Source organism: Armigeres subalbatus, chromosome 3 (genome assembly GCF_024139115.2).
Source record: "Armigeres subalbatus isolate Guangzhou_Male chromosome 3, GZ_Asu_2, whole genome shotgun sequence".
In the NCBI taxonomy this organism is placed as follows: Eukaryota; Metazoa; Arthropoda; class Insecta; order Diptera; family Culicidae; genus Armigeres; species Armigeres subalbatus.
Genome location: NC_085141.1, coordinates 206391859 through 206667568, shown reverse-complemented (window position 1 = coordinate 206667568; position 275710 = coordinate 206391859). Strand labels below are relative to the sequence as shown.

The 275710-nt window shown below is 39.2% G+C and overlaps 3 protein-coding genes across 5 annotated transcripts; 1 reads left to right on the top strand and 2 right to left on the bottom strand.

Moving 5' to 3' along the window:
- The first annotated feature begins 13116 nt into the window (after positions 1–13116).
- On the top strand, positions 13117–35668 carry LOC134227555 (1-phosphatidylinositol 4,5-bisphosphate phosphodiesterase gamma-1). Its single transcript, XM_062709130.1, has 14 exons — positions 13117–13842; positions 13978–14179; positions 14241–14743; positions 15506–16206; positions 22468–22725; positions 22796–22910; positions 22970–23151; positions 33082–33265; positions 33320–33376; positions 33438–33672; positions 33731–34489; positions 34873–35012; positions 35073–35183; positions 35243–35668. The coding sequence occupies exons 1-14, from the start codon at positions 13696–13698 to the stop codon at positions 35273–35275; spliced, it is 3627 nt and encodes a 1208-aa protein (XP_062565114.1). The 5' UTR covers positions 13117–13695; the 3' UTR covers positions 35276–35668.
- Positions 17222–22459, bottom strand: LOC134227557 (uncharacterized). Of its 2 annotated transcripts, none has more exons than XM_062709131.1 (2): positions 17374–22459; positions 17222–17314 (listed from the first exon to the last, which is right to left on the bottom strand). In XM_062709131.1, the coding sequence occupies exon 1, from the start codon at positions 18743–18745 to the stop codon at positions 17804–17806; it is 942 nt and encodes a 313-aa protein (XP_062565115.1). In that variant the 5' UTR covers positions 18746–22459; the 3' UTR covers positions 17222–17314; positions 17374–17803. The 2 variants fall into 2 exon arrangements, with proteins under 2 accessions (XP_062565115.1, XP_062565116.1); XM_062709132.1 differs by having other exon boundaries at positions 17245–17518; positions 17566–22459.
- A 76300-nt stretch (positions 35669–111968) lies between the features above and the next one.
- On the bottom strand, positions 111969–249802 carry LOC134224504 (uncharacterized). 2 transcript variants are annotated; one of them, XM_062703874.1, is made up of 5 exons: positions 248475–249802; positions 217763–217808; positions 173990–174116; positions 124180–124301; positions 111969–113187 (listed from the first exon to the last, which is right to left on the bottom strand). In XM_062703874.1, coding segments are annotated over exons 1-5 (1032 nt in total). In that variant the 5' UTR covers positions 248477–249802; the 3' UTR covers positions 111969–112452. The 2 variants fall into 2 exon arrangements, with proteins under 2 accessions (XP_062559858.1, XP_062559857.1); XM_062703873.1 differs by having other exon boundaries at positions 249094–249802.
- Between the last annotated feature and the right edge of the window lie 25908 nt (positions 249803–275710).

The window sequence follows — 275710 nt, the reverse complement described above, 5'->3', positions numbered from 1 at the left end:
TGTTATATATTATTAAGATTTCTAATACTTTTTTGCCGAAGCAGGCGCTGAATGATATGTATAAGAAAAAACTTATACATCGCATTAGTCACATACATTCCGAAACTTATACTTTTCATTAACTTATAAATGTTATTAGCTTTTTGATATGGGATCATTCATTAGATGGCATAATGAAGAGTATAAGTATTTTCGAATGGTTTTTTGCCATAACATATAAGGTTATTTTTTTACGTGTACGCTACATGGGGGCACACAAATGCGCTAGACTCTACATGACTTTACGATTGCTTACAAACATTCATGCTCCAATCAGCTGCTGAATCTCGTGAAATATCGTAACGAGTGCTTTTTAGTTGCATTCCCACTAATTTTCCACTTGAAATATAATGTGAGAATATTTGTTACAAAGAATACAAAACTCAAACAAAGTTTATTTTTATTTTTTCCCAAAATAATAACAATACTCCTCAATATTAGATCAGAAACGAACATAACCACAATCTTCAATGTTTGGCTCCGGCACAATAGAAAATTTTGGCTTCAGTTTGACAACCAAATCGATTCTATCCGCTCCACCCAGTAATGGACTATGTTGTAGACGTATAAATGCCTCATTCCATCAACAACATTGGTTTGCCATTTTTTATACCGGTACATATTTGGCTGGTAGACCGATGCAGACGCATACAGGAACAGGAGCGACACTAGCAAGACAGCAATCTTATACAGGGTTTTGTAGAAATCGCTCTCAATAAATAAAGCCCCAAACGCAATACAACGGAACGGCGACGGAAACGGAAAATTTGACAGAAAATATATGGACTAACTGTGAAATTTTCCGTTTTCGTCGCCGTTCCGTTGTATTGCGTTTGGGGCTTAACGAACAACGATAAAATAAAGGCAAAAATTATTCCGAATCATGACAATCCATCATGATGACAAATTTTTCAAACTAGTGTACAATAGAAATACTACAATAAGAGATCGACGAAGACGCCATCTTGTTTCCAATCGAACAGTCAAAAGCGATTCCAATTCGACTTGTTTACTTTTTGCATCCATATAAAGCAAGCAAAAAGTTCAAGTGATGCCGGTATTATTTTCACTATTTGCATTTTCCTACGTTGATATTTCGACAGTTTTTCACTCCGCCGGTCTCTGGTTATAGGGTGGCTAGTGTACAAGTGCGAAAAAAACAGAATCGGATAGGCAGCCCCTACAAAGAAATGATTATTCTCGTTTTGTTCTCGCTCGTTTTGTATCAAGGACCGCACAGATGTGCAGAACAAATTGAAATGCATAATCAAAATCAGTGCTCCCCGCGTTCGGAGCTTTTTAAAAGAAATTTATCATGCGGGGTTCTTCTTCTTCTTCTTATTGGCATTACATCCCCACACTGGGACAGAGCCGCCTCGCAGCTTAGTGTTCATTAAGCACTTCCACAGTTATTAACTGCGAGGTTTCTAAGCCAGGTTACCATTTTTGCATTCGTATATCATGAGGCTAACACGATGATACTTTTATGCCCAGTGTACCGATGTGACACATCAGTGTCAACAGTATGCGTAGTACATTGGTGAACACACGGGTAAGTATGAGTGAATGTTAGAAGCTTGCCTGGCTCGTTGGTTTGCCGAATGCAACAAGCAGGCAGTTAAGAGACGGACGCGAGATCGACCGGTTCGCTGTGCATAGTGCTGTGAAGACGATCGTTACAATGGCGACGGGAATAAAAATCGGTGAGTGAATTTAAATGAGAAAATATGTTGAAATGCTTCGAAAACTCTAGTGAAATAAGTCAGATGGAATAAAAATGTATCGAGTGTTTGAAATGTGTGAAATTCGTGGAGATAATAAATTATTTAAAAAAAAACTAAATGAATGGCGGCCATTTTGAAAAGTGGCGTCCCTCCAAGATGGATGAAAAAAACGAGTCGGATGCCTGAGGTTTTGCAGTGTGTGTGGATACTGTTCTGTTGCTGAATATGGATTTACTGTAAAGGGAGATTATGATCAGTGCCGTGTGGAGCTGCGTATTGCAGATAAAAGAAAAGAGAGATGCATGTTGTATGGCATGTGTAGTGTTTGTGTAATAATCAACATTCATGGTCGAGGGTGGCTTCGTAGGTGCTACTGTTGGATGGCTTCACAGTTTGGATAAGAATTGGAGACGAGCTTCGTGCTGTGTATTGGTGAAGCATGTTGCATGATGAGAAAACGGCTCCGTGCTGTAGTAGTGAGAATTAAAAAAAAAAGAACTTCGTGGGAGAGAAATGCTTTGATTGTACTGTGAAAAAAAAAGATGGAAATTGATCAAACCTTTGGTAGAATGCTTACGCTTAGTGCTTTGTTATTTTAGATTGGCTTCGTGCAATGTGAACAGAAAAGCTTTGTGTTGTTATGGAGAATAAAACGATCAGCTAAGTGGAAATGATGTTTCTCAAATGGAAGACAATTAAGTTTGGGCTGGAAGGCCGGTTGTATGAAGCTTACGTATGGCGCATATGGATAAAAGGTTCGAAATTGCATGCGTAATCCATGTTGTCGAAAAAGCTCCGTGCTGTAATGTTGTGTTAGTGGGATAATGGAATTCTTAACGATACGGGACTGGAGATTACGGATGAATGATTGCATGATGACGGAAACCTATGAGAATGTAATAGAAGGTAAGAATCGATGAATGTTGTTTGATTATTGTTTGGTTATTGTTTGTGGATCGATTATTATGATGTGTAAAAGGGCAGTATACATACAGTGATCAGTAAATAAAATTTATTTCTGTGACATTATTTAATGAAAATATTTAGTTCGAAGCATTTCAAGTAGTAAAGAAAAGAGCATCAACTAATTGGGGCCCATATTTGTTTTTGGCAGATGCGGCAGTGATGCCATCTTTTACAGTTGGTTCTGATCCTAGGAATAATTGGGAGAAATGGAAAAGAGCATTTGAAAGATTTGTTTCGGCTAATAGTATTGTCGGTGATGTAGAAAAGTATAACCTGCTCTTGGTGATCGGGGGCATTGAATTACAGTCCCACTATGACAAAATCGAAAAGATGCAAGTATGTATTCCAATTCGACCAGATAGTAATGACTTACAAGTTCTGCAATATGAATCAGCTATTCTGGCGTTCGATAATCATTTCGCACCACAACTGAATAAGCGATTTGAAAGACATCAGTTCCGGGCATTGAAACAAGAGCATTCCGAGAATTTCGAAAACTTCATTTTCCGATTGAAAGAGCAAGGAAACCGTTGTCAGTTTGTTGACTTGGACGACATGATTATCGATCAAGTTATCGAGGGTTGTTACTCTACTGATCTGAGAAAGAAGCTATTGACTGAAGAAAAAAGTTTGTTGGAAGTTCTTCAGTTGGGAAAAACTATGGAAGAGGTTCACAAACATGCAAAAGAATACGACAAGGCATCGTCGTTGACATCCGTACAATCATTAGTACAAAACGTTACGGAGAAACAGCGATATCAAAGAACCTCTTATCAGGGCAACAGGAAATGCTACAATTGTAATCGACCAGGGCATATCGCGAAGGAAATACACAAATGTCCGGCCAAGAATGTAACATGTTTCAATTGTGGAATGCGAGGACATTTTAAAGCAAGCTGTAGGAAACGAAAGGTGGAGGAACCTCAGACGTCACAGAAACAGAATAAAAAAGTTTGTGCGCTGGTTGATACTACACCACAATCTGCCGGGATATTTTTCGTTAACGATGGAGAGCCATCCGAAATTCTTCTTTTTGATGTTGGGGGTTTGCTGTTAGAGATGGTAGTGGATTCAGGATCACCGGCAAATATAATTCGAGAGTCTACCTATCAAAAGCTCAAGGCGGCTGGTGCTAACATTATGGGCGAAAGAAATGGCGGGGATCTACAAGTGCGGTTAGAGTCCTTCGCCTCCGATAGCAAAATATTGTTTTCGTGCGCGTTTGAGGCAGAAATAAAACACCCGGCGCAGATAATGGAGTGTGGACACATTTTCTGGTTGCACCGAAGGGCCAAACGGATTTGCTGAGCAAAGCAACGGCATTCGCACTTGGTGTCCTCAAAATAGGATACAGCGTGAACCAAATTACCGGTATACGAAATTCAACTTTATCGATTTCGGAATTTCCAAAGATACCGAATGTTGCCTTGAAGATCCAAGTGGATGAACACATCAAACCGATTGTGCAGGCTGCAAGACGCTTACCGATATCAATGGAAGCTGACGTTGAAGAGGTAGGAACACGAATATTTTTTTTTGTTTTATTATGATTACGAAAATATGTTTTTTCTAAAGGTCATACACGACTTAATCGATAAAAAGATTATCGAACGTGCTGAAGCCCCGTTCACGTGGATATCGCCACTTGTACCTGTTAGAAAAAGTGATGGAAAGATAAGACTCTGTGTTGACATGCGGGCTGCCAATCAGGCGGTCATTCGAGAGAACTATCCCATGCCCAACATTGATACCGCCATAGCTGGAATTCGCAAGGTTGCCAAACTATCGAAAATAGATCTTGAGTCAGCGTATTACCATATCGAGTTAGAGTCGGAGAGTAGGAAAATTATCACATTTATATCAAGAAGTGGGTTATATCGTTTTCGCAGGTTGATGCTGGGCATAAATTCTGCTCCCGAACTATTTCAGCGGCAAATGGAGAATTTATTTCAAGGTATCAAAGGGTTACTTGTGTTTATGAGCGATCTACTAATGTTTGCTAGTACCGAAGAAGAGCACGACAAGATACGGATTAAGTAGGTTATTATGTAGATAAACGATAAAAAATCAGTTTTTGGGACTACTGAATTTTAGTTTCTTGGTCAAATAGTATCTGTTGCTGGGATTAGACCAACTCAAGATAAAATTCAAGCAATTTTGGATTTGCGGCCGCCTACAAATTTAACAGAGTTGAAATCTCTGCTAGGTATGATAAATTTTGTTGGGAAATTCATTCCGAACTTGGCAACAAAAACATCTGAAATGCGTAATTTGCTGACGAAGGAATCGACATTTGTATGGAACAAACATCATTCAAACGAACTACAGCAAATTAAATCAGTTTTGGGTAGAATTGAAACTTTAGGTTTCTTTGACCCCCATGACGATACCTACCTGGTTACAGATGCTAGTCCCGTAGGAGTTGGCGCCATTTTGATTCAAATTAAAAATGGAGTATCTCGTGCCATCTACTGTGCGTCTAAAAGCTTAGCCAGTCACGAGAGGAAATACTGCCAGACCGAGAGGGAGTGTTATGCGATTGTGTGGGCTATGGAAAAATTTTACATTTATCTATACGGTCGACATTTTTCCCTAATAACGGACTGCAAGCCCTTGCAGTATCTGTTCAACCGGGCCCAATCGAAACCGTCAGCAAGAATCGAGCGATGGATTTTGCGCCTACAAGCATTTGATTTCGAAGTCAAATACGAGCCAGGAGATAAAAATTTGGCTGATTCTTTCTCCAGAATGGCTGTAAACGATGATTTCTCATCTGGAGAACAGGACGTTGTTCAATGGATAGTCAATGAAGTGAAACCATCTGCACTTGGTGAAGCGGAACTTCAGAAAGCTACGCTGGAAGATGATGAATTGGGCAAAGTAAAATCGGCCATTGCGTCCGGAAAGTGGGATGAAGTTGATCTTCCATACAGGGCTGCTACGATCAAAGATGACCTCCTGTGCTATGGCGATTTATTGCTGAGAGGAGATAGGATTGTGATTCCAGTTAAACTACGCGATAGGATTGTTCGTTTAGCCCACATTGGACATCAAGGAGTCACAAGTATAAAAGCTCATCTGCGGTCCAAAGTATGGTTCCCTGGAATGGATAAACTTGTGGAACAGTTAGTCAAAACTTGTAAACCGTGCCAAATGACGGCTCTACCGGATAAGCCAAACCCTATTGGTCGTCGAACTCCTACCGAACCCTGGGAAGATCTGGCTATGGACTTCAAGGAAGGATTGCCAGAAGGAAAATCTTTGCTTGTCGTGGTATGTTACACCAGCCGTTTCATCCAAGTAGAAGTTATGAAACCTGCGACATCCCAAAAAGTCATCAGTGCTCTATTGAAAATGTTCGCGTCACTGGGAGTTCCCCGGTCAATAACTGCTGATAATGGACCCCAGTTTAGATCCGCTGAGCTGAAACAGTTTTGTACTAGCTACGGCATTCATCTGAATCTCTCTACACCGTATTGGCCGGAACAAAACGGAGCTGTAGAAAGACAGATGAGGAATATAGGTCGAAGAATCAAGATTAGTGTTATTCAAGGCACTAATTGGGAAGCAGATTTAATGGACTACCTTATCATGTATCATTCAACACCCCAAGAGACCACAGGTGTATCACCTGCAAAAATGGTATTTGGACGCGAAATGAAAAACTGGTTACCTTCGATTCACAAAAACGACAACTTGTTTCTGGAATACTCAAAGGATCGGGACATGGTCATGAAAGAAAAGCATAAAATTCGATCGGATACAAGACGTCATGTATGTACACACCAACTCGAGAAAGGAGATGTAGTAATTATGCGAAACTTGAAGTTAGGATCTTTACAACCAACGTTTGGCAATGAAGAGTTCGTGGTAGTGGATGTAAAAGGGGGAGAGGTTGAAGTATATTCTGAAGAAACAGGGAAGAGATATGCTAGAAATAGTACGCACTTTAAGTTACTACGGAAAGTGGGGGAATCAAGCGCTGCGATTCAATCGAGTGATAATGAGACCGTATTTAATGAAGATCTGACTAGCGTTAATGACACTGTTGACAGACATCGTAGGGAAATCCGTAGACCCAAGAAGTTGCAGGACTTTGTATAAGCATATGGACAAATATTGTATTAAAACTTTAAAAATAAAGAGATGCTTCTAATTGATACTGTTGTTGTCTTTAAGTGATGGGAGAGATGTACCGATGTGACACATCAGTGTCAACAGTATGCGTAGTACATTGGTGAACACACGGGTAAGTATGAGTGAATGTTAGAAGCTTGCCTGGCTCGTTGGTTTGCCGAATGCAACAAGCAGGCAGTTAAGAGACGGACGCGAGATCGACCGGTTCGCTGTGCATAGTGCTGTGAAGACGATCGTTACACCCAGGGAAGTCGAGACAATTTCCAACCCGAAAATTGCCTTGACCGGCACCGGGAATCGAACCCAGCCACCCTCAGCATGGTCTTGCTTTGTAGCCGCGCGTCTTACCGCACGGCTAAGGAGGGCCCCATGCGGGGTATAGCCTTCGAATCTGTGCTTTATCATGACGACAGCACAGAGAAACATACGCTCACTCACGATATATTGCATAGTTTTAACGGTTGATTCAATTTTTTGTAGGTGGTCAAACCAGGCTACTGTCATGCTATTGTTTAGGCCATCGCCAAATCGTAGCCAGGATGTCCCGGGCTCGGGTCAAACGGACACCGATGGCGCTTTCATCGATTTTGCTTGTGTTTGACGTTTGCACACTACCGCCATATTTGTGTTGAACTTAATGTAAGATCTAAAAAATACCGCCATATGGTTGCCGCTTGACCACACACTGTGATTTTGGCATTGGGCGACAATGTTTCCCTGACAATGTCAGAACCGTACCGATTGCTGATTGGGTGAAAATGACAATCGATTACTTCGATTGGCAGTACATATCACATTTTCAAAAGGGCAGCTTGTTATTACCTTGGCCGTGTTGTCGGGTAATTAAATTGAAATTAATGACGTAATTCAAAAGTTTGGTTTTGGATTTTTTGAGTGAAATGAATTTATACTAGACTGCAAATGATGTATGATTGGTTCTCCAGGGGTATGCTAATTTAAAACACTCGATTTGAACATTATTAACCAACTTTTCACCCATTTTGCTGTAAAACTCTTCTAATTAGATGTAAAAACTTTTTTCTGATAGTACGTAGCATTTTTTATTACGAATAATGGAAGAAATGAACGAGAAAACATGATTTTTTACATACATTGTTCGGCGGATTTTGCATAAAAAAATATTCGGAAGCACTGGTCACCACATCGTCGAAGCAACCGACCGAACAACCGAGGAAACAACAAGGCAGTCGCAATTCTATTGTCACATCCTATCCCAGGTATACACTGATAAAAATCCAATCATATTCATTATGTGTGGCACACATAAATTTTGACTATAGCATTTCTCACATAGCGGCTATGTGAATTCACATAGCATATATGTGAAAACACACATAACCCTTATTAACTAATTATTTGTATGTGGTTTCTCCTATAGCGGGCATGGTTATTAACGCACACATAAAATTTATTTGTATTTTTTTTTAGATTTTTGCCAATAAAATTGTGTGGATTTTTATTAGTGTACAGAAAAGATAGGCGAGAGACTTTTTCATTCATTTCAGTTTGGATTCAATCCACTATAATACAATCGGGTTTCGCTGGTTGGGATTTTAATACTTGGGTCACTTTTTAGTTGGGCCTCCGCTGGTTGGGCCATGGCCCAACTAAAAAGCAACCGTACGTCAAAATTCAATGTTAACACGGAAAACGGGATTGGGCGTCACTGGACATCATTTGTGACGTTCAAGTCGAAATACACGTGCTCAAATGGCTGTCAGTTGGCCCAACTAAAGAATCGAATTCGTTAGTTGGGCCGAGGTCGTGGCCCAACCAGCGAATCGCGACTGTATAAAGTCATCAGTCCGCACTTGATCGGTTCAGTCACCTTTTTGCTTCAAAGCAAAACTTTTTTTTGCGATTCGGTTATTGTGCGACACGACAAAAATAGCATCACACGGAAAAAACACGTTGACCATTGATTTCAGTGTGCTACCCGAGCGACTAATTGTTGGGGACGTTGAAAAGTTTATTCGCAAAAATCTTAATGTTGAATCTGCTCCCATCAAAGAAAGAAAAAAGAAAAAAGGGAAAGAAAAAGTATAACATTTCCTAACAAACATTGGAGGTGGGAAAAGCGCATATATGATCACGGTTGGGTCCAGTCTACGTAGAGGATAATACTACAAAATGTCCGCATCCACGATCTTCCGTCGAGTATTACTTATGAAGCTGTCGCTGATTACATGAAACAATACGGAAAAGTGAAGTCATTATATCATTATATGACACGAATGCATTATTCGTATGTGAAGTGTCATTAATAAACAAACAACTATAATATATTAACTACTTATATGGCTCTACATTCCAACTGGAAATTCGCCTGCTTTTCAACTTAGTATTCTAATTAGCACATCCTCAGTTATCAATTGAAAGCTCATCTATGCCTGCCATTGCATGAGTATGCATTAGAGTGGGGCGCAGTTGTATGGAAAAACGGAAACTTCGTCCGATCAAGTGAAATCAAGGTTTTTCTGAATATTTTTGGGACCCCAATCAACTGTGCAAAATATGGGGTCGATTGGTTGCGACCTCGCATGCCGCATCGCGTTTTAAATTTACATAGAGATTAGTATGGCAAAACGTACTTTTTAACATTTTTGCTCTTAGCGGCTTCAATTTATCTTCAATCGCGTGACTCAATACGTTAGCATATAGCCTGGAAGATGCTGAAAGACTTTGCCGAAGAAGGTACGCAGCTGGAATGTCTACAAAAAATGTTGTTACGTTTCGAAAATTGATTGTTCAAACCATATGCAAGAAATCAATGTTCCTGCCAGCACTACCGGACAACCTATGGTTATCGAAGGGCAAAACCCATCTTCCTTCTTGTCGGATTTTTTCCTTGTAAAATTATTCCGGATAGCTCCCATTAGCTCTAAAGCCCTATAAGATCAATTATTTTGAAATAACACTCAGTTGAATTATTGGTCTACGTAGCTCGACAGTGCTGGCAGAATAAACGTTTTTTTTAATATGGTTCGAACACTCAATCTTCGAAGCGTTATAACTGTTTTTGTGGACGTTCGAGCAACATGCCTTCTTCAGCAAAGTTTTTCAGCATCCTTTGGGTTATACTTAAACGTAATGTGCCACTTGGCTTACGATGAATTGAAACCTCTAGTAGTAGAAATGCAAAAAATATACGTTCTCCTATACTTATTTCCATACAAACTTCAAAAGCGATGCGGAAAGGGAAGAAGCAACCAATCGGTCCCAAATTCTGCAGTTGTTCCGGACCCAGAATGGCTTCGAAAAACCATTGATTTGAAAAAATGACCATGACGCCCACACTCTAGTATGTATCTTGTGTGGCAACTTGTTGCCACTGGCATGTACAATGAATACACTATGCCCAGAGAGTCGAGAATGTTTCCCACCCAAAAACATTCTATAGGCTGGACTGAGAATCGAACGCGCCATCTCGGGATTAACAATTCTGCTCGTTTGCTCGCAAGGCTAATTTGAGATTCCACCTTCTTATCGCTTCTTATTTACTATTGTCGCGCTTATCTGTTTCTAGAATGCTGCGGCGGTCTTACACTCGCAGGCTCGACTGCGAAGGTAAACGTCAGGATAGCCGCCGTGTTAAAAGATAGGCAGAATTTCCTCGCGCAAAACCACGTGCTTTTCGCGAAATGACAGCAGTCTTCGATTGTATTATGTCGTTTTCGGTTATTGCTGGGTCGAACCTAGTTCTGCCCCGGATCCACTCTAACAGCTGTCAAAACGTTCGGTTATTCGTTCAGGTTGGATCGCGATCCGCACCAGATCCGACCCAAAATGAATGAGGTTCGCTCTGCCGATTTATCGAGATCCAACCTAGATTCACCAATACATTCGAACACAAACTGTCAAACTGATGTTTATGTTTACTAAAGGAAAATGAAAACGGATGGGTATTTGATTTTGTTTGTTTCATTTGTTAAATTTATCAATTTTGTTGCTGTCTTCCACGCAAAAATTTATTATTTTAATGTTGTCTTCTTCTTCTTATTGGCATTACATCCCCACACTGGGACAGTGCCGCCTCGCAGCTTAGTGTTCATTAAGCACTTCCACAGTTATTAACTGCGAGGTTTCTAAGCCAGGTTACCATTTTTGCATTCGTATATCATGGGGCTAGCACGATGATACTTTTATGCCCAGGGAAGTCCAATCCGAAAATTGCCTAGACCGGCACTGGGAATCGAACCCAGCCACCCTCAGCATGGTCTTGCTTTGTAGCCGAGCGTCTTACCGCACGTCTAATGTTGTGCTGTTGATGAATCGGATTCAGATATCGACATATTTTTCGCTGATTACCTCAGATGGTAGCTCCATTATAAACAAAATGAGGGTTGAAAATGTGATTTATAAAATGCAGTGACGAGAAGGTAGCTGCTATTTATTCACTATTACGTTGTGTATTCGAAGATATACTTTAGGTATACAGTGATCGTTCGCTAATTGGGGCACGACCTCACCCCAACTAGCGAATGCCGTTCGCTAATTGGGGCGCTTTGACAAGCGTCAATGTTGTTTACTTTTTGCATTGAACAAAGGAAAATTTTACGCGCCAGAAAATATCGATCCCGCCAAACACGGAAACAAAACGTCAATGCGTTTTTGACATCACATTCTGACGTTTAGCTGCTTTTTAATTGGGTTTCGCCCCAATTAGCGAACCCCCAACTAAAAAGCGCCCCAACTAGAAAAACCCCAATTAGCGAACGTTCACTGTAATTGCTCTCTCAATTGTAAAATGCGTACCGCAATGATACGTTCTTTCTGATTATTTATAAATTAATTCAAATGTCTATTTAGGAACATAATTAAATTGAGCATAATTTTTGAGTGGAAGTGGATTTTTAGTTGTAATTCGTTAAAAAACTGACATAGACATACATATTTTATCCCATTGATATTTATTATGTTGAATCTCTAGTTTAGATTATGTAGTGAAAAATTATTTGCCTCTCTTGTATATTTGGTTTTTTCATTTCTGACGAAATCACGGTTTATCCCAAAGAGTCGGGGGAGTTGGGGGAAAATAGCAAAAAAGAACGCTATATAGACTATAGTCGTTGCTGTTACTAAAATTCGAATTTGATTATTTATAGGTAAAATAATTCGATTATCTACATCTAATAATCGAAATCCGTTAAAATTGTGCGATTTGATTCTATGTTTTAAAATAGAAAAAACCAAATAAATTTTGTATTGGATTTTTTACAAAATGTTTCCATATTGTCTTGTTCTGTTCCATTTGAATGACATAATTGATAACTCAAATCTACTGTAACGTAATCACTGTTACCCAAAAAGCCATAAAGAATCAGCATAAAAATTTATCGGAAAACACGGATTGGCATAATTACCGGCAATGTTCCGAAGCGCCAAAATTCTTTCACGGCAACCCACATTGCCGTCGTCATTTATCACAAGCTCCTAATCACATAAATTTATTGATGGATTAATAATCATTTTTTAAATTGAACAATTGACAGAAGAAACATCTGATTTCCCTCATAATTCATAAAACAAGAAAAAAAAATAACATTTATAAATAATAAAATTCAACAGAGTCTGTTTCAGCCAGCTGATAAAAGTACGAAATGAAAACAAAACAGATGATAGGGCTTGAGTTCTTACTATAACACCATCATACTAACTCGTGTTTAGTGACCGTTGCGATTACCTGAGAAGCAACCAGCAGGAAGCCGCAGTATTCTATTTTATCTCGAGATGCATAATACATTGGTCGGAATGCTCGACGCAGTGGGTGCAGCTATTCTCTGTCAAATTTGCCGTTTCCGTTATATTGCGTTTTGGGCTTAAAGCTCAATGATCACTGTATAAGCCTGATCGTTGATCGTTTACGTGTGCATTACTCCATTATGCTATCTTGCGTGAACGCGGCGTGCATAAAAAACCGCTGCGTGGACATCGGCCCTTATAAACTGTATCCCGGACCAAAGTGCAGTGCAAGATGAATACACTACTATGGATAACAGGGAATCGATTCTTCATCGAATTATGAAATGAATTATGAAAATGTTAAATGCGAGAAAAATGAGAAGCTACATTAAGTTAAGTAAAAATTACCTTATTCAATTTATTTTTCGTTTGAAAGAGTTGGTTTGAGATTGTGACTTCGACATCACGAATACCCCCACGATGGGCCTTTTCAAGTTTTAATTAAACGTCATTTGACGTATAGATATCCGAAGGCGTTTTTTTGTCTTGTTTGCATTTTTGTCGTACATCCCGTGGTCTGCGCTTCGTTTAGCATGTATTTTATCAGCTTGCTGTTGGTTGTTCTTCAGTTTTAGTAGGGAAAGTTATCCTTATTTTTACTTTCTGTGGTAGAAAAACATTGTGTCGAGTGGCGCCGAAGAAAAACATGGAAAATCCATTGTTGCTGTAATTTTCCACACCACTTTCTGTGTTTCCGGAATCCAAGTATATGGAATTTATTTTCACTTTTTCCGAAGTTCCGGTACGAAGCAACACGAAGTTAGTCGCGAATGAACTCGAAACGAAGAAAAAGTTCGTGTTGTTTTTGTTCATTTGGTTTGGGCACACAAAGGTTCACTTTAGTATTTTTGTGTCCGGTCCTCCCTCAACAGCAGTGGTGTGGAGCAAGGGCGGCAGTTTTGTTCGACTGAGCTACGGGAAGCAACGCACAACCGGGCAGTTATTAATTATTCGTGGATGAGCTGTTCAAGTGCAAAAACCTACGCAAATCACATATTGTTTGCATGATACTTTTCCCCCAGCTGTGCTGGAAATTGGTTGATTTGGTGAAGAATTTACAGTCCAGATGAGTTTCAGCAGCGTTAACTTGCCAGGGCTAGGCGAGATGGAGCAGATCATCTGTAGTCTGGAACGGGGAACGTTAATCCAAAAATTCTACCCTCGGCGGAAGCCTGAAAAGAAAACGCTGATGCTTCGAAGAGAAACACGACAGGTGAGTGAGTGCATTGGGCGCGGGTGAAAGGCGAAGCATGTAATAAATTCTATGCTTCCGCTAATTTATTCCCCCTGTGCCGTGAAGCGTTGATGTGTTTCATTGGATTTTGTTTTCTTTTTTTCTTTCTAACAGGTAACGTGGTCTTCTCCTTCGCAAAATAATAGAGCCAACTTTGAGGAGGCTTTGGAGTTGCGAGAAGTGAAGGAAGTACGGCTCGGCAAAACGTCGAAAGATTTCGAAAAATGGCCTGAAGAGACAAAGAAGATCGAACTCCGGAAGTGCTTCGTGGTGTTTTACGGAAGCGAGTTCAAACTACGTTCCCTTTCAGTCGTGGGTATGTGTATTTTTTAATGATATCGTGATGTAGCACTTTTTAACTTTATTATCAATTGCAGCCCTATCGGAGAAAGAATGTGACATGTGGATAAAAGGACTAAAATGCATGGTAGCCGACACAATAGATGCTCCCTACTGGCTACAAGTCGAACGATGGCTTCGGAAGGAATTCTACGCCATGGAGAACCCACGTGAAACTGTAGCATTGAAGGAGGTCAAATCTTTCCTGCCAAAGGTCAATTGTAAAATAACTACCGCCAAACTGAACGAAGTTTTTCATGAAGTGGATGGCAGACGGCGAAATGAGCTTGGATTTGACGACTTTAGTCGACTTTACCAGAAACTCATGACATCTCCTAACACTGTCAACGACTATTTCGACGGTTCTATGTCATACTCAAAGAATGGACACACCGTGACACTTAAAGAGTTTCAAAAGTTCCTGTTGGAGATGCAAAACGACTCGCTCGGACACAGCGACAAAGATACATCTAATTTCATTCGGGAGTACGTTCAAGACCCGATTCGTGACGTGCAGGAACCGTATCTGAAGATTCAGGAGGTAAGCAAAACAAAAAAAAAACAACTAAATTTGATATAGCTAAATACGATATTGTTTTAAAGCCGGTCAAATTAAAACACAAAAAAATCGCAGAGTACCAAGCATAATGTGATAATTTTATTAGTTAGCTGCCCTCCGTGGGCGATGCATGTGCTGTTGTTATCTATCGTACAACAAGCAGTAAACGACAAGCGCTATACAAAACGTATCAGGCGTGTAGTCGCTTCCAGCAAACAAGCATAAAAAATGACTGCAAAAAATAACGCACGGAGTAGAGTGCCCTTCATTTATCTGCGTGGTGTGAAATCGGTGCTAATTTACGATCTACTCAAGCATATTGCCTGATATGAGACTATCAGCTTTGTTGTTTTAATCGATTTGCTTCCCGCTGTAATCCAACAGAGATGTATGTAGAGTAGTGTATAATTAGGGTTAACCATTCTCCAGCCAATATTGCTTTGTTTTGCATTTTGTCATAATAACCACAGTATAGCCAATATTTGTTAATCTTTGAATTGGTAAATGGAATGCTAATTTGTCGCTATTTTTTCATACTTATCAATTATCATTGACAATCACAACTTTTTTTTGGCATACACCTGCATAAATTGCAGTATGAAACGATTTTTGAAATAAATCAAGCCAAACCTAGAAGAAAATGTATTTCTCGTTATAATTTTGAAATATATTCATTAAGAAGAGGTGTACGTAATAATGAGAGAAACTGTATGCTAACGTATCTTCTTTTTGTTTGCTTTTCAGTTCATAGATTTCTTATTTTCAAGACGAAACGAGGTTTGGAATAGTGAATGTAATAATGTTTACCAAGACATGAACCGTCCACTTTCTCACTATTGGATTTCTTCATCGCACAATACATATCTTACGGGGGATCAGTTCTCGAGCGAATCTTCCGTAGAGGCGTACGCCCGAGCCCTGCGCATGGGATGTCGCTGCATAGAATTGGACTGCTGGGACGGTCCCGATAACATGCCGCTGATCTTCCATGGACACACGTTTACAACGAAAATAAAATTTCAGGATGTTATCAAGACAATAAAAGAGCACGCCTTTGTTACCTCCGAGTACCCAGTGATTCTGTCGATCGAACAGAACTGCTCCCTAGCCCAGCAGAGAAAGATGGCTTACGCAATGCAGGAGGTGTTTGGTGATATGCTTCTGACGCAGCAGGTGGAAAAGAATGAAATGCAACTGCCTTCACCGCACCAGCTACGGAGAAAAATTATTTTGAAACACAAAAAGCTTCCGGAAAATGGTGGAAAAGTGGAGGATGGAGCTGTGCCCAACGATGGTACTTTAGTGCGGGCCGACGAGACTGAATTAGATATTCGGAACACCATGAAGAATGGCATACTTTTCCTAGAAGATCCAGTCGACAAAGTTTGGAATCCACATTTCTTTGTTTTGACACAAAACAAATTGTTTTATACAGATAGCCAAAAGTAAGTAGGTGTGCGTTTGATTGCAAATCACATTTTCATTGTCAGCTCTCATGTATCATGTGTCTGAATATAAATTTTAAGATATTCGACGGAGAACAATTTCGCAGTGTTATACTGCCGTAATACGCATAACTGTCCCATGTATATAGGAAATCCCAGCAAATATGGGACAAATATGCGTATAACGGCAGTATAGTTTCTATACATTTTTATTTTTGTCTTTCTTGTATTTAGTATACGATGGCTATCATATAGGTATTCCAAATAACTTAACGACCGTAAGACATAAAACCCAGATTAATCCACCTAACGGTGATAGTGCCTTTCTCGCACAAAAAGATAATAAATATAGCCTTTACGCTTACACCTCGATGATGTACAAGAAAGGCAAAACAGTTACACCGTCTAATGTTATGATAGAAAATTTACACTAGTAGACGACAGATGGCGCTGCCAAAAGTTTCTCGAATTTCCTATGTTCGAATTTTGACTTTCGGACAATTTCATAGTACTATGAAACTGAACGAAGAGTATACTTACGCCTAAATGCGTGCAACACGAGCATCTTTATAGTGCGATGAAACTCTTAATGGGAAGGCACGGATTAAATATTCATAGATGCAAGGCATTTTTCATAACACATTATTGTTCTATGTGACTATGTCTCATCACTATTTTAATATTATCTATTTTTTGCAATTTGCAATTATTATGAAATTCAATAGTGATCAACAGCGTTTTAGTCTCTGTCGGATGCAACTTGTTGCGAGAAAATCGGTTAAGAGTTTCTATGTGAAAATTTGGCTAATGTTTTTTATGGCATTTTGTGCACACACACGCACACATACACACACACACACACACTTACACACGGACAGACAGACATTTGTTCAGCTCATCGAGCTGAGTCGAATGGTATATAACACTATGGGTCTCCGGGATAGAAGTTCGAATTTGGAGTAAAATAATAGCCTTTCGGTACAACTTAGTTTTACGAGAAAGGCAAAAACAAAAATCAATGATTCTGGAGCCATTTGGCATAAGGTCAATTTGGTGTTTGGACAAGGAGTGAAACACGTCTAGATAGCAGCTAACAGCAGCTTCTTAGCTGAAATTATATTTTAGATGTTCAATTTTATAGTTCATAGTTTAATTTAGAAATCTTACATTTTCGTTTTCTTCTTCTCCGACTGTGTCCAAACTAATCCTTTGTTTTTGTTTTCTTTGCATGTCCTAGGTTAAGTTGTATATAGTTAACAAATTGTAGTTTAACACCTTTCAATCCCGTACTATTAGCGTAAGTATCTGTAAACTATCGATTCTACATAGTTTTTCGCATGTTAAAGCTAGAGCATTTACCTTAGTTTCCCAATTATCGGCTAAACTTGATTTCATTAGAATATTTCAATTGATAGAAACTAATTTAGGTAGGAATTTTAACTAATTATAATAGTAATTTAGGTTTAGAAACTATTTTCTCTAGGTAGATCCAACTAATAATTGCACTGTGTCTTCTTGCCACGTTGAAGGTATGCCGGATTTGACAGTTGAAGTTTCAATGTCATGTTGCCTGTCATTTCTCGCGTTGATGTCTATGCTACTTTGATAGGTACGGGTTGAACGGCGGGTTGAAAATCCAGCTTGTATTGGTGTTGGTGAATGCTACCGCATAGTTCTCATGGGTGTCCTGGATCTGTTTCGCAAGAAGATTGCTCGCCCCTAGGAAGTTCGTTCCGTTGTCGCTATAGAACGTTTCCGGAAAGCCACGACGAGCCACACACCGTCTTATGGCCATTACGCATGACTGGGTAGAGAGACTGTGAACTATCTCCAGGTGTACAGCGCGCACCGTGAGGCATGTGAATAACGCTACCCACCGTTTGACCAAGCATCTTCCTTGTTTAACCAGTATCGGTCCGAAATAGTCAACCCCAGTGTGTGTAAATGGTTTGATCGTTCCTGTTACACGAGTTTCCGGTAGAGCAGCCATCATATGAGGATGAGGTACACCTTTCTTAACACGACAGGTTAAACACTGCTTTGATACCCGGCGGATCAGAACTCGTAGTCCTGGCACATGGAACCGTTGACGCATCTTATTACATACGGATTCTCCATTCCCATGCTGGTATCGTCGATGATAGCTTTCCGTCAGAAGGTAAACAGCAGGATGCTTTCTGGGTAGCAGGATCGGATACTTTGTATTGTAGGACACAGTTGGCTGTGCAGCGATTCTGCTGTTCATCCGGACAACGCCGGACTCATCTATGAAGGCTGATAGCCGATATAGAGGACTGGACTTAGGGATCGTTATTGCCTTTGAAGGTTCTGTTAAGTTACGCCATAGAATTGTGCACTCGTCTGGATATGATTCAGCTTGTACCTGTCGCCATATCAACATTTCTGCTTCCACAAGCTCTTTTTTCACTAGGAAGGTCGTTTGTAAGGCCTTTTTACCCTTGAATCTTTGCACTGCCCGAAGTATATATGCCGCTGCCCTAAGTAAGCGATGCCAGTTGGAGAATCTGGAAACGTCCATCAGTGGTTCAGATACGGTACCATGAAACAGAAATACGAATCGTAGTTAAGCTTCTGTTCTATTCAGCGCAGGTTGTAACGGCCACTGATCTCGCGCCTCACGTAGGAATTCCGGTGCGGTGAACCAAGTGTTCGTCGGATCGAAGCTAGGTCCGTCTTTCCATTTCGTGGCAGTGTCGGCATTGTTTAATTTAGATGGCACGTAGTGCCATTCATCCAAACTAGTTGAAGTGAGGATCTCCCCCACACGCCACAAATTGATGGTAGCGTCGACTATCAGACGGTAACCAGCTGAGCACAGTAGACGAGTCTGTCCAATAAAGCGCTCGGTTACTCGGATATCCAGGGATCGCAACACAGAGTCCTTCAATCTTTTTCCGAGCATCGCTGCTTGAAGCTCCAGGCGAGGTACGGAAAGTGGTTTCAGTGGAGCAACTTTCGTGTTTGCGGCTACCAGGGCACACTTGGGGTTACCGTTATTCCCGTACCGAAGGCTACAAGCCACGAATAAATGGGCCTCGACATCTTTCAAATCGGAGCTGTTCACCCCTTTGAAGAAACAGCGGGGCCGGGTCTAGCCGCTGCATGTATTCACACCAAGATAACCATTTCTCCAGCAGTTCTTCCGAGATGGGCTCATCCCAATCCGTTCCGCTTCTCCAGATCTGCTGCATGAGAATTTTGCCGTGTACTACGAAGTGGGCAATCAGTCCCAGTGGATCGAACAGACATTACAGTGCGTAGGACTTGTCGTTTAGTAGGTGTTTTTGTGCTTTCAATCAATTCCTTTATTTCATCCTTCAAATTGCTCAGATCGAAGGTAAAGACGTCCTCAGTAGGTCTCCAAATCAAACCAAGCACGCGCTCTGATCCCAGCGATTTCTCCAGATTCATGTACATGATGCTTCCGACCCGCCGGTATTGATCACAACTTCTGCTGAGTTGGAGCAGAAACTACGAATTTCGAAGCCAGCTTGGGAATGCATATGTTTCACCTCGTTGATCAACGCGATGGCTTCCGCTTCTGTGTCTACGCTGTCCAGGATATCGTCCACGTAATGGTTGTCCGTGATGGCCTTCGCTGCCCGGGGGAAGGTGTCAGCGAACTCTTGGGCATTTTTACTCGTAACAAACTGCGCTAAACTTGGTGAGCAAATTGCACCGAAGGTTGCAACATCCATTACGAAGATCTGTGGTGCCGATTCTGGATGCTGTCGAAATATGAATTGTTGAGATTGCTTATCTTCTTCCCGTATGCGGATCTGGTGAAACATCTCCTTAATATCCCCTACAATGGCGATGTTCTTCTGTCGAAAACGTAGTAGCACGGACATCAGAGCCACCAGAAGATCCGGGCCTTTTAGCAGCATATCATTGAACGATATCTCTCCAACCTGTGATCTAGCATCCCATATGAGTCACAGTTTGTCCGGCTTCTTAGGATTCTGCACCACGCCTAGGGGTAGGTACCATACCTTGCTTGAATCTGTGACTTGTAGCTCCTCTGGCGTAATACGATGAGCATATCCCTTCCTCTCATACTCTGCAACCTGATCCTTCACTTTAGCTTCGAGAACCGGCTCCTTAATCAGTCGTTTCTCCAACGCTTTTAGCCTTCGTAGTGCCATTGGGTAACTGTCAGGGAAGCAAAAGTGGTCGTACTTCCCGTAGTTCCGTTTCAAAGTCGCCCTCTACGCGCCGTGTTGTACTTTTCATTGCCGTGCACGTTTGTCTTCCGCTGCTTCTGGTACCACGGTTACGCTTGATTCTTCAACTGTGAAGAATTGTTACATCCACTGATGCAGTTCACGATCCCTTGTCTGCGCGGCCACCTGTAGGTTCAATTGTTTTACTGTGGCACCGTTATCGGAGTTCTTCCCGAAGATGCACCAACCGAGGCGTGCTTTCATCGCAACTGGTTCATTATCTCCTCCTTCACGTACTTGTTGACCAGTAAGGAGCTGGACGTGTTCTATACCGATGATGATCCCTGGAGATGCATCGGTATAGCTGCGTATCGGTAGACCTTTCAAGTGATGGTATACGCGTCTTAGATCTTCGTAGTCCATCGTCTGAGTGGGTAAACACAACTGTTGCACTGTCCTAACGTTGTTTAGCTTGAACTTCTTCTCCGCTCCTTCGATCACAAGGCTGATTCGTTGCGAAGTTTTCTGTCAGTTTGTCCCATGATACCCATGATGAATGTAGTAGACTGTGATGATGTATTCTGCACCCGTTTATCCCGCACTCTTTCTTTGTGCGGCATGGCCATTCTCGATGGGGAACCAGACAACTCCTACACAGATTCTTCTGCTTCACTGCTTTCCATCTATCGTCGACATCAAGCGACTTGAATTACTTGCAATGAGCGATTTCATGGTTTGCCTTGGCACAATACACACATATTTTCAGTACCGGCTCGTCTGAAGTTAAATTCCTTTCGACGAATTGTGGTTTACACTCCGGTAGGTCCTCTGTGTGAATAAACAGTTTCGGCTTACCTTTTCCCCCTTTCTGGGTTTTCGAATTCACACTAAGTGTATCCAGGGGAAGCGTTACATCAGAGGCCATTATAACTAGCTCCGACTGAAGGTGGTCAAATTAGTATATGGGCCCCTGCTCTTGTAGACATATGGTCCACAACATTTTGTACCGCTAGACCGAAAGTGATCTGCGGTTGAAGATTGTCCGTTTTCGGGGAGGGAACTGCACGCAACTTTTGAAAGAGTGAATGCATTAGGATTTCTGTCGACCATAGAGTCTCTGTAGAGTCTGGATCACGAAGGGCACCGACTGGGGCATCAGCAATCTGCTCTTAACTGTTTCCAACGCATTCTCCTTCAAACAACGCTGTAGTCTTGCCAAGCTCTCTGCGTCGCTGTTACCGCAAGCTTCGGTCGAGTTAAGGAACGAACTGTAGAATAACGGCCAGTCCTGATGACCCCCAGAAAAGATTGGCAACTTCTTTGGTATTACTTGTCTGGCAGCTAATTGTTCACCGGATGGACCACTTCGAGCTGGCGCAGCTGAGTGTTGTTGTTGCTGCATTCCGATCGGAGGAACACTTGGATGGATAGATGCTGCCGGAACATATGGTACTGAAGCATATGGTACTATGGTACTATAGTTGTACTAAGAAAGCTATTATTCACCCACGTTGTTTGACAACCAAAACTCGGCATTTGTGCACTCACAAGCGGTGTCGATAAAGTTTGATTCTGGGGTGCAGGCGGGTATCCTCCGCCATGAAATTTGGCCACAATATTCTCTGATTTGCAAAGAATGTTTAGGCCAAATTTGAGCATAATTAGTTATAGAAAACCCCCCTGACAATAATAGAACAAATCCTGCCAAAGCCGTCATTCCCCTGATAATATTGTCTCATTATTTCCCTGTGTTTGTGCGTGTGCGTTTGTGCAACAGATTGAAACTCATTTTCTAAAATTTATGTATTTCTTAAATCGATTCTTTCGTGACTATTTGTATCCGTTGATCCATGCGTTCAAAAGTTATAAAGAAAATGATTTGTCGAACAGCAAAATTTGGTGCCTTGCTTTTGGCTAATTACGAGAAAGGCAGTATCACTACTAAGTGCATTAGTTTGGGATTTTTTCATTCACTATTTACATTTCTTGTAATCATCTCCGCTTTCAGTTTTTTTTTTCGTTTTTCTGTTTGATTTATGAAACCCTTATATCCATCATTGTACATAATTTCATGCAGAACGGAACGGGAAGATGTGCGTGATGACGAGTTTGAGAATAACTTCTCGAGACCTAAGGAAAGCGTAACGAACGATGAGTTACACTTCGGAGAGAATTGGTTCCACGGAAAACTGTCCGGTGGTCGGGAGGAAGCCGAAAGTCTTCTACGCCAGTACGCTCATCTTGGTGATGGAACGTTCCTCGTGCGCGAGAGTGTCACATTTGTCGGCGACTATTGCTTGTCATTTTGGCGTCAAGGAAAGCCTAATCATTGCAGGTGTGCTTTTGGCATTATTGCTTGTAACGTTGTTGGTTAAAGGAAAATAAATTATTTGTTTTTATTTCAGGATTAAGTTGAAGCAGGACAAAGGTGTAACAAAATACTACTTGATGGAGAATAATTTGTTTGATAGCTTGTACAGTTTAATAATTCATTACCGTCAGAACCCTCTGCGAAGCTCTGTAAGGAAAACGTTTTGCCTATTTTTGTATGTAATTTAAACTAATATATTTTCTTGCAGGAATTTTATATTACGCTGAAAGAACCGGTTCCGCAGCCGAATAAGCATGAGAGTAAAGAATGGTATCACCACAATACAACACGTGAACAGTCGGAAATCATTTTGCATCAGATACAAACCGACGGAGCATTCCTAGTCAGACCCAGTGATAAAGGACCCAATGCGTTTGTGATTTCATTCAGGTATGGCGATTTAAAAACTAAACTTATTTGTTGATTGTGAGATGAGTGGCGGACACGCTTCACTTTTTACGCTTTAGATTGTGTTCAATTTTTCTTGCGTAACGGCGATAGGGGACTCTCACATAAGGCTGAAAAAGTAAAAATCTTACATACGGCTGAAATTCGAAAGGTGAAAGATCGTGAGAAACCGATTTTAATAGAAGAATTCATATTTGACGTTAATAGGGGCACAAACTAAAATGAACCGGAACCTTTTTGCGACACCTTGTTGTATTTCAATGTTTATATGGATTCTAATATTTTTGTCTGTACAGCACAAGAAAGAAAGAAAGGACCAAGACTATATTGTTCTTGGTTCTTGTATTTGGTTTTTGCCAAGATTAATTCCTTGTTTTTCATTCTTTATTCTTTGCTCTTCTTCTTTCTTTCTACTTCCGTCTCCCTTCTTCTTAGATCTTCCTCCATAGTTCTTCCTTCTTCTTTCCTCCTTCCTTGTTCCTATTTACATCTTCCTTCTATCTTGTTCGTTTATTCTTTTTTTCTGTCTTCTTTCTTTTCTGTTTTCTTCTGTCTTCATTTCTTTTATCTTTTTCTTCCTTGTCCATTCTTCCTTTCTGCATTCCTACTCTTCCTTTTCCTTGTTTTCTTCTTCCTTTCTTTCTTTTTCCTTTCTGCCTTCTTCCTTTTCCTAATTTCTTCTTCTTTTTTTTCCTTTTCCAATCTCTCTTTTCTTTCTTCCTTCTATCTTCCTTATTCGTTCTTCATTATCCGTCCTACTTTCTCCTTTGTTCCGTTCTTCATTATCCGTCCTACCTTCTCCTTTTTTTCTTCTGTCTTCATTCTTCCATCTTTCTCCTTATTTCCTTCTTGTGTTTTTTTCTTCCTTGTTCATTCTTTTTTCATATTAATTTCTTCTTCCATCTTTCTTCCTACTTTTTCTTTCTTCCCTTTTCTGTGTTTTTTATATCTTTATTAAGGAGACTTTCAGCCCAAGGCTGGCTCGTCTCGTTTTCTATGTTCTTTCTTCAATCTTCCATCTTTTTTTCTTCTTCCTTCCTTCTTCTTTTTGTTCTTGTGCTTTTTTTCTTTTTTCTTTCTCCCATTTTTCCCTTATTTCTTGTCTTTCTTTCTCCTTGTTCCTTTTTCTCTCATCTTTCTTTCTTCCATCTTTCTTCTTACATTTTATTCGTCCTTCTTCTATGTTCTTTCTTCGATCTTTCTCATATTTTCCTTCTCACTTCTTCAATTTTTTTCCTTTTTTGTTCTTTTTATGTTCTTTCTTCTTCCTTCTTTCTTTGTTCTTTAATCTCTATTTCACTTTACTTTATTCTTTATATTCTTTATTATTAACTTTTTTCTCTTCATTCTTTATCTTTTATTCTAGCGGGCTTGGTAGTCATATGGCTACTGCTTCTGCCTCATACGCAGGAGGTCGTGGGTTAAATCCCAGGTCCGTTCCATTCTCCTACTTTGTATCTTTCTCTTTATTTCTCATGTTCTAGCAATCGCTAGAACTGGAAATGGACTTCCATACCGTTTCCATTACTATTCCTATACCTTCAACTTGAGTATTCTAACAGTAATCTGCTAGAATTGGAAATGGACTATAGAGCTCGTTTCCTACATCCAATTAGAAATTCCATCAGTTACCTTCTCCTATCTATCACATTGGCAGCTCGTTAACCAAGACGGACCTCTGCCTCTCCAACCTAACCCAGAAATTCCAACAAATTCCACATGAACTCTTGGCAAGTGCAGAGGTATATTCGGCTTGCAGTGGGCGAGTGATTGCATCATCATTTCCTGCCCCTTCCCTACATTGACTTGCATTCTGACGTGGCAGGCGCCAGTATGACCTAACAAATGAGATCACCAGTACTTGTACATTGAAGATGTGTGCTAGTCCCAAGCAAACATCTGTTGGTTCCCTGTGCAAGAACAGCTGATCTGGTCATAATGGAGTAGCAACTACGAGCAGTCAATCAAGCTCAAGCTCAAGCTCATTCTTTATCTTTTATTCTTTATTCATTATCAAGGAATGTAATTGTCGCTGAAAAATGCAAAAAAAACAAGCGACAAAAGAGAATAGCGATAACTCTTTGTCCCCATCTGCAGAGGATAAAGATATTGTTGCGTTCCATTTTATTTGCAACAAACATGGAGAGGCAATTGTTGTTAACTTTTCAAACTGCGATAACTTGTATATTTCAGAAGTAAAACGCAAATCATGTCAACAGATGGTTAAGTTTATGTCTAATCTATGATAACTGATACTAATTTAACCAAAAACATCATCGGAAACCGACTACTTCTCAAAATGCGTGGCAGGCGATCATTGTCCTATTCTGTTGCAGTTTGGGGCAAATGCTTATTGCGAGTTGAGTTTGTCCCAACATTTACAAGAGAGGATAATGTTGTTGTCATTGGCATTGTTGTTATTTTACATTCCTTGTTCATTATACAACCACTCAACGTGGGATTCATGTCATCCCATCAATTTCAGCCTTTAGATACATTTCAGCCTTCTGATACGTTCAGCCTTCTGATACGTTCAGCCTTTTGAGTCCAGCCTTATGTGTTACAGCCTTCCGTAGGACACATCGATAGAGCTTGTTATTCAACGATTTGTAAAGATAACTGCAGATTTTATAGGCATTTTTGCTTGACGCTGATCGCTGGGTGCGATATGTACGGTGAGCTGCATTCCGCTTCCCCTTGAGGTTTATGAATTCACTGCTTGATCTCATATGAGGACGTTGCGAGGGTGTATTAACGACGAAAACGTGATGGAGAATTTGGGAGAAATTTTCTACTCTATGATCCATCATTTGTGCTCCGTTTTCTGTCAAACGTAGATTTAAATAATCGTTTTTTTTTTGTTGTTTTATAGCATTCTTGACTCCCTGGGCATAATGTATCCATTTTACTTGCCACTCAAGATACATACTCATGCATTGGCGGACATAGAAAGCTTTCTATTAAAAACTGTAGAAATTGTTGTTGAACAGCAGGCCAAGTTCCTTTTGGAATGTAGAGCCATAGAAAAAGATCCGAATCAGCTGGTATTAATAAATCGACAACTTCATTCAGACTGAAAAGACCACTTAATAATGGTTGGTTGACGAGGACAAGATCGAGCGTGTTGCCAGCGTAAGTTTCATCATCATTGATTTGCTCAAACCCAGATGAGTACATGCCGCCTAAGAAGATTGTTCATGATCGGGATAAAGAGGAACCAGAGCTCGTTACAATACAGATGGTTTGAAAATTTGACCTCAGTTTACAAATGGTCCTTCTTCTTTCTTCCTTCTTCCTTCCTCCTTATTCTTTCTTCTTTCGTTCTTTTTCCTTCTTCTTTCTTCTTTTTTCCATCCTCTATCATCCTTCTTCTTTCTTACTTCTTACTTCTCCTCCTCTTCCTCCTTCTTTCTTCCTTCTTTCTTCTTCCTTCTTCTTTCTTCCTTCTTCCTGCTTCGTCCTTCCTTCTTCCTTATCCCTTCTTCTTTCTTTATTCTTTCTTTCTTCTTTCTTCTCTTTTCTTTCTAATTCCTTCTCCCTTCGTTTTTGTTCCTTCTTCCTTCTTTCTTTTTAATTTTTTCTTATTCCTTCTTTATTCTTCATTCTTTTTCTTTTTTTCTTGTTCCTTCTTCCTTCTTTCTTCTTCCTTCTTTATTTTTCTTTCTTCCTTCTTAATTATTCCTTCTTCTTTCTTCCTTTTTCTTTCCTTCGTCTTCTTTTTTCCTTCTCCCTTCTTCCTTCTTCCTTCTTCTTACTTTTTCTTTCTTCCTTCTTCCTTTTTCTTTCTGTTTTCTTCCTTCGTCCCTCTTCATTCTTCCTTCTTTCTTCTTCATTATTCCTTCTTCCTTCTTTCTTCTTCTTTCTTTTTTCTTCCTTCTTCGTTCTTTCTTCTTCTTTCTTCTTTCTTCCTTCTTCCATTTACCTTGTTTCTTCTTCCTTCTTCCTTCTTCTTTCTTCCTTCTTCCTTTTTCTTTCTTGTTTCTCACTACTCATTTCTCACTTCGTAAGGAAACGTATTTCAACTATTCGGCCAAACGACATTCGGCCAAACGGCATTAATTTGGACCCTAAACCGATTATTGATGGCGCGGCAATAAGCACTCCCTCAGCTCGTTTTTTCCTACTAGTGAACGCGTTTCGGTCACATCGATACATAATATACCACTCGTCAAACATTCTAGATTCAGTAATACTATCTAGCCACGTTTCATTTGGAATCATGAGGTCGTACAATGATGCACCTCTTTGTGCCATTTTGGTCGTTGATGCAAGTGATGAACGTGTGTCTATCGTTTCCGAAAATCATGGACGCGTGTCTCATTTCGTGGTTTCGTTTGAGCCTATTAATACTTCTCTTGAAATGAAATTTAAAGGACTTTATTCCCCCCAAAAGATCGTCAAAATGCGGAGAACAAGCGGGAATGTGGTGGAAGCTTATTCTTTGATTCACGATCTGCTACTCAAAAAGCAGTTGCATTGTCACAATATAAAGATAGTCATCTTCAACGTCGGGCAATAAATAGTTTGATTGCATTTATGCAAGCCTGGGCAGAAAGGTCGTGCACCAGCTCTAGGTGGACAGTCTTTGAGACTATAGGTACAAATAATGTGAGCAACATACATTTTTCCTCTACACGTGAGAAGGTGCAAACAGAACTTAACTTTGCATCATAAATGAAACAACTTGGATTTTAACACAGAAGAAACCACAGCCCATCGTTATCTTCTCCTCCGAAACACAAAGTAAAGGAGAAACCAGACAACAACAATATATACGTAGTTGTATTTTGCCCGCCACCATATCTCCCAATTCATCACCACCTCTAGGAGTATCATCTACGTACGTTCGTTTAGATAAAATTCGAGATCCTAGGGGGTACCGATGATTTTCATCTTCATCTAGTCGATTCAATGCACATGTAGTTTGGAATGAAGCACAAGTAGTTCCATAAGCTACTTCAGCATGTGTATAGTCTATACACAAACTTTAGCTACGACACTCCTTCCTCAGCACAAGCCGATCACTCACTCTTCTGTAGAAGCAGACCACGCGCTACTCTACCATTGTAGGGACACTTTCTGTGTTCCACTTGTGCCTCACTGTGGGTGTATGGATTCAACCCACTATCACCCTGCCGCCCAAGTAGCTTCTCCAAATGTCACTCGCCCCATGTTAGTCTTATTTGGCTGCTCACCCTAACACGCACTCCATCGACATGCTTCGAAGTGTCAATAGCGGTATGTAGAGACCAATCAATGATACTACGCTACAAAACTCCTGCCTCAGCATGCGCAGTCCACACTTCTGCTATGCCTCGAGGTGACAATAGCGGTTACAAGCGAGTGATCTGCTTGTGCACTCGTACCTTGGCACAAACAGATCACTCGCTCTACTGCCGAAACAGCCCACGCGCTACCTTAACGAAGTAGGGACAGTCCCCATGCACCTTGGGGTTTTTGGGACGTCATATTGTCAGCTTTAGAGTTGAACCGAGCCTGGCGATATGCGGGGAAGTAAGCCTGTCATCCCCACATACAAATCAAGTCTACCTAAAATGTATTATCCGGGCCTCGCCGCTTCGAAAAGGCGGGCCTACCCGATGTGATTATGTATATTATGTGAAAGGTTATGATTTAAAAAATGTATTGGGGGTAACTACTTTCCTTCGATGGGATTCGAACCCGCGGCCCTCAGTACGCTAAACTGGTGCTTTTAGCCAACTAAGCTTCGAAGGACCTCCGTCGGCCTGCGCAACTTTGCGGCTACTGAATGAGGACCGAGATTCTCAAATTAGAGACATAGTCGAATCAAAATGGATGTGAGTTTCGCTTATGGGTCAAAATCGGGGAATTTTTGTATTTGACCTTCTCATGACCTCTTTTCCTGACCAAATCTACGCCTTTTTCGTCAAGATTATAGTTTATTGTCCTCGTTTTTGTAAACTTCATATGGTCACACTAATTGCACCCGAATCGCCTCTCAGTTGTTAGAAACTGGCGTTTCTGGAATGAGTCTCCGAGGAACTGACCTTTCCCGTGCGCGTTCATGTTACCCAGAAGGGGACAGGTAAAAAGAAATGGTCGATTATATTACGGGGGTAAGCAGTCGTTTACCACGCTAACTGAAAAACTACCACAGAAACGGACTTTGACAACTGGAAGGTCTTCGTTAAACTGCAGTACCATATGTCTTACGGAATTTTTCGAAGGATCCTTATCGCCACGGGATGTCGGATGATCACTGTTCCACTTGTACTCTCCTCCAAAGGAGCGACCCATGAAGTCAAGAGAGAACCGAAGTTTGATGCCGGATGCCCTCTGGCTCCATAAACAGACAAAAAACCTTGTTAACATACTCTGTAACGTTATCCGTACGCAGAACTTTCAGCTTCATACCGATTTTCAACCGTATTTTTGAATTTTTGGAACGCTTCAAATCCTTGCCTTCAGAACACTTCAAATTCCTTGCGAACACAAATGTGACAAAGAATCGACTCCCTTTATTTAAATGATGACATTTCGGAAGTGTCCGGATCCGGACTAGTGAAAAGCTGGTGAAAAGGGTTTTGGTTTTTGGGGTCGGAAAAGAGTTATTGACATACCCATAACCCATCCCCACAACGCCTGAGTGGAAAAACCTTCTCTGATTACAGATTTTCATGTACCCTTTTTTTAAACCGGTCGGAGTGCACCAATTCTAATAAATTTTCTGCCCTTGAAACACTGGTAGGAAATGGTAAACGTGCCTGGTTGCTTTCAAGATAAGATGCGCAATCGGCGAGTGCTTCATTCTTGTAGTCAATCCCATCAGTCATTTGCTTAAGCCCCATCAAGATTGTTTCGTTCAATTTGCTCATTTGCTTATGCTACAAATCTGCTACCTGCTTCAACTCCGGTAACGTCAATCTTACCGCTCTCGTTCCAGACATCGCGTGAACAACACCTTATGCCCTCGCTTACACATGGCTTTCACCGATCCATGGCAACCGCGACAATGAGTGGTTGGATCCGGAAATACCATTAATGGGTTTTAACATTACATTGATAGCAAAAATGCTATATAATCCTTTCGGCTTGCTTATTTTCTTCGATGGCTTCTTTGCTTGAGGACACTGCAAAATGCTTCGGTTTCTTACAGTTAGAGCAGAGCTTCTCCTTCTTATTGCTATTTTTACTCTTGAAACTTCTTTCTGCCCGTTTTGCTGTACAATGCACCTTCCGTGGGGCCCTCCTTAGCCGTGCGGTAAGATGCGCGGCTACAAAGCAAGACCATGCTGAGGGTGGCTGGGTTCGATTCCCGGTGCCGGTCTAGACAATTTTCGGATTGGATATTGTCTCGACTTCCCTGGGCATAAAGTATCATCGTGTTAGCCTCATGATATACGGAGGCAGAAATGGTAACTTGGCTTAGAAACCTCGCAGTTAATAATTGTGGAAGTGCTTAATGAACACTAAGCTGCGAGGTGGCAATGTCCCAGTGAAGGATGTAATGCCAACGAAAAAGAAGAAGAAACACTTCCGTATTGTTGCTGATCGGGCCGCGATCAAATTTTACGTGCTGTAAAATTGTGGCTTTTATCGAAGTAGTATGATAATCGTCCTAAGCCATAAATCGTCCACCTTAAAGTCTACAGATGCGAGCTTGTGACTCGTACTCATCAACTCGTTCAAATACACTTCCATGCTGGAACAATTAACCTGCCACACAGAATTTTCGTAGCAAGCCAATCTTTCGCGCCAAGTAACTGCTCTGGAAGGCGGAATCGCAGCTTTTCCGCTGCTGGAACCTAAATTTTCTTGTTAACTTGAGTTTATGGACATTTTAAAACAATTTTTCAGATCATATGCCCATAGTTTAAAGCGAAGTTCGTCTTGTTTGTGTAACTTGTAATAAAGGTTTGCATTTTTATTTCTATTTCATAAGATATTTTTTTCTCAAATATTTTAATTCTTAGTAATTATTGAACTAAATAACTATTTAAATAAAAAAATAATAATCCCCAAGTTGCGGATATTTTAAGGTTCTGTCTTTCTTCATCATCCGCAACCATGTACTTTGTCTGTGTAGAGCTAATGGTTAAGCCTATCCTCGCCGTCTCTCTCTTTTCAGTGGGACAAAAGCCTTCACTACTTCTTTTTATGAGATCGAAGTCGTCCGCAAAGTCTAGAAGGATATGCGACTGTGTGATGATTGTACCGTTCCTATGCACGCCAGATCTCTTAATCGTGCCCTCGAGTGCAATATTGAACAATAGATTAAAAAGTGCATCACCCTGCTTCAATTCATCTAAGATCACAAACGAAGTGGGGCTACCCCGTTTGGCATAAAGTCATTTGGCATAAAACCGTTTGGCATAAAGTCGTTTGGCATAATGGTCATTTGGCATAATAGTCGTTTGGCATAACGCAATGAAAGTGTTCTTATTTTTAATAATCATATTCTTTACGCATCTTAAAGCTGGACTTCAACATAGACTTTTTGATATTAACAATAAAGAAGGCCCATGCTTTTATAGAAGGCATCATCAACTCTTTTGCATTATTCCGAGCAATCACGTAATATAAAAGAAGGAATGACCTCCCTTTTTGCATTGCACAGAGCAAATGCGGTCTTTAAAAGAAGGCATCATCAACTCTTTTGCATTATTCCGAGCTATTGCATGATTTAAAAGAAGAAATAGGCTTCCCTTTCGCATTGCACCGAGCAAACGCGTGATTTAAAAGAAAGGCCATATTACGTGTTTCGCCTTACCTCGAGCAACCGTTTGATTTAAAACAAAATTATACGAACAAAAATTCAATAAAATAGAATTACTTTAATTTCACTTTTTAGGGAATAATACGTTCTGAGAAATGGTCTATGCCCATGTGCAAATGAAGGGAAAATCATATTGAAAATAAAACTTATATAAATGCCAATAAAAACTATTCTGGAAGAATTGTAATTTTTCTGAGTATATATTATTTTTAATCAATTATGCCAAACGACCATTCTGCCAAACGGCTATTATGCCAAATTATGTTATGCCAAACGACTTTATGCCAAACGGCTTTATGCCAAACGGCGTACCCCCAACGAAGTTGATTCTTCGTCTGCAATCCGAATACTTGATTTTGAGCCATCAACCGTTGCACGTATCAGTCTAATTAGTTTCGCCGGAAATCCATGTTCAAGCATTATATGCCATAGCTCATTTTTTTCACTGAGTCATACGCTGCTTTGAAATCAATGAACAGATGGTGAATCTGCAAGGTATACTACCGGAATTTATCAAGGATCATCCGCAGGCAAAAAATAGGATCCGTCGTTGATCGGCCCCCACAAAAACCTACCTGGTATTCGCCTACGAAGAAGCGGCCTTAGTCTGTTAAACAGAATACGCAACAGAATTTAGTACGCCGAGTTCAGAAGGAGGATCCCTCTGTAATTGTCACACACTAGTCTGGGCCCTTTCTTAAAGATCGATCATATGATGCCATCCAACCAGCTGGTAGGCAGTTCATCCTTCCATATTTTCTGCATAATGTGGTTGATCGATTGATGCAGCTACTCACTTCCAAGTTTAAGAAACACGACCGAGATCTTGCCCTTCCTAGCAGCTTTACTATTTTTCAGCTCATTTAGAGCCTTGTTTACCTCATCCAACGTTGGTGATCCCATAACTTGACTGTCACTGACTAAGTCCTTCCTGCTCCGTGATACACCTTCGTTTTCACCGTTCAACAAATCTTCGAAGTTCTCCTTCCACCTGCTGCCACCATAGTCTTGTCTGTCAGCATATTCACCTCTCGGTCATTGAACATGGTGGGAACTAATGCAATTCTATGCCGCGTTTCATTGACAGTCCCGTAAAACCTCCGCATATCGTTTCTATCCATGAGTTGAACTAAAATGCCTGCATTTGTTTTCAGGGCCCATAAAAAGATCAAACATTGTCGGATCAAAGTCGAAGGACGATTGTATGGAGTGGGTGGTATGGATTTCGAGAGCCTGATAGATCTGGTCAATTTCTACATGAAGCATACGCTCTACAAAAAGGTCAAGCTAACGCACCCGATTCCAAAAGATATGCTGAAACGTATTAATACGATGAATGTTAGTAGTAGGTGTTGTGCTATTGAATATCCATATTATAGCTATTAATTTTAGGGACCTGAAGACAACGGAGCATACAGTTATATGGATCCTTCTTGCATGAACGAGAAAGTAACTTTACCGAATATATAGTTTTAGGATATAATGACTATAACCACCGTCTAATTTTCAGATCACAGTCAAAGCTCTTTACGATTACAAAGCTCAACGGGATGACGAATTATCTTTTTGTAAGCATGCCATCATCAGTAACGTTAAGAAAAGCAATGAACTTTGGTGGACCGGGGATTATGGCGGCAAAAAGCAGCACTATTTTCCTGCGAACTACGTTCAAGAGATCAGCACCTGCGATAGTAATAGCGATGATAGCGGTAGTGACTGCTTGATGCTGGGAAGTCTTCAAAAAGGTATGGCGAACATAGTTTGATTCACTGTTTAATGATCTGACTCAATTATCTGATTCAGGATCTCTGGATGTTCACGGGGCAGTCGTAGATTTGACGTATGGTCCTATACCGGAATTGGAACGAGTTTTACGCATACAGAACCCTTCAATGCAGAACGTCTTTGAAGTCGGAGTGCAAACCCAATCCCAAGCTATCGAATGGATGTGCGCAATCAAGGAAGCTGCTCAAAACGCTAGCGCTTTAGAAAATGAACGTAGAAAAATGGAACGTAATTCCCGGGTAGCGAAAGAGATGTCCGATATGATAATTTATTGCCGAAGTATTCCGTTCAAAAACAGTGGCTGGTTATTCTACGAGATGTCCAGTTTTCCAGAGACAAAAGCAGAGAAGTATTTTCTGCAACAAGAGTCAAGGTTGTTTGTACGATATCATCGCAACCAAATTAGTCGAGTTTATCCGAAAGGCCAACGGCTGGATTCATCCAACTATAATCCAGTCCCATTGTGGAACACGGGATCTCAAATGATTGCGCTGAATTTTCAGACTGCTGATAAGCCAATGCAATTGAATCAGGCCAAATTTCGAGACAACGGTGCATGTGGATACATTCTGAAACCGGACTTTATGTTTCGCGATGAGTTTGACCCAAACGATCCGAACACCTTGATCGGTGTGGAAGAAAAAGTGATCAACATAAGGATTATCGGCGCAAGGCACCTTTGCAAAGGGGGTCGAAACATCACCAGTCCTTTAGTGGAAATCGACTTGATCGGTGCAACGTTCGACACCGCTGTGAAGCATCGAACTAGAGCTGTAGGTTAGTATGTTTAGAGGTTGATTAGCATAAGATTGATAGCAACGTCGGCTAATATTCTAAGCAATGGCAAGTCGGAAAAATTCCTAGACCAAATTGGAAATCAAACCCAGTCAGTCTGGTCTTTTTTTGTAACCTTAAGGCACAGTAGTGGATTAAGAAAGGCCTCATCACTTTTGTCAAAATAAGGCTATTATTAATTACTTAAAGATTAAGAAGGCAATAAAATTCCTTCATTTAATTGAACCTCACTGGGATAATAATCTTAGTCAGTAAGCTCAAATCACACTTCAATAGTATTTTAGACAATCTATACAAAATGGGGCTTACAATAGGTCAAATAGCTGGTCGCTGTGGGTAATGTACCCGTATATTCTCTCTTATAGCTGACAATGGCTTTAATCCGATTTGGAATGAAATTTGCGAGTTCCGTGTTGCCAATCCACACTTTGCCATGCTGCGGTTCGAGGTTCAAGACGAAGACATGTTTGGTGAGCCCAACTTTATTGGACAAGCAGTCTTTCCCGTAAGTTACTGCTCCTTATCACAATAATCAAGGAAATAATGCTAGTGATTCTGCCAATAGGTAAACGCACTCCGCACTGGGTATCGAAGTGTTCCATTGAGAAACAAATACAGCGAAGAATTGGAACTGGCAACTTTGCTGGTTCACATCAGCATCCGTACGCAAGAACAGGTAAGTGATGCGTGAATAATCGTTATTTTTTATGAAATCGTAACCTCCGCTCTCTGCAGAATGCCAACTATAGGTTGAGTTTACTAAGCTAAGATCGTAGTCAATTTACGATAATTTTATCTGTCGATTACTATGCATATAATAATGGTGAAATGGTAATTCACTGGTAATTATGAAGACTTCATATGGCAAGTATTATTTATTGATCCCGCATTCTAAACGCAACAAAACCTAAACGAACACATGTTTAAAAGTGCCTAATTAGTCTAACTGGAACTTTTTTAAGTAGGCTGTTGATACAGTTTTTATTACTGACGAATGTATGAATTTTTGAACGACGTAGTTATACATACTGGAGAGTGTTAATGTTGTCTTGTTTTATAAATGTTGAAAAGGAATATTGAATGTCTATACCACTGTACTGTCTGAATGATGTATTTATGAAAATTAAGTGTTTTGAATAATAGATTTATCCAAAAATAAAAGTATGTTGGTTTATTTCACTGTGATATATCACCGCACCAACTAACCCATATCGTTCAAAAACATAGACTTCTCGATGACCAAAACCTGCAGCGAAGTCTCTTAACTATTAGATCGACTTCTTGTCAAGCCCAACGTACGTACGATTTCCTGCTACCAGCGAGCCCAATACACGAATTCTTCAACCATCTTGATTGCGTGACCACCGATACAAAGTCATGATGTGTTGCTAAAGTTTTTTTTTGTGGCGTTCAGCAACATCACATTACGCAATAGTTGTTACAATCAGGTTTATCGCCCTGTTTGTAGATAGGACACACGCTACCTTCTATACCTGCGACAAAATTTTCCACTAAATTTTGGTCCCAGTACAGCGCACTTGCCAATGCTTCAACTCAAGCAGGATTTAAGAAAGCTATACCGGTGCAGGAACTTTCTCTGGTGCGCAATGTGCGTTCCGACTACGAGTTACTTTTCTGTGTAGCCAAAGGATTGATTACCAAGAAACTTCAAGTACCGGAAGATCTGGGCTTCAATGCCAAGAGTAACAGTACTGTCCAGGAACCATTTTTACTGTATCTTTTCTGGAAAAAGAAAAGTTTTCAAATTGAAAGACAAGAGACTACCAGTTTCCTAAATCGAATTCACCTCGAAAAATAGTATGTTACATGAACAGTGAACACTGGTATGAATATTCAAGAAGCATATCGCGTTTTGGTGTAGTCGAACGCTGTTTTACTCGGTCTGTTGTTCACGCGGAAATTCTTCTTTAAACTCAGGTTTTTTTACGAATGTATATTTGAGTTTTTTTTATTACCAGACTAAGGCCAGAGTGGCCTGTGCAATACATAAAAGCCTTCTCCATTCAGTTCGGTCCATGGCTGCACTTCGCCAACCACGCAGTCTGCGGAGGGTCCGCAAATCGTCCTCCACCTGATCGATCCACCTTGCCCGCTGTGCACCTCGCCTTATTGTTCCCGTCGGATCGTTGTCGAGAACCATTTTCACCGGATTACTGTCCGACATTCTGGCTACGTGCCCGGCCCACCGCAGTCTTCCGATTTTCGCGGTATGAACGATGGATGGTTCTCCCATCAGCTGATGCAACTCGTGGTTCATTCGCCTCCTGCACGTACCGTCCGCCATCTGCACCTCACCATAGATGATACGTAGCACTTTCCTTTCGAAAACTCCCAGTGCGCGTTGGTCCTCCACGAGCATCGTCCAGGTCTCGTGTCCGTAGAGAACTACCGGTCTAATAAGCGTTTTGTAGATATTGAAGGGACCAACGACTCATGGAAATATCGAGATGTGGAATATAAAATCATTGGAAAGCTGTTTGAAGGGACCATATTTTTTAATATGGCAAAATTTGCTTCCATGAGTCTATATCGAGTCATAGAACATCGACTCATGGAGGTTTGACTGTAGTCAGTTTGGTATGACGGCGAACTCTATTCGATCGGAGCATTTTGCAGAGTCCAAAGTACGTACGTTTTCCTTCCATGATGCGTCTCCGAATTTCTCTGCTGGTATCGTTATCGGTGGTCACCAGTGAGCCCAAGTAGACGAATTCTTCGACCACCTCGATTTCGTCACCACCGGTAGAAACTCGTGATGGGTGGCTTACATTAACCTCTCTTGAGCCTCTTCCTATCATGTACTTCGTCTTCGACGTGTTGATGACTAGTCCAATCCGTTTAGCTTCGTTTTTCAGTCTGATGTAGGCTTCCTCCATCCTCTCAAGTTACGTGCCATGATATAAATGTCGTCGGCGAAACCAAATAACTGGACGGACTTCGTGAAAATCGTACCACTCGTGTCAATCCCTGCCCTTCGTATTACTCCCTCCAAAGCGATGTTGACTAGCAGACACGAAAGACCATTACCTTGTCGTAACCCTCTGCGCGTTTCGAAGGGACTCGAGAATGCCCCTGAAACTCGAACTACGCACATCGCCCGATCCATCGTCGCCTTGATCAACCGTATCAGTTTATCCGGAAATCCGTTTTCGTGCATTACCTGCCATAGCTGGTCCCGATCGATTGTATCATATGCGGCTTTGAAGTTGATAAATAGATGATGTGTGGGCACATTGTATTCGCGGCATTTCTGCAATACCTGACGTACGGCGAACACCTGGTCTGTGGTAGAGCGTTCACCCATGAATCCCGCCTGATACTGCCCCACAAACTCTCTTGCAATTGGTGTTAGTCGGCGGCATAAAATTTGGGAGAGTACCTTGTACGCCGCGTTCAGCAATGTGATTGCGCGGTAGTTGCTACAATCCAGCTTATCGCCCTTTTTGTAGGTGGGACACACGACACCTTCCATCCACTCCTGCGGCAGAACCTCATCCTCCCAAACCTTGGTAATCACCCAGTGCAGCGCTCTAGACAGTGACCCACCACCGTGTTTAAACAGCTCTGCTGGTAGTTGGTCAATTCCAGGGGCTTTGTTGTTTTCAGCCGGCCGATCTCCTCCTGGATTTGCTGGATATTCGCAGCCGGAAATCGCATGTCCTGCGCGCGTGCTCCTAGGTTCATTACCATACCGCCACCGTTGTCTGCCATATCGCCATTCAGGTGCTCTTCGTAGTGCTGCCGCCACCTTTGGATCACCTCACGCTCGTTTGTAAGAAGGTTCCCGTTTATGTCCTTACACATATCGGGATGTGGCACGTGGCACTTACGTAAACGGTTCAACTTCTCATAGATCTTTCGTGCATTACTAGCACGGTACAGTTCCTCCGTCTCTTCACGGTCTCGATCTTCCTGCTTCCTCCGGAAAATCCAGTTTTAGCTGTTCCGCGCCCGTTTGTATCGTGCCTCGTTCGCCCTCGGCGGTGTTGCAGCAATCTCGCCCATGCTGCATTCTTCTCCTCAACTAACTGCTCACATTCGCCGTCATACCAGTCGTTCCTCTGATCCGGAGCCACCGTGCCTAGTGCAGCGGTTGCGGTGCTTCCAATGGCGGATCGAATATCTCTCCAGCCATCTTCAAGAGATGCTGCGCCTAGCTGCTCTTCCGTTGGGAGTGCCACTTCCAGCTGCTGCGCGTAGTCTTGGGCTAGTCTATCGTCTTGTAGTCGCCCAATGTTTAGCCGCGGCGGACGACTCCGACGCGTGTTGTACACCGTCGAGAGTTTTGGGCGCAGACATACTGCAACGAGGTTGTGGTCGGATTTAATATTCGCGCTGTGAAGTGCATGCGTTCGTGATGTTGGAGAAGAATTTACCGTCGATTAGAACGTGGTCGATTTGATTTTCCGTTACTTGATTAGGTGATTGTGGTGATGTGGCCTTGTGCATATTTTTGCGGGGGAAGAAAGTGCTTCGGACTATCAATCCGCGGGAGGCTGCGAAGTTTATGCATCGTTGGCCGTTGTCGTTCGATACGGTATGCAGACTATCCGGTCCGATGACCGGTCTATACATTTCCTCCCTTCCTACCTGAGCGTGCATGTCACCGATGACGATTTTGACGTCCCGCAGTGGGCATCCATCGTATGTCTGCTCCAGCTGTGCATAGAACGCTTCTTTCTCGTCGTCGGGTCTCCCTTCGTGTGGGCTGTGCACGTTGGTGATGCTATAGTTGAAGAATCGGCCTTTTATCCTCAGCTTGCACATCCTTTCGTTGATTGGCTGCCACCCAATCACACGTTGGCGCATCTTTCCCAGCACTATGAAACCAGTTCCCAGCTCGTTGGTGGTGCCACAACTTTGGTAGAAGGTAGCCGCTCGATGCCCGCTTTTTCACACTTTCTGTCCTGTCCAGCAGATTTCCTGCAGCGCTACGACGTCGAAGTTTCGGGGATGTAATTCATCGTAGATTATCCTGTCGCAACCTGCGAAACCTAGGGACTTGCAGTTCCATGTTCCAAGCTTCCAATCGTGATCTTTTATTCGTCGCCTAGGTCGTTGCCGATTGTATCGAGCCGTATTATCTTCTATGTCAAGGAGGCAAACAACAACATTGAATTAGTTCCAAATTGATCAATCTCAGCTGCTGAGAGGAAAGTTTTGTACCGTCATCGGGGGTGACAATGGGTCAAATAGGGGTGAGAATGGGTCACTGGTTCAACCACTCAGAATGCTTGTAGAATAGATTGAATGTATCTGAGGGCAAGAAGACTAAAATATAAGAGACCTTTTTGAACGATTTTGCTCTACGACCTCCAGACTGCCGGTGAGAGCGATGACCCATTCTCACCCCCAAACCCATTGTCACCCCCGATGGCGGTATCTAATTTTTTCAATGATATGTACATCCATTATTTCATTGAACCTATTTTTACATCTATATAATATAAGCTATAAGTATTAATATAGTCTTTTGGTGAGAAAATCTTTCAAAATTTCAGCTCTATCGCTTGTTGCATAAGCTGGAGCATTCGATTTGAAGTTTGTATACACACTTAAAAATTTCCACCGATCTCGGCTGTGCAAATCTCGGTTAAAGTTCGTTAACTGAAATATCGGCTGAATGGACGTATTATTACGGCGGCTCCTTTGAGTGCCGCAGTAAACAAATTGCTTTTTCAGCTGAGATATCAGCAAAAAGTCACGAACCGAGCGCTCGGCTGTGCGGATCTCGGCAAAAGAATAAAAAAATGCCGAGCTGAACTAAGTGTGTAGGAATTTCAGCCAAAAAAAATTAGAAAAATACACCTCCGTTACTCATTCGATCTGGAAATAGGTTCTGATTGCTCGATTGAGCTCAGAATTGCAAAAAGGGCAGTTGGTATGTTACAGAACAATTTCAAAGAACATTGTACGGTAATTAAATGAACTTTTATATAGCTGAAATGTTGATAAATTGATTTTCTCACCAAAAGACACAATCCTAGGGGTGCCACGTGGAATTAGACAACTTTTTGTTTCCTGTGCCAGTCCAATGGACATAGTTGAATACATATCCATGCTTCTAGTGCTGAAAAAAGCTTGTTTCGTGGCTGTATTAGCATTAGCATTTAGCAGTTCGCACAAATTCGTAGGTGGTACAAGCCAAGACTATTGTATGAGAGTAGCATTACTTTCATCCGTTACCACAGATATTGATTTGGGACTAATCACTAACTCTTAGATGGAAGCAATGTACTCTCCAATAGTCGAGATCTGTCCTGGCCACGTCCTTGCGAATGCTGAGGAAGGGGAAGGATGGTTAGTTGGACACCTACTGAAGAGAGATGCAGAGAACTCAACGACCTCTCATAAATGCCACGGGAGGTTTGAGGATTGTGTGGAAGGTTTTAACAGTAGGAATCGTTTTTGGTATAACGTGAAACACAGAAAGAACTAAGATAGAAATACAAAGTAGGAAAGGGACGAGCCTGGAATTGAACCCACGACCTCCTGCTTATAAGGCAGAAGCGGTAGCCACTAGACCACCGAGCTCGTAAAAGCTTGTTTCGTGGCTGTAGATCACAAATTCTGAACTCAAGGTCGGTTTCGATGACTCAGTATATCCCAAAACCATTTGACCAAGTCTCCTGATCTTCATGAATATGTTATGGGCACAGACAAACAGACGTAACAGCTAGATCAGTTTGTTTTAAAAGCCATCGCCCAGCTATTTTACCACCACCTAACGTGCTTGTTTTATGGAACAAAGTTTAGTACGACAATGTCAACAGAAGGCGCTAGTGTGAGATGTCAAATACAAAGGTATACGATGCGCGCGCCTCTGGATGTGAAACTCGCAAGCAACGACAAACGACCGTTGAGCTCATGGTCGATGGGAATTTCATCAGTGTTACGTCTGTTTGTATGTTTGAATACATAACCAAGCTTGGAGCGACGAAAAAAGTGATAGTGGTGGCTGTTGATTGCAAGTTCTGAACTCAAGGACAGTTTGGGTGACCCAGGATATCTCAAAACCATCTGACCATGTCTTCGGATCTTTAGAAATATGTTATGGATATGGTTGAATCACAGGGAACAGACGTTCATCTTTATTCGCGTGCTTGTGTAAAAGTTTGTACTGGTCATTTTGAAGTATGTCGTTATGCCCCTGTTGCGCGGTGCTAGTATGCTGATAAATATAGTTAAAACTAGCCGTATTTTACTTTTTAGCGCTAGTGTTCATTCCGAATCGCTTCTAGGCTCGCTCCTAGGTGGCAGCACTACATTGTTTATGTAGTGTATGCCAACGCCATCACTTAGTGAGTTTTTATGTCGGGAAGCCTGCGTTGGCGGCGCTGAGGTGAGGTATATATCCAAGCTTGGAGTGACGAAAAGGCTCGCATGGTAACTGTAGATCGCAAGTTATGGGCTGACAGGACAGTTTGGATCAAGATGAATACGGCACTAGGTGTTCCAATCTGCCAAATTCACGATTCAACCATCTTGGATTTTAGATAGGTAAAAAAATAACGTCATCGTCTAAAAACGTCAAATACCTAACAGTAGGTAAAAACGGAGTCTATTATATAGAGCAGCGGTTCTCAACCTTTTTCTTGAGAGGTACCCCTTCGAACTTTTGCATTATTTGAGGTACCCCCTCTCGAAAGTAGGCCTTCAATCCTCTTGAAAACATAATTCCGAGCCCTTTTGAAGAGAAGCTCCTTTATGCTTTTGAGTTCCTTTACAGTAGGCTTCCGCGCCTCTTTATTAGAGACTACTGAGCCTCTTGTAGAGAGGCTTCCGAGCCTCTTGAAGGCTTTTTTCCAGCCACTTAAAATTAAGCTTCCGTTGCATCTTGAAAGAACGCTTCTGAGCCTCTTGATAGTATGCTTCCAAGCCTATTGGAAGAAGAATTCTGAGCTTCTTGAAGCTAGGCTTCCGAGCCTCTTGAAAAAAGGCTGCCGACCCTCGTGAAAGGAGGCTTTCGAACCACTTGAAAGTAGACTTTCGAGCCTCTTGAAAGGAGGCTTCCGAGCCTCTTGAAAGGAGGCTTCCGAGCCTCTTGAAAGGAGGCTTCCGAGCCTCTTGAAAGGAGGCTTCCGAGCCTCTTGAAAGGAGGCTTCCGAGCCACTTGAAAGGAGGCTTCCGAGCCTCTTGAAAGGAAGCTTCCGAGCCTCTTGAAAGGAAGCCTGAGCCTCTTGAAAGGAGGCTTCTGAGCCTCTTGAGAGGAGGCTCTGAGCCTCTTGAGAGGAAGCCTGAGCCTCTTGAAAGGAGGCTTCCGAGCCTCTTGAAAGGAGGCTTTCGAGCCTCTTGAAAGGAGGCTTCCGAGCCTCTTGAAAGGAGGCTTCCGAACCTCTTGAAAGGAGGCTTCCGAACCTCTTGAAAGGAGGCTTCCGAGCGTCTTAAAAGAAGGCAGCCTAACCATTTGAAAAGAGGCTTCCGAGCCTCTTGAAAGGAAGCCTTCGAGCTGCTTGGAAGAAGGCTTCCAAGAGGCTAAAAGGGTGCATCTAATGGGCCAAACACAATGGATACGTTTGCGTGCGTTTTGACAGTTTTCGCATGGTAAAACTGTCAAAACGTACGCAAACATACCCATTCTGTGTGGCTCCTAATCCTCTTGCAACGGAGCAACCAAGTTTTTGATCGCATTTCATATTATGTACAATATAAATGTTTGAAATTGAAAATACACAATTACTGAAACTTTTTCAATGAATTTTGATCGAAATTGTTATATGACCGCCATTACGAGTTTTTGTCCGAGGTACCCCCTAGGGCCAGCGAAGGTACCCCTAGGGGTACATGTACCCCAGGTTGAGAACCGTTGATATAGAGTTACGCAAAGAGGATCTTCTTACTTTTATTTTGAATGATGCTCTTGTTATTCTGTTGCCAACTTTCACTTTTGTTCAACCCTTCAAGTGACTTCACGGGAGCGTTCACTTCCAAAGCTTTTTAATTCGATAACCTAGTCACCCACAGAGTGCAAACACGCGAGTTTCTTGTTGCTACTTTATTGGGGAATGTATTGATGTTTTTTGAAGCTATTTCTAAATCAAATCTAATACTTTTCAATTCATGCGTTTTAATTCGCCATAATAATCATTAGGCGATAGCAATACTTCCGCCTCACCATCAAGCATTTGTTTACTTTGCTCGATAGGTAGACGGTTTGACAGTTCAATAGGTAGATTTGGCTTCACTCTTTGCGCAACTCTATATATAATAGACTCTGGGTAAAAAGAAACGAGAACTATCGCTAATTTTTACCGATATTTCTAGTAAACATACATTAACTAATTTTAGGTAAAATAAAAACCTAATTTTAGGTAATCATATCTAAGCGTGTACATCCCAAAAAATATTTTTCAACTTGTTTTGTCAGTTCTCCATTAATAATCACGAAAACAAATGGAACACATCAAATTTGGGCCTGAAAGGGTTAAGGGTTAAGGACACGTTCTTAACCCCAGAGAGAATAGTTGTCCTGTGAAGTTTGGTGAGGTCTTCCGAATGAGCACCCCACTATTTTCCGAAATAAGGACGTTGAAAATTGATCCTTATTCGATTTTTTTAAATATTCATTATGGGTTTTCCAGGTACATTTGGAATCAAACCAAAAGTCAAAGACAGGTTAATGTTATCTTTCAACAGCATGAGTTGCAGTTCAGCAGGGTTTCGCTTCCTAGTAAACACATGCGAGGTGATGACTAGGACGGTCATTATTAAATACAACTATTTTTGAACTCTGTCGTAATTATTCTTTGTAACTTTAACATGAGTTTTTATTCTAAAAGTACTGCTTGAATTAAATTAATTTATTGTGATCTCCTCGAGACATTTTGAAAAGAAATAAAGTAGGGTATCCAATTATGGTTTGAACCAAATGGCGAGTTTCAGATGAGCCGTCAAAATAAAGTTGATTTATTTCATTAAAGGGACATGTTAGAACTGCGATTTCTAGTTTGTATGGAAGCTTAGTTCATTATCTTTCTAAAAACATTCTGGGTGCACATATTTATGCTTAGTTTCATTGAAAAAACTTAAGGCTTGTACGCGACAAAATCTGGACACCTTTAAACACGTATAACTTTTGAAATAGCTCATCAACGAGTGAAATATTTCGTAGATTGATGAATCAGTACAGACTTTCTGAAAATATATTTCTTATGAGTGGTACAAGTACGTAGTGAATAATGGCGTCGAAGGAATTGCAGGTTCGGAAAGAATTGTGTGCAGTCGCAATTGAAATTCGGGTCTCTCGATCCAGAAAATAACTAAAAACATTTTGTTTTCATGTGAACACTGCTCAAAGCGTTTTAAAATTTGTCGATGCTTGTTCGACAATATCTAAAACGTCAGAGAGTGGAACAAAAACGGATTTTATGAGCCACCAGAAGGATACGAGCTCGAAACAAATTCTACTGAGGATGACAAATCATTCGGCACGTATTATTTCTTAGAAAATTCATATGTCACCAAGTTTCGTACATACATCGAAGCATCGATAAGGAATGAAGCCATTTAAAGTGAAAAACGTACCGAATTAAACCAACAGCAGTTTATTTTTATTCTTAAAGTTATGTGTCCAGATTTTGTCGCGAACAAGCCTTAATAATTATATAACTTTGGTTCGTACCATGGTTTGAACTACACTGCTCATGGTTTGAACTAAATTCGTACCATGGTTTGAACTACTGCAGCAGCCAGCAGCTCCTAAATATAATACTAATCGCATGCATGAAACGCTGAGGAAATTTGTAGAAAAGCAAATTTGTTTTACTATTCATCTTCTCGCATTCGATTAGTAACTCGAACGTGTAGAAATCGTCTAAATTATCGATATGAAAATTGCGATTTTTTCATATTGGAAATGTAAACAAAATGCTCCAGCTAGGCGCATGCAGCGCTCCTAGCGGACAGCAGCAGAACATGACTGCATTTACAAGTTCAAACCATGGTACGAATTTAGTTCAAACCATGATCAGTTTTTACCTTGTATAAATGTTACTATTTTAACTATTTGAAACAGTTTCTCAATTGTATGATGACATCAATCAATTACAGATGAAAATAGCATTCTTTTGATATATTGATCTCACTCCTGTGTCATAAAATGCGTCCTTTACGAGCTTTTTAAAGTTATGCCACTGGTGGGGGCAATTTGGCGCAAATTCAGGACGTTTTTAAATCGCTTTATTTTATTACTTAAACAATATGTACGAATGTTTAAATAAACTCTATCACTTCCAGTATACCTAAATATTCCATTCATACTGTTTTAGGTTCATTTCCTGTCAATGAGATGGTAATTTCTACTGATTTCAAAATGGTTCAAACCATGATACGCTTTTCACTAGTTCAAACCATGATTGGATACCCTATAAGCTATAAGGTACACTGGGGGAAGTGGAAAAAGGGGGTAAGTGTAAAAATCGACTCGAAAAATTGAAATTGTACATACCTAACAGTTTTTACGACATCATAACATTATGCAACAATATACTGTGATGCTCACACTAATACTATGTTGAAATTTGTATAATACATACACTAACACGGTTAACGCTTGAACTGTAATTTTAGGTTTCGCGAAAAGTTGATTTTTGCATTCATACAATCAATTCTTATTTGCATCAATTGTTCTTTTTTCAAGAGAATTTATATCACAGGGGACCATTCTAATGCAATTATACTAATCCCATTCAATTGGTAGTGGTTTTTACCAAGAAAGCAAATAATTCAAAGATTTTACACTTACCCCAGGTATGAAACACTGCGGGGGAAGTGGATAATGTTCTAATTACGCAATTTTTTTCTTCCCTCCACGGTTTATTTCGATAGCTGTGCATTTTAATATGTTCCTTCTTTGTTATCATTATGATTCCAGTGGTGATTGGACTCATATAAATGAGAAAATGCCTGATAAATCCACCTATCGGTATTAATGCCTTTCACATGTTTTACATATGAAAAAAATGTATAAGAAAGTTGAAAATAGCACTTATAGGTAAACATATTGTATAATTCACATTAATTTTTATTCATAACAAGTTTCGCCGTTGAATGCATTTTTTTTACGAACAAATTGGTTAAGGACAAGTGCTTAAGAATTGCTGATAATTTTGTACGTGCTTTGTTCACACACATACATACAAATACGCACATACAGACATCATCTCAATTCGTTAAACCAAGTTGATTAGTTTATAACCCTGAAGTCCCATTTTTCCTTTAAAAAGTTCATCTTTGGGGCGAATATATAGACTTTACGTACACTAAGTGTTCGAGAAGGCAAAACCAGCGCTCCCCTAGCTATTACGAGAATTCCTTGAGGATCTATTCCGTTAAGTTAATGAAATTAATCCACAAAAGATACTCAGAGCAATCATCGTATTGATTTTAGTTATATGTAACTACTCATCACTATTGAAGGTCAAGGAAACATGGGTTTTCCACTTACCCCATCCCACTAGAGTAAGTGGAAAAACAACTCCTAATTTAAAAATCTATTTCCATACATTTCAAGCGACCAAAATGGTACGAATTACCACACAGTTGGTGCAAAATTGACTGTTTTTGAAAGTCCATTTTGATTGAACGCATTTAAATCATTTAAACTGGTTTTACACTAATTCAAACATGCACTATCGATTTTTCCTTTTCCACTTCCCCCAGTGTACCTTACAATAATAATGCTAAAGGAGAATAGTTTTACGGCGGTACCTATTTTACTCATGCATTAGAGTGGACAACAATAGAAGACGACATCTACACACAAATCTAATTTAATTTATTTGGTTCTGGATCGTAATACTTGAATAAAGTATGAAAGCAACGACGACTTTTCGGCTACCATACGTCAATTTATCAAAATGAAAAAAAAACTAGTAGGTAGGGGACTTAGCTTTAGAACCATAACTCAATCCCAACAAGCCGATAATAAAATAATGTTAATTCAGCTTTGACAACTTTATGGAAGCATCAAACTATATTGAAATATAACTGTAATAAACAACAAGAGTGATTCCATCTCCTGACTATCGTTTTAAAACTGGTTGTTGAAATGCCAAACAGATCGAGCAAATTGTATTTATTACCTACTTGAAGGGAGCATGGAATCCCTGAAAGTTTATGCTAATAAGTTATTCAAACATAAAACTCAACAGGAGAGAGCAACGTCATTCTTCATTTTTCTTATGCTTAGTATTGACTTCTCCGACCAGTTCTATGCATATGCTGACAATAGCGAAGTTTATCTTAAGTGGCACTGGTCCCAGGGAATGTGAACTGGTCTTCACAACTATTGCGTTCGCTTCTGTGATACTTTTCTGTTTGAATTACTTTCACAGTCTATAAAAATCCGGAGGATGAATTGAAATCCAAACAAAACACAAACTGATTTTTAATTTTTTTTTGTTATTTCTTTTCTTCTTACGCAATGAAAATAAAATATTTTCTAAAAAAATTATAATGGAACTGTTTTAACTGAATCTTGCAGCTAAAGATCTATCTAAATCTGTTTGGTTTTCTTTTTTGTATTTATATGGAATAGTTTAATATATATTATAATAGTACTATAATAGTTTAACTGTTGTTCATAATACGAAATTATTATTATTCCCAATGTAATAAGGTATTATAAATTAATTGTGGGTTCTCCTTAGCCTAGCGGTAAGACGTGCGTTCAAAGCAAGATCATGCTGAGGGTAGCTGGGTTCGATTCCCTGTCCTTGTGTAGGAAATTATCTCGATTTCCCTAGGCATAAAAGTATCATCGTGTTAGCCTCATGATATACAAATGCAAAAATGGTACCTTGGCTTAGAAACCTCGCAGTTAATAACTGTGGAAGCGTGTAAGTGAAAAAATGAAGTGATGAAATGAACAAAGTTGTACCGAAAGGCTATCATTTCTAGAGATGGGCAAAACGGATCGCTTCGTTGAACGGATCAGATCTGGATCATTCAGACCAGTGTTGTCCTACACTCAAGGCAAAAAATTTTGCTCTTTGATTTTACTGCATCTAAACGATTTTATAGTCTCAACTAAGTAAGTTCAACTAATAGAAGGATATTTAAATTTTCTAAATGTCATGGCAAATTGTCAAAGAGCAGATTTTTTGCCTTGAGTGTAGGACAACACTGATTCAGTCTAATGATCCGGATCTTTCATACGGATCGGATCTTGGAAACAAAATGTAAGGATAAAGCAAATTAGTGTAATGGTTGTCATTCAAGCTCATTGAAAGGCCCTATTCGCAGCAGCAATACGTCTTTTCACTTCACGGGAAACGTCATTGTCACATGTCACAAGCGTTCCAAGGTAAACCAATTTTTCAACAACTTCAAATACGTCCCTATCATGCACTGCCTCAGCACCAACACTACTAGCTCTTCCTCTATATCTACCTGTCACCATGTACTTTGTCTTGGTAGAGTTAAGCCTATCCTAACCGTCTCCCTCTTCAGTGGGACAAAAGTCTCAACTACTGCTCTGCGATCGATTCCAAAGCCCAGGAGCATATGCGACCGTGTGTTGATAGTGCCGTTCCTCTGCACGCCAGATCTCCTAATAGTGCTCTCGAGCGCAATGTTGAACAATAAATTCGAAAGTGCATCGCCCTGCTTCAATCCGTCGAAGGTCACAAACGAGGTTGACACTTTGTCTGCAATCCAAATACTTGATTTCGAGCCATCCAGCATTGCACGTATCAGTCTAATCAGTTTCGCCAGAAAACCATGTTCGGACATTATCTGCCACAGCTCATTTCTTTTCACTTAATCGTATACGCTGCTTTGAAATCAATGAACAGATGGTGAGTGTGCAAGTTGTACTCCCGGAATTTATCAAGGATCATCTGCAGGCTAAACATCTGATCCGTCGTTGATGAGTATACCCCGCTAGGCTTTAGTACGTTAGGCATAAAAACGTTAGGCATTATTACGTTAGGTATAATGGACGTTAGGCATAAAATGACCCAAAGAACAGCCTATGGCATAAACAAGGCAGATTTATGCCAAACGTCCATTATGACAAACGTCCATTATGCCTAACGTCCTTTACGCCTAACGTCCATTATGCCTACCGTACTTATGCCTAACGTCCTTATGCCTAACGTCGCGGACCCGTTGTTGATCGGCTCTCACGAAAACCTGCCTGGTATTCGCCGACGAAGGACTCATCAAGCGATCTCAGTCTGTTAAACAGGATACGCGAAAGGATTTTGTACGCCGAGTTCAGAAGGATGATCCCTCTGTAATTGACACAGTCTAGTCTGTGCCCTTTCTTATAGATTGGGCATATGAGGCCATCCAACCAACCGGCAGGCAGTTTTTCATCCTTCCATATTTCCTGGATAATGTGGTGGATTGATTGATGCAGCTGCCCACTTCCGTGTTTGAGAAGTTCGACCGGGATCTCGTCCTTCCCAGCAGCTTTACTGTTTTCAGCTCGTTTAGAGCCTTCTTTACCTCGTCCAGCGTTGGTGGCTCCACAGCTTGACCGTCGCATACTATATCCATCCTGCTCCTTAATACACCTTCATTTCCACCGTTCAACAAATCTTCAAAGTGCTCCTTCCACCTGGCTGCCACCATAGTCTTGTCTGTCTTGTCATGTCTTGTCTTGTCATTGCACATGGCGGGCACGAACGTGACAATATTCATTATAAGTATATCCGGTTTTGCTCTGAACTTTGACGCCTTAGAAATCGTTGAGAATGCCGGTCGAACTCAGCAATTAGTATAAGATGGAACATCTTTCCGATGTCGCTAGATACGGTCGTCGGATATTGGCGAAAACGGAATAAAATTGCACGTAATGGCGTTAACAGACCTGGCCCAGGAAGAAAAACGTAGTTTAGTGATATCCCATTCACCTTCTCTGCTGCATCCTAAACTATTCTCACTATTCCTGGTGAGTGGTAAGTGGCAGATACCATACACTTCGAGGGTTGGCGTCGGCTAATTCATCAGCTGTCGCCTTAAGTGTCGGATCCCGAATCACCAGACGCTCAAGGCACTCCAATCTGCGAAATCGGGTAGCTGTCTGGAACCGGTTGTCCACACGAACCGCTGTATGCTCCAGAAGTTTCCGATCCCTTTTCTCTTTTGCAGATTCTATTTCGCGAGTTGCTCGTGTAGGAGAGTCTTTAGCAGTTACGAAATCTTGTGCCAGCTCGTTCAAACTTTCACACTTGCAAAGGTGAAAATTCATTTGCTCCAGCTCACTAGAGCCAGAAGGCACCCATATACTGTCCAGCCCAGCAACGTCTTCGTTGCAATTGGACCACAACTTCCAGTTTTGAAATCCCTGGCACTGCTAATGAAACATCTCTGAAACCGATCAATAACTTCGGTGTAGCATTTTCATAGCTTTGTACCGGCAAGCACCTTTGTAGTTCTTTAATTCTTAGGGTCTGTGTCGAAGGTTGATGGACGAAAATGTTCGGGCATTCTTCACCGGGTATCGCCTTTGTTGTCCAACTTCTGACACTACCGATTGTGAGTCACGCTCAGAGTGTGACATTTCCACAACACTCATTGAACAAACGAGTGTATATTGTAGTTACAGAAGTACAGAAGGAATACTCGTCCACGCTATCCACATTGTACATTGAAAAGAAGACTGTTTTTTTGAATCTTTGTTCTGGCAGAATAAAGCAGAAAAATGGTTTTTATAGCAATCGTTCATTAGGAAGGCTTCAACATTACAATTTTTTAGTTCAATAATACAATTTTTTAGTTCAATTCGACTTATATAATCAGTATTGACTTGCAAATAAGTTTCTTTTTCAATCTTCAATCTTCATTGCGGATGGTACGGACGAGTTTTCCTTCTGCTAAAGTTGTAATAGAAATATAATGCAACTTCTAGCAATTAATTTATGGTACCTACACTTACTACTTCTGTAACTACAATTTACACTCGTTTGCAATTACAGTCTAACAGTTTACAGAATATTTAAAAATAATGAGGAATTCACTTCTAATTTAGCAGCTCAAAGTATCCAATTTCAATCTATTCGTTTGTTTGCAATGAATCACATATGTACAGTGGTTGGTTTCCAACCCGTCGCTGCCGTATCCAGGCGCTAACGTCCCTAGCAGCATACATGCTTCACATGGTTGCTGCAACTCATATGTGGCCAGATTTAGTCCCAATCAAGTTGCTGCAACCATTTTTGTCTGACTTGTGCTTCTCGGGGTATATGTAAAAATAGCCAGCATGAGTTAACCACTTGAAGTTTGTATGGCGAAAGACATCTAACGCAGGTTATCTCAAAAGCAGGACCTTTTCACGAAAATCTATTTGGTACTAGTTAATATGTAGGAAGGTCTCCGCTACTACGCCTACCAATTATTTTTTCTCGATTAAGGTGATTATTTTCGAGATATTAAACCTTAGATTCCTTTCGCCATACTGATTTCCAAAAAATAACTCCTAGTGTACTGCTGTACCGTGTGCTGTTAACCGCGCTCAAAGTAGGCGATTCATTCACCCTTCTTCGCGATGAGGGATCCCTCGTTAGAAGCACGGCATACAAAAAACAAGGCAGGCTCATCACGTATGTAAACATTCAGTTTGAATGTAAACATGTGACGTCACTGCTATCTTCGCACATGCTGGACCGAGACGATGCTCTACGGTCGAAGCATGCTTACTTTTGTACTCCAACATGTGGCGATAAAAAATGCGTCACATTCGAGTGTCATTTTTCTAACGAGCCTACCTTGTTTTCTGTATACCGTGGTTAGAAGGAAGGTTCAATTCGGCAGTTTTGCCGTTTCTGTCGCAACACTCCATGTTGTCCGGTGCGAAACCGAATGTAATATTATAAATTCAGTAGAAAACCGAATTGTAGCCGCTATCGAAATTGGATTTTTCTCACAATCCATACGTTAAACCTAATTTCGGAAGTGGTGCGCTGTATAGCACATCACCAAATGAAAACAGCGCACCACTTCCGAAGTTAGGTTTAACGTATGGATTGTGAGAAAAATCCAACTTCGTTAGCGGCTATAATTCGGTTTTGCGCTGAATTGATAATATATTGTTTCAGGTAGCTCGTTCTTAGACTGCCAATCAGGGAGTGCGGGATCAACCCCGGAGCCGACGTCCTCTGCTAAACATGACATTTACTGGTCTCTCTTTCGGCATACGCACTGCATGTCCAGAGAACTGTAATCTGCTGTATTTTATCAGCCGGCCGATGTCTGCATTTTTGTAAACTTGGTTTTCTTCTTCTTATTGGCATTACCCCCTCACTGGGATATTGCCGCCTAGCTGCTTTGTTATCTGCGAGGTTTCTAGCCCATGTTACAATTTTTGCATATCATGAGGCTAACACGATGGTACTTTTATACCCAGGGAAGTCGAGAAAATAGACCTAGACCGGACCGGGAATCGAACCCAGCATTCTTCTTCTTCTTCATTGGCATTACATCCCCCACTGGGACATTGCCGCCTCGCAGCTTAGTGTTCATTGAGCACTTCCACAGTTATCAACTGCTTGGTTTCTAAGCCAAGTTACCATTTCCGCATTCGTATATCATGAGGCTAACACGACGATACTTTTATGCCGAGGGAAGTCGAGACAATTCCCAATCAGAAAATTACCTAGACCGGCACCGGGAGTTGAACCCAGCAACCCTCAGCATGGTTTTGCTTTGTAGCCGTGCATCTCTTCGCATGGCTAAGGAAGGCCCTTGTACACTTGGTAGAACTCGTGATTCATGCGGCTGCGCCATTCACCATTTTCTACCACGCCGCCAAGTATTGAGCACAGTATTTTCCGCTCATTCTTCTTGAGCGGAAGATAACATAGCATATGTCAAATATCAACTTAAACCTCAAAATAAATTAAGCACTCCAAAATTGCTCTTTGGTGATTTTTTTAGCGCAATCAAACAAGATTTTATAGGGTTTGTCCGGCAATTGCTTCCGGGTTGTCCGGCATAAATATACTGTGACGAGCGGACGTGCGTGACGTCGGAGTAGAATTTACCGTCGATTTACACGAATACCGTTTCTAAGCCAGGTTACCATTTTTGCATTCGTATATCATGAGGCTAGCACGATGATATATTATGCCCAGGGAAGTCGAGACAATTTCCAATCCGAAAATTGCCTAGACCGGCACCGGGAATCGAACCCAGCCACCCTCAGCATGGTCTTGCTTTGTAGCCGCGCGTCTTACCGCACGGCTAAGGAGGGCTCACCTTGTTTATTATGGAGTACTTCATATCCCATGCCCCCAACAACAGTAAAGCACATGTGGTGATAGGGCAAATCAAGCATCCGAAAAATATTCAATTTGCAAAAAGAGCTAACTGCGGTGGAGGTTGGTACTCGGATTCTGATGGCTTTTCCTCAAACGTGACCTTTAAGTGCTCTTGTTGTGTAGGGGTTATCACGCCTATCTAGAGAGTAAGAGGTTGAGGGATCGAGCCCATCCAAGACATGTGGATTTTTTTTCGCAAATTTTATATCAATTTGTTCATTTCGAAACGTGTGCTGTCCATTTGCGCAGCCAAAATAATTTAATATTTAAAGATACTGAGGCATGTAGCTTGAAAACGATGCGGAATCGTAACTTGTTATCATATATGCTAATATTTGACTGCCTTGATGGTGTACAGATGCTAAGATATTTAACGATGCACGAATACAGAACTTAGTTGATCGGGTAGATCACATAACTCTAGGACGTTTTGGAGAACCAAAAAGGTCAGTAGTAATTTTATAATTCTATGTCTTATGATCACATGCATACTCTTGGACATACTTTTTATCTTTGGTAGAATCCATAAATTACGTAACGCTTAGAAGAGGGGAAGAGGGGATTACTTGAAGTGTGACCCATACAACAATTTTAGAAGCTTAGCATAGCATAGCATAGCATAGTTACGGTGTACTTCGTAGATTGGACACTAGTGATACTCATGTTTTTCTTTTGAAATCCTTATGCAGAATGCTATCAGAAATCAAGATGGGTGTGGTCCTTGATTTCAATCTAGGATAAAAATCACAAAAGCATGAGGATTACTACTCCTGGCCATGCCCATCTTCACCGTAACTTGGGAGGGGAAGGAAATGTTGGTGTAGTACTTACTTAACGAGAGGCCCCCGACTCAGCGACACTCTCATAAGTACCACGGAGTTGGATATTGGGGAAGGCATTCGTTGGGTCAGGATTTGCCTGTAGCTGACAATGTGACCGTGGTAGATCTTTCACCGTAACACACCACGCAAAGGTGTCTACCCAGCGTTACGGGGGACATACAACAATTTTAGAAGCTTCATACAAAAAGTGTGACATAGGTGGTAGGGATGGGGGGAGGTTGAAAATGGCCAATGTTTGCTTTATGTAATTAATGGATCATCCCTTTAGGACATTTTATTTCTAGACATGTTTGCTGATACATTCGAGGACATGTACTACAGAACAGGTGGGACGGTCTAGGACACCCAAAAAAAAAAATCAATTCCTATTATTCCTATTTATAGAGCTATTCTAGTTTTGACGGGGGCCTTCCTTAGCCATGCGGTAAGATATATCTTACGTATCTTCTTCTTCTTCTTATTGGCATTACATCCCTACACTGGGACAGAGCCGCCTCACAGCTTAGTATTCATTAAGCACTTCCACAGTTATTAACTGCGAGGTTTCTGAGCCAGGTTACCATTTTTGCATTCGTATATCATGAGGCTAACACGATGATACTTTTATGCCCAGGGAAGTCGAAACAATTTCCAATCCGAAAATTGCCTAGACCGGCACCGGGAATCGAACCCAGCCACCATCAGCATGGTCTTGCTTTGTAGCCGCGCGTCTTACCGCACGGCTAAGGAGGGCCCCTATATCTTACGTATACGCGGTTATAAAGCACGCTATTTATGATCATGCTGAAGTTGACATAATGTATCATCGTGTCAGCCCCATGATATACTGATGCAAAATGGTAACTTGGCTTAGACCCCTCGCAGTTAATAACTGTGGAAGTGGTTAGAGAACATTATGCAGCGAGGCGGCAATGTCCCAGTGGGGAGATGTGATTCCAATAATAATAAGAAGAAGCTTTGACGGAATCCAGTGAAAAAAACTTATTCTGTGCATTAGATTCGTGTAAAAAAAGTCGTCCTGAAAGGGTTAAAAAATACGAACAGTGTCTAAATGGGTCAAGTCAAAACGTTTCAATTTACCCCTTCGTTGCAAGTTATCCCATTTCACGGTATACAAAGAAACAAATAGACTATAAATTAAGAACTAATTTGATTTGATAAAGGTAACAGGAAGAATATTTTAATTATTTGAAAATGTTCTTTGAGCACAAAGACCTCGCTTTCTTAAATGCCTTATTCCCAGTTAGAATTCCAATGAAGTTTGTTTCACACCATTGGTGCCAAGTGTTGATATAAATAGTGACAACTGGAAGGCTTGTTTCCTAACGGCTTGTGAAATAGTGATAGCTGTCTTGCAGTGATTAGTTAGCATTGAAGGAATGTAGCTCATAGGGATGGATTTATCATTGATTTATGTAAATCAATTGGCTAAGTTGATAACGTAACTGGACACCATTTATTCAATTGAGGTGAGGAGCAAATGTGTAAAGACAATTGATCACCTTGGTGGCGATACAGTCTAGTTCCATTGATATCTCCCAAGTCAGTTGTAATTGATTGGAAGGTGCTGCAGTCTAAATATTGCTGAATAATTCATGGCGTGTGCTGGTCATGTCCGGTACGATGTAACAATCCTATCAGCAGATTCGATTCTATTTTATATCAATGATAGGTACTAGTATCGATATCAAATGTTAGCATTGCGAATAAAGGAGACGACGAGAATCCGGAGGTGGAGAGATCGAATCTTGTCTCAGATGCTAGGTGTTAAATGTTTTGTCTGTAAGACCTCTGGCCGTAGGCGGTGTTGCTGTCTTTTTTAACATTAATTATATGTTACCAGACATCTTACTATTTCTTTATTTGAGTTGCCATTCTGGTTTGAACCAGTCCGTCTATATTAACGTGCAATCAATTATATAAAGAAATATATCTTGGGCTTCCGACGAAATTTGTATAACCTACATAGTGTTTTCATACAAGACCGTATGGTAACTGGTAACCGTCAGGTTCAAACAGTTTTCTCCATTTCCGTGGGTCTAATAGTTTCATCGTGTTGATATATACAAAATAATGTGAAACATCGTAGTTAATAACAGTCAGTGGAAGTTCTTGATCAATACTAAGCTGCTATACGGCATAAAAATGCTAAAGAAAAAAAACTTGAAAAAGTTTCGAAATTTAGAATTTTTTTTAGATCCGGAATATTTTTTTGAAATTATAGAATCCCGAATAATACTGAGCAATTCTGATCTATATTATAGGATAACATCGGCTGATTTATTAGAGGCTATTTTGTGTACTTTTGGAATTATTCATTGAATCGAGTCAGCTGAAAACTATATAAAAGTTAATTTAATCATCGTGCAATGTTCTGTGAAATTGTTCTGTTACATACCAACTTTTTGCAATTCTGGGATCAATCGAGCAATCAGAACCTATTCCAGATCGAATGAGTGTCGGAAGTGTATTTTGAGTGAAATACCCATACAAACATCAAATCAAATGCGCCAGCTTATGCAACATGCGATTGAGCTGAAATGTTGAAAGATTGATTTTCTCACCAAAAGACACAATCCTGGGAGGTGCCCCGTTGAGTACGACAACATATGTTTCTTCCATACTAAGCTGGGCCAGTCTATTGTGCATCCTGGGCTTTCAATAGCTTAACAGAAGCATGCATCGCTACAAAGCTGGACACTGGAGTTATGGTTGGTTGTTGGTTTAAGATGGGGTCACCAGTAGCCTTGCGAGCAAAGGCGTAGGATTGCCAATCCGAAGATGGCGAGTTCGATTCTCGGTCCGGTCTAGGATGTTTTTGGGTTGGAAACTTTCTCGACACCCTGGGCATAGTGTATTCTTTATTGTTTGATTCATCAACAGACAACTTAGGTCCTAATGATGCTTATCCTAATTAACAACCTCGTTGAAGCCCGCTGTAGACCCACCATCGCTCCACGTTGTCCGTAATTTGTTCTTCGAAAAGGTATCCTCAGCATTCCGTTATTACGCAGTGCCCTAGGTCGAACGTTCAAGTTTACTGATTCCAGAATTTCAGGGCAGTCGATTCTGCCTTGGAGCGTATCAGCAACGACCATGGCCCGTGCAATGTGCCTCCGCAATTGTAGGCTTTCAAGATTAATTAATTGACAACGGCTGCTATAGCTTGGTAACCGGAATGGGTTTCGCCATGGAAGCAACCGAAGAGCAAAACGAATGAAGCGGCGTTGAACAGATTCAATTCTTACTGATCCGTTCTGGTAATTAGGATGCCATACAGCGGAACAATATTCCAGCGTAGATCGAACCAGCGAACAGTACAGTGATTTTAAGCAATAAACATCGGTGAAACCCTTGGCGACGCGAAAGATAAATCCTAATGTTCTAGAAGCCTTCTCAATCACGTAAGAGACATGATGCTTGAATGTTAGCTGCGTATCTAGAATAACACCAAGATCCTTTATACAGTTCACACGTTGCATCGCAATTCCATTGAGCTCGTAGTTGTAAATTATTGGCTGATGTACACGAGTGAAAGAGATCACGGAACATTTGCTTGGATTGACAACCATTCGGTTCAATGTGCACCAAGCCGCAAATGAATTAATATCTTGTTGTAGGTCCATTGCGTCAGAGATAGATATAGATCCATTGTACTTGCCACACAAGATACATACTCATGTAATGGCGGGCATAGAAAAGCTTTCAATAATTAACTGAGGAAATGCTAATAGAATACTTATACGCTTTCTACAAACTTGCATTCACTGAAGACTATTTATAATCAAATCATGATACCATATAACCATTTATGCAAATAACAGTCGGCTGGACAGAGTGCAAAGCAGAATAACTTATTGATAACAAACTTAATTATCCAGTTATATTGATAACTAGAATTGTTATCATTCTGGTTGAATTACAAGTCAACATAACAAAAATGATAACCGAAATGAATTTAATTCAAAATAGCGAATCGGCAATCAATTAGGATAAATACGGTTCATCGTCCTTTTATTGAATACTTTTTGTTTTCAGTTGTAGCCAATTAAATAATAGGCTTAGGTTAGTTTTTCTCTCTTATATTATCAATCGTTAGGTTGGTAGCAGCTGTAAATCGATTTCAATTATGCATATATAAACATAAACACTGCTGATCTCAGGAAGAATTAATCCATGAAAAATTGTTGCGGTTTGGTGGATCCAGGGCCGGACAGTTTTCAGGGGGCCCTAAATGTACGAAAAAGGTTGATTTTGGTACATACGGTTATGTGGAAGCCCGGGGCCAGGGCCACGCGGAATTAGGATTCGTATGAAAATTTCGTATGGGTACTTAGTCCACAATGCGCATTTTCGGTTACAATGTCTTCCGGCTCGACTAGTTAAACATATTTTTTGGGCTACTGTGATGGTCCATTCAATTACCTTCCAAAGGATCTCCTATTTCACATCTCGATATTCCCATGAGTCGACCTTTCAACATCGATTATTGGAGGTTTAACTGCAGATGATCTAGCTCGTTTGCGTTCAAACCAAGGTTTAAACTGTCAACAGTCGAAAATTAGTCTTTGGTTGAGCACATTCCTAAATCGACTAAAGTGCGAGCATGATTGTTTTTTCCACAACACACCAAGTCGTTGAAATTTCTTGATTATCCGACATTTCCAGTCAAATTTTCCGCATCCCCATACACATAAGCACTGTGGATCCCAAGACGAATTATATTGCGGTTAGTCAAGACTATTCACCGTTCCTGAATGAGCACATGCCCTTGGATCATATGTTCCGGGAGCTGCAAGGCCATTTTAAATACTTATTAAACTACAACGCTTGGTTCTCAGATACATATTGCATTATTCAACGACACCTGGAATGAAAGTAAAATAAATAAGCATAGTATAAAACAAATAGGAAAATTTCAACTTTTGTGGAAATTCCTTTGTTGACAGAGAAATAAACAAATTAGTAGATATCGTTAGTAACGAGGAAAATCACAGTCTGCTTAGATGAAAATTTCAGTTCAGTGTTTGGAAACAGCTCTTGTCACGCTATTCATAGCATAGGCCGGGTACATTTAGCAGAAGTTAATATTGCGCCTTGCAACATAATGACATCTTTCATTATCATTTTTTCAAGGCTTCTACAGATCTGGCATTCATCGCTACAAACCACCACGTGGCGGTCAAAATTATTCAAAATTATCAAAGTAGCTTTTTTTCTACAGGCATGTTTTTCGTAGGCGACTATCTGGTGCTTATTTTTGGTTGCGTCGAAAAATAAAGTAGATTTGTTTATGCGCTGGACAATATGCTTGAAGGAATAGAATGCTTAGCCCGATATTTGAACGACGCGAAATTGAGAAGAAAATACCCAATTTGTATTGATAATAAATTTTGTTATTATTCAGTTATCAGTTAATCACATGATTGATAACTAAATATCAAGATGATAATAAGGATAACTAATCCTGTTATCAGTTTGATATCATTTCAGTTATCTGCCTTTGCTCGGGTAGTGCTCTTCCCTCCTGCTCTTCAAGAAAGCGTAATTGGGTGAGTGCCTAGAGACGGCGCCGTACAATCATTCGATTCGAGTTCGAATCCCAGTGAATGCTAACATTTTTTTCAATGCGTAACGAAGTCGGCAAAGAAGATTTTACTATTTTGGTCGATAAAACAGTGATGGCTGATAACTAAATAATGACTAAATTAGTTATTTGAGTGAATAACATGTATAACAAAATGTGTTATCAATTTGGTATCAGTGATAACCTAATTTGTTTTCAGGTAGTTATTTCAGGAACAAAATTCTGGTATCATTTTTGTTATGTTGGCTGTTAATTCAGCCAAAATGATAACAAGTTCAGTTATCAATATGTTCGATAACCAGATAATAGAATTTGTTATCAATTAGTTATTCATTTTTGCTCGGGATAGTTGAAATGTCGGCCAAGTTCCAGTGGAAAAGTAGAGCCATTGAAGAAGAGGAAGAAGAAGAAGAAGAAGAAGAAGAAGAAGAAGAAGAAGAAGAAGAAGAAGAAGAAGAAGAAGAAGTTGGTTTAAGATGACGGCGCTCTCATTCCATTCTGTTGGTACTTTCTAAGACGAAAAATGTTAGATCAGGTCTTCCTTCGGATAGGAAATGCAGCAATAATGCATAACATAGCATAGCATAGTTACGATGTACTTCGTAGATTGGACACTAGTGATACTCATGTTTTTCTTTTGAAATCCTTTTTCAGATAGCTATCAGCTGTTCGGCCACATTGAGAGTTGACGTAAAGTCAATGTCAACTTCTCTCCACGAACAGCCTAGATAGCCGTGTGGTGTCGGCAGCTGGTTATCTGGCTAAGAATAACATTACGGATTGCCTGTTCCAGTGGTAAAGTCCACCATACAGGTGACCCCTAATTCTCGGTGTGATGCGGCTTTATGCTTACCGTGCCTACGAATGAATGGTTAGGGGGGTCTAATAAGAACCTAACCGCAAACGGAGCCTGTGAAGCACCAGGGCCCCCTTCACAGTATTTTAGCCCTCGCTGCGCTAACCGGAGATATGGCGTAGTTGACTTTTTACTTCTCCGAGATAATCGGCTACTCTTATTCAACCTCATCGTGAGGTTAAATAAGAGTAGGGTTATGAATATGTGTTTTAATTAGTTTGCAACCAATTGTCAACGTGAGGTTAAATAAGAGTGGGGTTATGAATATGTGTTTTACTTAGTTTTTCAACAAACTTCCACCTATATGGATTCGCATGATGCATTTTTTTACAATGTACTTTGTGTTTGTCGCCTATATGGATTCGCATTATGCGCTTTTCACAGTGTACTCTGTGTTTCGTCTTTGACGTTCGGCTTCAGTTACTCTTGTTTAATCTCAACTTGAGGTTGAATAAGGGTGGGATTATGAATGTTTTTTACTTAGTTTTTCAACAAATTTTCACCTATATGGATTTGCATTATGCGTTTTTTTTACAATGTACTTTGTGTTTGTCACCTATATGGATTCGTATTATACGTTTTTCAAAGTGTAATCTGTGTTTCGTCTTTGATGTTTGGCTTCAGCTACTTTTGTTTGATCTCAACTTGAGGTTGAATAAGGGTGGGGTTATGAAAGTGTTTTTTTACTTAGTTTTTTTTTCAACAAATTGTCACCTATATGGATTCGCATTATGCGTTTTTTTTTACAATGTACTTTGTGTATGTTACCTTTATGGATTCGCATTATGCGTTTTTCACAGTGTACTCTGTGTCTCGTCCTTGACGTTCGACTTCGGCTACTCTTGTTCAATCTCAACGTGAGGTTCAATAAGAATGGGGTTATGAATATGTGTTTTACTTAGTTTTCAACAAATTGCCACCTATATGGATTCGCATTATGCGATTTTTACAATGTACTTTGTGATTGTCACCTATATGGATTCGCATTATGCGTTTTTCACAGTGCACTCTGTGTTTCGTCTTTAACGTTCGTCCATTGTTACGTCCTCTGTGTTTTTGTGACACCTCTCTTTAGTCCCTAGCTGAATGCGTGTGAGTCTACATAATTGGCTTTCCTATAAATGGTTCCATTCTCCTTTCCAACTTCACTTCCTCTTCCTTTCCCCTTTTCACTTCCTTTTCCGTCAGGTAAATGATGAGAAAGGCCAGTGAAGGCGATGGCACAAATCTCCCAAATTGAGGGGAACGTGCCTCCTGAGCCGACGTTCTGATACCTGATACCTGATAAGTTCCAGTGGAAAAGTAGAGCCATTGAAGAAGAGGAAGAAGAAGAAGAAGAAGAAGAAGAAGAAGAAGAAGAAGAAGAAGAAGAAGAAGAAGTTGGTTTAAGAGATGACGGCGCTCTCATTCCATTCTGTTGATACTTTTTAAGACGAAAAATGTTATATCAGATCTTCCTTCGGATAGGAAATGCAACAATAATGCATAGCATAGCATAGTTACGGTGTACTTCGTAGGTTGGACACTAGTGATACTCATGTTTTTCTTTTGAAATCCTTATTCAGATTGCTATCAGAAATCAAGGTGGGTGTGGTCCTCGATTTCAATCTAGGATAAAAATCACAAAAGCATGAGGATTACTACTCCTGGCCACGCCCATCTTCACCGTAACTTGGGAGGGGAAGGAAGTGTTGATGTTGTACTTACTTAACGAGAGGCACCCGACTCAGCGACACCCTCATAAGTACCACGGAGTTGGATATTGGGGAAGGTATTCGTTGGGTCAGGATTTGCCTGTAGCTGACAATGTGACCGTGGTAGATCTTACACCGTAACACACCGCGCAAAGGTGTCTACCCAGCGTTGCGGGGGGGGGGGATAGGGAATGCAGCAATGGATCACAAACATTAACTGCCGTGTGTGGCCACTTTTTATTTCAGAGCTTCTATTGTACAAAGTGTTAAACTAACAGGTTTTCGTGTCCAATAAAATACAGCCAAAACTCCATGAGTCGATCATTTCTTTTGGAAATGTGCCTTTAAATAGCCGAGCTCGAACTTAATGTTCTTCAAGTTATTAATCCAATGGCTGCGGAATGCATAAATTCGTGTCTTGTGTAGCAAGCATAATGATACTCCTTTGCCCAGAAAATTCGAGAAAATGTTCAATGTTGAATGAAAGGAGCTATCTCCGAACTGAGAAACGAACCCGTTACCGTGCTTCTATCAAAAGGCTAACTGAGGCCTCTACAGATGGTAAAAAATGGTACAGCCTGCGATACACGCAGATAGCCCGAACAAATAGTTAGTGTCTGGTAGCATCGTGACGAATCAGATTTGCAGGGGCTTCACTTTCATCCGTATTTGTCTCGATTTGCTAATGCCAAATCAATTCAATATCGAATATAAGACCGCGGACGACAAGCGGAACTGAACGATAATCACTATTTAACGAGTTATAAAATGTGTATCGCTATACGTTGGTGTTTCCTCGTTACCATTAATCGGTCACTGTCGGTTTGTTCTCTTCTATAGCATCAGCAATGTTTTTATTGCCTGGCTGTGATGAATCAATTGGCAGCACAGCTGCGATAAAACGACCGTCTGATTCGGGGTGGCTACTGTTCACGCTACTTCATCAGGCCCACATAACTATTCAGCTTTTGTTTGTCTGTTCTATCTGGCAGGACTATAACTAAAATAAACACTCCCCCTAAAAATTTAGAAATTTTTCATAAACAATTTGGAAATTTCCAATAAAGAAATCAGAGTATGAGCAATAAATAAATATAAAATTTTCACAAATAATGCAATATTCCACAAAGTTATTGCTTTTAAAAGTGTTAATTTATTATTATTTAATTATTTGTGGGAATTTTTTATTTATTTTTTGCTCATACCCTGATTTCTTTATTGGCAATTTCCAATTTTTTTATGAAAAATTTCTAATTCTTCATGGAAATTTTATTTTGCTGCCGCAGGACTATCCATGTAGCATCTATTCTCACGTAGCATAACCATTGGCGTCAATAGGCATTATACCTATATGAGATATAGATGAGTGAGGCCAACATTTATTTAACTACAATTAACTACAACGCATTTATTTAACTACAAAACTTTGATACAGTGTCCGATGATTCAGAACACTGATTTTTCTCCATTTTTTTTTAAATTCTGTTTCATGTTTGTCTTCCAAAAAAATATGCTGACTTCAATAAAAACACGAACATAGAATGTTTTAGTCCTAACCTAATGGTACCACTTGTCAGTAAGGCATGCCACATGAAGCTTACTGCCGATCTCCAGGTAACTAGTAGGGTAACGATGGTATTTTGGACATCTGAATATATTTTGGACTTTTGGTTATATTTTGTTTATTTTGTTACATAAATGTGGTTAGAAATGTGATTATGAAAGAGGCCAAAGAGACACATGATTCCTATTTATTTAAAGAAAGCTAAGTCGAAAAACACTCAAAAGATAACCAAAAGTCCAAAATATATTCAGATGTCCAAAATACATCATTTACCCTACTTCTAAAGCCAACTTAATGTCGTAGTGAATAGAATTCCGAAGATTGATATTGATGATGTTATAGAAACATTTTATTAGATTCCTCCGGAATACAACTTTTTTGTCTTTAAAATGAAGACATTTTGATTCAACTAGACAACAGGAAATTTCACAAGTTTTGAATAAAGGTTTTAGCAGAATTATATTTTTGAAGGATCTTCTAGGTCGACCATGAATGGGCGAGCCCCATTAGAAATACATTCCGTTTGCCCTAACTACTGTACAATACAGTCAAGCACGCTCTCGGGAAGCTACGACTTAATTTACAGCTTCCGATTGCCTTTGACCGAACAAAAGTCAACCGATGTAGTGCAGGTCACCGCTAAATGCCGGTGCTGTGGTTGTCGGCATTGCTTTTTGAGCTTGTGTCCCGAGCATAGAGTCCAATGTCGAATTTCGAAGCATGAATATTCTATTGTCTGCTGAAATCCGTCAAGCTTCATTTCTTGGCCTTTGTCGGATTGTTTGGCTATTTTTTGCGGAAGGAATTCCACCCTCTGTGATATGATTCAGGACAATTAGGTTTTTGAGGGACGATGATAGATGGGGTGGATTTCCATGTACAAAATGCCACGAAAAAAAAGAAGCTGATTGAAATGTGAAGGTCCATCAGTTTATAATGACAGCGTGAAGTAATAAAAATCTTGGGCGTGTGTCTAATTATTTCTTAATTTATAGGAACGGCCGGCAGCTGTCCATGTGTCGCTTTAGAATGCTTTCATTGTTTCAATTGTGCCAGCTGCTGATGTACACTGGTACACTGATATCCCTTTGCTGTGGCTGTTGCCTTTAAGCTCAACACTTTTCCATTTTCATTCAAGGGATGTGCGGTATTGATTATTGCAGTATTGTTGAATAAAATGCTATTATTGTAGAAAAAAACATCTGATTTTATTGATGAATACTTTTTTAAAGGGCAGGATTGTGACGCATGGTCTATAAACTTCTAAATACTAAAATGCAAATTTTATATTTTCTTCGACGCATGTTTCTTGTGCAAATTCCATCATTTCTATTAATTAAATAAAAGTAATGTCATGCTAGAATTTGTGTGACAAAGGCGCATATTTGACTGTTACAAATACTATGCTCCATTGCTATTGCAAGCATTAATCCAATAATTCATTAATCTATCGATCACCATCTTTAATTCCGCCTGCAAAGTGATATCCCAGACCATCTTGTGTAGTCTGTCACCAATAGTGAATGAGTTCGTGGGAGTTTATCAAGCTGGCTTCGCTGACGGCCACTCGACAACGGACCAGATCTTTACTGTGCGACAAATCCTTAAAAAATGCCGTGAATATCAGGTCCCAACACACCATCTGTTTGGCGATTTCAAGATGGCATACGATAGTAGCGTAGAACTAATGGAAAATTATGGATGACAACAGCTTTCCATGGAAGCTTAAGAAACTGATCAAAGCAATGATGGATGGTGTGCAAAATTGTGTGAAGATTTCAGGTGAACTGAACACTCTAGTTCTTCCGAATCCCCCCGAGGACTAAGACAAGGTGATGGACTTCCGTGCATGTTGTGTAACATTGCGCTAGAAGGTGTCATGCGGAAAGCCGGTGTAACAGCCGGGGTGCGATTTTCAACAGATCCAGTCAATTTATTTGACAGCCGAACATTTGCAAAGCTGGCAGAACTGAACAGCCGCCTGAAGCAACAAGAGTTGGGCTGTTGGTAAAAGCATCGAAGGCGAAGTACATGCTAGTGGGCGGAACCGAGCGACACGGCCAGCTTGGGAAGCAGTGTTACAATGGACGGGGATACTTTCGAGATGGTCGATTTATCTACCTTGGATCTTTGCTAACGGCTGATAATTATGTTAGTAGTGAAATACTCAGGCGCATCATTTGTGGAAGTCGGAAGAATGCCGGACAGCAATCCTCCGAAGATGGGGTTCGCCTCCGATCCGGCAGGTACAAGAAGGTGTGAATCGGAGGTACAGAACGAGGATGAAGATGTGGTCGCGAACCGTGTATTGTGGCGTCAAATTGTTGACCAATGTTATCTGTTTAGATGCAAGCTAAATAAATGAATGAATAGGGTACCGTACCCTTAGTGGAGGTAGCACCGATGGTGGGGGTAGTGAGGTTTTAATGAGATTTTTCATAATTATATACTTTGCGATGATTTCAGTTGATGCGTCGTGCTTTAAATATCCTGTCAAATACAACTTATCCGAAGATTTCACCCGAAAAACTATTGAAAACAATGATTTTCATTAATAAACTCCCTTGCACATACAGTGTTGCAACTGTACCAATAGTGGCGAGTCTCATAAGAAATCAATGGATAGCACCACTATGGGAACCAAAATTATTTTTTACCGCCACTAAAGGAACAGTGTACCCATTAGTGGTGCAAGCGATATTTTGTAGTTTATTTATGTTAAATGACACTAATTTCATTTTTGTTTGCAAATTTATTAGTCTATCTATTGGCTAAGGTATTAAAACTTTAAATTTCCCATAATTATCAATTAAAAAATTATTTGCTTTGCTATATTTCGTTGATCTACTAATACGTCCACTATTTGTACCGTTACCCTAATCTAGTAAGCGGTTTTGGTACCTTTCTCGCGCATTATAAAATGTTATGAAAAAATATGTCAGTTAGCTTGTCATAAGGTAGCTCTTAAGCCAGCATTTAAAAAATTACATTTAACGGTTACAAAGTTTCAAATTATTTTAAAAATGCGCCATGTTTTTGAAGATATATGTACACTACGAAATTATAGAGGATAGCATATAGGTTGTAACCGTGAACAGCTGAACATGGCGTGAATAGTGTCACAGAGCAATACTGTCAATGCGCTATAGTAACTGGCTGAAGGGTTCTAGGATATTTGGCGGGCGATACTCGTCCACTTTGAAACAGGCGAGCGTGTACTATTAATGAACATAATTTTGATCCAATCACATAATTTCAAGTCTAGGCTTTCATCTCTTTTTATTATTTATTTATTATTTCTTTTAATCTATTAGCATTTCCTCAGTTATTAATTGAAAGCTTTTCTATGCCCGCAATTTGCGTGAGTGTGACAAGTGCAATGGATAAACTATGCCCAGGGTGTCGAAAATAAAAACATCCTAAAGCAGAACGAGAATCTAACTCGCCATCTCCAGATTGGCTTTGCTCGCAAGGCTAACAACCAAGGCAAGGCAACCCCAAAAATGTTTTAAATTTGGTACATGTTCTTTGAGATCCTTAGAATAGAATGTGAACACTACAAATGTTCTGCGCTTTCTAAGAAATCTCGGGAAGAAGGCATCCGTCAGAAAAGAAATCTCTGGAGGAAAACCTTAGGGTCTACTCGCGTAGCCAAAGGTCTGTGGACCTGTTTTCAATATTGAACAAGCTATTTGTTGTATTTTGAATAGAATATGTTCTTTTTATATGTTCAAAGCTATTCAATAAATCTCTGAAGTAAGCCTTTAGGGCCTTAGGGCCTCCTTACGTCTGAGGACGCTGCTACAAAGCAAGACCATGCTGAGGGTGGCTGGGTTCGATTCCGTGCCGGTCTGACAATTTCGGATTGAAATTGTCTCGACTTCATACGAAAGTATCATCGTGTTAGCCTCATGATATACGAATGCAAAATGGTAACTTGGCTTAGAAACCTCGCAGTTAATAACTGGAAGTGCTTAATAGACACTAAGCTGAAGCGGCTCTGTCCCAGTGGATTAATGCCAATGAAGAAGAAGAAAGAAGCCTTTAAGATTTGTACTCGTAACTGAAGATCTGGCACATATTCCTTGTAGTACTTTAAACAGAATGTATTCTGAGCATATTTTCTTTTTTGTCAATGAAAAACAAATGACTGGTGCAAAGTCACATTTTATTCTGAGGACCACAAAGAGCTTTGCTATATTTGAAACTAGTCGATAAACCTTTGATTGCGCGTATCGACCTTAGATCTCATCAGAGATTTCTTGGATAGCCAGAGCATATGATATCAAGACAACATTTTCAAAACGACTGCTTTTGTAACAAAATTCAAACGACGATTTGACGAATCTGCTAGCTCACCGCAACACCATAAACAGGTGGCGAAACATTCACCTACCTATTGGTGGTGTTGGTTTGCGTAGACTATCAGATTCGCAAATCGTTTTTGAATCTTTACAAAAAGCAGATAAATTCTTACTTTATTCTATTACAAGAACCAGGCATGTACCACTTTGAAACTATTAAAATTATATATACAGCGATTCCACGGGAAAAGAATAGAGTTGAAAAAAAGTTGTCCAATTTTGCTCAAAATCGCTTGGTCTTTCTTCATCGAAAATAATTAGAGTTTTTTTATTTTTTATTAGGGTGACCATGTTCGATATAGGGTTACCAGAAAATCGCTATTCTTCGAAATTTTTATTTTTAAAAATCTAACTTTTGAACCACTGGATCGATTTGCAATATTTTTTATGGATAGAAAGCTTATTACTTCTGATTCTTACTAAAATTTTGGTTTGGTGTATTGGTGTACTCAAATTTGCTTAAATGGTCAGAATATTCGTTTTAAGATTTTTAAATGTTGGACCACAACGACTATATATTTTATATTTTTTATGAAAATTCAAATATTTTTACATAACATATCAAAAATTAGAAATGTCATCAAGCCGTTTTGAGTTACTTTTTTTGAAAATTTAAAGTTTTCTCATACACACTATTTCAAATAGCTCAAATTAAATCAAAAGTATGAAAATGTTATTCAAGAGTGTTTGTTTGGTCTCGTGTTAGAAGAATTTACGAATCGCAATAGTTGAAAATAATTCAATCGGAATAGTCTGGTGTTTTATTGATGACTTCATTCTCCAAAATCAAAAGCAATATGTCGTTTTCAAAAGGTTGTTTTCAGCGATCCATACAATAGGTTACCTGCTTTGTTTATATGTTTTCAATATGCAGGTAATTCATTTATTTTTCTTTGATTATGTTACATGTCTCCTTTTCCTTCACTCACCTAAATGATACCTAAAGGGACTATTTAAAGTTGTCTATAAGATAAAGTATATGTCAGTCAAGAAAATCAGTGAAATTGTCCAGTTGCCTTACTGAAGAAACGTTTAATACAATGAAGCGAATGCTCAAATTGCCATGTTTGGATAATTGTTACGAGAACTTACTCCTAACTGTATGATTATCAGCAGAAGGAGAATAAAATTGGATAAAAGCTGTTCCTACATTTGTAATACCTACTTGCCGACTTTATCGCATTATCAAGAAAGGAAACAGCCAGCAGCTCCAAGTGCATTAATATAGATAGAAAATCAAGAACTTACCGTTTCTGAACCATCGACTTGATGATCTCGCCGTTGCCGGACCATCAGGCACCAATAATTTCGCCGTGGCGGACCTAGAGTGACAATTCTCCAGCAAACATCAATAATGGTGGTTTCGAAATAATCGATCCCAATGCCGCTGGATCATCGGAAATTGACGCTGTTCCTAGTGTTGGTAAGTAGAATAATCTCTTCTTTTGTTTATTCAGACATCATGATTTGCTACGTTATACTAGTTGTACTCGATTATTCAGAAAATTGAAAAAATCAGTTCCGTATAATCTTACCTAATCCGACCTAAGGCTCAATTTGTAGAGCAGTTGCCTATCATGCAACAAAATAGAATAATCAGATACAATATGTATTACTTATGAAGAAACATGCTCCTAATATTCCATCTTGTTTTCAGAATCTTTGTTTTCTTTGGAATCAACGATGTGAATCAATTGTAGCGCTTTGCCCAGAAACCCGGAGACGGTCAGGAAATTCTTCAACAAACGAAGGCAAAATTTGATGAAATATCTGACAGAAACGATCGATATAAGATTCTAACTTCCTTCCAAATCCTGGACTGCACAAAATGATGCAAGAATTCGGTGTTTCGCAACGAACTGCTCAACGTGCAAAGAATACAGATTGAAAAGGTTTTATGGGCACACCGGAGACCAGAGTAAATATGTTGTCTTTGAGCGATGATACTCTAACTGTATTGGGGACTTTTATAATAGTGACGAGATAAGCAGAGCATGTCCTGGAGAAAGGATTTCGTTATTGAAAATATGGCAGAGAAAAGTGCATGTACAGCGCAGGTTACTTTATATAACCTTCGTGAAATTTATTCAATTTTCAAAGAGCAATATTTTACTTTTAAAATTGGATTTTCAATGTTTTCCAGCATCGCCCAAAAATTGTATTCTAGGTTCAAGTGGAACGCATACTGTCTGCGATGCATTTATCATCAGAATGTTAAATTAATGTTAAAAACCCTTAAGGACAAAAACTTATTCATTTAAAAACGTATCATGACTTGTTTTAAAAATACTTTGTGAAAATCCTAAGAGAAATGTTGGTTGAAAACCTGGTCTGCCAGGTACGCAGACACTAGAGAATGACCTGATGAATTCTCTTGAAAATTCGATTCCTTAGAATTTAAACAATGAGAGCAAACAGATCGTTGTCATTTAAATTCAATGCGAATGGATGCAGAAGAGTATTGGAAACATTTTAGAAAAATTAAGCGAATTATCTCCGCATAATTTTTTGCAGAGCAACAAGGAAACTACTTAAAACAACTTAAAATTAATTTGGAAGCAACTGATTGCATTATAATTGCTGCTTCTCTGAAAATTACTCTTTCGTTATTCAGGACGCTATACAAGGTTTTCATTGGGCAAACGCTCAATGCACAATCCATCCTTTTGCCATAAAGATGAAGCACAAAATTTAAAGTTTACAAGCTTCATAGCAATCGCAGAATTTACTAAACATAACCATGTTGTCGTTCGGCTGATGCTCTTTCAATTTGTGCCACATGTACAAAGACTTCGGTCTTAAAGCAGAGTGGAACTTTTTGCCACTTGCCATGGAAAAAGGCCTTGTGACGCTTTAGGAGGTTTTCTAAAGCGAAACGCTTCAAAACAAGTTTCAAGGCCATCATATTACTGCGTACGAACTTTACTCTTGGGCTGTTCTAAAGTAGATTCCAAAATGTATTACGAGTTTTCTCCGAAAAGATTACAATGCAATGGAAAGAAAATAAAGAACCGTTATCTCTGTAAAACAAATCTCTGGACACAATCGTTTCATTACTTTAAGCCACAAAATGAAAATTACATTATCGTGAAACGTTTTCGTTTTCAGATGAAGAAAAGTGTTTTAAATTGTAAGAATTTTGCTATGTAATTATGAATTATGAAAATAAAAATAATCAAATTAAATGCTAGTTTTAATTGAAGGTAATCAGAAAACCATTGCTTGTAGTCTAAAGCTTTGAGATTTGAGTACCATTCCTCAATATAGCAGAGCCAAGATTCTCTCAGACAGCTGGTTGCCAAATTTTAATAATACCAATGGAAAGCATTCATTACAAATAATTTCAGCGTAGATTTCATTGGTCGGAAAAAATGTTTTTTGGACTTCAAAATTGATTTTCAACTTCACTAAATATAAAAAAATCTACACGCTAAAAAATATATTCTAGTTTCATTCGGTTCACTCAAAATGACCCTTTTGTGGAATAATTCAAAATAGTTAAGTTTACTCAGTCGTGGTTTACGCTACCACTCAAATTCGGCATAGTGCCTCTGCACCTTTATGAGCACTCATGCTGAATTAGAACTAACAGCATTGTGGTTCCAGTTAGCGTAAACCATGGTTGAGTAAACCCTAGCAATATTGGTCTCTGCTTTTAAACAATGAGGGTGATTTATAGTTCTTACATTTAATGGGTCAGATGGACAAGCCTCCCCTACTTTTGATAGGTACATTACTTCACAAATAAAACTAGATTAGTACACATGGTTATCATGAATTTATTAGGAATAAGTTTGATAACTTCAACAGAATGATTCCGCAGTTATTTTAGAGTGATGGAAAATTATGCTCATTCCATGTGTATATTCAGAAACTTGAAATTTTCAAAAAATGTTACACAAAACGGCTCGATAAACATTTCTAATTTTTGATATTTATGTAAAAATATTTGAATTTTCATAAAAATATAAAAATATATAGTCGTTGTGTCCAACATTTAAAAATCTTAAAAACGGATATTTGACCATTTTAGCAAATTTGGGTACGCAATACACCAAACCAAAATTTTAGTAAGAACTTGAAGTAATAAGCTTTCTATGCATAAAAAATTTCAAATCTTAAAAGTTATGATTTTTAAAATAAAAAAAATGGAAAAATAGCGATTTTCTGATAACCCTATATCGAACATGGTCACCTAATAAAAAATAAAAAAATGGGTCTAATTATTTTCGATGAAGAACATACCAAGCGATTTTGAGCAAAATTGGACAACTTTTTTCAACTCATTCTTTTCCCGTGGAATCGCTGTACATATATATATATATATATGTGTTGTACAAATTACCATTTTTTAAATCTTTATTAAGTGATTTTTCAGAATTAAACACAAATTTCTTCATAACTTGAGAAATAATCAAGCAAATGGAATCAAATTTGAATGTTGCTTTGTGGTACGGGCTGTCCATACACGTAGACTCTTGAGGGGGGGTTTCGAAAAGTCTACGATAGTCTACGAAGGGGACAGGGGCTTACCAAAGTCTACTTAGACTTTTATCTTTTACTTTTATACAGCAGCTTTGTGCAGAGATTCACTCGTTTGATTTTTTATGATTTTCCGGTTTTTATTTCCTTCATAAAATTTAATGAATTTCACTGAAGTAAAATCATGAATTTCACCAGGAAATTCTTCTGTGTTGAGCAGGAAAATTCTCCAAAGTATTCTATAAAAACTTTCGAAAAAATTCAAAATCTTCACTTCGATTTTATTGCAGATTCTATGATTTTATTATTGTCGAGGCACTTCTTTGAAACTATGAAAATTAAATTATTTTGTACTTCACGGATTTTTTTTAATTTACAAAACATTTTGGAATATCAAGAAAAGTCTTTGGAATGCCCAAAGATATTCTTATGAACTAATAAAGGGATTCTCCGAAATTTCCATGAGAAACCTTCAGAATATCCACTGGAGATTTTCTGAAGTCCTCGGAAAATTTTTCTTAATTTCGAAATTTCCGAAAACTTACACGAAATTATTTGAATTCCCACTAAACTGACTCGAATCAAGTCAAGTACGAAACACTAGGGCAGCCTTACTGTTGAGGTCGAAATACGTATCTGTCAGAGATACAATCAAGTGAGTGGAATTCAATGGGATTGTACACTCGTCTTATGACAAGTGAAAATATAGTAGGAAACCATTCTAAATTTCCACAGGAAATATATCAGATGTCAATTAAACTTAAAACTACCTCGAGAAACAAATTCTACATTATAACGGAGAAATACTCGGTTTTTAACGGGAAACTTTTGGAATTTAGAAGAATATTCTTGGGATTTCAACAGAAGATTATTCAGCGGGATTTCATGTACAAGACAAGCATCGGAATTTCCACGGAGAGTTATTTGGAGTATTACTGGAAGCTTTCAAGGTTATCAATTGGGAAATTTCCAAAAACTTATTGGAATGTAGACTTGACATTCTCGGAATTTTAACTCGAAATTTCTCGAAATTCTTCGGTTTACAAATTTGAACTGGCGTTCAGAATTATAGGACAGATGCGTGACAGATTTTAAGCAGTGCGCGCCGATGCAAAAGTGTAGGCGATGGGCGGCACCTGTAGGAGGGATCGAATGCTACAGAAATTAAATTACTTGGCTTTGAAATTTGATTTCTGGAGCTATGAAGAAAGGATTAAATTTGATTTCCTTTGATTAATTTCCATTTTCCAATCACATATGATGTTTTGTAAAATTTGGAAAAGTCTGAACGTCAAGGGGAGGGAGGGTTTCGAAAAGTCTACGAAAGTCTACTAGGGGGACGGGGGTTTGAAAGGTGAAATTTCGGTCTACGTGGTTTGTGGACAGCCTACGAGACCCCTTCATCTTCTGAAAGAAGGGCTCCTACAAATAAAACAGAAATTTCTGGGAAACTCAGTTAATCAAGCAATCCAAAACAAATTTGGTGTTAGTTTTTTTAAGACAAGAAAATTGCAGATATAAAAGAATTCAGAGAATAAATCAGTTGTATACAAAACGAAGTTCGTCGGGTCTGCTACCTAGCTGATTAAGATCTATATGTTGCACAACTCCAATGTGACTGATTTGGTCGCATATGAGTCACAGTGACTGATATGTGACAGTGTTACTCGGGTAGTAAATAAATAAAAGCGATGGCGCGAGCCTGGTATATATGTACACTGATGGACATAAGTATTCTTACTTACTTACTTATGGATCTTTACACCTCTCGCTTTAACCTGTTGCCAGGTTAGATTTCGTCGACTTCTTTTATTTCTTTATTGAGGCTTCGCTGCCTCTGGGTCTGCATCTGCATCTGTCCTGCTGAGTTTCAGTCAAATGCTTGTTTACAGATTTCGTTTCGCCCTACGTAAGTGTGGCCGACCAAACTTCAATCCAATTTCTGTTGTATCGGCCTCTGGTACACGACGATGGAGCTCGTTGTTTGAGATCCAGTTGTGGGCCACCAGGCCCGAATTATATACAGCAGGCTCTGTTAATGAACACCTGCACTGCCGTTCTACGCATAATTGTCCCATTTAGCTTTAATGAAAAATTCAAACTCAGGTCAATTTGTCCCACCAATTTAAGAATCGATTCGATCTTCAAATCTAACAAATATTTTGGGATGTTATGAGCGTAGGCAACACTTTTCCAGGGCATAAAACGAATCCTACTTATTTAAACGGGTTTCAGCCTCTATTATCATCAGACAAGAACTTCATTTTCAGTGGGACAAATTGACTCGAGTTTGAGTTTTTCACCAAGGAACATGGGACAATTATGCGTAGAAGGGCAGTGCAGCCGTTGAGTTTCTACTGATACACACCATGTTTCGCTGGCGTATAACAGCACAGATTTCACGTTAGAGTTGATGATTTGTATTTTGGTGCGTTCACTATCCTTGTTTTCCAGATATTTCTTAAACTGCCGAGGCAGCCCTTGATTTCTTGATCCGTGCGCCTATGTCGATCTTGGTACCGCCATGTGACGCCATTTGGCTACCAAGATATTAGAGCTTTCAACATTTTCCACTGGTTGCCCGGCTGTGAAACTGGAAGGATTACCGTGTTTACATCCAACGATTTGGTTTTGTTGACGTTGATGATAACCTGCCAGGAAGAGCGCTCGGCAAGGTCGTTGAGCTTCTCTGCATATCAGAGGGCCGTTGCGCGAGGTGTAACGTCATCAGCCAATTTGAAGTCGTTTGAGTGCTCCATTGTTATAGGCTGCCATAACAGCCCGCGGTTTGGTTCACGGTCAATCGCATCTACTAGAACCTCATCGATTACGATGAGGAACAGTACGTGATAGAATACCCTTGCCTCACACCAGCTACGCCGGATAGGGTCAGGCAGGACCCATTTGCACCTCTACACGAAAAGGCCTCGTACTGTGCTTTGATGAGGCCGATGATTTTCTCAGGAACCCCTTGCGTCTTAGGGCGCCCCATATTCTCGTGATTGAGACGGTCGAAGGCTTTTCGTGTCAATGAATACCAAGTAAAGGGACTCTTGGAATTCATTGACATAAAATATTCGCCATGTTTTCATATTAATCTATATGAATTCATATGAATACTTTGTTTTATCAATGTATAAGCCAGGACACTAGACTAAAAACTGTGTCCCATTCCATGACGTCGAGGACTCAAGGAGTGTAAATTAATTCTCTTAGCTTAGTCCTAACGATCCCAATTATCATCATCACTCATTAATATGAACAGAGCGGTTGGTACGAGATGCCCCGTTCTATGATTTAAATGTGATCAAGTCTCCCAATTTCCCCATTTTATTTTTCAATTTGGCGAATGTCTTCGACTGCCAACAATAGGTATTTTCCTAATTATCAATATGGTGAGATTTTCTTTGAGATGCATCAGCTACCTACATTTTTAATTGTTTCATTAGGCAACAATACCCGTGGAAAACGTTTCACCTAAGGCATTAAAGTAATCTTGCTAGGGCATATTGGCCTCCCCCCATCCCCTAATGGAGATATACATTTAGTCGTTTGTCGCTTGGTCTTCAACAGCACGGGCGTCGTTATCTTTAGTTGTGTTGTACGCTCTTTGTCAATAATGGCTATCAATATATAGACTATCCTGATTTGACGACACTAAAGTATAATTATTATAATTTTGTGAAAAGTTGAACGAGGATAGAGTGTATTTCAGCTAATATGGAGCAGCCACAGTAACGAATGCTTATCCATCTTATATCTATTTATTTTATTATTTTATTTATAATCCATCTGACAGAAGTCTTAATGAATGCAAACTATTAAAACATTATTTGCGCGCATTGAACGTATAGTTTTCTGTCTAAATACTACGAAGACATCCTCAAACAAACGTACCATCATTGAAGCAATTATTATAGGACATCGTTCATAACAGCCATATACAGACCGATGAATATGAGTACAAGCATCCGTTCGGGCTTATTCTTTCATATTCTTATTTCTTTATTAGAAGCAGGAAAAGTCCGGTTGAGTGGAGCAAACTGTGCTTCCTCAAACGAGCGTAAAACTCCTCTTTTTGCATTAACAGATTAACAATTCATCCTAATTATACATACAATATTTGCTTAAATTTACTTATCTAATAACAAATTAACTAACTTCTTGTGCCGAAAGGATAATAGAAATCTCTTGCTAGACCGGGAAAAATGGAAGTCGAATGTTGAGAACAGATGTTGAATACTCTACATATTTGAAATAGGTTCAAAGTGCCCATAATTAGTCCTGGCAGTTTGAATATAAAAACGGATCGCGGAGACGCCGACTAGGTGCATTGAATTTAAGAGAGGCCAACAAGTAAGGGGATCAATTTTGGACTGGAATAGATCCGAAACGAACAGCGATTTGCAATTTTCGACTAACACTCAAAAGGAAGATTCTAGGATCATTCCACGGCAATAACGCAAATCTCAAACTTACGTTGTACTGATTCAATGCGGAGGATACTATTCTGATAATAGGGTGCCCAAACAATAGATCCATATTCTAATATTGACCTAACCAACGAGCCATTAGACCAAGAGCCAAGAGCCATTAGACATTGAATGTTTTAAAGTTTTTAGCAATGCGGAATATAAACCCGAGCGTTTTCGAGGCTTTGGAACTATGTATAGATATGTTCTTTGAAGGATAATTTGAGGTCAATAAAACCCCAAATCTTTGATAACAGATTCTCTCGTATTACTCTCAATTTTATAATCAAATTTTAAATCTGAATGCTTGCGCAAAAAATAATCGAGCATTTATCGGCATTAAGCTTCATTTAATTGATCGACACCATTCAACAAATTTGTCAAGCTCAAATTGTAAGAATAAAACGTTGCTCCGTTGTATCCTTAAGGAGCATTCAGAGGCAACCTTGCGAGGAGATTCAGAGATATTTCACCGTTCAGCACTTGGCAGCAGTGACAGCTTGTTGAATAGTCCGCCGTTGCTCGAGCGTTTCGATTCCAAGCAAACAACACCGGCGGTATGTGGTGGGAGGTTGACATGGTCCCTCCATGGAAGCAGTCGTGACATACCGTACAAATCTGGATTCGTTCCAGTCTGCCAATCCAGTTCGCTATATGGGCACCACAACAGATGAGGATTCCAAAATCGACCAGACTCACGTGTAGAGTGTTTTAGACAGTGAATATCAGTGAAATCTTGTGTTGTCCTCTGATGAACCCCAGCTGACGATTTGCGAACGTTCGATGAGAGCCATTCAAATAACTTCGGAAAATATTTGTACAGTTGTCAACATCAACACTAGCGAGGATTCTCTGCAGTCCCCAGGAAGTTATGTGGCGAAGCAAAATCGATGCGCTTGAAGTCAATGGAAGAGCGTCTTCGTGATTGAATAAGGGTTCAAAATCGGTAAAGATAAATGCAATTTCTAATGCAGGATGCGGGCGATCAACCTTCACCAAAGCGACAGCAGCTTCAGTTACAACGCAAGAATCGGCGTTGGTGAACCAAATCTAGAACATTGCTCCAGGGATTTTATTCTGCAATACTGTTTCGAATTCAACAGCTGATGTCTAATAGCAGGCGCTCGCCAAACCAACACTGCTGGGTTCAACATCAACACAGTTCTGTTCAATTGCTTCCACACGAGGTTTGTGATTGAAATCACCACAAACTATAATCGAATCACCGTCACATGCAGATGAGGCTACTATGTAGTGTCAGCGAAATGTTGAATGAACTGATAATTTGAACGCAGTTCTGGCGGAATATATCCTGCACAAATAAAAATAAGACAGATCTTACTCGAATCCGGGACAGAACAAACTCGAGATCTTCCGCGACACACGAGGTGTGATGGAGAAGTTTTCGATGGACGGCTATTAGGGGTCACCTCCTGATTTCTTGTGGCTATTGGTTGAGTCACTGCACCAGCATGACCTGCCTTCCTCCAGATATCGCATTGTTGGTGTACGCGCAAAGTCTATGTCTGTACATTCAGTGTACCGTACGGGTCATGGTCATCGTGGTTAAATTCGTCCGGTGATGAAACAGTAAAAGATGTCACCGTCACCATCAGTCAGCTGCAACGGACGAAAATCCGGTGCGGGATCGTCAATTAAATTCAAAATACTCGCCTCTGGTGGAGACCAGTTGACCACCGTCCACAATACAACGTTGTAAAGTTAATTCATCTGCGCGGCGCTGTAAAGGGGTCTCAGCAGCTACCTTTTCAAAATGACGATTGGATTGATCTTCGAACTCCTGAAAAGTAGTCCAGGCCAGGTTGAAGCGCTCAAAGCTGAGTTCACGATGGTCAGGATTCAAGCCAATTTTGAACGAGACGAACGTCAACTTTGAAATGTCAATATCTTGCCCACAAGACGAACGACATCAGCAGGAGCGGAGACGTCCATGCAGCGAGCGACAATTTTCCACATCTTCTACCTTAATCAGCGGTTGAAATCCGGATGAGGTAAAGCCAATTGTGGGGTTACGGTGGTGGCGATGAAAGGAACAGACAAATCCGATAATTCGATTGATCTTATTCCGTGTTCGGACTGCCTGAACCGCTTGTCCATCATTCCCACAACGTCGTTTAACACCAGTTTTAGGTCAGTTGGATGTACTAACCGATCTGGATGTTGGCGTCGTTGATGATAGTTTCGACTTGCTGCTTAGAGATTCAACCAATCGGGCGAGTGTCACTTGACTGCAGAGCAAATTCAAATCTATAGTGACGACGACTGAGCACCGTCGACTCCTTGAGAAACGAACATACGCTACGACCGTTGAGAGTATCCCTGCATTTGGACAGATGAACATTGCCTTCCCGTTCGAAACAACTCTTTGTTGGCGCGTGTATTAAACCAACATTGCTGGCTGATGTGGGTATGGCCACAGCGAACTGGCTCAAGCTCATTGATTATCAAACTGCACTCCCGCAGTGTTTTTAATCCATTCCTTCTTTGTACACTTTCGAATGGTGATAGCTCGCTTAACTTTTCAAAGGTCCTAAGTAACATTTTTCATGAATTAATTTGAGTGCAATCAACTGAACAGCAAAGCTATTGATTGCAGCATTAAATCATGAAAAAATGTAAATCACTGATTAAACAGACAAAATGATAATTCGAACGGATTAGTTGTCGGGGTATGTAGCTGGTGCTGACGGTTGTGATGAAAACTGGGTTCCGGATATCGACATGTTTCTCTTACATACCATCTAACCAACCGTGCGTCTCCATGCACGCGTATTGTATGTATATATTAGGGTGGCTCAAATTAGTAGGAAAAACTTTTCCAATTTTTTGATGGGCCGCTCTCATATTCAGTTCTATTTGACGCCCTGATCGACAAAATTTCAGCCAAATCGGTCAACTGGGCGGTGCTAAACTCTTTGAAGTTTATATGCAAAATGTATGCAGAAACCAAAACAGTGTTACAGTTGGACGCAAAACTTACGATGAAGAGCTATGGTACTCATTCAGATCTTGAAGAATTTAATACAGAATGTTATGCAAAAACCCAAGAAGATTAGAGTTGCCCGGCTAAGTTAGTAGCATTTCTCTAAAGTGGGGTTTGAGAAAATTTCGTTTCTTTTACCTTTGAAAGAAATAAATTCACCTATACAACACTCCAGTAAAATGCTAATATCTTTGCCTAAACTCAACCTTCTCGCGTTTCAACATTCTGTATTAATTCTACAGAACTGAATAGTATCATGATTCTTGATCATGTATGCCGTCAACTGCAACCTGATACGGATGTTTCATACACCATAAACTTTCTACGAGTTTACCATAACTTGACCGATTTAACTGTATCAGGCTAGGGCATCAGAGAACCAATAAAGCACCCATCAAAATTCGAAAGTGTTTTTGAGCCACCTTAATGTATAATGCATCACCTATATCACTTATTCTCCAAGCATAGAGAAAGAGATAATAGTGAAAATTTATTAAACAATAGGTAAAGAGTTTTTCTTTGCAGACACTATTGTATTTTTTGGCTTCGAGTCCGAATCGTAAACAACAGAGATACAGCACTGATTCTTAGTTGACGTATCAACTAAATTGCGCTTTCGCATGTATTTCGATTTATTCAAGAACTAATGAGGTTTGGAATAAGCCACGTATAGATGTTGCAGTTGTTGAATCACCTTAGTAAACGCGTAATAAGTCAAATTCGCTGAAATTTTGAATAGTTGATACGTCAACTATGAATCATGGACAAGTAGATATACGTTTGCGGCAAGATATGAATATTTATCAAAACACAATCGACTGATACTTACTTAAGCAACAATCACAATTATAACAACGATGCTCTTTAAAACAGAATACCTAGAATAGGGCAAAACTTACTGGGATTGACTCGTTTTCTCCTCTGGTGGAACTGATATCGGTGGCATTGGGAGGAAAGAATTGGTGACTTCTTTATTGAACGCCTCATAATACCTCGGACATTAGCGCCGATCTGAATGTGAGTACACATTGAATGCCAATTGGCGTTAAACAAACAAATCAGCGGGTGGTAATTTGTCGTTCGTAAGTGATTCTGATTTTATGGCCACGTTTATATGACGTACCTTTGCTCGCATGCCAATGCTATAAAACGGTCTTACTAATAATACAATTTACATGTGACTGTTCCGTGAACGAGGCATAGTCACCCGTGCTTTAGTTCGGTCGTGCATTCCTGGGAACTACATTTAACGGGATAATTCGAAACAGCATCGCCTCGGTGAATTCCCGACATTATACTAGAGCATTTGGAATAAAACAGTAATTAATGGAACCTTTTGGGGAACTAAAGTGCTTCAAGTAAGTGCCATAGGTTTTTCGCATTTATCTGTATTAAATATATACTGCAACATTGCATCACAATTTAGAACATTGTTTCTGTGTTAAGTATAACAAGATGGCCCAATATCACTCCCCAAGCAGCACAACTTTCACTACTGAACATTTCACTGTGTTGCAACTATTTGGAAGAAACAATCTTTGCCTATGTGCCATCAAATATAACTTTCTTGCAATCTAAAAAGCGCAAGAGGTGGAGCCTACGAAACATCCTTCGATTGCAGTAAAATCCCAATAATGTTGCAAAATACTACAGCGGAAAAAATAAAAAAAAAATATAAAACTGGATTCGATTTATGGATCTTGTGGATTGATAGTCCTTCACTCTACCACAGCACCATTCAACACTTCGAAGGACTGCATGTTGACTCACAATAAAAACCATACGATTATGAGTTTTGTACTCGGTTTTCTGTTACTTGATTGCACCATCACCGGAAAAATGTGAGTTGTCAAAACGTTGAACGATGCGAAATTAAACATGAAGGCACACTCAACTTATCTGCAACTTAATTCAAACAAACAAATAAATTTTGGAAGACGCATTGATATTACATGGTAAAAATATGCAACTTGATGATTTTGTTTCGTAACATAAAGTGCAGTATTCTTCGTTGTTTGTTTCCAAATGTCAAACACGTACTGCATTGCAATTTAATGAAATGATCATCGAATGACATCTTGATGCAACTTTTCGTGCTTTGATGTTTTCCAATGCCTTTAATGAAACTGAATAGAAACAATCTTTTTGGAAGATGTTGCGTGTGCTACTTGGGTCCTTATTGTATCAGAAATAATGTTTCCTCAATCAGATAAGAATTAGTCTTGGAGATAAACGTTTGAATTCTATGAATCCATAAAACAATGTTTGTTTACGAAATAAGATACGCAAATACAAACTGGTCCCAAATTAGTTGTTTGCATTGCAAACATTTGCAAGCTAGATAACTCCACCTGACTGCCTGATTTTTGCTTTCCTCGTACGATAAAGTTTACGGTTTTATAAAATAACAGATATTTAGCAATAATAAGTTTTATTGAAAATCTTGTAAACTACTTGAGAGATTACGAAAGTACATACGGACAAGTAATGATTAGAAACCGTCGAACGCAGCCAATGAGTTTTACTCCCAGAGTTCGACAGTCGCATTTGGTTGCGTTTTCTATTTTTGAGCCTTGCGATTGAAATCGTTCTCAATTTTAAATGCGTTTTAATTAACGGTTGCTATATTTCCAGCCTGAATATCGTTATCTGTGGTTTTACCGAACAGTTATTATCAATGGAAGATTTTGATTTGAAAATGTATTGTGAGCTATTTTTCTTCGATTGGACTCGAACCACGACCCTTAGTACGCTAGACTGATGCTATTAACCACTCAACTACGAAGGACCTCCGTCGGCTTTTGCAACTTAACCGCTACTGAAAGAGCTCGAGATTCCCAAATCGGACGCATAGTCGAAGGACTCAAGATTTCTGGATTTTTATTCCAATCATCATATAAAACTAAGGGAATCAGGTGCTTTAATATTACCAAGTTATAGTCTAAAAACTTTGTTTTATGGAGCTCAAGTATCAAAATGCACAACAACCGAGCTCAATATAAATCTATCCCAGACAGCAGGGATTATTTATCTTATGCGGTATAATACACATTCTTTCCCAACACATGCCAACATTGCAACTTTGTTATGGAAATGAATAGGTTTAATTAGTGTCACACAAATATTCAACCATTGACCATGTTTAAACCACCTTCTGAAACGGCTGTCATCCACGAACAACTCGCCTGAAGCCAAAAACATGGTGCTGGATGTAAACATTGCCGGTTAAGCAATAAACACGAAGTCAGTCGGATGCGTAAGCGTGTAAGCGGCATGTGTTGCATTGTTAAATTATATTCAGAGATGTATTGTTGCGTGATTTTCTACTTATTAATTGGCGCTTTGATGTTGCATGAAGAAGAACGGTAAACAGTACGGGGTTGGATTTTCTGTATTAAATATGATATCACAGAAAATTGAAATTGAAACATTGTGTTTATTGTGCGGTAGAAAACAAGACTAATCCCGTACGCTTACCGTTTTAATTAAATTGCTTCTAGAAATTCTTCTAGTTTCAAAAATTTCTTTGTATGTTTTCCCGTGCGAATATTTTTGATTATCATCTTTCTTTCTTATTCTTCATGCAACATCAAAGCGCCAATCGCCAATGCTCTCGCCGGTATGAACGGATCTTAAAATAGGAAAGGCAACACTAGCGCCCCAATCGGTAGACGGCTTCAAGAACTACATCCCATTTCAGGGGTGGTTTAAACAATAATTTATCATAGTAATCTACAAGTCTTGACCAAAGCTTGAGAGCAAATCGATAACTTGTTTGATGTTGTGTCGCCGATTATGATTTCTCAATTCGAAACTTTAACGGTTAAAATAACAAAATGTAAGGAAAATCTTGAAAAAATAATCCTGCTGTCGATGAGCAAATCGAAACTAATTTTGATATTGTTTTCGATAATAAATAAGTACACAGTTTGATGTCATATCATACAACTCAGAAATCTACAGCAAAATGAGATAATAATATGTAATCAATCATGAATTCGTATTAGAACATATTATGATTTCAATTTGATGGTAAAATCAAAATATATTTTTCTATATTTCTCTCTACGTTTAAATCTTTGCTCGAGCAAGACCATGCCGAATGGCTCAGTTCGATTCCGTTTTAGTCTTGACAATTTTCGGGTTTAAATTTTCTCGACTTCCCATAAAGGGCATGTCATGTGCTAGCCTCATGATCAGAGGCTCTTAGGGTAAATATTCCATTTTGGATCCCTAGAGGAAGTGTTAAACGATATCTATTCATATGAATCAAATGGCACGTTTGATATCGGCGGAAACCACACCATTTCATAGAGTTTCATTTATGAAATAGATACTTGAAATTGGCATCAAGTGTTGATAAATCGCTGAGAATGTAATTTTCTTAAATGAAATATTCTTCGTTTTGGACAGTGCTACATATTCTGGGCCCAAATGTACACATTTTGGACACCCCAATTTAGTCTCTTCGAAGTCGAATTTTAATTCACCCTGGACAATTGAGCCGAAGCAAAGTCTTATCTTTCGATTCCTGCGTTTTAAACTAACAATTTCGACAAATACTTATTGTATGTGTTCTGAGATTTTCAGTGTAACGCATTGTACGCTCGCCTTCTCGAGCAAACTAATTTCTTCGAAATTTCGCTATTTTTGCACGGGAAACCAGTGAAACAGATGCTGCATAATATTATTTTCTGAGGCCAATTCACAGTGGCTAAATTCGTGTTTTTAGCGCGTTTATTTATTAGTAACTTTATTATGTGATTTAGCGTAATGGCGTCTTCGAGACATTTTATCAGTAAGTCGATGCGCTTCTTTGGAGGTATTCAGCCTTATCATCAATCCTCCTAAAATTGAGATAAGAAATATATTGTTTCCACTTTACAACATGTCTTCGCGAGAGTTGTAGCAAAAGTTCTCCTGAATAACTTCGAAGACACCAAGATAATTCCGTTACTTTTGGAGATTTTTTACATTTTATGCTGACAACCCTTAAAACTGTTTATTTTTTCATCATATCTGTTTCATTTCTACATTTTTTGTGACTCAATTTAAAAATAAAAAAAATTGTAACAGATTTATTTAATTTATTTTATTGGAATTTTTAGTCATATTTGATTTAATTACTACTTGACAACGGGCAAATTGCAGCGATCAATCTCATACACATAAAAAGTACAAGTAATGAACTTTAAATAATACCTGAACTGTAGAGTTGTAGGCGTATAAGAAATGTTTCATCAAAAACCATTTCCTACTATGCAAGGTGAAATCAATCACCCAATCAGGATTTGAATCAAAGGAGAATGAAAAATTTCTCACTTATCGCGTCAGTGTACACTCTCGATAGGTAGCATACCGTGAGAGACGTTTTCGTAGCTGTTATGATAATGAACTGATTCGAAACCCGGCCCTGATAAATGTCTTTTAATAAGCCCCAATTGCAGATTCGGTTCTGATTATGAATTTCAACTTGTTTCACACAGCTGTGCGAAAAAATATGGTCCACCCATAAATGAGCGAGAACAACGCGTTTTATCAAACCCCTCGGTGGCGGCCTCTTCCGAATCAGTTTTTTTCAACTGTATTTATACAAGTGCGATAGTTTGTTTTCATGGCTTGTTATGATTCTAAGAGTTTATCCTCTCCTTTATTGTTCGTTATCTTTTGAGGCGAATTCTGCAAACCTTGCACCCAATTCAAGGAGTTGTAAATCAATGCACCATGCGTCCCCATATAGTTGTATGCTTACATCGAACATGTTCAAAATTTTGGGATAAAAAGCAACAAATCTCCAAAGTACGAACTTGGTTGTCTTCGACAAAGTTTTACAGGAGAACTTTTGCTTTGGTTGATCATGGCTGAATACCTCCAAAGAAGCACGTCGACTTACTGATAAAATGTCTCGAAGACGCCATTACGCTTCTCACATAATAAACGTATGTACTATTAAATAAACGCGCTAAAAACACGAATTTAGCCACTGTGCAATGTAGAATTAGCAGCGGAATTGATTTAGTTCATAAATTAAGAAAATGTAGAAGAGTCCAAAATATGTGCTGGTCCAAATCAATTGGTCCTAATTCTCGTGTATAGGGCACTGCGGACTGCTTCTTTCTCGCTGCAAAGAAATTTGAAAACAACAAGGCCAGTAAACGTCAAAATATGAGGAACGAAAGAAAGATATGTTTCCGTGCAGTGCCTATACATGGATGAGACAGTGTCCGCAACTCACAGATTCACATGCTGATCGCGACGAGAGAGTCCAGAGCGCAAAAAACTGGCTGAGCGTGTCTCGCGAACGTCTTAGGGCCGATGCCCGGCGTTTTCAACGCCACGTGCACGCAGCGTTAAAATAACGCTGGTGTGCATCGCGTGGTATACTGCGTTACCGCTTTTCCCGGTGCACACCTGCGTCTTTTGACGCCACGTGCACTCTGCGTTGAAATGACGTGGGCATCGGCCTTATGAGACTCATCTCATGCGCGTTTTGCTGGCGGTAATAAGGTGACGTTATTATTGAATGGAAATTTCCCGCTCAAGTTGTTTTACGGACCTTTGCTGTTGTGTGTAAAGGTGCAAACAGCAATTTAGATCTCTTCATGTTTTCAAAAATATCGAAAATTCAACCGTCAGCCCAGAATTAATTCTTATGCTAAAATAAAGCTCCTGTCAAATTTTCAACTAATTCGGATAAAATTTCGAGGTGGCTCGTCGATTTAGTGTTTTGGGCTATTTTCAATTTTGGAAAAAATATAACAAAATATAAACAAAATCATCGCAACAACCTCTAAACGGAAGCTTTTGGTATCTCTACAATCTTGTGAACATTGCGTTTCGTTCCGTTCACGTTTTGACCATTTAAAGTGATTTTCATGCTTTGCAGTGCATAAAAATCTGTTTCCCTAAACGTTGTTGTTCTACAAAATTTTGAAATTTATTACAAATTATTGCTAATTTATTATATGATTACTTCTCTTTTTCCTGCCATTTTATGTATAATTTCCAATTGGACTTACAGTTAAATTCTTAAAAATCAGAAACTGAACATTTGTCATAAATTTGCACGTTAGGATTTAAACAAATTATTCGAACAAATATAAATCAAATCATGGTATTTGATGCTTACAACAAACGACCCGAATTCGGTTCATTGCACCATATGTCTGTATGTTTTACCATCAGGTGCATCCGTGTAACAGTGAAATCAAAGCTTTTTGTTAGAACAACTTTGGAAAAATCTAACGTGCAGATTAACAAAGTTTCACTTCTGATTATTAAGTAACGTAAGTACACACGATATATTACTCAAATGTCAGGGATAGGCATATAATTAAATGATTTGTAATCAAAATTTTGTAGAACAACGACTTTAGAAACAGATTTTAAACATAAAGGAAAATCACTTTATGGTGAAACGTGAACAGAACAGTCAATATTCTAAACACCTGTCTTAGAAAATTGTTGCATATTTCTATATCTGTTAGATTTTTCAAAAACAAGCAAACACTAAATCTTGTCTTATCAAAATCGAATATGACAACATCGTCTGGGCTGACCGGTTGTATTTCGATACTTTAACATGAAAATCTACACACATGGATTGATAGCATTGAGATGTCTGTTGGAAATAAAAGTTTCGTGAGACTTGCGCGCTGTGTTTCACCATGTATGATTTTCTCACCCAAAGGCACAATCTTGGGGAATATCCGTGAAAAAAATGTGTTATTTTGTCTTGGATTTCATATCGCTGGATGACGTAGTGGATCAGAATGAGTGTTTCATTCAAACAAGCAGCTTTGTCTTCACCCCTGTCTGTAGCCTTATGGAAGCCCCTAGCCCCCCTGATCCAGTCGCGCTTCCTGCTTGCTCCTTCCATCATAGTCGTTCCAGCCCTGTTATCGAAGATAGTGTCGAAGTCTTCCATCCGTTGTATACAACTGAACCAGCGCGAGAGAAACGTGCAGTTAGTCGTCGTATAGTGAATAGTATTGGTTAACCTCTTTATCAAATGTCCTGGGCTACGAACGAAGATCGATGATGTATTTCTTGCTGTCTCCGCTTCCAATTACGATGTCATCATCTTTACTGAAACGGCTTTCCGACCAAATTCTTCAACACAAATCTTCGAAATGGATACTCTGTATACAGAAATGATCGCAACACTCCTAACAGTCAAAAGTCGCGTGGAGGGTGAGTTTTATATCTGTTGCTCGTCATATTAATAGCTCTGTGGAACCGATGCATGTAGCGAATTCACTTAAGCAACTATGGGTTAAACTGAAATTTATCGATTGCTCAATGAGTATTGAGTTATTTATTTACCTCGAAGGACCGACGTACAAAGTTGAATTTCACATACAATCAATTAGCTGTCTGTCTCGTTTTCGCGCCATGGACATGCTGTTTTGATTGGTGATTATAACCAGTCGTCTAGTCTGGAATATCCATGAGCCCTGTACCGAAAGTGGATATAATGCAATCACACATATTTCAGCATGCGCTTCGCTTCGACGGCTTGAATCTTTACGGTCGCACGCAAGTCAATACAATTCTGAATAGATACAACCTTGTTAGATTTTGCTCTAGTCAATGAAACGACTTTGCAAGGATACTTGTATCAGGGTAGTCGAACCGCTTTCACGCATTGACCTCGATCATTCACCTTTTGTTGTTGAAATCTTCCTTCAAAAGTCGTGTCGATGAACAATTGGATTGTCTAGACTTTCGCCGGACCAACTATGAAGGCATAAGAAGCACGCCAATGCATCAACTGGATGGTGATACCTCTGGATAATGGAAGGCTACGCCAACTAAACGAACTAGATCATAAGGTTTCGTATGCACTCTAAGACGGTGCCCTGCTATCAACAAAAGTTTGTCAAGCTTGCAATAGTATCGCGATACAAGCGTTCCTGTACAATCATACACTCTACGAATACAAAGCAATTTGCGAGGAATCAAAACAGTTTTGAAGTTTGTCAACTCAAAACGGAATAGTTCACCGTCGAGATTTATTTGAACAACGCAATCGGTAGCACCGCAAGTGAGAAATGCAATATGTTCGCTAATCACTTCAAGCGTGCATTTAGTTCCCCATCATCTGCTGCTCAAATAGAACTTGCATGCAGGGAAACACCGAGCAATTTGTACCTTCATTCCAAGTTACTCAGGAGCATGTCAAAACCCATCTCAAACTCAAATCTCGTCTTCTAGCCCGATGGTATTCCATCGTGTATTTTCAAGATGCAGTGATGCTGTGGTCTCCGCTGCAATGTCATTCAACGCATCTCTTCAGCAACGAAAATTTCCAACCGACTGGAAGGTTCTGTGATGTTTCCTTACAAAGGACGATAAGAGGAATATTGAAAACTACCGTGGAATCACTTCCTTGTGCGTCTGCTCCAAGATCTTTGAAATCATAATGAACGACATATTGTTTGAAACTTGTAACTCCATCTCACCAGATCAGCATGGTTTTTACCTAGAAGATCCACCGCTCAAATTCGTTTCTTTTGTATGACCACATGGACGCCGGATCTCAAATTGATGCTGTACGGTCTTATGATGTATACAGATCTTAAATCGACCTTCGATCGCGTTGATCACGGAATCCTGCTTCCGTCTGGAAAAACTGGGAGTTTCACATAACCTCGTTAGTTGGTTCAGATCTTACCTCACAGAACTCTTCTTTTTCAATTTTCATCAACGAACTATCCAGCAAGTTACCTTCCGTTTGCCGCTTGTTTTATGCAGATTGAGATATTTGGTAATCAGCTGTATCGAGGACTGCACCATGCAACATTTAATTGAGGATTTCGTCGAATGGTGCCAGCTGAATCTTCTCACTATAAGTGTACAAAAATAACAATAACTTTTGACTACTTCATTGACAATCAACCGTTGACTCGTGTGACAGAAGTACGTGACTTGGGTGTTATACTTGATGCTGGATCTACATTTCAGTGCATTACGACGATGTGATCTCTAGAGCTAATCGCGAGTTGGGTTTTATGTTTAAAATAACTGACGAACTTCCTTTGTCTGATCATTATAGTAGTGTACCAGTGTCGCCAACATAAGACAACTTTTTTTAATAGTAATGAGCATGTGGTGGACTTATATATCAAGCGAAAGTTTTTATCCTGCTCCTTAGAACAGTGTGAAAACACAATAAATTTGTTATAATCCTCAAATTTATTAATCCATAATAGAACACGCATGGTTCCTTATTTGCCAAATCCATTGTTTTCTTATGGATTGGCCAAGTTTGGACCACTAGTGCACAACTGGTGCAAGGACGTTAAAATGCAAATCAATTTTACAATTATGCTTCTTGTTTTGGAGGAGGTTAAAGGTTTTATCGTATCATATGAATATGCTTTATCGATATGAACTTGGTTTGCGGTGATTTGATTGGCCATTTGACATATAAAGCACTAGTGGACAAACTGGTGCTATAGTCACGACGGTATCTAGCCTATTATGTTTTAGTTAGATCGATACTAAAAACGAACGCAGTAGTATGGTGTCCATATCAAGCTTGGATTTCTAGGTTCGAAACAGTGAAATTCGTCGATATTCTAAGTCTTCCTTGGAATGATCCACAGAAGCTAACTCCTTGCTGTATTTGTGCGGATCTGCTTCTCGGCGAATGACTCTTCTGGCTATAACAAATAAACATACACATATGAGGTACTTCGTCACGTGGGTTTCTACTGGAAGCCGTAATACATACTACGGTCTACAGATCGTACGCTTCATGTCTTTTCATTTAATGCCGGTGAATTGTTTGACTTCAAGTCCTCTGATCCTTTTAAATGTAAACAGGAACGACGCTAGAACAAACATTTAAAAGTTTTATTTATTTTAGTTGTGTTTTCTATGTTGTATTTCATGTTTTAAGAATGTTATTATATATATTTGACTGTTTGCATAAGATTCAGGGTTTTGTATGTTGACTTGGGCTCAAAAACTTTTCCAACCAGGCTTCATTTAGGCTATGCCGGATGAAGTGATATTAATAAAATAAAACAAAAAAAGAAAAAAATAAACTATAACAAATACTAACACGACTTTTCTATGATAGTGGACTGCTTCAGTTGGAAAAATACTCATTAAACTTAGGTCATTCATAATTTAATATTTACATATGTCCAAAACAAATGTTGAAGTTATCAAATTATTTTGGACTTCAGGTCAATTGGCTCACCAGGTCTGAGTCGCTCATAACTGATAGCAACTCATAATCCCACAGGATTATGTATGATATCCCATTCGATTTTAGCAACACGTTCCAATCGTTGATGTGGCCAAAATTGAGTGTAGCCAAAATCTTTTTTTATGACACTCCATCAAGCAAATTCAAGAAAAATTTCTGGAGAAATCTCTGCAGAAAACCGTAATGAAATTCCTGATGAAAGTTTGGAAGAATTTTGAAGGAACCTTGGGTGATTCTTCTCTTGGTATTCCCGAATTACAGCGTATGTACAACATAAATTATACATTACAATTAGAGCTCAAAAAAGCATATTTAACGAAGGTTTTTGCCCCAACCGACGAAATTTTTCAATGATAATTGAATCATTTGTTTGATAAACTGCATGTATCAATTTTACACAATTTCGAAGATACGGACCGAGCCAGTCTTGGGCTGGAAGTCTCCTAACAAAGATATAAAAAAAATCGAGGAAACAACGAAAAATTTTTTTTTTATCAAATTGGTACCGAATCATTCGATTTCTTCGATACAGCTCAATGGTTTTGGAAAACTCACACCCTGGGGACTTCCAGTGCGAAAAATGTAAGCAGTACTCCATAATTTGCTCTTTAGTACATTGCACAAATGTGGTCATAAATTCCTGAACAATTTTGTCTTTCGTATTTTTTTTGCCAGAATACGTATTTTTGGACGAGGATTCTGGTATAAATATCTCATTTGGTCAAAAATGTGCAGTTTCTCAAACAAACGGTTCAATTTGAACCGCGCCGATCCAACCGCCGCGGCCGCCGGGCAACCGCGGCGTGGCGCCGACTAAGCACGCCGCCGCCGTTAGAAATTGCGGTCACGCCGCGCCAGGCTCAAGCTAGATCGGCGCACAGGTCTAAATGGTGTCATAAAAAAAGATTTGACTACTCTCAATTTTGCACATAAACGTTTGGAACGTGTTGCTAAAATCGAATGGGGTATCATACACATAAATCCTGTGGGGATTATGAGTTACTATCAGTTATGAGCCGAGACTCATGACCTGGTAAGAATTGACCTGAAGTCCAAAATAATTTGGATAACCGAACATTTGTTTTGGACATATGTAAATAATAAATTATGAGCATCAAGTTTAATGGTATTTTTCCAAACTGAAGCAGTCAACTATCATAGAAAAGTGGCGTGTTAGTGTTTGTTATAGTTTTAATTTTATTTTTTTTTTTTTTTATTTGATATTGTTCATGTATTAAGAATGTTTATATATATTGTACTGTTTTGCATAAGATGCAGGGTTTTGTGTCTATTTGGTAGGCTCAAAAGGCTTTTCCACCAGGCTGCAGGATGAAGTGAGATTAATAATAAATAAAACAAATAAAAAATAAAAAAATAAAACTATAACAAATACTAACACCTACTATGAGAATGAATGAGATATTATCGATCATTTAGTAATCTACCTTCAATCGTTTAGTAGTTTGTCAATATCTCATTCACTGGCTAATTTCAAAATGTATTGTATGGTGGACTTTTAGTGCGAGGTTTTCTACTCTCTAACAGGTCAATTTGAATTCCACTATAAAGGAGCTACGCAGTTGCTATACTTATACTAAATGATAACAAAATATGCAATCATTTAGTCTAAGTTACTGCTACTAACGCTATAGCTCCGTTAAGAGAATTCAAACAACGAACTGTTAGGCAGATTGTAGATAAACTTCTCTCATCACCATTCAACATACAAAATTTGTCTGGAATGGTTATTGAAAACTACTAAATGATCGAAGAATTATAAATGATCGATTCACCTAACTATTTAAAACTGGAACCAAAAGATGAAAAATTGCCTATGAACCGCTTGAAGTATTCAAATGATGTTGGTTCAGCATTTTTCGATTTTATTTTTTAAAATAGTTAAAATGGATTCTTCGATTAGATCGGATCGATCTTGGATCGATTAAGCAAATGAAAATTTGGCCGAAAGCTCAATTTAAATAGAATTTGGTTCAAATGAAGAGCATATTCCATATCTTAAAGTAGCTGATAGATTTTCGTTACGTGTATTGACTTAGGGCCTGAACTCCAATTGTTGGACTTCTCTTTGAATGAAACATGCATTCAATTCAAGCCCATTTGATTCACGAGTCACCAAGAGCATGTTCCATTTCTAAAAGAAACCTACTATATCTTTCGTTATGCTGTATAGACGAAAGCCTATACTTTATGGAATTCTTAAATGAAACATATGTTGAAGGTAAGTCAATTTGAATAATGAATCGCTAGGAATATTGATATATTATCAGCTGGAAGCATGTACCATACCAAAGGTCAAAATATATTAGTTTACGCGTGGAGTTTGAAGCCCTAAACTCAGGGAAATTTTGAAAGACCTGAAGCATTTGGCAATAACATCATCATCAACATAACATCCATCACAAAAGTTCAACTAGTGGACGTAGTGTCTTGGTCTTCCCCTCTGGGTCTTTGGATTGCGATAATAATGATCATATTGCAAAGTATCCAAGATCCATGCATTAAATGAATAAAAAGTGTAATATGAACAAAATTCTTTTTCATCACATTACTTCCTCCAAAAAGTGACGATTTTGACTTTTTGCACCCGATGTTAAACGATTGCATTTTGCTATTTAAATAAACCTCCTAAATTTTAGCTAATTTGGTTTGGTTTGGCTAATTAGTTTTGTATGAAAATTGCTATGGAAATCGTCATTGATGTAAAGATCGTTCCGTATGGCCCTTATGATATTGAATATAATTAGCGCATCGACTTCATAGAATACTTCCTAAGCTGAAAGACAGTTGTTGTTGCGAAGCGATTTGAATTTACAAGCAAAGTTATATAGAGAACAAAATGCTCATTATTGATATTGATGTTATTCTTTTATTATTAAATTGAATTTCTCACGATTCAGAGTTTCCTTAATAACTGCTCACTCAAGTACAACCAAATTAGCTAAAATTTAGAATGATTGTTAAAATAGCAAATGTAATCGTTAAAGCAAAGGGGCATTAGTTATTTCAGCGCGGGCCAAAATTTTTCAAGCATATGGGTTTGAACGGAATTTTCTTCTAACAAATCAGGAGAATATGAACCTTGGTGGTTCAAAAATCGATTTGCTCACAGTGCTCATCTGATTCATAACCATGTTCTGAGTGTCCTCTGAAATTTGAGCTCATTTGGATTTAAACTGATTTAGCACAAGCCGTTTCAAGTTTGCATACAAATTAGTGTGGGAAATTTTTTTTCATTATACTGTTATGGCCTTCCCATCAAGCGCATGTTAAAAGAAAACCTACATAAGCAAGGAATACTCAACAGCTTTCCTCAGTGAAAACCATCTCAATTAATCGTTCCAATAATTAGTAAAATCAATTTAATCTAAACCGTGGTTTTCTGGAGTTAATTGCATAACTCATCAACGAAGCAACATTGCTGCTCGTGGCGCGAAAGATACACAAATTCAGGCTACTATGTTCTGCACATTTCAGTGATGCCTTCAAAGGTTTAATTATCATGACTAAAGATTCGCAGCCTGTCTTAAAATCGATTACTAATTGGGACGATTAATCAACATGCGGTTTTCGTTGGGTGAAAGCTGTCCTTTAGCTATGTAGGTTTCTTTTAACCTGCTGCTGGGAACGTCATTACAGTATAATGAAAAATAAATTTCCATACTAATTTGCATGCAAACTTGAAACGCTATGCTAAATCAGTTTAATCAAATGAGCTCAAATTTGGGACACTCAGAACAAAAATCAGATGAGCACTGGAGCAAATCGATTTTGAACCACCTAATGAACCCCAAGACCAAAATATTTCACCGGCTCGCCTAAATTCACCGCGGGCAGTCAAAACATTGCGACGGCGCGCCGGTCAATGGTGGCGGCGCGGCGCAAAATCTAGGCGCCGGCGCCACACTCTCTCCATATGTCTTCAATTTTGTGACACTAGGGCCGTGATTTGTATCAGCTCACTTGTGCATATGTGTGCTATATGTATGTGGCTTTATAATACATATTTACCATATGGGCGATATGGCTACCTCCTCGGGCAGGGAGGATAAAAATATCAAAAGTGTGATGAATTTATTTAGATATAAAAAGTTAAATAAAAGTCTTGGTAATAGTTATATCAAAGTTATATAAACGTCCTGGTAAATATCAATTTGTGGTGAAAAAATAGTCATTTAGGCTTTAAACCTTAAATTATGTACCGTCATATGGGGAAGATGATCATTGAGGAAAGATGATATTTGATGTTTCACGTGGTCTAGTACGTCAATCATATTATCTGTTCAAGTAATGTTACTGCTGGGAAGAAATCCGAGTTTTCGATCATAATCATGAAGTGAGTCATGATAGTCAGTCAGTCTAAGTAGTAAGCATAAGAAGTAGTCGTGGAAAGCGAGATAGTCATAAATGACGCTCAAATATTGACTTCGTAGACTTCTTTACGTGTAAATTCAACATTTATTCAAATAATCTAGTGTATTTTGACGGCAGGGCTATATATTTTAGTAGAGCTGTCTTGATCATCTTCACCAAACCAGATTACTCAAAAAATGTGATAATTTATTTTATTTTAATAAATACGAACGCATTTCAGGAAACTTAATATGTTGATTATTGCAACGTATAGCAGTACATGTATTAAATATATTTGTTTCGATTTAAAATATGACACATTGTTATCGCATGTTTTGTTTAAAAGTGATCATTGTCCCCAGATGACGGTAACTACAAAATTATAAGAAAATGCAGAATTTCAACTAAACCATCTAAAATCAATCTTAAGACACGTGAGGTTATCAAGGTTTGTTTTTTAGTTGTATAGCCTTTTACATTATTGTTAACCATCTCTTTAATAATAATGTGGATATAATGCTGCCTTGTCCCATATGGAGATCTTGCCCACTTTCCCCTACCTCACGACACTTGGACATGTGACCACCTGAGAAAAGCAAAACGCGTCTAAATACATTTTCAGTTATTCTTGAAACAAAAATAAAATTCAAGTACAAAGAAAATGACGGGAGCTGAATCCTGATATTGTCCTGCAACATTTCCGACACCGGAACAGAAGAAGCACCCCCACAAAGCCATCTAAACTCCCGGTTAAAGCTGGAGTTGTCACAGCGTTTGATGGTGATCCTATGATAGAAGCCGGATACACGATGCGACACGACGCGACAAGAAGTTTGAGTTCATTGATAATAAGAATGATTCCTTCACGGAGTTGCGTCGGACGTTACGTTTACTCCGGCAGACCTGGAATCAGCAGGTACGAGCGAGAGCAGACACTTCAGCAACGAAGGAGATTTCAGGCCTTCTACTGGTACCAATAGTCATAGTGTTGCCGCCAAACGCCTTAAGCTTTCAGAAAACGTGCCGTAAGTTAGCGAAATAAACTGCATCATCTAAAGTCGTATAAGTTGCATTAATTTGCGTCTATGCTTGCACTTATGGGATTGGTTGTTGCCGGAACTAATTGATAAACTGTTTGCAATGTACATTAGTAATAGTAATAATTCATAAATATTTAAATATTCCCGGGCAGTTCAAGTCAGACAAAATGGTTGCACAACTTTATGTGACTGAATCTGGTCACATGTGAGTTACCTACGTGGAACATGTGACTGCGGCGCATAATCCCAGCGACTAGGGTGGAGTCGATGGCTCTTCCTTGATCGATGGTCCAAGAATATTAAAAATCCATCGAATATTAACGATCAAATCTATCATATTTTCGTGACTTTTCTTATTTTCTGATGAAAGTATACCCAATATGACACAGCTACAATGTCAAAAATATTTGATTGTTATCACGAATATCAGCTACTATAACGTGATGATGCTGTGCAAAATATGAACCATAGCTGCCTATGATCGAATATTTATAACAATCGACAAAAGTAGGCATGGGAGAAGTGGAGGAATAAAGGTGAACTCATGAGTATGGAAATCTGAATAATTTCAAAAATATCAAATTATATTAAAACTTTTGCCAGTTGATTCTTCGGTAGTAACATTTTCATTACTTGGTATTTGAATACAGATTAATTTCTAAATGTTTGATCGATTTACAAGGCATACAGCAAAAACATTGTCCATGTTACTGTTATGCGGTCACTTGCTCAATTTTTCCAAGTTCGTTTATTTGGTAGGCTCAGGCGTGTATAACACTTTACGGAGCCATGGTTCTTTCGATATATACAATCAATATCATTTATTTTTCAGTTATGAAGAGAGGTGAAAGCCAGCGTACTCGTGGTGACTCGAGGTTGGTTACAATGTTTAAGGATGGACGGGGCTAAGTTTTGGATCGGGAATTTCAGCTTCTCATCCGGGTATTTGGCGTCAGGGACGATGTGGCGTGTCGTCGTGCTTGAGGAATGGTTCGTGGAGCATCTTCCGGATGGCAAACTATGGTGCTCTATGGAACAGAAAGCAGAGACTAAACACAAAAAAACTTTGAAGAAAGAAAAAAAAACTATTAAATTTGATATCAGAACAAAAGAAAACTATAAATGGCCGCATGGGTCCACATCACGATCTTCCGAAACACCTCGAACTTCCTGATTTGTTTACCTCAGGCCACTAGATCTCAATAATTGCTCTCTGGGCGTCATTTTCTGACGAGACCGCTACGTGATCGATGTCATCATAACCGGCTCCGCACCTAAAGTTGCTATCGACAAAGGTTTATTCTGTACAGATGTGCGTTTAGTGAATAGTGATTAGACAGAAGTCTCGACATCACGATGAACCTCGACAAGTCTCACCTCTGAACGCTCCTTAGACTTTTGGAACTATAAAGCCACCGTCCAAGTTCTTGTGTGCAATTTCTTTGCCAACTTTGAAGATCTCTGACGGACTAATGGGAAAAACTCGTTGCTCGAGATTGTCTATCATAAACCTCACCTTCCTTGCGCCGACCTTACCAGCAAGTCTGCCTTCTCATTGCCGTAGATTGAGCAGTGAGAGGACCAAGCAAAGGTAATCTTGAATGATCTTTCGCAAAACGCATCTGCTCTCTTATGTTTGTAGAAAGTAAGATGCATTAACAAAGTTTCATCGGCCGAGTGCCTCGATAGAACTAAGACTATCGAGAAGATGAAATAATGGTCTACGAGGCTGATTGAAGGTATCCAAAGCAGAGTAATTGCTGCCAGCTCAGCATAAACCGAACACGTTCCTGAAGTTTTGGAAGGTGGTTGAAGTTACCTTTGAAACACCGAAGCCAGTGGATCCGTTGATGAAGAACCATCAGTGAAATATCTGTTTGCAATTGACATGTTCATATTTTTCAGAAAAAAGTGAGGAATGAGATGTTTGTCGAAGATGATCTGGTATTCCTTGAATAGGATGTTCCATGGACAGATCGTATACAATGAATCGCCGCTTTGGAGCGTGCTTACGCGGCACACTAGGAGTTAACTTTGGAAGTCAGTATGGCGAAGGCATCTAATGGTTAATATCTCGAAATAAGCACCCTAATCGAAAAAATATTTGGTAGGCGTAGTGGCGGACACCTTCCTACCATAACTGGTACCAAATAGTTTTTCGCAGCATTCACCGGTGAAAACCAGTTAGATGTCTTCCGCCATACAAATTTCTGGTGATTAACTCATGTGGCTATTTGCGCATAACTGGCGCCTGGATGTGACAGCGGCGGGTGAAAATCAGCCTGCCAATAATTCATTGAGGAACTTCGTTGGTGAAGTGAACTCGAGGGGATTATCACGGAAGACAAAGATCTGATGATTGTAGTTAGAATCTCTCAGGAATCTTGAACGACAAGTTAGTTCAAGCATACTATCGAAGTTATCTAGAACAAGTTTGTTACTTATTCACATTTGATGAATATAGTGAGGCTCCCGAGAATGGCCTTTAAAGGGTGACTCAGCACCTCCGGGCTTATGTTATGCGTTGTAATGCGGCCAAGGGCAATACGCAAACAACGATACTGAATTCGTTCCGATTTGATCAGGTGGCAATCAGTTGCTGAGAGGAAGCAGAAGGAGCCATACTCTAAAACAGAGAATAGTCGTTCTATAGAGTTTGATGAGGTCTTCGGGTGCACCCACCATGTTCGGAGATAGAACGTAGAAAATGGATCCTTTTCCGGCATTTTGTATCAAATACTCAATGTGAAGTTTCCAGTACATTTGGAATCAAACACGACCCAAGGTATTTAGAAGATAAAAGATTGGTTGATGTCATCATTCAACAGCTTGAGTTTCAGTTGAGCAGGATACCGTTTCTTAGTAAACACAAACGAGTTTTTGCGGTGAAAACTCGATCCTAAATGTCTGGCCCAAACAGTCAGATTATCTAAGGTACTTTACAATGGTCACTTGCAAGACAGCTGCTCATGGACCTCTTAGAAGCACCGGCATCATCTGCAAGTTGTCTGAGCGTGCATTGTCCTTCAAAACAATTGGCAATATCTTTAACATAGAAATTATAAAGCAAGGGACTTAAACACAGACGCAGGAAGGCCATGTAGCTATTTCTGGAAGTTGTCAAATCCGTTGTTCAAGTGTGAAGTTCATTTGTTTTTGACAACAAATTGACCAAGGTATTCTTATGGGCAATCCACTCTGTGCAGATTGCCTGAAGTACTTCTATGGAAACTGAATCAAGCGCTCTTAATGTCAAGAATACTGAAGCCAATTGCTCCTTGTGCAAAGGCCAGTTGTATATCTGAAAAGAAACAACGCCAGACAATCGTTTGTTCCTTTCCTTTTCTAAATCAAACTGAGTATTTGGCTAATACATTTTCTTCGACCCAATGGTCGACTCTTGAAAGAACATTTCTCCAATAATTTTCTCATGCATGATAGCATGGCAATCGGTCAGATGTGTGATTGACGCTGGTTTTCCCAGGCTTTTGAATAGCTATTACTTTGACCTTCGCGCCATTCAGGTGGCACAATGTTGTACTCATAAACAGTTGTACAGGTCAAGTAATCGTCTTTACCGATATCTGGAGGTTTTTAAGAAGATTGAATTTGATGTTATCGCATCCCGGGGAGTTATTCGATGAAAGAAGAGACATAGAAAGTTTCAGCTAGAATGGTCACCCAAAGAACCGGGATCATTGACTGATTCTCGAAATAGCAGTTCTGCTGGTACGGAATCTGGACAGACCTTTTTGCGAAGTTGAATATCCATCGATTGAGTATTCTTCCTCTCGTTGGTGGAAGTGCAGTTCCGTATGTTGGCCCGTTTTCCAAAGTGTTATCATTGAGGTTTCTCGCGATAGTCCCTCGACAAAATGTCAGTAGCTCGATTTTTGTACTGAGAAGATTTTGAGCTTTCTTTCAAGCCTCAAATACTCTTCAAAGCTCATTTCCATGTTTAGGAAAGCCTTGAAAAATCAGATTTCTCAGAATACAACAGTACATTCATCATCCATCCAGGATTGGTCTTCTTATGACAGATGTACTTGCGAACGTCGTTTCTGAGCTTCAATGCGCTTTTTTAATTAATTTGGTATGGAATCGATATTCATCCAGCGGTGGAAGAACTCAGTTGATTCAATACCAATATTTACCTCGATACAAATTTTGCCAGTCAATGTTTCTTCGTGAGGTCGAAGGAACATTAACTTGGCTCATATTGATCGATAGCTACTTTTATATTGTAACTATCGAATATGGTCCCTACTGGGGATCTTGGATAATCTTTCACAATCTAACGATAGTGAATTTGAACATAAAGACAGATCAATACGAGCTTTGTTGACCATTTGGTCTATTCGAGTTACTTCACAGTGTTCAAAATATTCAAATTGAAATCGTCACACAATCATAGAAAATAGGCCTCTATAATCGTCTCGTTTCCTTATCCAATACATGTCGTTCATATCTCCCAATATCAACATAGGATGATAAAAGGGAAAACTCTCAAAGATGTCGACGATTAAAGAGCATTTGGAGGAATGTACACTGAAGCTATGCAAAGATCTTTATTCTTCATTTGCTGCATGCGACGATTTCTAAGCCGGGAACAAGTCAGATAGGAATTCTGTAGAACAGTAGCATTTTGGATCCCCAAAGAACGCCACCATAATGAGATCATTCGATCTGGAATAATATTAAAATCGTGGTTGATTTCGTCTTTGGAAAGCCATGTTTCCTGAGTGCAAATATGTCAGCTCGGAATTGCTAATCAAAAACTTGAACACGTCTAATTTATTTTTAAGACTACAGGTTCCACTGCAGCACAGTGATTTATCTTGTGTAATAGCCGTATTATCCATCGAAGATACAATTCACCTGCGAAAGACCAAGAAACAGTCAATTGCTTCAGATAACTCACTGTTGGTGTTGGCAGGGAGTATGAAGGAACTAGACACGGGTTCTCAGCAGGACCAAATTCGCTAGGTGAATTGTGGTACAACTTTAAACTGTAAATATATTTTTAGTTAGCGGAAGTTCTAGATTACATTGAGCTTACACACTTTCCGGTATTCGTGCTTTACGAGACTATCCCTCTACTCAGCCGACTCAGTTCACGAGTATCCTAGCTATAAACAGGGAAATCATTAGATTGTAGTCTAGTTTGCATGTTAGATTAAGTTGCTGTAGGCAGAAACTATATTTTGAATTACACGCTAGATTCTGGGTTTAACCTCTTTTAGTAGCTGCAATAGTAATCTTAATTAGCTTTATCCAGTATTTGGGCTCGATAATGGCGGCGTGAGTTACCTCGATTTGACATTCAAGAGGTAAAACATTGGAACTCATCTAGTCTGCCGATCAATTATTTGTGTATTTATAAACAAATGTCATTTTACGTAATGGTGTTTAAATCATTGACTAGTGTAGTCTCTTTAAACATTTATCTCATCAATAATTTTATGTATTCAGGATTACTGAAGCAACCGATGAAGGCAACGATAGTTTAATTAAAGACATAAATACAAAATAATCCACATTTGAACCTTTGCATTTCAAGATTTGCTTGGAGGCTACAACTATTTACATACCGTACTTGTTCAGAAAATCAAGAAATTTGGTTGTTGTACGACTGCGTAATAGGTGTCAAATATATTAATCAGAAAACATGGAATACAGAATCTATATCATGCTCACTAGAATAATAAGTTAGCAGGAAAAACCACACAATCGCCAACAGAATAATGATAGACGATTACAAAATGAATATAAACAAAAGCGCTGCACAAATCAAAAAAAAAATGTCGTTTCCTACAGCAAATTATCTGACCAACATTTGAAAAGGCAGCGTAAAATTGTCTTTCTGCTTCTTTGTCTACATATATGGCTGTATGTAGACGAAGAATAATAAGAATAAATTTTGGCTTCTTCGCCTTTTCAAAGTTGGTCTAGATATAATATATTTGCCTAGGGCGATTCAGTATGACGCTCCACTACTTTTGGGATTTCTAGATCCCCCCCCTCTGTCACGCTTTTTGTATACCTAGTACATGTACTGTCCAAAGTCTCAGACCCCTCCCCTTAAACATAGCCATCATTGTTAGTTGACCCCACCAACCAACATGAAATTTATCTTTATATTGCACGCAACCCAACATGTACGCATCCTAAAAATACTGGAAGGCCAGGATAATTCAATCCCTGCTAGACCTCCATTTCTCAGAATTATAAACTTCTGAGGGTTGAATATTCGACTCGATCATATCGTCTCGCCACAATCCCAACGCTTTTTGTGTCAGCGGAGCTACCTGAGTAGCTAAATTGTCAGAACTGGACGAACACTTTTGATTTCTTTATGTGGATCGTTTTGAAGCTTGAGAGATTTTATTAAGTATTATGTCCACTCAGAACATCAATCAGCAGCTTTCATCCACTGTAATATGATGCAACACATTTATGTTATATGTTACTTATTGAAAAAAATAGAATTAAGGAAATTAGAAAATAATTATCAAGAAAACATTTGACGTTTGTTTGTTTTCAAGAATTCTGATAGTGCCAGTATTCTTTAATGAATCAAAGCCTACATTGATTAAAATATAAATATTTTCTACACAGAAAAATAATGAAACACAGCGCTAAAAATACGGACGGAAATTACACTAGGGTATGCACTTAACGGCGTAGGTTGCAGTATCTGATTATCGAAATGTTTCACACTCAATCCAAGGACATATTTCAAATCGCCTGGAAACATTTCCATAGCAATACAGCAACCTACTGAATCCCCTATTTTAAACATACATGAATCTTTCATCAAATTCGCTAAATGCTTATGCAATTTGTAAAGCATATGCCACTTAATCGATTAAATGGTGACATAATGTAATACAAATCGCTGCAATTCAAACAAAAATATCGTTTAATTACGCTCTTTTTGGCATTCCTTTATGTACGTACTTCGTGTAAATTTATAACTTTTTTATCTATTGTGTACCTCTTGGATGTCCAAATCGAGGTAATGGGCCAAACACAATTGATACGTTTGCGTGCGTTTTGACGATTTTCCCGGAAAACTGTCAAACACACCTGCTTATTATAATATTCTATTATAACTCACGCCATTATCGACGTCTGGATATAATTTTATTTTACTATAATTCTCCCATCTGCTTTGCTTCAATTCAATCAACGAATTTAAATAGTTTTAGGTATTTACTTATGGGTTTAGGTGAATATATAATTTAGATTTTAGAGAACGATTAGCTGCTTGCGATTCACATAAGTGCCTATCTCCTCTGTTGTCTTCTGCTCCTTTTGACGGGCCATGTGCCAGGTTCAGTTCAGATGACACCTGTGACGGATTACTTCGAGCAGTGTAATAGCGAACAGCGGTTAATTATAAGGTAACTAACAATTTTGGTGCTCAACAAACTTGCCTTTGGATGTACACAGATTTTGTTTTACGATTTTTTTCGTTTATGTAGATCGTGTGACTGAATTTACCGACCAAACACTTGCAATAGTTTCAAAAATCCTAGAAAAAATCAAAAGAAAAATCACATAATAATTAATAGTTAGAACGTTGGGATTGAGTAGAAAATTAAAAGATGAAAATCGTGTAAAAACAGAATCCAGTGTATACTATTTGAATAAAAGCAATATGATCTATATAATGGAATTTTGTCTCTGAACCTTATAGACTCGAAATCTAATAATCGACGTGAAAATTTACAGCGAGGTTTTAGGGTCGGGAAGGTTCTTAAGATGGTAGCCCCTCTTTTGGAAGGGGCTATACACATGAACACATTTCTGTAACTAGAGACTAACGTCAGAGGATAAATATTTAAAGAAGCAAAGGATTGTCAGGTCTGCTGATGCAGAATGAAAAACACTCCGCTAAAATAATCCCTTGACTTCAACTCTATGTACCCAATTATCTATCAGCTAGGCCAGTTGTATGCCATACATTCATCTTTTATCGTTTATGCAGCTTTCATATATTCAGTCAAAATCTGTCGAGATTAAGACATAAGTTATGTAGAACTCATGTTGTTAACTGAGGTTGTCTTGCTTTACCCCATATTACGTGATGTAGATCGCAACGAAAACTCCTGTATCCATTAACAAAATAGCGTAATGGCTATAAATTAACTAAACATATATTGACACACATTCTAGTAATACTTGAGACTTTTTATGTTAATCATGAACTGCATTTTAAACGCTTGTCAATGGAAGTCATACATTTTGTGTTTGTTGCCGGGCTGTTATGAGCTATGTTTATGTAATGCACGGTGATGAGACAGGCAGCGGCCATTGAATCAGGAGATCAGGAGTTCGTATCTGAAGTAGCACGAAGAATTGATATTTACGTGTTTTCACCAAAAAAAAACATTGAATAAACATTGTACTCTTCCTCTCAAATAATTTCAAATTGAATTCGAAGTGCTGTATAAACTTATCTAACAGATTCAAAAATCTCGAAATAAGCGCGCATGAACGATTATATTACTTATCGTTCAATAAAGATTAAGAGAGAAAAAATTGTACATCGCGTAGAGTAGTGCAGGCGTCAAAACAGCTGAATAGATTCGCCCACACTAAAACTTCGTCAGTTTCTAGGAAATTTCTCCGAAATCTCAACAGCAGAACACCGATTCGGTGAAAATTTACAGATTTTTAGGGTATTCATGACAGTTGAACAAAGGAAATACCGCAGAAAATCGGTGAAATAATTGCGAACAAATCTGCTGTACAGAGTTTCAGTGAAATGAAGCAAAAGTAAATCTGAACCGTATGATATTGTGTGGCAGATTGACTGGTAAAAAGCATTGAATAAGGTTCTGCATCTATCTATAGCCCTTATATTCAGCTTGAAGCAACCGTATAGACAGTTGCTCTTATTACATTGACATTAAATGTTTTAGCTCAATGATTCAGATATATGAATAAATTCAAAAAGAGTCACAAAGGTCTTAAAGAGATCATATCCTGCTTGGACGAGTTTGGAAGAACGAATTAGTTTTCTTCATTGTTCTCGCCTGGATGTTCTTGGAAACATCGGTTTGGCGACAATAAAGAATATCCTTGTAGATGGATCAAAGAACAGTGAAGACGGTTGTAGAGTTTTATAATCCCATGCCTTCAGATTTGGTACAGACTTTTATGGATGACTTTTGATTTCTTATGGCGCAATCCCGCAGGGAAGACGTTTGCTTCCTCTTTTCGCACGTACTCTCGAGATCATCCATTATCAGTTGCGTCAGAGTCAATCGCTCAATGCATATGGAATCATAATATGCTTTACATGAACGGTAGCTGAAATAGCAGCCTTTGCAGTGGTATCGTGCGGATAGGTCGCGCTTAACCATTTCGCATAGGTCTGCTTGAGGCGGCCTGTACCAAACGCTTCGCTTATTGGGTGCTTTCTGTACACGGCAATCTTGCCAAACCGATGGCAGGAGATACCTGCAATAAGCACGTTTTGTGCTGTTGCTGTGCGGATTCCTCGATGTCTTTCGAAACATTTACCACACCCAACGTGGTTTGTTGTCAAAAACTCAGCATGTGACCAAGTTGTTTAATCGGGTGTTCGTAATACCCATGGCGTACAGAAAGAACGCCAGGCATCATATTCTCTAAATCGACATATTTGGAAGTGAACCGGCAAACGTCACCCGAAGCGAACCTGACTTGAATATCTTTTTGCCATCTACCGGGTTGGAATGCAATTCCGTCACAGAATATCCACGGTAGAGGTGATGAACGGTAAGTACATCACTTCGCAGAGTCAGGCTCGCTGCGTTGATCACACCTTCGTTTCGACCCTCCCGCGAGGACATAAATAAATGTATTCTACATTGTGAAGGCCTTGTCTTTGCAAGTTTCGTTCACCTGAAGCTTAGGTGCGGTGATTCGTAACTTGTTCCTGTTGATCTGATTAAATCAACCTTCGTGGAAAACGACGCGTCAAATCTCGCTTAATGTCGAGAAGCCTAGACTTTTCACTTTCTGCCAGTAAACAACCCAAGGTCGACAAGCCGCATGGTACAATCTTGTGCGGACATCTTTTGGAGGACTATCGCCATGTCTCTGCCTCATTCTCACCTTGCAAGGTGGAAGGACAATTAATTCTTATGCCGAACTTAGAACTAATAGCAAATTAGAAAAAATAAAAAAACTAATTTATTTATTATAATTAATCCCTCTGTATCAGAGATGGAGAATAATAAAACAATGCCTTCCACTTATCTGCGCTGCTGCTGGGTAGCAGCAGAAACAATAACCTGCTTCACTGCGTCTCCAGAAACCTACTTCGCTCGCTCACACAGTGATACCTGGATCCGTAGGTGGCACCACAATAGACTCTTGCATACAGACAAAACTCGCGATGAGACACAGCACGTCGGCTCGTTCAACTACGTTGAATGGCTTTTATCAATGTTACAAAACAACTTAGTAGTTTTTTAAATTTTCAGAACAAACCTCTTGATTTCATTTGTGGCTAAAAGCAAAAATTTAAACGATTCATAAGATTAACTCAAAATGAAAAAAATGCAAAATTTAAAATATGCGATCATGGCAGAACGGAGAGTCATGAATGAAAGTAATAAAGCAATCGTGGCAAATGTTGCCAGGTTGCGAACATCGAAGCAGGATTTATTTTTCCAGCAGATTCTCCCTTTCCTAATTTTTCAAACTGCAGAATCAAGCATTAATTAAAATGCGAAATTCCTTGTGAACTTGTTTTTAGTTGATACTCACCATATAACTTATCCCAACGACAGATGAGTAATGATCACTTTCGATATAAAATAAGAAGCATATATTGTTTTGAGTTATTGTCGTTCATATTATAATTTATTGTTAAATAATCTTGTTATTTGCAAGTGTACTCATAAATTAAAATTAAATCTTTAATCAGTTTATTTTGATACATTTTATTAAAAAGTATAATGTGTTTTTCATTTCGTTCAAATACTTCCTTCCATACTTATAATGATCTTACTCACTAAAGTCGATATCAACCATAAATTAAAAAAACCAAAAATTATTCTTCGAATGCTTTATATAATGATATACATTTATAACAATGCAAATTCTTTAAAAGCTCGTTTCCTCACAACACAGTGCCTCATTTGATTGCCCGCTATGCGACAATTTGAAATGTACCCAAGTAGGACAGAATAACAGATTTTATTTATTTTGTATTAATGCGCTCGATTGTTTTTCTAGAGAATTTTACGAATTCGATAGATTAAGGAAAACTGTCCAGAATCCAAATAAATTATACCTCCGTTTTCAGAGCACAAATCTCTATAGAAAAGCAAGAATAACTGCATCTTTTATTTTGGCTTTGCTGCGTTGCAAAAGATAAAAAGATAGGTGCTTCTTTCAATGTGTTCCCTGAAAACGGGTAAAATTGCATTCAAAAATTCGTTCTTAAAATATCAATGTAGCAATATTTAGGAAAATAAGTAATGATGCTACAAAATGTAAAAATAAATAATTATGACTCCAATTTCAACTGCAGTTATAAATGTCCAATTCATCATATAAGACATCAAATCTTGTTTCCATCCCACCCGGTACTCAGGCACAGTTGCTCAGGAAACTCAACGCAATATTCTACATAAGAGAAATGTCAAGCTAAGGCTTGTTCTAGTTTTGAATTTCGAAAAAACTGCTATTCCATTGCTAAATTAAACTCGATGAGAAATGCTGCTGTATCAAATGATGAAAATGGACACAACACTTTTGTACATGCATGACAAAAAAGGATTAGGTTAATTCCGTTGACCATGTCGGATCTGGCGATTACACTTTTTTACACGCAGCAGGTTCCTCTTCACGTGTTTTCTTAACTGAATAACTTACAAACCTTAAAAAATGACTTATTTCTTTACGACCTGGCGAATTGTTGGAAATAAAGAGTAGATTCTCATGACTTAAATTTTTAAATTTAGAATAAAGTGAAATTGTTCTCAAACAGGAGGAAAATGTTGGATTTTGGTATGATGTGATTAGTTTCTCGTAAATAACTTGAAAGATATCTGAGATGCAAAATAATGACCGACCTCTGTACAATATTTGAGTTGGATAAATTTCTCCAGTTAAACTGTCAATTGGAGAATTAGCCAAAATAAGCTAACGATTATATAGGTGGTATCGAATCATGCAACATTACGTTTGAGATTTTTTATGGCTTGTATTAGAAATACTGGGATGGAAAGATGGCAACGTGGTAAATATTGGAGTAAGCCAGGCATCAATTTCACTTTTCGGATCACCAAAATGCACTTTGAAACCGATTTGCCAGTTCAATTAGAGATAAAACAGTGTCTCCGCTGATCTTTTACTTTTATTTTTCAATTTCATTTTAGCTTGCCAAATATAGACTGTTCATAATTCAAAGGGACGAACATTTTTTTACCTCTCCGAATCTTTACTCAAAACTGGGCACTTTCCAACAAAGAGTATTGTGGTTTTAGGGTTCTGTTTTTTTTTCTACTTTTGGCAGTTTAAATGTTTAACGTAAACAACATTCACTATTGTCGGTTATTCCTCTATAACTTTGTGCTTTTAATGATTGAAACAGATTTTCCGATGGTGGGGTATATATTAAAAACTAGTTTAATACTTTGACAGTTGCGGTCGACTTGTAATACGGGGATATAACAACACATGCTTCAGAACATTCAAATTTTGCGTTTCATTAAGTAATAGGATATAGTTAATTGATTTTTAGTCGATTTTTGTTGGGTATGATCTGATTCCAAGTGCCAACTTGTTGCTATAATTTGTTATAAAATTCGCCGTTCATAAATTATGCTTTCCAGGATTGCGACGTTTCACTGGAGTTCTTAGTGAGATTCATAATGTATTTGAGATTTGTGTATGCTCAGTATTTTTGCGGTTCGACTTCAAGCAGTGGATTTGCGTATTTATTTTTCGTATTGTATTCAATTTGAGTCTATTGTGTTCATGATTCTTTTGTGTTATCATTATTGTAAATAGCGTTTTATTGATTTTGCACTTTAAACATGTTCGCATAAATACACATACTAACATTCATTATTAAGTCACATTCTTTTGTGCATGTTTCCATTAGCAAGGATTATTGTTGGAGTTATTAAAAACTTCTTTTTTTTTCAAGATAACTGATACAGGAATCAAGAGCAGTTATTTCTACGTGGCCTTCTTTGATCATGTTCAAAAACCTCTTAGAAATGTCCTTTTATGAGAACGAAATACATTTTCGTCAACAATTGTGTTAATCTGGGCAATATTTACAACTAAAGAAACAAACATACCTTGTAATCAAAATATGTCTAGATGAACAATTCAATACATTTTAGTTTTGTAGCTAAAGGAAAGCGGAGTAATCCTTGATTTTTTTTGAGGCATTGTTAGGATTTTAAACCAAAACTGTATAAAACTGTACCATTTTTATACATATATGCCAAGAGTTTTTGCAGATTTTGCAAGATTCCAATATAGATTTGTAAGAATATTAAGCCTTTTGGGTTTGATTCCTGGTCCGGTCTGTGAAATTTTCGGGTTGAAAATTTTCTCGACTTCCCTTCTCATGATAAACGAATACAAAAATAGTAACTCGGCTTAGAAACCTCGCAGTTAACAACTGTGGAAGTACCTAATGAACACAAGCTGGGAGGCGGCAATGTCCCAATGTAATAGGGAATGGGGAAAGTTATGCCAATAAAAAGTAAATTCAAATATCCAATACTATCTGCTTACTGATAAAGTTTCCACAATTAAATTATAAAAATATTAGCTACATTGGAAATTTTGATCAACAGACGCTTTAATGTAACTTAAAACGTTCATAAGTAGCAAAGTTTCGTTGCATATTTTTGCCTATTGTCGTGCACATCATGCGAGAAAAAAATATGTTTTGCAAAACTAGAAAAATTGATTAAATTAGCTAAGCAAACATACAGATAAATCAAGAAAATATTGCCGTATATTATGCAACATGTTGTAGTTGAGTGCTGTTTTGTCACCAAAAGCATTTTTACACTTTTAGAAGTGATACCTACTTTGGCTATTAGGCCTCGAAAAACTAGATGTTGGCCACGAAAACAGGAGCAGCGTTAGCACTTTTGAAATAAAAGAATTTGATTCATATTACACACCTCTTGTAGCAGATATCCTTCTTTGCTCGAAAAAGAAAAGTAACCAATTTTATTTTATGAAAAAGGGCAGATAATAGATTACAATTGCACGTGGCTGTCGACCATAATTACCGAAATATTGAATTCCGATCCAAAGAATCATGTTTATGTAACGAACCCAAACAGAGTATTCAGAGGGATCGAAACATGGATAAGCTTTGAAGTATTCATCTAGATTTTTGCATGGGAAGTTATCAGAGAACAAAAGCAGTTCAGAATAAACACCAAACACTAGAAATAATGCGTAATCATTTTCTAATATTTTGCAAGAAATATCATGGTTTGCGTTAGAGAAAGGCATAGTCGCCTATTACATTATTATTTGGCCTGATTTTCATGATGTATGTATTTTCCTACATGTCTACAAAGTAGTACAAATATACACCGATTAAGGCATCTAAAAGCTCAGCGATTCCTAATTCATGCTCGCTCGATCATCCCCCATCTAAGTGTGACAGCAGCTTGCTTGGCATGAATTCCTGCAATGCATGCTAGCAAATATAAATACATTACTGTCATTACTTTTAGCGCTTTACGCAACTTTTGTTATGTATTCTGTGTATCTGTGTGTATGTTGTCAGTCATTTCACAAATAATACTTTAGAGACAATCAGCGGAAACATTAATGAAGAATGTTTGGCAACTGCGTGTTGATATAATTGTTTAATAAACCTCTAGGATGCATTGATGCTTAGTTTCAATTTAACTCTAATAAAGCTTTCCCGGTTTTGTAACATTCTAATACAAAAGTAATCCATCTCAAGCAATCTGTCACAGACACACACGGCTAATTGAGATGACAGAGAGAGATAAAGGTGACGAAATGCGGAGCATGCAATAAACCAGGCAGATCGACGTTACCAGCAGCGATCTCGTTGGCAGCGCACATCCAGCGATTTCCGGTTTCACGATAGAGAGAGTGAGGGGGGATATTTTCGCACAAAGTTGTTTGTAGCAGTCGCCGTTAAAAACTAGACGCATTAGGCGTTGTCCTTCCATAGCCCAGCTTGCTATTCCTTTTAGCGTGGAGATGGCGATGGGGATGTCTGCTGCTGCTGCTATTGTCGCTACTGCTGCCTCCACTACTGCTAGTATTGCTACTCCCGTTCAAGATAAGCTTCTGTTTGTTGGTTTTCCCGTGTCGCTTCGAAGGCTTCACTTGCTTCTTTGTGCTTGCAACTTTGGTTGGCTTGTAGGTCGTAGTGTGCACATCGTTGCTCATCGGTGGCGTGGCGACGGCTACCCGATAGGATGGCACCGAGGCAAGCAGTAACGGTCGCGGCAGGCGCCCGTTATTGCCCATTGAAGAAGGAGGTAGCTGCGAAGGTGAAGCTCCCTGATCGGCGAGATTCTGTGATCGATGCGAGTTGAATTTGCCGCCACGCGTTCTTTTCTGGTCACCCATGCCGTGTTTGTGCCGGTGCGGATGGGCCGCTTTCGCCGGACTGGTACTCCTGCTGTTGCTGCTGCTGCTGCTATTGTTGTTGCTTTCGAAAAAGTCGGACGCGTTGGAACGTTGGAAATTGTAGCACTTTTCGTCAATGTGACGTTTCACTTTGTAGTTGATTGGCTTACCGCTGCCGACGAAACCGAGATACTTTGTCTGGCTGATAACCGATTGGTAACGAAAGTATCCTCGTTTGAGGGATTCGGAGAAGTGGCAACGTGGACGATTTGCAATTGTATTGTTTTTGATTTTCTGGAAATAGAAGAAAAACAAAGAATTTGCTTTTAATTCAGTGCATTGTTCCTAACTTTTATGAAATCATATCGCCTACGCAGCGTGAAACATTTTCACACTCATTTTACAACTTGGTTGGTCCTCGCACACGCAGTCGGACACAATTCGCAACATTGTGTCATTTTTACCTGCAGTGGCCTTTCGATGGCATTGAAAACTGTCCTTTTTTGTTTTAGCTGGCTTTTTGCCTGCCCTTCTACACGCCTGTTACTAATTACACACCTAGCCGTAGTGACATGTTATCTATCACAAAAGATTAATACCGATGCGAGACTCGGTTCGGTCCAGAATGACACCAGATTTATGACCTAATTTCTAGAAAATAGTGACCCTTTGTATTCCAACAGAATTGATTACCAGGGAGACAAAAGGGAAGTCATGTTGGATGTTGTTGGCGGAATCTCTGGATCTTTTCAGGTAATAATGAGAAACCAGCAGCCGTGTGTGTTTAGGTCTGTCGCAAGCTAATCAAGAATTATTGTGTATTGCAATGTCTTATCGGAAGATATCATTTTCATGATATTTAATAGAACTAATTGGTCTCTGATTTATAGATGCTCAAATCGTTTACTGTAAATATTGCGTTTATATGAATTTGTTGAGAATTTTTGTCTTCCGAAAACCATATCGAGAATCAAACTCGCCAATTCCGGACTGGCTCGCAAGGTTAAGTAAAGACCCTGAATCTAATATTGTATTTCTAACCAACTGTATGTATCCGGCCTTGCTCGGAATTGCCAGTTTGGTTCGCAGTTTTTTTTTTACAATCGGAAATGATAAAACCGATTGGTCAACAGGGTAATTGTGTTTTCTCATTAATACTTCATCATTTGATTAGAAGAAGGCAGATTGCGGCTCTGTCTCAGTGTGGGGATGTAATGCCAATAAGAAGAAGAAGAAGTTCATAAGATTATCTTGAAAGAGTGCTTTCGAACCTATTGAAAAGAGACTTTTGAGCATCTTTAAATGACGTTTATGAACCTTTTAAGGTAGTAGGTAAGTAGGTAAGTATGCTTCCAAGCTTCTTGAAAGAAGAATTCCGAGCTAAACGAAAGGAAGTTTCCGATCCTCTTGAAAATTGGCTTCCGAGACTCTAGAAAGGAGGCTTCTAAACTTCTTGGAAAAGGGGCTTCCGAGCCTCTTGAAACTGGGTCAACAAAAGGGTCCAATTTTGAAAAAAGGCTTCCGAACCAGTCGTGGGGGCTGGCTAAAAAAATTCTGAGTTCCTCGAATGGAGGTTTCTGAGCTTCTTAAAAGGGGGCATCTGAGACTCATGAAAGGGATTCTTCGAGCCTCCTTCGAGCCGAACCACTTTAAAGGGGGCTGGCTGAAAATAGAATTTCGAGCCCTTCGGAAGGAGGTTTCCGAGCCTAATAAAAGGGGTCTTAAAATGACGTTGCTGAGCCTTTTGAAAGTTGGCTTCCAAGCTTCTTGAAAGAAGAATTTTGAAATCTTCGATAAGGTTTCCGAGCCACTTGAAAGTGAGCTTCCGAGCCTCTTGAAAGAGAGCTCCTGGGTCTTTTGAAAGAGGGCTTCCAACCCTCTTGAAAAGGAAACTTGTGACCCTCTTGAAAATGGGGCATCTGAGTCTCTTGAATGAGAGCTTTCCCTATCTTTTTTAAAGGAGCTTCCGAATCTCTTGAAAGGGGGCTTCTAACCCTCTTGGAAACGGTGCTTCCGACTCTTTTGAAAAGAGGCTTCCGAATCAATCCGTTTTAATCAATCATTTTCTTTTAAGTGGTTAAGGGCGACATGCATCATTTTTTTTTAATTTCTTGACTGCTTATTAACTTTTAGTATGATCCAATAATATATTTATTCATGGTAAAACCTTGTCATAATTTATCTTCAATACTGCAATATTGGTCAATACAAAATCAATGTTCAGTACGTCCCTTCACTACACAAGCTACTCGAAAAGGGGCTTCCAACTCTCATGAAAGGGGGCTTCCGACCCTTTTGAAAAGAGGCTTCCGAACCACTTAAAAAGAGCTGGTTGATAGAAGAATTCTGAGCCCCTCTAAAGGAGATTTTCAAGCATCTTAAAAGGGGATTTGAAAGAAGGCTTTTGAACCGCTTTGGAAATAGTAGTTTGTGCAACAAGTTGCAAAAAGATGATTTTTTCAGCACGAGTTGTACGTTTATCCAACGAGGCTTGCCGAGTTGGATAAATACTACAAGTGCTGAAAATCGAGTTTACAACGAGTTACCTACCTTATTTTTGCAATGACAAAAAATTGACTTGAATTTGATAAATCTGTACCAAAATTGTACAGTCTAATTTACTCCACATAATCATTCTTGCCGATAAATTATGTTGCTGCGGAGCACAATCAGATTCCATGTTACCGTGCCACATTGCATAGTTCGATGAGCCGTGAAGCGATAGATGTACTTGACTTTGAAATTTTTTGATGTCATGTCCGCAAACTATTTAATTTTACAGGGGCGCATAGAATACACTATTTGAGCACTTACCGAAGCTAATTCAGCAAAATGTAGTCATGTAACTACTGTTCTGATGTTGGTTTTCATTATAGTATCCAAATGAGTGCTATAATGAATATTATCAACCCATTTGAGTTGCATAATGTTCATTAAAAGCACCCATTTCGTTGGTATGGAAAAGTAGACCGTTTTATCACTCAAAAACGAACTGTAAACCAGATATTATGATCAGGAATTGCAAAAAAAGGTTTTATGCCTCAAGGCTTCTGAACCTTCAAATTCAATATTTTGGTTAAGAAGTATATTCTTAACATATTTCATAATCAAGTAGATTGCTTTTGAAGATTTTTTTTTATCTTTTGTCCCAGATAGCTTTTGAAGATTTTTTTTGATCTTTTGTCCCACAGCCCTTCATACACTGTGTTGGCTGTGGTGAACATGATTCGATATGTTTTGATTTACTGATTGCTATGCATATTATGTACACATATTATGTCTTGCAATATAAATTTCTACAATCATCATAATAACTTTTTTATTGGAATTGTAATACGTCATTACGCCATTACGCATTTTCGTCCGAGGTACCCCCTGAGGTCAGCGAAAGTACCCTCGGGGGTACATGTACTCCAGGTTGAGAACCGCTGGCCTAGAATAATCCGATTTTGATAAAACCGAGACCATCGGACGCGGACACAGTAATTTCTCCCTTTATTCAAAAACTCACTCCTTGGTCACCGGAAATGTACCGGATCTTCCGAGGGTATGTTGAAAATGCATTTTTCCTTCTGCATGTCATTTCATGTGACGCATACTTTTAATAAGTTTTATGATTTCTCCAGAAACTAGAACTAATAATTGCTTCTGAATCATTCGACGATTTGCTTCGAAATCCTTGATGGTTTGCTTCGGAATTCCTCAATGATTTGCTTCAACATCCCTGAAGGATTCCCATCGAAATTGCTAGCGGAATCTTTACGGTATCCCTGGAGGAATAATTCTTAGTTCCTCGGCAATTTGATTAGGAATCCTTCAATGGATTGCTTAGGAATTCTGCATCGATTTAACTCTACATCCTTGGAACATTCCCTACGAAAACCCTGAATATTCACGTTGGAATTCCTGGAACATTTCCGTCGGAATTCCTGGAGGATTTTATTCGCAGTCTCTAGAAGATTCTTACTGGAATCGCTGAAACATTTCAGTCGGATTCTCCATGTGTGGATTTTCTTTAACAATTCGTCGGAATCCCTGGAAAATTCCCGTTAAAGACCCTGGAATATTCCCGTCGAAATTCCTGGAGGTTGGAGGATATCTAAAATATTCTCACAGAAATCCCTGGTTCCCGTCGGAATTCCTGGAGTAATGTTGCATTTTTTTCATGTGAGATAGATAGAACAGAGCTTCCCAAACTTTTGGGTTTGCGACCCACCTAGCAAAATTCTATATCTCTCGCGACCCACCTATGAAAAAATACATTTTACCAAGTAGTATTAAGCATTGATTGAATCAGAATGTCATCTGTTTCGGATTTTTCCACATACAAAATTTAACGTTACCTTATGACATTACGCGGCCGGTAATAAAGTTAATCAGTTCAGTGCGTGTTTTCTCTTGTTTCGGGTGCGGAAAGCAAAACGATCGGCCGGTCACCGAAGTTTTGTTCTGCTTGGTGCGCGTGAGTAAGTTAGTCAGAAAGTGAAAATTTAGTTCGCATCCAGTTGTGTAGTGCTGTCGATAATAATTGGTGTTCGTTTGAACGTGTTTGTTTTAAATCAATCAATCTACACGCTATACACGGCAGACCGTTTACCAAAACGAACTCTGCTATACTCCCTACCCCTAATGTCCAACATCCCAGTGATTACTTGTGGAAGTGCAGATGACTGGTCGGCTTCTATCAAAGCGAGTATCACGTCAACAATTTCCTACCTATTCCCCAATTGACTTGCATTCGATCACGGCCGGCGCTGGTATTGCTTATTTTTGGGTCACCAGGTTTTTACACATTGAAGATTATGTTAGTCCCAAACTGTCTGTTGGTTCTCTGTGTAATTACAGCTGACCTGGCAATAACAGAGTAGCAACCGTGGTCAGTCAATCATGCTCATGATCATGCTCATAAAAATATGCACGTTACCTTACATGCACAAATGCAAAAAATGACGAACATGATATTGTTTGTCAAAATGTGAGCGTTTTATTTTACTTCATTAGGGGACAGCTTTTAGCCATGAATGTTTTCTAAAATAGCTGCAAATAATATTTGTTCTGCGACCCACCAACAATCTGCTCGCGACCCCCCTGGGGGTCGGGACCCACAGTTTGGGAAACCATGAGATAGAATGTTTATTAAATATGGAAAAAATCCACTGTCTACCACCGGTGGGAACATGACGGCGATCCATCACATGTTGTCCTTTCAGTCTGCGGGACCAATCCAAGCGCTACTACACTAAAACGCAATAGTTATACGCTATCAATTTGAATCGTTATAGCAATCATCGACTGGTAAACAAACATACTTTGATACTGTGGGCTACAACAAAAAGCACGTGCTTGAGAAAGGAGAATATGGATGAGTGTCATTGAACCGCAATTGCTTTAGGTGGTTGGACCGTATTCATCACATTACCACCAAGACTGCTTAATGAGGTGGAAAAATTTTCGATAATTTTTGAAAAGAAGCTCAAAATAGAGAAAATAGAAGAAGGGACTAAGTATAACCCCCCTAGGCGTCGGGGCTAGTTACGCCAATGTAACACAATCATCAGTAACTGACCAACTGAGGACAGAAGACAATCCTATGGTCGGCTAGCTATTTTTGTTTTCCGCAACACAAAAACAAAACTCACAGCCACTTCACGGTACCAACGACTTTTCTTCTTGGAATAATTGATAGACCCAGGATTAGCCATTTTGGCTGGCCAAGAGAGACCATTCACCTTGGCGATTAAAACCAACGGCCAGAGAATTCGTCCGATAATGAACAATTGGATCCTTGACGGTTTTAGGAGACTTTGATGGCTCCGCGGACCGAACCGACAGATAAGCAGTTCAAAAAGAAGAGATCCTAAGGGACAGATCGTTGATAATATCGGGTTTTGCTGCACTCCGTGTAGAATAAACTGATCGGTTCAATGTTCCATCTAGCTTCTGCTAGGAGAGAGTATGAAGGGCGGTTCTCACACAGTTCGATGAACTTGAAAGTCACGTATTTTGCATACTTCGGCTGATTATCAGAAATGGCTATATTGGGCACCATTCTCACCGTTTTTCATTTTATTTAAATTTGTTTTCATAGAACATGATGCCGTGTTGGATGTTTGGTAGCAGCATACACTTGCAGCGGCACAAACCCCTACGCTCTGTGATAATGATCAATGATTTTTCCACAAGAATCGTGAAGGTTTCGAACAACATTTTAAGATTTTAATGGGACAAAAATTAACAATTTGTAACCTGACAATTGCAATCTAATAAATTTTGGTCGAGCTTTTGATACAACATGAAACCAGCTATGATTTTGCTACAATATTTTGTACTGGACCCTGGATTTAAAATCCTACAAAGCAGTGTAGAAGAAATATTAATTTCAATGAAAATGTTGTAGATCAGCGGTTCTCAACTTGGGGTACATGTACCACTGGGGGTACTTACATTGGCTCCAGGGGGTAACTTGCACAAGAATTAGTAATGGCGGATGTATACCAATTCCAAGGAAAACTTATTAATAAAGTTTTGGGAATTTGAGGAAGCTTGGAAGTCTCTTTGCAAGAGACTGCGAAGCCTCCTTCCAAGAGGCTCGGAAGCCTCCTTCCAAGAGGCTCGGAAGCCTCCTTCAAGAGGCTCAGAAGCCTCCTTCAAGAGACTGAGAAGCCTCCTTCCAAGAGGCTTGGAAGCCTCCTTCCAAGAAGGCTCAGAAGCCTCCTTCCAAGAGGCTCAGAAGCCTCCTTCCAAGAGGCTCAGAGCCTCCTTCCAAGAGGCTCAGGCCTCCTTCCAAGAGGCTCAGAGCCTCCTTCCAAGAGGCTCAGAAGCCTCCTTCCAAGAAAGGCTCAGAGCCTCCTTCCAAGAGCTCAGAGCCTCCTTCCAAGAGGCTCAGAGCCTCCTTCCAAGAGGCTCAGAGCCTCCTTCAAGAGCTCGGAAGCCTCCTTCCAAGAGGCTCAGGCCTCCTTCCAAGAGGCTCAGGCCTCCTTCCAGAGGCTCGGAAGCCTTCTTCCAAGAGGCTCAGGAAAGCCTCCTTCCAAGAGGCTCAGAAGCCTCCTTCCAAGAAGGCTCAGAGCCTCCTTCCAAGAGGCTCAAGCCTCCTTCCAAGAGGCTCAGAAGCCTCCTTCCAAGAGGCTCAAGCCTCCTTCCAGAGCTCAGAAGCCTCCTTCCAAGAGGCTCAGAGTCTCCTTCCAAGAGGCTCAGGCCTCCTTCCAAGAGGCTCAAGCCTCCTTCCAAGAGGCTCGGAAGCCTCCTTCCAAGAGGCTCAAGCCTCCTTCCAAGAGGCTCAGAGCCTCCTTCCAAGAGGCTCAAAGCCTCCTTCCAGAGGCTCAAAGCCTCCTTCCAAGAGGCTCAGAGCCTCCTTCCAAGAGAAGCCTCCTTCCAAGAGGCTCAGAGCCTCCTTCCAAGAGGCTCAGAGCCTCCCTTCCAAGAGCTCAGAGCCTCCTTCCAAGAGGCTCCAGAGCCTCCTTCCAGAGGCTCTGAATCCTCCTTCCAAAAGGCTCAGAATCCTCCCTTCCAAGAGGCTCAGAATCCTCCTTCCAAGAGGCTCAGAATCACTCCTTCCAAGAGGCTCAGAAGCCCTCCTTCCAAGAGGCTTGAGCCTCCTTCCAAGAGGCGAAGCCTCCTTCAGAGGCTTGAAGCCTCCTTCCAAGAGGCTTGGAAGCCTCCTTCCCAAGAGGCAGAGCCTCCTTCCAAGAGGCTCAGGCCTCCTTCCAAGAGGCTCAGAAGCCTCCTTCCAAGAGGCTCAGAGCCTCCTTCCAAGAAGCTCAGAGCCTCCTTCCAAGAGCTCAGGCCTCCTTCCAAGAGGCTCCAGAATCCTCCTTCCAAGAGCTCAGGCCTCCTTCCAAGAGGCCTCCTTCCAAGAGGCTCAGAAGCCTCCTTCCAAGAGGCTCAGGCCTCCTTCAAGAGGCTCAGGCCTCCTTCCAAAGGCTCAGAAGCCTCCTTCCAAGAGGCTCAGAAGCCTCCTTCAAGAGGCTCAGAAGCCTCCTTCCAAGAGGCTCAGAAGCCTCCTTCCAAGAGGCTCAGAAGCCTCCTTCCAAGAGGCTCAGGCCTCCTTCCAAGAGGCTCAGGCCTCCTTCAAAGAGGCTCCAGAAGCCTCCTTCCAAGAGCTCAGAAGCCTCCTTCCAAGAGGCTCAGGCCTCCTTCAAGAGGCTCAGAAGCCTCCTTCCAAGAGGCTCAGAAGCCTCCTTCAAGAGGCTCAGAGCCTCCTTCAAGAGGCTCAAGCCTCCTTCCAAGAGGCTCAAAGCCTCCTTCCAAGAGGCTCCAGGCCTCCTTCCAAGAGGCTCAAGCCTCCTTCCAAGAGGCTCAGAAGCCTCCTTCCAGAGGCTCAGAGCCTCCTTCCAAGAAGCTCGGAAGCCTCCTTCCAAGAGGCTCCTTTTAAGAAGCTCGGAAGCCTCCTTTTGAGAGAGGTTCGGAAGCCTCCTTCCAAGAGACTCGAAAGCCTCCTTCCAAGAAGCTCGAAAGCCTCCTTCGAAGAGGCTAGTAGGCCACCTTCCAAGAGGCTCGAGAGCCTCCTTTCAAGAGGTTCGGGAGCCTTATTTGAATAGGTTCAGAAGCCTCGTTCCAAGAGACTCGGATCCTCTTTTCAAGAGGCTCGAAAACCTCTTTTCAAGATGCTTGGGTGCTTCCTCATAAGAGGCTCGAAGCTCGTCTTAAAAGGCTCGGTAGTCTCCTTCCAAGAGGCTCAGAAGTCTCCTTCCAAGAGTCTTGGAAGCCTTCTTTCAAGAAGCTCGGAAGCCTTCTTTCAAGAGGCTCAGAAGCCTCCTTCTGTCGGCTCAGATCTTCCAAACGGTTCCAAAGCATCCTTTCAAGCAAGGATGTTATCGATCATTTAGTAATCTGCCTTCGATCATTTAGTAGTTTTTCAATAACTCATTCCAGAGGCTAAATTTCAGAATGTGTTGTATGGTGGACCTCTAGAGCAAAGATTTATCTACAATTCTGCCTAACAGTTCGTTGTTTGAATTTCACTAATAACGGAGCTATAGCGCTAATAGCAGTAACTTAGACTAAATGATTGCATATTTTGTTATCATTTAGTATAAGTATAGCAACTAGCACCGTAACTCCTTTAGCAGAGGAATTCAAACATCGACCTGTTCAGGAGAGTTGTAGAAATACCTTCGCACTAAAAGTCCACCATACAATACATTTTAAAATTTAGCCTCTGGGATGAGTTATTGACAAACTACTAAATGATCGAACGCAGATTACTAAATGATCGATAACATCCTTGCTTTCAAGAGGTTCGGAAGCCTTTGCAAATCTTCAAAGTCTTGTAAGGTGCTTGATGTATGAACTTAATTTGAATTGAAAATTTCACGGAATAACATTAAATAACGCTTATTTTCGCGAAAAAATAGGGGGTACCTTAATTAATGCAAAAGTACTAAGGGGTACCTCCCAAGAAAAAGAGAGAGCTGCCCTAGAATAAATTTATAATAGCATAAAAAAAACTATACAACTTTGAACATCACAAAATAAAAACATATTCCGAAGAGTGGTTTATGATTTTAAAAACTATATATTCAGAAAATGGTGAAAACTATAAAGACCCTGAAAACTGGTAATGAACTTGAAATTTTTATTAAAAAATAACGCTCATCAAGCATTTAAAAATTTTTAAATTTTAATTTAAAAAAGAATCTGGTAACAATAAAAAATCCACAATACTGAATATAGTATTAATGTTATTACATATTGAGTTTCACAATTGAATAAAAGGATTTCAAACAGACTACAAACACTTCAAGGTGAATTCTTGAGCCAGAAATTTTTCGAGTTTTTTTTTTAACTTTCATATATTATGAATCCTGAATTCCCTAATAAGTGTTTGGGAATCTTTTGGATTTCAACCACCTTTTTCTGAAAATGATTGGATCGTAAAATGCACATGTTTAAGGGAATTCATTTAAGTACCTGTTCAATCTTTCCACCATTTAGGGGGAAACATTTTCAGGATGATAGTGTTCACTGGCCCACCTTTATAGCAGGAACCATCTGGAACTATGGGTGTCAAATTTCATGTTTTTCCAAGACGATGAATATAGAATCTGTACTAAAGATATATTTTGAAGACTGTGAGACTCACTGGCCAATTCGTAGCATATTCTGTGTGTTCTGCGGAAGTGACATTAGTTCAGGATGTATGGTCGAATTCGGGACACGTTTCATGGAAATGTCCATATCGCTGCGTATTTTTTTATGGATTCTCGATCTACAGTCAGCAATGGTCGGCATATTAGTTCTAGTTTCTGGAGAAATCATAAAACTTGATGGAAGCATACGTCACATAAAATAACAAGCAGAAGAAAAAATGCATGCAAAAAATGCATTTTAACATAAGCTTAACACAAAATCGTCTCCAAATTGTTAGTTGTGCACAATTGTCAGAAAAAATGCAAAATATAAAACAGATGAAAAAACCTTCAGGATGATTTTCATGTAAAAAAATATACATGGTACAAAGTAGAGGTGTCTATCTGCTATCCAAAATGAAGTTCAAACAACTCAAAATAAAATTCAATTCACCAAATTTGGACCATTGAAGAACTCGAGTTAAGATAGTTTTCATTTGAAACCGTGTACCTATATTTATTTATATATTTTCTATTTATATATTTATAAATATTAGGTTGTTTCCACCTAACGCAAGATTCATATAAGTTCGAAAAACTCAAGAAAATGAAAGGTGTTAAAAGCAGAGTGTAAAATAATCGAAATTTTTTAGTGAAGACCATTTTTCTTCATTTGGCAGTTCACTTCTGACACATTCATAGTTGACTCTGAACAGTCAATATTCAGTTGAATATTAGTCATTGAATATATTCATGCACATTTTACAAATTGATAAATTATTTGAAATCTGAACACGTTTCAAATGAGTGATTTATCACACAGGACTGAATCCGATTTTCATCCGCGAGGCACTTTCAGTGAAAGATCAACATAAACAATGCTAATTATGTTTTTTCTCCACATAGTAAACACATTCAGTGACAGTCGAATGAATGAGTTCGTGGAGTAGTCGTCTGACTATGTCATTCTATGTTTTGAATATTCATGCGATGTTTGTCAAAATTCGGACTGAAGTTGCTTCATGAAGATGAATATTTTAAGCTCTGGTTAAAAGGTGTTAAAATTGAGAGAGCAAGCACGGGTACACATTCTAGGATAAACCTTGCCTTGAAAAAAGTTATGAGCAAAAAACGCAACTTGGCTCACAACTCTTAGATAGTGCATAGGTGCATAATTTCTAAAATAGTACAAGTGTTATGGACATTGATTAGTACTTACCATGCCTCTGATTTTCCAGTTTTTGTCGAAACATAAGTACATATTGGTTTCGTTGCGACGTATAGCTACTCCTATAGTAAAATTGCTTTGCTTCAAAAGAAACGGTTCTATTACATAAGTTTCTGAAATGAAAGTGAGAGATAAAGAGTATGGATTAGATAATTTGACAAAATGTGCATACGTCAATTGACTTTTAAAGTTATTTTTGTATAGATGCATGTTATTTTTGTATATTGCAAGTCGAATTGATAAGAAAACAAATCAATACGAAGAAATTACAAATCCGTCATTCTACGTAAAATGACGATTCTTAGAAATAATCACAATAGGCTCCACCTAATTCGACTGCTTGCATTATACTAAAACTGTTCATTCAGCCGAGTAACAGTCGTCGGCACATTTTACGATTTCCATATTCCCATAATATACCAAACGGCTCCACGCTTGCTCGCTGTAAGAAAGCCGCAAAGCCGACAGCCAGCGAAATGATTGGTGGCTATAAAGCCTTATACGCAATTGCACGTGATTGTTTCACGGAACTTGTGATTTGGAGAAATATCTACAAACACACTCTCGGACTTGAAAATAAACAAAACACAAAAAGCTTCAATCACCAGCGCCAATAGGTTATCTTCGCTAAGGTTATTTATAGCCATTTATTGTTGTTTGCCAATGTCATAAACCACGCCTTTTGAGAGGACAATGTGCGCGCAGATTGCAGGCCATGTTTACTTGGGTGCATTTTACTGTTCACATAAAGGGACCGGACCCATGGAAGGTAAGTTGGACCCATTGATAAGTGAGAGCTCCAGCGTATCGAGCGTTGCGCTCCGGTGAAATATAACTGAGTCACTTGTTCAGATTAACCAGCTAGTAGAGTTGTAAGATAATTTGGGGCTACTAGTCGTCATTCACAAGCTGTGTTGCCCTACATTCTGTGCGAAAATTTCTACTCTTTGATTTTACTCCAATTAAAATATTTTATAATCTCAACTAAATAATTGCAACTAATAGAAGAATATTTGAATTTTCTAAATGTCATGTCAAACTAACAAAAAAATGCACGCAAGAGTTACAGGAGCGCGTGCGCTAGAAATACACTGCAGTGAAAACACTTCAGTTCACACGCTCCTGTGGCGCTTGCGTGCATTTTTTTGATAATTTGACATGACATTAAGAAAATTCAAATATCCTTCTGTTAGTAGCACTTACTTAATTGAGATTATAAAATCGTTTGGATGGAGTAAAATCAAAGAACAGAATTTTTTGCACACACAGTTAAAAATTCAGAAAATTACACGCTATGTAAATGTTTGAACCCATACTTTTGTGTTCAATTGATTTTAATTTTAGATTCATTGAATACAAGCTACATAGTAACGACTACCTGTAATTTTAAAAAGTGATGGAAAAATGAGTTGAACCGAAAGAAACCTTTTTGTTACATCATATATGCTGTAACACTTTTATGTAGTACAACACTGTCCAGAAGCATTGAAATCTTAAATAGTTCTAGGTTGTGTCATCCCCTACTTAAAGTATGAAGTACCAATCTACTCGCTAGCTTCCAATACTCCGTTTTCAGAATTGTTGCAAATTTCAAGAAACACAGAGATGATAAATAGGTGTTTTCTTCCCGTGTCAACTTCATGGTGTCTCATTTTCATTAGCTATATATTTCATTAAATACGATCGGTGTATGACACTAGGGGCTTTATGTCACTTATCAAAAGTTCGTTTTAGAAATTGATTTACGCTTAGTGTAGGACAAAGACAAAAAGATTCCATAGAGAAACGTTGGTTTCTGGAGTATTTAATGTAACATACAGTGCGGTAAGACGCGCGGTTACAAAGCAAGACCATGCTGAGGGTGGCTGGGTTCGATTCCCGGTGCCGGTCCAGGCAATTTTCGGATTGTAAATTGTCTCGCCTTCCCTGCACCCAACCGGCGGTTGTTAGATTTTCCAATAATCTTCTCTATATAATAAAAAATGAGTTGAGATTTCCTTCCTGACGATTTAACTCGCGAACGGGTCGACCGATTTGCAAGATTTTTCCCATAATCGATTTGTTTTGAGATCCGCAAGGTTTGTATATACAAAACATGAATTTAACGAAATGTTAAAAATCATTAGAATACAATTTTTGGTCAGCTGTTAACAAAATAAAATAAACGCATGGAAATTGATCTAGAGTGCGGTGCTGCAAATAGTTTATTGTGACATTTGCAACACCCGGGCAAAGCTGGGTTTCTTTCGCTAGTTCTGTATAATAATCTACCAAAACCTGTCTTATACAAATATTGTATAAGAATCTAACAATTTTGTAAGCTTTTCTCACATTTTTTGTATAAGAATCTAACATTTTCGCATATGCCGATTTCTTATACAGATTTTGGTAGATTCTTATTATCTATATCTATATTATCTAACAACCGCCGGTTGGGTGTGGGCATGAATGTATCACCGTGCTAGCCTCATGATATACGAATGCAAAAATGGTAACCTGACTTAGAAACCTCGCAGTTAATAACTGTGGAAGTGCTCAATGAACACTAAGCTGCGAGGCGGTTCTGCCCCAGTGTGGGGATGTAATGCCAATAAGAAGAAGAACATACAGGAAAAACTGGTTGGCAAAGCTATCAATTTTTTATATGTTTAAAATTCATGGAAAAGGATTGAAGTGTATTAGAGGCGGCTGCCACTATCATATAATCGTTTGCTATATCATTCATACACAGATTAGCTAAATTGTTTTATGGATTATTTGTTATATATAATCTGGGCCGGATTTAGCCAGAAGAGGGACCCGGGCCGGATAATTTCATTCTCCTGAATGTAAAAACAATACAGGGAATCTGTGAATTATCCGTACAACTAATTAGGTTAATAATCATTTGTTTTAACAAATTAAAAAACCAACATGCATTGCATGTTATTGTGAAAGAAATTCATGAAACAAGCTTGATTTGTGGCACGGCAAATGCTGGGTAAAGCGTTCCATTGGTACTTCGCGTACCTGAAGGAATAAAATAGACCCCATCTCGCGGTCCTTAGCCTTTTACCCAGAAACTCCGATCCCTACCTCCTCGTGGTGCTGGCCGGGATACGAGCAACCTTAGGGAAGATCGGGTAATCAACCCCGGTGGGAACTATGGTCGTATGCTGACAGGGAAGAGGTGATTTGTTCCTCTCCGGAGGTGCAAATCTTACTGAGCGTCTGTTCTCCATGTCAGGATCGGCTCACAACAGCGTTCTCCATGTTAGGGGCGGCTGATCATCGTCCGAGTGCCAGCAAGGGCTCTAAACTAAACTGTGCACCATGGTCCACCGGAAATAAGGAGGAATGGTCCTCCGGAAATTTAGGGGGTTTGGTGTCAGGCCCTGCAAGCCAGCCTTTAAAAAATCATAAGCAACGAATAATCAACAAGAGAGTACGGACCGGAACCATCGGCGAAGACCACTGCGACGAAAAGGGACTAGCGATTGGTAACTTAATTCGTGGAGCTGCAAATCTCTCAACTTCATCGGAGCACACGCATACTCGCCGATGTGCTCAAGGACCGTGGATTCGGCATCGTAGCGCTGCAGGAGGTTTGTTGGAAGGGATCAATGGTGCGAACGTTTAGAGGTAATCATACCATCTACCAGAGCTGCGGCAACACACACGAGCTGGGAACAGCTTCTATAATGATGGTCGACGTGCAGAGACGCGAGATCGGGTGGTGGGTGGCCGACAAATGAAAGAATTTGTAGGATGAGGACCAAAGGCCGGTTCTTCAACTTCAGCATAATCAACGTCCATAGCCCTCACTCCGGAAGCACTGATGATGATAAGGACGCATTCTATGCGCAGTCGGAACGTGAGTACGACAGCTGCCCAAGCCACGACGTCAAAATCATCATGGGAGATTTGAACCGACTATTGGGAAATTCAGCGCCCACCGGCTGACGAACAAAAACGACCTACGACTAATTGATTTCGCCGCCTCCAAGAATATGACCATTCGCAACACCTACTTCCAATACAGCCTCCCGTATCGGTACACCTGGAGATCACCACTGCAGACAGAATCACAAATCGACCACGTTCTGATTGATGGACGGCACTTCTCTGACATTATCGACGTCAGGACATATCGTGGCGCTAACATGGACTCTGACTACTATCTGGTGATAGTTAAACTACACCCAAAACTATCCGTCATCAACAATGTTCGGTATCGACGACCGCCGCGGTACGACCTAGAGCGACTGAAGCAACCTGATGTCGCCACTGCATACGCGCAGCATCTCGAGGGAGCGTTGCCGGAAGAGGGTGAGCTCGATGGGGCCCCTCTTGAGGACTGATGAAATACAGTCAAAGCAGCCATTAACGACGCAGCGGAGAACAACGTCGGGTATATGGATCGACGGAACGATTGGTTCGACGAAGAGTGCAGACAGATTCTGGAGGAGAAGGAAGCAGCGCGGGCGGTCGCGCTGCAGCAAGGTACCCGGCAGAACGTGGAACGTTATAGACGGAAGCGGAGACAGCAGACCCGCTTGGAAGAAGCGGAGTGCGAGGAGATGGAACAGCTGTGCCGTTCTCAAGATACACGCAAGTTCTATCAGAAGCTCAACGCATCCCGCAAAGGCTTCGTGCCGCGAGCCGAAATGTGCCGGGATAAGGATGGGAGCATCTTGACGGACGAACGTGTGGTGATCGAAAAGGTGGAAACAGCACTACGAGGAACATCTGAATGGCGCGGAGAGTACAGGCAGTGAAAGCCAAGGCAGCGGGATAGATCACTACGTCAGCTCAGCGGAAGCTGGAACCCAGCCCTCACCCACCTTGAGGGAAGTTAATGATACCATTCAACAGCCAAAGAGCAATAAAGCTGGTAAGGATGGTATCGGAACTTAGCTCATCAAGATGGGCCCGGAAAAGCTGGCCACTTGCCTGCACAAACTGATAGTCAGAATCTGGGAAACCGAACAGATACCGGAGGTGGAAGGAAGGGGTTATATGCCCAATCTACAAGAAAGGCGATAAACTGGTGCGTGAGAACTTTCGTGCGGTTCCCATCCTTAATGTCGCATACACCGTGATATCCCAGATCATCTTCCGTCGTCTGTCACCATTAGTGAATGAGTTCGTGGGAATTTATCAAGCCGGCTTCGCTGACGCACCATCTGTTCGTTGATTTCAAGGCGGCATACGAAAGTATAGCCCGCGTAGAGCTATGGAAAATTATGAACATCCCTGGGAAGCTTACCAGACTGATCAAAGCAACGGTGGATGGTGAGCAAAACTGTGTGAAGATTTCGGGCGAATACTCCAGTTCGTTCGAATCGCGCCGGGGACTAAGACACCGTGATGCACTTTCGTCCCTGTTGCTCTACATTGCGTTAGAAGGTGTCATGCGGAGAGCCGGTGTAACAGCCAAAGGGTACGATTTTCAACAGATCCAGTCAATTTATTTGCTTCGCGGATGATATGGACATTGTCGGCCGAACATTTGCAAAGGTGGCAGAACTGTACACCCGCCTGAAACGTGAAGCAACAAAAGTTGGACTGGTGGTGAATGCGTCAAAGACAAAGTACATGCTTGTGGGCGGAACCGAGCGCGATAGGGCCCGCCTGGGAAGCAGTTTACGATAGACGAGGTGGTCGATGAATTCGTCTACCTTGGATCCTTGCTAACGGCTGGTAATAAAGTTAGTCGTTAAATGCGAAGGCGCATCATCTGTGGAAGTCGGGCCTACTACGGGCTCCATAAGAAACTGCGGTCGAAAAAGATTCGCCACCGCACCAAATGTGTCATGTACAAGACGCTTATAAGACCGGTTGTCCTATACGGACATGAAACATGGACAATGCTCGAGGAGGACTTGCAAGCACTCAGGTATTCGAGAGATGGGTGCTTAGGACTATCTTTGGCGGTGTGCAAGAAGACGGTGTGTGGCGGCGAAGAATGAACCATGAGCTCGCCCAACTCTACAGCGAACCCAGTATCCATAAGGTAGCTTCAAAGCCGGAAGGTACGATGGGCAGGACATGTAAGCAAGAATGCCGGACAGCAACCCTGCAAAGATGGTGTTCGCTTCCGATCCAGCAGGTACGAGACGGCGTGGAGCGCAGCGAGCGAGATGGGCAGACCAGATGCAAAACGACTTGGCGAGCGTGGGGCGTATCCGAGGATGGAGAGATGCGGCCTCGAACCGTGCATTGTGGCGTCAAATTTTTGATTCAGTGTTATCTGTTTAGATGTTAACTAAATAAATGAAAATGAAATGAAATGAAGCTTGATTTGTGCATATCAAAATAACCCCCAAATCCTGCATTATACGTCTTTGAAGGTGTCTGCGAATTATCACGATGGCTGCACATTTATATGCAGATGCTTTTCAGATTCTTTTTAAAATAATTTTTTAAAGTGATTTTCTAGAAAATGTTTAGAGTTCATTACTATATGCTTCTCAGATAATTATGAATAAATATAATAAATAAATATAATAAATAATGATAAATTCTATTCATATCCATTGAATTGGGAGACCAACTCAGCGGATATGAATCGAATATTCGCTAAAAAACCAAAAAAAAAACACGCAGTGAGCACTCACAAAGGTTAATAGATGGTATTTTTTGCTTATGAGCTAACGCCCAGTATTCGCCAGAAAGAACCTTGGGGGACCGAAATCCATCCAGCCCCGAAGTCCGTCCATCTCATAGCCAATGGAGGTTTTAAGGTAAATAATTTATAAATAATTTATCTTATTCTGTCCATATATCATATATGTCAGTAAGCTTTTTGGTCATTGAAATGGAAAGTAGGCTTTGGAATTGAAATAAACATCAAAAATCGAAAACAAATCACACCCAGCAGGATGCGGAGTTTCAGGTGCCATTTGTTCGTGTATTGGCCATAATTGTTCCAAAAGTGCCTGTGTTAAGATAGAAATATGTAATGTATAAAACTAGCTCAGTTAGTGTTTTTTTTATCATTTAGTCAAAAAATAGCTGTACGGATTTTGATTCGATTGATTGATTTGAAATCCGTCCACAGTGAACGGTTTTCGATTCAGGAGATGTTGCTTTACTTTATATATTTTTAGTTAGTTTTAAGTGCATAAAAATAAAACACTCCAAAAATAAAGGACATTGTTTCGTATTTTTTCCTTTCTTTTATATATGCTGAAGTGTCTAGGTTTACGGATTTCGGTGCTTCACGGTACATCGGTTATGGCCTGCTGAGTTGTGATGGTCGCAGAGCTACAGAGTCAGTTAATTATTACTTTTTTTTGCACTGTAGAAGCAAACTGTTAAAATCTGTACGGATAATTTGCAGACACCCTGTATGGGTTGCCCTTCCCACCCCCCAAATCGGGCCCTTTATATGCACCACTTATAATGGCAACGATTCTCATGCTGTAACAGACCGGCAGCATGTGACCTGAAAAGGCCATCCAGGAGGAGATTAAAATGCGAATCTGACAGGAAATGACATAATTTCCGCCTAGCCATACGAAAGCGATTGTCATCATTGCCTATCGCGACCTGCTCTGGGTGAGATACATCATTCGTTCGCTTCACCACACGGTTGAGTGAAGTGAGCGAAGGTACAAAGACGAACTAAGTGCAATTGGACGCGCGAAGCCACTGCGGAAGCCGAGATCCCTGTCTTAATGATGATGTTCGATATACAAATTAATTATGTTGAAATTGATATTGCTGATTTTAATCTGCGTTTTGAAATTGCTGAGAAATGTAGTAAATTATATTCCAATTAAAATAACTGAGGGACCGAGCGAGGGCCAGTACGCGTGCGCCCGCGTCTAAGGATCCCATGAAAAAAAACATGGCGAGCGCGCCGAGCGGAGTAGCAGATGGGGACACGTGCCATTAAAAGATATGCAATCAAATGATGCTTTAAATTGAGTATTGATAATCTCTATGGCTGTTGCGGATTGAATACATTAAGAAGAGCCGGCAGAGAACATGAGAAGGCAGAAATACGGAAAAATGCTTGTCGCATGCTACTACCGTTGTTGGATGCGCTTATCCGCATCAATTGCCATGTGAGAAATGTGGTGGAATGTAGGTTTGAAAGCTTTTAAAAAAGATATTGGAATATTCGATGTCGAAACTCAAGGTTACAGAAAGTTATAAAATTCGATTTACGATGTGCAGATATGTAAGCGTTTCCAAGCAAGTCGTATTTTTTTAAATGTGAACAAAAATATCAACAGCGATATCTGCGCTTATTATAATGTTGAGTTGTTTATTTTACCTAACTAACTACATTAATGTTTACGTCATACTGATACCTCCTTGAAACGTAAAAATAAGCTGTCTCATTCAGACTTCAACTATTGTTTGACATATTCTACATATAATCTGACCGAATCGCATTATGGAACCGAGCAGCTACAAATGATAATCTGCAAATTGATGCTAATTGTTTAATTTATTGGAAATTTTAATGGATGTTTGATTTTATCTGCCTCACGCGGAACGGTAAGCCGGCTGGATACGATATTCTTTTGCACGTTCAGCCACGATTTGCCGTTTCGCTGTCCTTAGTCTGCTGGCTGGACGATGACGATGATCCGTCGTCGTCGCCCGTGTCTGGGAGTGTGAAGCAGTGCAGTTCTGGGATTTTGATGTAGCGGCGAGCACGCGAGATGTGGTCAAGATTGTTATCTCCGTTTTCCTCCCGCTGAGTTTCCCCAACCGGCATATCCTGTATTGACGCGACGGTATGCAAGTTCGATGCGGCTTCAGTAGGTATGTGCAGTCCGGTGCAGTCTACATAATCATAGTGCACCATGGTAAATAGGGTTGAGAAAGCACGTCTTAACTGGCATTGCATCCCCCACTGGGACAATGCCGCCTCCCAGCTTGTCTCTCATAAGTATGGTTTACAGGACCAAAAGGTCTAAAAAAGCAGTATGTAGAGAACGAATTTGATGGAAGTAGATAGGATCAATTGGATCTCCTTAACTTTGCAAGCAAAGGCGTATGGTTGACAATCTGGAGATGGTGGGTAAGACTTGCCGTCCGGTGTTTCCGTATTTCGTCAATATTTAACAAGTCAAGTCAACCTTGTCGAAACAAGTACTAGATACTGATGATAGCCTTAGTATATATTGAATTAAAATACGTATTTGGAAAGTTTTAGCAGGAAATAAATGGAAAAAGAGACGGTTTCTCTGAAATGTTTTGATATAAAATTTAGTTACTACTATTCCATTGATTTCCGCTACAGGATTGTAACTTTACGGATATGTAATTGGACCTCAAAGACACGTCCTCAGTACCTCGAACTTGACTGATCTAATGAAAGTATGTATCCCTCACAATAAAGTGATGAATGAATAGAATAGAATAATATTAGTTCGTCTTTGAATACAACACAAGACTATTGCATTGTGTTCTTGAAGTATCCACAGCTTCTATTTCATTCCTATAGGAATGGTATACCAGTGGTATACCACAAGTTAAAAAAAATCCACAAATTATAGGAAAGACAACCTTTGCTGTTGCATATCGATGATATAATAAAAATGAAATGGTCTGTGTTCGTATCCGCATAACTCGAAAACGGATAGATGGATATTCTTCATTACTTCAGCAAATATGTTCATTGTCGTTTCCGACGGGTTTATATGATATTTCCTAATGTAAAAATCACGAATAAGGTTGAGTAAATCGTGAAAAGCTAGAATTTAGATTTGTATGCAAACTTCCCATGGGCAGTTCACAACGCGCATTTTCGCCTACTATGCAGGACAACGTCTGCCGGGTCGACTAGTCGATAATAAATATATGTAGGGGAACGGTTCGCCACTTCATCTCATAGCTCCTATTTCCATCCCATCAAAAACAAAGCAATGGTAAGAAACTTGGTTTGTTTATTATTTTTGTGATTTTTTTCAGCAGTGAGCACGCATGTTGACAAAAAGAAGCAACGAATTTGGTGAAGTATATCTTTGTTTAGCGATGAGATGAATATATGTACAGTGAGATGGAGATCGGAACATTTCCCCTATGTAGGGAACATTGCAAAATGTATTGAACGTATGATTTCCATACATATTTTCTATGTGAACAAATCTAATGTTCGTTTAACGTTGAAACCAACGAAACCATCTGAAGTATCAGGTCAGGTCACAGGAGCGTTTCGAGTCTGACCGATCACCGCAAGAGTAAGTGTCAGTTCTGCCGGATTTGTCCCAGTGCCGTCTGCCCACGTATATGCCCTCGTTGCATCAACTTGCAAAGCTTGTAACTGGGGCTTGAGTTTCACATAATTAACCAGAAATCCCGCCGTTTCCAGCATGATGTCTCTCTTCTCCGGCATGCAAGCGAACAGCCGGTCTCGCGAAATATATTTATGAACGTTTCACGTAGTTGTCGTAAAAATCGTACACACATCTCCGATTAGCGAGCGCGCGCACGGTGCCACGAAGGCCCCCTCACTCGTAATCCCACTGAGTCGGTCTTTATAAAAATTAAATTCAATTAAATCGAGAACTGAAATTCATAAATACAACCGGGAATAAATGAAGTGCCGCGCAGGAGGGAGCTTTTAATGCCTTCCAATGTTATTATTACTTGTTGTTATTATCGCATCCTTGTCGACGTCATGTTCGCATTCCGTGCTCCATCATCTCATTGCATTATGAAGCCCAGAATAAAAAGCGTCGTCCGCACAAAGCACGTTCCGGTGTGAAGCTTATGCGCCCAGTCAACCGCCCAACAATCATTTTTACAGCTTGTTATATGCAATGCAACCCAGCCAGGGTGGACAGCGCTGCTGCCCGCGAAATGTTGCTCACTTTCACACAGCCCCAATTATTCCGCTGGTTGGAAAAGGAGGCGTTAAACGAATTAATTGATGTCTAAATCTGGACAAAAAATATTGCAGCTTAAAGGTCAATCAAAGTAACCAATTAAACCGGTTGATTTTTACAGAATAAATAAAAGCCTACTGCGTCGGAAGATTGACTTCTCGTTTAATATTCTTCACCTATCTACGATTTTATGTAGTGAATATAAGTCCTTAGTCAACAACATTCATACTAAGCTATATATTTACTTCGGATGAAAAACATACGAGGAAGAAAATATAAACACGTATAAGACGTTGTGTCATTCTATTTGTATGTACATGGATTGAAAGTCAATATCCGCTTTCGAAAGGGCTTCCTTGTAGCTCCCCGGCCACCGCTATGTAGCAAGGATTAGAACCTACTCAATTGGAAAAGGATATTTGAAGGAAATGAACTTTGATTCCAACGGTTGACATTCTCAACACTAAACCTTTGACACGAGGTATTATGTAAATCAATCGTTTGCCCTAGGATTAGTTATCCATTGTGCGGTGTGACATAGGGGACCGTTTTGCTCGATTGAGCGTTTACCCTTCAACCTATTTTAATCGGTTGAACACGATGAAACCTTGGTAGAGCTCAAATTGCTCGCGATGACTGTTGCAATTTGAATAGTAATTGCAGATAAATGCTTCGTCTCCTATAGCGTCAGTATGAGCTGTTCTTACAACAATGCACCAAGCTAAATTGAAATAGCTCCGTTACGAGCACACAATAAGAACTGCCAGCATCCAACCATGAGGAGATGACTCCAGCTTCCTCTTGGCCTTGCATCGCCATGATAGAAATACCGTTGAAGGCTACCCGCGCATCGCATGGGCGATTGACATAACAGCTCTCATCCTTTAATTACACTTCTAATCGCATATTCAAAAGGAGCATCGGTACTTGTGTTGGAACACCACATGTGTGCACTACCAGTAGGCACCTTGCACAAAAAGATGAATGAGTAGAGCAGCGCGAGTATGAGCAGAAAAAAAAGTGCGAGATAATCTTCTCGTGCGTTGACTAAGACCACCACCGGGTTCAATAGCCCTTGAAATCTGATAAAAAGCCGCACACTATGAGTGCTTTGGAAACACCACTCTAACACCATTCCATGGCACTTGACGGGTGAACATGATGAAGTATTATTACCCGCTTTATTATGCACCACCGATTTAATCGTACGTTCTGGAGAATCTTATGGAAATTCCATACTTCACTTGCTTTGACTGTTTCATACTGAAATCCAATCCGTTTCGGCAGTGTAAGCCTTCAGGTCATGGTAAATAGGTCATGGTTTCGATGCTTCAATCTTGACCTTAGTGTTGTTGAGAAACTTCCTCAGTTATGGACGTGATGAACGTGAAACAATTGATTTTTTAACTTTAAATTACACTTAGAGTAACAGAGAGGAAAAACGTAAAAAATGCACATTAATCATTCAGTAAGTAAGCAAAAAAGTGATTGTGAAACCTTACCCTAATTTCTTATAATTTCCTGCCTTTCAGCTAATCGAAATTAAAATTCAAAAATATCTCCTTTCTTTGGGTCGAAATATGTAAGTCAAATAACTGCATTTCCTCGCCCAGCAGCAAATCAAATCGTTGACATAATACCGCACTACTACAGCGCAGCTGTATAGGATTTCATTTCACCTGATATCCATCTCCGTCGCAGTGAAATCCCGCTGACGTATTGACGGCTACCCTCACTACTGAGGCCACAGATAAACGGACAACCGCATTGACGGGCGGCATGGGCGATTTTGCTCGCCGCATTGGGAAAGGAATATGAGCCACTGTCCATTGATCGAAGGAACGAATGAACGAACGGCACTCGCTCATTGATATCGTCTCGAGCGAGACTAATTGGCTTGATTTGACGCGAGATTTCCAGACACTGCCGCCACCAGACGGACGCGTATGGGCAGGGACCTACCCACTTCTCATCTCGGGCATCGTTGGGGTAATCGATCGTAGATTTTTGAAGGTTTTTTTTATTGCCCTCGTAAGATCATTCATAGTGACAGCATCAATGAGTTTGTTTATTGAAGTGTCAATTCGAGCCGGGGATTATGGTTCATTATGTGAAAAATGTAGCACATTTGTGGCTGTTGATTTGGTAGACAGGTGCATAAAGCTATGCAGGTTATTTGTTTATTATTTTGTTCACGTTGCTTAGTTCAGATGAATCCAAGATTGCGTCACGTAATGACAGGGGTAAGATGAGAAAAATATTCATTAGCAAGAGCGGGAAAATCCGCCTACTACGGCTTTCACTTGTGCCTCCAACACAAAATTTAATTAATTCCAAATCATCTCCTGTTACATACGCTTCAATGGTCGAGTAGTGCAGGTTTCGTTTGAGGTTTGTGTCTATATTTCATCGCATAATATTCATGGACTTGGTAGTACATCATGCACCTCAACAACATCACAACACCAGCATTTTGTTTATTTATGCCAAAGCCGTCGTATTTATTTGCTTCTTTTTATTTACTTTGGTTCTTCGATTTTGTGTATACCCGAACTTTTTTTTACGCATAAAGTGGTTTTACTTCTACTCAAATTGTTTCGTCTCAAGACTGTCTAGGCATGTAAAACCATTTTTCCTAGGTTGGACGTTCATGGTGTCTTCATTTGTTTTGTAGGGATTGTAAATATATTCTAAAGTAATCTTGGAACAGGTTGTCACCGTGATTGAACCAACTTAAGCAATCACATTGCGCCGGCCCCTCTTCTTCGCCTCGATTGCATGTTAATAAGTTAAGAGTGCGTAAGCCGAACCACTGCATCTCTTTTGCTTTAGTCCATTCATTGCTTGGTCCACTATCAGTGAAGCTAATTTTATTAATTAATATCATTTTATGGGATCCGCTACACGGAAAACTTCATACACACTGTCGGTACTCTCGTTTAGCTGTATGAATTATTATATCGGCTTTTCAACGACCAACCGGGAATGCTTGCTCAGCGGTAAATGGATTTCACGCGAGTTTACATGAAATAAGAATGCCGACAGACGCGATCAATGAAGGCCAGTTAGTAAAAGAGTTGCCGCCACCTGGCAGAAGCACCCATCACACGATCCGGTTTGTATCCGCGCCGCGTCATCCGAAGTACGATCAATTTAGGCTTCGAGTTTTTTCTCCATTAACAGCGCTTGATAATGCACTGTCACTAAATTTGCAACGATCGTTTAGTAAGTAGTAACCTATATTATGACTTACTGCGAACCGATTTTGCTCTCAAATGATAATGAGCGATTATGAGTCAAAATTGTTGCGGGTCACGAAAACAAACTAATCGAAACTTGATACACGTACGATCAAAACAGAATCCGAGAAGTAGTTCCCAACGACAAAGATATGATCAAATGCTTTGATATCGTTTGAGATTGCCTCATACCATGAAAATTTTGACCATGGTTTTATCCCCATCCAAGTAACAATCGAGGTTGTATAAGAGTTTTATAGCGTTCTTTAGAACCTAATCTCAAAACCTCCAATGCAGACTTCCTAGTTCTCACATCCTCTGGTAGACCGCTATACAACCATGTCATGGTCATTCTATATTACACTACACTTCAAGTCTCACTTAAAACATACTACATAAAACCTCCTCCAGACTTGGTAGTTTTGAGAACCAACATGTAACCATGGTACGACCACTTCACGACGACAATATAACCTATAAGCTAATAAACGATCACCTGTCAACGCCCCTGTTTATTATTTATATATTTTTTGCTATCGCAAAAACAATATTCTTCTTCGTGCAATGCGTAGATTGCACTCAAACAAAAAGGATTCGGAGTACCACTCCGAAATGTCGAAATCCATGCTCAAAGGTATGCCATTATTTTTGTTTTCTGGTGAAACCATGAAAAATAATTAGTTTAAATCAATGCGCTTCGTTAATTTATATTATTAAGTATTTTGAAATGTTTAATTCATATTCATTCTTCTGAAGCAATGTCTTCATATAATATATTTGATTACCGCCATCGGGGGTGACAATGGGTCTGGGGGCAGCCTGGAGGTCGTAGAGCAAAATCATTCAAAAAGGTCTCTTATATTTTAGTCTTCTTGCCTCAGATACATTCAAACCATTCTACAAGCATTCTAAGTAGTTGAAACAGTGACCCATTCTCACCCCCATTTGACCCATTGTCACCCCCGGCGACGGTACGTAAATAATGCATTGATATTTTAGACACTTATCAGGGTGATAAATTCCACGAATAAATAGTGAAAAAAATGGGGCCCTCCTTAGCCGTGCGGTAAGACGCAAGACCATGCTGAGGTTCGCTGAGGTGGCTGGGTTCGATTCCCGGCGCCGGTCTAGACAATTTTCGATTTGGAAATTGTCTCTACTTCCTTGGGCATAAAAGTATCATCGTGTTAGCCTCATGATATACGAATGCAAAAATGGTAACTTGGCACAGAAACCTCGCAGTTAATAACTGTGAAAGTGCTTAATGAACACTAAGCTGCGAGGCGGCTCTGTCCCAGTGTGAGGATGTAATGCCAATAAGAAGAAGAATTGTGAAAAAATGTATATGCAAGATATTTCGATAATGGAAATCATTATTTTTTGTTCAAATTAGCGACATTGTTTTTTTTTTCGAATATAACTTAAAATGCATAAAATATGCCTCTATAAAGCCAGTCACTCCTTAACAGGCCCTATCATATAATTTTAAACAGCTAGATGTTTTATCTTAGCTTTTTTAAACCATGTTATGACCAGCAAGTTTTATGTTGGTCTTCTAAACTAAAAGCTTGGTGGCTTTCATTGCAAACATTACAGCAACGTATAGTAAAGGTAGCGGAAAAACATAAACATTTTTCGCCCTTGGAATCGCATGCGAGTACTTCCAGAAGTAAGTAGTTTAAAGAAATATAATAAAGTGACAACTGTTAAATCATATTTTATGTACCACAAAGGTGTTATGGCATTTAAATTTATACAATAATTTGAGTCGAAGCAAATACTGTTTTGATTTATTCTTTCCGGCTGCAAACTGAAAACATATCTTTAGTGGTCAAACAATTTGTGCTGGACTTGAAATTCGTTGCTTTATCCCTATGCAGGTCTTGTTCAGTAGTAAAGGTTTTATAAGTACTCTACAAGTATTGACAGCTTATGTAATGCTGGTTTTATGTTAGTTCCATTTTATAGTTCTGAAGACTTAAAGCAGTGAGATTGATAAAAATCTGGCAGAAAAATTTTACGTGTTATGAGGCTTCCTGATTTACCATTGGGATCAAGGTTATGTTTAACAGCAATGTTGTAAGGATTTTGCGTATAATCCAGTTAATTTGTGATTTACAAAATAAACAACAATAGAATGTGACCATTGCACGTTTATTTCGTGCACGCAACCAGCGGATGGTAGGTTTTAATACAGTTCTGCATAAGAACTTGACATAAACTATATAAGGCACTACACGGACGAGCTTTATCTCTTTTTCGTTGCATGGAAATTAGAAAACAACAAGGACACAAACAAACTTTACAAACTTTCATGAAGAACGAAAGAGTAAGAGGTTTGTTCGTGCAGTGCATACAATTTCGGAAGATTGTAATGCAACCTTTGTATTGAAATCTCACAATTTTGTATTTTTTCAAATACAGTATCTGTATAAAAAGCTCACATTCTTTGCAGAATTGTATCCAGCTTTTTACGCAGGTCATATTTTCTATTTCTTCTCTATATATAAACATGAGTTAGGTTTTCCTTTGAGTCATTATAACTCACAAACGGTTGACCCGATTTTCAAGATTTCTTCACTGATCGATTCATCTTGGAATCAGCTGTGTTTATGTATATGAAAAGATGGGACAATTCTTTGGGAAAGTTGAACAAGTTTAAATATACTACGTTTTCACGAGGTCTGAAGAAAATCATTAATCTAGAACTGAAATCGATCTAGAAGGCGACGCTGCAATCAAATAAACGATTGACAGCTAAGTCGAAAGAAAAACATCCCGAGCAAGATCGGGCTGGTTCTATATAATAAAAATATATATATAATAAAAATGAATTTGCATTTCCTTCGAGGCATTATAACCCACGAACTGGTTGACCGATTTGTTCGGGTTCCTCACTAATCGATTCGTCTTGGAATCAGCTGTGTTTATATAAATGAAAAGACGAAACATTTCACCAGGAAAGATGAAAAATTGTCAAACTGCAACGATTTTATGAGCTCTGAAGAAAGTATTCAAACTTGAACTGAAATCGTTAGAGTCGATATATTCATCTCATCGCGAAACAAATAAATACAGCAACCAATTTTGTCAACATGCATGCTCTTCTTCTTCTTATTGGCATTACATCCCCACACTGGGACAGAGCCGCCTCGCAGCTTAGTGTTCATTAAGCACTTCCACAGTTATTAACTGCGAGGTTTGTAAGCAAAGTTACCATTTTGCATTCGTATATCATGAGGCTAACACGATGATACTTTTATTCCCTGGGAAGTCGAGACAATTTCCAATCCGAAAATTGTCAGCATGGTTTTGCTTTGTAGCCGCACGTCTTACCGCACGGCTAAGGAGGGCCCAATGCAGCATGCTCACTGCTGAGAAAAATCACAAAAATAATAAACAAATCAATTAGCTTTCCATTGCTTTGTTTTTGATGGGATGAATATCGGAGCCATGGAATGAATTCCAAGAGCAGTTCCCCTATTTGGAAACGTCACAAAGAATAATGTTTTCAACTAAGAACTGTTCATAATCGATCTAGATTTTCTTCAGTTCATTCAAAGTTAATTGCCTGCGTTACGGGTGGACCGGAGTGGAAATTAATTACTATGTCTGAAACTCGATTTATGCATATCCACAACATGTGATAGATTTAGTTCGGAAAAGGTATTGGAGGTTAACCACTTCATTCGGTGGAGTTTGATCCCACAAAACTAGTACGAAACTAGTGCAAAAATAGCTACATATCACAATGATCTCCTACTTAAAATAAATAGGTTTTCATAACTTTATAAAGCATTTAAAATTTGTTTGAAAAATGTACCTGCAGCAAAACGAACAAAAGGAGGTGCTGAATTGAGCTCTTACATGAGAAATGAACGGTGAACGCATGGTTGTTTGTAAACCTTATTTGATTGAACGAAAATCTAATGGGAAAGTTGAATGAGCCAAACATAGTTAGTTTTTGGTGAAAAACCAAAGATTGTTTATCAATTTTTAGCTACATCTGGACAATGAGTTTCTAATATTTAGTTATGATATAGACCCCATTCGAGTTTGGTAACATTCGATTTTGGCATCAAAACCATTCGATTTTGTAGAGTGTGGAGTGCACTGGTACTGATAATGCATTTTAACTTGTTCTAAAGTATTTATCCTATGATTATAGCAACAGAAAGAGAAAAGATTTCTTCTTCATTTAAAAAATTACCTAGAAAAATAAATACGTTGGTAGAAATGAAGTGCACACACGCTTTTATTATTGCTCCCACGTACGTGATCCATTCGTAAATATGGTTAGCACTGCATCGGTCGCTGACCAAAGAACAATTTTAATTACTATTTGCTAAAGAGCATAATCGCTTCATCTATATCAGTAGTGTAGTGTAGCCAACCTACTGATGTCAAAGAAAATAAATACACATTCAGTCGCGGTAATGCTTCTTATGATTTACGATCATTGTTTCAATATCCAGCGCTTTAGCACAGATATCAATCGAATCGAATAACAAATCAAGCGCAACCTTTCGGAATGACTAAAAATATACACAAAGTAAGATCATTGATACAGCATTCAAAACGCTCCTGTTTTTGTATCTTGATTCTTACCAACATTGATTTTTTTGAGTCTCTTTTAACGAATTATTTATTTTGTTTTAATTTTCCGAATTTTGAAAAATCGTCAAATAACTGTTGTGGGCAGATTTATCAAACGTGATGTATCTGTCTGTGTTGATTGTGTTATAAAATCATTTAAACAAAAAAAAACGCAATTTGCATATTGCTTATTAAAGTGATATTTGATCCTGTCAATGTAAACATCTAGTTCTAATACGGTTCAAATATAGAATCATTTCGGGACCGATTTGCGACTTGAGTGTAACTAATTTTGTAAACAAACATTGGGAGGTGAATTCCTGCTAAGGCAACAAATTCCTGAGAAAACCACGGTCGGATACATGATAGAATAATGTTTGCTCTATAAGGGAAGATCCATTAATTACGTAACGCGAAAATTGGCCATTTTGAACCCCCCTTTCCCCCCTATGTCACACTTTTTGTATGCATCACTTAAAATTTTTGTATGGATTGTCACACTTCGAGAAACCCCCCCCTCAAAGCGTTACGTAATATATGGATGCTACCTGAGATGGGGGTATAAGTTTTACAGCAAAGCGGTTACATTTTACGGACTCTATAGAACAATGTTTGTTTACAAAATAAGTTACGCTCAAATTGCAATTGGCCCCGATAAAAACAAAAAACTTAAATCTTTATGATGGTAGGCTTTAAGCTGTTTTGAAAAATAATGCTTGAATTGCTTATCTGTATTGTTACAAAGCGATCTAGATAGCCCCAGCGTTATGTAGATCGATCGAATGTTCAGATCGATTTAACTTCGACCAGTTCTGCGATAAATCATGCTGCAAAATGATATTATCTGATCGACGCATCTAGTTTGCGATGAATTCATCCACACGACTCGAACACGGTAATGGCCTACTACTTTGTCCCCTCTCTTATGTAGTTTCTGTCACATGCCTTAGCCAGATTTGCGTTGTCAAACGTCGAAGAGGGGCAGAGAAAACAAAAACATTATTTGTGGAGCTCGATGGCCTAAATGGGGACCAAAGAATGGCGACGTGACAAAGACGATGTCACATTAATGCATACATACATGAGCATTTCTTTTTCGAAAGATCCGACCATCGTACCTTCATGTCACGACATTCAAATTATGGTGCGGTATGTTACACTGTTAGTAGTCGAAATGGAAATTTATGTTTGTAGGTGGAGTGATGAATCAGGAAAGGATTAAGCCGATTTACGTTCGATGTGTGGTAAGCTTAAGCCTATCTCAAGCATTCGGAATATCGGATAGGATAGTTTATGGTCTTTATCTTACTGTAATTCGCGGTGTTTAGGGTTATGGCGAGGGATGTGATGACAGTTTTATTGATATATTTTTTTTCGATCAATCAACGCGTATATTAGGCTTATTCAAACTACTGTATCGCTACATTTTTTTGCAATGAGTTTCATATAAAGTACCAGAAATAGTTTTAAGGTTATGTGCCTTATTCCATGGTGCAAATATCGCAGGTTGAATTGTCCTATCAGATAATCATTATTCAAACACTTTCTATGATAATCTGTTGGTTTAAATTTAGTTTGATTAACCTGTAAATCGATACACACTATATGCGTTGAACTATGACTCTACCAGTTTCCAAATCGTCAAGCCCCTCTGTGGAAAAGTCTACCTGTGTCAGCGTTGAATATAATTAATATCGTATAATTTTATAATTCAATTTAGTAAACACCAAAGGATCATAAATCAAAAATGTATGCCGATACTTTGTATGGATAAATTAGATGGAAATGTAAACACCGAAACGTGTACAAGAAAGCCCATGCGCCGGAGAGATGACTTACGACGGCTGCCCAACTTTGGCTCCAAATATTGAACACAATTTGATAAATGATTAATGACAACATTTCTTTCTCGTCGTCTTCAAACGAGAAAACTACCAAATCTCTACAGGCGAATGTGAGTGAGCAGCTCGGGCCTCACTGTACGTCAACCCGTTAAACGTAATGTATTTAAATGTATTCAATATTTTAATATCGCCTGGTATGTCAAAGAGATGGCGCCAAAATAAATAAAAAAGATAAATAAAATTTGCCCCTTCCCGTGGCACCTCGGCTGCTGGGCCCCACACGAGCACACAAGAATGTGTCAGTCAGGCCCCGATGGATGCGCGCACTTTACCAGGTCCGTCCACCTGGTCCTGGTTCCAGCAGCCGGAGCTATCCTCAACCGAACCGCCGCGCCGCGATCCAAGCAAGCTGTTGTGAAGCACATGCTTTCCGTTGACTGACCTGCTCGACTCATCACGCATCACAGCAGGCACTGAATATTCAATAGCCAATGCAAACTATGGACGCTAGATTTGTGTGATGATCGATCCCCATCCTCCTTCACACATGCTCTTTTTCTTCATTTGCATCTTTTTCAATAAAATAGGTGATAATGAAATTATTATTACACTATCATCTCACAGAGAGATGCAATGCTTCCTGCAGAGCAGTAAGATGGGGGTAAGAACAGGTTGAAATTCCTAGGATAGCTGAGGAAAGTTGAAGCTCATATTTCAAAATATTTATCAATGTTATTATTTTCGAACCGGTTTGAGTGAACTTTGACTCCCTTATTTAACAGCGTGATCCTAAGGTGAGGGATATTGTTGGCTACAATGCGATTTATTAATAATCGGTTTTATATTGAATACAATCGAGAAATGCATTCATTTTCATGAAAATCGATGAATTCAAAATCCATTCAAGTAATTTCCATCAACGTTTTCGCGGCAATATGTAGAGGCATTACACCGAAAGCCAAGTTCTGTAACCTAGACACGTGTATTGATCCAATTTCGATGAGTAATCTTAAATTATCTAAAGAACTGGAAATGTCGACGTTTCGTTTTTCATCTGTGTGTGGGTTCACCCAATACTTAATGGATTTTTTAAAGTTTTTTTTTTCAAACTCCTACCTCAAGATAGTTTCATAAAAGTAGTGATGCGTAAGAAACTCGCAAAGCTCGATAAATCCAGTAGGGTAAAACGACCTATTATGGAGGGGTTAAGCACCATGTCAAAACAAAATTGATTTCAAAAATTCCTTAAAAATTACCTGTTGGTATTTTTCCACATTGCAGTATTCGAATAGGTTGCTCGTTAACTATAGATTCTTAAATATTACGTCAATTGTGCTAAATTTATGTTGTTTTGTTTTTATCACAATAAAAACAAACTACCGCAATAATAGGACGCAGTTGCCTATCGTTGCGACATTTTTTCAAGGTCAGTCCTATTGTTGCGGTATTGCATGCAATTCTTATGGAAATCGATACCACAACAATAGGACCTTAGCACTGCCGCAATAATAGGCTTAAAGGATTCAAATTTTTAATGAAAAATGTTGATTTTTCATAATTTTGAACGGAATATTGTCAAACAAAAGCTGTTCTAGTCGTTAATTCGTTGAGTTTTAGCGTATCCACAATTGTTTTTAGTGCTATTATATCCAGAATCGACTATTTTAACACTACCGCAACATTAGGACATACCACAACGATAGGACGTTTTACCCTACATAACCCTTTGAGTAAAAATGCGGAGGCATATGCCGGATTGTACGAAGCTTTCTATGCACACGATGCGTTCCCACTGCGGGACACTACAATCGTCATTGGCAACATGAACGATCAAGTAGGAAGGGAGGAATATTACAGACCTGTGATCGGACCGGATAAGCTGCATACCCTATCGAATGACAAAGGCCAGCGATGCATAAACTTTGCAGCCATCCGAAACCATTTTTCCCCAACGAGAATATCCACAATACCACATAAAGATCACCTAACCAAGAAGCGGAAAACCTGATTAACTACGTTATAATGGACGGTAAATCCTGCTCCGACATCATCAACGTCCACGCTTACTGCGAATATTAAATCCAGCCACTAGCTTGTTGCAGTATGTCTGGGCTTAAAACTTTCGACGGTGTCGAAGTCGATCGTCGCGGCTTAACATTGGGCAGCTACAAAACGGTAGACATGCCCAAGAACGAGCGCAGCAGCTGGAAGTGGCACTCCTAACAGAAGAGCAGCCAGTGGCATCTTTTATTGAAGATGTCTGGAGAGATATTCGATCCGCCATTGGAAGCACTGCAACTGCTGCACTGGGCATGGTGTACCCGGATCCGAAAAAAGGACTGGTATGACGGCGAGCAAGCAGTTAGTGGAGAAGAAAAATGCACTATGGTTGCTGCAACATCGCTCGATACGATACAAACGGGTGTAGTACAGGCTAAGCTTGATTTTTCAGAGGAAAAAGCGCCAACAGAAAGATCAATACCGTGAAGAGACGGAGCAACTGTACCGCGCTAATAAGGCACGAAAGTTCTATGCGGAAGTAAACCGTTTACGTAAGGGCCACGTGCCACAGCCTGATATGTGGAGGGACATAAACTGGAGACTTCTTACGAACGAGCGTGAGATCATCAGGCAGGCAGCATTATGAAGAGCGCGATAGGCAGACAATGATGGCGTTATGGTGACGAGCCTGGGGGCACGCGCGCATGACATACGTGTTCCTGCTCCGGATCTCCATAAAACCCAAGAGATTGGCCGGCTAAAACACAACAAAGCCACAGGGGTTGACCAACTACCAGAAGAGTTATTTAAACACGGTAGTGAGGCACTGGCTAGAGCGTTGCACTGGGTAATTACCAAGATTTGGGAGGATGAGGCTCTGCCGTAAGAGTGGATGGACTGGAAACTGGATTGCAGCAACTGCAATGGATGCTCCGCACTTTATACATTTTATGAGCCCCCAGTCGCGAGCCCCTTCCATAAGATGTACACAGGATGCCACCACTTTGGGAAACTATGATCTAGACCATCCAGGTAATCCAAATGCTTCAGATTCCTGATAATTTTGCGCAATCCAGAGTCAGAGAAATCAACTCAACTTTTGTTGATTCTTCAGAATCCTTGGACTCTTCTATACTTACGGAAATTGTCTAAATTCTTTAAAAATAACATTTGAGCCTCCAGGTTTAGTAGACCCTCTAAAATTATTTTTTCGGTTTATTCGAATCTGTTCCAGATTTAACAAACATCCTGTTTATTTGTTTATTTGTTTATTTGTGTATTCTAATTCAGCTGACAAAAATAGTCTCAATGAATAAAACTTAATTCAAAATTAAACTAATTAGTCACGATAAACAATACGGTAAATGTCAAGTAATCGCTGTCGTAGTGCGTCAGTTGATAAATGGAAATCGAACACATGATAAAACTCGTTGAAGCGACGGCAAATAAATCGAATTAGTTCATACAGGGCATAGTTTCTGTGTCGTTGTTACAAGAACAGGAAGTCGCGTTGACGAAGCTTTCTCGCAGGTGCATACATGTTCAGCTGTACCAGCAATGCCGGAGAGTCGATGTAACCCGTAAGCAGCTTTCCGGCGAATTTAACTTACGCAACTTTTCAATGTTCAAGAGACGACAACGGTGTTCACACGGTGGAAGATTTGATGCGTCGCGCCATCTGAGAAAATGAAGAGCTTATCTAACGAACTTTTTTTGAACGGCTTCAATTCTGGCAAACCAAGTTGTTTGGCAGGGGCACCATATGATCACGCCAGATTCTAGTATAGATCGCACAAGAGAACAGTATAGAGATCTGAGGCAAAGTGGGTCTCGAAACTCATCTGCAATTTTGAAGATAAAGCCTAGTTGTCGATTAGCTCTGGTGATCATATCGTTATAGTGCATCCTGAAAGTAAGACCGCTATCCAAGAGCACACCAAGATCCTTGATGTGCTGAACATGAGCGAGGCAATGTTCAAAGAGAACATAGTCGAATAAGATTGGTTGATGTTTGCGGTGATACGATCCCTACTTTATGATCTTTATGATCTTTCGGATCGGATTCCACAGACATTACAGATTCATCATGGAGTGCGGGACGTTCTCCGGGACGCCTGGCAATGGGGAAAAGGAAAGGTTAAATCCGGGACTATCCCCCTTATCCCCACTATCACTTTAGTATAAGACGATTTGTGGACCCTCCATATGTGCCGCTAGAGTAAACGTGACGTGCGATGCGACGCGACGCGACTCGCGTAAAACAATAACAATTATTATCAATAAACTGTCAAAATGCACTGTCGCGTCGCGTCGCATCGCGCCGTCGCGTTTACTCTGGATTCACCCATAGACTACGTGCAGCCACGAACCGAGCTGAATGGAGAAGACTTTTATGAAGTTTAATTAAATAAATAAATGAAAAAACTTCTAACTTCCAAAACTTCCAAAGATATCCAACATTACAAATATGCAGCCCACTGATCAAAACGCCAACTAGGCTGCATAATTTCATGATATCTCGATAATTCTTTGTTAGGCGTCCCCAAAAAAAAAAACTGTTCAATAAACTCGTAGAAAAATACGTTTGAGAACAATGTGTATAATTTTTGTAGATTTGACAAATTTGATGAAGGAGTTGATCGAAGATTTTCTTAAATGGGGATCGATCTCCTCAATTCTGAAACTGAACACCTACACTGTCAAATTTAACAACACAGATCATAAAGTAGAGGGGGTACCGTAGCGTAGTTGGCTGCACGTTCGCCTTATAAGCGAATGGTCATGGGTTCGATTTTCAGCCCCTCCACCAAACCCTCGTCGGTCACCGGATCCGCAGCCCATACGGTGGCGTTCTGGGGTACGTGCCTTACCGTCTGACTTACGGGCTGCCTGATGACGATTGACATTTTTTTTCTTCTCGGAGGCATTTCTCCAACGTTACCTGGATAAATGGCAACCGAACAATGCAAGGGTCACTGGATAGACGACATGGACAAACGACACAATGGACTCACGATGAGATGAACTGGCAACGACGACAATAACGAATAATGGATATCTAAAAATAGATTCTGTTTGGATTCTGTGCAGAAGAATATCACAGTAGATCACGACACAGTAGCGGTTAAGAGTGCCTATCAAATAAATACAGGAATAAAAAAAAGATCATAAAGTAGGGATACATTTGATTATTTAGATTTTATCTGGTTTTACATTGTTTTACAATTCAAGTGTTGGAGTCTTTGGGAACTTCATCTTTATTTTTTAGATTTGTGTTCGAGGAACCACAAATAATCATATATTTTGTAACCGTTGAGTTTCGAAAAGAAATATAGTTGGATTTAATAACATAATCAGAGTGCACCTAATGATGTTTGACCAATTGTTGAACTTTAACCCTCAAGAATCCTGGACAGTGTGAATCGTGGTCGAGCAAACTAACTACATTGCCACAAAAAACCGTCTATACAAAAACCGTAAAATTTCACCGAATTCGGTAACCTACCTTTAACATCCAAGCGTAGATGACCCCTTTCTCATGCTCTAAACACAAGTTGAGGAAAGCCTTCTACCGAAAATTCGGTTTTGGAGCGAACCAGTAGTTTTCGACAGACACTTAGTGGATGAGAAAAGCAAAAATATTAAATTTTCGTGCATATAGAATATTAACAAAGGTATGTAATAAACTATAACACTGATGTTCATGAAAGCATTGTGCCAATTCAATTACATTAAACGAACAGTATCTGAAGGTCGTATCCATGATCGTGCATCAGTGCGATTTCAGCTGATTGTCTTGCGGCCATTCAATAAAGTATAATTATTATTGCGCATTAAGACACTCAGATGGCGCAGAGATTCTCTGTGCCACCCATGAATATTCATGGTCACCGCTCTAGTTTCCCATGCTCAAGTTAGTCAACAACATCTTTTTCCTCCAACGCACTCGATAGATCTAAAGAACATATTTTGTGTGTGTGCCTATGGCTACTCGTGTTGGCTCAATTCATTTTATAGGAGACTAACTTCAATAAAGAAAATGCATCGCAGTAGGCATGGTGCTTAGTGAGTGTATTCCCGGCAATCTTTGCCGCCTGCTGACGCTGACGACGGTGGTGATGGCGGCTCTTAATATGAAAAGGAGATATTATTTATTCCTCCTAGATGTGGCACTCGTGTGTCGTCGGGAAGTCGTACATGAGGCTATGGGGCATAATGGTAATATCGAATCCGAATAGCTCACCACATATTTTGCCACCCAGCTTGCTGTGCGGACAGACCGTAGCCAGCGGTAAGCACTTGGAACGATTTCAACAGAATATAACTAAAGTGCCATCAAAACTATGTTAAAAATCAATTTCTATCAGCTTAATAATCTATAAAAGTCACATATATCATTGATTTTATAGGAATTTCATTTGGAAGCACATTGTATGAGTTTTCGCTGCTCGTGAACACTAAATAGAAGCAAAGAAGAATAAAATCGATTCCTTCTCATTTCAACCTGGCTGCTTTCAGTTCTGCGGCATCTTTCGTTGGAAAATGAGAAAAGAATTCAGATGACGGGATAGATATGGAGACTGCAGCAGCCACAGCAGCATATGGTTTCCCACTAATTCGAGAAAAAAACGAGAATAATCCGTTGCAGACCATTAGCTGCATCGCTGCCAGCCAGTTCACATCATAGATGAGTCACATCGTCTCCGAGGCTGGATTTCAATGGTCCATCGAACTATCGGCCAAAGCGAAAAAAAAGGGTATGGAGCCTATCGGTCACAGAAAAAGTCGTCGAACCGGTATGCTGCCATTACACCTTGCACCATTGGGGCTTTTCGGATGATACTGTTCCTATGTATGATAGTATGCTCGCTTTGGCTGACATGGTGGGAAATTCAGCTTGTTTTCCATGTCCACCATGCTGTTAAAATATCTAATGTTTGCGCAGTCATGTAGCCATGTGCGAGCACCAGGGTCGTTGCTCCAGTATTACGAAGCGCGAACAAAGACTGTAAATTAGTTAGAATCAGGAGTTACATTCTGTAGTTGGAATAAGGCAGTGAGTCAATCGACAATCGACGTGTATGGCGAATGGCATCTAAATATATATATATATATCTCGATAGTAAAATCATTTTACGAAAAAATTAACTTGATCGCATCTAAGTTGATAGGAAAATGTTTGTTGCCATATAATTATTACTCTTATTTCCTGTTCATTCGTATTACGACGGAAGGTAATGCAAATTGTTTTATTTATTTGGCAAAGCTGAATCAATGCAATCTGCAACTATGTTATCGCAACTTCAAAAGCACCCACAATAATGGTTCCTTAACCCTACATGTAGTGAAGTTTCTCGTCTACAGCGCATAAACAAGGAGAATTTCTCGAATAGACTAAATGGACACGCGAGCCGCAGTTGCAGCCAGTCTTGTTTGGCGCATGAAAAGTTAGCAGAAACGCCTACGAAAGTAAAATAAACACCAATTAAAACGCGTTTTATTTTGTAAAATCCATCCCACTTTTCAGTTTTCGCGAATCGCAGTAAACGACAACGGCGCCGCCAACCTCGATGACGCCGCATGCTGAGTAGGGGGGTGCCGCTGCATGCTAGCGAAAATGCGCTGAAGAGAGCTTAAGCTGCGCGCGACGGGAACGAAAGTTGAAATCGTCTATGTTAATGCCCTACGAGCATGTGAAGTTTGTGATATGCGAAACACTGAAAAGGGGGGGAGATGATAAACAGCGAAAAGCGAGCCGACTTTTCATCGTGAGAGAGCTGCGTGAGTAATGTTCAACATGCCTTCCGAATGTGCGCCCATCCATGCCAGTAATGGATATCGCAATGGCTGACATGCGGTTGGGGTCAAGCCCTCTGTGCGAATCAGGCTGCCTGTCAAACTGGGCCTACCACGCGCGATGATGTGCGCACGTTGCGTTGCAGTGACGCGGCGCGGCGCGTCTTGGTTGGATTTCACGCGCTCATGTCCATGCATGCTCGCCGTGTTTGATTTAACACGTACTCGCTAGTGCGGGTTTAATTAAATATTGGGAATAGCATACTACGCAATCTTGTCCATGAGCGGTTTATGCTGTTCCTGCTGTTGAATGCGGTGGTATTAATTATACTTTTATGTTTGAGCAATCGGGATGAATTAGATGAGAACTAGTTGACTCAAAACATGAACGAGAGCATCTAAGCATTTTCTAGTTATTATTTACGATATTTCATGTAGTAAAAATATTCTTACGTTGAGTTTGAATGGAATTTTTCACATTCACTTACACATTCACATAGCACAACTGCGATGATGTATTTGCGTATAGCATTAGTTTTCGAACGCTTATCAGACAAAAAAATAGGATCAATAAATAATAAATAAGCAGATGTTGGAAAAGTTTTCAATTTGAACTTCGTGGTCAAAGCGATTGATCACGAACACTGAAAATCGTTTTAGATTGCATCTGCGTGCATCAAAACGCATGTAGTTAGGTATCCTTTCGACCCGTTCCGTTCGATGGGTGTCCGGAATGTTGTACGAGTCCTTCCGAAGGCATGTGTTAATGCGCTTGGCTACCCCGATCGCGACTGCGGGAGCGGGTGTGCGGGATCCGTTTTAATTTATCATTAAGGTCATTAAATTAATTGAAACCGCTTCCACTAATCGTTTCGTTTTGAAGAATATGGCTCACGTTTTTATGCCTGATGCGCCGTGCCGATTTGCCTGTGCAGTAGGTTAGACAGCCCAGCCCCGTCTACTGTGGCGACATTTCGTCGCACATTTTCGGGATTTTATGGTGGTCTGACCCTAGCGCCTGAAAAAAAGGAAATGAAGCCATTTTGGTGTTTATAGCGTTTTTGACCCTGAATGGACTAACATATGCTTCCAAACTAGGCCTAGGGCGATTCACACGGCGTTTAATTGATTCTGGGTTAGGATGATCGACAATTATCTTCACTCGTTGATCTCTGACGGTGGTATGGTCGTAAATCATCACCCGGCATATGTTTAGTTATGATGCTTTTTCGTAGAGAGCTATGATCTTATTAATAGATCGGACATTGCTCTTTTAAATGATTTTAATGTTAATAAATTGCATGTCTAATTATATTGAAACTATTTTTGTGAGAAAATGTGTTTACTTAATTAATTGCTTAATTTTCAGTTTGGAAATTGTCTCGACTTCCCTGGACATAAAAGTATCAGCGTGATAGCCTCATGATATAGGAATGCACAAATGGTACCTTGGCTTAGAAACCTCGTAGTTGATAACTGTGGAAGTGCTTTATGAACACTAAGCTGTGAGACAGCAATGTCTCAGTGGGGGATGTAATGCCAAATGAAGATAGAGAGAGACATAGTAAAGAGACCGTTTTTGGCTATCTCTTTTTTTCATTCAGTCACCCCAGAAAAACACATTTTTATAAGAAAAGTCAATCGGTATCTATAATGATAGAAACATTTTTGAAGTCAAAACAACGCAGCAAGTTCCTTTGTTGCTTTATTCGCATGCGAATTGCAATTGCAATTGTTACCAAAGTAGAACATAATGCTAAAATAGATACTATAAACAATCAGCTACGTTTTTGAACAATTGAATTGAGAAATAAACTTTCCAATTAAGCTGATTCCCCATTATTCTAAATTAAACACAAATTAAACTTAAAAGTGACAGAATGGAAATTGAAAAAAAAAAACACTTTCACATAGAAATCGCTGACGCTTTCCAATAAGACCAATAAGTCATCTATAAAAATTATTCGTTGTCCGTCGAAAGTCATTTTGCTCTGAAAGAAGGCTTATTCGGGATTCGGGCTTACCAAACTTTATCATGGCTTTCGTTACAGCCGATTATTTTACCGCTGAACTTCAGCAGATCACATACCCCATGGAATAGAACACGCTTTGAAAACTCGTTGAAGTGACTGGAAAAACTGACGCGTGCTTTTATTGTCATTAAGTGAATTCTATTGTTGTTCAATCATATGCAAAATTCGGATCAAGAAAATAAGCTAATTACCTTAAATCTTATTTAATTTGATTTAAATCTCGTTCCATCCACGTTAGTTTCAAGCATTGGACTTTTTTCTTCCAGCCCCAAAAATTCCTCCTTTCCTGAATTTATTTCCAAGATGACATTCAGCGATATCACCGTACGCATTCCAAAATAGAGTTCATTTTTCAACATCACTCATGGGACAGATGTTTTACCTCATGGATGCAAAGCACTTAGATTTCGCTGTCTCGCGTGTGTGTGACGTTTTTCGAGATGCCCTATTAGAATCGGATGCGACCGACATCCATTAATTTGTGTCCAACAAAACGATTTTCGATAATTGGAACGGATTCTCCACCGCCACTTGACGCAATAAATCCATTAATCTTTCCTCGACATACAGGGTTGTCACGTTGCAGGCTAGAAAGGTCATCGTATGGCAGTATGTGAATCGGTATTAACAGAAATAAATTGTGTCTTTTTATCGCTTTCCTGCACTGTGGCTCTCCTCGACTCGGACGATACAAGCTATGCTGCTACTACTGGCAGACACGACAGATTGGAAAGTAATTGTACGACAGCTTCAAAACCAGTAAAGGCGAAACGCCATCGTCAGGTTATTTATTATAAGAAATAGAAACATCACCACAGCTTCCAGAGATTAAGTTATAACCTTTCTTCAGGCGATGATGATGGTTGCATCTATTGTACTTCTGTGGTGCGAACGGTTTAGCAAAAGCGACGAAGGGAAAAAAGCATTAACACCCAACATCATCATCTCATAAACAAATTGACTGACTGTTAAACTCCTAAACCGCAGACATTCTTTTGCACGCCTTCTGTCGCTTCCAGGATGAAAAGGGCACCTCACTGATTTCTGTTCACTTAACTCGCACACAGAGCCGCCGCACTCTCGTCATCTTTTAAATTAATCATACTTAAACTGACAGTCAAGCTCTCTATGGGAATCTAATGGTTCGGTTCACTGGATCGGTGAAAAGAGCAAAATATGTAGCTTGAATGCTTTCCAGCTCCCGAGAAAACTACAGAATGGACCCACAGAATAAAGTTTATATTTTATTTTTGTTTTAGTACATCGTTTACGGAAAGTTGTAATTTGTTTTTTATAGAGACAGTGCTATGAAAAGTCATATTGATTGTGTGCCATTTTTTCGCATTTAAGGTCTTAGTTGCAAAGGTTCGGATGAAATTCATCGGTACTAAATTCAACGAAGAAAATGTCAAGTTCGTTGAAGTACAGTAATTATTATGCACTTTTATTGAAAGAGGTCTATGAATCTGAAGTTTTTTTTTGGCAAAGTCCTAGAATTTTTTTTTTCACATTTCTGACGGTGCATCCTCACCGGCGAAACGCTTCAATAGAATGAGTTCTATGCCAGTTCTATGACTGCTGCACCCGAAGTGGTGAAAGCCACATTATAATTTAATTTGCCTGACAAAATCCCGGAGGATTAATTTGCGTGCACCCTTGCCGATCTTCTTTGGTGTTCCGGTTTTGTTTTCGGCCCAGGTCATGATGCTCCGTTGTCCACTGCACCTTTTCCACCACATTCGTAAAACTTTCTTCCTTTACCTGAACTGGAGGACATTGATGTGTCGATTTTGTGCCGTTGGTTGCCGTTAGGATTACGGTTCAACCTATCGTTCTCAGCTAGTTGATAAAATTGAGCGATCACTGTTCCTACACGGACCTTGGAACGTGATTTGTCCCAAATGAAAGTGTTAGGGGAAGTACCAGTAACTCTCGACAGCAGCTTGACAAACTCGCTAAAGCAGGAAATCAACACAACACAAGGGCCAAACATTTAGAAAAGAGAATGCCATCCTCCTCGAAGTGTTTGTCTAAATAAACCGTTCCTATTGTGAATTATTCATCGGAAATCAGCTTATGAAGCGCATTCTCTGCATTTACTTATAAATATAATCCCCTTTACTACGGTTGTTTCGGTTTTAAAGCCGAAGCACAATGTGCGATTCATTCTGGAACAAGACCCATATGCTATGAATATAAATTGTTCTGTAACTGAGATTTCTGATTGGTTTAATTACAACCATTGCTTGAACAATGGTACTGAACTCACGCAAGATCTTTGCATCCTTGATAATTTAACTTTTAAACAATATATTTAAGCATTGGTTAGTGTATGCAATAACCAATGAAAGGGTCGAGTTGACCTTTTTTCTCGTTTTCTATCCACGAAAGTAATCAAATTAAAAGTCCTGACCAAAGCCGGAACACTAATCTTACTTATTTCATTTTTTTCTAACATTTTATTATATTTCTCATGTTTCGTTGCTTATGTAAATTCATTTTGCTGGGTCTGAAATTTTGGTACGTTCAGTGATCTAAACTAGTCTCAAAAGGCATCAATTCCTTAGGATAAAATACATTTCCCAAAGGTATCGACGATCATATTTAATGCCACCACATATATCAAATTCGTACTCATGACCAATTACCACACCGTTTGATCACCATAAACTTGTTTCTTCCTCTGACCAACTAAATTAAGTCATAAAATGCGTTTCAGTCATTTCAAGAGGCATTAAAATCTGTTTTGGTAACACACTATAGTGGAGAAAGCCGACGATTTTCTCTCCGGATTTGACGATGCTGCTGAAAATGCGTGGGCCTGTTTGTAGACAGCCGAGTTCTACCGACTAGACTGCGGCTGGCACATTGTCTATCAAATGACCTTGCCCGCGGGAATTTTATTTCGTAACTAAATTTTAAGATGAATCTTTCCCGACGATGATGCGGTGGACGAACCCATGTGCTCCAAATAACAGCACGGTTTGTTTACAATGCGTGGGCACTTTATATTAAGCATGACGGCGGCTCTCGGTTCGTGACATTTTGGACAAGATAAATGCATTTTTATACCTTTTGGAAGAATGCTGCTACGTGCGTTGGTTGGCCGTTTCCATTTCTATGTAGTAGCTTGGACGTGGCCATCGCACATCGTACCGCAGCCTACTTTGACGATCAAACAACCAGCGATGATCTATCGTTCAATCTAACACCGCAGATAGAACTCAACTCAATCCCGCAAGTGCGGAAGAAAAGTGTTAAACACATCGTCTTTATTTAATTGCCGGTTTGTCGTATATCTCGAGCCGGTGGAATAATGACAGGGAGAAAGGTGTGGGCGAGAAACCGAGAAGCTATTATCTGAGTTTTATCTGTTTATAATTGATTTCGTTAGGAAACTACCTCCTACGTCAATCTTCCTGACTGATGTCTTAATTTCTTTCACCACTTATTGTCTTCTTCTAGTAAAATGTTGTGAACACACGGCTATACTCGTTTCGTCACGGGATCATTCCGTGCCGCAGAGGTGTGAAAAAGGCAGTCTGGATTCATACGCTCCTACTGACAGTTTTTGCTACATGCTGTAAAACGACTCATTTATGGAAAGGGCACCGCAAACAACTGGTAGAACGCTTTGAAAATCTGCCGAACATCAACTAATTTACATATTTTGCATAATTAGACCTGTTCCGAAGCAGCTCAGCTGTTTGTTGGTGATTTGTTTTCCTAGAATGATTCCTAGAAACCTGTTGGAAAAGGGATAACGTTTGGTTGTGCATTGCATTGTTTTAGAAAGCATTCAATGGTTCAACATATTTTTTTTGCTTTTCAAGGTTTTAATTTCATAGTGTTGCACACCTGTTTTATATTTACCTTCTTTTCTCTCTAAGTGTACGTAGAGTCATTTGGATTGCTCCAAAAATGAACTTTTGAGGGCGTCTAGTATTGTATGTATTATGTACATCATTTGGCCTCAATATTTTGTATAATGCAGCACAACAGTCTATTAATAACAGCAATATAGCCAGGGACGTCGTAAGCTCGAACATCCACCACTTGGCTGCACTTCCTATTTTTCCAGGTAAGTGGAACAGTGGTATATGTCAAGCCGAAGCCCGGAAGGATACTGCACATAGTGAAAAGTACATTTCTCAGTCTCAGTTTGGTTCATCTTTCGCAACAAGCAAGCAACGAACTTCATCACAAGGGCACCAGATGGACGATTCAATTCGAATAATTGTCGATTCCGGCGAACTCGCGGAGCCATACCACGCGACCGCACTTCCTGTTTCGTCAGGTAAGTTTAACAGTGGTATATGTCCCGCCGAAGCCGGGAAGGATACTACACAAAGTCTCAGTAGTACTCCCTTTTTCCAGTTGAACAAAACTACTTTTCCTGATTCGTCGTATGGTGTGCTTCCCTCTATTCTTCAACCCTCATCGGACACAAATCTGAGGATTTATTACCAAAATGTTCGTGGCCTTCGCACAAAGATCGATGACTTGTTCCTGGCGACCTCGGAGACTGACTATGATGCAATAGTATTAACCGAAACGTGGCTGGACAACCGGATTTATTCAGCGCAACTATTCGGCTGTCAATATGCGGTATTCCGAAACGATCGCAATCCCCTCAACAGCACCAAACGCCGTGGGGGTGGTGTTTTGATTGCGGTTAATAAACGTCTAAATTCCTGTATTGATTCTGCGCCAATCAGTACATCGCTTGAGCAGCTCTGGGTGAAGATAAAAGCGAAGCATCGAACATTGAGCTTAGGAGTTCTATATCTTCCACCTGATAGAAAGAGTGATTTACATTGCATTGAGAACCACATTGATTCGATGGGAAGTGTGATGTCGCGACTTGAACCAAATGATCTCGCTTTGATCTTCGGAGATTACAACCAACCCCACCTGGCTTGGCAAACACTAGCAAACAAGAAGCCATCTCTAGACATTCTACATTCAAGCATATCTCCAACCTGTGCTGCTCTTCTTGATGGGTTCAATCTGCATGGTCTAACACAATTAAATCATGTGTTTAATAGAAATTCTCGACTCCTCGATTTTCTTTTGGTTAACGAACCAGCCGTTTCGGAATGTTTGATAAACGAAGCCATCGAGCCACTAATAAGTCTCGATGCCGACCATCCGGCATTGGAAACCTACGTCAATTTGCCAACACCGATCTGCTTCGAGAGTGATGATGATCTGGACTGTCTTGACTTTCGCAAAGCCAATATAAGTGGACTGAGACAAACGCTAAGTCAATTTGATTGGCGGTATTTCGGTACCTTATTGAATGTAGAAGAAGCTGTGAAGTACTTTACACTTGTCATCAATCGCGCAATAGCTGAAAATGTTCCTGTAAAACAGCCACCGCCTAAACCAGCATGGGGAAATGCTCAACTTCGTCATTTAAAACGAAAGAGATCAGCGGCATTGAAGAAATATTCCCAAAACCGGAACCCATCTACCAAACGACTGTTTTCACAGGCCAGCAATGATTATCGCTTATACAATCGCCTACTTTATCGCCGCCATGTACGTCGAACTCAGCAAAACCTTCGCTCAAATCCTAAGCAATTTTGGTCGTTTGTGAACACCAAGAGAAACGAGAAAGGGCTACCGGTTGAAATTTTCTAGGAGATCGTCAGGCTAGCACGTATTTGGACAAATGCAATCTCTTAGCTGACAGATTCAGGAGCGTTTTCTCGGACGCATCTGTCTCTGACAATCAGGTCAAAACAGCCTTGCTGAATGTTCCCAATGATGTATTCAACTTCGACGCTTTCACAATAACTCCGGAACAAGTTAGACTTGCAATTGAGAAGCTTAAATTTTCATACGCTTCAGGGCCAGATGGAATCCCTCAAGTATATTGAAAAGTGTGCTTCTGAGATCATTACCCCACTAACAAACATTTTCAACCTATCCCTGAGGCAAGGCATTTTCCCCGAAGAATGGAAATTTTCATACATGTTCCCGATTCATAAAAAAGGCGACAAACGAAATGCAGAAAACTACCGTGGGATCACTTCTCTTTGCGCGTGTTCAAAAGTATTTGAGATGCTTATCAACAATGCGCTATTTGCAGCATGTAAAAATTACATATCTCTAAACCCACATGGCTTTCATCTGAAGAAATCTATCAGTACAACCCATGTTCCATCCATTTCGTCATGTTTACGGATCATGGGACATGGAGCTCAAGTCGACGTTGTATATACCGTTGTATAGCCGCTTTTGACCGTGTGGACCACCGAATCCTAATTGCGAAACTCAACAAACTGGGCGTATCAGATGTGTTGACCAGATGGTTCGAATCTTACCTTGTGAACCGAGAGCTTTGCGTGCGAATTGGTTCAGCTGAATCGAACCACTTTACTAACAATTCCGGCGTCCCACAAGGAAGCAACTTGGGACCTTTGCTGTTTACTTTGTTCTTGAACGACGTTGCACTGATTCTCCGGCACAGTTCCGTACGTTCTATGCCGATGATGTAATAATGTACGCCGTAGTACGCTCTGTTACTGACTGTATGCATCTCCAGAATCTAGTTAGTACCTTTGAGAACTGGTGCTCCACTAATTCTCTTACGATAAGTGTGCATAAATGTAGCGTCATCACATACCATCGCAACAAGAATCCAATTTTATTTGGTTATACTATGAATAATCAACTTCTCCTTCGTGCGCACAGTGTCCAGGATCTGGGGATTACCCTCGATGCTGGTCTTACATTCAAGCAGCACTATTCGGACATCATCGCTAGAGCAAATAGACAGTTGGGATTTATGTTTAAAATTGCCGAAGAATTCCGTGATCCATTGTGTCTGAAAGCATTATATTGCGCGCTCGTTCGATCCATACTAGAATTTGGCATGATTGTATGGTGCCCATTTCATTCTGTTTGGATCACAAGACTGGAATCCGTCCAACGAAAATTCGTACGCTACGCCCTACGGTTTCTCCCATGGAATAACCCGGAAACTCTTCCTCCATATGCCGACCGGTGTCGACTGCTGAGCCTTGATACCCTCGAAAGCAGGCGCGTCATGGCACAGGCGACTTTCCCGCCAAAGTTTTGATTGGAGATATCGATAGTCCTGCAATACTGGGTCAACTGGGAATCTATGCTCCAGCACGAACTCTGCGCTCTAGAAGCTTCCTTCACCTAGACTTTCGTTCCGTCAGCTATGGGATACATGATCCGATCCGATCTATGTCCGCGCGTTTCAACGAATTTTACTCACTCTACGACTTCAACGGCATCACATCATCTACATTCAAGAATCGAATTCAACATGAATTACTGGATCGAGATCAACGACCTTGAATCTCACTGGCTTCCTCTTTGATGATGTGTTATGAGTAGTTTTGTGCCCAGTTCTAGATTTTACCTTATTCTATAAGTCAATTTGTATACTTTATATGTCCTGTTATGTTTTTAAAAGATGTGGGTTTTACGCCTTCTCGAACTCGGCAAAATGTGGCTGGTTCAAGTAGGCTTTTCCCCATCATATATCATATACCATATATTACTTCATTAAGACTATAAAAGTCAGATGAAAAGATTAATAAATACAAATACAAATACAAATAATAATAAGCAACAAGTTATGTAGTTATAGTTAATAGCTTAAAAAGGACCAAACTCCATAAAAAATGCCTTACGTAATTATGTGAAAATCCGTATTTTTCATACGCGCGTCATTTTCGTTCGGGATTTCAAGGAGAGCGAACGATGGCGTCCGGTAGCGGTTCCAGCGGCGTTGGTGGCAGGAGGAAAATTTAAACGCTACGATGACGTCTGTGGCAGTCGCGGCAGAAGCAGTGGAGGACATTTTCACCATGATGGCGCGTGAAGATCCATTGAGAGGCCATCATCAATGGAAGCAGTGCTCAAGCTTAAGTCACAATTTTCTCACAAAGGTTCAAACTATTGCGTGGTTGCTGAAATTTATTGGAAAGGCGCATTATCGAAAATAAATCGGTTGTTTTTATTAACATCATTGTTTCAGAAAGAAATTTGATTTAAGAGAATATTTCCACAATTATTAGATTCTTATACGAAAAATGCAAGCTCACAAACAAATATTGTAATAAAAGCTTGCAAAATTGTAGGAAACATACAATATTTTTATAAGAATCTAGCATTTTCGCAAATGCCTAGTTCTTATCCAGGTCTGTATGAATTGTTAGAAAATCTTAAAATTCCCGGTTGGGTGTAGTCAAGTCAAAATTCCTCGCAAGATCCCGACTTTAGTTTTGTTGCTCTTAGTGTTTGGCGATGGCAAAAAGTTGACGTTGGTCGGGGAATAACAAGCGTGCTTTGGACGAAGACGCTGTATTGAATTTATTCGCTCGGTGACTGAAGGAATTTCAATGGCGTCACTATCGATCCGAGCGGTGAACGTCGGCGGGAGATTGCTGCAGAAAAGTATTCATGAAAAAGACGCAAGATTCCCGGGTAGAAGCCGTGATATTGATAACAAAACATGATATTAACTTGTTTGAAATAATAGTAAAAATAACAAGCGAAAATAACAAAAAAATGCTCCAAAATATCATTAAAATATCAGATTTTGCTATTAACAAGAACAAACTAATGGCTCAAGATATTAATAAGTTCTTGTTAATGGCAAAACCTGATATTTTTATGATATTTCGCTGCATTTTTTTTTATTTTCGCTTGTTATTTTTACTCTTATTTCAAACAAGTTAATATCATGTTTTGTTATCAATATCACGTTTTACTGTTAATGATCAATTTTCGTCTACCCGGGTTCTGACTCTAGTTTTTCTGCTGTCAGTAACAGAAAATGCGCATTATTGAAAATAAATCTGTTCTTTTCAGGACCACCATTTTATACAGAAGAAGGTTGAGTCGAGACGAATTTTCTTCAAAGGGCAGAACCACTGGCGGAGACAGAGGTGGGGCACCACACGATGCAATCACACCATTGTTCTCATAGGCTATTGTTCTTGCGCCAAGTGGTGCCCCACCAAATAACAATAGTTGGCGACGCCAGTGGGCAGAACATAATCGCTTGGCGATGGCAGAAAGTTGCTGTTGGTAGCAGAATCACAAGCGCGCGTCTGAGGGAAGCGTAGCGAAAATGTATTTGCATGGAAGGCATCTTCAGCGTTTCTGCGGAAAACCATCGAGTGGCTGACAAGATTTTGATTTTATATTTGTTTTATATTTTATATTTGTTGCTAATGATTGAAAACGCGCATCATTGGAAATAAATCCGTTCTTTTCAGGACCATTTTTTTATTAAAAGGAAGTTGATCCTCAGATTTTTCTCCGCAGTACAAGACATTACCGCACGGTGAATGCAGAATATTTATGGCGTGTGTCTTAGTGATGGCTGTTGTCTTTAGTGATTTGACATCAGAAGTGGAATCCGGGAATTTTTCTCGCGAGATTCATTGGTTTTGTCCCTGTTAATGATTGGTAATGCTTATGTGAAATCGGTTATTCTCAAAACTACCTTTTTATAAAAAAAAACACACACACAATCGCTGTCTTGTACATGTCATATTTTATGCCATTATTCCGAAAAATAAAAATATTTTTTAATTTTTTCCATGAAAAGTGTCATTTTATTTTTCGATAACTCTATAATAAGGCCCTTAGTATTTGGAACATGTCTGTAGAGCAAGCTTTTTTCTGAAAAAAAAAAATACATGAAAAATGCATCTTTCCTAAAAAAGAAAATCTCATTGCTACAAGAGACCGAGGAATCCTTTGCATCTCCATGAGCGCATTGAAAGGGAATAGTATGTTAGTTTGGAAGGAACTCGGCCTGGTAGGCGACAAATTATTTTGAACGACGCGCACCTAACGTATTTCACCGGACAAGCAGCAATACAAGCTTAGTAGGGTTTTGGTCACCGTGAATTTTTATATTTTTGGATTGTTACTTTTTTTTAATGAAAAACGACAACTTCCGTTTTTGCCTTTCTCGTACAAAGTTGTACCGAAAGGCTATCATTTCACTCCGAAAACGAACTTTTTATAGAAGCCTCTGAGACCCATAGTATAATATACCAATCGACTCAGCTTGACGAGCTGAGGATATGTCTGTCTGTCCGTGTGTATGTGTGAGTATGTGTGTGTGTATGTGTGTGCACAAAAGCTATAAAAAACATTAGACAACTTTTCGTATAGTAATCCTTAACCGATTTTCTCGCAACAAGTTTCATTCGACAGCCTTGTTGATCACTATTGAATTTTATAACGATCGGTCATTGCGTTTAAAAGTTATGAAGAAAATGGTACATCGGACCATATAAACCCCATATAAGGTTGGTGTCTTAACTAAATGCGAGAAAGGCACCACCAACGCTAGGTGGATTAATCTGGGTTTTTAATAACGTTTCGGCTTACTTCATTTAGGCGTCATCATATATTAAAAAAAAAAAGTTCACTACTTCCCACAAGTGTGGTCTAACAATCATTTCAATGCAATGATTCTTTTGATTTCTTCTGAGTCGAAACAAAATGTAATGAGATCAAAATGGCTAATAGGGTGGTTCAAAAAATCGATTTTGCTCCACAGTGCTCATCTGATTCCTTACCATGTTCTGAGTGTCCTCTGAAAATTTGAGCTCATTTGGATTAAAACTGATTTAGCACAAAGCCGTTTCAAGTTTACATGCAAATTAGTATGGGGAAATTTATTTTTTCATTATATTGTTAATGACGCTTCCCCATCAAGCGCATGTTAAAAGAAAACCTACATAGATAAAAGGAATACTCAACAGCTTTCACTCAGTGAAAACCGTATCAAAATAAATCGTTCCAATAATTAGAAATAGAATTTAATCTATATCGTGGTTTTCTGGAGCTAATTTCATAACTCATCAACAGGCAACATTGCTGCTCGTGGCGCGAAAGATAGCACACCCAAATTCAGGCTACTATGTTGCACTGCACATTTCAGTGATGCCCTCAAAGAAGTTAAACGATCATGACTAAAGATTCGCAACCTGTATTAAAATCGATTACTAATTATTGGGGCGATTAATCAACATCCGGTTTTCGTTGGGTGATAGCTGTTGAGTATCCCTTTCGATTTTTTGAACCTCCCTAAATTGGCTAACCCTAGCAGCATACATGTTCCATATAGGTTACTGTAACTTATAAGTCACCATATTTAGTCACAATCAAGTTGCTGCAACCTTTTCTATCTGACTTGTGGTACTCGGGAAACATATAGTTTCCTGTAAGAAGTCAATTTTCTCCGGATTACTGAGCTATAATAATCCACAATGGCTGTTATTGTTGTAATATGAACTAACTACATCAAGAACTGCAAGAAGGAGCCTAGTGCACTCCAATTGACATTCTTAAAAACAAAATCAGCGTTTCTCAACTTTTCGCCAATTATTTTTGGGCATAAATTAATGTTTGTCCTACCTATTGACTAAATATTAGTTTTTGGAATTTATGGCATCTTGCCGTCTGATCCACAGGCTATTTTCCCGTGGCAATATAATTTGTATTAATTGGTAGGCGTTCGAGTAAGCCAATTTTCAACCAGCGTTGCCTCCTTTGGATTCCATCATCTTCGCATATTTCATCAAACATTCCTTGTGAAGTCGAGCCGGCGGTATCCACTACCATCGCACGCTAGCGCAAAACCTACACGGGAGTAGTCCTAAAATATGCCTTTTGAGAAAGTAAGGACTTCGGACCGACAGCCGCGCAGCAAGAAGAATAATAAAATTATTGAGATGGCATGATCTGCGATGATCTTTCGAAATGAACGGAGAAAATTAAGAGGTTAAACTGTACGAGCTTTGATCAAGATTTTAGATACGTGACCGGTGCATCATACATATATGTATGCAGCACGCCTCGACTCGATTGCAACCAATGATGACTATGCAAGTCTGCCTGCTGCCTCCGATGCATCCATCTACGTTTAACGTTGATTTCATTAGTACCCATTAACCCTCGCCGCCACCCGGTAGACCTGAGGCGTTCTGAGAACAACCTCTTCTCTAGCCAAAAGTAGCCTTTTCACGGTGTACTATCCCGTTCCTGAATCACTGCAAATGCACACAATCATCCGACATTAATTCGATAAACAACGATGTAAGGTAGGCCTCGACTAGAGCCTGTGTTGTGCCGCATTCGGTCGCATCGCACTAATCGGCGACTTATCAAAGTCTATTTCATCTTTTTATTATTATTGTTATTATAGCTCAACCTGTCCCATGTTGTAGGTTCCTCCAACTTCGTAAATACACATAACTGCATCGTATTTGTTTTTTAACCTTTTTTTCAGCTGATTGTAAAAAAGGCTGGAATGCTATGAACAAACATGGCACAGTACATCACCGACCGGCAAACACCTACCCCCACTTCAACCGAAGTAGGCGGTCAATCTTTTCGCCTGCTGTCTTTGCTCGCTTTACCAATCTGGCCTCAGAACCACATAGCCACTGCTTTCTATGTTTGACTTTTGTCGAAAACAATTACTTGGAAAACATAATTTTGGCTAACGATCAAATACAAATGATCGCGCGGTCCTGAGCCTGTGTGTGGCGATCAAGTGTAGATCTGGGTCGTAATATAAAACTTTGGTTCGAGTTGACTGCAGGCGCAACTAATAACTGCAGGTGCCAAGACATTCACGCCCTTTCATGCGGAACCAAGAACATCCTTCCATTCTATCGATACCACAGCATGTTTATAGAAAATATTATTCCATGAAAAAGATTCACCTTTTTCCCGAATGTTTACCTTTTCGCTGGTTGCTTTGACCACACAACCGAAATCATAAGAAAACTAAGCGATGGTGATGACTGAACATTTTCGACGGTGTCCTAGAAAATTATCGATCGTCTTTTGTAGGGGCTATTGATTGATGTTCGAGAGGAATGCCGTGGAAACATTATTGTCTAAATTTGACGAGAACGTAAAAATTCATCTCATCCACCGAGAATGATTAAGTGGTGGCGCCTGATGCTGTTGGTAGTGCGTACGTTGAATCCACCCGTGAAAGTGCTCGTCAGCATTTGATCCTGTGAAGTATTTGAGACAGGTGGCTTTCATTTGAATTATATTTGGATTAGCAATGGAATGTGAATTATTATTTTTTCTGGAAAAGACATTACAATTAAGAGATTTTAGTAGATCATCTCATTACATAACTCTCCAATGAAAAACATGTTTATTGTTTCGACGTTAATAAAACACCAAACAAATTAGCCGCATCTGCGCTTGTTTCCCGTATATCACGGCCATGTGCACGTGCCACTTCAACCCAAACACAGCAGCGATAATAAACTAATTAATGCGTTTCTTCCCCCTTGCTGATGGGATAATAAACTTAACTAATAGCGTTGATGATGACAATGATATTGCTCACTAGTAGCTCAATCGGTCCATCTCGTAGCCCGGTATGACGAGATGCTGTCTGAAAGTTAAAATTTGATCACTTTCATGCGTGTCCAAGGTAAACATTCCTTCTCGCTCACTCTCCAGCACTACGCTGAGAAACGATGCTACACGTCGGTTCCATAGAGACCACTAATTTATAAGCTATCTTAGATGGAAAACCACGTGATAAATGCTTCCCACCGTGGCGTAAAGTGTTTTATTGCTACGAAGTGATGCGTCTACAAAAACAAACAGTCCTAGCAGGCCGCGCAAAGCGTGACTCAATCCACTCAATCCCAGTAGACATCAGACAGCCACTCTCAGTTGCGGCGTGGCTTATGCATATCTGTCCATGTGGAACCCCTCACGGATTGCGCAAGAATGAGACCGATTTGGGGAATTTGGCTGCAGTTCAACTGCTAGCTCCACTGTCTCCCATGAAAAACCCGGCTCGATAAATAACACAATTAATGCCAATACTTTGATTGTAATATGATGGCCTGAAGGATGTTTCCGCGCAGCACGCAACATTAACCGACAACACTCTCTTCTGGATCGCGTGTCAAAATTGGCGCAGATTATACGAAAAAAAAAAACGAAACGTTGCATCTGTGTGGTTCTTATTTGGAAAACCTCCCAGAAAGCGCGGATCCTCAAAATTACAGACAATTCATTAGATATCCTTCACGCAGGTATTTGATCCAATGGGTTTCGCAGCAAGTTGTCGAATACAGTTTGTTCGAATTGTGCCCGATGTGGGATTTATAATAAGGACAGGAAACTAAAAGATTATAGTTTATTTAAGTATTCAAGTATTTATCTTAGCTGATATGCTGATTTGAATTTCGACGAAATTTGGCCTATCTCAAACTTTTTGTCAAACACCCTTGTATTTTGAAATTTTTGTTGGTTTTCATTACTGCTAATCGTCGACTAATCTAACGATTCTTAAAAAAAACTTTAGAATTATGGAGGTATGTGCTCTTTAAATAAATTAAAAAAAAAATGATGATGTGTCTATTTTACATACACTGTACTGCCGCTAACCGCAAGTCCAGCACATCTATATATGGGCCTCCATATACAGATGTGCTCGACTTGCGGTTAGCGGCAGTATACTTTATTCAAAACCTTCAATTATTGTTGTTCTATAACAAAAATATACTTCTCACAATATCATGTAAATTTTTATGAGCCTTCTTTTCCTGTCAGAAACAACTAACGTTGTTATTTTAGCTTATGTCATTTAGATTTCATATTCCCAAAAATAGTTCCACGATGTCTGTTCTTTTGATGTTTGTATATTGGAAATATATCGTTAGGATCAGAGTTTAAAATAATCATCTTCATGAAGCAATTTTGGTCCGAGTTTTGACAAACATCGCATGGTTATTAAAAACATAGAATGATATAGTCAAATTACTACTCCACCTGCAGCATCTCCATCTCAGTCATTCAACTGTCACTTAGTGTACTTACTATGTGCAGAAAAAAAAATTAGGATTGTTTATATTGACGTTTACCGTTGAAAATGCCTCGCGGATGAAAATCGGTATGCGATAAATTACTTTACTCATTTAAAACGTGTTCAATTTCAGATAATTTATAAATTTGTAGAATGTGCATAAATAAAATATTCAAGGACTAATATTAAACCGAATATTGACAGTCCAGAGCCGACTTTGACAAGTGAAGAACGGTGGACTTCACTTAACATTTTCAGTTATTTTACACTCTGGTTAAGATATAAAGGGTCGATTCAAGATCAATTTGCTAATAAGTAGTTAGGCAAAATTATTGTTAGATAGAATCTATGATTCAAGCTTTTACTTTATAAATTTTATTTTATATTTTAAAGCAAAATTTTCATTTAAAATCATGGAAAGAGGCTCTTACTTAACGTATTAATATTTTACATTATTTTATGTAAAGTATAACTTTTAAAATTGTGTATACAAATAATGTTTTTAGAAGATGAACAAAAATGCCATTTTGTTTGAAGTACACATGCAAATTGGATAAAGTAGAAATATTGGACGAAATATTGTATCATACAATCGATGTTAATTCGAATGTTTAATTTCACTTTGACAGGAAGCAAACTTTGATCTAATTCTAAAAAACAACCAGTTTCTTATTTGGTCGCAAATACACAACTTCGAATAAATGTTTGTTTTGGCTTAGAGATACAAACGAACTACTTGAATTGTTCTGTCTGGCACGGAATTCACTAGACTTCACAAGAAATAAGCATACTAAACACCAGAACCGAAAAACTTAATTTCGACATCAATTGGGTCGAAAAACTGAAATTCGGAATTAGTTGGGCCGAGCAAAAGTGACCTTTTTTATTCATATTTGGTCATTCGTTATTTCATTCGATCAGCATTCATGTGCTAGGGGACCTGGCCGGCATTAGGAAAGAAACTCGTCATCCGTACATACATCAGTTGAGACGAATAATTGTTTTCCATTCTTTGTTCGCCTGAAAATAATTCGAACAAACGATCCAGTTCCCACTCGGATGGAGGGCACGAACACCATAGGTTTTGCAGCACGCGATGCTTTCGTAAACATAAACACGGACCACTTTCGAACTAAATGACTTAATGTTTTAACACCATTTCCTTATCACCACCAACGACGGCAAATTGAAATATTGTTTGTCGGCGCTGTGTTCTGTTCTCGTCGTGGAGAAGACTTCCGAAGCCTCTAGGGTAAGAGAAGGGATGGCATGATATAGATTTTTTTTTATCGAATAACTGTTTTGTATTTTGAGTGTTTCTCATCATTCTCACAATCGTTGAAGACCAATCAAACAGAAAAACCTTTTTCTAGAATGTAGAATACATGTAAGAAAAATTAAAGCATGAACAAGCTTGATTAAGGAAAGAGTTGAATAAGACTATATAATGTTGAAGGTGGATGGGTTCAAAACCCTGGGGTTTCATTTTTCAGGTAATTTTCTGCCGATTTCATTTATCTTTGATCATTTCAGGAGTACGCACTCTTGAATAATTTCCCGGGCTGCTGTAAATTTCATCGAAACCTTAACCGTAGAGCTGTGCGGTAGTTAACTCATAGGTTTTCTGTAGTTTTTTTCAATTTATTGTTCGAATGTAAAAATCACCGAAAATCTTTTTGAATTATGCACCAAACTATTTGTTCAATGTTTGCAGTTACATTTGCATTTGTATCATCCCCTATTTAGCAATCAGCTGAAGACCTCAACTTACTTTAATGTCGTCAAAAAGCGTATGGAATGCATGTTATCTCGACTTTAAAAAATCGCATAAATTACTCAATGAACAATAAACTGCAACGTCAAAAGAATGTTTCAGTTTGAGTATATAGCGCCAGTAAAAAAATGAAATAATGGCTTACTGCCACTAATTCTTTTTAATTGAGTTTATTTCATAAATTGTAGAAATCGAAAGTCGATAAAAAACTGCCCCTTTTATGTATGCAGCAGGATGTTCAAGTTATGTTTACGAGTGTATTTATGTTAATTTTTCTATTTGTTTCTCTTGCTACGCACTTTACAATACTTAAAACTCTGAAATAGCGTAGCGACGAAATTGTACACATAATTTAAAGATTATGCTTGATTTGAGTGGACTATTTCGGAGATTATGCTTTTAAGTGATTGAAAGGAGGATTATTTTGTTCAAGCCTAATTGAAATTTTATGACCGAAAGATAGTCGCCTGTCATGCTTTTTCTCAATTGATATAGTTTATTATGATAAAAAACGTATCGCCTGATTCAAGTTGTTTCATGTTAAAATCGGAATGATATCGTGAATAAGAGTTCTGAAATGTTAATTAAATGGGCTTTTAAATCGGTTAAAGTTAAATACTGGAAGGATTATGCTTTTACCGCTATTATTGTGTTTTCGACAACAGCCAATAGCATGGTTCATGGATCCCCCTTTCCCGTGCTTGGAATCCCATGAACCAGACTTAGAGCCGAAGCGGAAGCATCATGTGGCACCATATAAGTAACAAAAAAAAACTATTTGTGTGGATTTTGCTTTATTATACGCCTCATTTCATATATTTTCTCCGGCGGCGATGTTCCTTTGCAACTTCTCCCCGCGCCAGTTGACACTCTGTCTGGGATCGGGCTGAAGTGGAAAGCATCGCGTGGAAAAGCAGTGCAAGCAGTGCCAAACTGAACACAGAGGAAAGGCAACAAGCCAATATTGATAATGATAGTTATAACACCCGGAGACCGACCGACTAACCGAGAGGGCGAAGCGAGCGGAACTTCTCATCGCTTTTTTGGACCACCGGAGAAGGAACCTTTTTTGCTCCCATAAAATTTCATATCTTAATTGGTTTGAACTTGATAACTTCTTTTTCCGTGTTGGTGATGGTTAAATTTCCATAAAATTTGGATTGGTGAAGTGGTACTGCGTTTAGACTATGGAGTTATAAAATGTTATTCAAATTATCGACATCGATTCACTAAATCTGTGGAGTGCTGTCCATCGTCATCTACGACACATAGATACAATTTGTTCGTTTGAAAACGATTTGTCATCTGAGCAGATATCAGGCATGTGACACGACACATTTAGTGTCAATAACATTAATTTGCGCAGTAATGCCTTCAGTAGATGAAGATAATGCGTGTCTCTTATCATTTGGTACTTCGAATCGGAGACATCTTCCAAAATAAAGACTTAAGCATTAGAGCTCTCCAGCAAAAGACATCAATTTTGTATCATTTCTCAAACTGGCGAAACTGTGAATCATGATAAACTTAATGGTGAACATTATAAGGCAGATACAAATATATTTTCTTAAAAATACGTGTCTCCTCTATTTTTTTGTTCAAAAATATTAAACTTAAACGCAACCATAAACTTTCAAAACTTTCAGGGAATAGGACCTATAATATTGTTTTTCATGAATTAATTTGAGTACTGCAATCAAAAGCTTTCATGTTGTTCTGTTGATTGCGCTATTCAAATTAATTCATGAAAAAAATGTTATTTAGGTCCTTTTGAAAAGTTAAGCGAGATATTATTTTTTATCCCCCGCCTCCTTTGATCTTTTGTGAATCACTAGGGCATAGTTTCTAATAAACATTTGCAGCGACCTTATTCTTTGCTTTGAAAAGTTATTCAGCGCACAAAGTATGGTTTATTAGGACGCTTACTTCGACCGATCATGACAGAAGGGAAAAGGTCTATTTCTATTTAAGAATATTGCACTTAGGTATAGGGCACTGTACGAACAAATCTCTTTCTCTTTTGTTCTTCTTAAAAATTAGAAAATGACAAAGCCAGAAACTAACTGTCAATTTTGACAGTTAGTGACCTTGTTGTTTTCACATTTCTATGCAGTGAGAAAGAGATAAAGCTCATTCTTGCAGTACCCTATACTCCTTTGAACCAATAAAAAAATGAAATCAAATAGCTACAAACGAAAAAAAATTTAATGTTGTTTATTATTAATATTTCTAATACTTTTTTGCCAAAGCATGCGGTTAATGACATGTATAAGAAAAAACTTATACATCGCATTAGTCACATACATTCGGAAACTTCTACTTTTCATTAATTTATAAATGTTATTAGCTTTTTGATATGGGATCATTCATTAGGTGGCTTAATGAAGAGTATAAGTATTTTCGAATGGTTTTTTGCCATAACATATAAGGTTATTTTTTTACGTGCATGTAAAATGTTGGAGCAGCAAAATGGTTTGATGTTCTTATTCTTTGCAAAATTACATGCCTGTTAAGGTGAATCGCGTTGGAATCCAATTTCAAAGCAGAAGGAAGAAGCAAAAATCAGTCTTTCACCTATGCTCACTTTGTAGCATACACGATAAAATGGTTGTCAAATGTGCTAATCGCCTAATAATTTACAATTGTACGAACTAAATAGGCGAGGTGAGGGCTAGCGAAGTCATTATGGCAGCTATTTTTTGACTCTGTCGTAATTCACCTTTAGTCTAGGAACTGGAACCCCTGCTGGGAGCCCATGTAGTCACTCTTGTTTTTTGTCGTACAAAAACCTACATTATTCGAACCAAATACAATACTTACGCGGAGGACCACTTTGTCCGTTGTCGTCGGCAGAGACAGTGCCATTTTTTGCTATTCGGACAAACTTTGATGAGCAGGCCGATTGTAGATATACGTTTCCGGGTGTTGCTCCCGCAATCATCACCACCTGAGAAGTAGAGCAAAAGAAGGAAATATCACATTACATTAGAACTGATAACTGCTTCGGCAATTAGTGAGCGTACCAAAACAAACTATATATCACGTGGAAACCGCTCGCATTCATGTTAACTAGAATCACTGCCAATCATTTTAATTTGATTAAAAATCATTGCCTACCATGACGTCAAGCGGTATAAAAGGAATCCCCTGCTGAGCAGTTGTTTACAACAACTTGGTAAATTTCGGCCTGTTGTCAGTAGGTGGGCAATCATTTTGGTGTTGGAATTGAGCCCTCAATGATAGCATATCGTAACACGGAAAGATTGACAACTGACAAAATTCGTATTGCACTTTGTAGCTTTCATTCATACTGTACTCAGTTTCGGTGGCAACAGCTTTGTCAGTCATCAGTAAGAATTTACCATTACCAATGGAACTGCCAGTATTTTTGGATGAGTAACAGAGTTAAATCACGCATCAAACTTTATCGGACGTGTCAATCAGTGTATTATTTGAAGTAAAATTCATCCAAATTAAAATTTGGGTTTTAACCGGCATTCAATAGCATTAAGAATCCGCTAGACCCAGCTTTGTCATATTATGACTTTGAATCTATGACTCAATATAGTAGCAATATCGTTGTAATGCCCAAGCGATTGCTCACGTTTCATTTGTTTAGATGAACTGTCAACGATATAGTGACAACTTTAATACTTTAAGGGACACCATCAGTAAAAATCCGGATCGCCATGACTACTCTACTCTGTTTCCAAAGTCGTAGTGTTTATCTTCTTCTTCTTATATATAAAAATGAAATGGTCTGTGTTCGTATCCGCATAACTCAAAAACGGCTGGATGGATTTTTTTCATTTCTTCAGCAGAAACATTCGTTATAGTTTCCGACGGGTTTATATGATATTTCCTCATTCGGAAATCATTAGTAAAGTTGATTAAATCGTGAAAAGCTAAAATGAAGATTTGTATGGGAATTTCGCTTGGGAAGTTCACAACGCGCATTTTCGCCTACTATGCAGGACAACGTCTGCCGGGTCGACTAGTTAGTATATGAACATATATGCTAAATTCAATGCCTACAATAAATTAGCAATTCAAAACAAATTGAGTGATTGAGTTTGAAAAAAAATCTCGCTTGAGTTTAGTGTATTTAAAACAACAAAAATGTCGCGTAATCCCTGTGGAACTCAAACTATAATTGATAACAATAGGCAACTCTTGACAATGTAGATCCCCGATATCACAGCTATGAGTCTTTAAGTGGCCTCGTGCGCTGAATTCCTTAAGTTATTGCACAAATTTCACCTTGAAGCCCACAATAAATACGATTATTATCAAATGTTATGGATGCAGTTTTATTAGCCAGCACCATGTCCATCTGGGAAACACCAACAGGCGTCGTTAAAACACACGGCAGGCAATTGATCTATAATGTGATTGGAAATCGCTTGTAGGAACAGACGACCACCACCAGCCAATGCCACTCCTGGGCCAGTCCTCGCAGCAGCAAATATACACAAGTCGGCTGCATGCAGCGGCGGCAGAGTAAATAAAAATAAAGTTTGTAACTGTTATATTTCACACATCCCTCGTTGTTTCCCGTTCCGCGGCAGTTGGTACACACAGTAACCGAATGGGGCCCATCTATCCCTTCGATGGATGCTTGCAGCCTGATACGATGATGATGAGGCTAAAAGTGTTCACAAAGTGCAACTGATGGTTAAAGGTATCAGATTAGTGGATTTGTTATGCCCATGCTTTCGATTTAGTTTTCTGTTTTTGTTGGGCATTACAAGGCATTATTATACTCACTGGCGGAGTTAAACTGGGGCAAGTGACCCAAATTGAATATTTTCCATGAAATTTTGGCATTTATACCAAAAGTGTTCTGAAAAAAAAACTTTTTCCTCCAATGTTGATAAATTCTGGAGATGTTTCCAAATGTGTGGAAGAAATCCTAGTGGAATTTTTGAAGGCAGATCATACTTTGAACACCAAAATCGTCACACAATTGAATATGTATTGAACAGTTTTGAACCGTTGCTCCGATCTATTGCAAGGAATTTGCAATTTTCGAAGAACTTTTTGGAGAAATTTTAAAAGCAGTTCCTATAGAAATCTAAGAATCTTTTCAGGAAATCCATTACGAATTCTCTTTAGGATTGTATGGTTTGGATTCTTTTGGTTACTTCTGGGGGAGTTTATAGTAGACCTGTGCGCCACCGCGCCACGCCGCCGCAGCCAAAAATGATAATGAAAATAAAAACATATATACCCCTAAACAACTTAATTCCCAGGAGGAGGGTTTAGTGGAATTTCATGTGAATTTCGGAAGAAATTCAGAAGAAATATCTGAAGAGTCCTCGTGGTAATTTCTGTAGAGTTTGCCAAGTAATTAATTAAGTGTTCTTGGAGTAGCTTTTGGAATTTCAGGAGAAATTTTATGAGGAATTATTTAAGAAGTTAGAGGACTTCTCGGAGGTTGCTTGAGCAAACGTCCTGAATCATTCATATAGGATCTTCCAGAGGAATTCCTGAAGAATTTTTGAAGGAATTACCGGAAGAACTCCTGGAGGAAGTTCCGCAGAAAATCCTGAAGAAACCTCCGGAGGAATTACTAAAGGAGCTCCCGGAGGAATTCCTGGAGGAACTTCCGGAGAAATTTCTTGAGAAACTTTCGAAGGAATTTCCGGAGGAATTTCTGGAGGAATTTTACAGGAAGTTACAGGACTGATTTCCTGCGCAAACATCTTAAAACATACATATAGGAACTTCCGGAGGAATTCCTGCAGAATTTTTTTAAGGAATTACCGGAAGAATTCCTGGAGGCACTTCCGGGGAAATTCATGGAGAAACCTCCCGAGGAATTACTAAAAGAACCTTCGGAGTAATTCCTGGAGGAACTTCCTGAGGAACTTCCAAAGGAACTTTCGGAAAAATTTCTGGAGGAACTTCCGGAGGAGCTTCCGGAGAAATTCATTGAGGAACTTCCGGAGAAATTCCTTGGGGAACTTCCGGAGAAATTCCTTGAGGAACTTTGGAAGGAACTTTCGGAGAAATTCCTTGAGGAACTTTCGAAGGAACTTCTGGAGAAATTCCTTGAGGAACTTCCAGAAAAAATCCTGGAGTAACTTCCGGAGGAGTTCCTGAAGGAACTTATGGAGGAATTTCTGAAGGAACTTCCGAAGGTATTCCTGCAGGAACTTCCGGAAGAATTCCTGGAGAAACTTCCTGAGGAATTCCTGGAGGAAGTTCAGGAGGAATTACTGAAGGAACTTCCAGAGAATTGCTGAAAGAACTTCAGGAGGAATTCCTGAAAGAACATCTGGAGGAAATACTGAGGGAACTTCCGGAGGAATTCCTGGAGGAACTTCGGGAGGAATTCCTGGAGGAACTTCCGGAGGAATTCCTGGAGAAACTTGAGCTCGTAAAAAAATCCAAAGCTATTCCAAACATTCAGAGAAATAATAGAAAAAAATTACGAATTACTTCGTACATTTTTCTAAAGAAATTTTCAAAAAAAATATAAGGATTTCTGAAGGACTTTCCAAAAGAATTCCCGAATGGTTTTAGGTATTTCCGAAGGAATTTCTCAAGCAATTTTCAAAGGAGCCCTTAAAAGAATTTCAGAAGGAATTCTTTGAGAATTTACAGAGGAATTTCGAAAAGCATTTAAGATTAAATTCCCAGAAATTCGTGAAGGAATTTCCAAAAAAAAATCGTAATGGAATTTACAAAGAAACCTCTAAAGGAATTTCTGAAGGAACTTTAAAAGCAATCTACTGTAATTCTTGACGAAATTTGAAAATGTCGTCTTACTTTGGAAATTCCTTCAGGAATTCATTCATAAATTACATTAGGATTTCCTTTGGTAATTTCTAGTATTTCGTACTAGAATTATGAAAGGAATACTTGGAAGAAATTTTTAAAGGAACACATGTAAGAATTTCTGTTAGAATTCCCAAAGGAATTTTCAAAGGAATTTTTGGAGGAAGTTCCGAAGGATTTAATGTAGGAATCCATGAAGGAACTTTAAGCTCCAGTTAGCAAAGACACCACAAATGAAAGTCGAATGCTGAACTCCTTAGGTGATGCCATCAAAAACAGAAATACGAGAGAGTAAATCTAGGTGGGTTGGCGACAATTTACGAAAGAGCGGATACGAAATCTACAAGTGAGCGCTGGTCTGAAATCCGGCAGGACATCGCAGCAGAGGCAGACCCAGAGGCTTGTGGTGACGACGCCTCAACAAACAAATAAAGGAAGTCTATAGAATTCAGAAATGGTCCCAGGTGAAAAGTAAAAAACCCAGAATAATCCACCTAGCGGTGATGGTGCCTTTCTCGTGTACATATTATAAAACAAGAAAACACATAAGAGTAACAAGAAAAGCTCATAAAAATGTCGAAATTGCACTTTAGGAAGATAGATTCAGTTATTTCCATCAATTCACATTTATTTGCGTTTATTTAAATGCATTTCCGCGGTTTTCGAAAAAAAAATCGAATTTGAAATTTTTTTTCCAAGGGAGGACCCTGTGCAAAAAATCAATATTTTTCTAATAATTCCGGAACGCAAGGGGAGGAGAAGACCACCAGCTGTCATCGAGAGAAAAAGTGGAATCATTGAAATTTCACACGGTGTGGTATAGGAAATGAAGTATATTTTTGTTATAAAACAAAAATTAAGGACGTTTCTCAAAAAAATCTTGGTTTACGGGGTTAGAATTTAAAAAGCACACAAAATAGACATGATATCTCGATTTTTATATTTTTTCCGAATAAGCAGTTATTGCTTAAGATTGTTGAATTTATAACCCTACAAACTAAGAATTGTTTGACGAAAAAATTTCTATAAAGTTCTAGAGACATTTTAATTCTCATTTTCTATATCATGCCATGCCAAATTTCCATGGTTCAACTTTTTCTCTAAACTTTTCCAGGTGGCAGCACTGATGAAGGAACCTCCCCCATGGCCGATTAGGCCAATTTTCAATAGTGAAAAATAAGGAAGGATTCAGCGTCGAATGCAAATTGTTGTGAGTAAATCGGATAATGCGAAGTACCAAAAAGTGTGTCTCACATTTTTGTACACATACATATGTACATACAGACATCACCACGATTCGTCGAGTTGAGTCGATTGGTATATAACACTTGGGTCTCCGAGACTTCTATCAAAAGTTCGGTTTTGGAGTGATCCTATAGCGTTTAACTATACTTAGTATACGCGAAAGGCAAAAAAGGGATTATGGAAAGTTGGATCATCAGCTTTTTGTTCACCAAGTCCTGATCGATGTATATAAATGATGTGTGTGATTGTGCGCATGTGTGTTTGTTTGTGTTAAAATCGCTTAATGAGTTTAAGGGGGAATGAAGGTTGGCAACACACCACTACATTAATCCGTATTTTTTGAATAAGTGTTAAGAATAAGATATTGCCCGGTGTTGCACTAACACAATCACAATTTTCCGAAGGATGGAAAGAGACAGACGGTGGTGAATCCTTCAGAAAGCTGTTTTCTTTGCCCAACTTTTGAGCCTTAAAAAATATTACAAAACTGACGCTTTAAGTATCAAAAATCTGTTTCTTACTTATCACAAGAAAGGTAGTATCATATGAAGTGAACCAATTCAGTATTTTTGTTAGCAGTAAATGTTAACAAAAATCAATTTATTTACTTGTCATAAGACGAGTTCGTACTATTCCATAAAATTCCACCACTTGATTGTACCTTGACAGAGATACGTATTTCAACCTCAACAATAAGGCCGTCTGCAGTATCTCGTACTTGACGCGACGTGACGAAGTACAGGACACTGAAGACGGCCTTACTGTTGAGGTCGAAATACGTATCTGTCAATGCGTAACAATCAAGTGGTGGAATTAAATGGGATAGTACGAACTCGTCTTATGACAAGTGAACATATTCCACTAAAAAGCTCAGTTATTAACAGTTATTAACTACGAGCTTTCTAAGCCATGTTACCATTTTTGCATTCGTATATCATGAGGCTAACACGATGATACTTTTATGCCTAGAGAAGTCGAGACAATTTCCAATCCGAAAATTGCCTAGACCGGCACCGGGAATCGAACCCAGCCACCCCCCAGCATGGTCTTGCTTTGTAGCCACCCGTCTTACCGCACGGCTAAGGAGGGCCCTTGCCCAATAAGTTGTTGCAATTAAGGATTCATCGTATTTAGTCCTCGCTTCCAATACCAGTATTTGGAGTATAACAACATTAACCTTACCATGCAGATTGTTGAAAAAATAGTTCTTGTTTAAGTTTTGGGGATAACTGAAAAACGTAAATTCCGAATCATTCTCTAAACTGATCTGTTTAAATTAACCCATGGCTGATGGAGCGATATTGATTAATGATAAATAAATGTACTGTTTTATGATTAAAGATTTCAGAGTATCGGTGAAATTGCCGAAGTAAATAGTGGATTAATCTAATGGCTCTTTTTCTTTTAACCATAAAACCCTAAACATTACGGTTTAGTAAAACCAAAAACATAAGCACAAACCCCATATGTGCGCAGTTTCAAATAAACACAGCTCATGAACAAATATTCACTGAAGCGAAATTTAACGCCATAATAATGTCCGAATCCTCTCTAATTCTTGATAAGCTTTTGACAAGACCTGAATTAACAAATGAGAACAAAATGTAAATTATAACCAATATTAGCAAAACCGATTTTTTAGGCATTTCAATTCCATTTGAGGAATTTAAAGTCTCTTCGAATGTTGGTCTTGGTATTAAATTGTTTTCAGAAGATGATGTGCCATTTGAAGTGCCAAAGTTACAATCCATACGTCTCGTTTGAATTCGCGTCAAAAGAGAACACCTTGTTGTCTTAGAAGACATTGACGTTAAACGATTGAAAATGAATGGCACGGATGGAATAAGTATGTTTAGATGACTTGCGTACGTATTTTTTATTGTAAATAAATAGCTCGTGTTTTGACTTCTGGTTTTGAACATTGAGAAGTTACCCTTCATTGAATTGAATTGCTGATTCACTTTCAGTAGGTGTGTTCACGTTTTACCGAACTCAAGTTTATTGGGTGTCATTGTGTCTACCGAATCTTGCTGATTTAAAAAGAACATTACTTATTTCAGAAGACTTCCTTCTTCTTCTTTGACATGACATCTCTTACTGGCACATGAGTACCTCATAGCTCAGTGTTCATTAAGATTTCCAACCTGAACACTTCTTACTACCGCAACCGGGACCGAGAATCAGACCTTCAGTGTGGTCTTGCTTTGTAGGTACGCATCTTACCGCTAGGCTGGAAAAGGCCCACACAAGATAAAAACATTGGAAAATGCAAATTTATATCAACTAGGTAATACAGCAAAATTCTTTAGAAATCAATCTCGCGTGGCGAGAACAAGACGACTGCTTCACAACACATCATCGAAAATGACGGCGACTGGTGGAAACTCAAACAAGATCTTCTTTATTTGCCAACCTTTAACTACGGCGCCACAATCGATCAGTTCCGATGGTCTGCGTTATGTTTTATGTATATTTTCTTACTCATTAAATTGACGATTTGTTTGCTAATCACATCAAACACGTTCTTGCACTCCCGATCTTTTCTGTGTGCGCTGTTCTCGACATGTAGCCAGCGAGCTCGGCAAGAAAAGGCTGCTCGTTGTTGGTGGGCTTCTCCTTACCCAGTCAAAGTCAAACAACCGCGCGCAGGCCGGGCAGCAAGCAGTAAGCTGAACAGACCCAGACCCAGACAGGCATCGATGGCAAGTGTCAAAATGGTTGCCTTCGTCCACCTATTTATGTACAAAAGGTCAACTCATTCATTTAACGCGAGCTTGAAAGCGAAAAGTCAACACGTTTGTTGTATTGGGCATTCCTCTGAGTCCGTTCGAACGCATAGTGTTGCAGCGGCCGCAGTCGCAGAAGGCAGCGATGACGTTTCGAATGCATTGCGTTTCTGCTGATGGACGTTCTGATAGGTTTCTTATGCCTCATAGTGATAATGGGTTATGTTATAGCGACTTGTTACTCACAACTAAAGTGTGATGCTTCTAAATTATTGATATAGATTGACTTGAGGCGATGTCGTCTGGTCGAAGGATGCTTTTTGAATAAAATTTGGGTTGAATTTTATCAAAGTTTGAAAAAAATACTTCATATCTTTGATTCGAAGTTCGACAGCAAGCCAAACAACATGCGTTAAGTATACAGTGTCTGCATCGTATAACACAGTTTGATTGATTCAAGAATATCCGTTTACGTTTGACGCTGAATTCTCGAGATTGATTCTTTGAAAAATTAACATGACGGCGTGAATTGTTGATTAACTTTAATAATCCTCATTGTAGTAATAGCACACAAGGGTTTTTTCCAATTGAATGATCAGCTAGCATCACTAATGTGTAAATGAAACTCAATCCGGGTTTTATGGATCATTGATACGTTTATCATCGAATAACATCGATAAAAATCTAATTCAAATAATTTTGTATGATTCATTAATGATTTTTTAGAAAATTACTAAGCTCTTTTTGTGGAATGTCTTCACCTGTCATAAGACGAGTTTAGTACTATTCCATTTAATTCCACCTTCTTCTTCTTCTTTGGCATTACATCCCCCACTGAGACAATGCCGCCTCACAGCTTAGTGTTCGTTAAGCACTTCCATAGTTATTAACTGCAAGGTTTCTAAGCCAAGTTACCATTTCTGCATTCGTATATCTTGAGGCTAACATGATGATAATGGGCATTAATCAGGGAAGTCGAGACAATTTACAATCGGAAAATTGTCTAGACCGGCACCGGAAATCGAACCCAGCCACCCTCAGCATGGTCTTGCTTTGTAGCCGCGCCTCTTACCGCACGGCTAAGGAGGGCCCCACCACATTGTGGAATTAAATAGAATAGTAATAAACTCGTCTTATGACAATGTTGAGGTTTTTACAGTCTTTTGTAAGAGTAGCAGCAATTGAATGGTAATACAGCAAATAAATAATTCATTGATTGAATTATATCAATAGTGGCAATTTGATCAAGTTTATACCAAGAATGATAGTTGACTTTTTTCTTTATAGAATTTATTAATATTTTTGAATGACTGTTAATTCACTTGAAATTCCTGCAACAAAGCTGACGGAACAGTTTCTCGTTTTTTTAAATAGAGAAAATTTATTTTTGACAAATGACCATGACGAATGACGATTGCATGACATTTTACTGCGCGCATCCCCTTCGGTATGTTTCAAAATAAAAGTACTAAACCACGCATTTGCTCATCCAAATAATTAGTCAATCCACCCTTAAATCGAGGCGCTTGCGCGAAAACGCTGGCAGTCATTGGGTATGGGCCATTCAATCTGATGAGGGGCATTCACAGGTTCAATCGATGATATATGCGCGAAATATTTCAAATATTTTACCACGCTGCTGCTTCAATCGACGACGCGATGGTCACTTGGATGGCTCGAGCCAAGAGAAACCTCAGCACGTTGATCGGTCGAAAGGGGAAAAGGAAGGGATGAATGGATAGATGAGGGCGGTGCTTGGGGAGACCCGAAAGATTTATTATTTGTCAAACAATTTTATTATTTTGTGAGAAATTTCTTGCCGCCATTGATAAATATTGCGATAATAAATAATGTTAATCAAGAAACAACGGACCAACGGCGCGCGCGCTTTCGGGAACCCACTGTGTGTGAGTATCTTAAGCTGTTCCTGCCTGTGGTCTCCCACAGACATGGTATTTTGAGGTGTTGTTTTCTTTCGGATGTGTTGTTGGTTGGCCCAACTTGATGATGACCACAAGCAGTCGGACGCCTAAGGCGATAAACTGTTTCTAAATTACTCCCCGTTGAGATAAAAATTCGGATGATGACACTTGCTAAAATATGTGCGAAAAAGATTTTTTATCGCGCTCTGGCTACCGTCTCGAATAATTTCGATGACTCGATTTCGCGATCATATGAGTGCTGGGAGTGGTCTTTTACTTAAGTGGTGGATTAATTTATATTGGGGGCTTTAGCCAATCAGAGGATTTTTTTATTCGTTCTTGGAATGTATTGCCGTTACTTAATATGAAAGAATTGTATTGGGGAAGCTCTTTGTTATAGCCAAAACGACACTTCGATTTTTCCAGTCGATTTAAGATCCTCTCCATTACGTGTTGAATGAGATTGTATTCTGGAGATAAATTTCAGTTGTTATTGATTTTTATTGCCAAATTCAACCTTTGCATTATTTGGAAAAATAAAAAAATAAAAACAGATGAACCACTTTTTTTGCATGTCCACATATTGGCCGATTTTTAATCAATAAAATGTTACCTGAAAGGCTTCTGGTTAGATAATATGTTTTTTATTTAATTTTCTTGTTTATTTGTAACAAAACAAAAGAATAACTGCCTTACGAGTATCTTCGTTCAAACTTTTCTTTCGTAAAATGTAGACAGACACTTCACATCTGACAAATAAAACGTGCTTTGTAGTCAAGTCTCTGCAAATAAAAGCTTCCGGTAATCACTCGGGCGCTCAGCACAGCAGAGCCAGATAAAATAAGTTAATTGATTTCCTTCGCACGTGTCATGCCATATCTGCGACTGAGACTCTTCCTTCGAAACAGATTAGATAATCCAACACATCCGCATAATTCAATAACTACGGCGTTCTTACAGAAGGTACATGGGACGTATCCGTTGAAGCATTTTCATCTGGATTTTGATAAGTTAACGAAGGTTCGAATGATTTTACCGTGTTCATATCAACCTCTAAAGCTAAAGAAAGTTAAAACAAAAAAAAATGAACATTTGAATGGTGCTAAAATTAACATCAAGATTGTAGCACGCATCAATCATTTGTGATTTGTTTGTTTTGGATACATCACAGCATGATCCAAAACCAATTGGTAACGCGCTACACGCGATTAGATAATTTATTATTCAGTTGTCACCGTGCGCCCGAAGCACATACCAGTTACAGCATTTCAAAAGGACGTAATTTACTAAGTAAATAGAACCTGAGGTAGAATTTGAATTTTCTCAAGCTGCCAGGAATTCCATAGATAGCCCCGTTACACTTCAGTTTGATGCAATGATCTTTAGCTTGTTATGCCTTTCTGGAATGTCGGCTCCCATGTGTTCACTGACCTTTTAAAGTAGGGCAAATGGAGAAACCCTAATTGATAAGCGTTGTCTTTCTAATCACCTTGATTGCAAACACTTTTGATGGTAATTGTTACAGCCATTGTTTATGGTTGAGGAACGATAAAACGTTCCATTCACACGAAAAAGTAGCATAGAATTGAAGGATGGAATTCGATTGCTTTAATTTAATAGGTATCGTGCTCTAGATTCTCGGTTTCTGCATATCCAATCAATAATCAACTTGTTGGCGTGTGGTTTACTCAAATTAGAACCGAAAGGCTGTTATATAACTCTCTTAGTAGATGATTTTACCTCAGCTTCATTAACAATCTTATTTATGGAATCAAGCGACGCTAATTAAACAGCGTCCTCATCGGAGACGATAGTTTGTGAGGTAATAGTAAATTAATACGCTCTCTAGTGAACAGTGTGATTTCGCAAACGATCATCGATACCTAACCTACACTCGATCGGTCAAATAGACACGAAGAGTGCTAAGCCATTGCCACCGGCCAGCACCCTGCCAGCCCTGATGAACGTGGTGTGTGTTGTCACACTCTGATGTGTTTGCCAACTTCTACCCAGGGTAAGGTGATAAAATATTTAACAACGGACCCAACGTGAATATATTTCATTAATGAAACAGGAATATGCCATGTCATGATCGGAATGTCAACCCTTTCCGAGAAAAGCGCTTTTAACACTTGAAGTGAAACAAAGCCTCTTTGAGAGTGACAAAGTAGCCCACTCGTTGTCTGTGGATTTCATAGTGGGCCACAATAGGCCTAAACAGATGTTCATAAGTTTGCCCGAAGAAAATCCATCTTGAAATACTTTGATTCCGACCGGGTAGGGTAACATTCAAAGCCAAAGGCATTACTGTGCCTTGCTGCGATATTGCAAATTAGGATACAAAGTGATGAGGTGGTTACTGAGGTGGTCGGCAAAAGTCTAAACACCTTTCTATAAACATAAATAAACCGAGATTGCAACTTTGCGCGCGCTCTTGCATACTGCATTCACGTCGTTCGGTTGCGAGATGTTTTCGCTTTTAGCGTGATTGGAAGAATCGGAACATATAACTGTCGTTTTGTTTTACAAAACATCATGCATAAACAGAACCGAACAGAAACCAGAGTGGAATGGAGGAAACGTATTTGAAAATGTGATTTACACACTCTAAATATGCCGTGAAAAAGGAGTAAAGAGAGAACCTATATGAGACGATCGACGACAACACACGGCAAAGCACATATCGGCCGATAAGGTGCTGGCATGGCTTGGCCTCGGATGACCAGCCGGCAATGGACGGAACGATGATAGCGGCAGAATGGAGCGTAAACCGACTTATCTTGAATTTCAAAAAAGCGCAACCACAATGTAAAATTACTCTCGTTCTTGGAAAAGTTCAACCACTCCTGTGCTGACAATAAATTATGATCGATTTGAAGAATACAGTCGGGGCGTCCAAATGCATACCGCTATCGGTTTTCAGTTTGTGGAAGACGACCCAATGATTAGTATTGATTTCAGCACTTATTCAATGGATACTTGACATTATCGTAGGTGTTTGAATATAAACACACTGTTGTTGGAATTAAGGGTATCCCATTCCTATAAAATAAATGCTGGACAGATAATATACAAATCTCAACTCATGGTTATAACGAAATTTACCCAGTTCGCGCAATAAAGCAAGACCATGCTGAAGGCTTGGGCATAAAAGTATCATCGTGTTAGCTTCCTGATATACGAATGCAAGAATGGTAGCTTGGCTTAAAAACCTTGCGGTTTATAACTGTGGAAGGGCTGTTTTTATTTTTGGATTTTGTTCACTTAAAATTGCTCCACATTGTCAACCCATCGGGGCGAATAAAAATGCGTTATGCGGGGCAAGTTGAAACAACTATCAAAACGTCACAATCGCAAATAAAAGTAATATTTTATTCCACAATTCAACATAGTTCGTAAATACACATTTCTGAAAATAAATTTAATAGGTTTCCATCTCTTCCTGTTTTATTCATGAATGCAACCCTTCCACAATTTCCATTAAAGAATAGAATGAAAATGAGTTGTTTAAACTGCACTATCTAGTTTTGAAATTCTTCATAGAACTGAGAACTTGAGAGTGAGAACTTGCTCTTAAATAAATAAGACACGAAGCATATACACATTTCATCAACACCACTTCCACTACCCCAGCCCCCACTTTTACCCGAGAAGGATTTTATGATTGATATGTTGGTTAATTAGTGTGAATTTATGAAGAAGCCACAACCGAATTATCAAGCGCACAATTCAAGTGATCCAAAAAAATCACTGAAAAGTAATCCCAGTGCAAATAAGTATAAGGTTTTCAGTCGGATAACTTTTCAGCAAAGAGTGTAGTTTGGTTGCTTGAAAATTACGCTCGTGAATTTGTTATACACTGCCCCTTTTCGCACAAGAGTCACATGTCAATTTTCTCCGACTTGAGTTATTTGCCGATGAATTTTTCAAACTCGTTTCACATGGAGAAATACTATGACCACAAATGTCATTGACCCACATAGATAGTATGTGTGAACACTCATGCAATGCATGTGGGCGCATGTAATATATGTGTCGAAAATATGGAATCCATTTCGGTTCTTCCATTGCAAAAATCCATGTGTGAACTCATGAATGTAATGCGGAGTTTTTTGTGAGTGTAGGACTCTGTATACATTAAATGAACCATATTATGGTTTATGTTTTGAGTAAAAGAGTATCAAAATCCCGAATGTGACTGTTATGACTGTTATAAATATTAAAATGGGACAACATAAATGGGTTTTGATTTTCAAAATCTAACCCCGATTTGCGGGGCAAGTTGGAATGACACATAAGAAAAATATTTCCGTATACAAAATATTTATAAAAAAAAGTAAGGTAAGGTTGTAATCTTTGTTCAATTTCTTAATTTTTTTTACAGCACTTCAAAGTTTAACTTTGAAAAAATCGTTTCAACTTGCCCCGGTGTACCTTACAACATAGTTGTTGTTTATTAGGAAAAAAGAAAAGCCGCTTTGAGTTGAACTCTTTTTTGTTCTCTCTCAAAAAGAAGCAAAACTTCTTCGTCTTTTCGTACCAACAGAACACAATTTGTTTAAATCTTTATTTTTGTGATTTTTATATATCACATCGAGAATACAATTTCACAATTGTCACTTACAACAATTTACAATTATTAGCTTAGTTCTAGATCTAGTTTCTACAAAAAAACTGCTTGGACAGGACGAGGAAAAACCTTTTCCGAAGAGTGTTACGACTCAAATCAAAATCGAGTTGAATTGAGCAGCGATTGAAAGAAATCTACACATGCTCAAAATGGTTCGCTGTGCGGATAATTCGTTCGAGCACCGTGGAGAAAAAAATGGTCTAGGACAAAGGTGTTGTTGACTTAATTAACCTACAGCGGTCCTCATAACAGTAAAGTAGGCAGGGTTTCTCCACGGGAGATGACGTAAAGCGAACTGTAAAAAATTACGCTGGACTGATTCAACACGAGAAATTTCGATACTAAGATGCTCAAACTACAGATATTCTAAAGTTAATCTTACTAAAGAATAATATAGAGCCTTCAAACAGTGGACATCATTAAAATTCCTTGCTATTCGAAAAATACACCTAGATCCTTGACAACAGTTTCTTTACGTAGTATGGTTGATTCAGTAGTATAGTCGAAGGCAATTGCTGAATGATTACAAGAAAATGAAACGAAAGAGCATTGCTTTGGATTGAGAATCTTACAATTCAGCTAACACCAGTCAGTGAAGAGATTCAACTGTGATTGCAACAATAGTACATCTTGTGCATCGTTTACGATCCAAAATAATTTGAAATCGTCAGCAAATGATAGTTTAAAGGACTTGAGTGGCAGGTGAATGTTGTTCAAGTTATGTGACTAAATAATTTAGTGACTAAATAATTCGATGATTTCGATTGTACATATAACAATGAACCGTGGCTCCGTAAAGTGTTATACACGCCTGAGCCTACCATATAAACGAAATTGGAAAAAAAGTACATTAATATTTTCATAAATGTCAAATAAATATATATTAATCTGTATAGTTTACCATCAAAACACCAAGCATTCATAAGAAATTGGGATTTCACGAGTTTTAGTAAGACTACACTTCAATTGATTTGTATTTATAAAACATCATTTTTCAGTTTAACTTTCAAGAGGTAAAAGACTTAACTTATTTCATTGCTTTGAACTAAATTTCTTAGCATACACAGATAGAAAAATCCACATAAATGGACCACACGGGATTATAGACTAAATGTATACAATATTTGACGTGAATCGTCAATATTGCATACAAGTTGTAAGCAATATTGTTAGGAAGAGGACCATTTCAGCGTAGAATGGACTAAATTTCCGCATGTCATGTTTTACGCGCTGTTTATTTTTCATTATTTTTATCTGTGTACCCATTTTACCCGGACACCTGAAAACTGGAGTTTTTCAGCCTGATTTCCCAAATTATCACAAAAGTTAATGATCTTCTACTCAACTTCATTCCATCGTAGTGCTTGAGTTCAAAAGTAAGTGGTTTAGGTCCCCAATATTAGAATGTTTTCCATGTGAAAACAACGCGATTCCTTAGGGCGTCCATATTATAGCAAGCTCCCATCCATGTCGGAAGCATTTCATCAGTAATAATGAATAATAAGCAGGGACTAGTTTCCTACCCGCCGTTGCCAGTATCCTGGCGCTAGCGTTTATGCGCAAGCAGTAGTATTAAGTTACTGAAAACATAAAATCTCTGCTTTTTGTCTTTTGATCGGTAAAGGCGTTCATTTAAAGAAGGCATTATCTCCTCTGTTCGTCTGGTACTGAACAATCGAGATGCCTTAAAGACGACATTATCTCCACTGTTCGCCTTACACCAGGCAAACGCGTTCATTTAAAGAAATGATTATCTCCTATGTTCGCCTTATTCCGGGCAAACGCGTTCATCTAAAGAAGCGATTACCTCGTATGTTTGCCTTATAACGGGAATACGCGTTCGTTTAAAGAAGACATTATCGCCTCTCTTACTCTATTTCGCAGAATAGCACTTTTCCAGGTAATAATGACGTTATCTCCTTAATTCGCCTTATGACAGTTCTAATTTCCCTAGATAGTGTATTTATGTTTTTAATTCTTTTCATGGATTTTCATTTTGCGATTAATCGGTGGTGTTAAAAATAATGATGGAAAACTTTAGATTCAATTTTTTTGTTTAGCCTTTCGGAGAGTGTCCCTTCGAAGCTTGCGTATTAGTTGAAAACATTCATGCAGTATTCAATCAAACTACTGCTAAATCAAACGAATTCAAACCGCTTTGTTTTGAAAAAAAAAAATAATACAATTTAATTGAACATTGAATGCTTAATCGCTTGTTGGAAATAACTGTGTTTCTACAAGTCGTTGGATTTCCAAAACTTTTTATTGGGAAGTATTTTGAACAAGCTTGTAAGAAAGTAAAGTTCATGTTCAGCTGATTTTATTGAATAGAGTAATTGTTTAGGATTAGATTAATTTCTTGTATTATGATATGCAAACAACCGGTCTTACAAAAATGCTAAATATGTTTCCTAATCTTAAATTATAAAGTCTGTCTCTCGGTGCAAGTCATGTCCTCCAATTGATTGCACCACATATCATTCAGCAAAAATGTGAAGATGACATCATCCAACTGTCTACCCTCTGCAATTGCATACATTGGTCGAGAGCTATTCCCTATCTGGTTCACCTATGATCGCATTCAAGTGATTGAAGTGCTTCCGATTAGCGTCGTCACTTGACTTGATTTGATAGCCATCAGAAACTCCCCCTCCAACGAACTTAGGCATGCGAACTTATGCTTGCGTGTGCACGGACTTGATTTCCACTCACCAGCTGAGCGAGCGGGCGCAGCCTGCGGTAAATAAGCTCAAACTCCGATAACAGATTGCCACGGACCTGGAGGAAGATAACGAGTTGAGGCGCAATATTTCGAGACACAAGTTCGTTCCGAGGCAAAAGTACAATTCTATTGATGAGTACCTGGCGCTATGGACGAGCTGTTGTAAACTGCGGAAAGTATGTACTACTTTCCGGCGTGTTGATTGGGGGCGGGGGTAAACTCCATGACTGGCGCGGCATATGATGTGCTACTTTCCCAGCACCTCCCAGCTAGGCGGACGCGTGGTGAAGCTCTCGCTCTCCGTCCGTGGCATCAAATGGATAAGCTCGAACTTCCTGTTTAACAGTTATTTGAATACATAAGCGCAAGCATATTTAATGCAAACATTCGGGGTAATGTTTCATCATTCCGATGCACCGTCGGTCGGTTGGTCTGGCGGTTAGTTAGTTGCTGCAGCAGTCCGTCGACAATCACAGTCACAACCAATGACAGAGGAAAAAAACGTCGTGAAAGTGCATGTTATGCATTTTCACCACCTCTTTGTCCCCTATTCCTTCGTGGAGTCCAACAGCAAGACGAGCACTGCTGATTTGTTGTTAGTTAGAGGAGAATGCCCGACTGCCGGAATTGCAGCACACGCTATGTTGAAACCCCGATCGGAAAGTGTGACTATCAAGCTCAGATCAATAATCGCTGGTGAAAGAAAATCCGCCCAGCAATTTGTGATATATTGTGTATGAGAATTAATCAGATTGAAATCGTTTCTATGCCATGGAATAACGTCACGGAAATTTAAAAAATTTAAACTGATGAAAATTTTCGTATAGACGTTTCAGAAATTATAAGCACACTTGGCTTTTTGAAAATTTCGTAATTTTGTCAATTTTATGGAATATAAGTCATGTTTTAGGTTTTTTTCCTTCACATGGTTTTAAGGTGTTTGCACAATACTGATTCAAGTAATTTCTTCAAATTTCCCATGAATATCTGCACTAAATCCATTGCATATGATCATTATACTTATTCGCCAAGCACCTGTCAAAAAATAAAATATTGTAATCGAAGGAGAATTAGAGGCATTTTAAATTCACATGGTACCACTCCGAAAACGTCAAATAAATGTCAAGCCCTCGTTTTCACTTGTTCAGTATGAGTATTTATTCAACAACAACTAGCAACCTCTCTTCAATTTTACTCAAATAGTAGATAACAATATTTATTCATCAATTTTGTTCAAAAACCAGGTATAATGTTAATTCAACTTGTCAGCGACTTACTGATTAGGCTTTTTTAATTATGCGTTTCTAAGCACTTTTATTTCATTACATTGCTACACTTATTAAAGCATTGTTCAACATAATGTAGGTAAGATGAAAAATAAATTATGAACAGGATACCGGTATCCATCCAACGACCTTTGAATCCTCAGCCCTCTTGTTTACCATCAGCTATATTTGTCACCTTGGATAGTACCAAGCTGAATTAGAAATATAAACCATACGTTGTTGAACAACACTGGTTGAATAGCTGTAATGGGGTTGTTGGTCATTACTATACAAAATTGCCAACAATCGAACAAAAGCTTAAAAGGAGTTCAATGACGTTATATTTAGTGTAATGTCATTCCGAAAAGTGAATTATCAATATCATTTTTAGTTTGTTTCAGTGAGCTGTGAAGCTGCTGCCTATTATCTGCCATCATGGAGGTAGATTTTTCCTGCAGATTTCTTCTATCATTCCTGAAGTAAGTATTAAAATAATAATTTATTCTCTAGTAAATGGCAATATGGTTATTGCAATAATCGAATTGTCAAACATTTATTCAACGTTTCAAAATTATATGAATAAACGAAATTAAAATCTGATACAGAAGCAATGATGCTTACTGATAACTGATAACTTCTTAATAAGCTCATGCTCGTGCGTAGATTGTAATAGAGTTTCCAAACGTTTGTTCGATGTTTCAAAAACAAATTTTCCAAACATATGCATCACGATGAACAGCATAAACTTTGCAAGTTTAAGTTGTTTGTGTTTAGCTAGTTGTTCAATATACATTTCGAATTAAAAAGAAATAAGTCAGTAACGTTTATAAACGTATTATTCAGATTCATAACTGAAAGCAGAACAGAAGCTGGTTACTAATGTCAACAATGTTTGCACAATTTGTTATTCTATACTACATATTGTGCAGCTACGAATACTTTAATTGACCGTCGACAATGATGTCTATTTGTGGTAACTGATTGTTGCTTGGGCAATTTGTGCAAAGCAATTTTTCTTACCCAAAATAGAAGCTAAATATCTTCTAAATTTGACGCAAAATATTCAGAAAAACTACATCACGGTGATTAAATGGATGTTATCTATATGATGCATCTACATTTTCATGGAACATAACATGCATTTCAATTTGACAACTATTTTTTAGTGTGCTTACAACTCGGGAACAGTATAAATCCCTTTATTCACTTAGAATATTATTTTTTGAAGATATGTCCAGGAGCTTGTTAAATAGTGCAAACAAGTTGCATATGTGATTGAAAAAAAAATACTTCTCGCTGCATACACCGATTTAAATTGTATGTTACAATCTGCTCATAGTCTAACGCGAGCAAAGGTGTAAGATTGCCAATCCGGAGATGGCGAGTTCGATTCTCGGTCCGGCCTAGGATGTTTTCGGGTGGAAACATTCTCGGCTCCCTAGGCATAGTGTATCCATTATACTTATCACACGGGTGCAATGAAAAGAGCAATGTAAAGCTTTCAATTCATATTTGTATTATTATTTATTCAGACTAAGGCCGAAGTGGCCTGTGCGGTATATAAGAGTCTTCTCCATTCGGCTCGGTCCATGGCTACGTCGCCAACCACGCAGTCTACGGAGGGTCCGCAAGTCATCTTCCACCTGATCGATCCACCTTGCCCGCTGCGCACCTCGCCTTCTTGTGCCCGTCGGATCGTTGTCGAGAACCATTTTCACCGGGTTACTGTCCGACATTCTGGCTACGTGCCCGGCCCATCGCAGTCGTCCGATTTTATTTTTCATACTTGTAGAAATGCTGATAGAACACCAACTCGAAAAGCGGCCATGTTCCATTTAGAATGTAGAGCCATTGAATAAGAAGATGAAGAAGACATCCTTCTGTTTGTCACAAGTCTAAAACATCTAGTATTGCTAACTGCAAACATATATGGTTAGAAGCATTGCTGTTTTCTCACATCATCATTATGCGTGGCGTGGCAGATAATAAACAAATTACCTCTTTAAAACCGTATATATTTCCATTTAAATTGGAGTAATTTAGCACCAACCGGCGGCAGGGCATGGTTGGTCATTCATTGTTGTTGTTGTCGTCGTCGTCGTCGTCGCCGCCGTCTTTGCCTTGGCCAATGCCGCCTTCAATCGATCTGTTCCACCCTGGAGCGGGCTTTAGCCAGTAGGTAGCAAAAAGGTTGTGCCGAAGCTGAGCTTAGTCAGTCAGCAGTGACTGGCGACAACCTTCATTCGATGGTAGATTGCGGCAAATTCCCCCTCTATTAAAAGCCCGGTCGAGTCTCCAGTCCAGTTATCATCATTATCAGCCTCGGAGGCGACGTTATTCCATTATCATCGTCGTCATCAACATCTTCATAAGAAACAGAAGCAAAACAAAAAAAAGCGTATCGCGCCCTGAAGATGAGCGAAGTGAGATTGTAACCCAAAACCTACTAAAAGCAGAAAATTACCAACCTCTCATTTGTGCTAAAGAGGCATTCATTTGCATAAGGTTACCGTCACTTATCGAATCTGTGGCATCGCGGGCCAAAAGCACCGTCCTGTTAACTAGCACTTTCCATCAAGATGAAGGCGAAATTTGATGCGCTCTTTATTTCATAATTTGATCAAATGGGAAACCCATAGTAGCAAGCAGCTGTTGTAGCCCACCGCCAACTCCGGAGAGACGTATCCTTATATATCCATTACATTCATCGGATACTCCTTAACAAGGGGCTACCGATTCGCTCTCAACAGCTCAACCGTCCTCCGTCCAGCCGACCCGACACTCAAAAACGTGGGAATAATGGAACGGGAATGAAATCATTGTAAATTGGATGAATCGCACCTTCTGCGCGAACGCTCGCGGCAACGCGACGCGTGTTTTATATTTATATGATGCAGTTGAGAAATCAACGATCTGTCTTACATCCTCACTACTCATGTCTGCTCATTTCGATAGAGAGCCAGTGATGCCTCGTGTAGCCGCACTAACAGCATTAACAATGTGTGAATTTTGCGCATAAAACATACCGACGACTACCAGGGCAGTGTTCTCAGATAAATTAGCTATGGATTGCGTTTATTTGACACGCTCAGGCGTGTATAACACTTTACGGAGCCGAGATTCTTTATGATATTTACAATCGATATCATCCTTATTATCAACAATTAGTTAGAGGAAAGGGACATAGACCAAGATACTCGTGACATTGAAATCGAAAAAAACATTCAAATTTAGCATGTTCAAAGATTGAAAAGCGAAAAATAATAAATTTCAACTGCACTACCGTAAATATGATCACTGAAGATTATGAAAACCGTCCTTGATTATCAAAATAACAAAAAGAAGAAAAGAAAATGGAATGCCAGTTATTTCGTAAGTGGATTAAGTTACTCACAGTTTTATCTTGGTTAATTGTTATTGTTTGTTTCTTGTACTTTTGCTCCACAATTGCACAACTTCTATCATAATTTAAAGTAAGTTTGATACAAGTGTTCATTTCATCTGCATATATGATATGGATGCATAAACGATGCATAAAATTTACTTTTCACCCCTGCAGCATCTTTGTGAAGGTTGTCCTATTTGCCTTTGTAGTTAAAACCAATGCATTCATGAATTTATTAAGAATTAAAGCACAGAGAAACAGACGTCTCACTCAACACATGTTCCATCGTTCACCATTTTAACGGTAAATTCATTTTTTTGTAGGTGGTCAAACGGCCACCGATGGTGCTTCAATCGATTTTGCTTAGGTTTGACGTTTACACACTACCGCCATCTAATTGCCGCTTGACCACACACAGAACATTTGGCATTGCGCGATACAATTTTCGTGACGGTGATTTTTATTGCATTTTGCTCTAAATGAGACGTCTGTTTTTCTGTGATTAAAGCATACGGAAAATGGTTGAAAATTACATCAGATCCAAAATTAACAGCCTTGTTTGATATTTTTGATAGTTGTTCGTTCGGTCTTGAAATCAACATATTAGCTTAGGTTCCTTATTTTATTTTGAGGAATATCTGTGGTTTTATGGTTAAGATATGCCTAAATAGTGTTTCAATTTAAATATAAAACATAGCTAATTTGTTCATTTTACCACCTCTTCCCCTACCCTTCGTATGACAAGGGGAGGAGTGCAAAATTGGTAATTGACTTTTTCCATTGTTTTTGTCTTTCGCGTATACTAAATATACGTAAATGCTATAGGATCACTCTAAAACCGATATTTTGATAGAAGGCTCGGAGACCCATAGTGTTATATACCAATCGACTCAGCTCGACGAATTTAGGTGATGTCTGTATGTATGTATGTATGTGTGTGTGTACAAAAAAATGTGAGACACACTTTTTTGTACTTAGCCTTATCCGATCTGCTTGCAACAGGTTGCAATCGACGCGGAATCCTAATTTTTTGCTATTGAAAATTGGCCCATTCGGCCAATGCGTTCCGAAGTTATTAAAAAAGTGTTTTTTTCTCTAATTTTTTCAAGGGGACCCCTTGGAAAAAAAAAAATCAAAATAAAAAAAATGTTTTATTCAAAAACTGCTGCAATGCATTCAGATGAACGCAAATAAATGTAAATTGATGGAAATATCTGAATCTATCTCCCTAAAGTGCAATTTTGACCTCTCTTATGTGCTCTTCTTGCTACTCTTATGGGTTTTCTTGTTTTATAATACACGAGAAAGGCACTATCACCGCTAGGTGGATTATTGGTGGACACTTTTGCATAAAGCAGTATGTTAGGCTACTGATAGTGAATTGTATACAAAACAATAGATCTAACAAATAATGGTTAAGCAAACCCAAGATATTCACAAATCAAATTTGAAAAATGTGTTTTAAATTCCCTATGCATTCAACACTCAGAGATAAAAAAGAAAGTAATTGATCAAGCTACATCAATCATGCTAACTGTTTTGCTTAAATAGCCAAAATTTATTTGCGTTGTCACATTTTGAGGAAGTTTCCACAAATACAACTGCATTATCGGACAGTAATTGGATTGTTTGGCAGAGCACAACACAAGTACCAGGAAATCATTTATCTGAAAGTAAAGCATCAGTTGGCAGAACTTGTTATCATTTTATACTGTTTTCATAATTTTGTTTCTCTCTACAGCTCAGAATAATCCTCAAAATCTAAAACAAATTCTGCAACGCTACTCATCAACATAATTTTAATTGAAATCACTCACTTTAATAAAAATCGACACCTGGCAACACTTTCCAGCTCAGATGCTGCATCGGTGTCGGCTGTCGAGCAAGATATCCCGCCGAACATTTACAACACGTCGAGAGTTGTTATCGGAATCAGAATGTGTTTATCTGCTGTACGGTTGCAAATTACGCTTCAGGATATGCACAAAAACGATCATTTACGTGAATTTATGGGAAATATTATCACGATGGCTGGGTGCATAAGTGGTACTTACGATGTAACTACGGTACTACCATTCGCTTTCGTTCTTCCGATTCGCAGCCGGCTGAGGCTACGATCGAAATGATGATAATTTTCGCGATTTCTGCTACCTTTCGCTATCAAATTATCACTTTGATTCTCGCAGAAGACCGATATCGCACACCGTGATCAGCGTTCGAGCGCGGTGAGAACAAACCATCTTTTTCTTCTACTAACCTTAGCAAGAAATAGCACAACCACAGCACCATACCACCGACTATATTTATGCACTCCGAGGGCCGGGGAACAGCTTATTGCCGTTCCCATCGTCATCATTGTCTTTGATTACAGCTCAGTATAAAAATCACACCCTTCGCGTTCGATTACCGATTTACGATTGCAGAAGCTTCAACGCCCACCAAACAGTTGCGTCTTGCTCAAGAAAAATCCCTGTGAAGAAGTGATACATTCCACTCCTATTTTTAAAATGGGGCTGCACGCTTCTTCTGGAACCTGGTCTATTTTAATCAACTGTTGTTTGTAGCACTTTCACAATTTATAATTGAGAACTGCCAGTATATGCACTTGTATTGTCGGAAAGTAAACCCACCACCTTCAATTTGATGACCGCGACGCAATGCCACCTAACCAAACACGTTAGCTATATTATCAATCTCCAAACCACGCGATCAGATTACTCGGAAGTGGAAGGGAGGAATTTGGCAAGCCTTTTATCTCCTTGGCATTTTTATTGGACGGCTGATAAAATTCTTTTCAACAGTCCCCTTGGCTACTCTTGAAGCTACCGCTTCAGAATCCGGTACCGGCAATCAAGGCTATGGCACCACCCTCCGGATAAGCCATTATCTGACAACAATTGTAACGGATTGTCTGCATCGCTAAAACATTGCTCACCACAGCTGGTGTTGTTTTAGATGGCAACATTCCTCGCATATTTTCGGTAGCGAAAATATCAGCTAAGCCGTTATAATGCTGATAGGCGAGATAAGGATCTTACAACGTTACATGTATAAAACGTGAACTCGTTCGACGCATTTTCGGTATAGTGGCGTCTTCATCGACAGGAACAATATAGACTGCATTCCCAAGAGTCAATAAAGTTCATTGAACGATATACAACACTAATTTGCGAATGATTGCATCCAAAACGAGGCGTGTTCCATAAATCAGGTAAATCCTGCCGAGGAACATCAAATGGACAGTTTGTTCTATATCAGAGGTTCGTAATTGATTTGATTTCAGATGATTAACGATAACGGATTAGGAATTTAAAATCAATAGAAGATTGCGTATTTTTTCATTTAAAGACAAAAAACTATGCGTAACTAAATCCATAATCACATATAAAAGTTCTAAAAAAGTGTATACATGATTGAAATTTACTTGTGGATCGTGACTCACAATTTGAGAAGCGCTCTAAACTAAAAAGACAGAAAATTCCAATCAAAAGCAAATGCTCTCCATTAACTACAGATTCACTTTATCAGTTTAATAAGAACACGATATATTGCGTAGATAGAAACGTTATACCGGGAAAGAATTCAGATCCATTACAGCCCTGTTTATCGATGTGGGGTTCCTGAAGAGAGGAAGTCATACGGCAGCAACCGGGTGGTACAAAACGAAAGATAGCAAAATGTGAGATAAAAGCGGATTAATAATGAACAACAAATATGATACCAGTGGGGCAGTTAGCTAGACCGAGGGCCATTGAGCGCAATCATCGTTGTTGGCATCATTGTCATCATCATTATCATCATCATCATCATCGGTTCAATGCAGTCTGGTCAAGTTAAGATACACTACTAGAATGTTACCCTGCCTCTTTGCGACAGGCGGACTTATTATCAACACTTGTCAGCCCAGTCGGAACGGAATAGTGCTGTATCAGTGCCATACCAGACCGCAGAGAGGGGGTGCGACACCCGTCTCACATTTGCTTCAGATTAATAAATTGCAGCTTATACGCGGCGGCACAAGAGATGCAAAACGTAATAATAACAAGAATCATTGACAGTAATTAGTATCTGGCGCCTGTCATAATGAGTGCCTTTGGTAAACGGCTCATATATGGCAATAATAGGACCACGGACAAATAGACGTAAGAGATCGAACGCAGTATTAACCCTTTGCAACGAAGAATAAGCAAACAAAAAAATAGGGAATGCAAATGCGACAATTTCATGGTGCATGGTTTCTATAGACTTTTACATTCGTTTGTCTCTGACGAACTCATGTAAGGCTGCCGTCGCCCAGTGCCTGCATATATCGTGGATGTGTTGAAATGTTCATTGAATGATGTTAGTTTTTCAACAGTTAAGGTATCGATTACTTCGAGCATGTTGTTTCTCGTGTTATCTATGAGCAATAGACATAATTGATCCCTAATGAGAATGATGTAAGATGTTAAATGCTTGCATCGTTCATCACAAAAATCTATTTATTTAATTGTTGTGCACTACTAATGTTCTTGATGTAGTATTCATCTGTTTGAACCTACTCCTAAGAAGACAGTTGTTTTTGTTGAACAAAGCGATGTAAGCCCCAATCTTTGAGGAATCTGAAGAGGGCAACAATGCTGCCAGTATCATCCACGAGGCCGTCCTTGACGCTGGTAGGGATTTCGTATGCTTCCCTGAATCTGAAATTTGGGGTAACGGCACAGGAAATGTTCCACCGTATTGTGGACTCCGTCGACTTTGCAGAATATCTGAAAGGAGCTTCGACCAAAATTATGTGAGAACCGGGTGAGTCCGTAGTCGTTCATAGTCGTAGTAAATTATCTTCTGGTCTTTTAGGATCGGTGCAGAGGAAGGTAGTTTCTTTATTGAGTTTGGCGGTGGTAGATTTTCTCCAGCTGCGGTTACCAAATAGATTTCATTATTCAAGCCTTTGTGTCTGACAAGGGGATGGTCGTTACAAAGCGTTGGCCTTCGAAGCTGGTTCCCGCTAGGAGATTGGCATGGAGCAATGTTTCAGGCATTGCAATATCATCTGAGCACCGGATATTATCTTTGCCTGTGCAAAGATATTATCTTTAATCAAAGAGCACTCTGGAAAGATATTATCATTTGAGCATTTGTTGATGATCCTGATAGCCAGCGCGGTTCGGGGTTTGTTCACGTTGCGAGGGCGTTGCTACAACAAAAGAAGTGAAAAAATGTTTCTCCATGGCGAACGTTGCACTTTGTTTACTGAGCAGATAGATAACTAAGATCGATATCCCAGCATATCATCAGTATCTTTGCTCAGAAGATCGAATGATGGGATAAGTTGCAATACCTGCAATGTTTCCAAGTACTGCATAGTGCCATGGGATCCAGGAAACGTCGTATTCTGGCGCTTGTTGGCGATAATTCTGTGGGTCCTAGTAGTGCTTAGGTTGCTCGCTCTGCAGTGCGAAGATGGAGCTTCTTGAGTCGGTAAGGACTAAGATCGGCTTCCTGGATGGGTATGTGGGAGCAATGAACACTGCAGAGCATTCGATAGAGAAGATATGGATTGCTCCGGAAGATTGTCCGAGATGGTCAGGTTTACACCGGAGTTCCTGATTCCGACTCCATGGCTTGAAACCGACACATTCATAAGCCTGTTCTCTTGCTTCCTGTACTGGTTTTGAGTAATATCTGCCAACGAAATTCTGAATATCTCCGAGTTGTCACGAGTTCATTGCTCAACTCAGCTATTTTTTATGCCTGAAGAGGAGTATTAATCAATAACTTGTAATTGATATTGTGGAATCACTTGTCATAAGAGTTTAAATCACTTGTAATAAAAGTTTGTACAATCCCACTCTATTCCACCACTTAAGTGGTGACAAGTGAAGCCATTCCACTAAAAAGCTCAAAATAATTTTCTTAAGTTTGTGGAATCGTCGATTACTTAGATTGATTCCTTTTGGTCGTTTTAACGGTTAAAATAACAAATTCTAGAGCAGAAAAATCTTACTGTGACATCAAATTTAAAACTATTTCTGCTGTAAAAATGGGAGCAAATTGAAAACTGATTTTGATGTTGATTTGCTTGTTATCGCTGATAATTATGGGTTTATTATCAGTTCATATAATTTAGAAATCAACAGCAAACTGAAATCAAAATAAGTAATCATTCATGAAGATCACAATTTGAAAACCTGAATTGAATTTAGAGTTTTGTTGATATTGAGTTTGAACACAGCGATAGCGTAGTTCAATTGGTCAAATGCAATGGATAGATAAATAACATCGATTTGTAGGTAGCAAAATGTGCACCGGTACATCAGCGTTAGTTAGGACTGAGATGGTGTTTTAGTCCGAGAGTTCCATAACAAGAAGATCGATCAGCTAAGAAACGACATTCAGAGGCGTGATTAAGTGAAGTAGTATGCAGTGGTTTCGCAGTGGTAGGGTAGGGTCCTACTAAACTAGAAAAATAAAATGTCATAAAGCAGCTCTCTTCAGCGCCTTTATTTGTCGTAGTTCGATTGCCGGAGTGCAGGAGGTACCTAATTAGGAACTATTTAGGAGCTTTTTCTTACATGTTGTAGTGTGCGACATGTCTATCGATAGCGTACACTTCAACCCAGTCAACACATGATCGTATATGATGCCGTTTAAGATGCTAAAGTGGAGGCGATATATGCACTTCCCCATACAACATGTACGTATATCGCCTCCACTTTAGCATCTTATGCTGCATCATATACGATTTTGTGTTGACTGGGAAAATATGAGAAATACTGGATGATATCTATGCAATGCTTCTGTGGTCGGCCTCTAAGATCGTGACTGTATACGATGGTGACAATCAAAGGAGGTCTCAATCAAACCACAAGATAGTCTACTCATAAAATAAAGTAATTCAATCAATATAGTTTTTTTTTTATATTCGGGATGATTTCCTACATGACATTGGACTTTGTCCATGCTCTTTGTTTAATTTATACAAAATATGTATGGGTACTTAAGTTAGGCCTCCGCTGGTTTGCCCATGCAAATATTAAAAATGGGACTGTTTATTATTTTATATTTTGGCTGTCAAGTATCCCCACTATAGAACATGATTTGTAAATTAAGTAGAGGTAAAAACCTTTTTTTAAGCACAAATGAGAAAAAATTAAAACAATTTTTAATTTGAATTTTATTTTATAATAACCAAAATACAAATAAAATTATTGGTGCGAAAAATGAACTGAATATGGAGCGATAATTGTCTGTGAATAGAAATGCTTACAAATTGAAAACGTCGTTGACCTTCCTAAATTAAAATATTTTTCCAATGAACCGAATCCATGTAAAAATCTGCAAAACGCTTATCAGATGTTCCAGTGTATTTGTCGTAGATGACAGGAAGGTTTGGAACTATTTCATCTGCATTTTAGTCGAAGCTTTTATTCATTTTGCAGAGCAATTTGCATTTGCAATTCCAAGTCATTATATACCATGCGTCTCCATGCTTTGTTCGCACAGAAAATTGGTAGCCGGTATTCCGAAATGAAAAAAAAACAGCTAGGGGAACTGCAACGAAAGCAACGTATATTTGCTAGAACTCCACTATAGCAGAATGTTTCTCCTGATTTGTTACGGGTGAGTTTGGCAATAAAGTTATTGGTTTTCGAGACTATGACGAAAAGACGTGTCCCTAACAGACGTTTTGTTTCCATATCCGTATCAATACATTACTAGGTTCACTATGAAAATGATCTATTTTTGAATTTGTCATTTACGATGACATCATGTTTTTGCCAATTTTAGATGGCATCAACGATGATTGTTCAAAATGTTATCTACTTGTATTTATAAAGTATAATACATTGTTGAACCCTAATCATACAACATAACAATTCGAAGAGATCACTCTGTTTATCCCTTCTGGATAACGCTTTGAACGGGTGATACAAATGAAACGAAACAACTGGGATATAAATTTATTCTTAAGGGCAACATTGACGAAGGGTTTATATTTTCCTAAGTACCCTAGACCGATCGAACGATGATTAGTCAAGTACGGTCAGCTCGTTTTGGCCAATAGGCTTTGGGACAGAATGTCGAAATACAAAAGGTCGAATGACAAAAGGTCGACGGACAAAAGGCGAAGGGACAAAAGGTCGAAAGGACAAAAGGTCGACGGGACAAAAGGTCGAAGGGACAAAAAGTCAAATGGACAAAATTTAAGAATCTATAATTCTGTATACATGAGAAACACCAAATATACGACAAGTTTGAAAAAAAAATTCTGAAAAAAAATCTAGCTTATTACATTTCTCAGAGATTTCTCCTTCTTTATTTCATGGGCTTTTCTTAAACCAATTGAATATTCAGCAGTCAGGGTGAGCATTGTATGATTTTGATTAGTTCTCGGAAGAGAACTGAAAATTATTACTTGTTAGATCGTGCTCTTATAACACGTGTCGCTTCGAGTGCATGTTTTAGTTAAATACGTTGGTTTTGTTATCTTTAATTCAGTGTCGTATAATTAATTATCTCGCCAACGCGACTTCCTATACATTCCTATACATTACATTCCGATGTTGATCATGGAGAATCAGAAGATTGTCAGTCTCTTGTATAAATGTGTCATCATGTATTAGATGGGGATGTTATTGGTTATAATTCAACGTGACGTTGTTATTGGTTTTAAATAAGAAATAAACACTGAAGCATGTACACAAAGACTGGCCTTAAGCCGTACATAACAGATTACATTATGCACATTATTCGGTGATTCAACCGTACGAATTATGTTAATTAACACTCAAACATGCGTGATGTTGTATTTTGTACAACATTAACGAAAAAATCTCTCTCATGGTACTCAGCATGAACGATCCTGCATTAGTGTTCCAGGAAATAATCATGATTGTGCATATGCAAGCACTCGGAGTATTCGAGAGACAGGTTCTTAGGACCACCTTTAGCGGTGTCCAAAAGACGGTGTATGGCGGCGAAGAATGAACCACGAGCTAACACAGCTCTACGGCGAACCCAGTATCCATAAGGTAGCTAAAGCCGGAAGGGTACGATGGGCAGGGCATGTTGCAAGAATTTCAGACAACTACCCTGCAAAGATGGTGATCGCTTCCGATCCGGCAGGTACGAGACGGCGTGGAGCACAGCGAGCGAGGTGAGCAGACCAAGTGTAAAACGACTTGGCGAGCGTGGGGCGCATTCGAGGATGGAGAGATGCGGCCTCGAACTGTGAGTTAACGTCGTTGCCGACCGGACTTTGTGGAATTCCATCGACGTTTCCATCGGTGTCAACATTTTGGAGTTGGCAACATCAAGGCGCATCAGCAGAAGCAGGCGAACGATATCGAGGGCGATCTTCGAACCTGTACCTACCGATGCAGTGCAGACTCAGCATACTTGTAATGTAGTTAAGTTGATGATAATAAATCAGTTGGGTGTGAACAGTGAATGTAGTTAGACGTTTAAGTTTTTTTTTTTAAAGAACTCCGTCTTCTCGAATTATTAACTCGTGTATTGTGGCGTCAAATTGTTGATTCAGTGGTTTCTGTTTAGATGTAAACTAAATAACTGAATGAATGTGCTTATGCATATTGCATATTGGTGGTAGAGTCTTGTGTAGGAATTTGAGGTTGTGGGTTCAAGTCAAGATTGGGCCATCGTTCTCACGAACAGTCTGTAGGACGGCTATCTGAATCGCTCAAAAAGGTATCTTATATTACATTTTTCTTGTGCTGAATTTGTTGAAAACATGGGCCAACCTGACCCTTATTTGACCAAGTGTCACCCCCGATGACGGTACTTACATCATAGTTTTCCTTTGAAATAAACTACTGTTCTCAACACTATGGCTTTTCAGTTTTAACCAATTTTGTAATTTCGACCTTTTGTCCCTTCGACCTTTTGTCCTTTCGACATTTTGACCCGTCGACCTTTTGTACATTCGACCTTTTGTCCCGTCGACCTTTTGTCCCTTCGACATTTTGTCCATTCGACATTTTGTCCTTCGACCTTTTGTCTTTCGACCTTTGTCCTTCGACCTTTGTCATAGATTCCAGCTCGTTTTGGCCAATAACCGACCGGCTGCTGCCGATGACGACAAGTCGGCATCGTAAAGTGAATCTGTTTTATTCACACCACAGCACAGGTACGTGACAGAAGCCGCGCATCTGAACTGCCAGAGGAATGTGTCCCCCGCTCCCTCTCGGATTGCTTTATTAGCAAACACCGACCTGGGGACTGACTGTCGTCAGCGCAGCTTGGGCTGGCTATAGCATTGTAGTAAATCGAATGGTGTTGTTAGCTATACATATTGATACTAACAGTACAGTTGACGATTGGCTCTCACGTATGTAGGTAATGTGTGCTCTTCATTGGTTACGACGATTGCATTTGCATATGCATGAGGACTTTCTGGTACTCACTGCTAGCTGGAAGTATGACACCGCCCGCCCTCGTCGTCTCGAGGGCGAGTACGCCCAAGAAGCCTTATGGTGTATTAACACAAGATTTGTCCCCGGTTACTTCCATAATGCAAATGCGTGGTTCGTGATAAAATCAGGTAAATCAAAGTATCGTTAGGCGCCTCCAGCTGGGAAATGTTTGAATCAATCAAAGATTCATATATTGATAATGATGGAATAGCTATTCCGTGAGTTATTTCATCTGCGTAGTCCTCATTCCTCACTAAACAACTTCATTTGTTTACAGTCTACACCGTGTCCAATATATTCTCAAACAAATTCAAACTCTGATTATTTCATTAACTGATTGCTTCAGTTCAAACATTTTTCAAAACCATTCTGCAAAACTTCTATAGTATAAAATTTAATCAAAACACTCTAATAGAGAAGGAAAAAAGTTCTAATCTTGGCAACTTTTTCGAATAAAACAAGTTGTAACTTTCCGCACTTGCAAAAAGTTTCATAACTACGGCAAGATGAAAAAGTGCGGGTATATATTGGACATGGTTGTACTAGGTTGATTTGCAGAGAATTAAGATATTAGCAATATTATCTACCTGTGCATGGAACAAAAAAAAAAGATCTTAAAAAATGTTTATGCAAGCAGCAGAATATAATCTGACCATGATTACGTAACGAATAAGAATTTTGTCAAGGCGTTCTTGGAAAGCAAAGGCAATACAAGATCTACTTGGAAAACACTTCCTTTTTCCGTACCTATTTTTTATTACTCAGTCAGATGCTACTCATGTACATGTATTCAAGAAATTCGGTTGGATCTCAGATCTTTTCATATCAGTTTCATTGAATTTATTTCAATAACAAAGCATTATTATGTTTTTGTGTGTTATAGGCATTTTAGTTAAATTGTTTTTATTTGTAGCGGTTCCGAAACATCGGACACAAATTTGACAACAGCTACTATGGCCAGGGCCTAACATCGAAGTTGGGAAAATTGAGCCAATAGAACAATTCTAAGCCACCATTTGAAGCCGCTCAGAAAAATCTGATGTGTGCAATGTGTATGTATAACAAGACAATATTCCACATCATTGTCCTGTTCAAAACGGAGGAAAGCAACCGTTGCCACTATTTTTTTGGAAACATTATTGAACGCAAATTAAATAAGAAAAAGAAAAGTATAAGTTAATTGCCATTGTTCTACACCCCATAACTCTCATAATAAATCTCGGGTACTTATTTAAAAGGACGTATGTGATTTTGTAAACAAAGATTCAAACGTCGATTTGTCCAATCTGATGACACTCCCACGCAAACCAACACCACCAACAGGTAGCCGAAGGCTTCCCCTATCTGTCTGTGGTGATGGTTTGCGTGGGAGTGCTCTCAGATTGGACAAATTGACGTTTGAATCTTTGTTTACAAAATCACATACGTCCTTTTGAATAAGTACCCGAGAAATGTTGTAATGAAAACTAATAAACATACAAAACTTTGGAGCACACAAACAACGCTCTCCGTCACCGAGGAGTTGGTTTTCTACTTATCATCCATGTGCAGGCAGCGTTGTTGTGTGTTGTTCTACGACCTCTGCGTGAAGATTATATCACTGATGCAACCTGGCGGAATATTGAAGACCGTTGAGAAGCAACCGCTGCGAAAGAGCAGAAATACGAGGCTTTGCGGACGACATCGGCTTCATTGGAATCGATCGTAGGACAGTAGTGGAGGCTTTTGTTCCACTGAAGAGTGAGACGACGAGGATAGGCTTAACTATCAACTCTACCAAGACAAAGTGCACGGCTGCGGTGTTGGTGTTGGTGCTGAGGTAGTGTTCGATGGGGATATGGTTGAAGTTATTGAAGAATTTGTTTGCCTTGGAACTCTTGTGAAGTGTGACAATGGCGTTCACCGTGAAATGAAAAGACGTATTGCTGCTGCGATCAAGGCCTTTTACGAACTACGTAACTAGTTTAGGTCCCACAGCATGCAGACGAAAACAAAATTTGTTCTGTATAAAATCTGATTCTACCAGTGGCCCTTACATACATGAAACGTGGAAGTTGAAAGAGGCGGACCTGAGAGCTTTCAGGGTTTTCGAAAGAAAAGTGCTACGTACAATACTCGGAGGAAAACTAGAAAACGACGAGTGGTGCAGACGCATGTACAGGGGATGGACAAAATAATTAGGATAGGCAAATTTTGGGTAAAATTAGATGTGTTGTAACTATCTTAGTTATCATCCGATTTTGACAATTCAGGCATGCCCGAACTAGAAAATTAATGCAGTTTAACGGTATGTCCATGGAACCGACTATGGCCACCGGATTCCGGAGATATTCCGGGTTTTTCGGAGGTAGGTTCAAAACCGTAAATTTGAGGTGGATATTAGGAGAAGTTGTGGTTAAAAATTGAATAATATTAGTAACCACAAATGAAGTAGGGCTCTTGCTGATTGGAACCATATATTGAGATTTGGAATCGAACCAGAATCAAGTGAGATATGGCCATTTCTTTATAATCGGTTCCGATCGATACTTATCAAAGGGGTCAGGCCACAACTTCATTTGAATCTCGTTTTTTGATAGATCGTCCACTATGACTTTATTCTAGAAGGCCTCTAATGTGTCAAGAATGAAAAACCAATTGAATAAACGGATCCTGGAGTCGCTGGGATGTCCCCGGGGAACCTGTGAATGGGGACATTTAAGTTTTGCCACCAAAACCAGTCGTTCGACGGCTCTTTTCATGGTTTTCGATCAGGAAGCGAAGTATAATTATAAAATGGTCAATTTACGGTTCTGACCGCTTCCAGGACCTACGGATTGGCCCCGGAGAACCTGTGGAAGGAGACATTTTAGTTTTACCACCAAAACCAGTCGTTCGACGGCTCTTTTTTCATGGTTTTCGATCAGGATGCGAAGTATGAATATGAAATGGTCAATTTACGGTTCTGACCGCTTCCAGGACCTACGGATTGGCCCCGGGGAACCTGTGGAAGGAGACATTTTAGTTTTACCACGGAGGCGAGCCAGCCTGGGGCTGCAAGTCTCCTTAATAAAGCTAATAAAAAAAAAAAAAAAAAAAGTTTTACCACCAAAACCAGTCGTTCGGCGGCTCTTTTTTCATAGTTTTCGATCAGGAAGCGAAGCATGAATATAAAATAATCCATTGACGGCTTTGACCGCTTTCAAGACCTACGGATTGGCCCCGGGGAACCTGTGGAATGGGACATTTTAGTTTTACCACCAAAACCAGTCGTTCGACGGCTCTTTTTCGTGGTTTTCGATCAGGATGCGAAGTACGCAGATGAATTGGTCAATTACCGGTTCTGACCGCTTCCAGGACCTACGGATTGGCCCCGGAGAACCTGTGGAAGGAGACATTTTAGTTTTACCACCAAAACCAGTCGTTCGACGGCTCTTTTTTCGTGGTTTTCGATCAGGATATGAAATGGTCAATTAACGGTTCTGACCGCTTCCAGGACCTACGGATTGGCCCCGGGGAACCTGTGGAACGGAACATTTTAGTTTTACCACCAAAACCAGTCATCCGACGGCTCTTTTTTCATGGTTTTCGTTCAGGAAGCGAAGTATGAATATAAAATGGTCCATTGTCAGCTCTGACCGCTTCCAGGATCTCCGGATTGGCCCCGGGGAACCTGTGGAAGGGGACATTTTAGTTTTACCACCAAAACCAGTCGTTCGACGGCTCTTTTTTTTATGGTTTTCGATAAGGAAGTGAAGTATGAATATAAAATGGTCCATTGACGGTTCTGACCGCTTCCAGGACCTCCGGATTGGCCCGGGGGAACCTGTGGATAGGGACATTTTAGTTTTAGCACCAAAACCAGTCATTCGAAGGCTCTGTTTTCATGGTTTTCGATCAGGAAGCGAAGTATGAATATAAAATGGTCCATTGACGGCTCTGACCGATTCCAGGATCTACGGATTGGCCCCGAGGAACCTGTGGAAGGAGACATTTTAGTTTTAGCACAAAAACCAGCCATTCGACAGCTCATTGACTGTGACTGTGACCGCTTCCAGGACCCAATGATTGCCACCGGGGAACCTGTGGAAGGGAATCTATAAGTTTTAGCACTAAAATCAGTTATTCGACGGCTCTTTTTATAGGTTTTCGACCAGGAAGCAAAGTATAAATATAAAAGAACCATTGACAGCTTTGACCGCTTCCAGGACCTACTGGTAGCCATCGAGGAACCTGTATAAGGGGACATTTTATTTTTACACCAAAATCAATCATTCGACAGCTCTTCTCTAATATAAGCAAAGTATGAATATAAAATTGCCCATTGAGGACTCTGACCGCTCTCAGGACCTAAAGATTCCCCCCGGAAAACCAGTGGAAAATAACATTTAAGTTGCAGCACCAAAACCAATAACTCGACGGCTTTTTTTCGTGATTTTTATCAGAAAGCGAAGTATCAGTATAAATTGGACCATTAATGGATCTGACCGCTTCCAGGACTTACGGATTGCCCCTGGGGAACTATGGAAGAGGACATTTTAATTTTAGCACAAAACCAATCCTTAGCCGTGCGGTAAGACGCGCGGGCTACAAAGCAAGACCATGCAATTTTCAGATTGGAAATTTTCTCGACTTCCTGGGCATAAAAGTATCATCGTGCTTAGTCTCATGACATACGAATACAAAAATGGTAACTTGGCTTAGAAACCTCGCAGTTAATAACTGTGTGCTTAATGAACGCTTAGCTGCGAGGCGGCTCTGTCCCAGTGTGGGGATGTAATGCCAATAAGAAGAAGAAGAAGACAAAAACCAATCATTGGACGGCTCTTTTTCATGGATTTCAATCAGAATGTGAAGTATGAACAAGAAATGGACCATTGACGGCTCTGACAGTTTTCTGGACCTACGGATAGCTCACGGGGAACCTGCCTACTTCATGCTTCGCTTCCTGATCCAAAGCCATGAAAAAAGAGCCGTTGTATGACTAGTTTTGGTGCTAAAACTAAAATGTCCCCTTCCACAGGTTTCCTGGGGCAATCTGTAGGTCCAGAAAGCGGTCAGAGCCATAAATGGTCCCTTTTATATTCATTTCTCGATTTCTAATCGAAATCACTAGAAAAGAGCCGTCGAATGACTGGTTTGGTGCTAAAAATGAAATGTTCTCTTCCACAGGTTCTTCGGAGGCAACCAGTAGGTCCTGGAAGCGGTCAGAGCCTTCAATTGACCATTTTATATTCATACTTCGCTTCCTGATCGAAAACCATGAATGAAGTGGCGTCGAATGACTAGTTTTGGTGCTAAACTAAATTGTCCCTTCCACAGATTCCCTGGGCCAATGCGTAGACCCAGGAAAAGATCAGAGCCGACAATGGACCATTTTATATTCATAGTGTGCTTCCTGATCGAAAACCATGAAAAATGAGCCGTCGAATGACTGGTTTTGATGCTAAAAATAAAATGTCCTCTTCCGCAAGGATCTTCGGAGGCAACCAGTAGGTCCTGGAAGCAATCAGAGCCGTCAATGGACCATTTTATATTCATACTTCGCTTCCTGATCGAAAACCATGAAAAAAGAGCCGTCGAATGACTGATTTTGGTGGTAAAACTAAAATGTCCCCTTCCACAGGTTCCCTGGGGCCAATCCGTAGGTCTTGAAAGCGGTCAAAGCCGTCAATGGATTATTTTATATTCATGCTTCGCATAGGCGTAACTAGAGTCTCGGTCTAGGGGGGGGCCATGGCACCAGCTGGTGGGATGTAATTTTCAAAGGCGATTTAAAGCACTGTGCGCATGGATTGCAATAGAAATTGTTTGACTAAGTTTATCGCTCATTCGTCCTAGAACTAACATAAAAAAATCGCGAATAATACAATTGATTTCCAATGATGCTGTGATTGCTTTAAAACGCTGTGTCTGTGTCAACTTGTCTTCTCCATGTTACTAAATGTGGATAAGTGTGTAATCTAAGATTCAAGAATCTTCTTCGAATTATCTATAAATAAAATTCGATATGAGTATATTTCTGAAAGTTTTCAAGCATTTCCATGATTACTTAATGCATAAAGATCTCGTTTTTTTTTTAAACTTGAAATTTTCTAAACTCTTTAGATGTGGAATAAATTCCACGAAATTTTGTCATAATCAATATAAGTATTCATGCAATTCCAAAATGTATGCTATGTGCTGAAATAGTTGAGTACCGATGAACACAAATTTGGAATCCTAAAGTGTTTTTTATGAGTCATAAATTCCATGAGTCATAAATCAAATTCCAGAATAACATACGGTTTTGTAGTTACTGACGTTAGGAAGAGGCTTTATTATGGTTTTCTGAATAGGTGAGAGATTTCTCTGCAAAAATCAAAGAGACTTGAGAAGCAACCAAATCGATCTGAATTGTGCTGCAAAAGAAATGTTGTCTGATACGAACTGGTTTCTAAATCTAATTTTTTTTATCCTAAAAAACAAATTCTAACTAAAGCAGGCACAAAAGAGTTTTCCGATGATCCTTATGAAATCGCCAAAAAATTAAATGGAACAAGATCTTTTGAGGATTATAAAAATATTTCTTCAATGCAATCTCTGTTGTGAGTGCGAAGGTTGCCTAAGTTTTGTCCTAATACTTTCAATGGAATGCGTTGTTGATTTTTCTGTCATTGTAACAAAGATTCTTAAGTTTTATAATTTTATATCATTCTGTGCCAGAATTATATGGCGAGAGCAAAAAGCTCCATAGGAATTTGATCAACTGTTTTGCGGCATACCTTGCGATTAACTCGAAGATTTTCGAAAGAATGGTCGTTCGAAATTTCATTGACCGGATTTGTGTACATGTGCTCATTTTGATGTAGTTGCTTCAGTCTTTTTTGAAGCGGATGGTAGTTTAATAGAACAGAAATATTTATATCTTAATACAATTATGTTTTTATGTTTCTGCGACCAGGATACTAGTCAAACAAATGCAGAACAAATTTATTATTTTAAGCTAGCAACTGAATTAGAAGCGGCATTGATTTTAGCTTAAAATCGAGAAAATGTTCCCGGGGGTCCAACTTAAATATTTCGATGCTTTGCTGAACAAATGGTCATAGATGTGATAACGCAACAAAAAATATGTTTATAGAATTCATAATCAAAATTAAGAAATATGTAGGAAATATGTAAATGAAATAAAAACTGACTAAGTTGGAATTACTTTTCAACATTTTCTGGGGGGGGCCAAAAGTAGGTCTGAAGGGGGCCAGCCCACCCCCCCCGGCCCCCCTTATTTACGCCAATGATGCTTCGCTTCCTGATCGAAAAACAGAGCCGTCGAACGACTGGTTTTGGTGGTAAAACTAAAATGTCCCCTTCCACAGGTTCTTCGGGACCAATCCGTAGGTCCTGGAAGCGGTCAGAACCGTAAATTGACCATTTCATATTCATATTTCGCATCCTGATCGAAAACCATGAAAAAAAGAGCCGTCGAACGACTGGTTTTGGTGGTAAAACTAAAATGTCCCCATTCACAGGTTCCCCGGGGACATCCCAGCTACTCCAGGATCCGTTTATTCAATTGGTTTTTCATTCTTGATACATTAGAGGCCTTCTAGAATAAAATCATAGTGGACGATCTATCAAAAAGCGAGATTCAAATGAAGTTGTGGCCTGACCTCTTTGATAAGTATCGATCGGAACCGATTATAAAGAAATGGCCATATCTCACTTGATTCTGGTCCGATTCCAAATCTCAATATATGGTTCCAATCAGCAAGAGCTCTACTTCATTTGTGGTTATTATTTTAAACCACAACTTCTCCTAATATCCACCTCAAATTTACGGTTTTGAACCTACCTCCGAAAAACCCGGAATATCTCCGGAATCCGGTGGCCATAGTCGGTTCCATGGACATACCGTCAAACTGCATTAATTTTTTAGTTCGGGCATGCCTGAATTGTCAAAATCGGATGATAACTAAGATAGTTACAACACATCTAATTTTACCCAAAATTTGCCTATCCTAATTATTTTGTCCATCCCCTGTATCTCGAGTTGTATCAAGTGCGCAAAGTAGAAAATATTGTGAATCGTATTAAATAATGCAGACTTCAGTGGGCTGGTTACTTAGTGCCAATGTCGTAGGAAATAATAGCGAAAACAATATTCAGAAGCGGATAGAGCCAGGCATAGATGTATCGAAGCTGTATCCAACCAAGTATCCAGGTGGGGAGATACGAGACTTTTCGACGGTATTCGGCGCTAGAAAAGGAAGATAAGCGCTACTGAAGTCGGAATTTCTTGGCTTGAAAAGGGATAATGCTGCAACAAGTGGCGATAATTGCCTCCTCTTCGGCTCCCTGGGTTGATCACATATCAGCAGAGACGCTCAAAGCTAACCCCATGATATCTGCACAAATTGTGCATAAACACTATTCTGAATTATCTGGGACACCGCGATTTTTTCGACCATAAAGAAGCAAGTTGCCTTAGTGAAAATCTCAAATTTTATTTTCCAATTATGTATCTGAATGTGTGCGGCAATCGGCGGACCATACAGGAGAATATAGACATGACTCCGACATAACCAAGTAGAATTTCATGCTGGGAAACAAGGATGTTATCGATCATTTAGTAATTCGCGTTCGATCAATTAGAACTTGGTCAATAACTCATTTCAGAAGCTGAATTTTAAAATGTGTTGTATGGTGGACTTCTAGTGCGAAGGTTTTTCTGCAACTCTGTCTTATGGTTCGTTGTTTGAATTCCACTAGTAACGGAGTTATAACTATAGTTTCAGTAACTTAGACTAAATGATAACAAAATTCCAATCATTTAGTTTAAGTTACTGCAACTAGCGCTATAACTCCGTTATTAGTGGAATTCTAATAACAAACCATTAGGCAAGGTTGTAGAATAACCTTCGAACTAGAATTCCACCATACAACACATTTTGAATTTCAGCTTCTGGAATGAGTTTTTGACAAACTACTAAATGATCGAACGCAAATTACTAAATGATCGATAACATCCTTGCTGGGAAATCAGTTGTGAACCTGATTGTTACGTTCCTCTTCGTGATGCAAAAATTCCTCTTATTGGTATTCATCGACTACGAAAATGCTTGCGATCGTCGGAACCACGAAAATTTGTGAGGCACCCAGATTAAATAATCTGGCTGAGTGATACAAGGATTTATTCTATCTCCGCAATTGCAGCTCATGGTATTCGACGAAATCATAATATAACGATGAAGATAATGATGCTGGAAGAAGTCCCACTAAACGTACCGCAACATTTTTAAAGATTTGATAAGGACGAGTTTACAAGCGAATGTGAGAAAACCCGGTTGTAGCTGAGTGCCTCGCAGTTGAATGGTCACCTCGAGTCGGTCGAAGCTGATCAATCCATGATAGTAACATTTTGGTTCAAAAAATAGTCAATAGTCAACAAACAGCATTAGTATATCATGGTTTTCATGATCGTTACAAAACTCAAAATGTTACTTGTTTTAATTGTCATAAGGAGATCTATGATCTCGTTAAAGCGTCAGCCATTATCGATTTTGTAACAAAATTTGGGCTATGTCATAGCTAAGAAAATGCGAAAGCTCGTTTTTTACAATTGGTACATTTTAAACCGATTCTCTCTAGCTGTAAGAAATACTTAATAAACACTTAGCAGCGATGCGGGAATGTCCCAGTGGGAGATTTAACGCCAAAAAAATTCAATACGAGGAGATACGAAATTTCTACGTAATCAGTAAATATTCGTCAATTGGAATGTACATATCCAATTAGAATTCAGCACGAACTGCCTGAAGTTATTTAGGTATGTCTCGTAACAAAGTTTTGCGCACAAACAGAGATGAATCGGTTTACTGTTCAGCCCGAAAAGGGTTTTTTTTGTGTGAATCACCCAACTAATTTTCCGACAATAAGTACGCTTCTCCGTAGAACCCACGGCAGTCCAGAAAAACGGCGTGTGGTTATTTTTGTTCTTTTGTTTTTCGTATCGTGGCTGATGCCGTCGTCGTTGTCGCCTTGGTGGTACGCGATGGTAATGCAAATTTCGCGCCGAAAATTATGTCGCCTTCATGTGAACAAGCGTATACACATACACTTCATTCTCGCCTTAAAGGCTTGATTAGTGCCGGTTGATATGGAGTCGACGGTTCTGGCTGAGGCCGAACCGACGACCGAACTGGGCGTCAAGTGTTTAGTATTCATCGGGGTAGAGTGACGTGTTAAAATGGTGCATGACACATACATTTTGATATAGCGTTCGCAGACTGGGCTTCGATTGTGACCAAGCACTGGTAACTGATGTACTGTATATGGAAGATTTGGAGTAAGATGGTGAGTTATTCCGAAATCATGCGTGCTGGGAGAAAATATGATACTGTCTAGCAGAATTGTTCTTAATGAAATCAAAACCCAGCAGCGTTATTTTGCTGCGAATAACTTTTTAGAAAATGACGATTTCACTCAACTCTTAGTGATATGTAAATATGGACAATGCAAACAGAGTTCGAATTATTCTTTATTTTATTGGTGATAATTTTATATTCAGGACTTTTATTTTGTGGGATTGATGTTCACAAATTCAGGTCGATTTGTGTAACAATGGAGAAGCTTGGTAGTTCCATAATAAGGATATATAGATATTTATCCTTCCAGGACTCGCATCGTAGTAAAGAGTACAACACCTTCGAAAAAAGCTCGCTTGCCGTTCACAACAAAGGCGAGATTGCGTGAGGACCATGCGAGGTTAGAGACAAGCAACCCAGAATCCAAAACCTAATGCACTCGCGTTTTCAAGGGCACCCCACGGGAGCCACGGACAACTGTCATTTTTATTATGGAATAATAAAAATGACAGTTGTGTGTATGGGGTACTTTTGAAAACGCGAGTGCTTTTCTTTTTGAATTTCGAGAGGCTTGTCCTTAAAGCATTTTCATCATCTATACAAAAATGTTCTCTATACTTCATTTATTGTGTGCTTTAACCAATATTATTGCTTAATCTAAAGCTCACTGACGCTCTACTCAGCGAAACACTTCTTCAGCAAACACAAGGTTTAAAACAAAGATGCGCATCATGGTTCAATCTTCGTTATAAATCCAACCAGGGGTAGCCAATCAAAAGCCTTTCCACTTATAGTAGTTACGAAGGTGCTGGAATTACCACAATTTAATTAAAATTAAATTATGGAAACCACATATTTTCATTTCATATCTATCATAAAAGCCTCTCTTGACGTCGCCATCGTCGGTCGTCCAGCTGAGTTCTGCGTTTCGTGATTGCAGCGACACGCCATCATCGCCGCGGTGCTCCACCGAGCAAATGCAAGCCCAATAATGCAACGACGACGATGTGTGTAGTAGGTTATAGGTACAGCAGCACACCTCCAGGGATGAAGCCATAAACGAAGGGAAGCACTTAGTCTTTACAATATGCAGTCTCTTTCTACTGTTGCTTAGTAATGTATCTTTGCATTGGGGCCAAAAAATTGAAGAAATAAACTTGAATGTAACTCACCATCAGGAGGCACAAAATCTTGGCATAGACGGTAAGCTGTGGTAACCTGTAAATAAATAAAATAAGAAGCGGTAAATTCAACATGAAACAACTGAAAACTTTGTTTTAATGGCAGCCATCATCGGGTCGCGTCGGTGTGTTTGGTAGGTATCGTCATTTGGAATGTGGTTTGTTCACATGTTGCAGAAATCTCCGCGTGCTTTCAGAGCCATCGGCGTGCACACAAAAAGTACCAACCCCCAAATCCGCCATGATATATATGACATTGTTTCTTCTTGCAAGTAATGCAAGTATCTTCCAACTAATTTTCTCCTCGCAGAATTAGTTTTTACCCAAGTAAAACCGAAAACATTATTATTAGCGAAGATCTAAGAATCATGTTGAATTAAGGTCGGGAAAATGAAATATAAAACATATTATGGAAACCCATGAAAAAGTTTTTGTAAGCATACAGCAGTTTGATCAATGAACATGTTCCGTGCTACATTTTTACGACTTGCTGATAACATGTTGATTTTTGACATTTGTTTGGTTATTGTTTAGATGTTTCGTTTAACATTAACACAATATTAAACATGTTAACAGGAAGATTCTACGAACAAGATAACACAATGTTACTTTTTTGACATTTGTTCTGTCCGAAAATATAACCTTTAGATAGCAGTTTAGCTAAATGATCTTCATCGAGCCTGTTGTTTATAGAGCCCTCGTAATACTAGCCATATTCCATAAATTATATACACTTCCGAACGTCAACAAAACCTTCTGCCACTTTGCTAGGGTAAACATAAGGTATAAGTTTGATTCCCACTGATAGCCAGTGGATATTTTAGCATATTCTTATAAAAATTCTTATCCTCCAAACACATGTTTTCAATGTTTAAAAGAAAATTGTAGTGGTTTCGATTCTATTCGATTTGCCGAATGGCCGAACGCCATTTTGACAAATAGTTAGAACATGTCTAAATTGAGAATGAAATGTTAAGCAAGGGACTTAAAATGAGAAGTGAGAAATAAAAACTTCCGTTTCTCGTTGCTCTCTAGTAGAAGTGAAAAGTTCAACTATTCTTATTTAGTGCTTATTTCTTACAATAAAATCTCACTTCAAATTTCTCACTTTTTACTTTTTAATTTTCACTGTGCAAAGTATGTGGAGCGTGTCACTTCTTACTGCAAATTAATTTCTGTGGAAGTGAGACGAAGCACTTGAATATTAATAGTAAACATATGGCAAAAGAGCAATAAGTTTGATGTTTGAAGTGAAGAAAGAAGAAATTAATAAGATCAATAGAATGAGAAGGAAAAAAGAAAGAGAAAAGGGAAGCAGAAAAAAGAGAAAGGAAAGATTTTAGAAGGAAGACTAGACAAAAGAATGATAAAAAGAAAAAAAAATAGGATGGAAGAAATAAGGAAGGAGAAAGAAGAAAAATCAAAAGAGTATGATAAGAGAAGACGAATGAAACAGCAAACAAATATTAATGAAAATAAGAAAAGAAAAAATATTGAAGAAAATATTAATAAAGTGTTATTGTTCGAGCAAAAAGTCCAAATTTCATTAACATTTCAATCTTATTTTGAATAGGATAAATTTGAGATGACAAACTGGAACAGGCAATCTTGATTCATACACATTTTGCAGTTCGAAATCACAAGCAAACAGTTATAATCTGATCTCATTAATGCAAACTTTCGTAATAATCCGATACTCGCCACAAACGATATACTCTTTAAGACATCTAAGTGCGCCTATGATTCAAACAACATTTTTCATCACCACACAAAAACAACACAAAAAGCTGATGTTGAATCTTTGTAGAATTTCCAGAAAACCAGAAACCACAATATGCAATCAACCTCCAACGACGTAATGGTGGTAGAAATGTACATTCTTGCGGGGAGATATTAAACAACCTTTAATAAATTTAATCAAACCAACTCGCACTTGTTGTTCGCGTCGCGGGGGGACGGTTAGATCGCTCGCATGAAATCATGCATTTCCCCCCTTTTTATGTGCATTTCAGACACTGTCAGCGAGTGGATGTTCGTACAGCAGTTTGAATCTGCCAGCAATTACCTACCAACGAGCCAGTCGAAACTATGAATCACATATTCAAGCTAAAGTGGAGCAGGAAATCTGATACGGGACCTCGCAAATCATGGAGAATGAACTTCTGTCCCACTAGACTATGTTCAACCGCACTCCGGGGACTGGCTGGTCGGATTCTGTACGTTTGAAGAATTTCATAAAAAAAAACGCAATGTGTGGCAGTTAGCCCCGTGCAGTGCGGTGCGCGGTTGAAGGATAGAGTTACACCCCAATTGCACCTGATGTCGATGTCAGCCCCGTTGCGCCACCCCGTCGCCGGCCGTCTACATTGCTCGGCCGACTTGGCTCGAGCTACCTTACTAATAACCACCACCGGCCGTCGACTGCTAAACGTTATGAAAGCGAGCCTATGTGCGGCTGCATGCAAACAACTATGATATCAGCTATATGGCAGCAGCCTTAGCCAATAACTCCTAGTCGAAACGGTGTACGGTGCTGATCCTCTACATGGCAGCAGGGGCTAGCAGACACGATGCAGACGCATAGTGCTTTACGAGCTTAAACGGGCGGTTGTTGTTTTAGCTGGTGCGATGCAAACTTTCACTGCAAACGGTCATTCCTGCGATTGGCACTGTATGATATCTTTCTGATACGATGTCATATCATTCGTGAACTGTGTGACCTTTGGAAAAGCAAACTTAGTTCGCAACGATCGTTTACATCAGCGGTTCTCAACCAGGAGCACATTCACTCCATATTATTTGCAGGATATTTGATCAAAATTGCAATTTGATTTTAGAAGAATGTTTTTTAAATGAAAACTTTCAACTATCTTGAGTTTCCGATACGAATACTAAAGAGTGAACATTTTTTTTATTTAATCAAAATTCTAGCATCTATCATTGAACTTAGAATGTGTTTTCTTAATTTCTATTTATATCATTTTTTTTCTAGGAAATCATGCGGTTTCTTTTGTTACGTATAAGCATATATCAACATCGTGACTCCAAGATATTTCTTCATAACTTCCACGTTGTATTGAGAAAAATGCAGATTCGCAGCTTTCGACGGTCGCACATGTTAACACAAGAAAATAAGGTTTTGCAAAAAGAAGTCAAAGGGGTAAATCCCTAAATTCCTAAATCCATAGGTTCCCGTGATTGCCAATTAGTTCTCTGCAAAACCAATAAATTTCCATGAGTTCCAGTGTGTGCCAATTAGTGTTCATAAGTGTCAATGATTTCCAATTGGTTCTAGTGAGTGCTAGTGAATACCCACGATGGCTCATGGGTATTGATAATGTGTTTCCGTGAAGCATGAGTGACAGTGAATGCACACTATTTTCCGAGAGTGCCGATGACTGCCAAAGAGTGTACCCTCACAACGCTCGTAACAGCAATGATATTTACACTTCTTTCACAAAATTACAGTTTGATTTACGATGAGGAAAACCATTTTCCATCTTCATTAGAGTGATTCAAATTTTGACTTTTTTGCCCCCCGATGCTTAAATGATTGCATTTGCCATTTTATTAATCTTCCTAAATTTTTAGCAAATTTTGATGTAATTTGATTGTGCACACGTCATTTAAAGTTTGTATGGAAATCACTTTGAAAACTGACCCTTATGTGACCCTAATATGAACTATTCAAGTATAATCAACACATTGACTACACAGAATACTTGTCAAGCTGAAAGGCAGTTGTTGTTGCGAAGCAATTTGTCGTTTGGAAGCAAAGTTATGAATGAAACAAAACTGCTCATTATTGATATTGATGTTATTCTTTTACGTGTTAAATTGAATTTCCCACGATTCAGTTTTTCGTTAATAACTTTTTTTGTAATCATCAAATCGTTTCGCAACAAAGACGGCCTATTTCCTTGTTAAATTTCCATGTACTCATATGTTTTTAGATCTTAAAGGGAAGCGTTTGGGAACGGTTTTCCATAAAAGTTACTGTTTTCATAGTAATTTTTATACAAACTTCAAACCTCGCGTGCTCTCTCAAATTACATCCAAATTAGCTAAAAATTTAGGAGGATTATTAAAATGGCAAATGCAATCGTTTAAGCATCGGGGGACAAAAAAGTCAAAATTTGAATCACTCTAATCTTCATCCTTTCTACTGCTGTTTTTGTATATCAATAATTCTGCATGGCCGTTCCAGCAGCTTTTGGTTTCAAAAGGAAACAAAACGGAACGCGTTCGCTGCATCGCTTATCGTGCGCGTTCGAGCCATTAACCCTTTCAGGCCAGTCGGTATTACCCACGCCAACATTCCTCCACCCGTAAACCCTATGGTCTACCCATAACTTCGTATCAGCCTTTTTTTGTAGCTCTGCAACGTACTTTTTTGGTGCTGGAGATTCGCCTTCCAGATGCAAGCCTCCTGCTCCAGAAACTAATACCCGCTGCCTTATCAGGTGCCTTCTCTGTGCAGACTGAAGGCCCTACCGAATTCATAACCAAGGAGATTATTTTGCGACTAAGCCGGAGCCTTTTGCTTCCGAGCTCTCATAGTCCAGCCGAGTTGGAAACAAACAGCCAAGGTCTCTCCCGATTTTCCATACCTTGACTCGAGCGGAGCTATCAGGTGTGAGTTGCCGATTTTGACATCATCCAAGTGATCAAAAATCTCATTTGTTGGGAAGAAAGTTCTAACTTCTGGACTGTACGAGCATCGACTAGATCAAACTAATTCATGGAACCTCTACCTTGATGTTTACAATCTTCGATTGTCTTTTCTTCTGCTGTATGCCTTTCGTCCAATAGATTTGCAGTGGCTGTACCGGCCCATCTGCTCTCAACGATTTCACCAGCTTCTTGCTCAACAATGTTACCCTCATCAATCAGTCATAGGGTTGACTTTCTTTCATCCGCGATACAGGGTCACTGGACCCGTTTGGAACAATAACGGATTCAATTGACGATGGCTGCGGCATTGAACCTCTATCGTCCTGCACTCTAACTCAGATCTATCATTTGCTGTATAGGATTGCGAAACTCCGGACAGTCTGCTACAAATAGCGCTTTCTTTTACGGCATGGTCATTCATGCAACACGGATACAGACCCAAATGTTCTACTGTTTTCCATCTTTTTTTCCACGCATTGCGATACGAATTCCGAACAGTTTCGTCTCAAGTGGCTTGTCATTTGACAAGAGGTTTGTCATTTGACAACACTTCGTTCTTTTCTAGAACGAATAATTTCGTTCTCGTTTGGTCTCGCTTCTTGATTTTCTCGTTTGCCTCAGTCTTCTCGAAGGTTGCTTTAACACTTTTTTCGTCAAAACTTTCTATAAATTCCCGAATGTTTCCAAGCCGATCGACCCGGCGCGTTGCTTGTACTCCACCAACTCTATAGCTTAGTACGAAGGTATAAGAATCGGGAACATTCTCCGACAGTAGGAAACGATTTCGAACAAATTCAAAGCCCTGCCCTTCAAAGCCTCTTACAGTTGGACCAAATTTTCGGCATAGGTGAAGCCATAATTTTACCGCAGACAGAGATGGCCATTCGTAGGATCTATTTTGCATGCAAGAATATTCGAAAGCACACCTGGAACAATCCAAATGGCGACACGTTTTCTCAAATCAACCATATTTTGGTGAACGGTCGTCATTTCCCAGATGCTGTAGATGTAAGGACCTTCCGAGGCCCAAATGTCGACTATGACCCCTGTCTGGCCCCCAACTGGTGAAAATTTGAACGCATTGTAGCAACAAGTCCACGAGAGGTACATGGTACAACACAAGGAAACCAACGAAAAGGTGTGGAGTGCCAATGCCAAAGAGCGACAGATGAGAAGAAATAGGTCAGGAGCCGCATGCTAATAGCAGCTGCACGTTCAAATAGAGAATATTATAATAACATTAAGGGCAGCTGAGAAACAGGGGAGCGCAAGAAACGGGGGAACGACGAAAAAGTACTCTCGCAGGCAGAGGGAAGCTTTGGCTGTTCAAAAGCTAAAGAACGGTAAGGCCACTAGGAAGAACGGAATTCCGGTCGAGCTTTCAAAAGTTAGGAGTTACCGGCTGAACGAAAAAATCCACCAAGTGATTGAAATTATTTGGGACGGAGAATAAATTCCTTCGATCTGGCATGATGGCCTCATATGCCCAATTTACAAGGAAGGTCACAAACTCGATTGTGCTAACTGTCGAAGTATAACACTCCTCAATACCGCCTACGAGGCACTCTTCCGAACTCTGTTTAGAATAATGCGCCCATTTGCAGAGACCTTTGTTGGCGAATATCAAAGCGGTTTTGTAAAGGATGACCAACAATGGACCAGATGTTAACTTTGCGACAAATCTTGGAATACAACTTACGGACTCATAATTTGTTTGTGGACTTAAAATCACCGCACGATTAAGTGAAATAGAACAAATTGTGGCATATAATGCTAGAGCATGGCTTTCCGACAAAGCGTATTACACTGATTCGGTAACGCACGGATAGATTAAAGCAAGGTGATACGTTTTCTAATCGGCTATTCAACATAGCTCTGGAAGGTGAAATTCGAAGATCTGATGTGCAAAGAAACGGAACCATCATTAACAAGCCTTACATGCTCCTTGGTTTTGAGGATGACGTCGACGTTGGTGTAGATCACAGAGCTTTCAAATGGGAGACTGAAGGAATAGGATTGACCATGAACCCTATAAAAACTAAGTATTTGATGGCTGATAGCGAACGAAGTAGTCCAAACGGTGTTGATCCCGAGGTAGACTTTGATGGGATGCGATTTGGGGTTGTCGACGAATTCATATATACATGTGATAACAATGTTAGCCGCGAGATGAAAAGACGTTTTGTGGCAGCAAGTAGGACTTTCTAAGGTTTGCTAAGCCATCCTTTTTTTTTTTTATTAACTATTTTTATTTGCTAATTATCTAATACATGCATTTATCTCTTAGACTAGGTGTTCCGTGTTTTTTTTAACACTATCATCCTTATTTGCTATGTTACGCTTTTAGTTATTATTAATACATTTCAATTGCCTCTGGCAGAGGAAAGGTTGAATTAAACCATGTAGGAAATACAATGTTTACACCTTAAACTAAACTTAACCTAATTTATACTAAGGGTACAAAGGGCTAATCGTCAAATAGAAGATTGCAACGATTTTTGTCTAAAATTGGAAATTATTTTGTTGGACATTTGTTGCAATGTCTCAATATTAGAAATTCTATGAAGTTCATTGGTACTATACCACGGAGGCAACTTCAGAATCATTTTCAAAATTTTATTTTGAATCCTCTGAAGTGCCTTCTTTCTGGTATTGCAGCAACTAGTCCATATTGGCACAGCATACAACATGGCTGGTCTAAAAATTTGTTTGTAAATCAAAAGTTTGTTCTTAAGACAAAGTTTTGATTTTCTGTTTATAAGTGGATATAGACACTTAATATATTTGTTACATTTGGCTTGAAGGCCTTCAATGTGACTTGTAAAAGTTAATTTTGATCCAGCAAAAGGCCTAAATATTTGGCTTCGCTAGACCAATTAATTTGAACCCCATTCATAGTGATGTCTGCTAGAAGGTTTCAAATAAGAAGCTCTCGGCTTATATGTGGGAAAATAATAAGCTGAGTTTTGGAAGCATTCGGGGAAATTTTCCATTTTTGTAAGTGGAGAAGATATCCGAACTTTTTGCAATCTACTACAAATTACACGAAGGCTTCGCTCTTTGGCAGAGAGGCCTGTGTCATCTGCAAACAAAGATTTTTGACACCCTGATGGTAAATCAGGTAAGTCAGAAGTAAAATGTTATACAATATGGGCCCCAGGATGCTGCCTTGGGGAACACTAGCTCTAACAGGTAATCTATCAGATTTAGAATTCTGATAGTTTACCTGCAGTGAAGCGATCTGATAAATAATTTTGGATCAGTTTAATGATGTACAGAGGAAAATTAAGATTAATCAATTTTACAATCATACCTTCACGCCAAGCACTGCCACATGCTTTCTCTATATCGAGAAGGGCACCTCCAGTCGACTATCCTGCAGATTTGTCGAGCCGAATTAAGTTCGTAACTCTTAATAACTGATGAGTGGTTGAATGCCCATGGCGAAAACCAAATTGCTCATCAGCAAAATTGAATTGTCATTAATATGAACCATCATTCAATTTAAAATAATCTTTTCAAACAGTTTGCTTATTGAAGAAAGCAAACTGATTGGGCGATAACTAGAAGCCTCAGCTGGATTTTTGTCCGGCTTCAAAATTGGAACAACTTTGGCGTTTTTCCATTTATCTGGGAAGTATGCCAATTGGAAACATTTTTAAATAAATTAAATTGCTAAGCCATCTAAAGTCTCGCAGCTTACAGGCACGAACAAAACTAGCTTTGAACACATCGTATACATAACTAGGGTATCGGCAGGAATAGCCGGGAGGGCTCGGTACACCTCTCTTAAGTTTGATTGTATATTTAAGTTTAATTTCAATTAGCTGCATCGGAAATTCTCGAGTAAGCACACATCACTTCGAAAGAGTTTTGGTAAAATAATGTTTCTATCCTTGGTTTTCATGCCAACGAATATGGGTATCAAATAAAATGTTAACTCTGCGACAAATCTTGGTATACAACTTGCGGACTCATAATTTGTTTGTGGACTTAAATGCAGCGTACGATTAAGTGAAATATAACAAATTGTGGCTCTTCAACGATGGCAGAATTAGAAACTGTTAACACCCAGCCAGTGGATATCGGATTTTATTACAGTTTTATATAAGTACCTCACATAATCGGAATAAAATTATGGCACATACATTTTTTTTAGATTCTAGCGCAATCATCGTACAAGAACCTCAGAATTATGTATTATTTTAACAAAATATTTGTATGCGAAATTTTAATTAGAATCTTGAAGAAAAGTTTGTTTTTCTTGGTGTGAAAACGTGTGCCAAAAGATGCTTTGATGAACTTGTTTTCACAGCTAATTGTTTAGAACCAATTTTTTTTATTTATTTCTTTATTAACGTGATTTTTTAAGGTTTGACATAAGTTCATCACGGCTTTAGAACCAAATGAATTTAAAGGGAAATAAATATAAACACATAAAGTAAAATTGTCGTTCTAAATAAAAAGGATTTCCATATTCCAATCTAATATCATACGTATTTTAAAATCAAAATTTGAAATCGGTGTTTTTACGAAAATGCAATGCTTTATACCATGCATTCTTTACTCAGTATGCCGCCGAACACTTTGCATGCAATAGTAGGATCTTTTCTCCGTTAACCAGATGAACAAAAGTGAGTATTCATATAATAGATCCAGTAGACTGCCGAAGAAGTCCACTCAAGAAGACGTGTGCCCATTGAATAACACACAATTCACCACTTATCTCCGTACCGAGAAACGATATCCCTCCCGATGGTGGTGGATCATGGGAAATGAATCCATAGAGGAGAATTGGGCATGATTCGAATATTTTTGGGCTTTTGTTCACCTGTCTTCATGTCTGGGGGTTCTCATCTTCTGTTATGTTTTGGTGTATCATACACCTACCAAACAAATCAAATCAATTTATCTTGCGATGATCAACATCTGATAAAGTAGTTGATGCGCCGGCTCTACCGGATAGCCTAATGTCACGCGAGGAATGTGCCGCTGGACATGGGCAAGTAGGCAGACAAAAATATGTTCTTCATTGAAAAGTGTGACAGAGATTGGAGGGGTTATATAATTAATGGATCTTCCCAAATCGGTCATTGCGTTTCGGAGCTATGACAAAATCCCTGCTATTCCTAAAAATTCCTCTTTCCCAAGAGGGGACAGAGAATATAAAAAAATAGCAAGAAAAAGTTTTAAAACATATAAACAACATTAGATAGTAATTAATGGGAGCTATTAGCTCCAAATTACTAATTGAGGTGTTATTCTTTACCTTCCTAATGTGCTTATCTTATTACTTCCTACAATGCCCAAGAAAGACACAACCATTGCTTGGCGGAAATCTGTTTTTTTCTGAATCAGAAATGGTAAATTAAACCCGATTAATGTATATTCACATAAAAAAATTAATAAATTTTTTGTTTTTCGGTACAATTGTGTCGTAAGAAAAAGGCAAAATGATGTATCAGACTACAAAACGATATCTTTACAAGAAAGAATGTAGTCATTACAAAGGGAAAAAAAAACATGATTTTTTTCAATTATTAATCATTTAAATTACAATACAATATGATACTCTAATTTTTATCTGATAAGTGGTACAACGTTGATGTATCTATCCTCCTTCCGACATTGGCTTTTAAAAACCAACACCTTGTCGTCGTCACCGACTGGTCGTGTGACAGTGAAAGCATAACCGAAACAGAAGACGGGGCGCACCGGTCCGTGCCATATCGGTGTTGCAAGCGTCGCGCACCGGCACAACAACGATGACGTTGATAGCAGATTGTTAGAAGCACTGCACTGGTGGCTCAAATCGTCATTCGGTCGGTAACGACCGGCAGAAGCAGAAGAGGAAGTGAAGTAGATATTGTGTGGAGAAATGCCTCCCGTGTAGGTATCTGATATGGATCTCTTTCTCGGTAAAACTCCAATGACAAACATGCCAACGTACCACTTGAGTAGACTCCTCTATCCGTCGTGTCACAGCTGAGCGTTCCCCGGTCTGAATTCTTCCACCTGCTATCGGTTTCATCCCGACAATCAGGTTGCTTATTATATACGGGGTTTATAAGAAATCGATATATTTAATTTCGTCATTTGATATACCATCACAGTTAGAAAGAGGAAGGGTTCTAAAACAAGACCTCTACTAGCAATCTCTATGACATAACATGTGATTCCCTTCTGTTATTAGTTGAGACTAGAAATAGAACATAGATAAATGTAACGTTCCCATATTTTAAAGGTCGTTCCTCGAAGTGACCTATATAAAATTCATGACTTTATCGTTTCGGTGGAAAGGGATCATTGAACCACTCACCTCGCAGACTGCCAGCGCAGGCTTCTTGGAAGAGGAGCTATGGCATGGCGATAGTTTGCTGCATTGGCACCGTTGTTGCCGGTTAAGGTGCAATAATGGTGGCATGGATTGTCGGTCTACTTTTCCGATGCATAATTGATTCGTACGAGTGTGGCTTGGAAATCAATTTGCTATTTGTTTTTGCCTTTCTCGTACAACAAAGTTGTTGTATCGAAAGGCTATCATTTCAGTCCAAAAACCGATTTATAGGAAGCCAAAAAACCAATAGTTATACCAATCGATTTAGCTCGGCGAACTCAGCAAATGTCTGTCTGTCCGTGTATATGTTTGTGTGTGTGCAAAAAATGTCAGCTTAAGGGTAAGTTGCATTCGCCAGGTGACAAAGCCTTACTAATTATTAATTTGATTACAATCATCCATTGCGTTCAAAAATTATGATAAATTGAGTTTCGAATCAAAACGGTTGATGCGACAAAGGCAGTATCACTACTGGATGAATTATTATTTTTATTGGAGTTCGTCAACATTTCGTTTGAAAGAGAACATCGATTTGATGGTGTTTCTTCATAAAGTTGGACAATGGATATATGTACTCGAATGCACAATACACGATGAGCTAGTTAAGAATTTTCCGTGGCCATGGATCGAGTCGATGCACCATTACTCAGGCACAATCAACTAGCTTCTGCATTTCATTGCTCTTAATGAAAATCATCTGTTGCAGTAACACATTAAATTTGACCACAATACGACACTATTGCCTTTTGATCCGTGAAGCGAACTTTTATAAAAAGGTTCGGCTTTGTATTTTACCCTGAATAAATAGTTAAAGGAAATTAATAACATTCTTATGCGCTTGGTGATGATATTATTAGTTTCTTATTATTAGTCAAGGCATCGACCATAATTGTGTTAAACACCATTTTCATCATTACTTTTAAATCCAGTCCCCGATTGTAATCAAATTCATTTGCTAGCAATGGAAATAGTGTGAGATTGCAAAGCGCCCATACAAGGACATACATATTCTTGATTTACCGGACTCAATCGAATTGTATCTTCTTTTTTTATATTCAAAGCATAGAATTTCAGTACAAACTTTTTTCTTATTGAAAATAAATGTTTGTCTTCCAAAGCCATCTTGAACTGATTTACCCTTTCCAATATCTTTATCGTATGTCTATAATTCGAGGAAAGCCTATCTGGCACCAATCGGCTGCCATAAATTGATAACCGTTGTTTACGATGTAAATAGTGATAAGAAAATAATGCTTGTGGATGATTTAATTGAAGCTTTAATTAAGAGACATTGCAATGCTCTAGTGCACTGTGATATATATTGGCTAAATGTGTCATGCTGCTGGCTTCAATTCCAGTGAACTTGGCCCTAGTCCCAGTCCAAAACGCCGGCTATTAAAACCCCAATCGTTCCGAACGTGGTACGACGAAAATGAAATACCACTCTGCCACTGTTCTCTCTATTGTGTTAGGTCAGGATTGTGCAATAAACTGCACTGGAAATAAAGGCATTTGCTCCATTTTCCTCGCAGTCGCCATTCGAGCGCTGGCTTGAGCCTTGAAGTCTTCCCAACCAGAACTAATTGAAATATTTTGCGCTGTATTGAATGAGCCATGGTGCCTTGCTTACGGCTTACGGCGATCAACGGCTCGCCACAAGGGTTTACTCACTCTTATCAGAGGACATAATGAGTATGACAAATCGGTTGATAAGTTGTAACAAAATCCGGCTGCTGCTGCTGCTGCTAATGTTGTGAATACGGCCGTGGCACTTGGCTTCCCGACTAAAAGCTTTAAATGCCGCCATCCATTCCAACCGGCCGGCGTCCGCTGACCGACCAATCGACCGTACACGCAGACCGAACCGCGAGCGGTGAAGCACTCTTCAGCGCGAAGGAATGTGACATTTTTGCTTCGAAGGATTGTAAGTTTGGAGTGGATACCTATACGAGCTAATCGTCGTGACCGGACCACCTCGATGACGGCTGCTGCTTTGTGTGACGGGATATTCAAATCGTAAGCTGCCACCTAGAAGGGTTCTCGAACATGGCCGAGCGGGTTGCTTTCCGATGTTTTAGAATGCGTTGAAACCGTTGTTGGTGGGCCTTAAAATTGAAACGATGGAATCTATTTGCGGTTTACGACCTAGTTGCGATGCTCAAGGTATACGGCAAACAATTTTTTGAGTTCAACGATAAGTAACGTGGCGTCTCAATAATATAGATTAGATAATTTAATTGATCTAAGTCTAGATTTCAACCAACATTGTTAAGCCTAGCAAGCAGATACAGATAGACGTGTAATATACAAGAAAATCTCCGATATGGATATCGTTGTTTCCCGAATCCAACTGATTCAACTTGTATAATGATTCATTTCATAGAATGTGAATTTCATTTGCAATCATCTCAGCGTCGACACTGAAAGCTATTTAAATACCGAATTTTAGGTTAGTGCTCAGAATATGGAACGGTATTCGAATTAAAACAACGAGATGTTTTGTATGTTTGCAAGAACAAAGGTGAAAAATTACATTTTGTGTTCTTCTTCTTATTGGAATTACATCACCCACTGGGATATTGCCGCCCTGCTGCTAAGTATTTATTTAGCACGTCCACAGTTATTAACTGCGATGTTTATAAACCAAGTTACTATACTACCGATTTCCTAGACTGGACCGGAAATCGAACCCAGTCACTTTCAGCATGCTCTTGCTTTGTAGCAGCACATCGTATCGTTCTGCTAAGGAAAATCCCCCTATGTAATTTTACTAAGTTGTTGAAAATATTTTTTCAGAAATTTTTATAATTTTCAATTCAAGTTTTGATACACTTTTTACTTTGGATCGCTTAACAGCTTGGAATTGCGAATACAACTGTATCTCGTGTAATATGAACCTCCAAGGAGCATCTGAATGCCCAAAATAAGGAAGGGAGTGTTCGCAAAAGTGTTCCAATGGACAACCAAAGGGCCAGGAAAGCGGTGCGACAGTTCAAGAACTGTCCATACATGTCAGAGATGTCTCTAAAAAGTACAAGGTGTTTAGCCGGTTTTGTGCAGAAAACGATGAAGCGCGCTGAATTACATGTTTACAAGGTGTGAAAAGCCTCAAACCGGATTGAAAACCAATCACTGCAAAAATCCGCGCTCAGAAACTTTACCAGAAGTTGCATCGTGATGGATGACGGATCTTACGTTAAGGTCGACTCCCGTCAACTTGCAATCCCTGTCTCCTGTCCCACTCCTGCCTTGCAATCCCAAAATTCTTCTGTTTTAATGGACTTATCAGTCGCATAATGTAATTCATGTATTGGAGAAACGAGAGGAATAAGAGGCGGATAATACGACAAAGTCAAAGATTGATTATGCTATGTATACGTAATCATTATCGTGGGCGTGATAGGTCTAGGGGGTAATATCAAGTCATCAAGGATAATCTGCAGGTCGAATAACAAAAGCGCTAAAAAGAACCTTATTTTTTAGGTTTTGAAACCTATTAAACATGCTATTAAATATTTTCAATTATGTTGTAATTTCATTTGAGACCTCATGGGCTGATGCATAAAGGGCCAAATTATGCTTGTATAAAATTCTAGACCGGAAAAGTGCTTTGTATATTGGGGAGCTGTAAAGTAGTTTAAGGTGTCGGTTTACCCACTTTTCCCCTAGAAGGAGATTGAACCCCACGACCTCCTGAGTGTGAGCCTAATAAATTTAAAAAATAGAATAAATTAAAAGCATATTTTAATGTCGACATCAAATTAAAATCAGGATTTCTTTTCAAATCTAAATTTTCGGGACTGACTACATCTTTTGATTTGATTTGTACATTTCTGTAGATTTCTGAATTTCTTCAAACTGTTTACTAATTTTCTTAGCGGAAACCAATATCAAAATTAGTTTTTAATTTGTTTTCATCGGCAGCAGGAATAGTTTTCGATTTGATGTCACAGTAAGGTTTTTCTGCTATAGATTTTGATTTTTAACTGTTAAAGGGTCTCTAGTAGCCTTGCGAGCAAAGGCGTAGGATTGCCAATCTGGAGATGGCGAGCTCGACTTTCAGTCTGGACTAAGATGTTTTTGGGTTGCAAACTGTTTCAACACCCTGCCCTAGCAGCACAATGCAGACCGATTTGGTTGCAGTAACTCATATAGGACTGAATTTGGTCGTATATGCGTACCAGAAACTGGTTTTAAAAATATGTGCTGCTCAGGTGATAGAAAAATAACTTGAATCATATTCCAAGATAGCATATTAATGGACACAATTTAAGCGTAGTTCAAATAGGCATCATAGTATTCGCTGCTTCAATACACCACGTGTTAATTTTATCTTAAAAAATCTAGAAACCTTGATCACGATGAACATTGGCCTGATTAATAAAGATGAAGCGAAAAACTTTTTAAGGAACTTTTGTTTACTTGGGTAGACAGATCCTGATGGAAGAAGTTGAACGAAAACCTGACAAATCACAATTGGTAAAAAGAAAGCTTAGGGTAATTGCCAAATATTTAACCACTTTAATTCTTACCTATTGTTGAACACACTGCCGGTGCGTTCAATAACAGGCTAATATTTTTCCGTTTGATTAATTATATAAATTGCTTTTAAAATAAAATAGCCGAAAATGTTATTTTACATAAATTATGGCTTTTCATGTCGCAGGTTCATATTTAAAGCTATGAGATGTTAGACAACGGTATAAGACCTTTGAATATTTTCTCTCGACGAATTATCAAAATGACACGTAACGATATTGATGAACACTGTGCAAGAGACTTCGATAGATAGAGAATATTGAAAAGATATTTGCAATGCAGGGAGGATAATGCATTTTAGGGCAGAGGCGTTGCCTAGGGCTGAAAGTCTCCTTAATAAAGACACAAAAAAGGACAGAGGCAAAAAACGATTCGGTATTTAGTAACGACTTCTCGTTACGGTAGTACCTGTCAGAATCTGAATTCAAAAATACTTTCAGTTCAGAGGCATTAAAACGTGAGGTGAGTGCTAGGCCAACATTTTTGGACTCCTTCATGAAGTTAAGATGATTGGCGATTCCTAACCATGGCGCACGTGAACTCTATAATAAAGAGCGCCACTGCTCGTACGACACATAGACCTCAGGTGCACGTCATATAGATCTAAGATGCTCTAACGGTTTACTGTGAATGTTCGGATTACTAACAGTATGAGGTGAAACGCCCCATCCCTCACAGTGACCAACGCTGTGCCTGGCGGCGATCCTGACGGGAACTCATGCGACCATGACCGCCAGAAACGTTAACCAGATTAGCGGATCGGTTTGGTCGGTTCCTGCTTTATGGTGTGAAGTATATACACGCATAATCTCCTAATAATCTCCACTTCATTAAAATAGAACATCGCCTCCCACGTGCGATCCCTCTCTGAAGTACCTACAACATGGCTATCAATTAGCGGTACACTCCACGAAAGGCATGTTTTCCGCCTTATCCATCTGAGCGCGACTCAAAGCGCAATCGTCGATTACTCACGCCAATCAACGTTCCTTGGTTGCTGCAGTCCAATTTTCAAATTCCCCAAAAACAAACGCGGGGAAACCGGATTTGGGCTTTATGTCAATCATTTTTACACCTTGAGTTTTACGCTACACGACGACATTCACCGCGATCGAAGAAAAAAGATGACGACAGTTAACCAACCTCAACCTCGGCACGAAAGAAGGGGCAAGGAATTGGGAAAAGTATCAAATATCATAATCTTGCTACATTCCATAAAATACGCATCGGCGTCGTTCATTCATAAATAATTTATTACCAAAAAAAAACTTTGGCGGTTGCATTTCATTGGTTTTGACGAAGCGCATCTCTTTTCCAATCTCCCGCAGCAATACCTGAAGGAAGAAGCCTTTCTGGGGATAATCCACCTTCGGCGACATTAGCCTGATTTTTAAAGTTCAAAATTGTAACAGAAAAGCGGAAAAAATTACCATTTTTGGAAAAGTAATGCAATTGAAGCAAATAACTTCTGTGATTAATATTACAACTCAAAAAAGTAAGGCTTGCATCTTTAAGAAAGTTGTTACGATTGTTTTGCTAATTGCATTGACGGTAATGGGTTCATTTGATGGTCAATGTGTGGTCAAAAAATAATTTTAAAAACTGTGCCGGTCAAGGATTGTTTTGACTTCCCTCGGAATAAAAGTATCATCTCGTTAGCCTTATGATATACGAATGCAACAAAAAGGTAAGATAGCTTAGAAACCTCACAGTTAACAACTATGGAAGTATCTCAATTGTATAACTTTTATTTTCTGTTTGTTGTGCATTCAAAAAAAAAATGGTGATTGATTAGTCTGAATATACTACAGAGTGAATCAAAACATTTAATTTTTATCAAAATTTTTAATTGATACTAATTCCTTTCCCACGCACGGATATACTATTTTACCTATATAAATGAGCCGGAGTGGTGAGCCGTTTTAACGCTTCAATGAGGGCTGCTACAGAGACCCATTATGACATGTATATATCGGACTTCTCCTCTGTTTGTGCCGCGGCCGTCAACGAGTGAACAACCGAAAGCTCGTGTTTATTTTTGTATGGTGTCGGATTAAGTTTCACACAAAAACCCATTTTAAAGGACTATGGTGGACTGGTTGGCCATCGTCCGTCCGTGGCCCCTTGCTTAAAGCCGGTGCACTTTCGATTTTGTCATGCGGTCGGGTCAATAGCTCATGATTGCTACAAATAAAAAAAAACAGTTGAACGACTTACTCCCAGCAGGCAGCGATTGATATTCTGTGCCGTACAGATTATGAATGATATGTAGGGGAAGCTGGTCTAAAATAAGAGAATGTTGGACAAATATCATATTTTAGCTTTGCTGGAAATGTGTATCAAAGGTGTATTGAATGGCTATAATATTTGATGCGATTTAATCGCAGCGTCAAGATTTTTTACGCAATTTTGTGTAGAAACGTCGGATAAAGAATGATTCGGAGGGCTACACCACATGATAAATTTATTTTAAAAAGCTCCAAACGCGGGGAGCACTGGCTTTGATGATGCATTTCAACTTGTTCTACACAGCTGTGCGGTCTCCAACACAAAATGAGCGAGAACTAAGCGAGAATCATCACTTCTCTTTGGGGGCTGCCTATCCGATTCTGTATACAAGTCTGATAAATTTGTTATCATGGCTTGTTATGATTCGGAACAGTATTTTAACGTTGTACGTTATCTATTGAGAGTGAGTTCTGCAAACCCTGGCCTTAGCAAGGAATACGCAGAAGTCAGTAAGTTTGGCAGCCATGATTGAAATCTACTGTCAGTTTGGCAGCCATGGTTTTAATGTTCGTTTTTATGCACTATGTTGTTCAATAATGGATAGAATTTTTTTTTTCAAGTAGGCTGTTTTTGCTTGAGGAGAGTTATGCTTGAAACTGAAATCTAATGCGTTTTAAGTGAAACTTTGACCCGTTAATCTTCACGCATTTGGTGTGAGAAATCAGTTCACTGCGATTGGATTTAATTTTATTAGCCACCACTCACCCATTGTTCGCAATTACACCAGTAAGTGTGTAGATAGTTTAGTTATGACACCTGTGGCTAAGATGTGTTGATACGGAAAAGCTTATTTTTCGCCGCAGACCACAATAGGCCTTCGTGCGAGATAAGAACGTGTCAAAAACCGCCCGCTGCTGCCGGACGATACTTATCAATTCAGTCTAGCTGCTAGAGGTTTGTTTTTATATTTAGCAAAACAGTTAAATCAATACTGGGAATTCGGCATAGCAGCAGCGTGGGTTGTTGATGACTGTGAGTAAAATATGTAGGGCCATTGTTCCAGTTCTATTCAATAACAAAGAAGAGATGGGCTTGTTTCTTATTTTGGTGATTTTTCCAGCCGTGAGCCCGCCTCTTTGGCAGAAAGCACCGATTAAATCGGTGCTTTATTCTTTTATTTCTAGTTGAGGTGAATTTGTGCCCATGGGATGGAGAAAGGAACAGTTCCCGTATTACCTGACAAACACGGTGACTGATGATGAGTGATTTGAAAACAATTCACTCATCGCTAATATACAACAGGGCGGCATGCATGGCGATGCCGCCAAGCGTCACGAATCAGAGTTGTGCTGTTTGCAATCAATGGACAGTCGCCGTTGCCCGATTACTGCACCATATGAATGGGATAAGCCACAAGATTTTGTCGCGTTTTTGTGGATGAGGTCTTGGCGGATTTTTATTCTGATAAGTGGCTAATCTTTCTAGGACGTTATTGTTAGTTGCGATAGCAAAGCTGGGTTTTTATGGAAAGTTTTGGCCTTTAGGGTAATGCTGATCTTAGACAACCAATCTTATCTTCACTTTATGGTTCGGCAATTAGGCAGGAGTCGGATCATGGTACTGAAAATATTGCAACTTAATCGTCCATTCATGAATTTTGCCTGTTTGTTTACTATGCACTCGAAGTACTAATTTCTCTTGTTACAATTCATAATGCACAAAAAACACTGATAGATGGATGAATCTGAATATTAATTTTTCATTGCTTATTAACACTCATTACTTTATTATCAGAAGAAGTGGTTAATAAGGTAAGGCGAAGTGTAACTATTTTTCCTTTTCGAAGAAAAAACAAATTGTGCACAGTTAATCATTACCATGCTTGTACATACAGTGCAGTGGCCGGTATAATGAAGTGCCCAACAGCCGTTTTTCATACAAAATAGTCAACTTTTGATACCTAGATCTCTATTGCCCGTGAATCAATTTTAATGAGAACTTTACTAAAGTTTTTACGCGGTTTTTAGGATTACGCGGATTGAATATTTATGCAGATTTTGGGATCAGCACGGTTTTTGGATTTTATGCGGGTTTGAAACATTTTCAAAAACACAGAAAAATTCGAACGATATAAAATAGCTAGCAATCAGGAATAGAACAATATCAGAACAAAACAGATTGATGTAAATACAACAAAACATATTTTTCGGATTCATTAAAGACAAACTGTAGCTGATATTTTTTTACAAAAGTTAGCCATCAAGCTAACGATTTTCGTCTTTTTTTCATGTCGTCATTTATATGTTTATCAAACGATTGTTAACATTATCACTGATATGGGGATTTTTTTTCATTACGGGCGAAAGGGTCTCAGATTTTCACGAAAATTCCTCCATAAGCAGGGTTTATGAATACATTATCAGGCAAAAAAATTTAAAAAATGTGTTGCGTATTTCCTCGGAAAGCTTCTATGAAATTTTTTAGTTATTCCCCAACAGCACAAACTTTCAAAAATCGTAACTCAAGAATAAGGCTTAGTTTTCTTTGGATTTTTCCCCCAACAGTAAAAACTAAATTCCCCCAACAGTAAAAACATTCGAGGGATGCTGAGAAACTTTGCTTGCATTTCAACAAGAAAAAACTTTTTTCTACGATGTATCTCATTAGATTTTGAAATTGTAATTGGAAAGAGCTGAAATTTAATGTTGGTCCTAAATTCGCCAGATTTTGGACCACCTTCAGACCGCTTCACATATAAACAGTTCCGTAAATTTGTATGTTTGATTTTAAAAATAATTATAGGCTTCACAAATATGGATATTTTGGAAAAGCAGACCTTAAATGACTTAAAGAACCGACTGCCTTGCCTTGCCGATTGCCTTAATCACACGAGAGAAAATTTTTAATTGGATAGGTCATTTTGTATCAATTATTACTGCCAGGGGCAGAAACATCTAATACCCCACGGTGTTTCTATTAGAACAAAATTAATTTGAAAAAATCAGTAAAACGAGAAAGTCCTATCGGTGGGTCTAGAACAGTTTTTTAAGTCAAATGGTATGTTTTGGATTTCTCGTAATAGAACGGAGTAATAACGAAAAGCAGTTTTTTCACTGAAAACATGACTTTCGGATGGGAGATTTTATATATTCTGTTTATTACACTGCAATAAAAGTATAACAGTCCCATGTGAATATGAAATCCAGCAAACATGGAACATTTATGTGTCTGTCAGTCGTATGTTTCGGAGTTCCCTGGGGTCTTCACACGGTTGAATTCCATCACCTCACCTGTTTGAAACTGTTCAGATATGTTAAGCTGTACTGGCCATAAACACACAAATGTCCCATGTTCGCTGGATTTCATATTCACATGGGAATCCTATACTTTTATAGCATCGTATCCCCGCGTAAAAATCGACTTCAGTGTAAAAGGACAAGGCTCTCTTAACGTACGCCTGAGAAAATGAAAACCATTTTGTCCCTAATGTTGAGGAATCGTGCTTGTGGTTTTGAGTGATCGTACTTTTCGTTTCGATGAGACGAAATCAAGCGATTTTCGGGTCAAATAAGAATCTTTTTGCGTTGTTTGGGATGAAAAATATCTATCACTCACTCAATCACTGGATTATGATATTTGAAAGCAATTATTTTTGTCACTGAAGGCTTCTTAAATAAATAGACGTCTATTCTATCAATTAATAGGCGTTTCACTTCATATTTTTCCATTTCTAGCGGCTTTGAAGGAAACCGTGTTTAACCTTTTTTTTTAAGAATCGATACTTTATTTAAGTAGCTGTAAGTTTTTCCCGTTTGTGTAACACAATACAGTTACTTCGGAGAAAAGTTAGCTAAAGTATCTATCTCCCCTACATAATTGAAATATTAAACGTATCGATTTTTATAATTGGCTAAAATTTACGACTCTAACTGGTCATTTTGGGCGTTATTGTTCAAAAATATGACAGAAGCTTCCGAACAAATGAATAAATTACACAATTTACAGAAAAATCAATAGAAAATAATTATTTGAAAATAAATATTATTTCGATTAACGAGAAGTCGTACAAACGAAACGAGACGATGTTTATCCGAATGATTGGTATATCGATTATCTGTTCTGTATACGTCAATGCCTGTATAAACCAATGCAATGCCTGCTGAAGGTTGTAATGTAAATCACAATTCAAAGGCTGCGACATTGAGTTTCGAATGGTGCTAGAACAAATAGAAATCTCTTCTAGATGAATTAATCTAAAGTTTACTTCTATGACTCGGTTTGATGACTCACAGATTTCGAATTCAGTTATTTTTTTTCATATCGTCAAAGTCTGTCGAGTTCTTTTTCAAAGTTTTAGAGTTAAAAAATGTGTTATGTGTAAAATGTGTAAAGTATCTAAAAAACTTCTTTGTGATACAAAAGCTCAGATTTGAGTTTAGGTAGTCACATTGCAAAGTGGTTCCACATGGCGAAGCAAATAAGTGAATAAGCGTTACACTGAAATCAAACATTTCTAATGTTTATATATCATATAATCATATAAACCCGTCGGAAACTATAACGAATGTAGCTGCTGAAGAAATGAATAAAATCCATCCAGCCGTTTTCGAGTTATGCGGATACGAACACAGACCATTTCATTTTTATTATATAGATATGAATAGGTGTCTCGATTTTTTTTGTAGAGAAAGACTAAACGTAAATAATACAAAATAAGACATGAGATAAAATTACATATATAGGAAATAGGGGGAATGACGGCTTTGACAGGTTTTGTTCTATTATTGTCAGGGTTTTTTTATGACTGATTATGCTCAAATTTGGCCTAAACATTCTTTGCATATCAAAGAATATTGTGGCCAAATTTCATAAAATTTGGTCGACAAAAACCCCCTGACAATAATAGAACAAAACTTGCCAAAGCCGCCTTTTCCCCTATATTTTGCCAAAGTATTTCAAAGACAGAGACGTAGAAACGGCGTGATTTTTCTTAAAATAAATAAATAGAAAACTTTTATTTGGACCTAATTATTCAATAAAATGTTGAAAACATTCTATCCTACTTCTATGAACTGCGCAGTCGACAAAGTATATTTTGCTCTGAACAGTTCCAAGCCATTTGTCATCCAGCAATCGTTTATATTCGAATCAAAACTAGTTATTCATTAGCTTCAACACCGCAATAGAAAGAGTCAATAGTTGCGTTTGGCATTCTTGATCATTTATATGCCTATTTAAATGGCCCATCTAATCACATCCTGCAGTATTTTCCCTGCCTAATACGGCCGAGTGAATGAGTTGTTAAACTTCAGTGGCCTCGTGCATGGGCGCCGAATGTCACCTTAAATATCGCTGCTAAAAGGAACATTTATCTTGGAAATTATTGCTCATTAGCAGCTCTGCAAACGAGGTTTGTGCGACTCTTTGATTAGTGCTCGCTCGATGTCACCGAAGCGGATCAGTTTTCTAACTGCGCACACCGAACGAGTGGAGTTTCATTCAGCTATGATGCAAAATGTCGGCCAAATGGCTTGAAAACGTTCTATGACTGTGATGTATGGCAATAATTAGAAAGTGTGATTTGTATATTGTATTTGAGACGGATTAAATAAAGGGAAAGGGGTTCTAGTTCAACCGAATAGCTGGAATGACGGTTGACATCATTTGCAGTTGTGAGAAAGAAAGAATGACGATTCAATTCGTCAGACAATCAAGTCGGAGGGTTGGATTCATTTAGACAAATAATCCGCATAATCCCTTTTGAAGATGGTACCACTTCCATCCGGTGGAGGTAGACAATCGGAGCATATTTTGGGACCAGAACGGTACATTCGAATAGAATGTTCACTAGTCACTCAATTAATTGTTACAAATAACTACGAGCAAATCTATTTCAAGGCACGCGATAAAAGTCTACATCTTTCGTTAGATATACGCAAAAAAACACATCCGTCCCAGACTAATGACACTACCTCGCCAGTGTTAGGGGATGCATCATTCGAGCAACCCTCCACGCACTCGGAAGTAACATTGTTTATTTATACCACGATGATCGGCACTCTTAAACAGGATGAGAGCAGTGGGAAAATGAAACAATATGCATGGAAGTAAGAAGGTTTTTGCACCACGCTCTCTAAAAACAACGGATATGATGAACGCAGTAGCAGCAACGCGGCACGTTCGCTACTAGCGGAGACAAGGACGATGACGGTGATTGCTGTTCTATTGCGCAGTGGGTTTGGTGGAGATCATATTTCAAAGAAAACATTTTCTCATATTGCTTAAAATTATTATCTGTTGAAATTTTGGCCGAATATTTGTGCCAGAAAAACAGAAGTTTGAACTATTTTTCATTTCATACCATGGATGGGAAAAATCAAATTTTCAAATGATCGAGTGTAAACACCACTCTTACGCGATAACATATCCTAGTTAGCGAGTGAGAATCGTTCGATAATTGTATCTCGATTTAAAGGCTTTGGGGGGTCCCGTAGCGTAGTTGGCTACACTTTCGCCTTACAAGCGAATGGTCATGGGTTCGATTCCCAGCCCCTCCACCAAAACCTCGTCAGTCGCCGGATGCGCAGCTCATGCGGTAGCGTATTGGGGAACGCGTCTTCCCGTCACGGTTGCCTGATGACCAGCGATGCCAGATTGCTTCAACACCAATTCCGTAGAATCGCTCAAAAATTTTGGATGGCCTTATTTCGGCGCTCCTCCACAATCCTAGTATACAGAATATTACACGACTGATCTCTAACTTTTCTCAATGCATAGAAATAAGATAACAACAAAACCACTAACCGTCAAAATTTATAGTTACTGGTTTTGTTATATCCTAACTTTCATGAAAACTAAAAAAAATAGGGCATAGTGCCATATACACACACTTCCACACTCGCCGTAATGGCGGTTGCTATACATCTTTTTGATAGTAACTGTTTCCAACGCTGACACTACCGTTTCACATTTTATGTATTGATCTCTAATAGAAATTTCAACATAATTAATATTATGGATTTCCTTTTTTTTCAAAACATTTCAAATTATTGAGCTGTAGCGATGGCGATGCTATAGTTGTGGTAATGTTGGCTTATATTGGCGTCAGCAGTAAGATCTATAAGGTCAGAACTAATCCAGTACATAAGTAAAACACAACCCTATTTTTACACTGAAATTAAGATTGCAAACGAAAAAAAACCCTCAAAATATCGGATTACAATCCATCCATTACCAAACTTCTATTTAATCCAGAAGTACCTCCAGAAATTCCTCGAAAAAAAAATCTTGAACTAATCATCTTGGTGTTATTTCATAAATTTATCCAGAAATTATTTGGAAAGTCTTCTAGACATTTTTCTATAAATTCTATGGGAAAAACCTCCAGGAATTAATTCGGTAAGTCATCCAGAACATTATCCAGGCATACCTTCATTTTTTTTAATCCTTCAGAAATCCTCTAGATATTCCATCAAAAACTATTCCAGGAATTCAAAATTCCAGCAGGACATTCTTTGAAAAATCCTTCGCAAATGAATTCAGAAACTTCTTCGAAACCTCCTAAAGTTCTTTCAGAATTTCAGAATTTTCCACAAATTCCTTCGGCAAATTCTATGGGACAACCTTAGTAAGTTCCGTAAAGAATTCTTCCGGAAATTTGATCAGAAATTCTTATGAGGATTTTTAAGGGAATTCCTCCAAAAAATCCTTTAGAAATATTTTCAGGATTTTTTACAGGAATTAATTCAGAATTTATTTTATTATTTTTTATCGAAATCGGTACACGAAAATTTAAATGGAATTTTTTACAGTAGTTCATTTATACAGAAATTTATTCAGTAGTTCATTTGGAACTTCCTCTAGAAAATTTCAGGACGAAGCTCTAAGAGTATCCGAACTAATTGCAAAAGGAATTTCCAAAGTTTTGTTAAGGAATGTTCGTTATTCAAAAGTCTTAAGAAGAATTTTCAAAGGATTTCCCGTAGAATCTTTCGAAGAAACTTCTGCAGAAATTTACTAGGACTTTTTCGAAGGTATTCCTGGAAAATGTGCAATGGAATAGTTGACAGATTTTTGAGAATCTTTGGAACTCCTCGAGGAGCCCCCGAAAGTATTTTTGGAGGAATTTACCAATGAATTATTGAAGGATTTTCCGATGTAGAACTTGAGTGGATTTTCGAAAAGTATTCGTAAAGAAACTTCTGAGAGAATTGCTACGGGAATTTCCGAAGGAGTTTCTAAAAAGAATTCCTAAAGGAACTTCCGGATGAATCCCTGAAGAGTTTTTCGAAGGAATTTACATTGAAATGTCAAATGGAATGTCCTAAAAAACCCTAGACTTCCCAGGGAATTTTTTTTAAGATTGTCTCCAGAATTTATGAAAATTGACGAAATGTATATGTAATAAAATGTTTGAGCTGTATTATGAATTGAGCAGTCAAGAATCCAGAAGACTGGGTTTTCTTGAGCCTTGAAATTAATTACGGGTATGGCATCCTTCGTTTACACCTGGTGGATGGTGAATGCTAAATTCCACAAAGATTGCACACACGGTGCGGTTGTTCAAACTTAGCTTCAGGATTGGAGAACAATAATAAGAGTGTTATTCAAGAATTTAAATAGGATGTTAGACTTCACTGTATGAATTGGTTATTTGCAACAAGCTTCATGGATCATACACAAGAATTATTTTCAATGTGATTCTTTACTGGACTTTAGGCAGTGTTAATCTCGGTCAAGGGTCGACCAGAAATAAAATTTCAAGATTGCTTTCATAATGGAAAGGGAAGGGAGAGAAGAGTATCAGCATGAAAAATGAGCTCTTTCAACGCTGATACTCTTCCTTTCTCTTCAAATGGAAGCTTGCCAGAAGTTCGTTATCTTCCATTGACCTTTCGGAGACCAATAGGACATAACTTTCAATAAATATTTGTAACGGTCTTTTCCTCTCAATAGAAACCCATATATCAGGAACATACACCTATTGTTCACTCAACTTAAATTAAATTTGAAACCACACCAATTGACACTAAAAGTGTGCTAGTAAAAAATCCGTAGATTTCCGCAGAAATTTTCAAATTTCCGTAGTTTTTATCTACGGATCCGTAGATCCGTAGAAAGCACTCAATTCCGTAGATCTACGGAAATTTCCGTAGATCTGGCATCGCTGCTGATGACGACTGACAACTTGTTCTTCTCGGAGGCATTCCTCCAATGGACCCGGCTTAATGGCAACTGAACGATGCAACGAACGTTGGATGCACGACATGGACAAACGGACACAATGGACTCACGATGAGATGGACTGGCAACGACAACAATAATGGTAATGGAAATCTAAAAATAGATTCTTTGTGGATTCTGTTCAGCAGAATACCACAGTAGATCTCGGCACAGTAGCGGTTAAGTAACACAGTGTGCCTAACAAATAAAGAAAGGAATAAAAAAAATTTAAAGGTTTTACCGTTACTTTTTGAACTTTTTTCTACACATAGCATGAAAACACAATGCCAAACATCATATTGAACTTCATTCTTGACATTAAATTGATTTTGGTAAGGTTTACATTAAGATGATAATTTTATGTTTATTATCAATTGATTCCAAAATCTGAAAAGTTATCGCTAGCAACAACCCGCCTACTTTTCACACCTGAGAAGTTATCAATTGATAATTCCAATCATTATCGTATGAGAATGATTCAGCACAACCCTGTGACTTATTTTACATTTCTCATGTAATGGGAATGCACAAGTTAAACTCACAAAAAAATGCCACAAATTGGTTGTTATTTTACAGATCCGAATTTCAATCTAATGAGTATGACCAATGACCATATCGAAAATGTTATATCTATGAATAATGGTTACATGATATCTGACGAAATTGCATCCGAAATACCAGAGTAATTTTTTTTAACAAATACAGTCAAACCTCCATGAGTCGATATTGAAGGGACCATCGACTTATGGAAATATCGAGATGAGGAATGGCAAATCTTTGGAAACCTGTTTGAAGGGACCATCACAGTAACCCAGAAAATATTTTTAATTACGGCTTAATTTGCTTCTTTGAGTCGATATCGAGTCATAGAACATCGACTCATGGAGGTTTGACTGTATTTAAAATGCACAATAAACAACAATTCCAGTAGTCAAGAAAACATTCAATATGATTTTTTAATGCTTTATTTTTGCAAGTCGATGATTTATGTACATTATTATGCGTCGATATAAGTTTCTATAAATTTGTTTTAGCCCTCTTTAGCCGTGCAGTAAGACGCGCGGCTACAAAGCAAGACCATGCTGAGGGTGGCTGGGTTCGATTCCCGGTGCCGGTGTAGGCAATTTTCGGATTGTAAATTGTCTCGACTCCCTTGGGCATAAAGGTATCATCGTGCTAGCCTCATGATATAGGAATGCAAAAATGGTAACCTGGCTTAGAAACCTCGTGTTCATTAAACTGTGGAAGTGCTTAATGAACACTAAGCTGCGAGGCGGCTCTGTCCCAATGTGGGGATGTAATGCTAATAAGAAGAAGAAGAAGAAGTTTGTTTGGTTGGTACAGAGATGAGAGGTAAATTCAATTATTTAGTAGTTCAGCTGATTGAATCGAATCAACCTTTAAAAGCAGATAATATTTGTTGTAATGAATTACCGATAAAATTAAATCAATTCTCAGGAGCTCAACAATATGAAAGATTATGTATCAATGAAGATTGAAATATTTAAAATAAATAATGAAGAAATATTTAAATCTTGATATTTAACGAATCACGTTTCAAATCAAATTTGAGATAAATGTTTTATTTTGAAAACCACATTTATGGTTTATTGGAAACGTTTCCACAATTTTTCACATTTTTCATTGGATTGTTTATTTTCAAAGTACCGTTTATATATTCACATCTAGAAAAAAATACTCCCATGCCCAGGGAAGTCGATTAAATATTCAATCCAAAAAAAATCAAACCGAAATAGGGTTACTGTGTATCTACACCCAACCAGTTCTGCATAAGAACCTTACAGAAACTGTATAATAATTGGGCATATACAATTCTGTAAGCTTTTTATATAAATATTGTATATATTGTAAATATTACAGATTTTAATACATTATTTGTATAAAAAGGGGCCCTCCTTAGCCGTGCAGTAAAACGCGCGGCTACAAAGCAAGACCATGCTGAGGGTGGCTGGGTTCGATTCCCTTTGCCGGTCTAGGCAATTTTCGGATTGGAGATTGTCTCGACTTCCCTGAGTAAAAAAGCATCGTGTTAGCCTCATGATGTACGAATGCAAAAATGGTAACCTGACTTAGAAAAGTCGCAGTTAATAACTGTGGAAGTGCTTAATGAACACTAAGCTGCGAGGCGGCTCTGTCCCAGTGTGGGCATGTAATGCCAATGAGAAGAAGAAGATTTGTATAAAAAGCTTACAGAATTGTATATGCCCAGATGTTATACAATAATTGTCAGATTTGTTTTTTGGATGTAGGCGTTTCATCACTAAGCTGCGAAAGGCCCCTACAGCCCCCGAATAAAGTTAACATCAGCTTCCACTATAATCAGTTGTAGTTCCCACTAACAACAGAAAATCTAATTGTCGACAACGTACTTTGAAAGTAAAAATCAATATGCCGACGGCAGATGATTTTTCACTCTTAATCGTAATCAAATGCGCCTTAGAACATTGATTCCCATTTTTGTTCTTCGGATTGGTTTGGTATTTTTGATCTTTCGTAAAACAGAATAGTGCTGATTATTAAATTCTGTAATTATATAGAGGTTGTATTCTACCATGCGCTGATTGGGTGTAAAAATCAATTCAATATATCTTTAAAACGTATAGTGCCCAACCCACCGTGTGCGGTTACGGCCTGCTTGCGCGGCTCTCTCCCGTTCTATTATTGTATAAGAATTTACACCACTCTCGATAAATTTACCCTCTCTATGTGCTTTAATTAAAATTTCATCGGGGTAGGTATTCATTACTTTCACTGCCGCTACCGCTGCCACCACGGATGGTTGGCGTTTTTATAGTCGTTGCAACGAAATTGTGCTCCCTATGCTCTGTTCTAAGAAAAAGGACACGAGGCAAAATTGTACACAGTGTAAAATTTAGATAAAACAAATAATGAACATTCATATAATACAAGTAGAATACACGGCAGCACATAATGTCAAAGTTGTGGCATTTGTAAAATATTGTGCATATCTTAATTCAATTTGATATGCGAAGAAGTAAACTTCAATGTTAAAATTCACGTAAATAAAATTGAAAAAATCAATTACCCAAAATTGTTAAAAATTGTAATTTGATTTTTTTTAATTGTGCAAAACAATGACTAGGCTGTCGTATGGTCGTATGCGGTGGAAGATGTCAAAGCTGGGTAGGGAAATATGATTGCTGAGATTGTCGATTCCACAGCCTACTTCGGCTCGGCTTGCCCAACCCAAACAGCATAATAGACGAATCCAAGTAAAAATAAGGAAGACACACGACGGTGTTAACTTTGACAGATCCTACAGTACAGCATAGGAGATAATTTTAAAATGCTTATTATAAATTCTAGACAAATTGTAATTAAAATCTGATTGAAGTACGATACGGAAAAAGTTCTGAATTACATATTCGGAAGCTTATCTCAATTTTCGAATATTTTCCAAAATGTATCTATCATACAGTTCGGAACTTTTCCGTATCATACTTCAATCAGATTTTAATTACATTTTGTCTAGAATTTATAATAAGCATTTGAAAATTATCTCCCCATGCTGTACGGTAGGATCTGTCAAAGTTAACACCGTGTGTCTTCTTCTTATTTTTACTTGGATTCGTCTATAGGTTGAAGTTGAATTTGAGGGAACATCAAGAGGAGTTGCTGACGAGTACGCACTTGAAGTGACTGAGTGTTGGGGATACTTACATCGTATTTATTTGGCCTCATTGTACCTTTTTATTTTTTATTATGAAAATGTCACATTCGTTAATGCTACTTCTGAACACACAGCTACCGATCCAGATTGCGGGAGTTATTTCCGAACAAGTTGATACACACATATAAAAATCTTTATAATCACACCACTCGAAGCAATAATGAAGAGAAATTGATTACGAAAGAATTCGCTTTTCTCTATTTTTCTGCAATGCAAACTGCTCTCGTTCCTCGGCTTGATTTGTTATATTTATTGTAATCTTCTGCTATCGCTGATTTTCTATAACCCAGCGACTAGTGCAGCAGTCCTTGGCGTTTGACAAGGGGTTGATTAATTGTATCTTCCGAAAGATTGTTTTATTTTCTTTATTCACTTGACACTGATTCAGCAGCACGTTTATGGTAAGCATTTCTAAGGTTCCCAATGAGTTGATTTAGTTGACTTCAAAATGCACAACAAACACCTTTTGAATTTTCGGTCAACATAAAAGTCTGGAACGCGTATACTTGAGCAATCTTTCGCTATACATCGAGATTACTGAACCAAAACACAAAACAAATAACGCTTCACTCAACAGTAAAATAATGCATCATAACATCTCAATATTACCTTAATGCACATTTATTTGAGTTTAACTCTGCCATCGGCATCGGCCACATGGATCACTAACATGCGCTTGTCGTCTAGAAATTCATCATCTTCAGTACACATCATACTCTTTTTTCATGCACCTTAGAATATCTTCCAGTGGGTTTCGTCGCTTAATTATCTTGCACTTAATCGTGGCCGCCAGTGCCGTTTTCCGAGCTCACACTTGTTTTTCGTCAATCAATTATCTCACTTGTATCTAGATAAACACCTAAACAGTATAATAAGCCTTTATAAACTCACGTGTATCAAACATTGAACCTCCCACAAGTCGAACGCAAATCGAAAATAAATCGTTATCAGGAAGCTGATAATTTTCGTTTCTCGATTAACTGATTGCGCGCATCACACACAAACTCGAGATATCGTCGTCTTCACCCCGTTCGACGCACACCGTCTATCAGAGGCAACGGTTGCAGTGTGGTACTAAGATCTCGAATCAATTACAGAATGACATTTTCATTAACCGAACGGAACTTCGGAGCAACTAAGGGCGTGCGGCACCTTTCATCCACCAGCAGCCGAGTGATCCAATCACAAACCGTCGGACAATCAGGAAGCTTCAACCCCTTTTCAGTATCCTTTTGCTAGCACACGGTTTCCACCAGTTCAAACATTAGCCACACTGTTAGCAAAACGCCACACACGAGCGAAGGAGAGTTGTTCACTGTACGAGGCGCAAAACAGTACTAAATACTCGCCCCAAGCTGAATGTGTTTGAAACCGTTCGTTCGTCTGCTGCAACGTTCGCCGTCGCTGTTGCTGGCATGTTCATGGAAAGACTGCGCCGCGGCTGGTACCGGCGTCGGGCAGTCCCACTGTAGAACGATCGTCGCTCGAGCGCATATAGCGTTGCACCACAATGTACCATGTGACAAACGGAAGGGATTAGAATCGCGGCAGGTACCGGCATGCGACATTAAACGGGGGTGAGTGACGGAAATCGGTTGCATTCCACGCACCAAGATGTCGAGGCGGGTAAATTATGCTGCACGACCCCAGTTGAAGCGCGACGATTGGAACCGCGTGTGCTTCGGCATGGATGTCTCCGATGTGTACTCCGTGCGTGTTAAGATGAAGTCGAATATGGAATAACGATTTCCCTACTCACGTGGTGATATGTTAATATACGTTCGATTTGGTTTTTAATAACGCTTAGATTGTCTTTGAAAAAGCTGTCTTTAAAATATTCGTAATTATTCGCGATACATTTTTACAGTTTGCTGCTACAGTATTGAACATATGCAATTAACCGAACATAGTCATTGATCTGGGTAAAATAACGCTAAAAATCAAACAAATGTCAGTAAGAAATACGCGATTATGTACTTAAATACAACATAATTAAAGTGTACATAAATTAAAATTTACGGTATGAAATAATTAATTGAAAATTGAGAAAAAAAGCAATTTTCTCCTGGCCAAAACAAATGCAACTTTGTATATAAATTACTAAAACTTGCTTTTTCTTCGAAATTTTGTAGCGAAACACTTGTTTTAGATAAATGCATTGTGTCTTTGTGGCATAGACTGACTCAAAATCAATTAAATTTCACAATTACACAATAATGAATAGAACACATTCTTCAATGTTTGGAATATTATTTAAAATTCTGTTTAAGTAGTGTTTCAGTTCACAAGACTCAAATTATATGAAACAAAATTATAAAACGCATTAATTCTCATTTTCCTACCACTGAACTGTTGGTTTGATGCACTGCTCGATTGTTACTAGTAGATTGTTTTCCACTCAATTTTTAGCTAAAACAAATGTACCCTTTTAATCTTTTCAGTATGAATAAAATTTTATTCGGAAATTCAACGCGTTTTCCTATAGTTTGATATAGGTTTAATTCTAAAGTTGTCTCAAATATTCCAAACTGTTTACATGGCTTGCAGTATTCTGCTCAATGATTGCCGACCTAGATTTTTGTTTCAAAAATGCTTAAATGTACTTTTATTCTGAAATTCAACTCGTATTTTTGTAAAATAAGTAATATCGAAGAGAACTACACCCAGGTTTTTTTTACACGGTTTGGTATTAGTCGTTTAAGACCTTCAGAGTCAATGAAACAACGAGTTAACACCACGAAAAAATTCACAAAAAATCAAAGAAAATTCAGGTGGAATTTAAAAATCTGTGAAAGTTCGGGTTAGCCGAGAAATTAATGAATTCCAACCGTGTAAAGAAAACCTGGGTGTAATCAAAGTTGAACTAATAAGTTGGGAAACAGCAACAAAAGCTGTAATTGTGTAATTGTATTTCTAATAATATCAGTTGTTCCTACATAAATACAAAGCATTGAAGAATTCGGCATATTACCCGACAACATATTACCCCTGCCTTGTTACACGCCAAGAATACATTTTCTAGACCAAAATAATATTTTGTTACGTTGAAACTTGAAACTACTGACATGAAGAAAAAATGAATTTGAACTAATGACTGTATTCAATATGGATGAAATACTATTTTAAATTATCTACACATATCATTCACATACAAGCCTCATTGTTTCATGTAACTAAGGTATTGGATCGTATACCGGTAGTATCTAGTGAAACTGTGCAAGTTCTACCTATTACTGAGTTATCAAATCTATAGCATTATAGAATTAGCATTGTTTCGGTGTAGTTCGAAGATTGGACACTGGTAGACTGACCAGATCTTCTTCTTCTTCTTCTTATTGGCATTACATCCCCACACTGGGACAGAGCCGCCTCGCAGCTTAGTGTTCATTAAGCACTTCCACAGTTATTAACTGCGAGGTTTCTAAGCCAAGTTTACCATTTTTGCACTCGTATATCATGAGGCTAACACGATGATACTTTTATGCCCAGGGAAGTCGAGACAATTTCCAATCCGAAAATTGCCTAGACCGGCATCGGGAATCGAACCCAGCCACCCTCAGCATGGTCTTGCTTTGTAGCCGCGCGTCTTACCGCATGGCTAAGGAGGGCTCACCAGGCTGACCAGATCATTTTGGTAAAAAAAAACGGGACAAACGAACTTTCAAAACGTTAAAAAACCTTGTGATAAAATACACGAACTGCGGAAATTTCGAAATTTATGGGCTTAATTTTCATTTCCGTGTAAAAAAATGGAAACATTTTAGAGTGAATCATTCACCACCATAATCTTCTATTGCAGCGGTTTTCAACCTGGGGTACATGTACCCCTGGGGGTACCTTCGCCGGGTCCAGGGGGTACCTCGGACAAAAATGCATAATGGCGAATTTTAATCAATTTGAATCAAGACTTATTTATACATTTTTTATTTACCGTCATCGGGGCTGACAATGGGTCTAGAGGGTGAGAATAGGTCATCGCTCTAACAGACAATCTGGAGATTGAATAGAAAAATCAATCAAAAAGGTCTCTTATAATTTAGTTTTCTTGCTTTCAGATGCATTTAAAGCCTGTCCACGCTAAATTTCGGATACTGAGGCAATGTCCAATTGATTTGTAGCCATTTCATCACTTTGACAAGAATGAAAATATGCTCAAAGAATCATATAAAGCGGAGAGATTCAGCTGTCATGTAAATAAATCTTCTGAGTGGTTTGTGAAAATTTGAAAAAATAGTATTGGTTGATGGGTGTCCGAAATTTAACGTGAACAGGCTTTATTCTATTCTACAAGCATTCTAAGTAGCTGAAACAGTGACCCATTCACGACTCCATTTGACCCATTGCCAACGCGACGGTTGTATAGTTTTTTACTTCAATTTTGTCTTGTACATAATATGCATGGCGATCAGCAACTCAAAAACTATTGAATCCTCTCTCCACAACCAGCACAGTGTATAAAGGGCTGTGGGACAAAAAATCAAAAGGACAGAACGACGAAAGAACAAAGTTTAAAAATCTTCTATGAAATCTACCTGATTGAAACAAAATGTTGAATGATATGTTACGAATATGCTTCTGAACTAAAATTTAGATTCTACACGTTTGGAAGCCTCCATTTGAGAGACATGAAGGCTTTTTCAAGAGACCCTCCTTCCTGGAGACCCGGAAGCCTCCTTCTAAGAGACCCGGAAGCCTACTTCAAAGAGTCCCGAAAGCCTCCTTCCAAGAGACCCGGAAGCCTCCTTACAAGAGGCCCGGAAGCGTCCTTACAAGAGGCCCGGAAGCCTCCTTACAAGAGGCCCGGAAACCCCCTTTCAAGAGGGACGGGAGGCCTCATTTCAAGAGGCTCGGAAACCTCCTTTCAAGAGGGCTGGAAGCCTCCTTTCAAGAGGCCTGGAAGCCTCCTTTAAAGAGGGCCGGAAGCCTCATTTCAAGACTCCTGTAAGCCACCTTTCAAGAGTCCCGAAAGCCTCCATTAAAAAGACAGGGTAAGTGGCTCGAAAGTCGCCTTTCAAAGGCTCTGAAGCTTCTCTCCAAGATTTCGGAATAATGAAAATTTTAGTCAACTTAATGGAAAGTCATATATCACAATATGCATGGCGATCAGCGACTCAAAAACTATTGAATCCTCTCTCCACAACCAGCACAGTGTATAAAGGGCTGTGGGACAAAAAATCAAAAGGACAGAACGACGAAAGAACAAAGTTTAAAAATCTTCTATGAAATCTATCTGATTGAAACACAATGTTGAATGATATGTTATGAATATGCTTCTGAACTAAAATTTAGATTCTACACGTTTGGAAGCCTCCATTTGAGAGACATGAAGGCTTTTCCAAGAGACCCTCCTTGCTGGAGACCCGGAAGCCTCCTTCCAAGAGACCCGGAAGCCTCCTTCCAAGAGGCCCGAAAGCCTCCTTCCAAGAGGCCCGGAAGCCTCCTTACAAGAGGCCCGGAAGCCTCCTTACAAGAGGCCCGGAAGCCTCCTTACAAGAGGCCCGGAAGCCTCCTTACAAGAGGCATGGAAGCCTCCTTACAAGAGGCATGGAAGCCTCCTTACAAGAGGCCCGGAAGCCTCCTTACAAGAGGCCAGAGCCTCCTTACAAGAGGCACGGAAGCCTCCTTACAAGAGGCCCGGAAGCCTCCTTACAAGAGGCCCGGAAGCCTCCTTACAAGAGGCCCGAAGCCTCCTTCCAAGAGGCCTGAAGCCTCCTTACAAGAGGCCCGGAAGCCTCCTTACAAGAGGCCCGGAAGCCTCCTTCCAAGAGGCAGGCCCGGAAGCCTCCTTCCAAGAGGCCCGGAAGCCTCCTTCCAAGAGGCCCGGAAGCCTTCTTCCAAGAGGTCCGGAAGCCTCCTTCCAAGAGGCCCGGAAGCCTTCTTCCAAGAGGCCCGGAAGCCTTCTTCCAAGAGGCCCGGAAGCCTCCTTCCAAGAGGCCCGGAAGCCTCCTTCCAAGAGGCCCGGAAGCCTCCTTCCAAGAAGCCCGGAAGCTTCCTTCCAAAAGACCCGGAACCCTCTTTCAAAGAGGCTCGGAAGCCTCCTTCCAAGAGTCTCGGAAGCCTCCTTCCAAGATACCCGGAAGCCTCGTTTCAATAGGCCCGGAAACCCCCTTTCAAGAGGGACGGGAGGCCTCATTTCAAGAGGCTCGGAAGCCTCCTTTCAAGAGGGCTGGAAGCCTCCTTTCAAGAGGCCTGGAAGCCTCCTTCAAAGAGGCCCGGAAGCCTCATTTCATGAGACCCGGAAGCCACCTTTCAAGAGTCCCGAAAGCCACCTTTCAAGAGTCCCGAAAGCCACCTTTCAAGAGTCCCTAAAGCCTCCTTTCAAAAGACACGGAAAGTGGCTCGAAAGTCGCCTTTCAAAAGGCTCTGAAGCTTCTCTCCAAGATTTCGGAATAATGAAAATTTCAGTCAACTTAATGGAAATTCATATATCCCGTTAATTTTCAGTTTCATTTTTCATTTATCTTATGAGTCACATTTTGTTTTCATTTATAGCAAAAATAGGGGGTACCTCAATTAATGCAAAAGAGCGAAGGGTTACCTCTCAAAGGAAAGGTTGAGAACTGCTGTTCTATTGTATTAAGCTAGAAAAAATACTAAACTACAAATATTTCACTCTTTAAACAGACGCGGACAATAACACGAAGAAACAAAATTACGCATCTCTCAATATTGAAAAAAAAAGTGGACTTTTGAAATTTTATTTTAATCTACTCTTAGGCATGTATTAAGGAATTTTTTATTGACCAGTATCAAAAACTTTTCCAATTACGAACAATTGCAATAACAAACAATAGTCAAAGGCCGGTTTTGGGCATTAGAGGGCTAAGAAAAAATAGTTTTAGGAAAAAATGCCAAAAGACAAATGCGAAAATAGCAATTGGGTGGGATTATTGATTTCCCGTGCAAAATCTCTTTTCATGAATATTTTAAGTGGGAAAAAATTTGTGGATAAGAATAACAAGAATCTCAACAAAGAAAGAATATTAATAAAATGTAATTTTAATTATTGCCACGAATAGGGTTGGCGCATGAGAATAAATGTCAAATCTAATCAATTCACGGCCCTTTCTGGTCGAAATTGATTTAAATGACGCCAAAAGTAGCCTCACGCCTCTGGAGTCTTGTCCTTTGTATTTGTTCCCATGTGCTTCCAAAAAAGCGGAACTCGTGCAATTTCGTCGCGAAAAGTAAAAAAAAAAACCTGGACAATTTATAGTCTGGTTTACAGCTCGGACTCTCGGAGATTTCCGTCGCATTGTATTTAAAATCGGGCCAAATTTCTACTACGTCTGCGAAATTTGCAAACAAGCTCCTGATGTGTAATCTAGGCAAAGTACGAGAGGACCTTAAATCTAGCCTTTAATCCAACCAGATTTTCGCTTTGAAACTGCTTTAAACTCGATTTTGTTCAGATGATTTTTAAATTATTTTTCCATGTCGTATTTTACAGTGGATGGTTTCGAAATATTCAAAATTATTCAGAATCAAATGATTGAAAAATATGTGGTACCGTGGGGGACCGAAATCCGTACAGCACCGAAATCCGTCCACTTCAAGAGATATCAATAAATTATAGGGGATTTCTTGGGGATTTATCTTCTTATATATAAAATGAAATGGTCTGTGTTCGTATCCGCATAACTCGAAAACGGCTGGATGGTTTTTTCATTTCTTCAGCAGAAACATTCGTTATAGTTTCCGACGGGTTTATATGATATTTCCTAATGCGAAAATTACGAGTAAAGTTGAGCAAACCGTGCATAACTAAAATGGTGATTCCTATGCGAATTTTGCATGGGCAGTTCGGAACGCACATTCTCGCCTACTGTGCAGGACAACGTCTGCCGGGTCAACTAGTAGTAATTAATTTGCAAATAATTTATCTTATCCTGTTCATTTACTTGACAGTAAGCTTTCAGCCCATTGAGATGGAAAGTAGGCTTTGAGATTAAAACAACATAAATCAAAAACAAATCACCACCCACCAAATACAATTTTTATGCGTGTGGTGTAGAACATAATTGCATCAAAATTACGTGCAGTTTAATTCTAAATTACGATTAATGAAATAAGATAAGCGGAATACAAATCAAAGGCATCGCTTCTCAAGGTTCGTATTTAACTATTTACAGTGGTAGTTTAGTCAATTAGTCTATTACAATTTATATATTTTGTTAAAAACTAGCTGTACGGATTTTGATCCTTTGATAATTTTAATCTGAAAATTAGAATGTCTGTAACCTGTGCTTCATTTGATTGTCGTTGAGGCGTGACCTGATTTTCAGAAAATACTTGCCCACCAAGTTACTAATTCCGTTCAATCCACTGATGAAATTGACCAAATTTTAATCATTTCAATCAAAGTTAATTGTCTATTTCCGGGGATTAAACCACCTGACTTGGAGGTTAATTTACAATGTTATGAAAACTCATATGTGAATATGTACGTTATGTGGAAGATATTGATTTGGAAAAAGTATTGGAGGAAACTACTTTCCCTTCGATGGGACTCGAACCCATGACCCTTTAACCAACTAAGCTACGAAGGACCTCCGTCGGCTTGAGAAATGGATTGCGAGTGATTTGACTATGCGTCCAATTTGGGGATCTCGAGCTCGTTCAGTAGCCGCTAGGTTGCGAAGGCCGACGGAGGTCCTTCGTAGCTTAGATGGTTAAAGCACCAGTCTAGCGTACTGAAGGGTCATGGGTTCGAGTCCCATCGAAGGGAAAGTGGTTACCAATACATTTTCCAAATCAACGTACATATTCACATATGAGTTTTCATAACAAATTTTAATGGCTATGGAAAAAGCAGAAAAAAAATCATTGAAATTAAACTGTTTGAAAAGAAAACCTCCCTGTTATCTTTAGAAAAGCACCTGTTATCTTAAACTGTTAAAAACCTTAAGAAAAACCGATCAATGGAAAATACAAAACGGCATAGAATGCATTCTTTTAAGGACAATCAATTTTTAGAAAATCAGAGTCCAAAAATGGCCGCCACAATTGTCACCCTCGCTCTCACCTCGCGTTTTTCCTCGCGCAAATGACAATTTATAGGCGATTAGCACATCTGAAATACATTTTTTCGTGTGTGCTGCAAGTGAGCATAGGTTAAAAGCTGCTTTTCGCTGCTGCGCCTGTTGTTTACTTTTGAAGTTATGTGCCCCTGAAAGCACTATGTAGCTTTAAAATTGGATACCATCGCGACTCACCTTAAAAGCAACACTTATAACATAACATAACTTTTTTTTTATGAGTTTCGTCCACTTTATTTGTTGATAAAAGAGCCAGCCGATGGCTGACAAAGACTAATAAAGACACAAAAAAACTTATTCTATGTATTTGATTTAGATTCCTGCCTTTGAATTGTTTCTTCAATAGTATTTTGGAACTCTTTGGAAGAATCAATTAAAAAAACAGGACAAATTGAGCATTATTTTAGATTACGACGGGACAACACAATAAGGTCTAAAAAACGGGACGTATTGTCAGCCTAGACACTGCTGATACTCATGTATTTCTTTTGAAATCCCTATTTAGAATGCTATCAAAAATCAAGAAGGGGATGGATCCTTGATTCCAGTCTAAGACAATAATAACAAAAGCATGAGGATTACTACTCTTGGCCACGCCCATCTTCACCGCAACTAAGGAGAAGAAGGAAAGGTTTATGTGGTAGTTATTTAAGAGAGGCCACTGACTTAGCGACACCCTCATAAGTACCACGGAATTGGATATCGGGGAGGGTTGGATCGTTGGATCAGGGTTTGCCTGAAGCTGGCAATATGACCATGGTAAATCTTCCTCCGTAACACACTACGTTAAGGTGTTTACCCAGTGTGACGTTTGGCAAATCTATAGAATACTTTTAGGGAATTTCGTGGACTTTCCAGAGATCAACGTCAGATGGAAGGAATTGAATTGCATTGCACATAAAACGGATGGTGTCTTGGCTAATTACGTGAAATGCAGTACCTAGTAGTAAATTGATTAGCTCTCTACATACATAATGATGTATAAAGAATGTAGAAATTTAAATTCGATATGGAGTTTGTTTTTGACGCAAAGGGATCCCAAACTGTTCACCACAATGGGTGTACGTGTTGCAGCTGAAAAACAACTAAAATTATGCAATTGAACTAGGCTCACCCTATAAGCGATTAGAATCAAGCTAACTGTCAGTCAATCGTGTGCTAACTGACCTGACAAGTTGTTGAACGTGAAGAAATACGATAGCAGCGTTGCGATGCGATTGAATTGAGACAACGTTCCAGTCAAATTCTTCGAAACAATAAGCGAGTGGAAATTATCTCATTGGCATGTATGACTGATGGCATTTTATGGACATTGTATAGTTATAATTATTTTGGTAATCGATTATTGGCGCAACATTAACGCCCTTATCGGCATGGCAATCATTCGGCGCCAGGCCTGGATGCGCTTGCCGTACTTCCATCAGCCATGTGTCTGCGATTTCGTTCATGACGCCCACGATCAGTAGAGCAGTATATGTGTGTCAGAGCCGCTAACGCACCTTACCGAATGGCATTTACATTGCCATTGTGACACCGAGGAACACGATAAGAAAGAAGGTGTAAAAGTTTACAATTTGGCATCGAGAGTCGATTTATCAAGGCGGGTTTCTTCGGCTATTCGGTTCCCGCGTGTTCCGAGGAAACCAAAGGAGGAAGTGAAGTGCGCTCTATTGAAATAATAAACTAATCTTATCGGAACCGCTTTGTATCGATGGGAGTGATAATTGAACAATATAGAAAAGGGGGCCAACGATTTTGAATCAAAACAAGTTAGCAGTTATGAAAACACTGCTCTTTTGACAAATCAAAACACAGGAAGTGTGATAACTATCTGATTTAAATAACTCTACGTTGTTTGTTCGAGTGTTTCTCTTTTTTGATCGGCGTTACATCCCTAAAATAGAACATTACATTCACTTTGTCTAAATTGACAATTTGACTTTCGTATACAAACTATTTGGGGCCCTCCTTAGCCGTGCGGTAAGATGCGCGGCTACAAAGCAAGACCATGCTGATTCCTAGGTTTGATTCCCGGTCCGGTATAGGATTATTTCGAATTGGAAATTTTCTCAACTTCCCCGGGCATAAAAGTAACATCGTATTAGCCTCTTGATATATGAATGCAAAAATGGTAACTTGGCTTAGCAATCACGCAACTGTGAAAGTGCTGAATGAACAATAAGCTGAGAGGCGTTTCAGTGGGGATGTAATGCCAATGAGAAGAAGAAGAAGATCCCGTTCAGCCAAATGGCCCTTTCTGCCAAACGATCGTTTTGGCAAAACGGCATTTTCGATCTTATGATCAATTCGGTCAAATCTAGGAACTTTTTCGAATAATTTTGACCTTGATTTTTGAAACGGCAGTTGTGCTCGTCATTCAAACTACTTCGTTAGCTTATGTGCCGAACATATAAAATAGATTCCTATCTATCCGGTAGTAAATTCAGTTGATCTAAATATTTTGAATATAGAGAGTATTGGTCGTTTCCAATTTCAAGTTCGAATACAATTACGCCTATTTGAAAAATGTTGCTAGAAATGAAATATTCGGCCAAATGACCTATTTAGCCACATTACTTATTCGGCCGAATGACCTTTTCAGCCAAATGACCTTATTTTCAGCCAGATGTGTTTATGGTTTAATGGTTTGTTCGGCCGAATAAGTTTCGGACAACGACTCTTCCCCGTGTCAAAAGCTCGAAGGACAAAAGGTCGAATGGACAAAAGGTCGAAGGAAAAAAGGTCAAAAGATCGAAAGGACAAGGGATCGGTTTCGGTGTTGAACTTAATCCGTAGATTAAAAAAACACTTTAATAAAGTTAAAAAAACAAGGTGTCGGAAAAACAAAAGGTCGAAAGCAAAAAAAAAGTCGAAGGAAAAGAAGGTCGAAAACTATACAAAAGGTCGAAGGAAAAGAAGTTCGAAAAACATACGGGGAAAAAGGTTGAAAGTACAAAAAGTCGAAGAGGCAAAAGGTCGACAGAACAAATAGTCGAATGGACAGATATTGGAGGTTTCATTATAATAATCATAGTCTTTATATTTTTCCGCTATTTTTTAGAGTTTACTTATTGCTTTTACACATATTTTTTTCTCATGTTCTGAACACTCTGTTGTGAATATGTACATTATTTGTATGGTTTTGATATGAAAAATATATTGAAGGTAACCATTTTCCTCAGTACGCTAGACTGGTGCTTTTAACCAACTAAGCTACGAAGGACCTCCGTCAGCCTTCGCAACCTAGTGACTACTGAATGAGCCCAATATTTACCAATCGAAATCGGATGTACAGTCGAAGCACTCACAATCCATTTCCCAAACCAACGCTTCCTTATGTGTGTAGTACACATCTAAATTAGAGTGAGCGTGAGTATTTACATTGTCTGGCAGCTACACACATTCTTCATCAGCAAATGCACTGATCAAGTAGAGATTGTGTGTTCTGTTCGCCAGCCGGTCCTCAAGCTCAGACTCGACCGCATATGCACAGTGTATAGGCAAGAAAACTACTGGGGCCCTCCTTAGCCGTGCGGTAAGATGCGCGGCTACAAAGCAAGACCATGCAGAGGGTGGCTGGGTTCGATTCCCGGTGCTGGTCTAGACAATTTTCGGATTAGACATTGTTTTTGACTTTCCTGAGCATAAAAGTATCACCGTGTTAGCCTCATGAACATACGAATGCAGAAATGGTAACTTGGCTTAGAAACCTCACAGTTAAAAACTGTGGAAGTGCTCAATGAACGAGGCGGCAATGTCCCAGTGGGGGATGTAATGCCAATGAAGAACAATAAGATAGGCAAGAACACGCAATTCGAGCTTACTTCAATTAATGTGAATTGTCTGTTTTTCGACCCAACATGGACATTGATTTACAATATTCTAAAAACTCAAATGTGAATATGTACACTAAATATGTGGAAGATTTTGATTTGAAAAATGTATTGGAGTTGACCACTTTCCTTCGTTGGGACTCGAACCCACGATCACACTGAGGTTTCACCATGAATTCAAACGCGCACCTCGTTTCGATGGAAGTAAAATGGAGAAACAATAATGAAAAAAATATTATTTTGCAGTCATTCTCATCATGATTTTCATCAACAAGTTTTTTGATATTATTTTTAGACAGCATTGTTTCTTTTTTTTCATTTCGACCTTTTTTGCGGGTGTTTGAAAAATAGTTTCTAAATACTCTTACAATAGGTTACCACTATTATCTGGAGAGGGCCAATTGGCCACATCTTATTATCATAGTGATCATTAGAAGGTTATCGTGTGAAAGTGATAGTGGGTTTTGTTGTTAGATCTTTGATCTTCAAAACCATTCCTAGAGCGCAATAAAACTTGAAGTGATACTGGGTTTCGAATTCTAACAGTTACTCAGAACAGAACAAGTCAATTTGTAGGTATGTATAGAGACAGAAGTTGAAAAAACTATAAAAGCCCATTTCCAGTTTAAGTGATTGCTAGAACATGAGAAATAAATGGAAAGATATAAACTAGGAAGAATGGGACGGGCCTGAGATTGAACCCACATCCTCTTGCGTATGAGGCAGATGTTTTAACCATATGACTACCAAGCCCGTCTTAATATTGTCAGGTTTAAGTATGCTTGAGCTCAAAGCTCAAAACGGTGTACCGACAAGTTAAGTGTTGGTCGGTCGATACAAGAGTAGGTCGAAAACGCCGCGTCTAAACATTAGGAAGTTGAACCATACACGTGCCACAGCCTGATATGGGTATGGACTTATACGGGAATCTTTTTACTGGAATGACTCTACGCACTGACCCAGCCTAGGTCCTACTTCCGTGCTGCCTGGTGTCGATCCGTTTGAGCTGTTTGTCTTTCCTTCGTGGACCACTTATTGAGTCCCCTGGGTTTCTTCCCGCTCCCTTTAGGTTCTTCTACTCGATTCAAAGATTCCGGGTGGAGGTAGTTTCCGGATCAATGGTGCCCCAATGACCTGAACCCAAAACATTGATCCGCCAAGATCTACTCAACTAGAAACCGGAGGTGGATCTAGCCTACTTCGAGGAATCTAATTCTCTTGAACTTGATCCTGTTTCCAGCTTAAGCTCCCATCTTAATCACGGAATTATTGACCCCCGGTGGCGAATCTATGGCGACTCACCCTCTTAACTGACCGTGACTTCATACTTTGCGGCTACGCGATCACCACAAACCGCGACGATGCACCAGCATTCATGACCAGCCTTCTTCTATGGCGGCCTGCTTCTGCTCCGTGCTATATCGGTAGTAGTGTCCATTCCGCACGCCTTCAACATCGCAGCAGTTTCTTTTACGTCTGGACATCCCGGACAGGCGGGGAAGCCGCATCCCGGGTAGAAGCCGAGATATTGATAACAAAACATGACATGAACCTGTTTGAAATAAGAGTGAAAATAACAAGCGAAAATACGAAAAAAATTGCACCGAAATGTCATAAAAATATCGGGTTTTGCTGTTAACAAAAACACCCCCGGACCCCCGATAATTTGAACGGTACCTCATTCAAATTAACGGGGTTCATTTTAAATTTGAACTTCTGGGCCCTGTAGCATAATCAGACTAATAATATTAGCTACAAGTTACAAGTCGAAAAATTATAAGTACTTGTAATTTGTGTTACATTAAAGTGATTCGCCAACTAATAATATTAGTACTTGTATTATTAGTAATTTATTATCCTTCTCTCTGTTGATTTATTGCACACTGGAGTGGTTTATTACGTGGTTTTTATAGGTGGATTTTGGGATTGATGGGTTTTAATTTGGGCGATTTGTACTTTACATCTTCTTCTTCTTATTGGCATTACATCCCCGCACAGGGACAGAGCCGCCTCGCAGCTTAGTGTTCATTGAGCACTTCCACAGTTTAATAACTGCAAGGTTTCTAAGCATTCTAAGCAATTTTTGCATTCGTATATCATGAGGCTAGCACGATGATACTTTTATGCCCAGGGAAGTCGAGACAATTTCCAATCCGAAAATTGCCTAGACCGGCACCGGGAATCGAACCCAGCCACCCTCAGCATGGTCTTGCTTTGTAGCCACGCGTCTTACCACACGGCTAAGGAGGGCCCCTTGTACTTTACATATCTTCCATGAAAAATCTAATTTCGCTAGACTCGTTTGACTCGTGTTTCTGAAGCGGATTTCAATTTACGTGTATTGCGGGACATATGCGGGTTTGTATTTTGTTTTAGTCCAATTATGAAATTTAAGCGATATTATTTTTAAAAAAAATATTAAAAATTTAAGTAGTTTTTCCTTTTTTTCCATGATTGTTGTCAAAAATAGGGCAAGATGCATGGCCCACCCGAGATTGTTCAGTACAACAACCCACATTTGTGTTGAATAAAGCCAACTTTAGGTAAACGAAAAGCAAAGGCGTGTGATCATAGGCCGATCAATGACAGAATGTGCAGGTTGAAGATCAAAGGCCGGTTCTTCAACTTCAGCATAATCAACGTCCATAGCCCACACTCCGGAAGCACTGATGATGATAAAGACGCATTATATGCGCAGCTGGAACGTGAGTACGACAGCTGCGCAAGCCACGACGTCAAAACCATCATAGGAGATTTGAACACTCAGATTGGCCAAGATGAGGAGATTAGACCGACTATTGAGAAGTTCAGCGCTCACCGGCTGACGAACGAAACCGGCCTACAACTAATTGATTTCGCCGCCTCCAAGAATATGGCCATTCGCAGCTCCTACTTCCAACACAGCCTCCCGTATTGGTAAACCTGGAAATCACCACTGCAGACAGAATCACAAAACGAATCGTTCTGATTGATGGACGGAACTTCTCCGACATTATCGACGTCAAGACATATCGTGGCGCTAACATCGACTCTGACCACTATCTGGTGATGGTTAAACTGCGCCCACGACGACCGCCGCGTTACGACCGTACGACCTATAGCAACTGAAGCTTGACGAGGCAGCGTTGCCGGAAGAGGGTGAGGTCGATGGGGCCCCACTTGACGACTGCTGGAATACAGTTAAAGCAGCCATTAACGACGCAGCGGGAAACATCGTCGGGTATGTGGGACGAGGTCGACGGAACGATTGGTTCGACGAAGAGTCCAGACAGATTCTGGGGGAGAAGAACGCAGCGCGGACGCGCTACAGCAAGGTACCCGGCAGGACGTGGAACGTTATAGACGGAAGCGGAGACAGCAGATCCGCCTTTTTCATGAGAAGAAACGCTGCCTGAAAGAAGCGGAGTGCGAGGAGATAGAACAGCTGTGCCGTTCTCAAGAAACACGCAAGTTCTATCAGAAGCTCAATGCATCTCGCAAAGGTTTCGTGCCGCGAGCCAAAATGTGCAGAGATAAGAATGGGAGCATCTTGACGAACGTGTGGCAGCACTACGAGGAACAATTGAATGGCACTGAGAAAACAGGCAGTGAAAATCACGGCAGCGGAGGAGATGACTACGTCAGTTCAGCGGACGATGGAAGCCAACGGAGGGAAGTTATGGATGCCATCCAACAGCTGAGCTCCTCAAGCTGCGCCCGGAAAAGCTAGCCACTTGCCTGCATAAATTGATAATCAGAATCTGGGAAACTGAACAGCTACCGGAGGAGTGGAAGGAAGGGGTTATATGTCCCATCTATTAGAAAGGCGACAAGCTGGAGTGTGAGAACTTCCGAGCGATCACCATTCGTAAGGCCGCCTTCAAAGTGATATCCCAGATATATCCGTCGTCTGTCACCAATAGTGAATGAGACAAGAACAGCTTCCATGGGAAGCTTACCAGACTGAACAAAGCAACGGTGGATGGTGTGCAAAACTGTGTGAAGATTTCGGACGAACACACGCATCGAATCGCGGCGGGGTCTTAGACAAGGTGATGGACTTCCATGCCTGTTGTTTTGTTGCCATTGCGCTAGAAGGTGTCATGTGGAGAGCCGGGTGTAACATTCGGGGTACGATTTTCAACAGATCCAGACAATTTATTTGTTTCGCGGATGACATGGACATTGTCGGCCGAACATTATCGAATGTGGCAGAATTGTACTCCTGCCTGAAACGTGAAGTAACAAAAGTTGGACTGGTGGTGAATGCATCGAAGACAAAATACATGCTTGTGAGCGGAACCCATCGCGACAGGTCCCGACTGGGAAGCAGTGTTACGATAGACGGGGATACCTTCGAGGTGGTCAAGAAATTCGTCTACCTTGGATCATTGCTAACGGCTGATAACAAAGTTAGTCGTGAAATACGAAGGCACATCATCTGTGAAAGTCAGGCTACTACGGGATACAGAAGAAACTGCGGTGATAATGATGATGATGATGGTCCCGCCACATACCCCTACAAAGGTTTGAGCTGGACGAGTTATCTTTAAGATAATTGAATAAGATCAATGAAGATTCACCACTGCACCAAATGTGTCTTGTACAAGACGCTGATAAGACCGGTAGTCCTCTATGGACATGGACATGAAACATGGGCAATGCTCGAGGAGGACTTGCAAGCAATCGGAGTATTAGAGAGACGGGCGTATTAGGACGCTGTGTGCAAGAAGACGGAGCGTGGCGGTGAAGAATGGATCACGAGCTCGCCCAGCTCTACGGTGAGCCCAGTATCCAGAAGGTAGCTAAAGCCGGAAGGGTACGATGGGCAGGGCATGTTGCAAGAATGCCGGACAGCAGCCCCAGCAAACATCGTGTTCGCTTCTGATCCGGCAGGTACGACACGGCGTGGAGCGCAGCGAGCGAGGTGGGCAGACCAGGTACTAAACGACTTAGCGAGCGTGGGGCGCATTCGAGGATGGAGAGATACGGCCTCGAACCGTGTATTGTGGCGTCAAATTGTTGACTCCGTGCTATCTGTTTAGATGTAAACTAAGTAGGGGAACGGTTCGGCACTTCATCCCATAGCTCCTATTTCCATCCCATCAAAAACAAAGCAATGAAAAGGAATTTGGTTTGTTTCTTATTTTTGTGATTTTTTTCACCAGTGAGCACGCGGGTTAGCAAAAAGAAGCGACAAGATTGGTGCTGTATTTCTTTGTTTTGCGATGAGATGAATATATGTTCAGTGAGATGGAAATCGGAACAGTTCCCCTAAATGAAATGAAAGTGGCAACACAATGGTAAAAAAAATCAAGACTAGTGTACAGAAATGCGTGATAAGTGATAAACTGATATGTTCAATCAGGACTGACAGGCAAGCAGCGAGCTCCACCTAAGGGCAGAGAAATTTTATTTTCGATCGGTATCCAACCTGATAGGTCTATGGGCTTAAAGTGAGATTTTGAATGATCCTACATATAACCTTTACGTACACTAAGTATACGAGAGAGCAGAAAAACAATCAAAGATATGTAGATATGTATGCAATATAGTTCTCGTTAGCTTTACCATACAACCATTCACATTATTTGATAGTGAGCTAGAAAAACATGAACCGTTTGTTTGAGAAACTGCATATGTAACATTTTTGGCCAAAATGAGATTTTTATATATTCTGAATCCTTGTCCAAAAATACGTATTCTGGCAAAAAATACGAAAAAAAAAATTTTTGTTCAGGAATGTATGAATTTTTTTTCGTTTGTTTGAGAAACTACATATGTCCACGTACTTTGAAGAGCAATTGTGGAGTACTGCTTATATTTTTTGCACAGAAAGTGACCCAGGGTGTTGAGTTTTGCCAAAAACTATTGATCTGTATCGAAGAAATCGAAAGATTCGGTGTAAATTTGCTCAAAAACAGTTTTTTGTTGTTTTCTCGAAATAGTGTAAAATGGACTTATGCAGTTTCTCAAACAAATGATTCACATGTACTGCGATCCAATCAAACAGAGTTTAAAATAAACATTTTGAATTTTGAACCAACTGATAAACGTGCGCACTACGAGCACATATTGAAAACATGCGAGTACAAATATGCTAACGCCTCTTGATTACAAGAACCAATTGGAGAGCTACGTCTCCAATTCCAGCCCCTGACCCAACGAGACCACCTACCGTCGCGCCAACCTTTCGGTTCGATCCGATTTGACCTAATCGACTCTACGCATTATTCGATTTGGGAAAACTCTACTTCTGGCGTCAGTGCGACACATGATTGAACGGTAAATCGTGGAATTCGTATCGTGCCTGATGAGCGTGGTGGCTTTTGTTTGGTCTGTAGATGGTATCTAGACCGATAAGAGATTACTACAAAATGATAATGGTTTATGACGTACAGAAATTCGCAGAACGAAATAATCCAACGTCGGATTATTCAAGGCTGAAAATTGCAATTATTTCAATACTCAGCAAAGCTGGGCATGGTCATCTTCGCTTATGCTTGATTTTTTGCTTTTGCGATATCAGAAGAGATGCAATTGTAGGTATCGTGGACCGGATCAATGGTTATGGATGAGCTTGGTAGTAGTCAAGTAGGGGAACTGAGCGAATATTTCCATTATAATTCAATATAAATTTGGTATGGTATGTTACAGAACAATTTCACAGAACATTGTACGATGATTAAATGAACTTTTATATAGTTTTCGGCTGATGCGATTCGATAAATAAATCCAAAATTAAACAATCCAGCTTCTAATAAATCAACCGAAAGCTAAGTGAAAGTTCTTTTAATCATCGTACAATGTTCTGTGAAATTCTTTTGTAACATACCAACTGCCATTTTTGCAATTCTGAGCTCAATCAGAACCAATTCCAGATGAAATGAGTGACGGAGGTGTATTAAATCCTACAGTGACCAGGCGTCTCGTATTATGCGGAACAGTCCCAGACAGTGAATTCGAGAGACTGTGGATTCCATAGAAAATCTTAAAGCATTCGAATAACCTTAAGGGTCTGGAGAATGTGAGAATATTGAAAATCAACTTCACCGTCTTCATCCAATAGTTTTCCAGTTTGAACGCTTACATAAGATAAAGGACAACCCAAATACCCAATTACATTTACATTTGTTCAGTTCAACGAGCTTTGTTGTACGAGAAAGGCAAAAAACGATTACTTTCCACAATCATTGTCGAACTAACATTCAAATGATAAATTTTCTCATTTTTGGTTGGCGCACCCTGCAGACTAATATTGAACATTTGATATAACTTTCAGATAACAGAAACCATCGAGAATTGTCACACGATTCACGAATGGCATTGAATTTGATTAAATTAATGAAAGTCAATCGGAGAAGTGTTCTTGTACGATAATACAACCACCTTGACAATCAACACCGGAAGACACCATAATTGGCATGTACCATGAATAGACAAACTACAACCACCCAGAAAAAAAGCCTTTCAAAGCTCGAGAGAACGCCTCACGAAAAATGACCAATCAATCAAAACAGCTCAGAAGTTTGTTTACATTTACACCCATCTATCATATCAGCTAGGCAGGGAAGATGCGTACACTCAATCTCAGCATGGGCAACGACACGAAGTCCGTAGTCTTGTTGTATGGCCATCATCGTGTGTGATGAGATTTTAGTGAAGCAACAGGTTGCATAAGGCTATTTAGCAGCAGCGGTACACTCGGAGTGCTTTTTTTTATCACGAAATTATCTTCGAAAACTTGTAGGCGAACGGATGTCTCAATCTTTCAATCCCGACTGCACTTAAATGTGAAAACAAAGAGCTGTCTTTGAAGATGCTGTGGGTTTGAATGAGCCGGCTAATGAGATTAACCAATGGATGTCGCTACGAAAGTAAGGAATTATAATGTAAAGAGGTGTAAATAATTTATTTAGTTTTTTTAAACTGTTTTCTGATTGGGATTGAATAAAAAGAAGTTTATTTTTAGTTTGAGATTGGACCATATTAAGAAATAGAGCCGAACGTCCTACAAAAGACTTGTTCGAAATGTGTGATTTGTTGCAGAGGATAAAAAATATGTATAAGAAATAGAAATGCACGAAGAAAAGTTTGGATGCCAGAGTTGTGGTTTTTGAAAACTCAACGATCACGGCTTTGAGATATGGAAAAATATGTAAGCCCAGAAATAATGATTGTTCTTCAAAAATATTTATAAACTTAAAATTCTACTAAGAAGCTGGGAACCACATAAAAAACTTCAGATATAACTGATAGTATCAAATGATTCCAATGAAAACTGAGATTTGTAAGAACGTTAAAAAATGTGTTTACTGAATTTCAGCAGCAAATACATTTGTTACTGCGTGGTCCAAAATAAACAATGCGTGATAATTAAAGTTCAAAATGTGTTGCCATTTAGGAAAAACAGAGGCCACCCCTTTCCTAAAGTTAAATATGTATTCTTATATTTTAATATTGCGCAACCTAACTTTTTCATATATTGAGTGTTATTTAATCTGAGTTATGAATAAGATTGAAAAATCACCATAGCATTCCGTTCATTACCTAATCTAATGGATTTCTCATAGCCAATAGAATCACTGTTCAATCCAGAATGATTCACTTAAAACGGAACCAAGAAATGGTATCAAGCAATGATAAATCAATGGAATATGTTGATATTTTGATCCCAACGATGAATAGCTCTTATCAGGTAAAGGCACTTAAAACAAATAAACCACCAAACCTTTCCCAGGAAGGCTACTCACATTGGATGATTTGTCGTTCGATATCCGCTGCTTCACTTGCACTCCACTTGATCCCGTAAGATTTACTGAGGTGATGGTACTCACGTTTCGTAACGATGAGAAATTATCTTTGTTCACCAGATGCATAGACAAGGTTACCCACAAAGGGTGCGTTGCATCTAAGTAGAACGATTGGAGGGTGGTTTTCTCCACGACATCACCCACCGACGGACGCCAATCCAGTCAGTTCATCACGGTGAAGGTAAATATCTCATGCATTATTTAAAATTCCTTTGCGAAGGTATCATCGCTGGTGCAGTAAGGGAAAGGAAAAACAACAATCTATACCAGAGCTGGATGCCATCAACCACCGACCGACCGGAGGCGCCTTCCTTCTATACGATGGCAGACATGTCTGAAACCACGCATACAAAAGAATTTTGCGGAAAGTGTTTATCAAAGCTGCAGTTGTTTTTCTTTTTCCGCTTCGAAAACGTGATTGTGGGCGAAGAAAAAGCTGCTGCAACAAAGATCCCCATCCACACAAAAGAGCGGACGTCCTTCTGTCGTGTATCATACATACCTTCAGATGACTTTGAATTATTTTTTTTTATTGAAACACTTAAATATTTCTCAAAATAAAGTAGAAGAAAAACGATTTTTTTTTTCGAAACATAGGACTCTACAAGTAGGTATTTCTCTTTTACTTCGCACTTTCTTCAATAAATAGATTCGCAAAAACTCTTATTAATCCAACAGGTCCAGAGGTGTTAATGTCTTTAACGTTTGTTGATAAAATCTTATCTTATGTTTGTTGATCTTATGTTAAGTGAACTCTCCCTAACTCGATGTTCTGACATTCGATACTTTCCCTGAGGGAACGTTCACAAATTACGTAACGTTTAGAGCGGGAGGGGGGGGTGGAAGATGAAGTGTGACGATCCATACAAAATTTTCAGATGCAGCATACAAAAAGTGTGACATAGGTGGGAGGGCGGTATGAAAAAGTCCATTTTTTGCGTTACGTAATTAATGGATCTTCCCTTACTCGATGAAATTCAAAGACCCTTGAATCTAGCATACTGCGTTCCCTTTGTGCCTCCCTCCTTCCAAAGTAATATCCCAATGCATTTTCACTTCGCTAACTCGATGTTGTCAGAGCTTCTTCTTCTTCTTATTGGCCTTACATCCCCCACTGGGACATTGCCGCCTCGCAGTTTCTATGGTGTCTAAGCCAAGTAACCATTTTCGCATTCGTATATTATGAGGTTAACATGATGATACTTTTATGCCCAGGGCATCCAAGAAAATTTCCAATCCGAAAATTTCCTAGATGGGACTGGAAATCGAACCCACCTTGAGCATGCACACCTAAAAATATTCATGTAATTTTAGGTGTTGTGACGCTGACATATACGAGCATCATTTTTGACGTGAAATTAGGTGATACTTTAATTTTACATCACAACTTTATTGTCAAAAAAAATGAAAATGTTAGAACGAGAATCGAATATAAGCCCGCTGAGTGAGAGCCCAACACCTTAACACTCATCTATCTTTGTTTCTTGAAAGAGGGGTGATCGAAGTAAAACAGGTTCCACGATTTGCACTGAACAAGTATTTCACTGCATCAAGTCATCGACTGCTTGTGCGTTAGGTGCGTCGCATCGGGTGCTGTGTTTAGGTTCCGTGACATGTAATTTTAAATCACGTGACAATGAAAAATATACGATTTAGTTTATGTCATGTGGTTTTGTGTCATTTTATTGAAATACGTGACCAGTAATATTCATAATTTTTTGGTGTGTGGTCTTGCTTTAATCTAACCGCATGGCTAAGGAAGGCTGTGCTTCACAGGATCATTTCGGTAGGCAAGTTTTCAACACATGTTGTTTTTTTCGACGGTGTCGGGTCATTTATTCAAATGCCGTTTGGCCGAACGCCATTTGACTGAATGCCGTTTGCCCGAACGATTCGTTTGACCGAAAAGTAAAAAAACTGAGATTGCGAGTAGTGGGAAGTGAGTAGTGAGAATTTCTAAAAGAGTACAACGAAACATGAAGATCACATTTCACATGAAATAAAAAGTGAGAAATAAGAAATGAATTGAAAAATTAGAAGTGAGAAATTAGAAACGAAGTAAGAAGTGAAAATTGAAAAGTGAAAAGTGATAATTAAAAAACAAGAAGAAAGAAATAAGAAGTGAGAAGCAAAACGGGCTTAGTGAGTAGTGTAGTGAGAAGTGAGAACTGAGAAGTACGATTTGAATAGTGAGAAGTGAGATGTGAGAAGTGCGAATGGATAATTGAGAAGTGAGTACCGAGGAATGAGAAGTGAGATAAGACAAGTGAGATGTGAGATTTGATATTTGAAAAATTATTCCTCATTCCCTCCAACTTTCTTCTTTTCTCTCTCTTCTTCCTTCCAACTTCCTTCTTCTTCACCTTTCTCATCTTTCTTCTTCCTGTTACTTTCACTCTTCTCCCCTTTTCTTTGCTCTTTCCCTTATATCTAATTCTTTCTTCTTTCTTACTTCTACTTTCTAAAGCCTCTTTCTCTTTCTTTCCTTATTTCATATTCCTTCTTTTTTCTTCCTTCTCCTTCATTCTTTTTCCTTTTTTTCTTTTTCTTCCCTTTTCCTTCTTTCTTCTGGCTGCTTCCTTCTTCATTCTTACATTTTTCGTCTTCCTTATTTTTTCTCTTTCCTCTTTTCTTTTCTTTATTGTTTCTCCCACCACTCATCTTTTATTTCACAACATCTCGCTTCTAATTTCTCAGCTATTATCTCCCACCTCTTGCTTCTGTTTTCCTCACAACTCATTTTCTTCTTTATACTTCGCAACTGTCCCATCTCACTTCTAATTTCTCACCTCCTACTTATTATTTCTCATTTTTAATTGGTTACTGCACATATCTCACTGCTCAGTACTCACTTCTCACTACTCTGTACTAACTTCAAACATCTCATTTCTCATGTGCTGATTTACAAAGTATCAAATGTGATGGAACGTGTGGAAAACGGAGACAGCCAGCTGGTGCAATTAGGGAGTGCAATGCATAAGTATTTCTTCTATCTAAAGCAATCGTTCTCCAGTGGTTGAGAAATAAAGCCGGGCAGTGCTATTATTTACTTACGACAACAATGCCCAATGAAATATTTTATAACAGTGAAAATTCATGAGTATTTAGAACTAAAACCATGTGCAATAGTTCTCGTATGTTTTTTATATTTTTTACTAAAGTTGTAAAACATTTCTTGTCAGATGTCATGAGTGAGATAGTTTCGATTTCTCTGCAATTGGTCGATTACTTGGATGTTTGTAAGCATCTGAAAACTTATTCAGTCTTTTGTAATCGATAACAAAACATCGTAGAAGTTTTCAAGTAGGAAATGAAACACGTAGAGGAAACTGGGGTAATATGCACCCCCGTGGCAAAACGACCCTTCGGCATATGTTTGAGTACATTTTCGGCAGTTTTTCCAGATTATTTACTACAGTGCATGTAGTTCGGATCTTGAACTACCAATCCAGTAGTAAACATTCTTGAAAATATTCTTGGAACATCGCTGAAAATGTCAAAAGGTCGTTTTGCCCCGGGGGTGCATATTACCCCAGTTACACCTACTACCCCTAGAAAAATTGTTTAATCTCGTATAAATGTATTTTTAAATAAACGATCAAAAATAATTAGTCAATTTTCTTATATGTTTGTAAATTTTAGTAAGCAAAAATGCTAATTATTATTGCCGAACCATCTGCTCTTGAGTAATAAAATCTATAACCCCACCTGATCAATCTTGACTTTATCTAGAATTTCTATTCAATTGAGTTTTTAATCAACTTTCTTCCACAAACCAAAATTTAATTCAATCTGTCATGCATTATTTCTTATGAATGTTTGGAAGGTTGCCCCAAGTCAATTATTACCTAATTAAGATATCTCATCCATCAAGCATACTCCCGTATGCAAATGGGACCGTGCCGCGCCGCAAACATAAATGGGACGAACAACCGCGACCGTATAATACGAGAGTGACGAGTCAAAGGCTAAGAGCCACAATCCATCATATCGTCAAGTCCGGGGAAAAGAGAAATAACGAGTTGAGCAAACAAATCTAGATGAAATGATACCTTTTAAGCATGCCTATATTTCTGCTGCATCCGAGACTGCGGCATTGAAAAAGGCAGAATTGCAAATTATTAATGGAACGTCATTTGTTTACAATATATTAAGAAGTGATGTTTTCAGCGAGACCGTGTTTTGAACTCATCAGCGACGTAACCTCGTCAACAACGGTTGGTTCCGATCCGTATCCTACATCTGTACCAAAACATGTGTTCGGGCGAATGAAAATTAATCATTTGCAAAGCTCATAATCAGTGTTTCAACCGTGCGCTTAGTTGGTTCGTCCCCAACTTTCGTACAAGAGATACCCATTGAACAGTGGGCCAGGTCATAACATTGTCCGGGAAATACGTCTGAACTCGGATATAAGGAATTCTTGGAATCATTGCTGCTTAGAGCTTTTTATTTCATCCTAAAAGTACCCGATGCATCAAAAGTTCCATATGACTCATAGTTTTTGCTCTGTTATAGCGGATGCCAACATGTTGAATTGAAACGCAGACATTTTTCAATATATTTTGGCACTTACCTTTAACCGAGTTATCGAATATATTCTGTTCATTTTTATGATAATATTTATATTATTGGCATGAATAACTCGGGATTATGTATGCCAATAATATAAACATAATAATAAATAGGAACAGAGTTTATTCGATAACTTGGTTAAAGGTAAATGCCAAAATATAATGAGGGGCCCTCCTTAGCCTAGCGGTAAAATGCGCGACTATAAAGCAAGACCATGCTGAGGGTAGCTAGGTTCGATTTCCATCGAAGGGAAAGTGGTTACCTTCAATACATTTTTCAAGTCAATATCTTCCACATAATGTACATATTCACATGTGAGTTTTCAGAACATGGTAAATTAATGTTCAATCCCCGGAATATGGGCAATTAATTTTGATTGAACCAAGAAAAAAAACAATGTTTTGTCAGTGGCCGGTCGGGTTATAATTAATTATTTCCCCGTCAAAAGTAACTTATTGCTATGTTCCAAATAGTGTCCAATGTACATTGCTGTTTCGAAAACACCTGATATGGAAATTATCGTTTTCCAAACTGAGTCGAACATGTTCATGATTGAATTAGAGGCGATAGTATAAATTCGATAGTTCCGTTAGGATACGACAGACATGAAGATTTTTATATGGCAGTGATTTGGAAATCTCATGACCATCCTTCTGTCAAGCTGACTCTATTTTATGAGAAATAATGGAGAACGCATGGTTGTTTATTTATCTTAGCAGAATAAATGAAAATCATACGGGTAAGGTAAAAGAATCGCAAATTGTTGAACTTAAGTGAAAATGGATAGATTTTGCTCAATCATTTCATTGTGGCTTGATAATGAATAACTAGTATGAGGAGATCCCCCAGCGCCGGAGATTTTCCAATACCGGACACTTCTTAAAACGACACTTGCAGAGGTTCCTTCATCATCTTATGTAGTACAAAAGAAAATTATTGTTCTTTACCTGCATGGAATATCAGATCCTCATGTACAAACAATTTGAAA

Bases quoted from the DNA above. Each gene is read 5' to 3' on its own strand.
- LOC134227555 (XM_062709130.1), top strand. From the start codon at position 13,696: ATGAGTTTCAGCAGCGTTAACTTGCCAGGGCTAGGCGAGATGGAGCAG. The intron at 14,744-15,505 runs GTAAGCAAAACA...TTTGCTTTTCAG, and splicing joins CGTATCTGAAGATTCAGGAG to TTCATAGATTTCTTATTTTC. The intron at 33,266-33,319 runs GTTAGTAGTAGG...TATTAATTTTAG, and splicing joins AACGTATTAATACGATGAAT to GGACCTGAAGACAACGGAGC.
- LOC134227557 (XM_062709131.1), bottom strand. From the start codon at position 18,745: ATGGACGTTTCCAGATTCTCCAACTGGCATCGCTTACTTAGGGCAGCG.
- LOC134224504 (XM_062703873.1), bottom strand. From the start codon at position 249,143: ATGTGGCCGATGCCGATGGCAGAGTTAAACTCAAATAAATGTGCATTA. The intron at 124,302-173,989 runs GTAAGTATTGTA...CTTTCATTTCAG, and splicing joins CGGACAAAGTGGTCCTCCGC to AAACTTATGTAATAGAACCG. The intron at 113,188-124,179 runs GTAAGTACTAAT...TTCTATTTCCAG, and splicing joins ACTGGAAAATCAGAGGCATG to AAAATCAAAAACAATACAAT.